This window comes from Caenorhabditis remanei, chromosome IV (genome assembly GCF_010183535.1).
Source record: "Caenorhabditis remanei strain PX506 chromosome IV, whole genome shotgun sequence".
Lineage (NCBI taxonomy): Eukaryota > Metazoa > Nematoda > Chromadorea > Rhabditida > Rhabditidae > Caenorhabditis > Caenorhabditis remanei.
Window position 1 is genome coordinate 11027211 of NC_071331.1, and position 242881 is coordinate 11270091.

The 242881-nt window shown below is 36.6% G+C and overlaps 38 protein-coding genes across 38 annotated transcripts; 19 read left to right on the forward strand and 19 right to left on the reverse strand.

Moving 5' to 3' along the window:
• Window positions 1-6908: 6908 nt before the first annotated feature.
• GCK72_013241 (uncharacterized protein) lies at window positions 6909-14993 on the forward strand (the record flags this gene model as incomplete). Its single annotated transcript, XM_053729744.1, has 11 exons — window positions 6909-6919; window positions 7068-7195; window positions 8035-8259; window positions 11819-11918; window positions 12027-12240; window positions 12325-12672; window positions 13112-13300; window positions 13735-13948; window positions 14349-14509; window positions 14608-14739; window positions 14883-14993. The coding sequence occupies 11 exons, from the start codon at window positions 6909-6911 to the stop codon at window positions 14991-14993; spliced, it is 1833 nt and encodes a 610-aa protein (XP_053584516.1).
• Window positions 14994-16262: 1269 nt separating this feature from the next.
• GCK72_013242 (uncharacterized protein) lies at window positions 16263-18068 on the reverse strand (the record flags this gene model as incomplete). Its single annotated transcript, XM_003092298.2, has 5 exons — window positions 16263-16487; window positions 16554-16820; window positions 16874-17423; window positions 17473-17833; window positions 17882-18068. 5 exons carry the CDS (start codon window positions 18066-18068, stop codon window positions 16263-16265), a joined length of 1590 nt encoding a protein of 529 aa, XP_003092346.2.
• A 2981-nt stretch (window positions 18069-21049) lies between these two features.
• On the reverse strand, window positions 21050-24956 carry GCK72_013243 (uncharacterized protein; the record flags this gene model as incomplete). The annotated part of the gene is made up of 9 exons (XM_053729745.1): window positions 21050-21144; window positions 21195-21379; window positions 21430-21506; window positions 21556-21663; window positions 22226-22375; window positions 22646-22788; window positions 23746-23820; window positions 23865-24025; window positions 24883-24956. The coding sequence occupies 9 exons, from the start codon at window positions 24954-24956 to the stop codon at window positions 21050-21052; spliced, it is 1068 nt and encodes a 355-aa protein (XP_053584517.1).
• A 25910-nt stretch (window positions 24957-50866) lies between these two features.
• Window positions 50867-55555, forward strand: GCK72_013244 (uncharacterized protein; the record flags this gene model as incomplete). The annotated part of the gene is made up of 9 exons (XM_053729746.1): window positions 50867-50994; window positions 51788-51912; window positions 52100-52278; window positions 53453-53584; window positions 53746-53856; window positions 53956-54122; window positions 54357-54481; window positions 54940-55100; window positions 55424-55555. 9 exons carry the CDS (start codon window positions 50867-50869, stop codon window positions 55553-55555), a joined length of 1260 nt encoding a protein of 419 aa, XP_053584518.1.
• Window positions 55556-55920: 365 nt separating this feature from the next.
• Window positions 55921-60570, forward strand: GCK72_013245 (uncharacterized protein; the record flags this gene model as incomplete). Its single annotated transcript, XM_053729747.1, has 7 exons — window positions 55921-56075; window positions 56923-57244; window positions 57364-57477; window positions 57565-57678; window positions 58301-58467; window positions 60071-60350; window positions 60400-60570. 7 exons carry the CDS (start codon window positions 55921-55923, stop codon window positions 60568-60570), a joined length of 1323 nt encoding a protein of 440 aa, XP_053584519.1.
• Window positions 60308-60604, reverse strand: GCK72_013246 (uncharacterized protein; the record flags this gene model as incomplete). The annotated part of the gene is made up of 1 exon (XM_053729748.1): window positions 60308-60604. One exon carries the CDS (start codon window positions 60602-60604, stop codon window positions 60308-60310), a length of 297 nt encoding a protein of 98 aa, XP_053584520.1.
• Window positions 60605-60693: 89 nt separating this feature from the next.
• GCK72_013247 (uncharacterized protein) lies at window positions 60694-62383 on the reverse strand (the record flags this gene model as incomplete). Its single annotated transcript, XM_053729749.1, has 4 exons — window positions 60694-60856; window positions 60907-61004; window positions 61278-62124; window positions 62304-62383. The coding sequence occupies 4 exons, from the start codon at window positions 62381-62383 to the stop codon at window positions 60694-60696; spliced, it is 1188 nt and encodes a 395-aa protein (XP_053584521.1).
• A 284-nt stretch (window positions 62384-62667) lies between these two features.
• On the forward strand, window positions 62668-64101 carry GCK72_013248 (uncharacterized protein; the record flags this gene model as incomplete). Its single annotated transcript, XM_003092299.2, has 4 exons — window positions 62668-62801; window positions 62852-63302; window positions 63468-63661; window positions 63921-64101. The coding sequence occupies 4 exons, from the start codon at window positions 62668-62670 to the stop codon at window positions 64099-64101; spliced, it is 960 nt and encodes a 319-aa protein (XP_003092347.2).
• A 13793-nt stretch (window positions 64102-77894) lies between these two features.
• On the forward strand, window positions 77895-78850 carry GCK72_013249 (uncharacterized protein; the record flags this gene model as incomplete). Its single annotated transcript, XM_003092310.2, has 3 exons — window positions 77895-77958; window positions 78236-78394; window positions 78699-78850. The coding sequence occupies 3 exons, from the start codon at window positions 77895-77897 to the stop codon at window positions 78848-78850; spliced, it is 375 nt and encodes a 124-aa protein (XP_003092358.2).
• Window positions 78851-79253: 403 nt separating this feature from the next.
• On the reverse strand, window positions 79254-80678 carry GCK72_013250 (uncharacterized protein; the record flags this gene model as incomplete). Its single annotated transcript, XM_003092302.2, has 4 exons — window positions 79254-79386; window positions 79461-79669; window positions 79767-80306; window positions 80502-80678. The coding sequence occupies 4 exons, from the start codon at window positions 80676-80678 to the stop codon at window positions 79254-79256; spliced, it is 1059 nt and encodes a 352-aa protein (XP_003092350.2).
• A 334-nt stretch (window positions 80679-81012) lies between these two features.
• GCK72_013251 (uncharacterized protein) lies at window positions 81013-83085 on the reverse strand (the record flags this gene model as incomplete). Its single annotated transcript, XM_053729750.1, has 4 exons — window positions 81013-81145; window positions 81917-82125; window positions 82231-82770; window positions 82909-83085. 4 exons carry the CDS (start codon window positions 83083-83085, stop codon window positions 81013-81015), a joined length of 1059 nt encoding a protein of 352 aa, XP_053584522.1.
• Window positions 83086-83511: 426 nt separating this feature from the next.
• Window positions 83512-84954, reverse strand: GCK72_013252 (uncharacterized protein; the record flags this gene model as incomplete). Its single annotated transcript, XM_053729751.1, has 4 exons — window positions 83512-83644; window positions 83793-84001; window positions 84096-84635; window positions 84778-84954. 4 exons carry the CDS (start codon window positions 84952-84954, stop codon window positions 83512-83514), a joined length of 1059 nt encoding a protein of 352 aa, XP_053584523.1.
• An 895-nt stretch (window positions 84955-85849) lies between these two features.
• On the reverse strand, window positions 85850-87099 carry GCK72_013253 (uncharacterized protein; the record flags this gene model as incomplete). The annotated part of the gene is made up of 3 exons (XM_053729752.1): window positions 85850-86098; window positions 86153-86834; window positions 87017-87099. The coding sequence occupies 3 exons, from the start codon at window positions 87097-87099 to the stop codon at window positions 85850-85852; spliced, it is 1014 nt and encodes a 337-aa protein (XP_053584524.1).
• Window positions 87100-90420: 3321 nt separating this feature from the next.
• On the forward strand, window positions 90421-91645 carry GCK72_013254 (uncharacterized protein; the record flags this gene model as incomplete). The annotated part of the gene is made up of 3 exons (XM_053729753.1): window positions 90421-90527; window positions 90573-91335; window positions 91388-91645. The coding sequence occupies 3 exons, from the start codon at window positions 90421-90423 to the stop codon at window positions 91643-91645; spliced, it is 1128 nt and encodes a 375-aa protein (XP_053584525.1).
• A 4398-nt stretch (window positions 91646-96043) lies between these two features.
• GCK72_013255 (uncharacterized protein) lies at window positions 96044-97163 on the forward strand (the record flags this gene model as incomplete). The annotated part of the gene is made up of 3 exons (XM_003089428.2): window positions 96044-96111; window positions 96157-96874; window positions 96918-97163. The coding sequence occupies 3 exons, from the start codon at window positions 96044-96046 to the stop codon at window positions 97161-97163; spliced, it is 1032 nt and encodes a 343-aa protein (XP_003089476.2).
• Window positions 97164-98517: 1354 nt separating this feature from the next.
• Window positions 98518-98968, reverse strand: GCK72_013256 (uncharacterized protein; the record flags this gene model as incomplete). Its single annotated transcript, XM_053729754.1, has 2 exons — window positions 98518-98625; window positions 98828-98968. The coding sequence occupies 2 exons, from the start codon at window positions 98966-98968 to the stop codon at window positions 98518-98520; spliced, it is 249 nt and encodes an 82-aa protein (XP_053584526.1).
• GCK72_013257 (uncharacterized protein) lies at window positions 98527-99162 on the forward strand (the record flags this gene model as incomplete). Its single annotated transcript, XM_053729755.1, has 2 exons — window positions 98527-98598; window positions 98959-99162. 2 exons carry the CDS (start codon window positions 98527-98529, stop codon window positions 99160-99162), a joined length of 276 nt encoding a protein of 91 aa, XP_053584527.1.
• On the reverse strand, window positions 99014-106240 carry GCK72_013258 (uncharacterized protein; the record flags this gene model as incomplete). The annotated part of the gene is made up of 8 exons (XM_003101178.2): window positions 99014-99208; window positions 99503-99657; window positions 100144-100405; window positions 100563-100865; window positions 102089-102186; window positions 102235-102300; window positions 103911-104055; window positions 106139-106240. 8 exons carry the CDS (start codon window positions 106238-106240, stop codon window positions 99014-99016), a joined length of 1326 nt encoding a protein of 441 aa, XP_003101226.2.
• Window positions 106241-122835: 16595 nt separating this feature from the next.
• Window positions 122836-123496, forward strand: GCK72_013259 (uncharacterized protein; the record flags this gene model as incomplete). The annotated part of the gene is made up of 4 exons (XM_053729756.1): window positions 122836-122987; window positions 123073-123226; window positions 123271-123368; window positions 123415-123496. 4 exons carry the CDS (start codon window positions 122836-122838, stop codon window positions 123494-123496), a joined length of 486 nt encoding a protein of 161 aa, XP_053584528.1.
• A 1236-nt stretch (window positions 123497-124732) lies between these two features.
• Window positions 124733-125792, forward strand: GCK72_013260 (uncharacterized protein; the record flags this gene model as incomplete). The annotated part of the gene is made up of 4 exons (XM_003101220.2): window positions 124733-124884; window positions 125393-125519; window positions 125568-125665; window positions 125711-125792. The coding sequence occupies 4 exons, from the start codon at window positions 124733-124735 to the stop codon at window positions 125790-125792; spliced, it is 459 nt and encodes a 152-aa protein (XP_003101268.2).
• A 313-nt stretch (window positions 125793-126105) lies between these two features.
• GCK72_013261 (uncharacterized protein) lies at window positions 126106-126731 on the forward strand (the record flags this gene model as incomplete). Its single annotated transcript, XM_053729757.1, has 4 exons — window positions 126106-126257; window positions 126352-126475; window positions 126522-126619; window positions 126665-126731. The coding sequence occupies 4 exons, from the start codon at window positions 126106-126108 to the stop codon at window positions 126729-126731; spliced, it is 441 nt and encodes a 146-aa protein (XP_053584529.1).
• A 2819-nt stretch (window positions 126732-129550) lies between these two features.
• Window positions 129551-130266, reverse strand: GCK72_013262 (uncharacterized protein; the record flags this gene model as incomplete). The annotated part of the gene is made up of 2 exons (XM_053729758.1): window positions 129551-129971; window positions 130181-130266. 2 exons carry the CDS (start codon window positions 130264-130266, stop codon window positions 129551-129553), a joined length of 507 nt encoding a protein of 168 aa, XP_053584530.1.
• Window positions 129659-130438, forward strand: GCK72_013263 (uncharacterized protein; the record flags this gene model as incomplete). Its single annotated transcript, XM_003101249.2, has 2 exons — window positions 129659-129949; window positions 130007-130438. The coding sequence occupies 2 exons, from the start codon at window positions 129659-129661 to the stop codon at window positions 130436-130438; spliced, it is 723 nt and encodes a 240-aa protein (XP_003101297.2).
• A 6421-nt stretch (window positions 130439-136859) lies between these two features.
• GCK72_013264 (uncharacterized protein) lies at window positions 136860-140683 on the reverse strand (the record flags this gene model as incomplete). The annotated part of the gene is made up of 6 exons (XM_053729759.1): window positions 136860-136940; window positions 137712-138519; window positions 138968-139456; window positions 139944-140223; window positions 140268-140466; window positions 140519-140683. 6 exons carry the CDS (start codon window positions 140681-140683, stop codon window positions 136860-136862), a joined length of 2022 nt encoding a protein of 673 aa, XP_053584531.1.
• Window positions 140684-141323: 640 nt separating this feature from the next.
• On the forward strand, window positions 141324-145406 carry GCK72_013265 (uncharacterized protein; the record flags this gene model as incomplete). The annotated part of the gene is made up of 9 exons (XM_053729760.1): window positions 141324-141375; window positions 141423-141546; window positions 141592-141848; window positions 141950-142178; window positions 142549-142634; window positions 142692-143105; window positions 143161-143309; window positions 143358-143531; window positions 145242-145406. The coding sequence occupies 9 exons, from the start codon at window positions 141324-141326 to the stop codon at window positions 145404-145406; spliced, it is 1650 nt and encodes a 549-aa protein (XP_053584532.1).
• A 620-nt stretch (window positions 145407-146026) lies between these two features.
• On the reverse strand, window positions 146027-150885 carry GCK72_013266 (uncharacterized protein; the record flags this gene model as incomplete). Its single annotated transcript, XM_053729761.1, has 9 exons — window positions 146027-146203; window positions 146248-146326; window positions 146376-146509; window positions 147391-147516; window positions 148182-148243; window positions 148741-148833; window positions 148884-149009; window positions 149055-149212; window positions 150719-150885. 9 exons carry the CDS (start codon window positions 150883-150885, stop codon window positions 146027-146029), a joined length of 1122 nt encoding a protein of 373 aa, XP_053584533.1.
• Window positions 150886-160113: 9228 nt separating this feature from the next.
• GCK72_013267 (uncharacterized protein) lies at window positions 160114-161377 on the forward strand (the record flags this gene model as incomplete). Its single annotated transcript, XM_003101189.2, has 3 exons — window positions 160114-160130; window positions 160181-161113; window positions 161164-161377. 3 exons carry the CDS (start codon window positions 160114-160116, stop codon window positions 161375-161377), a joined length of 1164 nt encoding a protein of 387 aa, XP_003101237.2.
• A 648-nt stretch (window positions 161378-162025) lies between these two features.
• Window positions 162026-166548, reverse strand: GCK72_013268 (uncharacterized protein; the record flags this gene model as incomplete). The annotated part of the gene is made up of 8 exons (XM_053729762.1): window positions 162026-162331; window positions 162442-162654; window positions 163567-163686; window positions 163733-163885; window positions 163931-164055; window positions 164894-165195; window positions 165933-166204; window positions 166252-166548. 8 exons carry the CDS (start codon window positions 166546-166548, stop codon window positions 162026-162028), a joined length of 1788 nt encoding a protein of 595 aa, XP_053584534.1.
• Window positions 166549-167814: 1266 nt separating this feature from the next.
• GCK72_013269 (uncharacterized protein) lies at window positions 167815-169392 on the reverse strand (the record flags this gene model as incomplete). Its single annotated transcript, XM_053729763.1, has 4 exons — window positions 167815-168114; window positions 168491-168872; window positions 168972-169143; window positions 169224-169392. The coding sequence occupies 4 exons, from the start codon at window positions 169390-169392 to the stop codon at window positions 167815-167817; spliced, it is 1023 nt and encodes a 340-aa protein (XP_053584535.1).
• Window positions 169393-171761: 2369 nt separating this feature from the next.
• On the reverse strand, window positions 171762-174439 carry GCK72_013270 (uncharacterized protein; the record flags this gene model as incomplete). Its single annotated transcript, XM_053729764.1, has 4 exons — window positions 171762-172151; window positions 172555-172616; window positions 174026-174209; window positions 174257-174439. The coding sequence occupies 4 exons, from the start codon at window positions 174437-174439 to the stop codon at window positions 171762-171764; spliced, it is 819 nt and encodes a 272-aa protein (XP_053584536.1).
• A 16292-nt stretch (window positions 174440-190731) lies between these two features.
• Window positions 190732-191878, reverse strand: GCK72_013271 (uncharacterized protein; the record flags this gene model as incomplete). Its single annotated transcript, XM_003101207.2, has 4 exons — window positions 190732-190841; window positions 190890-191040; window positions 191537-191713; window positions 191798-191878. 4 exons carry the CDS (start codon window positions 191876-191878, stop codon window positions 190732-190734), a joined length of 519 nt encoding a protein of 172 aa, XP_003101255.2.
• A 6094-nt stretch (window positions 191879-197972) lies between these two features.
• GCK72_013272 (uncharacterized protein) lies at window positions 197973-205925 on the forward strand (the record flags this gene model as incomplete). The annotated part of the gene is made up of 15 exons (XM_053729765.1): window positions 197973-198114; window positions 199763-199911; window positions 200085-200215; window positions 200297-200388; window positions 200477-200784; window positions 201121-201346; window positions 201668-201783; window positions 201828-201950; window positions 202001-202111; window positions 202668-202929; window positions 203190-203344; window positions 203505-203756; window positions 204769-205107; window positions 205312-205536; window positions 205743-205925. 15 exons carry the CDS (start codon window positions 197973-197975, stop codon window positions 205923-205925), a joined length of 2814 nt encoding a protein of 937 aa, XP_053584537.1.
• Window positions 205926-212273: 6348 nt separating this feature from the next.
• On the forward strand, window positions 212274-212611 carry GCK72_013273 (uncharacterized protein; the record flags this gene model as incomplete). The annotated part of the gene is made up of 3 exons (XM_053729766.1): window positions 212274-212315; window positions 212371-212466; window positions 212510-212611. 3 exons carry the CDS (start codon window positions 212274-212276, stop codon window positions 212609-212611), a joined length of 240 nt encoding a protein of 79 aa, XP_053584538.1.
• Window positions 212612-221193: 8582 nt separating this feature from the next.
• Window positions 221194-223444, forward strand: GCK72_013274 (uncharacterized protein; the record flags this gene model as incomplete). The annotated part of the gene is made up of 7 exons (XM_053729767.1): window positions 221194-221261; window positions 222345-222483; window positions 222527-222649; window positions 222693-222786; window positions 222832-222963; window positions 223016-223150; window positions 223197-223444. The coding sequence occupies 7 exons, from the start codon at window positions 221194-221196 to the stop codon at window positions 223442-223444; spliced, it is 939 nt and encodes a 312-aa protein (XP_053584539.1).
• Window positions 223445-223665: 221 nt separating this feature from the next.
• On the reverse strand, window positions 223666-226952 carry GCK72_013275 (uncharacterized protein; the record flags this gene model as incomplete). The annotated part of the gene is made up of 7 exons (XM_053729768.1): window positions 223666-223870; window positions 224385-224998; window positions 225045-225187; window positions 226027-226205; window positions 226251-226379; window positions 226424-226542; window positions 226602-226952. 7 exons carry the CDS (start codon window positions 226950-226952, stop codon window positions 223666-223668), a joined length of 1740 nt encoding a protein of 579 aa, XP_053584540.1.
• A 743-nt stretch (window positions 226953-227695) lies between these two features.
• GCK72_013276 (uncharacterized protein) lies at window positions 227696-233855 on the reverse strand (the record flags this gene model as incomplete). Its single annotated transcript, XM_053729769.1, has 9 exons — window positions 227696-227890; window positions 228052-229342; window positions 230700-231040; window positions 232144-232376; window positions 232428-232527; window positions 233103-233192; window positions 233238-233434; window positions 233492-233661; window positions 233815-233855. 9 exons carry the CDS (start codon window positions 233853-233855, stop codon window positions 227696-227698), a joined length of 2658 nt encoding a protein of 885 aa, XP_053584541.1.
• Window positions 233856-237971: 4116 nt separating this feature from the next.
• Window positions 237972-239621, forward strand: GCK72_013277 (uncharacterized protein; the record flags this gene model as incomplete). Its single annotated transcript, XM_003088408.2, has 3 exons — window positions 237972-238422; window positions 238488-238781; window positions 239491-239621. 3 exons carry the CDS (start codon window positions 237972-237974, stop codon window positions 239619-239621), a joined length of 876 nt encoding a protein of 291 aa, XP_003088456.2.
• A 691-nt stretch (window positions 239622-240312) lies between these two features.
• On the forward strand, window positions 240313-241873 carry GCK72_013278 (uncharacterized protein; the record flags this gene model as incomplete). The annotated part of the gene is made up of 4 exons (XM_053729770.1): window positions 240313-240417; window positions 240635-240726; window positions 240780-240965; window positions 241681-241873. 4 exons carry the CDS (start codon window positions 240313-240315, stop codon window positions 241871-241873), a joined length of 576 nt encoding a protein of 191 aa, XP_053584542.1.
• Window positions 241874-242881: the final 1008 nt, after the last annotated feature.

Sequence of the window (242881 nt, forward strand, 5' to 3'; positions counted from 1 at the left end):
GTTTCAGTGTTGTGTGATAGTTTGTTATGTTTTTCTAAGAGTAGTTCACTAGCGTGTTCGAGAGCGCAATCTTACTGTTTTTTTTTAGTTTAACTAATTAAATAATATCGACGCTATATTAGTTCCGATTCTGGGTCAGTTTGGAATCGGGGAGTTTTTTTTATATTACTACTCGAATTTTTCAGTCTTGCTACTGTTTCTCAATTGTCAGATAGCGCTAGACAAAATTATCATTTTCGTTTGGCTAACTTTTTTTGTTTCGAACCATATTACTAGAACCGAGAAGGTTCAGCGCTATGCAAAACCTACTCTTTACACTTTTCGATGCAACGAAAACCGAGAATCTTTTGAGAAAAGGAATTTTATCACAGTTCCTAATTGTCTGGGACTTGGTTATCTTCAATTCTGGGCGCCTGAGTTTCAGACTAACTGATTCTGAAACGACACAGAACCGTCTATAAGAATGGTTTATATTGCTCGGAACAAAGACGACAGTATTGATTGAAATTTCTATTAGTTTCAATTGACGCCAGTCTTGAAACTGTAGGTTCTTACCTAAACTTGATTTTTTGCCACCATTTGTATTTTTCGCTGTTTCGAGCACTCTTAATAATGCTCTCCTAGATGAAATTTCCACTCTCTCCTTTTCATTTGAAACTACCGTATTATGTACCTTGCCCCACTATCAAAAGTGTTGTGTGAAAGTTTGTTACGCTTTTTCCAGAGTGGTTCGTAAATTTTTTCATGTTATTTTTTTTTATCATCACTAGAGTGTTCGAGATTTCAGTCCTACTGTAGTTTTCTGTTGTTATCTCATTTTAGTTTGACTAAGCAAATAATTTAAACTATCGATTGGTTTTGTATATGTTTCGACTTGTGTCAGTTTTGAAACGGTCGATTTTTATATTACCACTCGAATTTTTCAGTATTACTATTGTTTCTCAATTGTCAGATAGCGCTAGACAAAATTATCATTTTCATTACACCGTCGAAATATGTTTTCTTTCGAATCATACCCCCTAGAACCGAAGATTTTCAGTACCATTCCAAAATCTACTCAAACTAGCTGATTTTGAAACGTACCTGAACTGTTTATAGCAACTGTTTTTTGATCATGGTCACAGGGCAACATTGGTTAAAAAGGCTATCAGTTTCAATTTATGCCAGTCTTGGAACTGTATATTCTTATCCAGACTTTATTTTTTGCCATTATCTGTCATTTTCTGTTTCGAGCACTCTTACTAATCCTTTCCTTGATCAAATTTCCACCGTGTCCTTTTCCTTTGAAACTTCCGTATTTTGTACCTTGCCCCACTATCAAAAGTGGTCATCATCGCCGTCAACATCATCAGAATTTCATTAATTCCTTCTTCCTCTCTCTCTTCTCATCACAAACAGTCATCTCCGAAGACCACGTGATGCAATGACACCTTTTGCAGACTTCAAAAGCAAGTGTACGGTACCTCTAACACGATTTTCTTTCGTTTCTGTTTCCAATCTTGGATGTCTGATCGTTTTCGTGTGAAAAATGAACAGAAGAGGGAAGGAGAAGAGAAGAAAGACGTGCAAGATTGTACCGAATATTTCGGTGATATTGCTATTGATAGAATGAATAAGTGAGAGAAATAACAAGATTGTAATCTTAGGTTTTTGGAAATTGAAGATGATTGGGATGATGATTGAAACTAGAGATAACAATGGTTAATGGGAGTTAGAAATTTGAAGTGTTAGGGGTTTTTTGAGGGATTCGAAATGTCACTGAACACTGAACACAATAAAAGCTCTAATCAATTCCGTTGACCAGTAAGTCATTCAATGTTGAAACTGAATAAATTTGTTAAAATTCGATTAATCAAAACTCCATCAATCTCAATGGTACAGTAAAACTTCTAAATATTCCGTTCAATTTAGCAACTTTCAGAAAGTTCTGTTATGAATTAATAAGAGAACTGTAACGGGGTTTTAATTTAAAATCCAATTTTTGAAATTTTGCATTACTAGTACCGAGAAACCTACTTAACTGTCTCGGGTACGAACAACATAAATCCGTAAAACTGAACATCCCGATTTTCGGTGGAGATATCCTATTAGCAAACAACTCGTTCTGTCAAACCATTTATAACCAAACTGAAACATTTTACTGATAGTGTAGTAGTTTCGCTTACATAGTGTTTCAAGTTATCAATAAGTGTTCCGTAAGTAAGGAACGGATTTAGTAAGCAATTTAAGGAATTTTTAAAATCTTTTACATAGGCTAAATATTGCAAAAATCTGACTCTTGAAGATTAACTCATACACAAAAATTTTCCAGTTTCTCAAGTTTGTTTTTTCAATAAGATCACCATTAGATTTTCTACCAGAACAACAAAATCACCATTAGATATCCTTCCAGAAACCGAATTTACATAAAGTTCATCAAACTATAGTGTACTGTTTCTCAATTTAGATGAACAGTTGTGCAGGTTTCCTTCGGTTACTAAATACGATAAATTTTTTACCGGTCTGTATTGAGTTTGTATGCAACGTATTATCTGAAAAACTGTTTTCACGTTTGTTCAAGTTATGAATGTTTTTAGAACCTGTGGAGATATTTTACTAGACATTTCTAGTAACGTATATTAACTAAAGGTTCTGAAACTGTGACCTGTTGGTTTGTTTTTTAACTAAGGTCTCTTTTTCCAATTGAAAACTCATGATCACGTTCTAAATTTCACGAAAATGTGAAACAGAAATATTCAGTTTCAAAGATACCAATTTTCGTGAATTTTTTGTGGATTGTGATTCACAAGTGATACTCGGATCCATTTTTAAAAAATTAAGTTTTTGTAAGCGGGACAATTAATTCCAAAACTTTTTGATTAATAGTAAGAAGAAATTAAATTCGATACAACCAACATCAATGACGTAGTGCTTTTAGCGGAAACAATCATCCTAAATTAAGCCTCAGATACAGTAACTTTTTGTATTTCAAATTGAAAGTTACAGTTTCAATAGCCTTGTTTGTGTCCAAGAGAATCTGAAGAAATGATGGAAGAGTTTTTTAATTGGCTTTACAAGTTGGAAATGAATATTCCTCACGCAGATCGTTGTACGGTTGACTGTGCTTCTTTCATTTTCTATGTTAAACTGTAAAATAATAAGTTTCAGAATTGTCTTATATTAAATCTAAATTTTTTGTATCAATAAAGACACAACGGTACGTTTTCTTTTTTTTTAGTTCAGTTGAGTTTACCAACATTAGAGGTAGATCAACCGATACATATTACAGTTCAGATAAGTGATAGACTTTGTTTTTTTCAAAAAAAACGTGTTATGTTTCAAGACGATCATATTTCCGATGAATCGGTCAGTTCCCCACTGAAAATCCACTATTCGAAATTTTGATCTCTCACTTTCTTCCCTGCCTCCAAACCAAGTTCTTCCTACAAAACACACCCCGTCGTCACTTTTTTCTCCTACTACCAACTAGTCGTCCCACTTTCATTGATCTGCTGGCGTCAATAGTCTCTAATCGATTCGAAAAACATGATATCACTTTTCTATTCCTGAATACTTTTCACACTTCGGTGCAAACTGTACCTCTCTTTATAACGTCTGTTACTTTTATTTTCCCATTCAACCTTCGTTTTTTTTCTTCCTTTCATCCAATAAAACATTCTGTCGTCTTCGACCAAAGATCCTCAAATTTCCTTGTTGACCATCAGGTCAGTGCCACGTGGTGTCTCCTTCACTCTCCCCGAATACAACTATTCATTTTGATCTTTTGATACTTTCTCCGTCTGAGTCTCCACTTCAAATTATCTCTCACCACGCTCTACAAACAAACCGTCGGCAACCAGGGCGAAAGGGCGAAAAGTTTCCAATTTTTGCGATTGAAACGACACAGAGTAACAGTATGAGGGAGAGAGACAGAAAGAGTTTTACACTGATTATGTGTATTTTGTGTCGGTCTTCGACTCTTTCTCCCTCTCAATGCCTTTTTATGTCATTTTTAGTAAGGTTGAGGTTTTGTTTCAGTTGTCAGCCAGTCACTGTTTTTTTAATGTCTACCACTTTTTGTTTAGACTGTTTCATTGAAATTTTCAAAGTTTATTGGAAAAATTCTAAATGCACTGTTCATCATCTTGTGTACTTCGGAAACTAATACTTATGAAACGGAAAATTGCAACATTTTTCTCATCCTGCGCTATTGTAAGACTAGAATCTAGTTTGACTGTTTCAATGATCTTTTATCAAGATGTGGAGCACAGTTTTTGCACTAATGTTGTGTATGACAGACGTTTCTTTGTTGTCCTCGTTTCCCGTAATATCCAAAATGATACAAGATTTTACTGTTACAGTAGGTTCACTTCTATTAAGAAAATTTTTCAGGGCACTCACAATCAGTCTAATTTTCTTTACATCCTTCTCTTATAATCGAACTTAAAAATTCGAATTTGTGGTGCATAAACGTTTTACAGCTTGGCCAAACTTGTATCTTTGGGATCCCCCGAAAATTGGAAAGAATCTTTCTATCGGAGTTCGAAAGTCGTGAAAGGCCATTACGGTTCAAAAAATGCGCGGCGAATTCGCGTCCGTCCGTACACCGATTTTCGTGGGGTCCCTCGGTCAACTAAGTATCAAATAAACCTGTTCAACAAGCTTTGAGTTGGTATCATGATTTCAAGTCAGTCTGAAACTCTGAATATTTCACATGGACTATTAGAAACTAAAATGGAAACCAGTCCTTTTTTCAGACAGTTTAGGAAATTTTTGAACCTCTTTCTAGAAACACCTGATACGTCAGTTACCTTCGAACTTTTGAGAAATATGAATGAGACCTTACATGTGAACAGTGCAACTGTAAAATAATCGGCTGATTCTGGCTCAAACCTAAGGTTTCAAAGTGTTCCATTGAGATTTACTAGCTAATTCAAACATTTTAGAAACTGTAGTTTTTGAAAAGAATTAATAGAACAGTGTCGAGTTGACAACTTCGATGGCGAATTTTGACAAAAAGCTACAAAAATTAGAATAGAAAATAGGGTACGCGATCAAATGAGGAACGTTGTATTTGAGCTACTTTTAGCAATATGCTGAAACTGAAAACTGATTGTAACTTTTCAGCTGTGCTGTTCTAACCAAACTAGAATGAGAACGCAGACATTTTTCAATTGATTCCAGCAAGATGTATTGAATCTTTAGTTCTTTACAGTAACTGAATTCTTTCTCTACTTCTTGCACTTTAAGACTAAGATAGCATATTTGCCCAAGTTGGAGGAGTACATTAACTGTAACAATACTAAAATTATTACATATTTATGTATCTGAGACAGTCGATTCGGATGAAACGTTTTTTATTTCACGTTTTCTAAAATAAGTTTCAAATAAACTAATATGAGCATCTAGTAATTGGAAAAAGTGTGAGAATATTACATAAGCAAGTTTTGTTGAAAGTCTCCAACTAATCGGCGTATTAAATTCGTATATTGAATTTGTGATTTTCTAAACATTTTCTTTCTTTTCGAAAACAGTAACATTTTCGAGAAACCGAAAAGCTTCCTGTTTCAAGCAGCAATCAAAATTCTGTGAAAAAATGAATGACAATTATTGATAAGAAGCTATTATAAATTCACAAAACTGCGCCACGTGGCTTTAAAGGCGCATCTAATTTATCAGAAATTTCGCGGAGTGGTCTCGTAGTTGAAAAAGATCAAATACCGTATTTTCGAGCTTTGCAGGCCTAAAAATAAATGCAAATAATGTTTTTCGCTTCGAGACCATATCGAACAAATTAGATGCGCCTTTAAAGCCATGCGGCGCAGTTTATAATAATCTATTCTGAAAAGACATTGCGTCCCCTCTGATCACTTTCTTACTTTTCAGAAACAAAAACGTTTGTTGTACAAATTTTTGGAATTCAGCAAGCTTATTTATTCATGTTTAGATTCACTACAAATGCGAATTGTAATGACCGTTTGATAATTTCTGAAATTTTTGACCACTTGTTGGAGCAGGAAACAAAACTATTATAACGTAAAACTCTGAATATGAGGGTTTAAAATTTTAATGTTTCATCTATATTTTATTCCTTGTCAGTTTTAGGCTTCCTAGATACCACGTCTTGAATTGCACCAACAATTTTGTGAGCTAACACATGGATCTCAAAACTCATAATTTGCCGTTCTCGATATATTTAGTGGAACTTTAATACGAATCAGAACAGTTTGACCCCAGGTACCAGAAATTCCAAAGAGTTTGCTAGACCAAAAAAAGAACATAAAACATGAGATACACACAAATATCTGTATCATAGTTTGATCACCTAGTTGTCTAATCTCAATTCCATATCGGTACACTGATGGAAATTCTACAAAAATCCCTTTCCCCGTCTGAATCTCTCTCCCCTTTTTCGTCACGTGACAGTCTCTATCCAAAACTTTTCTCGTCGTGTTCTCTGTGTCTCTCGATTCGATCACTCTCTCTCACTCCGTCGATCGGATCAATGTAGTTGTGACGAGGTGGCTTTGAACGTTTGAACTTGCGCAGAAATGAAGTTGAGACTTTTTGAAAAGGAAACGAAATACGTACGGTGTGAGGCGCGAGAAACAAGAGACATAGCAGCAAAAAAAGGTGAGAAAAAGAGAAAAGAGACACGAGGTCAACTTGTGTCCCACTGGACTGATCAGTGACTCGATTAGTACTGTTTCCAGTTTTATTCTAGGTTTACTTTCCTATTTTTGATATCTGTAAGTTTTCTGTTTCTTCGATATTTTGAATTGGTTTGTGTCTGGCCCGGAAATTGTTAAGATTTTTGCTTTGATGTCTTATTCTACATAGATTTATTCCGTCATTGTCATGTTAGAAGTTCTCCTAAAGCTCATAAAAATGTCGCCAAAATAACAATAATTGAAAAGCATCACACTCCAATGAAAGTCTGGTAACTATAAGTCTCCATTAAAATTTCCTAAAGCCCTTAACGGGTTCATCACTACAAATGTTACAGCTTCAAAATCTCGTTTAACTTGGACTAAAAGTTTTTCTCTCGCTAATCAATTTTCAAAATCTCTCATTATTGAAATTTCCAGTCAAAACGGCTCACCCACCACTTCAACGACGCCCCACCACCGCCGCCAGAATTCGTCGTCCGGATTGGAGCCAGCACGGAAACGACCGAAACTCTCGCCGCCTGTCCTGACAGCAATGCCATTGGATTGTGAGTTTTTTATACAAATGGTTTCCGATACATGAATAATTTGGCGTGTATTTTGAATTAGGTTAAGGACTTGTTAAAACAGTAAAAAAAATGCTTTACTGTTGCAGAAACGTGTGATTGTTTGTGTTAGTCCAGATGTTTTGATTAAACCTGTTTGTGAAAGCAAAAATATTATGAATAATTTAGTTTTCTAAAACTGTCACTTAACTGAATTTTTGAGTTTTGAGGCTAAAGTTCAGATCTAACAGAAGCTGTAGTTTGAAATTCTGATTGGCCAAAAATTGCAACGTAGAAAACGAAAAGATAAATAAATGAGTCTCTGATAAGTTACGTTTCAAGTTCTCATTAAGTAATGGAAATGGGAAATCATTATCACTACGTTTGGTTTGGAAAATCAATCTCAATAATTTTCTGCTTAAAACGCTTGTCACTGAGAAACTGACTCTCTTGCCTAGGTATTTTTCCCTAGTAAATAAAATGCACCCAGTAATATCTACTGGCTTCTTTCAAGAAACTTCTTTATGTTTCTGAAAAATACTAATCTAAAAAAGCAGTGGTTATGAAAAGATAAGATTCTGGATATGATTGCTAATAAAAAATCTGTTTTGAGAAATCAAAAAGATGAGAATAGTTTATTTCTTCTATTGCAACGTTCCTTTGAAATTTATATTGAAACTGTGTTCAATACAAAATTCACCATAGTTTCAGTTCCCAGTTGGTCAGTTTTCAACCAATAGTCTCAAAACTCAAAGATTTTTTCAAAACCCCTACGCAACAGTATTCTTTTCCTCTCCCTTCTCCAATAAACTCTATTCGAATCAGAATCTAGTTGATTCCAGTATCCGACACAATCCTTCCATCTGAGTCCCAAGCATGTACATCAACATTAAAAGGAGTCGTGACAGCCGCCGGAGCAGCTCAGATGTCATCGGCAGAACGGTTAGCAGCAAGTATAGTGGCCCCGCCGATATGCATAGTACCTCGATCCGTGGAATTTATCAGTCCGAAAACAGAGGACGGGATAATAGATTTACCGAATTCGATGGGAAATATGCAACAGAGTGGTTAGTTGGTTTTTTTTTATCCGAGGGCCACCAAGTCAGTAACATCAGAGAATCTTGGAAAAAATTAATGTTGGTTTTGAAACAAACTTTTTTCAAAAAAACTTATTTGAAAATTACTGTTTCAAGACCCTCAGATAGGTCCCTTACAAATTTTTTGACAATTTAGTGAAACCATGACGAATCCAGTAGTTTGCACTTTTCCGAAAAAAACCCCTTTCCGAGCAAATAACTCAAAGAGCAGTGTTTGTTTCTTCTCTCAACCAAATCACATGTTTATCAACCAATTATGGTTTGAATTTCCAATACACAATACCGTTTTTGCAACTTTTGTAACTCACCGTATACTTGTTAAGTACACACAGAGCCACGTGGTTTGTTGATCTCTGTGAAACCAGAGTTCACACTTCAGATACATTAAAAATGGACTGCGTGGGCTAAACATTCATTATGAGGGAACGTTTTCAGGGTTTGTGAGACAGAGAAATTTGTTCTGGAATTGGTGAGATAGTGGGGAGAAATTTTGTTTTGAAAAGTTGTCTAGTCACGGAATCAAAATTTTCCTCAGAATGAAAATGGATGAAGTGAAAATACTAAACGACAAAATTTCCATAAACACTTAAAAATAGTCTGAAATGGGAAGTTTATGTTGTCTTAATTGGCTGATACCATGCAGTTTTTAATTGCTTTCAATTTCGATATAAGATTGTCTTTTGCTGCATCAGCCGTAAACGAATTATCTGTATCCTGTAAGAGAACTTCGAAACTGGACATCCCGAAACAGAAAGCTTTCACTCTGACCGTTGTCATGTACATATTCAAATGAACACATTTTTTTCTCGATTTCAGTGAATCATAAAAAGGTTTCCAGGACAGGGGCTATTCACATCCAGAAAAAAAACAGTTGTCATGGCTTTCACCGTTTTTTTCAGTAAATGAATTGAGGGGAAAACTTTTTAAGTCGCGAGTAGTTCCATTAGATTCACTATCACCGTTTCAATTTTGTAATTTTTGGGTTAAACCACCTTGTCATCAATCTGATTCCCGTTTTTGTATTTTCATAGTTTTTATAGTGCTACGGAATGAAATTTATATTTTTTTTTGATCTGAAATGCATTTTGACCTGTGATAAAGGCTGTCGCACGGCCGGCCGCCGAGACCGCGGATTAACCAAATGGGCTGAATTTTTGTACATCGACTAATCTTTTGGTCCTCTACAAGGCCGCCTGAAGAAACGAAAATTTTCCATGGCTGGGAACTGAGATATAGAATCGGCCCACGGCCCTTTTGACAGCCTTGCCTGTGATTTACTTATATCGATATTAGTATTGATATAATTTTCTACTTTTTCTGGGAGTAGTTAGCATCCTCACCAATTCAATAAGATACTTCGTCCAGTACTTAATAATCACTGTATTAATTTTCAAAATTAGGTCAGTGCGTTCCAGTTTTGTTATCAAGTGATTTTTGTCAATCATTTTCACATAGCGAGCAGTGATTGTCCCTCATGTGTTTCTATTGTCAAGAACTAGTCCCAACAGAATAACATTTTTGCTCGGTGGATGACAACAACTTGAAACAGTATTTCAGAGTGCATTAATAATAGTAAAGGCAAATTCCATCTGAATTTTATTTTCGGTTTCAAACAGTAGACAGATTTTTTTTTCTAAATTTAAGGGTATTGAGACTCATCCCAACAGAATAACATTTTTGCTCGGTGGATGACAACAACTTGAAACAGTATTTCAGAGTGCATTAATAATAGTAAAGGCAAATTCCATCTGAATTTTATTTTCGGTTTCAAACAGTAGACAGATTTTTTTTTCTAAATTTAAGGGTATTGAGACTCAAGAATTATAAAGTTAGTATTGCTACGAATCTCAAATTTTGTCGATAGTTACGGATAGCCTTACTGTTCCAGAGTATAGATGTTCGACTATCTTGCTAAATATCGGTCAATCTGATTAGTGAGAGCTGAACGTAGTTTTCATGTTTCAAATTTGACATAACAAGATTCTGATTTGTTAAACTCAATTCTTCCTCTTGTAGTCATTGACATAAAAACTGTAATTGGTCTCAAAGGGATCCCCCGATATGGTCTCTCTCATAGAGTCAGTCTCCGATTCACATGTTACATTTTGTTATCTGCATCACCCTTCTCTTTAAAGGTCAATAGGGTATTCCCCGGCCAAAGATAATGATCTCTCTTCACCCCTACTAAATTCTGATCTTTTGATCACTGTCAACTTTCAAAAATTGTGCATTCCTACAGTCTTGTTCCCTACATATGTGCATACATATGTAGACTCCAGTTAGCCAAGAACAAGAGGAAACTAATGTTAGTGCATAAATAGACCTGTTTCGATGACTGCGTGAGGAAAAGAATCAAAAGATCAGAACAAGGGTATTCCCCCGTCTAGACGAGAGAGTATTCCCCCGTAGAGACGCAGAGAAAAACGGGTGAGAATTGGATGTTACAGTGCACCTTGCGCAAACATGTATACGATATATTGAGATGAGAAGAAATAGATTATTACGAGAAGGAGAGAGTTTATAGAGAACAGGAAAACAGTCCTCTCTCTCTCTGTCTCTTTCCGAGAAATAACCCGAAATCAGTCTTCGTCAATTCACTCTAGTCTCTATTATTCGCCTCCATCTTTTGACCTTTTCTGACTTTGAAGATACATAACTCTTCAGGAAAGAAAATGATGGAAAAGAAGTTCCCGATTTTGTTGAAAGAAGGTAACTAGAAAAGTCTATGTAATAGTTTCCAGGTTAAGATCAAAAATTTTGACAGTTTCTGATAATAGTTAAAATGTTCAATTTACACATGATAAATGATTTCATGACGAAAATATTTTGTTGATACGAGTTCAGCCGTTTGGTTGGTAACACATGTATCTGGTTAGTGCTAGCAGAAATTATAATTGATTTCTACCGTTTCATGTATCTTTTCAAAACACTTTCTATGTAAGCACGTCGGTTGTAGACATTTAGCGAGAAACCTTACTTGCTGAAAAATCTGTGTACGTTCCTTTGATTCATTCCTTTTAATTGAAAGATTATGCCAGCAACAAATAGTTTATTTTCTTCGAAATAGCCACTTAAAATCTTTCCAAGGGATACTGTTTTAACACAAGCAGTTATTAAAAATGTTCTGTTTCGTAAAGTTAATATCAAAATTATTTTTTGGGAGCCACTGATTCGACGTCATAGCAAATTTGTCATGTAGATGACAAGTCCATGCTAACGGTTTCAAGTCTGTGGCTAATTGTTTTCTTTCATTGTCTTTTTGGTCTGATGTCATCGAAACATTCATTCCTATAGAACACCTAGAAATCTCAATGACGAAAATGTGTTTCAGTTCCGTTCAAAAACGAGAAAAGTTTTCTGTTTTGGTAAATCAATTTCAGAACTACTTGTTAAGAATATCTAATTCGCGGTTAATAACTGGAACATTTTTTTATAAAATCAATGTTTCGTTATGAAAATAATAGTTAATCCAAATTCAATGGGAATTCGATAAATATCCCGACACAACAATCTATAACCCAAATTCCAGAATTCACCGGAATGAAATGCCGTGTTTGTGGAGATTCACGAGCCGGTCGTCACTACGGAACCATCGCATGCAACGGGTGCAAAGGATTCTTCAGGAGAAGGTGAGTCCGTCAGTTTTGAAGTTTTCTGTTTCAATAAACTTTGTAAGAGCTTGATTAAATTGTCATTCTATTAAGCCGTCCAATTTCGGGTGTAAAATAAAATTTCAGTATCTGGGAGCAACGAGACTACGTGTGTCGATTCGGTGGAAAGTGTCTAATAGTTCAAGAGTACCGTAATCGATGCCGAGCATGCCGATTAAGGAAATGCTTCACAGTTGGAATGGATGCGAGAGCAGTGCAATCAGAGAGGGATAAACATAAAAAGAACCCCAAAGACTCGAATGAGGGAAGCTCATCGCCACAGTATCCCACTTCTGCTACGGTAGGTTCATGTTTTTATACAGTTTCGCAAAGTCGATTTATCATTTCAAAGAGTTTTGTCATCAATATGATTACCTTTTTTCAGCCCATCTCGATCCCTTCCACGTCCACTTCTCAAACTCCACCAACCACCTCTGTCACCTCATTCAACTACCAAAATATCCCTGGAGTCGTCAGTCGAACGTTCTCTGAGAATCTGATAATGAGAGACCAATCAGTTCCCCAAGTGGAGCCACCATCTTCATCATCATCATCTCAACAAGCATCACATGTTCCACTAGTCAGATATTTGATAGATTTGGAGAAGACCACCGATAATTTAATCGATGAGAATTGTGATTTTATGAGTATGGAATTCGATCAGTTGTGTCGAGTGGATGTCACGATTGAAGCTGCGTTTCGGCAGCCTGGAGTTGTCGCCAAAAGAACACCGGTGAGTGATTTTCTCTATAAAGTTAGACCACGAGTAATAAACATGAGTTAAAATGAAATGCGTACAAAACGATTTGGTGAAGCAGTGACTTTTAGTGGTCTATATACACATAGTACGGAACGGTTTTGTCAACCGCGCTCAATTGGCACTAAAGAAAAAAGAACGTGGATTTGGGGAAAAATTCATTGGAGCTACCTAAAACGGCTTCTTCTACCTGAAGGTTACTAATGGGGTTATTCACATCCGGAAAAAAACGTTTTTTTCGTTTTTTCCGGCAAATGAATCGAGGGAAAAAACGTTTTTTTTTTTCCGGAAATGAATAACCCCATAAAACTTTTGATGAAATATATCACGTCTTCGTAAAAGTGACTTCAATCGAAGCCTTCTCCATCAACCAACTCCAATTACACCTCCCCGAAACAGTAATCCCCCATTTCAGCCTCGATGGCTCGCCCTCGAACGACTGACAACACTGGAAGATGTGCATATCGCGTGGTGTCGTTCATTCGTGTTATGTCTTGACTATGCGAAAATAATGAAGGATTATCAAGAGTTGTCGCATACTGATCAGTACACATTGCTAAGGAATCGAGTCGTGTCGGTCAATTGGTTGTGTCATACGTATAAGGTGAGTATTGGGATAGAGGTGAATGGCTATGTTGGCGGGCACCTGAAGATTTTCGGAAGATAAGTGAGCTGCCAAATGTTGAAAAAATCAATCTACGTGAAAGGGGTTCTCAGTTTATGGAAAATCTGATTCAGTAAAAAAAAGTTATAGAATATCTAATCTATATGGATGATCAACTGGAAGATCTAAAGGCTGGTATGTCTTTCAAGAAATTCTGAAACTGGATAAAAGTGAATTTATTTTCTAATGGTTTCGAAATGATTTCGGCTTTAAAATTTTAAAATTTTGACAGGTTTATGATTTTGCCTCATTCTAGAAAACGCTTTAAAATTTACATTTTCTCATAAATCAGTCATTTCAAAAACCAAATAACTATGTATCTCCGTCGTACCAAAAAAACATATTCCAAGAATCCGTAATCCCCAAATTTGCAGACATTCAAAGCCGGCTGTGACGGTGTCGCCCTAGTGAATGGTAGCTGGTATCCGAGAGACAAAGAACTCCAAAAACAACTCGATCCTGGATGCAATCACTATTTTCGAATTCTCAGCGAACATCTGATGGAGGATTTGGTGATACCGATGAGAGATATGGATATGGACGAAGGGGAATTCGTCATTCTCAAAGCGTTGATTCTGTTCAGAGCTCGTGAGTTTTTGATAAGAGTTGCTAGAGCATCAGTTATAATTTAATTGGGAATAGTGATGTTGGTTATCTGAAACAGATGATTTTGGGGAGGTTTGCAAAGAGTCAGAATTGAGAAAAGTTACTTCTTTGGCTGGAAAATTAGAGTCGTGGGGATCCAGAATAGGTACTTTAAATGTCTGTAGCTTCAAAATGAAACGAGTTATAAGGGTTTGTTATCTTGAAACCTCTCAAATCGGTTAATTCCGAAGCAAGGAAAAATCTGAAACCTGTTTCAGAATCCCCATTACTTCATATTTTCAGCCATACACATTTTTTTAAACTGGTATGATATATCACAGAGCAAATAATCAACACCTCCTAATTGTTCTCAATTCTCCGAAACAGTACTCATTTCTTCCAGACCGTCGCCTCTCGGAAGAAGGACGTGCTCATGTGAAACGTGTCCGTGACAAGTACATTGAAGCTCTCTACCAACACGTTCAACACCAACATCGTCACTTTTCCTCGGTGCAGACGTCGATGAGAATTAGCAAAATTCTGTTGTTGCTACCAAGTATTGAGGTGGGTTTGACGGGCTCGAACCCGAGGCCAGTCGTTTTTTTACGAAATGGTACCTGCGCCAAGTCTTCATAATCTGTAATACATCATTGCTATTTCAGCATCTCTCCCAACAAGAAGACGACAATGTGCAGTTCCTTGCACTCTTCAATTTAGCAAATCTCAACGGTTTACCGTACGAATTGCATTCCTCAATCAAACAACACATCCCAAATGGTGATGATGATACACAGGTACGTAAGGGAAACCAATGAATCCTGGCGGAGCTAACATTTCCAAAAAGAGCACACTTTCTCCATCAAAGCTCTGCTGTTTCCATCCCTTGCCCCCCTTGAAAACCGTGTATTCATTGTTGAAATTGGTCAGTATATTGCAGGTAAACGAAGTGACATCCAACAACGATGGGCCACGAAGCAGTGAAAGCAGTCACACTCCGCTATCAGTCTCCACATCGCAATACTCTGATTTTCCCTCAAAAATGCACTAGTCTTTTTTCCAATTTTGTTAATTGCCATTTGATTGCCAGCGCATAATTTGTATATAATTTATTCCATTTCCTCATTCTGCGATTCCTCCTTATGAAATGTGATACGATTTGATACAGTATTCAGGGACAATAATCCAAATGATTCGCCTCGATTCTTCTCTTTCATTTGCCAATTCCAATGTTTCCGATTGTGATTTCTAGTTTTCTAATATAAAGTTTTTGAATTTTAGAGGAAATTTGTTCAAGGAGACGTATTATAGAATAATCACATCATATTTATCAATTCTCAGATTCTAGAAAAATGAATTCGCATCAATTTCTTTTTCTGAGTGTTTTCAAACAGCTTATCGAGAGAGAGATTGGAAAAAAAATTCCACCTTCTAACCCCTCGAAAAGATTATCTGCCTAAGCGGGTTAAGAAGATTCCGACAATTTTTATGAAAGTATTATCAGCTTTCCCTAAAAATCCCAACGCTCCGCCCACTTCCACACATTTCATAGCGGCGCGCGGAACCCGTGAGATGTCGGTACATTGTGAACTTGTTAACACGAGCGACGATTATTGAGGTGATCTAGTATAGTTCTTCTTGCTGGGCCTTCTTTAAGACCCTAAGATAAATTTTGGACGCCTGTCTCAAAGGAGGCAGGTGAAAAGTGTTAGACTGAAACTGTTCGATGGTTCTGGGAATATGAATTTTGGGCAAATCTGAAGATCAGGAAAATTGTGTATTATTAAAGGCGCATCTAATTCGTTCGAAATGGTCTCGAAGCGGAAAATGGTGTTTGCAGTTCTTTTCAGACCTAAAAAGCTCAAACGACATTCCGATATTTAAAAGAAGGGACAAAAATAAAATTGATTAACATAGATATGCTACATATAAGAATAGTTGGATGAAGTTTACGAAGCAGAATCATGATGAATCCATAATCATTAAAACCCAATCCAAGTTTGTTATTTCCACGAATTGGAAAGCCATTTCAACTTCATCAGAAACGAGCACCCCCATGCGGCGAATTCTGATCAACTCCGTTGACACTCCAAAATTCAACTTTTTCTTTTTTAGACTTTTATTTTTTCAGTCATTTCGCACTTTATTGGTGGTAATTTGGTGTTAAAAAGTACAAATGAGTATAATCAAGGTATGTCAATCGTATACAGTTAGTCGAGATACATCATACAAGAATACAGACAGATCAAGAATCATAGTGAGAAAATACAATTGCTAGTGATGATAAGTATATTAAAGATAACAACAATAATAATGAGTATCATTGAGGAATTCCGTCGAGAGTCAAAATGAAACCGTTGACCGTGAAGCAAAGGCGAACCTTCCGTTTCTCTTTGTCTTTTGGTTGGATGAGAATATCGTTATTGTCTTCACTACAAACGTCCGGGCAAGAATATTTAATAGCTTCTCTCAACGTTTTGGAATCAATTGGAGTTGTGAAGGTCACAACACACATTTCCACGGTTGGTGGATGAGCAGCAATTGTCTGAAATTAGAAAAATATTGATTAGATTTCAACACGAAATCAGTCGGAAAAGCTTGAGTAACTCACTTTAATAATATCAACTGCAATCTCTGGATCGGAAATAAGTCCGAATGAAATACGTTCGAAGTGAGTATTCGCAATAACTGTTCCCACAATTTTGTCATCTTCGATGTCTAACTCAGCAGCCGCTTTCCATGACTTCAACTTTGTAATTGTGCTAGGGAATTCATAATGACTTTGTTCGAAATAAATGTCCGTTGGACGCGTCGGTTCATTTGGTTTCGGTTCATTGAGTTGAATGCAACGAAATTTTGTTCCAGAAGGAGGCTGAAGCTGAAAAAGTAAGGGTCGCAGAGTTAAAGAACAATTCTTGACAGATAACTTACAGGAAACTGAACTCTCCAAATTCGGAACTTGAGATATTTCAGAGTTTTCGGCTTCAAATACTTCATGACAGAGCTCACACTGCACAATCGGGGGTTATCAAGTAGGTAACCCTCTTGTTCGCGGAGGGAAATGGTAAATGAGAACTTCTCAACTTCAACTTCTCTTGACAACTGTTTCAAATGTTTTCTCAGGCAATGATAGAATTTGTCATCAGAATAACTTGGTTCGTCTTCTTTGAAAACTTGGCCCATCGTGATCTCCAATTCGTCAAGTTTGAACGACGACATTCGGATGAGAGCAATCAAATCCCAAACCACAACAGCTCGAAAGTTTGGATGAGCGCCATATGCTCTGAAGATGTCGTTTCTCGAAAATCCAGTACCTCCTGATTCTGGAGTTCCACGATACTTGATTTCTTTCTTGTCGCCATTGATATGCGTTTCTATGCAAGCTGTGTTTCTACCAATAGTCAGTTTGATCTTTTCGATTGACAGCTTGATGTTCTCAACCAGTTCGCGGCAGTAAGGGGAAAGTTTTCGAAGGTACATTCTAGAAAAATGAAACGGTAAAAGTCGATAAGACTGACAAGTAAACTCACAATCTCGGAATAAGAATAGTATCTTTTTGAGCTTTGATTTCCTCAAGTGCCCATTCCTCGAAACGAAGAAACACTCCTCTTCGCGAATTTTTCCAAATTTCTTCTTCAGTATAATGTTTTGATGACTCCTTCATTTTTCGAATTTCATCATCAAAAAACGTTTCGTCCTCGAAATCGTTGAGAAGCTCTTCTTCAGAATCTGGTGTTATTTCGCGTGCTTCTGGATTACTTACTGATGGTCCTTCTTGTGAAGAGTCACCTCCTGACAGGACCTGATCTTCCGGAGTATCCTCTCTCGATTTCTTCGAACCAGAGGTTTCTGAGGAATCATCGCTAACTTGACGTTTGAGTGATGATTTTTCTAAAAGACAAATTCAAAAAGTTGTATCAATTCAATCGATAGACATACCGGAAGTTTCGCCGGAACTTGAGCTCGAAAGCGTTTGATCGGATGCCAAGTTTTCCAGCTTATCTTGTTCCTCCGCTGCTTCCGGATATTTTTTACGTAGCGCATTCAATGCGCTCTGACCATCCAAGCGATTATTGAAACATCTTTTGAGGATTTCGTCGCCGTCTTCTTTAGAAACTCGAAGCATTTGTAGCTGGAAAAACAATGTATTGCATGAGAAACTGAAGAAACACAAATCGAAATGAAAAAAACTTTTGAATGACGATGAGAGACTCGCAAAAACAAACATCCATTCCAAATGAGGAAATCAGGTGATATTACCGCATATTATTTGATCTACCTCCAAAACAGAAACAATTAGCGCTCGAAAAATCAAACCGAAAAAGATCAAATGACATATAAGACAGGCCAAATTTGAAAATTTTTTTCCTCGACAGTTTTTTCTTTGTTTTTGGCAAAAAATGGGAAACTCATAATTGTTAAAATCTGGCGGATTTTTGAAAAGTATGTGATTTTTAACAGAGTTTTATGAATTCTCAGCTAGTCGAATTTTTCTGGAAAAGTTAACTCATACTTGAAACTTTCTCTTTATTAGGATTTGATTAACGACAAGTTGGTAAGACTGGAACAATGTTCACAAAAAATTTTATTGAAGGAATTTTAAAAAGACAAACACAGAAACGTAACAGTTACACTTTTGTGAAAAACCAGAAAAAAAAGTACGTGAAAATTAGAATAATTTTGATTTCACGTGACGAACTCGGGCCTCCCCAAAATCGAAACTGTTACAACTCTGGGAATTATCCACGTATCGTTGTGTATGAGTTTCAGAGAGCTACCTGAAATTAAAAACGAATTGAACGTATTGACACAAAAAAAGAAAACGACAAACCTTATTGTGACTTAGAAGAGCATTTTGTAAGATATCAACATAAACCAATAACAACGATAGATTGATATAAATAAAATTTCGCTCCAAACACATAATATATCTGAAAATCTGAAAGGATTATTCTTGAAACCGTATTCGTTAAGTTACCTTCTAAACTGTATTGAGTAGACCAATTAGCATTAAAAACCCAAGTAAGAACTTGGGAATTGAAAATTAGATGAAAAATCTGCAAATTTGTGGTTGTTTCTTACCTGGATTCAATAATTTTCTCTGGAATAGGCATATTTCAATGTATGGAGCTGTATTTTATATCACATCAAGCAGCAAATTTACCAGCAAGAAGGAATAAAACAAATCATCAAAACAAATGACGTGTCACTCAAAAAACAAAGGACGTTTTTCAACGTGGCTTGTTATTTAAAATTCTGCCACGTTTATAAAAAAATACATTCTGGAAAGAAAACCACGTTTTGATGATTAGTTTTATTCCTTCTTGCTGGTAAATTTGCTGTATGAGATATAGCTCTATACATGGAAATATGCCTATTCCAGAGAACTGAATCCAGGTAAGAAACAACCAGAAATTTGCAGATTTTTCATATAATTTTCAATTCCCAAGTTCTTACTTGGGTTTTTAAAATGCTAATTGGACTACTCAATACAGTTAAGAAGGTAACTTAACGATTACGGTTTCAAGAATAACCCTTTCAGATTTTCAGATATATTATGTTGAGTTTGAAGCGAAATTTTATTTATATCAATCTATCGTTGTTATTGGTTTATGTTGATATCTTACAAAATGCTCTTCTAAGTCACAATAAGGTTTGTCGTTTTCTTTTTTTGTGTCAATACGTTCAATTCGTTTTTAATTTCAGGTAGCTCTCTGAAACTCATACACAACGATACGTGGATAATTCCCAGAGTTGTAACAGTTTCGATTTTGGGGAGGCCCGAGTTCGTCACGTGAAATCAAAATTATTCTAATTTTCACGTACTTTTTTTTCTGGTTTTTCACAAAAGTGTAACTGTTACGTTTCTGTGTTTGTCTTTTTCAATAAAAACTGGTCGAATTTTTACGTAACTCTTTTTGAAACTGTTTCAAAAAATCAAATTGACAGCTGACCTTAATCAGTTTCTACAAACCAGTTGAGGAAAAAACTGTAATTTCGTAGAAATCCTGATGAATTTCCCAGAAGTTCTAAAATTTTTCCTTTTTCTAACAATTTTGAGAGATTCATTCAATTTCCACATCAATTCTTGGAATTTCGCAACACTCAATTTTTTCTGTGAAAACTCACAGGAAAGTTGAAAATTTGTGAAAAAACAGACGACGAAAAAAAATTTTCAAATTTGGCCTGTCTTATATTTTTGAGCTTTTTAGGTCTTAAAAGAACTGCAAACACCATTTTCCGCTTCGAGACCATTATTATTTTTTTTTCGAACGAATTAGATGCGCCTTTAATAATACACAATTTTCCCATAGTTGTCAAGGCCCGGGCCGGTAGAAAATTTTCAAGGCCCGGCTTCAAAAAACGACCCTTTTTTTCCAATTTTTTTTTCGAATTTTTTTCAATTTTTCATCGGAAATGTGACCATTTTTGACTATTTTTCAGAATTTCTTCTAATTCTGACTGATAGTCGAAAATGTGACTTTTTTGCGAAAAAATTCAAAAAAATTCAAAAAATTTGAAAAAATTTGACTTTCGCGCCAATTTGCCCGGGCCTTGACAACTATGAATTTTCCTGTTTTTCAGATTTGCCCGAAATTCATATTCCCAGAACTTTCGAACAGTTTTAGAATCACACATTTCACCTGCCTCCTTAGAGACAGGCGTCCAAAATTTATCTTAGGGTCTTAAAGAAGGCCCAGCAAGAAGAACTATACTAGATCATCTTAATAATCGTCGCTTGTGTTAACAAGTTCACAGTGTACCGACATCTCACGGGTTCCGCGCGCGGCTATGAAATGTGTGGAAGTGGGCGGGGCGTGTTGATTTTCGGGGAAAGCTGATAAAAAGGCTTTCAAAAAATATTGTCGGAATCTTCTTAACCCGATAAGACAGATAATCTTTTCGAGGGGAATTTCCCCAATCACTCGATAAGCCGTTAGAAAGCATTTCAGAATAGAAATTGAGGAAAATTCAAAAAAAAATCTCGGTATAGAAAAATGACTTTATTTACAACTTTAAGCACAAATAAATATAGACGGTATTCCAAAAATAAAAATAGAACCAAATAAATGAAAGCAGCACCATTGTCGATTACCGATTTGTCGCTTACCAGATACTGGAGATGGCTTCTTTGTAAGCACGAGCACCTTGATGAATTAGTGAGGCAATGTTTTGAGTGTGTTGGAAGGCCGTTGAGTCGACTGAAACACGTTTTGACTAAATAAGAAAAAATAAATACTAAATGGGTTACCTCGATTTAAGTCCGTCAACAAACTATCTCTGTTCACTTCAGCGAATCGATGTCTGTAGTTGATTGGAACGGTTTCTGTGAGGCATTTATAGAGGAGAATCGAGAGGATTGGCTCGTCGAAATTAGCAGATTGGAATGATCGAGAGACCATTTGGACGAGGTAGCTGAACGCGTTCAGGATACTTCTGGAATTTATTTAAGATTTTCAGTCTCTATCCAGTTTCTGTTTATTTACCTGTATGGATCCATACTTGCATGAACGTCACACTCCAAGAATTCGGTGAACAGTACCTCACTCAAATCCACGTGTAGCTGAAAACTCTATTGTTTATTTATAATCTCCATTAAAGTAAAGGCGTACCATGTTCGGAAGAAAGAGTCTGTCCAATTGAACACCTCCTTTGACTCCAGTCAAGAAGCATGCTTCGAAGACGAAAAGAAGAGTGAGGAGGTCACTGAGAGGGTCGTTCTGAAAAAGTAAATTACTGTTTCATAGTATTTGTAATGTTGAATTTTTAAAAATATTTAGAACTGCGGTTTTCATAGCTAGGTCCGATGAGTGAAATAAGACGTTCCGACTTACAGACGGATGAAAAACTAAAATGTTGGACTCATTACTCGAAATACTTTTCCTCGGAAACAGATAAAATCAGTGGTTTCAATTAGGTCCGAATCGACTCCCAACAATAACTGCTGTGATAACAACGATATGAAGCTAAACGAAAAAAGTCGGCATTTCAAAACTTCAAAGGTTTTGAAAATGTACTTCAATGCGTAATAATTTCGCCTTGCCTATTCCTTGCTGAATATCGATCCTAACTTTTAAAATTCTGTCGTTTTCTAAGCGTCTGGTCCTAGGTGATTTTAAAATTGCGAACTTCGACAAAGTCGGAACTTGCCTCAGTTGTGATACCGTATTTTTTTGTTCTGTTTCACCAAGTTATTTCAAATTTTAACCAATTCAGATTTACTATTAACTGGTTGCTAACATTTTCAACTTTCCTTTTATTCAGCTACCCAGTTGTACTTACCATAATCTTACTATCCGTCCCGAGATACGGAATACTAAAATGTTCAGTGATCTGGATGAAGAATGGACATCCCAATGCGACACGTCTCAACATTTCAAACTCCTGATGCAACGAGATGATCAAATTCGTTCGATTCGTGGACCGAGAAATCTGAAACACGATTTCTGGGGTGAGAATCTGAAATATCTGACTATATTTATTCTGAATTCCATTCCAACATCTTCTCCCGTATAAGAATATTTCCTTCAAAATCCACAAAAAGAAAATAAAATCCGCGGATGATCTTTAAAACTCTCCGCTAACTCTCTCCTTATCCCCTTTAAATCGAAAATTTAAATCTTAAAGAGGTCAAGAGAAAGTTATGATAAATGAAAAGATAATCTCAAATCTAAATCTCTTTTTTGAAAGAACAACACCTACCGAATCGAACATTTGTCTTTCTGCAGCAATGTTCCGACGGAAAACAATTATTTGATCGATGAGAAGAATGGAGCTTTGGTTCATGTTTCGGTAGAGAGATGTTACATTTTGTTGAGTGGAAGCAGTCCGTTTCGCTTTCACGTCTGGAATATAAGGAGAGGTTGGAATGAAATAAAAATGTCCGCATTGGGTGTTTGACAGGGCATGAGGAGTTACTTTTTTCTTGAAACAGTGTGTGTTTGTTCTGTTTCAAAACATGCGTGAGACAATTGCTGATCTAGGTGATGTCGTTGATTTAAGTTTTCTTTAATTACAGTATTCTTTGAGTGTGGCGCTCCGAAATTCTCAAGATTTTCAGCTTTACCAAAAGTGATTGAGAACTGAAAACGTTAAAACAAAGCTGCCATGATTTAGAATAAAAATATTATATCGGTTACGCTCAACAAGTATAAGGTGACTGATAAAGACGTTAACTAGATCGTCTCCTTGATCATGTGAAAAAAGACTTGCAAAATACGGGCCTGCTTGGTGTGGAGTCAAAAATTGTGTAAAAACATGTCAAAAATTCGACTTTTTTGTAAAAAAAAATTGAGTTAATGTCAAAAAAAAACTCAAGTTTTCAAATTTGTGTACCCAGGCCGACCGGGCCCGTGAAAATTCTCAAATCGGCCCGGCATGTTGCAAGTCTGAAATACTATTTCAACTATATCATTTTATAGTTGAAACTGATCAGTTTTGATTCAGTCCTAGCACGACACTGAGATGTTCTTGAGTGAAAACAAACATGCTGGAAATATCAGTTTCAGAGTGAGCATAAAGTAACTGAAGGAATAATTGCGCTAATGTGTACTTTGACCACGTATCCGTTTAATCAACTCAAGCCAATGTGTCCCAGTTTTGGGCAGCCAGCAGAGTTATTAGGAAAGTGAGTTTTATAAATATGTATACTGTTTCATTACATCTTTTTTCGATGCTTTATGCTTATTTTAGTAACTGCCCAGTTCCTTTCATTGAAGAATATTTGTTTCGGAACCAAGCATTAGAATTTCCAATAACTTCTAGAAACTCGTCAGTAGACGAGTCTACATGATTTCACTCACCTTGCGGCATCATTCCACTACTGACACACTTCAAGAATCGACAGAATCTGCAGCTGCCTCCTCGCTTCGTCGGATCTGAAACTTCTCATTCTCTAATCTTATTAGTCTTCCATCCATACCATGTGCAATATTACACTGTCGATTGGAGCACGAGTAGACCTTCTGATCAGAGACACTTCTTCTGAAGAACGCTCCGCACGCCGCGCAGCTAATCGCCCCGAAATGGTATCCTTCGGCTTTATCCGAGCAAATTGAGCATATCATCTCTTGAGGAGGAGCACTGCAACATCAAAAATACTTAGAGAGATTTCTAGGTTAAGCTAGAAGTAAACAAAAGAGGTTGGTCTGAAAATGATCACTGGTTCAGTGACAAGACATCAATCTTGTTTTTGATAGCGGTTTTAGTAGGAGGTCTTTGAAGAAAATATCGAAAAACTTAATTTTTCCAGAATTTTGAGGTGACGTGATCACTTTTTCAATTTGGAATTCACAGACAAACAAGTTGGTTGAATGAAATGTTTCCCTTTGAGCGTTTCTCTATACTCTGGACACCTAATACATGACACTGTTTCATAATTAGCCTAAAACAAACTCCGGATCAAATTGATTAGTTAATTCTTAAATGTACTTTTTTACTTTTGAAAACGCGCTCCACCGAAATTAACTACTCATTTCGTACCGACTGAAGAGACGTCGACATCGGATGACTTCATGACGACGTCACGGAGTCAGATCCTTTAAGCTTTAAGCGTTGCAGTTTTTTCACGTGAATCACACGTCTGCAGAGTGACTCGATGAGTCATGTGATGGGTACGAAATCGGTATCTACAGTATCAGAATCTGATGGGTACTGTAGAGAACAGAGCAAGACTGTAAAAGTTTGAATGCTGTTCAGCAAGACAATTCATCAATTGGGCTCTGTTATGCTACAGTTATCACAGTGCCAAAAAATTGGGCGTTGTGTCAACAGGTATTGAATACACGCGCGTCGCGGAACCTTAAATTTGAGACAATGAAGAACAGTTGCTTCTGCAAATTTTCTAAAAGTAAATTATTCCAGTGTTTCAAAGTTATAATTAATTATTTATGATTTTTTAAAAACAATATTGTTATTGCTCCAAAAATCCCCGTACTAACCTTGTCCACATCATCGGATTGTAATCCATCATCCAGTAGCTCTGATTCTCCCAATTAGACGAATATAGACTCATGAAACCTTACCACCTTCGGAAGTGTTAATTATTTAATTACTCAATTAATTACTTTTTCTTCGGAGAAAAGCGAAGAAGAGAAATGAAAATTCGAGGTCGAATCGGATGATTCTACAAATTTTTATACTACATCCAGTAATCACGGGATAAAAAAGGTTCCAGTTGTCTCCCCCTCAGATTATCCGTGATGCGGATAATCTATTAGTAAATCGTTTCGAATCTTCATTTGAGTTGGCACAAGAGAAAATGAAAAAAGGAGGCCCCTCCTTTTCGAAATCTATCTGGAATGATACACGGATTTGCACCTCTTGACGAAAATGGGGTAGTAGAGAGAGAGAGAGTCACTGGTAGAAGATGGGAGAATGACTCATTCTTCTGGAAGACTTGAGGACGACTTCCTTATTGCAGAGGTTTAGAATTAGTTACACGATTATCTGACGAATGGGATCGTGACGAAACAAGATAAAGTTAAAGACGGGGGATCAAGTCTGTAACGATAAGGAAGTTGTTTATTTTTGTCCGATGAATGTACGAAGAAGTGTCACATCCTTTTCCATCATCCCGGAAATTTTTTTTTCCAGGCTTTCAGATGTAACTTTTTTACATCAGTTCCTTGTGAGTCACTGTTTCAGTCAGATTGTTTCAAGGAGGTGTGGTTAAGGCATGCGTTGGCAGCGGAAACCGTCGTGTAAACTAGAAACAGGCTCGCTTACAATATAGTAAGTTGATGTAATTGTCTCGAATTGTCACCGATTCCTTTAACATGATCGTATTCAAGACTAGACCGCTACTAAAGTTGACCAAGATACCGCCAACTTCTGACCCTGACCTGATGAACCCCTCGATCGCCTTATTGATTTATTTTTTGCCAAAACTCTAACTTCATACAGAGACTGTTTCATCTTCCGGTCAAAAGGTGACATAAATTCGGAAATCGTTAAGGTTTTTTTTGAGCGAAGTAATACTCAAATACAATTTACAGTTTATAGATCAAGCAAATTGATTAGAAGTAATTAAAATCTTTCAGATACTTTGAAACGGAACAACGAGGGCTTTATCTCATTTTTATTACTGAGTAGAATGTAAAAAACCTTTAAAACTAAAGTTCATCGAATTTATCATTACATTCAAGTTTAGAAAAACAGTAAAACAAAAATTACTGTTTCTCGAAAGCGCCAAAATTTACATTGTGCATCAATATCCGTTCCGGACGAGTTTAATAAGACTTTCAATCAAATCATCAAAACGTATTTTATTGGTGGCGACAATAGAAAAAAACACTCCCATGGAAATAAAAATACATACAGTAGAACGCGATAATCGTTAAAATGCCTTATGGATGCTTCTGTATGACGAAAACAAAGAAACTTGCAAAAAAGGAACCGTTCTAATACAGTTTTTACTGTAAATTGATTACGGAGTGTTGTGCACATGTGATTGTTAGTTATACATAAATGACCTATTGTTTAGAGATCTAGAATTTGGACGATTTGATCACCACAATCGCATTTTTTCAAATAAGAAATTTTTCCGTTGCAGTTTTCACATAAAGATGATAATAATGAACAGTTTACGTTTGCACTAGAATCATGGAATAGTTTTAACAATAAATAATTGATGTTTCAGTCAACAGACAAAACACGTGAACAATGCATCTTCACAATGCAGACTATATAAAATGTGCAGAAAACTATAAAACTATCCCAGTCTTCATTTGTTCTTTTTAACTGGACCTTCATTGTGTAGGATCAGTTGTAGCTCTAAAACTACTCGTAAATCCCACAATAACACGTCGGTTTCCAGATGACACTTCACAGGATAACAATTTTTAAAACTACAGTTTATCATACAAATCGAATTTAATAACGGCATGAGATTACTGAAATACGTACAATAAGCCTTATTTCCAAATTTTTTCAATTGGATTCTTGTGTTAGAACTGAAATACACTACTCCACAAAAGTATCGTTCCACCCCTCTTTTTTTCGAAAACCAGTGCTCACGTTAATTTTTATAAAAAGGTGTCCACATGAAAAATAATTTATATTCAAACAGAATTCGGGTCCGGATGTTTTTATTCCTACACCGTGACCCAGAATTGAGAAAATCGAAAAATTCGATTTTGACGATTCCACAAAAGTATCGTTCCACTTCGAAGAAACAGTTTTTTGGGTCAACGTCTTGCAAATTCATTTCGAAATGGTTGCAAAAAACGTGTTTAGTCAGTCTGACCTCGTTTCCCTGACATTTCCAGAAAAATTGTTGGTCGACTGTACGTTGAGTGGTTTTTGGCACCCAACCACCTGAATCGGCTTCCGGTGCCAGTTCTTCCATAAAAACGCCTTCTGGTTGAGAATTGTTTCAGAGTAATTGTGTTCATCTGTACCCAAGCACATGATTCGGTCGAACAAGAGCAAGAGCGTTCTCATTGACGCAGTTTTACAATTCTTCACACCACAAACTGTCGTTTGGAACAGATGGACCAGATGGGGTACCGTTCATACTGGCACAATCTCCAAAAAAAGAAGTTGAGATTCTCTCGTCGTAACCTCAAAGGTGGCGAGGTGATGGTCTGGGCGGTCATCGCCTCTACGGGACGATTCAAGTCATGATTTGTGTCAAAAAACTGAATGGAGCCGATTATCGAATTGTCATTCGTCGAGGATTGATGCCATTTTGGCGTAGAAATCGGAACGGAAACGTTATCTTTCAACATGACGGAGCTGCAGTAAACAGAGCAAGAAAATCTACCGATTTGCTGAACAGAAGAAACGATTCCGTTCCGATTTCTACGCCAAAATGGCATCAATCCTCGACGAATGACAATTCGATAATCGGCTCCATTCAGTTTTTTGACACAAATCATGACTTGAATCGTCCCGTAGAGGCGATGACCGCCCAGACCATCACCTCGCCACCTTTGAGGTTACGACGAGAGAATCTCAACTTCTCTTTTCGGAGATTGTGCCAGAATGAACGGTAGCCCATCTGGTCCATCTGTTCCAAACGACAGTTTGTGGTGTGAAGAATTGTAAAACCGTGTCAATGAGAACGGTCCTGCTCTTGTTCGAACGAATCATGTGCTTAGGTACAGATGAACACAATTGCTCTAAAAAAATTCTCAACCAGAAGACTTTTTTAGGGAAGAATTGGCACCGGACGCCGTTTAAGGTGGTTGGGTGCCAAAAACCACTCAACGTACAGTTGACCCACAATTTTTTTGGAAATGTCAGGGAAACGAGGTCAGACTGACTAAAAACGTTTTTGAAACCATTTTGAAATTAATTTGTAAGACTTTGACCCAAAAAAAGAGTTCTTCCAAGTGGAACGATACTTTTGTGGAATCGTCAAAATCGAATTTTTAGATTTTCTCAATTCTGGGTCACGGTGTAGAAATAAAAACACCTGGACCCGAATTCTGTTTGGATATGAAGTATTTTTCATGTGGACACCTTATTATAAAAATTAACGTGAGCACTGGTTTTCGAAAAAAAGAGGGGTGGAACGATACTTTTGTGGAGTAGTGTATTTCAGAATATTCCCAATCAGTAAACTTCAATAATTTTGATTTAGATTGTACCTATACGCCTCATCTAATGATCATCAATGTCCGTTGTTTAGAAGCAATGTAAAGAAATTGAAACGCAGAAATTGTGAATGTCGGTTTCAAAAACCAAAAATAATTTTAAATACTAATGTAGTCATTGGTTATGTTTTCAAACAGAACGAACAAATCACTCACTATTTGTAAGTTTATTAGTTTCGACTTGATTCAGAAATGGCAAAAAAAAGTAAAAAAGTTAAATCTCACCCAATATGTGAGCAATCTTCCTCCAAATGCAGACTCCAATCTCAACAACGTAATTTTTAGAGTGAAAAGAAAAGGTTCCATCCGCAACAAGCTTTAAAAAAAGTCAAGTTAAAGTTAAAATTAAAATGAAACCGAAAAAAAAAGTGAACCAAATTTTCAGCAACAATTGACATCCAAACTTCAGTATATTCGGAAACAGAGGAAAACTGTGGAGAGAAAACTATTTTTTCACTACTTTTTCATTCTTTTATAAGAGAGTGTGTAGGATCAGTTGTAGTTGTAAAACTACGAGAAATTCTGAAAATACTACGTTGATCCCACCATAACAGGGGAAATACAAAAAGTGAATCTTCGGAGATTTCCTTCTTGATGAAAGTTCACAAAAATTACTGTTTCAGTTTCTCGAAATATCGAAAGGATATCACCTGAAAATTGATTTTTCAACTGATCTCGTTTACGACACTAGGTAAAACCATGAGAACAACGGATTGCAGAAAAAATATTTTTTGTTTCAAATATCAGTTCCTCATTACTTTTTCAAGTTCCCGATGACTCCGTGAATTAAAACAATGCATTATTTTAAGAGTTTCTATCAAAAAAAAACCATTTTTGCTTCGAAAATATTTTTGATAGTTATCCGGTCGGCAACGATACGGTGTTGTTTCCAAAAATTAGTCCATATTTCTCATTTTCTGCACGAGTTGAACGATTTGATCCCAAGAACCTTTTCCTAAGGATCAAAAAATCAAGTTGTTTCTTTCTCTTCACCGTTCAATAAGCCAAAAGATGTTCTATTTGATTATGTTGTGTTTGTACCCCCTTCACTTTTACCATGATTTCTTCTCAGACCACCCAGACAAACCATTTTTTGCAAGAAGGAAGAGCCAGACATGAAGTCTGTTCAGAAAGAAACAATGAAATGAAAACAAATATGAGACGAAAAGATGAGTGGACTCACTCAGAGGAAAAGAGCTGTCTAACAGTTTTTGTTGATTTCCGAGAATGGTGGAGAACATGTGAATTGATTGTGAATAGGGGGATGGAACTCTAGACAACGACAAAGCAGAAACAAAAGTTCGAGCAGTATAAATGGAAGGATAGCAACCGGAAAAAATTGAATAGGCAGGTATGTACTGTTCGAGCAAAACTATTTTCACAATAACTTTCGAGGACGAAAGCTTGGCACTTCTGACAACATACAGTACCGGTCAAAAAGTTATGGACTTTGGCCGTTTTTAGTGGAAATTCTGCAAATGTGAGAGGGTGTCATGGTAATTTTAATTGTCACACCCTGTAGGTTTTTAATGAATCAATCAGATAGAAAGTAGAAGACGACAATTAAAAAATCGCACTTTTTGCACTGAAATTGGTCGATTTGAGAAAGAAATTACTTTTTCGATACGTAACTTACTAGGAAGTGCCAGTGCAAAAAAGTTATCAACTAAAAAATTAAGTTCTACTTTTTTCTTACTTCCAGATTCTTTTTTATTCAATTTTTCTGTTACACTTCACTAGTTTATACTTGTGTTGAAATAATTGAACAGTCATGTTTTCAAAATATGTATCTCTATATTACATGTGTGTTAACTTCTTGCAAATGATCTTAAAATTCTTGATTGCACATTTCTATTTTATTTTTCTTCTTTTTTCCTAGATAGAGAAAAAAGTATAGAATACACATATTTCCTATTTCAATTTCTGTATATTTTCGAGTCAATCTCTTCGGGACAGAAGTCTATCAAAGAATTGCAGATGATAAACCTCAAAGGTGGGTGTCCCGTCTCATATTTTGCCTTTTTCAGATGGAAATGTCCAACTTTGAGAGTGTGTCATAAAAAACTAACCGTCCCACAAAGTAAATTGAATGAAAACATACAGAACAAAGGTAGAACTTCATTTTTGTAGTTGACAACTTTTTTGTACGGACGCTCCCTAGTGAGTTACATTCCGACAAAGTAATTTCTACCTCAATAGTGCAAACTAGCGCGATTTTTGAGATGCTATTTTGTGGGACAGTTAGTTTTTCCATGACACCCTTTCAAATTGGAACATTTGCATCTGAAAAAAGCAAAATATGATATATTTTCGACCGGTACTGTGTTAAAAAAAACTGACACGGTAGTTGATCTTCCACATCAAGTGAATTTTTCGGAACTGACTTAATAATTACAATTTTGTTTCAAAACATGAGAAAAAGTTAGAAAACATTTTCGGTTTCAGTTTACCAGTTTGAGAGATTGAAAAGCTGGCGTTACAATCTCAAAATTAACTCCAAGCTTAGAAATTGTCCATCTGTACTCCAAACTTCTCTCCTTCTCTATTTCTCTTCCTCCCATTTCCCTCTCCCCCTTCTATAATTTTTTGTCACTATTTGCACTCTTCTTTCTTCCAATTTCTCTCTCTCCCTTCAAGTCTTCTGTCTATGTTTGTTCGGTTGCTCAATCGCTCCAAGACCAAAACCTTTTTCGTGTTTTGTAGTCCCATCAAAAAACTTTTCGATACATTCGTTGTATTTTCTTTTCAATACGATAGCCCCCACTTTTTTCATTCAGCACAAAAGATATGTCATGATATTTGAACCCCCAGCAAGTCCACTCTACAACTTTCCATTTTTCACGTATCTCCCCCCTTTTCTGGTGTTAATCATCCGGTACATTGCCTGTTCTTTTCTTCTTCAGCATTTCTTTTTTTGTCACTGATCATGTTGTAAAAAAGAAAAAAAGAAGAACGAGACGTCGAAAAACTGGAAAAACAAATGATAATCCTTATAAGTTTTTGTTCAATGTGTCTGTTGATCAGTGTCTAGTCGGTGGGGAGGTGACAGATGTTCAGTGACAGATTTTGAATATTTACTGAACAGAAAATTGCCAGAATCACATATTTTCTGTTTCCATAAAATATTGTGAATCGCATTTAAAACTTTTTATCGATTTCCTGTCTGAAAAAATTTCCGATATTGTTGCATCCAACCTAGGAAACCCCAATCTCGCCAATAACTCATGACATTGAAACAGTGAGCCCCCACCGAAGTTGTAGTGTAGTCTGGCTAGTTTTCTGTACTACGAATAGGGGACAAGAGTATAGCATGCAGTGAGACTATAGTTTTTGCTGTTCCAAGATCAGTGCTTCTGGCGTGCTTATATTTTTTAAATGGTTCTGATCGCAATCGAGGTTCGAATTACACCAGTGATTCGGAGGAAATTTTTTGTAGTTACGATATTTTAGAAATTGGTATAAAATCTCCATTTAGTATATTTCCTACTGGATGCATTTCTGTTCAGCTTGTAATTTTTACCACAACTTTTAATGATTGTTTTTCTGTTTTGATCGAATTCTATAAATTGATGTATTTATTGTCGTTAATTCCATTGCTAGCGATGCATTACTAGCCAAGAAAGTTTTCAAAATCATGAAGTTGGCTTATCTTATATGAATTTATGTTACCTTCGACATTAGAAACCTAGATAAGCGCACGTCATTTGTTTTTATTATGAAACTGACATTTGAAAAATTAAAACCACAAAATTCGTTATTTTAAACCGAATGTCGTACTGATTTTTCTATTCTTAAATATGGATTCACTGAAACTGAGATTTCAAAACTGATGTGTATTCCCTTAAAAGTGTTCGATTCTTTTATATGTAGTTCCTAAGCGATTTAGTGTTCTATTATAGAAACAATTGTTAGTAATATAAATGGACTCACTAAAACTAGGGACCGCAATGAACGTGGGCGGAGTTTTTCATTTTCTGCTCTTGGGGCGTCATGGGGAGATTATTGAAATGTTTGGTGGACTGTCCTGAGAACCCAGTACCATAAAACAGAATGAAAACTTTTTACCCCTATGTAATCGAGTACGTAGAATTCGATGAGCCCACTTTCCTTTCACCCAAATTTTTAGTTTTCTCAGAAAACTGAAAAAACGTTTTGCTTTTTTAGAAAAATGTCACGTTTAGGATGTTCTAGGTCAAACACGCATCATTTTTTCACAGTTTCTAATAGTTCTGGACATACTCTAATAGGTTTTGAAAGAAAATTCGATTTTCGTGCTGTCGAATTTTTTCGGGAGCCATCTGAACTGCGAGGCATCACATCAAAAAACTTTCTGTGATAACATATCTATTTTCTTACATATTCTTTTTGGGCATCTCTTCAGGTACCTGGGGCCAAAATTTTGAAGCTCATTGATTCGTAAAATGTAGTTTCCTCTGTGTCGGAAGACAACAGACTCAGAAAGAAAATCAGTTTTCCCGACAGTTTAGGTTAAAGGTGGTCAAACACGCATCGTTTTTTGACGGATTCAGATTCTACGCAAAATTTCGATCTAGATGCAATTGGAAACAAAAAATTTCGAGCTGTCGAATTTTAGATATTTGATGTTTTATCTCGAAATATGCTGAATATCCTTTTAAAAAAATCTCTTGAATTTTAAAAATCACGTCAAAAGTATATTTTCGTATTATCAGCGTCATTTTTGTGTTCGTTTAGTTCAGTGGATAACCCGCTGGGTTTTGAATCAAAGGGTTTCTGGTTCGAACTTTCCCAAATTTTGCAAAAATTTGATAGATTGAACGTGAAAACAGAAAATAATTTTTGCGTGGTCAGGAAAACGAAAGAATTCCCCAAGAGAAATTCAGTAGAAACCATGACTGACTAAAATGTCCTGTAACTTCGGAGAGTGTGAATATTTTCGGAAAAAATTTGGGAATGTACTTCCATTTACCTCAAGAACAGGTCAGGATGGGAAATTTTATGAATAAATGAGTTTGAAAAAAATGTTGCGGTCTCTAACTAAAACAGTTTAATTTTATCACTTATCGGTCACTTGGTAATTTTGAATTAACGGACTCTTTGGACAAATCGATTGATAAGCGTCGGACAACACCGACCGTGTTGTCAGTTTAATCTACGTAACAGGTTTTACCTGACAGGAAGGAGAACCGAAAGGTTTCCTCGCATCCCACAAGGGAACGGGGTTTTACTCCTACACATTATGCTCCTCAATTCCTGTCGATGGATTTTCCCCCTTCTCTTGTCCCAAATCTTATCCTAATAAACGGGTCATTGAGAAACTGTGTACTGTTTTGTCATTTGCGTAGCTTATCCGAAGGTTCTGCGGAACTGGGGCTCATACGGCGCATACAGGGGGTCTCCTTGGGTTATGACTGTGTCCTGGTCTTCGACTGGACCTACAGGCATTGTCAACAGACCGAACTAGTCAGATCTAATAAGTTATTTACAAGACAGGTGTATAAAACAGAACATGTTAACTTGTTTTCATAATTAATTGTTGAATTTCACAACCCATAATAAGTAGGTCAGACTAAAGCCTATCATTTTCATGTCAAAACTGTCTGAATTCTGTTAAAACTCGCTCAAGTTGATTTCATATAACAGAAGTATATAAGGAAAAATCCATTGCAGATTGTATAAGTTATAGAATAAGAAACCATTTTGAAACAGTATCGACTAGACCTCAATGAGAATTGAAATTTGGTTCGAATTTGAATCGAAAAATCGTTGAACTCGAAAACTTCAAGTTTATTTCATATCATAGAAACTGTCAATTTCGTTTTTTGCATAGAAAAAATACTGTTTTTTGGAGGCGGCTTGTTGTGGAAGACTTTGAAATTTACAATTCTTGTTCGAGTAAAAAAAGATTATATATTATTTTTAAAATTTTCAAACCATACTTTCTACTGAGCGGCATTCATTAGAATTATCATTCAAATTAACAGCAGAATTTGATTTCAAGAAAACCCTTATTCAAATTTGACTCTCACCCAAAACATCGTTATCAGTACTCAGATCAAAAAAAGTTATTTAAGTTATTTACAAGACAGGTGTATGAAACAGAACATGTTAACTTGTTTTCACAATTAATAGTTGAATTTCGTAATCAGAACAATGTGATATAATAAGTAGACTAAATGGCGAAACTGTTTGAATTCTGTTTAAACTCGCTCAAGTTGATTTCATAAAACAGGTGAGTTATAAGCCCTAACATCATTAAAACTTGAATGAGTAATAGAATAAGAAACCATTCTGAAACAGTATCGACTAGTTCTCCTTGGCATTCCGGATTAAATTTGAAATCGAAAAATTGTAGAACTCGAAACGTCACAGTTTACTTCATAGCATTGAAACTGTTAATTTCATTGTTTGCATAGAAAAAAAACTGTTTCTCGGAGACTACTTGTTATTGAGGATTTTGAAATGCACAGTTGTTCTTTGAAAAATTTATTAAACCATACTTTTACTGACCGGCTTTCATTAGAAATTTCATTCGAGTTAGTTTCAGAACTTGATTTCTTATTAAACTGAAAAAAAACCTCAATCATACTTAACTCTCACCCGAAATCAAGTTGATTTCGGGTGAGACCATTCATTGCAGGTTGTATAAGTTATAGAATAAGAAACCATTCTGAAACAGTATCGACTATGTAGTCCTTGGCATTCCGGATTAAATTTGAAATCGAAAAATTGTAGAACTCGAAACGTCACAGTTTACTTCATAGCATTGAAACTGTTAATTTCATTGTTTGCATAGAAAAAAAACTGTTTCTCGGAGACTACTTGTTATTGAGGATTTTGAAATGCACAGTTGTTCTTTGAAAAATTTATTAAACCATACTTTTACTGACCGGCTTTCATTAGAAATTTCATTCGAGTTAGTTTCAGAACTTGATTTCTTATTAAACTGAAAAAAAACCTCAATCATACTTAACTCTCACCCGAAATCAAGTTGATTTCGGGTGAGACCATTCATTGCAGGTTGTATAAGTTATAGAATAAGAAACCATTCTGAAACAGTATCGACTATGTAGTCCTCCTTGACATTGCGGGTTGAAATTGTGAAGAATCAGATATGGAAAATTGTTGAACTCAAAAACTTCAAAGTTTATTTCATACCATTGAAACCGTCGATTTCATGGCTTTTATAGAAAAAAAAACACTGTTTTTCGGAGGCTAATTGTTATGAAAGATTTAGAAATGTACAATTCTTGTTCGACTAGAAAGCATTATTTATTATATTTAAAATTTCAAACCATATTTTCTGCTGACCAGCTTTCATTAAAACTCTCATTCGAAAAACCTCACCAATTTTCTATCAAACTCAAGAAAAACCTCATTCATACTTAACTCTCACCCGAAACATAAATATTTCACTCCCCTTCTTTTTTCGAGTCTCCGAGTCCAACATACAAACACCCATCATAACCTTTTGCACTCCGAATTGTCCTCTTCTCTTTCCTCTTTTCACTCATTATTCTACACACTTCTTCTTCATTTATTCATTGTCTTTTTCCCTTCTTTTCATCCTTACTTGCTAATTCAATATCTTTCTCTGCATCTCTCTCTCTCTCTCTCTTCTTCCCATTTCGATCTTCTGATTCTCTCTGTTTCTTTCTCTCCATCTCCACTCCAATCAACACTATTTCTATTAATGTTCTTTAACCATGTGAGAGAGAATTCAAAGACATCAAAATTTTGATAAAAGGGAAAGGATGCGATAACGGAAAATTTGGAAGAGACCTTTTATCGATTCGACTGTAAATACGTGACGTGGTCACTTTGTGAACTCTCTCTTTCATTTCATTTATGGAGTCATTCTGATCTTTGATTGGTTTCAAATTGTTCACCTATTTATATAACTCTTTGGGGGATAACTTTGTTACTTTGCTCATATATGTATTGACCAACGAAAAACGAAAATATAGGAATCGACCAGTGTGAGTAGAAACTGGAGACCATATTCACTGGTTTCTGAAACTGAAAAAATATTTACTCTTGTTCGCATATTCAAATTTAGAGATTTTGGTCAATGCCTGAATGTTCCGATTTGCATATACACATCACATTTTCTAAAACAAAACATATTGAAGTTCAGATTAACGAGAAATGTTTGGTTTGAAGAGTACAGCTACTAATTTAGTTATTGAAACACAATAGTTTTTCTCCTGTTTCTTCGTGGTGGTTTCAATTGGTCTTTTCAATTGGTCATGCTCTTTTTTTGATATTTTCCAGATTCTTTAGCCACTTCTGCTCAATTAATATTCTAGAAACTCATGTCAACAAAACATTACAGTTTTATCGAAATTTGAAGTAATTTGAGTAACGATTCGTAAACTTAATCTTTATAGGTTTCGTTTTTCTTTGTGTAGTGTGTAGGGTGTAGTCTAGCAGTTCGACACATGGAATCATTGACCTATTCGCCTTTTTTTTACTTTTCTTAATGCGAGAACTTTTTCATTTTTATGCCAAGGACTAACCCACCTAATATTTTTGACTGTATTATGAGTGAATGTAAACTGGAAAATATAATTTCTGTTTCGTTTTTTGCATAAAATACATTGAATGCTAGATAAAACGTTGAGTCGTTTGCTTGAGCAGGCTAGGAAGTGTAGTGTCCTCACGTTTTTAAAAAAATTCTGGATGGATTTAGACACCAAAAATTGAAAGTATATTAGCGTTACCATTAATAAATACTTGGCAAAAAGTTTATGAAATCTAGAAAGAAAACTGAAAACTGAAACATTTTTTTCAAAACATTTTGTGTTTTTGAACTTTTTTGGAAATTTTTGGAATTTTTTTGAACTTTTTTGAAAAAAAGATTTTTAACAAGTCTGAAATAATATACCTGACCCGATTTTTGACAAGTCTGAATAATATACCTGACGTAAACAACCTAAAATTATCAGATTCGGGTGAAAAATTATTTACTATCGACTGAAATTCAAATCTGAAATCATCAGCTATGCCCGTCCTGAAACAGTCAAAGTTCAAAAATTTCCGCTTCACTTCCCGGATCTCTCCTAGACGGGTTTGAGCCGAGTGCAACGGAAACCCAATAGGGCGTGTCCGTCTCCATAATTATTAAAACTTTTTGAACCGAGAATGTCTATTTTTGAAATTAGAGGACTTCTATTCGACTTCAGCGGGAAGTGATTGGTGAAGACCAACACAAAAACATTGTCGATAGCTTGAAGACTTTTTGAAACCGATTTTTAGATATAATTTTTTTGGTTTCAAGAAGACAGTAAGTGGAAATATTTTATGATTGTAATCGTGTTTTATCCGTATTGGCTTAATTCCAATTCCATAATAATAGTGTTATTTTGATGTGGACAAAGAGCATATAAAAGACAGACAGAGAAAAAAGCAGCACCAACACGTTGTCGTCTACGTGCCAGATGTCATTTCTCGTTTTCTCGTCTTTCTCTTCTCACTTTCTCTGTCTTCCTCTGTTTCATTTTGGTTTCCCGTCGCCCCGCCGGTCCCCTTCTCTTCTTGTCGCCTCGGCCACCGTCACCTTTTCTTCCTCTCTCCCACTCTCTCCGGTTCACACACTATCTCGCTTCTCTCACTTCTCTCTTTTTTCATTTTGCACTTGTTTCCAACCCCAACTTTTTTTCGTCTCTTTTTCTCCTTCTGCTCCCTATTTTCTGACTCTGAACAGATCAAAGATTTCCCTCTCTCTGTCTCTTATTCCACCTATTTTTTGTCTCTTTCTCTCTCATATGTCCCTGGGAAGCCTCTCTATGAAGATGATGTCTCTCAAGATACACTTTTTGATATCTTTCTGATTTCCGTTTCCTTTTTGATTTGGATCAGAGAAAGAGGTCATTCCAGGGATCGGAGATCACTGATTCAATGAAATTAAATCCGAATTTTCAGTTTTTTCCCACGGTGACCAGGACCATGTTTTCTCACGTTCCTATTTTTGGATTTCACCGTTTTTAAGAAGGCGTGAGAATTTAAATTCTTCTGTTTCAGCACGTTTGAATAGCGAATTTGTTAATTAAGTTTTAGTTTATACATGTTTTATACGGTAAAACTGTAAATACAACTGTTCCTGTTTAAAAATCCAGTTTCTTTGAAAAACCATAAATCTAAGTTTTTTTAATGCGCTCTCCAAAGAAGGTGATTTTTGTTAATATTTTGGATTACAGCTGGAAAAGTGGAAATGGGGATCTGTGAAGTTTCGACGTCGAGATGAAATATTTCTAGCTTATTATTCCAAAAACTTAATAATCTAACTTCGATAATTATGTCATGGTCCTGTGTCATGCTTTGGTCCTTTGGTTAATCTTCCGTTATATTACTTTTTCTTATGTTCTCTGATTTTATCATTTTTATGCTACCGTAATTATTTCGTGCAGTTCCCAATAGTGTTTGAATCCGAGATGAAATCATAAAAGCAAACCTACATAAGATTCATAAAAACCACTTCAAGCCTACCTGAAACACGTCTCTTCTCAATTTCAGTTTATATTTCCACAATTCACAAAAAAATATCATAAACTGAACATCCCGAACAATAGGACCACACACATGTTTCTCTTTTCGAAATTGCTTTGTTTCGTTGAAACTCTTTCTTCACGCCGACGAGACAACTTCCCTTTTTTCACCTGTACTTTGGTACAGATCTTGCTGTTACACGTTTCTCTCAAAAATTGTTTCTTGTTGTAACAAACCTTGATTCTGGTGGGATGCGTTGGTTCTTCCAGGTTACTTGCTGGTTTGATAAAAAAATGACATTCCAGTCCAAGCGAAGGGTATCAGATTATCTATGAAGGAGCTGAAACAGAATATTTTACAAAAATTTCTGTTCTTTCTCTGGTATTTACTCTCTCTTTATTTTCAAACTTTAATGACCCTATTGAATCAGTGTTCTTTTTTTCCCATTCTAATGTTCATTCTATTTTTGACCAACTCTAATCTCTGCTGATGATTCAAAAGATCTGGAACGAAAATGTCTTTTCAAGGTCTTCTTTCATTGGAAATTTTTTAATGTCCCCACTTTGAATGCGTCTACTCAAATCTTTGCTCATTTTCTCACATTAGTCACTGAGAGTTCTCACGAAAGACCTTCCGTTTGCAGGTTTTTTTCAAGAAAACAACTAGTTTAGACTTCATTTTTTGCGATTTCTCAATGACATTAAAAACTCATTCCTTTTGAAATTTTGCTGAAGATCTTCTCCTACTTGACTTTTGATCATTACCGAATTATCAGTGGGCATCAGTGATATCAATTGCTCTAATTATTGACAGATATTGCCGTCATTTGTGCTGAAGCCCACTAATCTTCACTCTGATTTGTAATTGGGATTACAGAGGATTTCAGTTCATTCAGTACACTTTTAGCCAACCAGATTATGATAACAATTATTTAACTGTGATGAATTCCTTTTCACATTATTCCTGATCATCTTGAAACTGAAAAAATTCTGAAAGTTTACATAAAATCAGAATAGTAGAAAATTTAAACTGGCATGAATACCACTATTCAAACCTTCAGGTTCTAACTCATTCTGAAAATAACAGTTTCATTTACTTGATATACATACATTGATCAGAAGAAAATATATAGTCTGATATCATCAATTTGGTTTAAAATAGTTTTCACTCTTCGTGGTTTTTTTAAACTACAGAAGACTTTCAGTTTAGTCCTTTTAAGAATAAAAAAATGGTCCAGCGTGTCTTCTATAATATATCTAGTTTTTCGAATGTCACCTACTGAAAACCCCAGAAGGATCGTAATGTCAGTCTAGGTTTTCTCGTCTCTCAAATCCTTTTTCTGAAACCGTTCATTTTTTTTCAGTTTTACTATTCCTTTTTTGTCTGATATTCCTTTCTATTCACAATTCCTTCCGAGCATCGACAACTCAAAACAACTTGTTTTGACGACCTTGTATTATCAGTATGGAATGTTTTGGCGGCGTGTTCAGTGTTCCTATCGTTTTGAATTTTAAATTTTGCTAACACTGTTCCAGTCAATTTTTTATTTCTAGAATCTGCTTTGACAACTGTTATTTGCCTGAGTGGAAGTTTAGATAAAGATTCACTGAAACTGATAAATGTCAAGGTTTCATTTTTCCCTTAAAGATTCCCCCTTATCTAGTGTCTGGCAGTAATGATCTTATTCCTCGACACAGAATCCCTCTCTCTCCTTTATATTATCCCGTTCAAACTACATGCATATTATTGCTTTTCATTATTCCCACATTCCCATATTTGTGTATACAACACTGTAGATCACAATGTGCTTTGATTGTTGATCGTCGTGTATTCTATTATTCATCTCATTTCCTTCTCTATTCAAATGAGTAGAGGAGGGAGGTCCCTCTATCAACAAAAATAGTAGTAGTTATACAGTAGTCAATCTTTTTTTTTCAAATTTTTGGAACTCCCAGTCAGAAAATGTATCACCAGTTTCAGAAAATTCCTAAAACGTGTCGTATGTCAATGTCGATTTCGATAAAACCATTATACCAATGGATCTTATTTGGGACCTAATTTGATACACTACTACGTTTAATGCTTAAGTAAATGGCGCATTGTAAGGATCCATTTCGCTATTCAAATAATGATTCAGTAGTTCAAAAATTTGCGAATAAGTTTAGAAGAGATATTATATTTTCTCACAACTAATAAAAAAAGAGAGAATAGAAATTTTATCAATACATTAATCAAAAATCTATCACTAGCTATAATATATGGGCTATACGAAACCCGGGATTTCAGAACTTCATGTTTGAGAACGTTGTCAAGGTGAACTCAAAGACGGTTTCAGAACTTTATCTTATTATCGGGCAATCATTATCACCAGTCCGACCTGTGCATAGATAAGCAAACTTATTTTACTGAATCATACAAGATGATCGTTAAAGTTTTTCGGTGAATGAAAAAAAACTGAGAATCTTTTCAATTCCAGCGCAGAAACATGTTTTACAGTTACAGAACCTTTCCTTACTTTTTTCGTCCTCGTGTGTACTTGCTCAGATCTAGATACCAACGGACATTCAAAAAAATCCTTCTGAAAACGGAAAGTAGAAAATCACTGCTATCATTCCATTAGTAATACTACTGAATTTCAAGCTACTCAATGGTTGCATTTCCAATAGGGATCACTAGTTGATGGCTTTTTCATAAACTACTGGTATTACCCTGCCCCTTAAACTATAAACATTTCTTGTTCATTTTTTCTTCCCTTTTTTCTCAAAGCAAACAAACACCTGACCACTTCAAACATCGATGTTCCTGGTCATTTCTTTCACCTACATCACATTTCTTCCTTTCGTCTCTCTCTCTCTCTCTTTTTCTTTTTCTACCGTAACGTTTTCCTTTTGTAAAAGTGTTTTTTGCGCAAAAGTGCATTCTTTGGTCTATCGAAAAGGGTTCAATTCGAGTTCAAAGTAACATCTTCACACCTCAATTTCATTCATTTCTCCGTTTGATATTTGGTTAGTGTTTTGTTTCTTTTCAAAAGGTGACGACGATGAGTGCAAAAACATCGAGATCGCAGGTCAAAAGTGGCCACCCATGAGAATGAGTTGTTCTTTGGATAGGTAAACTTTTAAAGAAAATTTTTGCAGTTTTTGGAGTAACTGATTATTCGTGACATTTTTAAGGTAATAATGGCATTTTAAATAGCATACCGTTGAAAAGTCGTCCAATTTCTTCTCAGATTCATTACCGAAAATATTAGTTTTTTTTTAAATCTTCTGTTCGAATGTTGTGTTTGAAACAGAAATAATTGCTCAATTATGTAACATCTTTTTCATCACCCATTTCTAACAAACTAGGTTTTAGATAGTCTTCAAAAAGAACGAGAGAGACAATTCATCAGTTATCGTTTCAGTTTCGCGATATCATCATAACGTGATCATAACGGAAAACATTAGCTATCTAAAATCTTCTTTTTGAAACAGAAATGATGTTTAAGTTAACTTTTTGAGACAATTTATTAGTAACCACTTCAGTTTCACAATATTTTCATGATCAAATATTGTGATGGAGACCTTTTAGCATATTCCATTACTGTTCCATCAAAACTTTCAACGTCAATCTCTAGATAATATAGAGAAAGTTAGACAGATTTTGTTAAAGAAGACTTTCGAATTATTCGGTTTCAATAAAGTATCGAATCGATAGCGATTTGGTGGATGTCATTATCATTATCGTGTAAGCCCGCGAACAATGAAAAAAGCTTTTTTCTTCTACTGCGGCACCTTGGCACCAAATTCTTCCTTCTGTTTTTATTTTTTATTTCATTCAGAAAACTACAGCTTCTCCGAGCTCTACATTCTTTCTATCCTCCACCGTATCCATTATGTATCCCCCTTTGATAGTCACAACCCTTTCCAAAGACTCAAATTAATCAAAAACCAAGCTCTCTTCCTTCATCATCACCTGTTTTTTTCCTGTTAGTCAACACACGTGGGGAAAATACGTCATCATCCGTTTTCTATTCATTTCTCTCAAATTGAGTAGACTCGAATTGTTCCCTTCTTTTTTTCTCTTTTTCTTGAAAGGGGACGAACACAAAAAAACTGAAATTGGAATAATAATAACATGTGTTATTTTTCTTTCTCACTTTGTCAACCAGACATCTCACCGGAAACCTGCCAATTCTGTGGGTTAATTGGTATGTTTCGCTGTTAGAGCTGTCGTCACAATTCTTGTAATCGTAGAATCAGAAAAGAGGGGAAAACAAAAGTTTGAGAAGGGCGGGTACGGGCAATGTTCTCGGTTTCGAAGAAGAATCTTTTACGGGGAAACGTTGGTTCTCGGCTATTTGGTTAGTCTCAAACCATAAACTACACTTTTATTTGCTAACACTAAAAAATAAGGGATATTGCTTCGTATTGTAATTTTTCGGATAACCGAATCTTGAATAGCAGGTTCTTCAGTTTTCGTAATCTTCTCACTCAGCAGTCGGATAGCACATGTAGCATTTTACAGTTTCAAAGGTTGCACAAATTCCTACTCATTATTTCTCGGGAATTAAGTCTACGCGATCTGTGCAAATTAAGCTAAAGAAAACTTCCCATTTTGTGTTTTTCATGAAATTCTTTGTGTCTTTCAGCAATATAAATATTTTAAACAATATGAAGTACTGTGAAATTTTCTGTTTCGCAGAGGTGTTTTATTTTGTCATATTTCAATAGCTTCAATCGGCTGGTTATACCTTATATAAGCTTATTGAATTGTTTTCAATAGCTATTTGGTTTTTCGTGAATCTTAACGCATCAAATTTGGTTTCGAACATTATCAACATTGATCTCTATTAGTCCTCACATTCTAGTTTTCTCAAACATAGTTTCAAACATTGCAGACATTCCCATCTCCTTTTTTTTCCTACTTCGATCAATTTTTCCAAGTTTACTTCCTATTTTTCATCGTTTTCGTTCTATTATAACTATTCCTTGAATTTTTTGACCTGTTCTCTCATACCTACGTTTTTCAGGTTCGCAACATTCTTCATTTCACGAATCCAAACACCCATCAACTTGCCATCCTCTATGATGAGTTTTTTTCTAAATTACTGCTTTCTAGCACTTACTGATAATTATTTTCCATTTCATTGACTCATAGTTCATCGCGAGACCCTTCTCCTCCTACCTGTTCACATTTTCTTCGTGATGTTCAATCACACATAAAATCTCTTCGCATCCTTCATTGAACTGAATTTCCCTCTCCTCCCAGGCGAAATTTTGGTAATCTTTTTGATCTACGCCTGACATGTTTTGATTCTGGGTACATTTTAGCCTGATGTAGAAAGAGCGAAAAAACGGAACGTTTTGAATTGCCGAGAACGGAGAAAAGCTGGTTGGGAGAGTGAGAGAATATTTCATTTTTGCACGTACTTTGGTGGCTAGCTTAGATCAAAAATCACAAACTTTACTGTTTTTTCTAGAAGTTATAAATTCAAGATATGTTTTATTAATAGTAAGCATTCCGTGTAGGTACTTCAATGAAATTTCGATGCAAAGGTCGAAATTTTTCAATCCTGTATCACTTGGAAGTAATTGGAATGGGAAAAGTTTTGATATTTCCAGTTTGAGCTGTCTGTGACATTGCTCTGCTAAAAAACAGAAAGCTAGACAGTTTCGTACCCCCTCTGTAAATTTATTTACTGCTGTCAACATCCGGTAAATTTTTACTGGAGGCATTGCAAATGCTAGTAAATGAGTTCTCGATAGATAATTTCAAGTAAGAATTCTGACCAAATGTAATTACTATCAATACTCAATTACTTCTGTTTCAGTATCATCAGATAGGCATCTGTGATTTTTTTAATTGCTCCACCATTCGTTTTTTAATGTTAACTTCCAAACGATTTTCGATCTCCCAGAATTCATAAAAACTACTGGCGGAGGATTAGATCAAATTGTGATTTTGTACCTTCCGAAAGGACTCCTTGCGTATGAGAAGAAGGCGCAGATCAAAACGGGACGATAAAAAATGTTTGTTGGTGTGGGGTAGAGAATGCAAAATTCATCGATTTATTTTCAACCGTCTTTTTCTTCCAATTTACATTTTCATCGACGGCTATTAGTACCACATAGAATCTATCAAAATGTTTGATATTAAAATTATTATCACGCAAGATCGAAACATTTTTTTCTGTTTCTGCCATCTTATGAAAATAGTTCCAACATTTAAAAAAATATTGCCTAATAGTAAGTGCATAGATTTGACTTTTTCAGTAAAAGCGTAATTTCTTGCTGGTATGAACACGTTGATTCAAAAATTAGTAATTTACAAAAAATAACTCACAAAAATCTTTTGGTTTGTGGCGAGTTTCTGAACAACTCTATCCCAAATTTTGATTTGGAAAACAGTTTCAGACAAGTCATATTTGGGAACAGTTTCTGGCAACTGTAGTGTGTTTGCGATTCAGCAACGTATTCCCTCTAATCGAAGCGTCCTCTAATGGAAGAGCACTTCTAATAGATTGGAGGAAATAAAGAAACGTACAAAAAGTGTTTACCTGTTGACACAAGTGATGTCATTATACCGATTGTTCATTGTCTAACTTGGCACATTTTTAATTGAAAATATTTTTATGTTTCATTCTGTACTGATTTAGAACAGTTCAATTTTCAAGTGTTAAAGAAGCGATACAAGACTCATATTTTCTCTAACAAACCAGCCGTGATTATTCCATAATACAAAACACTAGAATTACTCAAATATTTTATTAAAGAAACAAAATGATCTCTATGACTGCGATTCAAAATGATTTAGTCTAGAAACTTGGGCTTTAATCTAGAAAACTCACAGTTTCAAAAAATTGATAATCAGTTTGACATCCTAAACTTACTATTAAAATATGAATGGTAAAATTGTTCCATGCACTCAAAAATCTATTCTTATCTTTTATCCCTACCTTTTTAGGTCATTGTTTTTTTTTTCAAGTTCGCCACTTCTCGCAGCCAGAATCATAAATTATCAACATGTGACATTCATTTCTTTCTTTAACGAATGTATAGCCCTATCTAAAATTAGTGATATTTCGTCAAAAAAAAGTACTAAAATAACAGGGATCAAAAACCATATTTTTCCATATCAAAACATTCTTTAAATGTTGCTACTCTAATAAAAATGTCATTCCCACCTCTGCATATTATTGGACTCTTTTTGGACTATCCTTTTCTTTCGTCACTTTTTAATCTATCCACATACGAGTACCTCATCATGATCTTTTTAGCAAAATGTGGTCGTGACAAATGTAAAATTTTTTGTAACAAAGTGGGATTCCAACTCGATGTGTTTGATCAGCTGGGGACGCAGAGAGCCCCTCAGTCTCTTGTGACCTCATTTTGGCACTATTTTGTAAATTATTAAAACAAGAAAGAAGGAAACATGTTTCTGAATTAGTATAAGTTTCCCACTTTCAGAATTTTGTTAGTGCTCGCACAGTTAGAATGTGTTTTTTTTAAACTCTCGGGGGTTGGCTTGTGTATTGCTCACTGTCGCTTGAGTGAAGATTTGTCGTTTTTCTGATTTGTTTTCCGTTTCAACGTTTCAACGTTTCAACTTAACTTAACAACAACATTGTACAATATTAATAGATTCTTAAGTGGTCCTCAATTTCAGCTACACAGATCTTAACAGGGCTACTTCGAAACCGTAGGTTTTCCATTTTCCAGATATATTTTTTACGTTTCAGTCAGTTCCTAAAAGTATATGATCTCATACAGCGTTAATTTTTCAGTTTTTCTTTGAACGTAGACTAATATCGTATTCTGAAACAACCAGGTTTCATTAAACCTACCTCTGTTGCTATTACGTTAATCACAATTCAATTCAATTTGAACCCATTTGTCTAAAATTTTTATCGTTTCATAATACTTTCAAGTAGTTTTTAACTTTTTGATTCTGTTTCTGATACACAATGAGTATTTCAGAAAATTCACAATAATCGTTTAATTTATGTAGCTCATATACTTTTCAGTATCATTACACAATGTGAAACAAAAGCTTCAAACTTTTTCTCGTTTTTCTTGCTCAGTACTTCGAACTGATATCTTATTTTTAGTTTCATTCCGTTAATTTTCAACAACACTTTTTGTAAAATATTAGTCCAGTCGCCTTTGTAGAAATTTCTTTGAAACATATTCCTACTCTCAACTTTTTTTTAGAAGTAGCCGTTTCAGACACTTGTGGTAGCTAATGACTATCACGATTTTTCAGTGAGTATTTAGTTAACTTTGTTCTTTATGTCCGGTTTGAATGAAGCAACAAGTAATCGAGTTTTGCGGTTCTCAAGTCTACAAACACAATGTTATTTCGTTTCCCATCAAAAATTCAGGTAAAACTGTAGCCACCAAACATTCAGATTGAAACATTTAAGATTTTTCTACTGATTCAAAACGGACTTATGTTTAACCTCGTGTAGTTGTTTTTGATCCGTCGTAAATTATACGTTCGTAATACTTATTTCTTTCTTGTCTTGAATATCTAAATTCGTGAAGTTTCAGAGGGTTACGCTATTCAAAAGAGGTTTTGTCAATTGTTTTCCAACTCAATTACGATCTTCGTAATCTTTAACATGTTTTTCCGAAATCTTCAACCCAAAAACCATTAAACCATCTCCTCTACCGTACCTAACCATCTATTCTCTGAACTAATTCCGAACTGCCGACGTCAAAAAAAAACTTTTAAAGAGGTCACTTAAAAGAAGATGAAAAAGAAGAAACATCATTACCAAAGGTAATCGTAATTCTGTGACGTCACATCTCGTCTCCCACCCCCTCCAGATAGGCAGCAACAATGCATCGAATCACCAAACTACACATAGAAACGTGACGATTTTTGTTGCGTGTAGTACCCCGAAAACTTCGCGCACCCATCGGGGTCCCCCCGTGGCGCCGGACCCTTATGGCGCCGCTTCTGATGGCGCGCCTCGGCGTCGTCGTGACTCTCTCGTGTCTCCTCGATTCCGTATACTATTTCGTCTATTTGGATATTATGATATCCATTGAATGATTCTGCAACATTGGTTGGACTTCAAACGGAAGTCTCTGTTCCTATATTTTGTGTATTGTTGTTCGGGGGGCGCCGGCACGGTTTCTAGGTGTGGTTCGTTTTGTTGAAATCTTGGGTGAAGCAGGTGGAGTATATAATGGGCATGGAGGAGGATAATAATACAATTCGTTCCTAGAGATCTTCCTAGAGTTTAGTTGTTGCTACTTTTAGGAGGCATTTTAGCATTGTCATAATGTATTCAAAACTAAGAACGAAAGTTTAGTAACTCATTGTTACAGTAAACTACATTAACCTTGAATACTGTGTAATTCTAGTCTGTAATTAAAGAAAAATCGCAATCATATTCACAGAGGCACCAATTTTTAAAAATATTCAACAGTCTAATCCGACAGTTATTTCAATGATAGGATTCCGAATGTTGTAAAAGACCAAAATGCAATATTGTTAAAAGACGGCTAGAATTTTACGAACTCTTTGTTACAGTGTTATTTATTCACGTTTCAACTTGATTTTATTAAAAACTATTTCATCGAACACGCATTAGAAGTTTTTATCACTCCTTCATAACTATGTTTCTATCAGTTTCTTTGCGTTGCCCTGATGTAATTCAGTTTCAGGTTATCTGGATGTTAACTCTATTGAAGATTTACTTTTTCTAGTTTCTTGTCAACTTTATGAAACATAATATATATTTTAAAAACCGCATTTCGACAACGCATCAATAGTCAAACTGTAGCCAGAACATGGTAAACCTGCGGAACAGGAAACCTTCTAGACCCCGTATCTCTCCAGTTTCTTTTTTATGAACTATTCTTCTCTCTCCTCATATCCTTTTATTTTTATACCCTCCGTTTCCCTCACCTTCCTCCCGAATACCTTCTCGGCTTCTTCAACGAAATCCCGTTCTGTGTTCATGTTCTTCCCGAATTCATGTATTTAGTTTGGTCATTGCGACGCGGAGGTCTCGTGTTTTCATTTGCAATTCTCCACACTGTTTCATAGTTTTATGTTATGGTGGAAGCTAGGGGAGTTAAAAATATTTTTGATGCGGGTTTTTGAAAATAAAGGTCAACCTAAAGAGTAGTACTCTATTCATCCTAATCCTGTTAATAACCATGTAACCGTCTTTTTTTCGCATAACCATGTAACCGTCTTTTTTTCTTGAATACATGTTTGTATCGTGAACTTTTTTCTGATCTTGTATATTGATTCCGGAACTAGTCTCTTTAAATTTTCATTATCTTATCTTTTACTGAAAGTTAGTAAATTCAAACAGGTTTACAATTACACCTTGAGAATTATAATAATCATGCAACCGTTCTTTTCATAAGTTTTGCGTACTCCGACTTCCAGTTACTCCTTTTCCTTACCCCCGCAGAATTTTCACAACAACCCTCTACCGTAAGCAAAACCCCTCTTACAATTTGCCTCCGTTCCTTGGAACCTCGTAATCTTCCACTTTTCTTTTCTACCGTTTCACTTAAGTTGTATTTTATCTATCCTTCGTCTCCTGTTTAATAATTTTACACAATTCTCCAGAATTTACTGAATCAATACCACAACTCAAAACTCTATGCCGAGACTGACCTCAACTAATACTTCATTTTGAATACATCGTAAGTTTTTTTTCCGTATTTAAAGCAAGAAGATGTCCTGTGAAGGTCGAAGATTCCAATACCTGACAACAGTTTTTGAAAAAGATGGAATCATCCTCTATATCTAGATTGCAGTCTATACAAAAGTAAAGCATAAGTTGGAACACTGAAACACGTTTTACTAATTCGAAATTATCAATTTCTTGGAAACAATTTTTTTTCAGTTTCAAACTTTTTTCAAATTTGGTCATAATTTTGATTGTTAATGACTACGGACCAAAATCGAAAACTTTCAGAACTACCTCCCTCTTGTGATATCTCGTCGGGTTTCTACAGTATCCGGTGCATCAATTCTACAGTAATGTCTCCTCATCCACGTGGTATATCAGATAATAGTGAGTTTTTGAAAGTTTTAACTATGTGAATGTCCATTGAACACACCGAAAAGTGAAATAAACATTTATTGACTTCGTGAAACATTCGAATCTCTAACGAAAAAAAGTGGCAAGTTGTACTGTTTCGTTTTGCCGTTAAGTTTGGTTATCCTTGAACTTTTCCGGTGTTGGTCACAAAATATTATCTAATTATGAATATTTGAGTCAAAATATCCACAGATAGAGATACAATTTGAAGGATCAAAGCGGACAAAATTATAGGCGCTTTGCGGAATTTCCTGAGAATTATTTTCCGTTTCGATAAGATATTAAAGTTGGAATGGGTTTTCGTTTTTAGTCGACACATATTTTGGTATAGATAGTGAGTTAGCTTTAAGCGATTGAGCTCCAGCTCGCTGAAGCTCGCAATCAAAACAAAAAGTTCATATCCGCCTATCAGCTGACATCTTCTCAAATTAAAACTACGCTAATTTGAATTCCCCTTCTCGTAATCAGTTCCTGCCGACACATCAAGTCCCCCTCTTCCTCGTAATATCAGACATCGAACTATTTTCTGCTCTCTCTCTCTTGCATGTGTAGCTTACTCAAGCAGATATAAACTTATCAGAAACGGAGAGATTAGAGAAATCAGACTACGTGAGCATTCAGAGAAAGGGGGCGAGAGGAGCTCCAAAACCTCTTCATTTCCTCTCAGCCCACTCGCTTATATCCTGTCATTCTTATTTCTTCTTCTTCTTCTTCTTCTTAGCCTTTTCCTGCTTATTCCTCCATAGCACAAAGCACAAGTGAAAGTATAAATTGAGAAGACGCCGTCTAGAGAGCAAAAGAATGCATCTGAAAACCAATCTATCCAAGTGTATCCCAGATCGAAGATGTCTCGTTTGTGGAGATGATAAAGCCAGTCGACATTATGGAACAGTCGCGTGTAATGGGTGCAAAGGATTCTTCCGAAGGAGGTTAGTCAGTCTTTGATTTGGAAAAAATTACGGTGAAATCGATTAGATTTCAGAAACGTCTTTTTTACTATTAGACTGAAACATTATAAAAATATGAGATTCGGTTTCATTGATAACATTAGAATATACATAATCGAAACTAGATTCGTTTTGATGTAAAAAAAAAGCCCACTCCTCGTAGTCACTTCAGTAAACCTATAGCTTCTGACAGCCCATTCAAAATGGGTTAGAAGTTAGAAATGTATTAGAATGCATGCACATTTTTCTCAAATGAACCACCAGATTTGTAGAATTAGATTTTGAATATCCTATTATCGGTTCGCGAACACTTGCCGGGTGTGGGTGTTAAAAGCGCATCTAATTTGTTCGATATGATACCGAAGCGGAAAACATGGTTTGTAGTTCTTTTCAGACCTGCAAAGCTAGAAAACACGAAATTTGGTCTTTTTCAACTACGATGACCATTTGCGATATTCCCAATAAATTAGATGCGCCTTTAATACCATCCGGCACGAGTTCGTGAACCGATAATACGAGCAATGGTTGAAAACTATAACTTTTTGAAATTAAAAACAAAATTGAATGTTTCACTCCTCGCACATTTTTCACTTTCAAACTGGAAAATAAGTTCACGTCAACTTTCTTTCTCGTATTTTTGTCGACATTCATTACATATGTTTACCCTACTCTTGGATTAAAAATTAATCACATTTAGCAACTTATGTACGCTACAATTTATAAATAGAATCTACATCTATCACTACTTTCAATAACTAAAATAACTTTATTTCAGCGTATGGGAAAACAGAACATATATTTGTGCGGGAGCAAAGGATTGTGATGTGGAACAAAGGTTTCGAAATCGATGCAGAGCGTGTCGGTTTCAGAAGTGTATCAATGTGGGGATGGATAGAAAATGTAGGCATTTTTCGTTTAGATTTCCAAATTTGAGATACACGGAAGCGGAGTTTAGCGATTTCATTTTTTGAAAATTGTGGTTCAGTAACAGACATTTTTGTGTTCCAATTTTCAAACTATCTTCTTCGAAAAACCGTCCTAAACATCCACTTTTTCAAATTCATAATTCATATCTTTTTGTTTCTAGCTGTCCAATCAGAACGAGAAGTCCGGTTACCCAAAGACACAGTACTCAAGCCAAAAGCCTCCCTGAAAGCAAAAAGAGCGAGTCTGCAAATGTCATCCTCAATAACAAGTTCCATTCCAAGTTCAAGTTCAACTCCAGATGTTGATTCACCTTCTATTGTCAAGGAACTTTATAGTATTGTAAGTAACATTGTCTTAAACGTACATATAAGACGGTCAAAATTTCAAAATTTTTTGCTAGCGATTATATTTTATTAAAAATTGAGAAACTCTGTACTAGCACATATTCATTTCTCAGCTTTGATTCCGTTGAAATATGTGTGAAAAATATCATGTAAGCACAAATCTGCTTCACTTTTGTCTGTTCACGTCATTTTCTGTTCTTTTTTCAAAGTTTATTCGAAAGTACAGAATCGGTATGGATACCGGTTCTGTACCAAGAAACTCCTCCAGATTTGGTATTCATACCTATTCTGTACTCTGCATAAAAGATCACGTGAAAAAAGTTTTTTCTCCAAGTTTATTCGAAAGTACAGAATCGGTATCGATACCAATTCTGTACCATTGTAAGTTCTGTATAAAAGGTCACGTGAAGAATTGAAAATCCACAATTTCAAAGTGTCAAATTTTATTTATGATTATTTTCGCTTACGTGGATTCAAATTTGATGTTCATCAAGTGGATAAACTCACCAAAATGACAATTTTTGAGGAAAAGTTACCTAGATTCTGTAATTTGATTTTGATCAACTTCACCTTTTCTTATTCAACAACATTAAAAACGTCCGTTTTAATGAAATTTGCATAAAAAGGTTTGAAAATGTGTTTTCTTTTTAAATAAGAGAAGGTAAAGTAAGTTGATCAAAACCTAATTACAGAATCTAGGTAACTTTTCCTCAAAAATTGTCATTTTGGTGAGTTTATCCACTTGATGAACATCAAATTTGAATCCACGTAAGCGAAAATAATCATAAATAAAATTTGACACTTTGAAATTGTGGATTTTCAATTTTTCACGTGACCTTTTATACAGAACTTACAATGCTGTTGTTTGGTACAAAATCGGTATCGATACCGATTCTGTACTTTTGAATAAACTTTGAAAAAAGAACAGAAAATGACGTGAACAGACAAAAGTGGAAAACTCTGTGCTTCACGTGCAACTTTTTCTAGCAATTGCCAGTTTATTGCAAAATCGTTCAAATTCAGGGAAATGCTGTATTTTCAGTACAGATTACTCACAGAAAACCATTTTTCAACTAGCTAGCAAAAAATTTTGAAATTCCAACCGTCTTATATTACTGTCAAATTATTTTCCTGCTAAATCAAAATGATGAAACTGAATCTTTTTGCAGCAAAGACGAGTGGAAACAACATTCTGCCAGGAATTCGAAGACTTGGTGCAGTGTTTTGGAACGATGTGTAATGTGAATATCACATTGAAGTCTGCATTGGAGAATCCGGAAAAGGTCGCGACAAGAACGAAGGTGAGTTTTTTTTTGGATCAAAAAGTTTTTTGCTGTTTTGGGATATAATTATTATTTATTCATACTTTATCTTTATTGATGAGAGATTCTTTGAAGGTTTTTTAATTAGTACGAAAACTCCAGCTAGATGAAATAATAAATCAATTATCTGAATATTTCAGCTCGAATGGGGAAACACAAAACGACTGGCCACACTACGAGATTTGACAGTAACATGGTGTCGAACATTCGTATGGTTTCATGATTACATGAGTTCATTCATCGAACTGGATGTGAGTTTTCTTCCTGTTTCATACTACTCATTTGTCAACGAGTGTTTCCCAACTTGCCAATAACTTTCCGTTAATATTAATTCTATCAAAACATTTCAGCGGCTGAACTACCTGGATCGAACGATTCTATTCAAACTTCGTTTCGCTCCTGTCTCATGGATGTTATATGCATTTCAATCATACCGACATAATGTGGAAGGAGTTACATTCACGAATGATGCATGGTATCCAAATGACAAGGAGAAACAGACGTTGATGGAGAAACCGTGAGTTTTGCAATGGTTAATGGAATTAATTTAACCTCTCTATTACTGTATCTATCAATTATGAGAAACCGGCTGTTTTTAATAAGTAAATATTCAATTGAAAGTCATAACTGACACTAGAAACAATATTTTGAGAAGTAAAAATACACCACAGACCGTGTAATCATTTTGAGATCCAGTTCAAAATCTTTCTGGACTTTTTGAAACAGAAAATTCAACTCATCTCATTTCCAGATGCTTCGACTACTACAACCGATGTTCTGGAACAATGATGTATGACTTGGTGAATAAGATGAAGCAGATTTGTATGACAGAAGAAGAATACTCGTGCATGCTGGCGATCATCTTGTTTCGATCAGGTGAGAACGATCAGGGTTAACAGTTGATTAGTACAATAGAATCGAGGAAAAAGTAAATAAAACAGAAGATTACCAAAATGAGGGTTCAATGCAACCGTAACCATTTCCATAATGCGGTTTAGGGTACAATGTAAACTGATTATTCCTGTTTCAATTTCGTTAGTTCAGCACTTTGGGAAGGACTTTATTGTTTATTTCATGACTCGGAACGAGACGCATTATCGTTAATGGAAAAATGAATCCCAACCGAACAGCGAATCTCATGTTTTTGAACCAAAAATTACTGTTTTCCGTGTAATGTATCAGACACCTCATTATTATCATTCCGATGGTTCTGCCCTTAAGTTACCTTTGCTTTTCATATACGAACAGATACAAGAATGAGTTATATGTAGAACCGTACCTAATTAACTCCACTATCTGAAACAGTACCCATTACTCACCAAATCTCATTTCAGACTACCGTCTCTCCCCGGACTCCAACCACGTCCTCGCCTCAACCGGAGACCAGTATACACAAGCACTTTCTGAATTGATAATGAGTCGAATGGAGGATAAAGATGATCTACAAGCATTGGATCGGCTGGCGACTCTCATGTGTATGGTCACTTCTTGTCAGGTACGTTTTTAATTTTATAAGTGGTTATGGACTAGAAGCTTATTGGTCGTGAACCAGGTAATGGTTCTACACTCGTTTTGACGATTTGAAATAAGTCATATATCATTTGAAAGCTGATAACAGCTGATTAAAAACCTGTTATTCGTTTTTGCTTTAGCGGCTCCTGGGTCGCGATATTTGACCTGAAAGTGGTTTTTAGTATTAATTTATCTCATTTTCAAAGTCTCAACACGTTTCTTTAGCAAAACCGCCTTACAAGTATAAAAGATTCCCTAGTCAGAAGTATATGTGTTTTCTGAAACTGTAACCTATCCATATTTCAGTCAATAGCCCGTACCGAAGACGACAACGTAACATTCCTTGCCATCTTCAACATGGCTGATCTAGTCGGTCTCCCTTATGAAGTTCACTCAGCACTTCGTCAAGAAGAACCTCCACATGGCTATGTTGAATGAAAAGTTCTCCCCAAAAAACCCTGTTTTTTTAGAATCTCTCTCTCATTTGTTAGTGATCTCTTTTGTTTCCAAAAACTTCTCTGTGATAAAATTTCCCCTGTTCTACCTCTATTTATCTCATCCCCTCCCTCTTCCGTGTGCATTCTCTTCCCCCATTGAACAGTGTATAGAAAGTGATAATTGTTGACGATGTGAATAACTGAAAACCAAAAAAAACAGAAATAATAATAATAATATTTTTCGAAAAATTTGAATTTATTAATGTTTCAATTTTGTCATATCCAACTGGTTTCTTACCCAGTCATTACTTCCTTTTATTTTCATTTCTCAGAACCCTGTACCTAATCAATTCCTTCCAGGCACTCATGTTAAACATCCCACTCCACGGAGTGACTCCACTCAAATGGAGGAATCCATCACCGGTGGACAACGATTCGTGTCTTGTTTGTGGGGATCCGAATGCAAAAAGACATTATGGGGCAATGTCTTGTAATGGATGCAAGGGATTCTTCAGGAGAAGGTTCGTCAAATTTGATTTGGAAAGTGATACGGTCAAACTGTTCACGTTTTTCTGAGTGAAAAAAGCTCTGTATTTTAAAATGGTTCTGGACTAGCAGTCGACTGGATTTGATTTCAAAAATGTATTTTTACTATTAGACTGTAACATTTTTTTAAGCCATAAGATTCGGTTTTATTGATAACATTAAAATTTACGCGGCCCCCCCTGTAGTTACTTCAGGGAACCTATAGCTTCTGACAGACCATCAAAAATTTGTAAGATATTAGAAATGTTTTAAAGTGCGCATTTTTATCAAATGAACCAGACAAGTTAGGCATTTCAGAGCAATTCAATCAATTAGTATATGTAATGAATTGAAATATAATTTTATCTATTCTAAATCAAGATTTATTATGATACGTTAGATAAAAAAGCAGGTTTTTGTGAATACAATTTTTTGTGAATATGATTATAATCATGATTAATGGTAATTGCCTAAGTCAACCACACTGAATCCCTCCAATTATCTTTCAGTAAATTTAATTTTTGAAACAGTAACATTTAGTTACGTTATTGTAAGTAACAAAAAAAAGTCATAAGCTTCAAGCCGTTTTTTAGTCTTTTTAAAGTCTTATTTAAAAATGCATTCTTCCATCATTTTTTATGAAACCCCATCACTCAAAACCTGTAGTCGAAACGGGCAATTTTTTAAAAAACAGAGGAATTAATATTCTGGCAAAAATAGTTTTACATTAATTCTCAAGAAGCATCTATCAGAAAAATCAAAAGCGCTACTGACATCTCCAATAATTTCCTGTTTGAATCCATTTCATGAAACCGACAAAAACTTCCAATTCTCTCATTCCAGTGTTTGGGAAAAACGAGAGTACAATTGTTCGTTCGGCGACGAGTGTATCATTGAGTTCAAGTACCGTAACCGATGCAGAGCATGTCGTCTGAAGAGATGTATTACTGTTGGAATGGATAGAGAGGCGGTTCGAAGTGAGAGAGCACGGAAACCGAAGACAGAGATCAAGATGGAGTTTGATATTGATGGAATCAAAAGAGAGATCAAAGAGGAACCATTGGATTCAGATACAGAGGATGAGTGTCCTCAGTTATTGGATATCAACCCCGATTTCTCTAGGAAGACTTCGACAGATGGAATCATTGGATACATGATTTCAGAGGTGAGTTATTTTCATAGTAATACGTACAGATTATTGCATCAGCTCAATCTGAAATAATATTTCAACATACTGAAACGGTAGTTGCATCAAAAATTGTTTCATGATTTTCTGATTTCCAGGAGAGCCGAGTCATCAACTGGGAAGAACCATACAACCGTCTACGTCACTACACAATGGACTGTGATGTCGAACCGGCTATCGAGGATCCATCGAAAGTTTGTGCGAGGACACGGGTAAGTATTTTGAGACTCTTGAAATATTGAATCATTGGGAAGAAGCGTTCATGACAAACAAACTGATTGAAACCGTAAATGTTTCAGATCCTGTGGGACAATATCAATCGACCACTGATCACAATGGAAGCATTGCGATTCAATTGGTGTCGGACATTCACACTGACTATCGATTGGTTCGAAACACTGCCAGAGTATCGGGTATGTCTTTATGGATTTGGGGGAGTGGTACAGAGGTGGAGAATACCAACTGGGAGCTTCCGATAGCTATAGTACCGCTCAAAAAGTTATCACCTTTTGCTATTTTCAGTGGAAATTAGTCTACGTTGATAGTGTTTTTCGGTGTCACCTGATTGTCCGAGAAACTCAATTTTGTATGGGTTGGACAGAGAAAAAATAGCAAATCATTTTTGTAGTTTACAATTTTTTTGTAGTAATACTAACTTGAAAATTACAGGTCATCAAAGTAATTTCTCCCTGAGATCAACTAGTGCGAAATTTTGGAGCTTTTCACTTTGACACATGCAACTTTAAAGACAGTGTCCCTACAAAAAAATGGTCAACTAGAAAAATTATGTCCTATTTTTGCTCTATCCAGCCCATACAAAATAAAATTTGTCGGACAATCAGATAACACCGAAATACACTGTCAAAGTTCGTAATTTTCCACTGAAAACAGCCAAAGTTGACAACCTTTTGAGCGATACTATATGAAAGGTTCTCACCGTTTCATGACATTGACAAATTTTATGATAAGGAGATGGATATATTGATTTCATCAATAATTCTTGTTCAACTCTCCAACCAAATTCCCCAATATCAGGCTCTCACCGGAGACGACAAAGTCCTCGCCGTAAAACTCTCCCTTATGCCAGTCGGATGGCTTTGGTACGCCTACAAAGCCTACGAGCAACGCTGTGACGGAATCGTTTTCGTAGATGGAAGTTGGTTTCCGAGGGATAAAACTATTCAGCAACAAGTCTGTGCAACGTATGTTTCCCTTGGACTAGACTATTATAATACACTGCGGGACATAAATATGGAGCCACTTTAATTTTTGATTTTTTTGGAAACATTTTGTTGTTTTCAAAAGTTCTTTAAATGTCAATAATGTACTTTCCGGGTCCAAAAAACGGTACACTTGTTGAAATTTTGAAAGATTTCGGGTTTTTGAAAGTTTTGAAAAAAGTGTGAAAAAAGGCCTATTTCTATGGGACATAAGTATGGAGCCACCCATGAAAAAAGGAAAAACTGCAAAAAAACGTTTCTAAAAACCTTGAAATCGTACTCTCCGTCCAAAATTGGGTTGTTTAGATATATTTCTCCAACTATTTCAGTGAAAAACTTTTGAGAAAAACTAGAATTTGGGGAAATTTTCGAGTCTTTTCATTTTTTGTATATATTTTGTGAACAAGTCATTTCTGGCAGGATATTTTTGTTAAAATCTAATTAAACACTCTTGACTGTTTGTTTGAACTGGTTTTTGTAGAGTCACTGACCATTTTGTAGAACTTACGTGACTTGAAATTCGAAGAATGAGCCATATTTCGAAATTGAGGCAACATTTTAGCTCATATTCTTCTAACTTCACATTTTCAACTAAACTTTTTTGCAGATCAAATCAAATTCGGGTTTTTTGTTTTAGTTATCAACATCCTGAATTAGTTTACTAGCCTCTAGACTGCCGAAAAACCCCTAAAACAGAATTTTTTGACCATTGTGCTGAATGAAATTCCTGAAACAATTTAAAACGTATCTAATGTGGAATTATGGTTGCAATCTAAAACGAATTTTGTTTTTGCGCGTATTGCTTCTCATTCTAGAAATTTTCCAAGCCGTTGCTACAGTTTCCACCAACTTATAGATTACATCACCATACAAATGAATGAAAATTGACGTTGGCGCTATTTTCAGCAGTCAAGGGGCTAATAAGTTAATCTAGGACGTTGATAACTGAAACGAAAAACCCGATTTTGTTTCAATCTGCAAAAAAATTTAGTTGAAAAGGTGAAGTTCGGAGAATATGAGCTAAAATGTAGAATCAGTTTCGAAATATGGCTCATTCTTCGAATTTCAAGTCACGTAAGTTCTACAAAATGGTCAATGTCTTTACAAAAACAGTTTTAAACTAACAATCAAAAGTGTTTAATTAGACTACAGCTAAAATAGTTTGATACAGTTGACTTGTTCCCAAAATACATACAAAAAATGAAAAGACTCGAAAATTTCCCCAAATTCTAGTTTTCCTCAAAAGTTTTTCACTGAAATAGTTGGAGAAATATCTCTAAACAACTCAATTTTGGACGGAGAGTACGATTTCAAGGTTTTTAGAAACGTTTTTTTGCAGTTTTTTCTTTTTTCCTGGGTGGCTCCATACTTATGTCCCATAGAAATAAGCCTTTTTTCACACTTTTTTCAAAACTTTCAAAAACCCGAAATCTTTCAAAATTTCAACAAGTGTACCGTTTTTTAGACCCGGAAAGTACATTATTGACATTTAAAGAATTTTTGAAAACAACAAAATGTTTCCAAAAAAATTAAAAATTAAAGTGGCTCCATATTTATGTCCCGCAGTGTATTGTGTAATTTTCAGATGCGTTCTCTACTATGGAAAAATCACTGAATCCTTCATGGCTGACGTCGTAAACCAGATGAAAATTCTGGAAATGGATGAGACTGAAATGGTTCTTCTCAAAGCGATCGCCCACTTGACACCCGACTATCGTTATTCTGATTATGCGGGAAATGTTGTGAAGAATGGAAGAGAAAAGTATAAGAAAGCGCTTTGTGAATATGTTCGAGGCAAATCGACTTGCTATATGTCAGCTGCTTACAGACTTTCAAAGTTGTTGCAGATTCTTCCAGTTGTTGATGTAAGTTCAGTGGAGCGTGATTGCTGACTAGTCGCTATCTTGATTTCAGATTCTCGGAAAATACGAAGACGAAAGTGCTCTTTTGGTATCTCTCGGAGAGATGGGGTCCGGTGGAGGACTTGCTTATGATATTCACGCAAGTGACTCACATTTCGAACAAAAAGGTCAGAGAACTCGACGCCAGAAGTATCATCAATCCATTCCATTGCATATTCAATGATCTCAATTTTAAAGAAGATAATCAAAATGTCCATTTTGCTCTCGTGATAATAATAATGACCCTGTGATTTGTAAAAATAAATGTTCACTATTTATTTACACAAAATCTATCGATAAAACAATTTCAAAACATGAAAAAGAAATTAATAAAGTCCCAACATGGTGGAACAACTTCACATCTACATGAATCTAAACAATTGAAATCATCGAGATTATCTACTTTTATATAAATTTGCTTCTCCGGGTCATTCATCGACAGCCACAAGTCTCCTCGGGGTGATTGGAAACTGAAAATACAAAAATTGAGTTATGAAAAAAGATGAGAACATGAACTCACTCGATTCGATTTTCGAACTTTTCTATAAACTCGTCGAGGTTCCCAGGCGCATGGAGGATTAGGGTGGTTCCGAGTTTCGCGTCGATTTTGAGCCATTTCTGAAATAAATTTCACTGTTTCGTTTAGTTATTTTAATTTGTGAAATAGCTGAATATTAGATTGTGGCTGCACTGGCTGTGGAATTTTACCAAGTAAAAAAATTGGAATCAGAATAAATTTTATTGATAAAAAAATGAAGCCACACCTCCAAAACCTCTATAAGAATTGTTGTTCTGCGAGCATCGTGTATTTCAAGTGTTCGTGCATTATATACCTGAAAATCCATTTTATTTCATCGCTTTCTTGTTTCAACTGCCGTTTTCTCAACTTACAATTGGAAAAGTTAAAAATCTGTCAATCGGAAATTGTCGATAGTTCTGTGCTCCCGTCTCAATATACTCCAAATATCGCTCATCACAATTTCTCAAAAACCAAAACATTGCTTTTCTCGACACTAAATAATCCAATGTCTTGATTCGAAGTTTCGGAAATCCATGAAGTTTTGTGATTTTCTCGATTAAAATATCAATGAATTCCATAGTGAAATGAGTGAGAAACATGTCGATAACTCCAATTTCCAAAATATATACAAGAAGTGGAAGAATTTTCCGAATGAATTCCGACGTTTCCCGGAATTTGAAAATACATTCCTGGTTAGTTGCAGTGGTTTGAAACGAGAGTTCAGTACAAAAATTATTGATTTTCTGTGAGTTTCCAGTGAGTTGAATGTAATTAAAATTAACTAGTTGAGAGTCGACGAGAGTTCTCTCATAACGGGCGGTTTTTCTGAATCGGAGTCTTGTTTTAAAATCCATTTTATTAATTACTCGAGCCTTAAGCTTCTCCGATAAATCATTCCAATTAAATTCCTTCGGCTTCTTCGGAAATTTCAATGCAATCTTTATCAGCTCCTCTTTCAATTCTTCATCTTTATACACATTTACATCTAATTTCCCAATTTTTCCAGTCTTCATCACAAATTTTACAAATGGAATCATGGTATGATGATTGGAATCTTGATCGTCGCATTGTACATGAATAGATTTTCCTTTTTCTGGAATTATAGTTATCGATCCGATCGGGAATCCGTCTTTTTCGTGAATTTCGACTAGTTTCAGGTGAGTTTGGTGAATATTGACTAGGCGACGATCGCTTCGTGAGGTGCTGCGGAGCTTGAGTCTGAAAATTGAATTTTGAGTTGGAATATGTGGATTTTATCGGAAAAATGGAAATCTCAATGATTAAAAGAAGAAAATCTGCTGAAAACTTGATTTAAAACTTGAAAATGGAAACTTTGAATTGATTATTTAAACTTTATTTTCGAAAAATGCAGTTTTTTTTTTCAATTATAAAATTACCTGGTCTCAAAATCCATCTTTCCGATGCATTTGTGCTTTACTTTGTCCGGCAAATCATTCCAATTCGGTTCGAATGGCATCTGTTTACTGAAAATTTCAGATTTTTACATTTTATTCATAAAATTCAGTGACGAAAACAATTGAAAGTCAATTGAAAAAATATACCGTAAAAATATGTTTCTATTTGTTCGTTACGAGACCACCCACAAATTTTGTGCATGCGCCTTGAATATTACGGTAGTTTTAGATCCGAGAGCGAGCGGGCGATTTTCCCCTTCGCTGTTCCGATTCTCGTCATTTCTTTCACATTTTTCTCAATTTTTCCCAATTTTCTACAAGAAAAGTTTCTAATTTTCTGTTCAGAATGCGCTCAGTTCATGAAAGATTAGCGGCAACGATTGCGAAGAGAAAGAATGACCGACAAAATTTTGAATTTTGGAGCGCATTGCCTGAAGAATTGAGGAAAAAGTGTATTGGGACAATGGAATTACAGGCTAGGTAGACTATTAATCCTGCTAAAGATGCTAAATCATTTGAAAATAATTCAGATGCCGCCTCCGCGCCACCTCGAAAACCAACAAAAAGCTGGTCGAATCGTTAGAATTAGATGTTGAAACCCTAGTTCTGGATGGAGAGAAATCCGTAATAAAGCTCAAATATAGAGATGGAGACGGCGTCCTTCGCTGTATTTTTTGTGTAAGCAATTCTTCTGGCTTCGAATCAGGCATTTATTTGATTGGATGGTTAATGAAAAGTGCGACAATCAAACACATGCAGATAATGCGATTTCGTTCGACATCAATTACCGAGGTCGAAAAACAAATAATCAATAAAATGGTTCCTCATAAATCATCTCGAATCTCTGCATTACACATCAGTGACTTCAATGATATCATTTTTTTCTTTCTGGAGAAGATGTGGACGAAAATGGATCGCATGAAAATTTGGGTGCGTGGTGGTTCTGACTATTCGTTCGATCAACTCATGAAAATTCCATCGGTACGTTTGCAGTTTGAATGAAAAGCTGAAAATCGTAACAATTTTTATAATGATCGTTTTCCTAGAAAGTCATATTTTCTTTGAATTCCGCCTGAATAGCTGTCTTTTTACAACATTTTCATTGTAAAAATCATGTTTTTCCCATAAAAATCCAACCATTTTCAGTTCGACTACGTGAAACTCTTCGAAACATCGAATTTTCTTTCAAATTACAAAAATCCATGCGCCGTGAATGCATATTTTCCAATCATCCAAACTTGGGTCGAGAATAACGCGCCAGTCGGCAAGAAATTGATGGCTTTAGATGTTAGAAGAAATGGGTTTAGTTCGTTCGTCAAACGATTTAAATCTCTACTTATGTAAGTTGAAATTGAGATTTTGATATTTTTAATACCTCTCAAGGCTCGGGTGCATGGCGCCAAAGTTCAAAATTGTTCGAATTTTTTGAAATTTGTTGACAATTTTTCGCGAAAAAGTCAAACTTTCGACTATCATTCAGAATTAGAACGAATTCTGAAAAATCATCAGAAATGTTCAGATTTTCCAATAAAAATTGGTTCATTTTTTGAACCCGGGGCCCGAGCCGAGCCTTGACAAATCTGATTTTTTTGTTTCCAGCTCACAAGGACACTCTGAAGTGGTCAAAGCCCCTGTCGCTCGCATCGGAACCAATAATCCATCGAAGCATATTCTGGGCAGCCTCATTGAAGGAAATGACAAGTACAAGCTCATTTGTGTTATAATTCCAGCATGTCTGTCACCAGATCTCTATCACAAATACATCAACTCACTCCACTAATCTCTTTGATACGTTCTTATTTCATGTGTGTTTTTATTATGTCAAATAAATTCCGTCGCTGCTAGGAATGTACATTAATTCATATAGTTCAGGAAACGAGGAAATACAGAAGAAGCTAGCGTGTCATCATATAATCGGAATTATCACAAAAAGGCACAAAAGGCAATTAGAAACAATATTTAGTACGATTTTAAAAAATTTTGGTGACCAGGGAAAACCCAAATTTGACAGAAAATAGTGTAAAAAGTGCTAAAAAAGAATAAAAAAGAAAACAATCACAAATTAGAAAGATATTTTTCGAGTTGCTTCTTCTGATGGAAATACAAAGCGAGACGATCCCTTCCATAGGCTCCGTAATCGAATGCAATCGATGATTCCTCTGCATTAATAAGTGACCAACAGACCCAGAAAATATTGGAAACGGGCATGAAAAGAATAGATTCTTCGATGATTTTTTGAAGATCTTTCTCCCGGTCGCCGGTGACCAAGTCAGATGGGAAATGGGGGTTGTCACCGCAGGCGCGCATCTGAAATTGGAGATTTTGATTTCGGAAACATCTGAAAATTGCTGGCAGTAGCTCAGTAAAGTTCATACAACTGCGCTCCACCGAAATGCCCTTGAGAAATGTCTCCTTTTGTCTGAATCTCTCAATTTCACATACTATTTTCTGGCGTTACGGTAGAGCGCGGTTGTATGACGCGTGTCGTGTTAATAACTTACCTTATAAACCTCATCTAAATACGCCTCACAAAACACTTTTCGCTCGTCTTCCACCTCGAAAAAGTGCTGATGAATCTTGTAATACGGGGGTTCACTCTCGTTGTAATCGTATCCGTATTCACAGAAATGGTTGCCCAAGTCGAAGCCTCTGCAAATTTTGGAATTTGGGTTTTGGATTTTATAGTTTTTTTCGACTTTATTTTATGGTTTTTTAGCTGAAATGTTCGTTTTTCGGAATATAATTTAAATTTCCAAATGAGCTATTTTGAAAATGTGAATTTTGAAAGAAAAAAGAGACAATTGTCACCAGAAAAGCCGAGTTTCCGTGGGAATTTTCACAACTTTCATTTTTCATCAAAAATTGGTAATTTTTTATTAAAAATCAGTCATTTTTCATCAAAAATTAGTAATTTTTTTTATTGAAAATCGGTGTTTTTTCATTAAAAATAGGTATTTTTCATCAGAAATCGGTGTTTTTTCTACAAAAATTGGTGATTTTTTAAATTAAAAATCCGTTATTTTTCAACAAAAATTGGTGATTTTTGTTTAAAAATCGGTGTTTTTCATTAAAAATCCGTTACTTTTCATCAAAAATCGGTGATTTTCCATGAGAAAAATGTAAACTTTTAAAATTTTGACTGATATTATGAAAAAATTTTGAATTCGGTCCTGCAAAAGTCTTCTTTTTTCATTTTGTACACCGAAATTCATCATTTCGGCTCAAACGGAAGATAAAAAAGATTTTCAGCAAAAAAATATTTCAATTTTCAAAAATTGGAATTTCACCATGGAAAATTGAACTAATTTCACGTTTTCCAGCAGTTCTTATCCAGAGTTCAATCATTTTCCAACCTATAATTATAACTGCAATATTCGAAATCAATCAATGAAAGTGGGTCATCATTGGTTGGTTTTCCATCAGCAGTGAGTACTGTTCCATCATCGGCCAACTGATATCCGTCGATCAAAAGGAAATTTCCTTCCTAAAACAAAACTCAAAGTTATAATAAATAGAATTTTCTGAAAATCACCTGCAAATCATTATGCGAAAAGACGACAGGACTATGACTGTGTTGGAGGAAAAACTCGACGAAATTCAGCTCTCGTTCCAGTTGTGCCACTGTGATTGTCGATGGATACTGTAACTTTTGGGAGATTTTATTTTATTTTTAGGATAAATGAGGATGACATGATCTCCCACACTGCCAAAAAGAACTGCAAAAAAACGTGAAGCCGATTTTTTCACGTTTTAATTCAATTCTTTCATTTTTTGCACTGAAAATGCAGTGTTTTCAGGTTTTCAGACATCGGAATGGATGAAAACAGGGTCCCGTCCAACAGAATTGGGTAAAATTAAATTCTCTATCTAATGAGCAAAAAACGTGAATTTTGGTCCGAAATTGACTTTTTGATACAGAAAAACGGATTTTCAGAAAAATGAGATTTTCAGCAATTTCAGCCAATATTTTTTTCCAAAAATTAAAACAGTTTCAGAACACCTTCAAGTACATTTTCAGAAATTTTTGTTCGAAAATGTTTTTTGCCTAAGAAAATGTTTTTTGCCTAAATTATTCTATAACTTTTCCGAAAATCGATTTTTCTGTATCAAAACAGTCAATTTCTTACCAAAATTTACGTTTTTAGCTCATTCGATATAGAATTCAATTTTACACAATTCTGATGTATGGGACACTTTTTTCATCCATTGCGACGTCTGAAAACCTGAAAAATACTGCATATTCAGTGTAAAAAATAAAATAATTGAATTAAAACGTGAGAAAATTGGCTTCACGTTTCTTGCAGTTCTTTTTCGCTGCGTCAAAAAGATAAATTAGGATGGAAATTACATCAGATTCTGGCACATCAGCACGTGTCAGATACATCTCGATAGGTCGTTCACCGGCAGGAGTTTTCCTGGAAAAGTGGTTATTTTCGAACGTTTTTTAAAGCCGAAATAGGTGAGAATCAATGCAAAATCAGTGCTTCGTGACTTACTTGAATCTCTCTAACCACTGTCTGGCAGTCTGCAAAGTCTGTGGCTCTTTTGGAATCGGTGCGTCGAGGGTGTGGACTCGGGCGACAATTGGGGCGATCAATTTTGATAATCTGAACAGAATTTATTGAAAATTTTTTCAATTTCATTTGAAAAACACTATTCTCACCCCGGCTTACTAATCTCCAAACATTGCAACGCCCGACTCGGAATGAATTGTTCGAACCGGCCGCCCGGGAACACTCCCAACATTTTTGGGCCCAAATTTCTCTCTGGAATATTTTTCCGAAAATTAAATGTTTTCTATTTTATTTTCAAAGTTTTACCAGATAACAAAGTAAAAACTACAGATTCCGACAACAATTGATCGATATCTGATTGACAATGAACACGAAGCAACGCTTTCTCAGGTTCCATTTGAATTGGTGTCAGTTGGGCGGGTAATTCGACGAGGAATAAGAGATTCGACATTCCGCCGCTGAAAATTTAAATTTCGGTTTTTTTCCACAACAATTTCCTTACGTAATCGCTCGAATTCTGAAGTCTTCAATCTTCACTTTTCGCCACGCGCCGCCTAAATACTTTGCACACAAAAATCGTGCTCTGAACAGAATTTCGCCGCTAATCGGTGCGGATGAGTCGAATTTCGAGAAAACTTTCTTCAAATCGACACAATCCGTCGTTCGATCCTTCCACAATAACGTCGGATCATCATGGGAGAAGGCGATCTCGCATTCTTCGGATGGAGCTCGACGAGAGTTGCCAGGGGTTTCCGATGGTACTTCTAGTGAGACCATCTGAAAATTTTTATAGTTATTTGAAGAATTCACACAGAAAAATATAAGAATTAGGTTCAAAATTGCAGAAAATAGTTTGAAAAAGCACAAAAATCAGTTTAAAATTCAAAACTTTTTCAAAGATTACTGTAGTTCAGTGGAGCGTAGTTGCACTTATTGGAATTTTCATCGAATTTTCACGATTTTTCTTGTAAAAAAGGTAGAAAAGTTAATTTTTCGATTTTTGGGGCAAAAAAAAAAACAAATTTTGTATCTGAAAATCGCTCCGAAAACTTAAAAAATCTCGAAATACTCTTTCAAAAAAATTTTTTTCGAAAATTTTGAAAGTGGGCGGAGGCTAAATTTGATCCCAAGCAGTGTGCTCCACCGGTGAAGAAACCGGCGAAAACCCGGTTTTTTTTCACCGGTGAAAACCGTTATAATCACCGGTGAAGTTTTTCTCGGTTTTATAAAAATAAAAACCGGAGTCAAGTTTGGCGAAAACCGGTGTTCACCGAAATTCCCCGGTTTTCATTTTTCACCGGTGCCCGGTTTTCCCCGGGGAATCCCCGGTTTTCACCGGTTTTTTTTGATGATGCAAACACTTCAACGTGAACGAACATGACAGCAACCGGCCATTTTGCAATCGGACATTTTGAAACAGGACATTTCGAAACCGGACACTTTGAAACCGGACGTTTTGCAACCGGACACTTAAAAACCGGACGTTTCGCAACCGGACATTTCGAAACCGGACGTTTCGCAACCCGCATTTTTTTGTTTCGAAGTGTCATTCGGTTGCGAAACGTCCAGTTGCGAAACGTCCAGTTGCGAAACGTCCAGTTGCGAAATGTCCGGTTGCGAAATGTCCGGTTTCGAAATGTCCGGTTTCGAAATGTCCGGTTTCGAAATGTCCGGTTTCGAAATGTCCGGTTATGTGTTACCAATTTCAAAAAAACTCCGGCGAAAACCGGTGAAAACCGGGGAAACACCGGTTTTTTCACCGGTGTTTCCCCGGGGAAAGCCCGGTGATCACCGGTTTTCTCCGGGTTTTCCCCGGTGAAAACCGGTGAATATTTTCACCGGTTTTTTCATGAAAAACCGGTTTTCACTAGTTTTAAAATCCCGGTGGAGCACACTGATCCCAAGTTTTCTAGAAAAACAATAAAATTTCCAGTCAGAATTCAGTTCTACTTTATGACATAGTGTCACATATGATTCATGTCAAAAAATATGAGAAAAATGAAAATTTTGACGCAAAAATTGGTTGTCGAACAAGAAAAACCAGTCGGATTAATAATAAAAGTTGGAAAGAATTTATAAATCTCTCCTCTCGACAACAAATTTGTGATTCCAAAAAAGGGGAAACAAATTCGTTTCGCTGGAAAAATTAGGAGGGGATGACGACGAAATTAGAAATGCAGGTGTGTATTGGGGGAGAGAAAAGAGACATAACACGGAGCAGATGAAGGCGAGAAAGTTATTAAAATTCGGAAGGAGAACACGAGATTTAGGGAGAAAAATGTTCTGAATTCAGAATACAATACACACGAACTAAAAATTATGATTGATGCCGCAAATTCCAAGACTTTTTGAAACCGAAAAGTTTTCAAATTCAAGTCGAAAAAGTACATTTCGATCAAAAATTCTTCCCAAAAAAGCGGAAAGGAATCATAAAAAATGTGTGGAAAAGTGTTGGACGGAAAGAACGGAACGAGAGAGGCGGAGACGTAGAGATCAGAGAGAGAGGCGAGAGAGTGAGGGAGAGTGAGAGACGACAGAGACAGAGAGGGCAAACTGATCTGATGATTTGGAGAGGAAAAGAGGGAGAAATGACACGGGATTTCGAATGAAATTGAAAAGAGGGAAATGAATTGGAATGAAGAGGAGAAGGGAGGTGAGGGAGTAGATATCATTGGGAGGACGAATGTTTCGTTTGATGGAAAGGTGAGAGAGGAACAGTGTAAGGATGTAGATGTTTCTGGAAACAGAAATACACTGTTTCATGTCAGTTTTAATATTTTGGAATTTCAATAATTGAAATTCCACTATTTGCCAGGATGTTCTAAAACAAAAACCAGAAAGCGAAAAAGATGCTAATTTGGAGATACCCATTTTCTAAAAGTTTGCAGAACTATGTACTAGCACGGTACGCTTCTTACAACCGCGCTCTACCGAAACCGAGGAAAATTGTGTGCGAAATTGAGAGACTCAGAGTAAAAGAGACATTTTTCAAGGGCATTTTGGTGGAGCGCAGTTGTAAGAACTGTGGCAAGCTAATGTCAGGTATTCTCCAACTCTTCGAGAAATTCGGTTCATGATAATCTTCAAATGCAGAAAAATTTGATTTAAGTTTAGAAAAAAACTGGAAACCGTCTGATGGTTTAGTCATCAAGCTAGAATGTTTAGTACCTCGAGAGCTTGATATTGCGGCTAACAAAATCATTTCTCTCGACCGGAGCTTTTTAGCGTTCTTTGGTACAAAAATCGTATTCCTTATAGAAACAAATACCTGAGGACCATACAAAAATTGGATCAATCCAGCTATCTACAGTTTCGTGATAATGTCTTGAAGCATGAAGATGTCTATATTATCAGTTTGAACATCGTGGAATTTGTTTACATGGGCCTCGCTTCAATTCAAACCAGCTGGTGTTCAGAAGAAGCTCACACAAGCGTAATGGGATATCTGATTCTCAAATTCGCAAATCAGCAACAAGAAACAGTAATTTCCATCTCATTTACTGTTTCGTATTATCGTTAATAAAGTTTCAGTGTGCCATTAAATTGATAATTTGGCTTGCCTGTTTCTCCGAACGATAAGTCAGAGAACCAAGAATTGTGTGAATGGTTCAACTATTGGCAGTAAATTTTATCGAACTAACCCTTCAATTCGAAAATGAATCCTTTTTGATACAAATCTACCGTAGTAAGTTATAGCCCTGCGAGACCAAAATAATTCTAATGCTGGGCCGTCAAAATACTTCCAACAGGAAAATGTTGTAAAGTGGGCTTGCACAAAAAAGTTTTCCATTACATAAATGAAGACATATTTGAGTCACACGCTCAAAGCTAGACTACATTCTTTATAGAAACTGTATCAGGTATGATAAAGAAATTACAATTGATACTTATTATCAACATTCTAAAAATGCATTTCATGAAACAGTACAATTTTCTACTCTAGTATCCCTTACTACAATATAAAGTACAAATCCCAAAATAACCTCTCATTGAGAAGGTTTTTTGGTGTGCTATATCTCTCTCTAATCGTAGAACAAAAAGGTATCGAACTTATCTTTTGAAAGAAGAGAAAAAGAGAATAATAGAGATTGTGTGTGTGTTCGACAAGCAAGACAGAGAGCATTTTCAAGTGATATTCAAATAGAAACCCACAAAAAGTATAAAATGACGGGAGATGGTAGTAGTAGAAGGAGGAAAGGAAGAGTGGTGTCTTGTGAATGGGAGAGGTATCGAGATTTTACAGTTTCAATATATTTTTATTTGGGTGATTTCTACATTTAGTAGATGATTTAATGTTATAAAATATCATATAACTCAAAGAAGAAACACAGTTTCAGGACTTTAAAAAATTTCAAACAAAAAAATGGGCTTGATTAATCTCTTAGTGGAGTAAACTGGAAACGCGAAATGAGTCAATAAAGAAATCCCTCTCACTAGTCAGACTGGATCATATGTTTCCATTGATCAGTTTACGAAAACAGGAGAGATCCAAAACAAACAAAAACATGTGAAACATCACAAACGCAGACAACAGTTTCATGGAGAAAAAACAAAATTAAAAAGAGTATGGAAACAGTTGAATGTTTTGAATAGTTTTGGAGCAATCCTAAAGTTTTGCCACCGCTGGGGTCAAATCCTGGTTGTCAGATTCGTTAAAAAAACCAAAAACAGTATACAAAAAAGATTTGCTAGGCCCGGTGTCGAACCCCGGACCCTCGGAACCATAATATTACCTTTTTTCAAAAATAATATCTATTCGTGACTCACCGATTTCGAAATATCCGGAAGCCATTGCAAATAACTAGAATGAGGAGCCACGTTTGCCTATTTAGGTATGTCTCGAAATAGACAATTTTGATGAGTTGTCTTCATTTAGTTTTGTTTCAGTTTTTAATGAAATTCGGTACAACAGAGTTCTAAACACTGTACCGACATTTGTTATTCAGCAAATCAAAAAGAAAATATTTAGCAGCATTATGCGAATGTTTCTTTCTATGAAACAGGCGATATGAAAGGTATCCAGCTGATGGAAAATCTCATAACCAAATTTGTTCGTACGTTAATAGAGTATTTTAAACAGTAACGATGCTATTGGTTAAAAAGAATATGGCAACTGTTTCAACATTTCAAAATACGGAACTGAAAATTCGAGTTTGCTGATTCGGAGATGTTGCGGAAAGGTAATGAAAAATTGGAACAAGTTTACAAGTAACAGGTAAAAATAGAGGAGTGATCGATACAATTTGGGTTACGAGCTATTTTCCGAACATTTCAACAAGTGTTTCCTTTTTCGATTTACATAAGGATAATGGGAAACGGGAAAACACAGAAGTTATAGTTTTAAACCAGCTGTAAATCAAGAAAATCGTTGGTGATTCCCGCTGAAAATGAACTGGGGATACTTTTCCCCCAAACAGGAGTTGAATGTTCCGTAGCAAAAATTCGCAGTTTCAATAAGCATTCATACTGAAAGTACTTATTTCAATGATTTGATAATAACGTAAAAATGAATACCTTGATAAAAATACGGAGTCTGAATGGGTTAAAATATAAATTTTTGATTTATGGAATTTAGTTGAAACACGCAAGCAAGTGTCCTAATTGAAAATATGAATCCAGAACCAATCTAAGTATTAATGGAAATATACTTTCTATAATGCAAATGTGAATTTATTGAAACAGATCATTCGTTACAGAACTAATTGATAGCTTCAAAATGTTTCTACAGTTGAAAATCAAAATGAGGATAACAATTAAAACTGTTTCAATAACACAATATATCAGAATGAAATCGAAAATAGATTGTGCTGAACGCTTATGCTGATCTGATAAATCGTACAAAATTTTCTTTTAAGGAAACCATCACCAATTAGAAAACCTGGAATAGAAAAACACATAGTTTTCTAAAATTAGCTACCTAAACGAAACAAAATGTTTTGTTTCAGGTGCTTAGTAAAAATTGAGAAAAAATTATAACGAAGTTGGATCCGGTAAATTAAACTGACACATTTCTTCTCGCCAACTTTTTCTTTTTTTCATTAAATGACGAGAAAATGTGACGATGGGATAGGGAGGGGGATTTCCAGAAGATTTATGAGAGCGTAAGCTGTCTCAAGTCAATGCACTTTTCAAGCAGAAATGAGAAAGAGAGAGAGAGAAAGTTGGCAAGGGCAAAAGTGATAAGGTTGATTGACCAGAGTGATCAGAAATAAGAGAGAGAAAGAGAAAGAGAAGAAGAATGTGGGAAAATAAATATATTATGTATGCATGTTTTGTTTCATTCTTTCTTTTTTAGGGGATTGATAAGGAGTTGGTGTTTGACTGACTATATTGGTAGTGCATGATCTCTCAATGCTATTTTCAGCATTATCAAAAATTCCGAAATATCTGAAACTTAGTCTAAATTATGATGTGTGGAGCGGTGCAGTGAAGTTGAATTAGTGTTTACCGTGCAAACTTTATTATAACGGCACCTGTAATAGAACGGCACCTATATTATAACAGCATGTTGTTTTAACATAGTTTTGACGGTAACTATTAGCACGGCACGCTTCATACAACCGCGCTCTACCGAAACCGAAGAAAATTGTGTGCGAAATTGAGAGACGCAGAGAAAAAGAGACACCGAAATATCTGAAACTTAGTCTGAATTATGATGTGTAGAGCGGTGCCAAAATAATTGCTAAAGGCTTATCATCAGTTAGAAACAGTAATTTTTTTTGCAAAATTTAACTGTTATGAATCGTCTTGAAGATAAGTAAATGGGTAAACGTTTCACTATTATGATCCCCAAGACAAAGTTAACCAGGATTCCGTGAGGAAGGCATTCTTACTCTAACACTTTTTCCTTAAACAACTGTTTCTCATAGTGGTTATAAGTGTTCTTCATTCAAACAGTTTTGATACGATATGGGCACAATTGAAAAGACGAAACGAAAACTAAACAAGAATTAGTGACAAAAGCATGCGTAGCTATGGATAATCCAGATAACACACGGAGTTCCCGGAAATCCGAAGAGAGATAAACTAGTGATTCACACTCTTTGTTCTGATATCACCCATTTCTCATTGTAATGAATCTATACGGCAAATTCAAATTACTTCAATGAAACAGAAACTTTTGAATTTTTTGGGGATCAATGCATTAATCGGTTGGTAGGTTGCTAATTGAAAATCAATAAACCTTTTTGAAACAGAAATTAAAGTAACTGTTGTAAATCTAAATAACTGGATCAGCGAAGTTGGATTAGGAGTGCTTACCGTAGAAACTGTCTCATACCACCTGTAATAAAACGGCACCTGTATTATAACGGCACCCATTTATACTCAGAATTCATGAATATGATTATCCCAGTGTATTTTCTTGATTCTGATTAGAAGCAGCGTGATTAGTTTATCAGCACGTACAACGTCCAAAAAAGTTTTTTGTTTAATTTTAATGAGTTTCTGAAACCACAAAATTTCTCTGGGATACAGTTGAAAAATATAACAGCATGTCGTTATAATACAGTCTCTACGGTAGATTTGAAAATGATTTTTTTTAAGACAAGGGTATCGCAAATTTTTCAAATAAATGATAGTGCGGAATAAGTTCTACAAATTTTTAGGGTCGATTGAAAATTTGAAAAGTTATATTCAACTTTTGAAACCGCAGTCCACTTCTTGCAGCTCCCAGACTAACAGTATGACGGCGGCAGAATGGAAATCCTAGTTATCACAAGAAACATTTAGAAGTCAGTACATAATATATACTCACTATAATAAAAGCCTACGTGAAACCAATATGTTATGAAAATATCTAAAAACAGTAACTTTTCTTGGGGAAACCCAAAAGACCGGAAACAACAACATCAACAACAGAAAGTGAAAAAAGTGTGAAAAAGCGAATAAAAAGAGAGAGAGAGAGAGAGAGAGAGAGAGAAATAGAAAAGAGAAATGGACGTGACACCTGACAAATGGTTTTATCAGCACACGAGACACTTTCTCTCCCCCCTTCTCTCATTCTATTCCTCTCGTTTTAACTTTCAATAAAATTTGTGTATTTTTCTAATTCTCCCAGAATTCAATTATATTTTTTGAAATGTCCCATTAAATGTAAAATATAAGTGTTAGGGGTGGAGGAAAAGAAGAATCAAGTGTTTGTAGTCGAAGAGTGATTTGAAAACAAGTATTTGACCTACCCGTTGGAAAACGCGTGAAGAATTGAAATTTCGTGTGAGAGTACTGAATAAAGGACGGAGAGACGAACGAAACATGTGATGGAATCGAATAGAAATGGAATAGTGGGGAAGGAAAAGTGATTGGGAATTGGGAATTGGGAGAAAAAAGGACGAATGATAAGATATGATTGGATGGGTTTTTTAAAGATGAGTACATCTGATCTAGACATTAGAGAATGATCTATGATAGCAGGTGATTAGGAATTGGTCAACGGATAAGTGGATTTGTGATAATGGGAAAAGAATTAGGCAGAGTTGATAATCCATAGGAAAGATGATTGAAACAAGTTATAAGAAATATCCAATCTGAAAAAGAGAACAAGAAACAGAAAATAACAGTTTATTTGGGAAAAGCTTGAATTTCGTTTCGCTTCAATTGGTTCCAGATAGACAACTTTTATTGATAGCCCATTCGCTCAAATTTATGTTTTAAGTTATCCATAAATATGAAGTAAATTGCGTGTCATTTACTAGTTAGTTAATAGCATCTGAATCAAAATGAAAGAAATTATACACGATTGTATTAGCAGAGCAATTTCGTTACAACTTCGCCCCGCCTCAAATGAAAGAGTATTGGCGAGAGACGTAGAGTTTTTTCTGGCGCGAAACAGATTTTCACCATTTTGATTTTTGTATATTGGTAGTTCGCCAATTGTTTTTTGGTTATGATATTTTATACTTTTCATGGTTTTTTTTATAACCGCTGCTTCCACGACACGAGTTTCTCAAAACTTCCAGGGAAGACAAACAGTACGGATCTATGATGGCAGGTGATTAGGAATTGGTTAATGGTTAAGTGGATTTGTGATAATGGGAAAATAATTAATTGGAGTTGATAAATCGCTGTTTTACCGAACGAAGCAAGTTATTCAAACCTGAAAAAGAGAACAAGAAACAGAGAATAACTGTTTTCTGAGGAAATGCTAGAAATTTTTTTCACTTCAATTAGTTCCAGAAAGAAAACTTGTCTTGATAGACCATTCGTTTCAGCTTATGTTTCAAGTTATCCATAAATATAAAATGCGTCTTATTGGTATAATTAGAAAATGGATTTTATGAAAAAAACTACAGATGACCGTATTTTGTAATTTTCAAAAAAATAAAAAGAAGATTTAGATTCCAAGTCAATTAACGTTACTAAATCGTCGAAATTGTTTTCGTTTACGAATTTACGAGTTAGATGGCAGGAGTGTCTTCTCAAAATCAGGATACCATGACTGATAGACTAGACATTCGATAATGATCTACGATAGCAGGTGAATTGGTTAATGGATAAGTGGATTTGTGATAATGGGAAAATAATTAGGTAGAGTTGATAAACCTAAGGAGAGCTGATCGAAACAAATTATAAGAAATATCCAACCTGAAAAGGAGAACAAGAAACAGAAAATAACTGTTTACTTGGGAAATAATTGAATTTTGTTTCGCTTTAATTGGTTCCAGAAATCAACATTTTCTTGATAGCCGATTTGTTTAAGCTTCTGTTTCAAGTTATCCATAATTATGCAGTACACTAGGTGTACTTCAGTTCGTTAATGTTGTGAGTACGATTCGTCTTTGTATCATCAGAAAAAATAAGATTTTGACTCCAAGTCAATATAAGCTTCTAAATTGTAAGATTTCTATTGTTTACGAATTTAGTTACTATCATTGATGTATTCTTCTGATACATAATTGGTACATATATTGGTAGTCTAACAATTGTTTTTTGCTAGGATAATCTTATTCTTTCTATAGTGTTTTAAAAATCGCTGCTTCCACGACATGAGTTTCTCAAAAAAAAAAACAGGGAAGACAAAAGGTGTAACTTCCCATTCAAAAAGAATATTTTCGTTTGGCCAAACATAATAACTTATAATACATGCAGACTTGTAACAGGAAGATGGGAAACAGAAAATCCCAGAATCAGTATGTTTACAAAAGAATACAGATATCAAAAAAGAAAACTACAAACACAAAAATAATGTTCCAAGTTTTCTATAAATGTGATGTTGTCTTGTCTTTTTTCACTCAATTGAAACTATCGTAAAGACTGTATTTGAGGTGCCCCTCTAATTGAGGTGCCCCTCTAATACAGTTGCCCTCCTGCGATTTACAATTTTATCTGATATCATCATTAACTGACTCCGAACTGTTATCTCTCATTACTATTTCAGCATTTTTGGGGCCAAAACGTAGTTTGGTATAAAAATTCAGGATTTTCTTCGTTTCTTACGTAAACATTTGAACAATAGATTTTCATGCACCTCAAATACAGTTTTTACGGTATATAGATGTCACAAACATTGCTTGAACTTCATACTGATAGAACTACTTTGTAGTTTTCAATCGATGTGGAATGAAAGTTTTTATTTCCATTAAAAAGTTTCGAAATGGCAAACTGAGTAGGAGCAAAAGACCGTTTTCATTTTAGAAAGAACTTTTAAAATCACTAATAATCGCAGTTTCGAGTCTCTCACAAAATGTGTTTTAACTCATCTGTTTTGATCGAATGCTCTTTTAAAAGATATTTAGTAAGTACTTCCATACGGGGCAATTGGATTTAAAAACCTTGATTGCGTTGCGTTTTCATAAATTATCCTAGTATCCAACTTCTTGCACAGTGGGGACCAATGATTTTGCATCTTGCACTGCCACATATCTCCTATCTGAAACAGAACTTTCATGATCCCCCACAGTCTTCCTCCCTGTCTTCATCAGAATATTCTCATTCATCATCCCAAAACATTAAGAAAAAACAAAACAAAAAAAACGACCGTAAAGTAGGCGGAAACCAGTTGGTCAATCATCGCCACTTTTTGTTCATATCCTCATTTCCTCTATCCATTTCTCCTCCCAGAATGCGATTCATCCTTCTCACCATTTTTATTGCTATAACAACACTTTTCCAGTATTCTGATCAAGGTGAGACATTGTTTTCTGTTTCTCACAGCTTTGAAAAATTTAGGTAGATATCGGTCAGAGTTCATTGTTCATTTGACTCGTGAGACTAGTGAGACAAACCTATAGAAAATTTAAAAACCTAGAGTGAAAAATTTTTTGAGCAAACTGATTGGAAATTCAAAAAATTCTGCTACAAAGTCACTAGATAATCCATGCACCATCATGATGTGTGTTATTCGACACAATCTTTTAACCAATACTCCCCATTATTTCGTTTTCCTATCCACACATATTCCAGCTGTTCGCCCAGTGACTCTCTTCATCCGACTATTCGATGTAAAAGGAAAACGATCGACGATTCTAGATGAAGGATACAAGTATACTGTAGCTGAGTTGAAGAGGATGCTTGTCAAGGAGATGGATGTGTCCGGACATATTTTGAGACTCTATTTTGAAGGTCTGTTGAACAAAATCTGTAGGAAGATGCTCCATTAGTTCACAATCAAACCTTTAAAAGTTAATCAGGTTCCTGAAACAGAAAAAATTGCAAAATTTGTAAACTTTTCTGCTGTTCCAGAGTCTGGATAAATTTGGAAAATTTATTTCCATTTCGCTACGTTTAATAATCTTAGTTAGTATAATTCCCATTCTTCCTGAAAAAGCTTTCCATCAAATAGCAATCAGTGAAATACCCTATTTCGAATATGAAATTTCTGAAACTGTAATTTTTTTCTTGTCTCATAACTTTACTCTACTTCCAGGCCAAGAACTCTGGATCCCTGACCGTACTCTCGCTAGTTACCGTGTCCGTCCTGGGGATACTGTTGACATTTATTTGGAGAATATCGCCGAGCAACTCGCAATTCGATTCGGAAATCAGGATAAGAGTCCGGATGGGAGATTGGCGGAATAAAGAGGCATTGGTTTGATTTTATAATGGCAATATCAAAAACTGCAATACTGTTTCGCCTCATTTGTATATTATTTTTGTGATTATTACCTGCAATGCATACATGAAACGTGGAAAATAGTTGTCTATTATACTGTAAATACAAACATATGTAGAAAGGCTAACGGCTTTGAATAGTTTTGAAAAAAATTATATACGTGAAATTTAAGGTATAAATGAAGTGGTGTATCATACTGTAGTTAAAAATCCGGAAAGAACCATTATTGTTTCATTGCGTCAAACATCTCCCAACCCAAACAGAGCTTCTACAATGTCTTAGAAACTTTTCTGAAACATAAAATTTTATGAAAAAAAGAAGAAATCTTTATTGGTTAGTAATGTCGTGTTAGTATTATTTATCAATGGATCAAATAGCGCAGTTAGTATATGGGAAGTTGACGAACGCCTTCTTGTAGTTGATGACTGGAAGATGAGTATTGTAGGTCAAATAGGCAGCAAGATCTTTTCGGATTGGACACTTCACGAACGGTTGGATCCATCTGGAAATAATTTCCACCTCAAGTTTCATACACTAAAACAGTGAAAATTTTCATTAAAACTGGCAAAAACTCACTCGAATCCTCCTTGACACTTATCAACTGATCTGACATGGAACCGGAGAAGTCTCTTATCGTCGAGGGGAATCTGTTCCAGAATGTTCTTGAATATCGCCTGAGCAATACGTTTATCATCTGCGTACAATGGAGAGAGAACACATTCACCAGATGGATAGATTATCACTGTTCCGAATCCTATCACTTTTCCATTCTCGTCGTAGGCTACCTGCAAGATTTTGACATGAAAATATTCTCTGTTTTTGAATATTTTTATTTTTTCGTTATGTTGGAGGGATTCGATCAGACGATATCAACAAAATTACCTTTCCAAACCCATTTTTCTTTCTGAGAAGTGTCAGAACATATTTGGATCTCTCGTACGGGAACACCTCCTGATCATACTTGACAATATCTTCATCTGGAACATCCGTCGCATTCTTTATCAATATTCCATCTGTATTCAAATCATCTGGAACTTTCATCTCATCCATTTTGTAGTAGGAAACATATTGAGTATGTCCATAGTTTCTGTGTCCAAACATTCTTCCCCACAAGTTCATTGTTTGTGGGAAGCACTGTGCCAACGCATTGTCACAGACACTTCGAAGTCTGTCTTTAACCACATAATCTGTCATTCTCATACTATCAGAACCACGGTAGTCCGGATGAATCCAAAAGAATCCGTCGTATTGATGAGGTAAGTCACTGTTGGAAGGTAGTGGATGGAAAGTTATGTGATGACTTGTTTGAATGAGAGTGTTGGTATCTTTCAGACAGTAGAATACCAGTGAGTAGTTGTCTTTGAAGCATCTTTTCCACATGTCGATATCACTTCTCTCGAAGTTGAGACGTTGTTTTCCGTACTGAAATAAATCGGAGAGGTTAGATTTAGTTTACTTTAGTTCAAAAATATACGAAAAAAAATAGACAACAACGGTAATTAAATTTACTCTGTTCAGTGATAAAGTTATGACGATGATGAAACATTTTTTTTTTACTTATTGTTAAAACTTGTTCTAACTACTATTCCTAAATAAAACTTATAAATAAAAACTAACTCCATTCATGAACTCATCAATCAAATTCTCATTCGGATCCACAATAATATCGACATTTCTCATTGTTAGTTGATCTCTCGGCTTCCCATCAGCCGTCAAATACTTCGTTCTAACTGCATTCAGTTGAGGAGTAACTTTCAGAAGACGTCGGCCGAGTATCACAGAGTTCGAGAACATTCGAGTAGGATTTGTTTAGTTTGGAGTGATTAATGATAAGGAAGAAAAAATGAGGACGTAGAAATCGGGGAGGGTAGGGTCAGGTTAATAGTCCACTTGGATATTTTCATATGAAGAGTTCACGCGGAAAATTACTTACACCATTTGAAGCGTGTTTCATGAAGTTCATATAAGGCTGTTCGGATAAAATCTTCAGTCTTGCGTTTCTTCCGATTGCCTGTTCATCTGAAGTACTGATGAATAATTACAAAAGATTTATTGTCAATTTTATTGGTGATATGTTTCGAGTCAGTATTATTAAAGTGAATTCTCATCAAAATTCTTTAAAATCTTCTCAAATAGCACAATTTGTATACGGAAAATTGACGAACGCTTTCTTGTAGTTGATGACTGGAAGATGAGTGGTGTAGCACAAGTATGCGGCGAGTTCCTTTCGGATTGGACACTTCACGAACGGTTGGATCCATCTGGAAAAAAGGTGCTAGTTGCTAAACAGGAACTGAGAATACTGACGGACATTATTAGCATCGCTATCAAAGTTCAGCTTGAAACAGAAACATAGTTTTTCACACAGAAATGCCAAACTTGGTTAAGTTATCTCTTATCTTGAGTCGATGTTCAGTAAATTTGAGAAAAGTTCAAATGCCAATGCAAATCGACAAGAAGTTCTGAAGTTCGGAAAATCTCAAATATTGATCAGAAAATGAGGTATCCAATAAGTATGTTCCATGAAACTGGAGTATTATCGGAATAAAAAAGTTCCGACATTTTTTACCGAGTTGCAAAAGTCCCGCCACTGATCTCCGGGAACGCCCACTTATCATCTTTCAATTTCAGGGCACGGTTTCAGTTCTATTTACACTGATTTCGCGGCTAAAATTTTCAAAAATACTACTTTTTCAATAAAATTTGACAGAAAAAAACGAATTTCAAGGAAAATAGATCAAATTTTATTGAAAAAGTAGTATTTTTTCAAATTTTAGCCGCGAACTGAAACCGTGCCCTGAAATTGCAAGATGATAAGTGGGCGTTCCCGGAGATCAGTGGCGGGACTTTTGCAAGTCGGTAAAAATGTCGGAACTTTTTTATTCCGATAATAGTAGTTTCAAAGCTCAAATTACATTTGTCAAAATGAATCTTCGAAAGCGAAAATTGGCTAAATTATCAGCAATCCAGAAAAGTAATGTTATTGAAACAGTAGCATATCGAATCACATCCAATCTTTCCCAAAAACTCACTCGAATCCTCCTTGACACTTATCAACTGATCTGACATGGAACCGGAGAAGTCTCTTATCGTCGAGGGGAATCTGTTCCAGAATATTCTTGAATATCGCCTGAGCAATACGTTTATCATCTGCATACAATGGAGAGAGAACACATTCACCAGATGGATAGATTATCACTGTTCCGAATCCTATCACTTTTCCATTCTCGTCGTAGGCTACCTGAAATATTTTGAAATGAAAATATTCTCTGTTTTTGAATATTTTTATTATTATGTTTGATATCAGTTTGATGTTTAGTGAAAATATCTTTATCATTTAATTTACCTTTCCAAACCCATTTTTCTTTCTGAGAAGTGTCAGAACATATTTTGATCTCTCGTATGGAAACACCTCCTGGTCATACTTGACAATATCCTCATCTGGAACATCTGTCGCATTCTTTATCAATATTCCATCTGTATTCAAATCATCTGGAACTTTCATCTCCTCCATTTTATAGTAGGAAACATATTGAATGTGTGAATAGGTGTTTCCTCCAAACATTTTTCTCCATATTTTCATGGACGATGGGAAACAATGAGACACAGAATTTCCTCCGACAGTTCGGAGTCCATCCTTGACAATGTTATCACAGAATATCATACTATCTGATGCTCGATAATCCGGATGAACCCAGAAGAATCCGTTGTATTGATGAGGTTTGCCGATGAGTGGGGAGATTGGATGAAACTTGAAATAATGCACTGTTTGTATAATTTTGTTAGTTCCTTTCGGACAGATGAACACCAACGAATAATTATCTCCATAGCATGACTTCCACATTCCAATATCACTTCTTTCGAAGTTTAGACGTTCTTTTCCGTACTGAAAATAAAATAAAATAGTTTTTATTCTGCAAATCAAATTCAGTTTCGGAAAAGTAAGAAAACGAATTCTCTTTCCTAGTTGTGATTAACTTTTCCCTAGTAGCGATTAGCTTCTAAATTAAAAATAAAAACTCACTCCATTCATGAACTCATCAATCAAACTCTCATTCGGATCCACAATAATATCGACATTTCTCATTGTTAGTTGATCTCTCGGCTTCCCATCAGCCGTCAAATACTTCGTTCGAACTGCATTCAGTTGAGGTGTCACTTTCAGAAGGCGTCGGTTGAGTATCACAGAATTCGAGAACATTTTAGGAGAAGTAGAGAAACAAAAAATAGTCGCACGTGTTGGCCTAGACACTTTGTTGATGTATTGAATTGAGAGGTTTTTTATTGCACTCATCGAAACCATGATAAGAAGAAAAACGACGGCTAGTAGACATTAAACGTGTTTTTGTGTGAAATGACAGAATCGAAATGTTGCAATTTCTGTGTCATACTATACTCTTGCAAGGTGTTTTAAAAGAATAGAAGATAATGTAACTAAAAATATGATCAACGGAATAGGTTTGAGCTAATTTTACTCTAACTTCGAATTCAATTATGAGTCTCATTACGATACGTTGTTGGAATTGAAATAGAAAAACACTGTGATAATCATTTCTTTCGTGAAACCGTCAAACTAATAGTGTAAAGCTGTACAAATCGAACTACGAAGTTTTTTTCTAGAAACGAATCAAATAGCACAATTTGTATACGGAAAATTGACAAATGCCTTCTTGTAGTTGATGACTGGAAGATGAGTAGTGTAGCACAAGTATGCAGCGAGATCTTTTCGGATCGGATACTTCACGAATGGTTGGATCCATCTGATAAAATGAGAAAAAAACTTGTAAGAAAAAGCTAAAAATAGAATTGACTAAATTATCGGCGATTCAATATATATAGTAATCTCATTGAAACAGTAATCTCAAAAAAACGCCAATCGAACCACATCAAATTTTCCCAAAAACTCACTCGAATCCGCCTTGACACTTATCAACTGATCTGACATGGAACCGGAGAAGTCTCTTATCGTTGAGGGGAATCTGTTCCAGAATACCCTTGAATATTGCCTGAGCAATACGTTTATCATCTGCATACAATGGAGAGAGAACACATTCACCAGATGGATAGATTATCACTGTCCCGAATCCTATCACTTTTCCATTCTCGTCGTACGCTACCTGAAACATTTTAAAATGAAAATATTCTCTGTTTTTGAATATTCTTATTATTCCGTTATGTTTGATTAATGCCGTTAGGTGTCATTTCCTTTACCTTTCCAAACCCATTTTTCTTTCTGAGAAGTGTCAGAACATATTTTGATCTCTCGTATGGGAACACCTCCTGATCATACTTGACAATGTCCTCATCTGGAACATCCATCGCATTCTTTATCAATATTCCATCTGTATCCAAATTTTCCGGAACTTTCATCTCATCCATTTTGTAATACGAAACATATTGAATATGTCCGTATTTCTTATGTCCAGACATTTGTTTCCAGAAGTTCATCGACTGTGGAAATGCTTGAACCACCAAACTATCTGTCACACAACGCAGCCTCTCTTTCACTACGTACTCCAACATTCTCATACTGTCAGGTCCACGATAATCAGGGTGAATCCACATGAATCCGTCGTATTGATGTGCTGTGTCATTGTTAGAAGGAATCGGATGATAATTGATATGATGAACTGTTTGAATAATTTTATTGCTTCCTTTTGGAGATACGAACACCAGTGAATAGTCGTCTTTGAAGCATTTCTTCCACATGTCGATGTCGCTTCTCTCGAAGTTAAGACGCTCTTTCCCGTACTGAAAATTCATAAAATTGAACAAAACAATCAAAAAGATTGTGATACGATGTTTTCTACAAACATTTGAAAGTGACGAAACAGTAATTTTTACACCAACTCTATCGGCTGGTACCGTTCCTAAACTAAAAATAAAAACTCACTCCATTCATGAACTCATCAATCAAATTCTCATTCGGATCCACAATAATATCGACATTTCTCATTGTTAGTTGATCTCTCGGCTTCCCATCAGCCGTCAAATACTTCGTTCGAACTGCATTCAGTTGAGGTGTCACTTTCAGAAGACGTCGGCCGAGTATCACAGAATTTGAGAACATTCGAACGGAAAACATTCGAGTAAAATAGAAAAGATACTAGTAAGAAGTGAGTAATGATGAAAACTCAAAAAGTCGGAAGATTTTAACGTGAGATTGGGAGAATGAGGGGACTACGTAAATGGTATCTTTGATAAGAAATTCTGTGAAGATGTGAAAATTGTAATGTCAAGTAACGCAATAGAACGGCACCTGTATTATAACGGCACTTACTACATGCTCAGAATTCACCACTAGTAATCTCCAAGTGATTCATGATTCTGATTAAAATCAGCGTGATTAGAATTGCATTGACAATAGAAATGTTTTTGTGAACATTTAAGAGTCTCAAAAACCACCGAAACTTATCTGGAAGACGGTTCAGAAAGATAACGTCACCGTTGTAATACAGTTTTTACGGTATGTAGGTAACATTCCTTCATGCTCCGAACGATACTTGAATATTCCTCTGAATATCAACTATACTCCAAATTAAATATGTTTCTCACTACTTGTAATACCCCGTTCGATGAAAAATGCAACAATGATTCTGTCGTGATTCTGGGACAGCAGTCATATTTTATTTTATTACACCTTACAATTGAACGTAAGCTCTAATTATCTAACGCGGTCAGGACGGATTAAATTGTTATTATGCTTGCAAAATGAGAAGTTGTTCTCTATCGTTCGATTATGGATGTTGCTCACTGTTGTTCACTTGAGTACTTGAGTAACAAACACATTGGAAGTAAAGTGTTTGGAAAATTTTTTTCGTATTTTAACTTATTTTTGAAACTGTAACTTTAATAAATGCGTATGACTCTCTGATTGTAACTTCTGTTGTAATTTGTTTATTCAATGTCCAAGATTAAATAAACAATGAGTTGAAGAAACTGACGAGAAGATACCCCCAAGGATTTCAGTTCATTATCAAAATATCTTGAGGCGGCCTCTCAACAGCCCGGAAAGTGATCCCATGATTTCTATGAATAGTGATATGAAGAGCTTTGTCACTACTCGGAATAGCAAAAAACCATCCACGAATGTCATTGTCAAGTTGGGGTCCTTCGACGAATGGATGAGCAAAGTTTTCCAAGAAGTTAGGGAAATCAGAGAAATGTCTGAACTCAATGAAGACACGGTTGAATCCAGGCAATGCGATGTAGGCCTGAAAATATGATGATGGTATCGAAAATGAATCAAATTACAACAAGTGGATTACATTTTTCAGTGTATTCACTTTTCCGATTGACATATTGAACACAAAAACCTCAGCCTTCTTGAAATGAGAAAAGTTTTGAATGGATGCGTTCACTATGAAGCCTGACACGACCAGTTGTTCAGCTTTTCTCCAGTGGGGGAGGGTAACTAGTCTATTAAGACTAAAAATATCTTCGTAGTTTTGGACATAACTTATGATACGAATACTCTTCAATGGCTCCAGGTCCACAAGTTGTAGTATGTCGACCACTTGGTCCTCGTGAAGAACGATGCATTCAATGTGCTTTATTTTAAGATTTCCGTTTGTCGCTTGCAAATCATTTTTGAGATTCGTGATGTAGTCAAAATAAAGAGGACTTCGGAAGTGGAAAGACTCGTTTTGAAAGCTGAACATTCCTCCTCGCATAACTGCTTTGTGATGCTTCAGAATATCACGGATGTCGTTTCGAGCAACTTTCATGAAGTCCTCGTTCCTGATTACCTTCTGGCTTCTATCGTTGCATCTCACTAGACAATCATTTCCCTGCTTCTTATACTCGATTCTCAGGGAAAGACGGGGAGCCGATATCATCATGTCAATACATCCAGCTCTTGCATCAATTGCGAGGTCTAATAAGTTGACTTCCATCTTTTTCTCGTCAATAAAGTCTCGAAGAGGACGAGACACTTTACGGAGGCATTGGCTGAAAATTAAATTCTGATTGTTTCAGTTTTCTTTTTTCGGAAATTCAATGACACTAATTCCTTTGTAAAATTGTCCTGTTTCGTTTTTGTAGCAAAAGAACTCAGTTTGGTCGCGCAGTATTGCAAATTGTCCTAAATGTCCTAACTTCGCTAATAAAAACTCATTAAAATATCCACAAACATAGTTTGAAAATCCGTTCTCCTCATTATGAGATCCAGTATTTCCTTTGGAAGCTCCATCAGTGCGCTTTTTTCCACTTCCATTCTCTGAAACAAGTAATAAAATATATTTCTAACACTCGAAATTAGGTAGAAAAGAAACTCAGAATTCAGTGAGAATATGAGGACGGAGCCAGTTTTCGTCTGCAGGAGACACCTTAGAATGTGAAACAGAAGGCCAGAGAGAAAACACACTATTATGGAAGAGGAGAGGAGAGAGTGCTTGACATGATATGTAGAGGACGATGGCGCCGATGAGAATTCGGGAGAGAAAATGGGGGACGTCGGTGGAGGGAAAAGGGAACCTTGATGAATGAAAGAAAGGGGGGAAGAAGAGCCAGACAGGAGGGAAATGAGTCCAAGTAGGGAATGGAGTTGTTTGATTTGAAATTGGTGAGAAGACAATTTTCAGAATTTTAATGGATTAGTTTTTGTCTTATCGCGTGCATACACAATTCTTATAGACATTCGAAAAATAGAGAATCTGTAGGGTTGTGACTAAAATACTTACACGTTTGTTTTTCTTCAAAATGAATGAAGAGATAATTATTATTGGAACAAAAGAACGCCTATCAAGATGGTCCGAATCCGGGAAAAAATTATATGCACCATTAATTGTTCCAGTTTCATAACTGCTAGAACAATGGTTGACTAGTCGTTTGTGTGTTCTGTAACATCCTAATGTTGCTTTTGTAATATTCAAACGAAAAACGCCACTTGTCTCTTCGATTCAAAACCTAATTCGAAATAGTAAATCAAATGTCGTTTCTACCAACTATTATTTTTTAAATTCCAACGAATAGAACACATCTTGGAAAGAGAATCTACATATGCTTCCACCTCACATGCTCGTCAAAAATCTCAAAATGAAAAATTCCAATTCGACGTGGATGTGGACGTTTCTGTTGGCAACTGGGAAAACCACGAATGAAACTACGACTTGTTTTGTGGGGAATATAAATCAATGGTACATTTTGAAGATATAAATACAAAGTACAAAAAATGTCGAGTTCAAAAAATGATTTCTGAAAATTTATATATCTCGTATTACATGATATGATATAGTTCGAGTCAATTGGAATGGTCAGTTTTGCATTTTTGTGAAGCAAGTCTCCTTTTCTCCGGTTCTAAGTTCTACCCTTAGTTACATCTTTGACTTATAAAATATTATCCTTTCGGGATCTGGTTTTCTTTAAGGTATTGCTCATTAGCCTCATCTGTTAGCTTACACGGACAAATCTCAAAAATAAGAAGTTTGAAATAAGCAAATGATCATCTTCCTCATTTTCCCTGTCTAAAGATTCAGCATAGTGAAAAATCAATTCTAAAAATCAGATCAAGCCCAAGAAGTGGAATGAAAAACCTAGATTTTCTCCTCACATGCTGGGTGTTGTCAATGTTTTCGAAATGTATGTGGAAACATGGGATACACGGGCAGAACTAGAAAACGGCTACTGAGAAACACAAATCATTCTTAAGAGTACTTCTGATTGTGAACCAAATTTGAAAGAATATAGTAAAATGCATTTTTCAGGTTAAAATACATTTCTATTCCGAAACATTGGATTTTTTCTGTGTAGGCGGAGTGCCTCAGTGATATTACAGCCCTGAACACCAAAAACGCAGATATAATTTTAAAGATTGTTCCACGTTGTTCAAAATGTTAGCCATGAACAAGCGACGGTCTCTTTTGCCAAGCAGATGCCACTACTTCTCTCACTCTCTCTTTACCTCTCAATTACATTTCTCTGTTCTCTCATTTTGATGTATCGTTGCCTTTTTTCTCTGCTCTCTCATAGTCTCAGTGTCCCTCCCGTAGCCGGTCAAACGTTGTTCTTCTCTTCTCTCCTCCCCAGTTCTTTTCGTTTTGTTTCGTTCGTTTCTCAAATTTTCGAATATTTTAGTTTTCCTTTCATCCATTTTTTACAGAAAAGAGAGTTAAACAGACCTAATAAAATGCTTCGTTTAAAAATCTGTCATACTCGTAGAGACCGCAACATTTTTTTCAAACTCATTTATTCATAAAATTTCCCATCCTGACCTGTTCTTCAGGTAAATGGAAGGACATTCCCAAATTTTTTTCCGAAAATATTCACACTCTCCGAAGTTACAGGACCTTTTAGTCAGCCATGGTTTCTACTGAAGTTCTCTTGGGGAATTCTTTCGTTTTCCTGACCACGCAAAAATTATTTTCTATTTTCACGTTTAGTCAGTCAAATTTTTGCAAAATTTGGGAAAGTTCGAACCAGAAACCCTTTGATTAAAAACCCAGCGTGTTATCCACTGAACTAAACGAACACAGAAATGACGCTGATAATAGGAAAATATATTATTGACGTGATTTTTTAAATTCAAGAGATTTTATAAAAAGGATATTCAACATATTTCGAGATAAATCATCAAATATCTAAAATTCGACAGCACGAAATTTTTTGTTCCCAAGTGCATCTAGATCGAAATTTTGCGTAGAATCTGAATCCGTCAAAAAACGATGCGTGTTTGACCTGCATTAACCTAAACTGTCGGGAAAACAGATTTTCTTTCTGAGTCTGTTGTCTTCCGACACAGAGGAAACTACATTTTACGAATCAATGAGCTTCAAAATTTTGGCCCCAGGTACCTGAAGAGATGTCCAAAAAGAATATGTAAGAAAATAGATATGTTATCACAGAAAGTTTTTTGATGCATCACATCGCAGTTCAGATGGCTCCCAAAAAAATTCGACAGCACGAAAATCGAATTTTCTTTCAAAACCTACTAGAGTATGTCCAGAACTATTAGAAACTGTCAAAAAATGATGCGTGTTTGACCTAGAACATCCTAAACGTGACATTTTTCTAAAAAAGCAAAACGTTTTTTCAGTTTTCTGAGAAAACTAAAAATTTGGGTGAAAGGAAAGTGGGCTCATCAAATTCTACGTACTCGATTACATAGGGGTCAAAAGTTTTCATTCTGTTTTAGCGTACTGGGCTCTCAGGGCAGACCGTCAAACATTTCAATAAGCTCCCCATGACGCCCCAAGAGAAGAAAATGAAAAACTCCGCCCACGTTCATTGCGGTCCCTACATACTCGACACTAAAAATAGATATCTTCAAACTCAATGAAATAAAATAATACTCAGAGACGTTTTATAACAACGAAAATATTTGAATTTTTTCCCGAGTCGTGTTGCGTGCACGTCACGGTTTATATTGAAAGATATGAATTTGGCACTCAGCCAAGTCTTTTTTGGCACTGTGCCAACCGTTGTGCGACGGAGCGCGTTTCCGCGAGCTTACCCGTCGCACCGCTGTGCTTTCAACATTCCGTACCCTCTCTCCTCCCCTCCATCCCTTCCTCTCTACTAAAGTTCCAATATTCAGAGAATGTCGGATCCACCTTCTCCACCACGCCCCTCTTCTCCACCCACTCTTCTCAAAATGCCAAAAGAAATTCTGACATCGATAATAGGAGACACGACAGCGCTAGCAATGTATAGTTCTAGATGGAATACTTTTGAAAACAAACCATTTTTCAGACAATCTCTCCGGAAAACGTCGAAAAGCTTGCGAACATTCATCGATGAGAAGCCAATCAACTTGAATCTTCCACCAGAAGCCATATATTTCGTTGTTTTCGAAAATCAAATTGATTTGACTATAATGTATACCGATGAGGATCGACCGAAAGAACATGGTATTGAAGAGTTTCAAATGTCGACCACCTATAAGCAAACCGACGAGGGATGCGTGTATTATAACAGTGCAGATGTCGATTTATCTATGGGAAAACTGCTGAGAGGTGAAGATAGCTTCGAAATCGCCTACAATGATTTTGAATCCTTCCTAAGAGGTCATGCTGGCGTTTTGGAGGAATGCAGTGTGGAATTTCAACCCATTCAATCAGAAATCAAACGTCAAAAATCAGCTGATCTACAACAAAAGCTGATCGCATACCTACAGTCGAGAAGTGAATTATTCCAAGTTGAGGAACTATCTATCACTGCCCCAACAGGAACTGAGATACTGTCACTCTTGCGATGTTTCTGCCCGTTGGCAGTGGAAAGGCTTATATTTTCTGATGGAAGAATATCATCCATGGATCACTTGCTCTTCGATGCAAGAGGAGCTCATCGACAGTTGGATGTCAGTAATCTCGTTCTAACGGAGCATTGGAAAAAAGCATTTAGTATTGAAATACACAGATGCTTAGTCCAATCTCCAATTCATTTTTTTGCTACGCCCATGTCTATTTTCATGTTGGATACACTCAAATTGGAACACTTGTGTATGATGAGAGACGTAAGGAGAACTTTTATCAAAGACTGGTAAAATTCAATAAATATTTTTTCAGTCATTCAAATTGTTTCCATTCGACAGACAGTGCTCAATTAAATTCAACAATTTCGAGAACGAGGAGACTGCGAGTGTGGAGTTCGGTCGATACTCTAATGATGGACGCACTACATGTTGGTTCTTCTTGTTTCCAGGAACGAATAACGTAATGAGATTCGAAAAAAGATTCACCGGTCAACGTGAAATAAAGATCGAGAATGTTGTCATCCCACCTTCAGATCTAGCCAGAATTCCTTTCAATATTCTTCAAGTGTAAATGTTGTTTTATGTTTTTTTTCTATTTTTAATACACGAAATTTTATATCAATGAATATGTCACCGATCTTTCAATTTTCCTTCAAACGTGAATTGTAGTAGTAGAGCCGGATTTGTTTTCAATCAATAAAGTTTAATGATTGCTATTCTTTGTGACTGATTGGTTCAACTTTAATATATATTTTAAACCATTTTCTTGTTTTCTCTTCTCATTTCAGTTTTATATCACACATTCACACATAATTTAGCTGACTTAAGTCTTCATTTCCTACTAAGCACGATCCATTCATTCATACCCTTCTTAATTACATTTAATCTGACTACTTGATAATCTCACAATCCTCCCGTTGATTTTTTTAAAAACTTTTTTCTTCTTTTGTTCTGTTTCTTGTTACTTTCTACAATGTCTCAATCAATAAAAATAACCTCTCAACTCGAAAAGTTTTAAAGGTGGACAAAACTCAACTCTGATATTTTCATAGAATAATGTATGAGTACCGGTGAGTTCATTTTCATATCGATAAAATTTTAAAAATCGGTCTGGAACCCGCTGAGAGCGATCGCCGGTGAGTTTGGGCATTTCGGTGGCCTAGAAATTCGACTTCGGCCATGTTGAATTTTTCAAATTTTAACGCTATTTTCGGTCATTTTTGTTGTTTTCTTTCAATAATTTCGAAAGTAAACGGCAAAAATTGATTGAATTATTACAAAAATGTTAGAAAAAACGAAGAAAACTCGAAAAAAACAACATTTTCGAAAAAGTTCTAGAATGTTCCACGCCCACAGAAATGCCCAAACTGTTTCGGCGCTCGTTCTCCGCGGGGAATGAACCGAATTGAAAAATTCTTGAAATATGAAGATGAACTCACGGAAATGAACAAAGGAACATACGACTGAACTCGAATTTCTGAGCCATACCGCCAATTTTCACCAGCCACCGAAATGCCCAAACTCACCGGCGATCGCTCTCAGCGGGTTCCAGACCGATTTTTAAAATTTTTTCGATATGAAAATGAACTCACCGGTACTCATACATTATTCTATGAAAATATCAGAGTTGAGTTTAGTCCACCTTTAATCACACTGGGCCGAAAAATTTTTCCCGGCGCGGCCTGGAAGTTTAGTACTGAAAAATTCAATTTTTTAAAATCGAAAATTCTGATCTTTTGGGAAACAAATTCTAAACAAGCTGATTTTCACAGTTATGGAATGGCGTAAGTCGAAAATGAACTTTCTTATCCGGAAGTCGAAAGTCAATGTAAAAATCTTCACTGCAAAAATGTGGCAGATAGCTCGGTCCTTTTTTTCTTGTCTGCCTCTCCCTTCTCTAGAGACCGTCTTCTGGTAGATGCCAGGCTATCCATCACTGTGACTGTACATGTCACTGTACTCAATACTAATCTCATCCAGTCCATAGGGTGCGAGACCGTCAAGTGTATCTAGTGTTAATCCATTTGCAATTTTTCTAAGTCGTAAATACCACCTGCTCTCCGTCTAGTTACAACTAAGCTCAGACGATTACCCCCTTTGCAGGACTAGCTTTGGGAAACACAAATAGACCGAGGGTGAGCCTATCCGCAACCTGTTCAGTCATTTAGTCCTCCTCCTTGGCTCTGGCAAGACGCAACACATTCATTCATGTTCACTTTAGCTCTTTTTGCCCTTTCTTTCGAATCGTTTTGACAAGTCCCCTCATTCCAGAATAATGACAGAAGTCTCCAAATCTCTTCCTCTCTTCCGGCTTCCACTAATCCCACTAACAAAGATAAGCCGATACATGCATCTACGAGAAATGTAAGTTTTAACAGTGCTACTGTAACCGCTGAGCTACTCTGATATTTACACTGACCAAAGCTGTCACTGCAAAAATTGAAATCTATCTTTGTTTTCAGACTTTTGATATCCTTGGCTTCCAAAAAATCGGCATACATCATTAGATGTCTTCTACCACCAAACTGGTTCTTTTTACAAATGAGATTTTCTGAAGAATCGGAAATTTGTCTTGGCGCGAAGGGACCCTGGGCTCCAGTGATTGTCAAAGGTCAAAAAACCGGAGATGTTTATGAATTACAAATTGCTCAGCATAATGGAGTTGTCTCTCATCGGTGGACGAGTCCTGATTTGGAAGACATTGTAAAACAAATGCTAATTCACTTTGCACTTACCTTCAACCCGACAATTTCTATTAAATTTGGACACATTTGTCATCAAGATTTTGCGGTGTCTGTGCTGGAACATGTGAAGCAGCTGAATCTTATGATATCATCGTTAAAGATATTATCAGATGCTAATATTTCACCGGAAAATTATGAGCACATTTTGGATAGGTGTAAAAACGTTCCCGAACTTGTGCTTTCCTCCGAAGTGAGATCGGATTTCCAGTACCGTGTTGGACCTGACTTCAGTGTAGATGATTTCTTGGTCCGTGACGGTCACTGGATGCATTTGGAAGACTTTTCGAACTGCAAGAAGGTTACAGTCTTTAATAGCAGTGGGCACACACAACAAACGTATGCTAACCCCGAAGTGCCAAGAGCTCTTATCAAAAAATGGATAGATTCGGATTGTCGATTGGAACACCTTGAAGTTTGTGGATATAGGTTTTTTTCCAAAGAGGTTACATCAGTGGTCGAGAATGGGTTCGTTTCAATGAATTTACTCAAATTATCATATGTTTTTTTCAGAACAACCAAACACATCGAGGGTTATTTATATCCGGTTATATTTAATTTCAATCTGATATTGCAAGGACTAGAGTTCATGTGTTCATTATGCGTTTGTTTCAATTTTCATTATATTTTTTCAGACAAACGGCAAACTCTCATAGTGTTGAAATTACCAGAAGATGCGATAGGAAGAAGGCAACAGTTAAATGTGGACCACTTCGTTTTGAATTGAAAGTTATTGATTGATTGTTTTGAATGAAATGAAGTAGAAATGTTGAATTGATAATGATAATGAAGTGTGATAATGAAAAATGTTACCGTAGTGTTACATACAGTGACAATTTTCTTTTTTTCTTGACTTCTAACATCGCCACCCTCATTCGTTATTTACCAACTCATTAGCACTTTAAAGAACATACTGTCTGTGACAGGTACTTGTAAGGCTGAATATTTGTAGACTTCAAAGGTTTTCGAGAAATATACTTGAAAAAATGGAAAATTTTCAAGAGAAAACGCTGCTAGACTAACGCTAGACCGAGATTTGTAAGAAATAGTTTCTCGACGCTCGTGAATAAGGGAAAAAATGTATTAAAATATACTTTTACATGAGTTGAATAACCCCATAAGCACGCGGTCTCTCTGTGATTTTGTGTTAGCTGTGAAATCGTTTTTTAAAATAGCATTTTATCGGGGTTCATGTTTCTAAAATGACACATTTAGATTTCAGTTTTCAAGGTGCTGATTTTATTCTCTTCCTACTCATATGAATTCTTGCCTTCCAATATCATAAAGTCTGATAAACATATAGGTACATGCAACAGCTCTTCGGAAAGTGCAACCATCGTTTCAAGATCGTACGTGATCTATTCAAGATACTGAGTTCCCATGAATGTTTCTGTTCAACCGTGGAACACGTGATACATTTTGAAACAGTAACTTGAACTGGTTTTATTGCCAAAACCGACAGATTTTGATAACTTGTCAACATTTTTGACTATTTTGTGTCATTTAGAAGTGTGACGTCTTTGAATTCTGGTTTTTTATCGAATTCACTTTTTCATAGCAACGATAAGTTGGTGTTGAGTGAACGAAGGGACGTTAGGAATGATCTGTACAAGACTTTTGGATTGGCTCGTCTTGTGACACATTTAATTCTGATAGTGTATCATGTTATTGAAGTATCCTTAATATTCACCTTAATTCCTTCCAACCCTATTCCGTGTTAATGCAACAGTACTTTCGTTAACCTGTAGCCAGGCTACTGGGAATCTGGACATTGAGAGAGGAAGTTCAAAACACTAACTAGCTCCGCCCACTTTACAGGTTTATAAGTGTCCTTGGAACACTTTGATTCAGGTCACTCCCAAAACAACTTTTCAAACAAAAAATACCTCTTTGCAAGTTACCACAAACTTTTCAAAGAAGTCGGTTGATGAAAAGTCATCTATCTCTTTTTTTCTTGATTAATGATATGTTTTGTGTTCCCCCTCTCAATCACACCACTTTCTCCGTATCGTCTACTTCTGTCTCATTGTGTCTGACTCTCGATGGGACATCGATTTCCGAGAGATACTTTTTCAAGATTTTGTTATCACTCGGGAACGGTGTGCGCCTTCTAAAGGCCTTCGAAGGATTTTTCGAGCAAGCTTTGGAAAGATCTTTCGAAGGATCTTTCGAAATTGAAATCTTTTGAAACTTTATGAACATTTTCAGGTAACTCTGGTTGGCAAGCGATGTCTCTTCAAGAAATGCCAAATGAAGTTATGGAGAAACTGGTGGATGATGCGGATTACGCTACAATGTAAATAAGAAAAACAATTTTCAATTAAAAATAGATGAATTTCAGACAGTCCATACGAAAGGTCTCCAGAGGACTCCGTAGCTTCATTGACGGAAAAACCTGGCAGTTCCCAATGTACGAGCTGTCACTTGATGCATACGATGACTTCATAAAACTTCAATGGTATCATCTCCATGGACGTTATCAGCCTTTCTTCTTCAATGGAATTCTTGAAGATTATAGCATGTACTATGCTCAAGAGAAGCTTGGAGTCGTTGTAGAGGGAGGAAGATCGGTGGAAAAGATGGTGAAAAACGAGAAGGTTCATACTGTTGGCTTCAATGATTTGGAAATGCTTCTCAATTCTTCTCTATTGAAGTTGAAAAATTTAAGAACTTCTTTTTATACGGTGGAGAAAAAAGAGTGTCGTCTAGACTACCTTCTGTTCAAAGAGAAGCTCAGAAATCTCTTTGCAACAAGAGAACAAAAAGTGGAAGCAGAAAATGTCTGTTTCAAAGTCACCGACCAATCTGAAATTCTTTTGGTTTTGCCTCATGTCGATCCAAGTTCCGTCGAAGATATTTACATAGAAGACAGTCGAGAAATCAGGAATACTGTACTTGATATTGGAGAAGTTGTTCAAACTGCTCAATGGAAAAACGCTAGGACTCTTACTCTGGAAAACTGTGTATTGTCTGCCCCATTGAAGCACTTCACTCATTTTGATGAAGCTTATATCAACGTGGGATCAATTTCAATGGGAGATGTTATTGATATGAAAAACGTGAGTATCCATCACTACTGCCCATGAAAAATCAATTTTACAGGAAATTTGCCAACGCAGCGATTTCGAAAGGTTCAAGCGAATTCATCTCTACTACGTGTATGTCAGTGACGAGGAAGAACTAATCCGGCTGTTGGGAGAACAAACGTCCGACTGGTCATACACACAAGTATGGCTTTATGAGACCGTGGATCCAAGAACTGCTCTTCGTCTCGAAAAGTTCGAAAATCGAATTACGTTTCAAGCACGTTATGTGTGTCCGAATATGACTTTGATTCCATTAGAATAGAAAACAAGATGATATATTTTTGTAGTTTGAATTCAAATATTCTTATCTGTAAAGAAATAAATAATATACTCAAGTGATCGATCAGTTTTGCAGTCACAAGTACTATTTAAGTCAATTTGACGAAACAGGAAACATGATGGCTCCAAAAATAGGACCGCATCAGACATCTCATGCAAAAGAGTGCGCTAAAAGGAATAATTACCAAATTAGGTACAGACAGGAATTGCAGCGGCACTTTACTCAGGATTTAACAGGATTGTACTAGTTGAGTTCGGGTTCTTGTGATGGTTGGATGGTTGGAAGCTGAATGAGTCAAACTCTAGGATGTCTGGAGGCAAAAATTTGAGACGTTGGGCTTCAAAACCGTTTAACATTGTTTGAGTTGTGTAAATAGATAATAGAGTTTTTAATAGAAGAAAAACACTATTAAATTTCAAATTTGATGATGTTTCCTAATATATTCCAATTGTTTCAAAGAGTTCAAAAAACTAGAGAAATCCCTGCTTGAAGTATAGTCTTGAGTATAATCGACTTACCGGTTTATCGACTCCATAGAAAACTAAGTGTTCCTATTGGAACAGCGATAATTATAGTCATGTCTTAAAAAGTTTTGAAGAAAAAATGTTCACTCGAAATTGTCAGTTTTTAACTGTTTCAAATAGCCGATGAATGAAGATTTCAGGGGTTTTTCTAATCCTACGAGAAAAAATCGTCCAAAAATATCTTCCATTCGAAGAACAAAGTAAATTCAGAGCGTCGTTTTTATTAGTCAAATGCAATAAATTGAATGAATTACATGAAAAACGATGGTCTCGAATAAACGAACACTCCTTTCTTTTTGATTTGAACTTGGAAATTTCAGATGAAGCACTGCAGTCTCAATGCTTCATCGAGAAATTTTGATAAGTTCAATTTTCTTTTTTGAGTTTAAACAATGGGGATTCGATTTCCAGAAGAATTGGAACAATTAGGGGTTATGTATACAAAGTGGGGTACAAGAATGGAACTGAGAAAAATGGAATTTGTGAGGGAAGAGACAAAAATGTGGACAGAATAATTAACAAAAAATCAGAAAAAAGAGAGAGATAGAGTAAGTGAAAATGAGAGACGCAGAGAAAGGAGAATATGCTTTTCCGATTCGAAATACTTGGTATTTACAATTCGTAATTTTTCTTTTATTTCAGAATAAATGGACTGTTTTTGGGGCAAACGAATAAGTAATAAGTGGAGAGGTGGAAGGGGGGAAAAAGGAGAAATTGAGTAACAAGAGAGAGAGAGAGAGTGCTTGATAGAACAGATTTCACTTTTTTTGAGTTTTGTTTCAGTTCGTCGAAAGTTAAACCTGTTCGATCATTCACCCGAAATGATTTGGGACGACATTGTCAGATGGATCGAAGTACGATGGATAGACGGATTCAGAATCGAACTTCGGGATGTTGGTGAAGATCGGGATGGTAGAATTCTAAAAGAGAATCATCAAATGAAATTGAACTGTTTCTGTGAAATCTTAACTGGAGAACAGGAGATATGAGCCAGTATTTTTAACACATTGTATTCGATTTCACTTCTTAGCGTTTTGTAAAAATTGAACTAGTCAGGTTTATGATATTAGTGAAACAGAGATCTCAATCCAATGTTTAATAAATTTACAGTAAAGAACTCACTCTGGATCGAAAATCCACGTATTCGTGTCGTCCGAGATCAAAAATGACGTCATCATTGCCCATCAAAGTCACTTTCATATTCAACGTCTTCTTCATCAGAATCTCTTTATTATCCGAACATTCTGATTTAGTTGACGTCATCAATGGAGAAACCCCAATGGTTTGATGACGACTCCACCCTGCTAGTCAGCTACTGTCATTTGTGTACTGGCTGTCAGTTGGACTGCACGATGCCGAGTGCTCCAAGTAGTTGTCATCGTTGTGTTGATCGTCGAAAATGTCTCCGTAGAGTTGCCAGAAGAGAAGTCCTTCTCCGAATGCTGAGTACTTGTTGAAGGTGTTGCGGACTCGCACTTGCTCGATCACTTCAACTCCCATCAACTGAAAAAAAGAAAATAAATAAATTTGATGAAAATCGTTGATGGGTTATTGGAGGTGAGAAGACAAAATCGTGAGATTGATGATAGCTCAAATCCGTTACGCATATTAAGATTTTTTTCGAAAATTCTGAGTATCGTCTTATTCAAGAATCTTATTAATCTCGTGTAGATTGATTTTGAAACTTATGTTCCGCAAAAATCACGAAAACTTTTCGGTTTTATGAAAGTTATATATGTTGAACAGTAATTTGTTTGAAATTCCCCTTTTTATTTCTCTAATTACTCTATCACTCACCGCAAGTTGTGGAATAAGAAGCATGATTTGAGCAAGACGAGAAGCGGCAGCAAATGGTTCAGAGTTCTCCATGAGTTGTTGGAAGAGAGCTGTGTGAACACGTTCACGCAACATACGGATTGACGATTCGGCATCTTGGGAGAGTCCGTGGGCTTCTGGAATTATTGCGGTTTCCTGTTGATGTGATTGGATTTCACTGTTTTTAAGTTTTAGTATTTCGTGTTTCAGTTTCAGGAAAAATCTGCTCTCTTTTTCAAATTAATTCATGGATTGATTTTGAAGTTTTGAAGATCCCGAAAAAGTTCAAACTACTCAGTATCTTTTCTAGTCTCTTCCATTTCTAATCATTTCTAACTACGACGTTGTGCTTTGCGCCGGAAATGAATTCCCTATTTTCTCTCGAGTTTTCCCTCAATGACCCTTTGAATGACATTCCTAACTGACTTATCATCACCCAGTCACTTGGTTTCATAATCTTTTTGTGCTATTTTCCTTGCACTAACGCAATTAAAAATGTGATGACTAGGTGATAAGACGACCTGATTTTCCAGAGAATAAACACAAAATTACGAGCTCCGGAAACTTTCCTGGCTACGATTTTTTCATGATTTCTGATCCCTCTACTCGGCCACAAAACATACCCGGATTGAGAACGATGAGAGCCTTGAGTAGCACAATTTCCTTGGCTTGTAGACAGAGTGGCTTCAGCTCACGTTGTGTCCACTTGCTCAACGACTGAATGGTTTTCCAGTTGAGGAACGAGGCGGGCGGTGGGATGATGTGAGCCGGAAGAAAAGAGTTGTTACATAAGTGAATTTGTGCGTCGGATTGGCTGAAAGACGACGATTGGCATCCAAGTTCCAGGAGAACGAGGGGGCCACAGCATGCACGCAAAAGGGCGATCTGAAAGAAAAATGAATGTTGGTGGAGCACTTCAACTAAAGAACAATTGGGTTCCACATGAATAGCTGTTTCCAGAAACCGAATATTTATATCTGTTTCAACTTCAACATTTTGCAAAGTTTTCTTATTTCATGTAATAAGCCAGTCAAATGCGTACCTTATCATTTGTGTGATGCACATCTCCAATTTCAGCAGTCTGACGACACCAGTCAATTGCCCAAGTAACCAACCGACGTTCATTGTCGTAACACAACTGATCGTCGGCCTGTCGAGTCGCTCGATAACTCATTTCTGAGCGAAAACCGTCAAGAAGTTCTGGTTCTTCGAGAAAATTCTGGAGAGATGGCTGGACGAAATGAAGGGAAGAGAGCTTCGCGTTGCCGTCCGAAGACGTCTTGTCGATGAGCAAAAGCGATGAGACCAACAAACGATTGTCGGACTTGGCTCGTTTTGCGTCGATCTGAAATTTATTTTTTATTGGATTTTACTGTTTTGTTGAGATGTCTTGTTTTCAGATTTCTTATCAGTTTAATTAGTTGAATATAGATTCTCCATTATTTTCAGTCCCCCAGCATACATTTCATCTGTATCACCAAGTGTTTCATCCCATGTCTCTACACTCAGTTGAACTCTTTACGTCATGTCATTTCTCTTTTCCCTCTAAATCTCCAATCCCTCTCTACGTGTGCTTCCCAGTGATCCCTGCACGGAAAGAGCATCGAGACACTTCGGCAGCTGCAAACGAGGGAGTGGAGCACGTGAATCGGAGCACAAGGGGGAGAAGAGGCCACCCCATCTGACACAAAGGAAGAGAGAGACCGGAGCTCAGTGAGCAAAACAGAAGAAGTTAAGTTTTTGTTCAAAGTGAGTTTCAAAGATGAAGTTAAGGAAAACGGAAATCAAATGTTTCAATGTTTACATTTCCTTTAAAAGCATATTTGAAACTAAAATGGAACAGTATTATTTTGAGAATTTCAGGTAGTGTATTTTTCTAGGAATATTTAGTGATTTAGAGCCAAAAGTTTACCGTTTTTCACATTTTTTAAAAATATTTGAGCAGCGATTGTTTCAGTTTTATTGCGATACGAAGAGCGTCTCAAAAAGGAAATATCCACACATACAATTCGTTGCGGATATTTTTGCATCGGGTGAAACAGAAAATGAAAAACATTTTCTCAAAGTAGTTTTAAAATAAACTTGAAATTCCATGCAAAAAACAACAACAACTCCATTTGAAACGGTTAAACCACACTAATGAAACGGTCCATTTTTTTTGTGTTTGTACCTATAATCGTCAAGCTGGAATTCGTGATTTCCAGTTTTAAAGGACATCCTACCCTGGCAATAATCACAATTTGGTTAGGAAAAAACGAAAAATAACAGACCGAATTTCGAAAATACTACAAAGGTTTTATGACACAAATTCGAAACAGTGAAATTCTCATTTCTAGGTTTCTTCGAGTTTTTAACTTTTCCACAGTTTCAGAATCTTAAATTTCTACTTTCTCAAAATATTCGCACTCCCTGTTCTATTCTAGAGCGTCCTTCTACTCTCCTCAACCGGATTTTTTTTCTATTCCATCTCTAACGTTCTTATCAAATTCGAACTAATTGTCTATCCGTTTCGATCTTCTTAATACCACCCCACCAAAACAAGAATCACCGAAAAACCGAAAAACGAACCTTGTTGTCATAACTCTCTTGATTTCCTCCATCATCCGTATCATCTCCGTCAGTCTTCTCTCTCTTACGCTTTGTCAGCTTACGGTCCATTTTTACCGCTGTAAACATTTGTTATTTCTTATCATTAAAAGTATCAAAAGACCAACCTTCCATTTTCATTCCAACAGATAGACACTGATGGAAACGACAGTAGCGACAAGCGTTTCGGCCGGCTGAAAAGAAAAAAGAAATGTTTGTAGCTTGATCATGACGAAGAATTCAAAAATTTAAAGCAACTGGGTTCACCTTTTTCAGACAAATATGGTAGTTTTCAGAGGAATAGAATAGTAATTTCAAATTATTTTTGCAGTCTTTTTGAATCAAACAACAAAAAACAACAATGAATTATTCAGTCTCTCTCTCTCTTTCGTTCATTCATTCACTAAAAAACGCTCACGAGTCTCCTAGACAGTCAATTGTTTATTTGTTTTGGTCACCCCCTTTATCTCAATTTCCAGTCATTTCAAATGTCATGTGTGTGCTCAAGATGATCTAGTTTACTTTACGTCGTAACAGGTGGGAGGAGGAGGGAGATTCAAAGAGCAAACTGTCGGATTGAGTGAGAGAGTGATGTCAGCATGAAATAACACATAATAGAGTGATTTTTGAGGCTTAGAGGGATACAATGCGCGAGAGAATAATATGACAATGATCAACTGTTACGGAATTTTTTGAAATAGGCTTCGGAAATTATCGGGGAGTATGGTTTCATTAGAAAACAAGTTACATTATCAACGCGACACGCATCTTTTTGAAAAGTTTCAGCTACAGCACCTCCAAACAGTTTGAGCTCGGAAATTTATACGATTACTTATCTACGTATTGGAGCTAAAAGAGCAAGTAAGCTCATTGTCTTTGCCAGGAACAAATTATTGGCATACCTTCGAAATCTCGGCACGAAATCGTTTGACATTTTTTGAAATTTTTATCAAAAATAGTTTAAAATCCTAAGCGCATTCGGCTTTTAATCGAAATTTGAAAACACAGTCTTTTTTTGCAAAAATTCATAAATTTCAATGTTTGCCCTGAAAACTGGGCCGGTGAAAATTTTCAAATCGGCCTGGTCCGTCGCAATCTGATTATTGGTGAACATAAATTTTCTATTTCAAGAATTCCAGAAAAACCGTTCAAATTCTAAAAATACAATTTTTGACCGCAACAACAACATTTGCTTTGAAAAACAACAACATTTGCATTGAAAGCTAAACGAATGTATCAAAATTTAAGAACTCAGAAGTCCTTTTGCTATATTTAAGAACCTCTCAACGAGGGATTCGGTATAATTCCTATAATCCAATTATACTTTTCAACACAAAGATGAGTCCAACTGGTTGAATGTATCAAAAGTTTCAATCTCAAAATCTTCACAGAAATTTAGCGGAGATTTAAAAAAGTATTCGCATTTTGTAGCAAGATTGATAATCAGATGGAGGATTGCACCTTATGTAGCGTCTTTAGAAATGACTTGTCCATCTTGTGTCATCCATGAAACAGAATTTTATTAGACTACTATAAAATTGAACAACAGTGCGTTCAGCTACTGTTTCAAACACCCTATAATGGATTTAGCCTGAATAGAATGCTTACTCGCCCGGTTGCAATGTGTGCTTGGTACAAAAAGTGTAAATTGAAACCGATGGGGAACTATTTGAAGTTATCTTTGAGTAACAGATTGTCTTTATCAGGGGTCAAACATTATCTCAATTCAATAAATCAAGTTGAAACAGTGACTTCCTGTCATTTTAGAACCCTCCCTCTTCTCCCCAAACCTGAAATAACTTACCAGTAGAAATCGAGCAGTTTCCACCGTAACGGCACGTGTAGTTCAGTTTACTCTTGACGGTTCGCCAGAAAAAACATTTGCATCCGTGACATGCGGCAACTCCGTAGTAGAGGTGCGAACACGCGCGGTCGCCGCACACAACGCACTGAAATTAGATGAAGAGAGTTAGATGGAACAGAAGGCAGTGGGTTACGGTAGGTTACTGTGTCAGAGAACATTCGTGTTCCCTGGAGATGTAAATAATAGACAAAAACTGGGCAAAAGGGGAGAAAAATAACACGAGATGAGAAGAAATAAAAATAGTGTGGAATAAGTGGAGAGTCAGAACATGACTTCCGGTGATAAAGAGGCAAAAAGTGCGAATCGGAGGGCCAAAAATAGATATTGATAGTGGATTGAAAAAGGAATTCAATGTGATCAAAGGATGTGGGTTTCTGGTGAGAGATTTCAGAGGTACTGTATCTTCTATTTTCCACTGTTTCAGAAAGATTTTAAGGTTTTGACATTTTATTAATAGCCTGGTTTAGGGTCGGTATGTTCCCGTTTTTTGTCACTGATAATGCTTAAACTTCTTTTAATAGATTAAGTCGCAAACACGTAACGCTTTCCATTTTCGATCAATCTCTGCGAGCTTCTCTATACTAGAACTTTCTCAAGCTTGGAATATATGAAAGTTCTGGATTTTTATAATTCAAGACTCGTTACTTATACGCACGGCTTATTTATAAGTTACTACGGAAACCGTAAACTCAAATTTCAAAAAAGAAACAAACTCTCACATGGGTTCGGTAAATAACGTCCTAAACTTCGAATTTCCCTTTTTTCTTGATAGGAAGAGTCCGCAACAAAATCAAAACATTGAACTACCAAACTTAACTGCAATTCATAAAATTTGTCTGAAACTGTAATTCACCTTGCCAAGTTTGTACTTTGAACCCTTCTACCTTTCCTATGTACATCCGACAGTTTCATTTTCTCTCACTTATTTCTCTCCCAAACTACATAGATCAAAGTTCGAAGAATTGTTGTTTAGACCCCGAGAGCATTTGCTCAGCGAGAAGAAGAGCAAAAGGTGATTGAGAACCTGAGAGTTTCTTGACCGATCAATTCCCACTGGCTTTTAACAATTTAGAAAGTGTTCACATTGATTGAGGGGAAAACTGTCAGGGTTTTCGCTGATTGGATTGTAAGATTCGAAGAAACAAAAGTTCTTTTTAAAATGGAAATCAAAAATTCCACTGTTTCAAATTAATCATATCCCATTCTGAGGTATGGGCCAGATATTATTTCACGGGATCAGAATTCCAAACACTTCCAATCAATGGTCAGAAATAAACTGTTTTTCCTTTAAATAATAACATCAACATCCTTGCAACTCCCTCTTGCTTTTCTTAAGTCCTAAAAACAGACGAAAATTTCTAACTGGACCCCGAACATCAACCTTCATAAAGATAACATCTCAGCTTCACATGTCAATAACCTTTTCGTTCGAAATGTTCGTCTGATTGAAGGGGCTGATATTATTCGAATCAGTTATTCGAGGAACGCGAGCTTTTGGAAAGTACTCCCATGTGGTTTCTGCTTATTAAGAAATGTAATTTTTATGTTGGTAAATTAAGTCTTAGAAACTGTAAGCCTGTCTTGGAAGTTTTCAATGGGAGACGAGAACGTTTCAGTGACTTTAAAAATTGGATACTCTTATCGACAGAAGTTACAGAAAATAGTCTGAAGATCTTTTTCTCGCATAGTTAAGCTATTATTGAAAACATATTTTTTTGTAATATGGATTTTGAAATCATTGGAACATTCTAAATATTAAGAGCAACAATGCTTAGAAGTCGTAGGGTAATTATTAGTCTATATATTTCATAGATTATCGAATGAGAGTGTTTCACAATTCACAATGTCAGTGAAACAGTCTAGTAATTTTCAAACGCTTCAAGTGAAGATATTCAAATCATTCTACGGTTTCACGTTGTCTAATTAATTTTAGTGGCTTTTCTATTTTCAATACCCTTTTGACTATACCAAAAAAATTAAATCAAGCTATGATTTTGCATAAATTATTTTCATATACTTAAACGTTTTTCGTGAAACTTCAAAAAAATTTCAGCCATTCTAATTATATACTCTCTGTTACACCCAGATCACATGACTTTCAGTTTCTTTTCCAAATCAATACTATCATAAAAATTTGAATCAAATGAAAAGAAAGAGGCAAAACTTACAAGAGCGCCAATCGCAGCTTTCTCTTTGATTATAGGCGGCGAAGGCGGCGGGTGTGCATCGGTAGCACGTTGATTGGAACTTGGTTGCGCATCTCCGGACATTCTAGATTCTTGACGAGCGAATTTTCGAGGCGATACTCTTCAGGTACACACTCAGAATATCCGATGGGGGATTTCAGAGAGTGTTTTGTGTGATGGTGACGACGAATCGAGTTGTGTTGAGAAGATTTGTTGTGATTGTTGACTTGCACTCGTTATAGTTTGGAGAACGCGGGGTTGACAGACTCCACCTTCAAATTTTTCGGATTTTTATATGGATTTGAATGAACAAAACAGTTGAGAAAAAGAATGCTTAACTCTGGTTGGGTATCAGTCTAATTTCTGGATGGCCTAGTTTCTCTGAAACTATTTCAGAGAAAACTAGACCACGGTTACCAAACAGACACACCCAACCAAAGATAAGCATAGTTTAAGCTTTTCCGAAAACTTGAAACCCGCGAAAAGTTCCAAACAAAAGTAACAGTTAGTGACAAGAGAAATAGTGTTACAAATCGAGAGGGTTGTTAGAGAAACAGGGGATTGAGATCAGAAAACGATTAGGAAACTGGGAAACCAATGAGGTTGATGAGGGGAGAAGGAAGAAACAGAAAGAGGAGAAGAATGGAGTGATGAGAGATAGAAAAGATGAGAGATAGGAAAGAAAAAGAGAGAAACTGTGTATTTGAGGCGGTGACATGGGTCCGCCTATCGGAATTGTATCTTTTGACAGAGAAATATTAGAGGAAATGGGGAGAGTACTGTTTGACAAGAGGAAGAATGTAAACTCTACTAGGGAGACGGAAAAGAAACAATAGGGAAAGAGAGTGATAATAAGAGAGTGAGGGGAAAAAGTTATTGGTCAAAAAGGAGCGGAGTGAGACAGAGGAAGATAGAAGACTGCCCGGCGCGCCATTTTTGGACTTTTGAACTTCTCGAAATGGATAGGGCAAAGGGTTGGCAAAGTTTGTTTAGTGTTAAGACGAGAAGAGACCATCTAGCTCCCATGAATACCCGGAATGAATTTCTGACCCCTTTGAAGCAGTCAGTTTTTTTATTGACGAATTCTAAGATCCCGGCTCATTTTAATGATTGGAAACTATGTTTTTTGTAGAAGCCATCTAGTATTCCCAAAAAAGGTCAGAATGTGTTATGATCTCGATGAAACCGGCACCACCGAGACAACATCAACACCAAACGCGTAAAATTTTGTAGCGGACTTGAAGAGAGACAATCGAATATCTCTCGTGATACGGGCGGTCTGTGATTTTTTTTGTATCCGTGTCGGGGAGTGGGTCATAAAAAATTGTATAGTCTTATTATAGGAAGTTTCTTGGAGAAGATTATCTCTATTCGTTGTATGCTATCACGAGCTTAGAAAATGGCGAGGACCCAAAAGTTTATGCGAGATGGGAGTTCCTTGCTTCACTAGCGAAATAGTAACTACGTATTGAGTGAGAGGACTTATGTGAACCGACTGAAACAGAGACATCAATACGATCAATTACATACTGTTTTGACAAGCTTTCATCAGTACTGACACATTTTGCTAAACGGTTCACAAAGGTGAGAGATGATTCCTCTAAATTGTGGTATAATTTTAATGATAGCACATGGGTTCTACAAGACTTCATGTGTTAAACAAAAAATTGGAATCAAGAAAAACTGGTTTTTTGTTGAAAATGCACATGGTTATCGTTATCATCCGCGTTAACTTGTATATCTCCTGAACGTGAAACAGTTATTTTCAGACTCAATTTCAGACTCAATTTCAGTCGAATTAGAAAAAAATTACTTGACATTTCAACATTTTTTTAATGCTTGGCACGCCGTTTAGTGGTTGTTCCAACATTTGAAATATTCCTTAAATTGCTAACCGAGAAGTGGACCAAGCAGCTACTGGAGATACTATTTCAAAGTGTCGAGATAAGTGTTAGAGGACTAACAACAAAACTTGTAATACGAACCCAATTTCATCGCTTCACATTTTTCAAAAAAACTACCACCCTTTTATCAAAAAATGTAGGGGACGAGACAACCAGGGAGAGAGTAAAATGAAACGATTCTCCTACAAAAACTGGCGGAGAACTGTCCGTGCCGGGCAGCGCACACCCACTTTTACTCTTACGATACATAAATTTTTGACCGAGGGGATTGTTATTTTGAAGTTGAATAGATTTCACAGAACACTAACTTACAGGTTTCGAGGAAAATTATTTGTTGCCTTCGAAACAGTTACTGTTTTGAAATTCGTTTGCAATGTTTCTCGATTACGAGAAGATCTTACAAAAATAAAAATAAAACCGCCTATCGTACGTTTAGTGAATGTTGTTATATGCAGACTTGTCAAAAATCGGGCCGGGCAGGGCCGAAATTTCTCTCGGCCCGGATTCAAAAATGTGTACTCATTTTGTGTAACACAATTTTTTGAAATTTTTCAAAAATTTAGAGTAAAAATGCTTAAATTATCATGCACCGAGAATATTCCTGATTTTGACCCGGCCCGGCCCGGCCCGTGACAAGTATGGTTATATGTTCATCTAGAAAATTAAAGTCGGAAACCGCAGAGTTTTTGTTCCTCAACCTCAAATTGGCGCGTACAAGTAGATTCAGTAAGACCCAATGTTTTCTTTTGAAAATGTTTACGGAATGTTTGTTCAAATCTTGTCCGAACAGATGGGTTCTGCTGAAATCAGTAATTTTTTTAAAATAGATAGCCTGCCAAAATTTGTAAGGTTCCAAAACTAAATGAGGTTCTATTCTGAATATGGTCTGTACAAAATACCGAAAAACTAGCGGACGATGGATATTTCATCTTTCACACACAGTGAAATGGTTGCGAATCTATTTCAAAAATCCATAAGAGCATCACCACCAATATCTGCACAAACTACAAGTCGTAGAGAATCAGTAGAAATTTCCTGCCTGCAAAAAATTCCCATATCCTCCTCCTCCTCCTCCATTTTCCTTCAAAAACATGGGAGGAGTCCAGTGTTTTTCGAGCACTTGGCCAGAGCTCCTCCCGTTGGCTCTGACGTGAACGGAGCAAAGGGCGATTCCCATTTCTTGCTCTGCGTCTCTCGCTCTCTCGGTTTCTCTTCAAGCCTTTTCTTGCTCTCCTGGAGGAAAAGAGCATTTGGTGCTCTTTTGATATTCTGATACTTGTGGGAATGATGGAAAAGGAGAAGAGGGCGGAGGGAGTCCAAAAAATAAACTTTTTGTAGGAAACGCATTCGATAAACAGAGAAGAATGTTTGAACCTTGGAGTTTGTTCTATCGATCTTCAAAAAATAGCAGGAATAAAACTTTGAAAAACGATGTTAAAATCTGGAAATATTGAAACAGAAAAGCATTTTGCTGTTTCAGGGAGTTCTCAATATTGCGGAAATTTTGAGTGGAGGCTAAGAATGGATTATTCCAAGAAATTGGTACAAAGATAACAAAAAGGAGCCACATTTTCGAAGATTTTGTGTTTAAGAGGAGAAATATTTCAGTCAGAAATCGAATTCATTTCAGTAGTATATATCTGAAATTTGCAAGCGCGACAGAAAAACGCTTGTTCGTTTCTTGTAGAAAAAAGTTTCAAAAAACTCAGATATTATCTGGAGCAACTTCTTACTGATCTTACTGTTCTAGCAGAAGTCTTACCAAGGGAATTCAACATTTCAAGCACAGTCTAACTATCCAAAACACAAATTATTTTGAAATGTGTTACATTGAACCAAAAAACAACGACAAAGAGCAAATGATTGGTCAGGATGAGAGAAATAAGCCACGAGGAGCCCACCACCCCGCACACGAACACATCAATGGAACCACTCTCGGCCGGGAAAGTTTCTCGCGGGTGCCAGCTGGTGTGGATTCAAGAAGCTAGGAGAAAGAATTAGCTCCTCTTTCTCTTCGAATATCTAGGACAAACATTATTTAACACGTAAAAACAGACAACAATCTCAACGAACATATTGTGAAAAATTTCCAGTGATCTCAAAATATTAGATGCTGAAACAGGAATAAATATAACTTTATGTTACATATAAGTATCATAAATTAATGACTAAAGTTTAGCTGGCTACACTTGAGTTGTACACGGGATTAACTAAATTTCGATCAGCAAAACATAATACAGATTTTTTAGTAAGGTAACAACCATAATCATATTAGCGTCTTATGAATCCTGTTGTGCAACACCAGGTAAGATAACAATTTGAATAAGAATATTTTCTTAAAGATATTGTATTGAAACATGAAAAACTCCCGGTTTCAAGTTAAAAATTAATTGAATCAATAGTCAGCAAAACTCATTATGATGGCTATTTCCGTTGGTGAAAAACGTTTTAGGTTCACAATTCTTGAAACTCTCAGTTTTCTCACAGTTTTCAGCTACTGGTCAAACTATCAACCTAATAATGAAATACGAGAGAAATGATTTCATGACGGAACGGAAAGCAAGTCCATTGTTTTCCACGAATAACTCTACATGGATCTAGTCAGTTGAAACGAATCCACACTGCCATATCTTCAGATCCCAAAACTAAAACCAATCCACTTATTCCATCTTCCAAATCTACGCTCCGCTGGTCTCTATAACCCCCAATTTTCAGACTTAAAGGCCACGCTTTTCCCACTTCTTTCAAACTTTTTCTAACATTTCGATTCGAAATTTGAAATTCAGAATAAAAAAGCGTGTTTGGACAACCATGGACGACCTAAAAGATAACCTTTCATGAGAATGTTTGTTTAACAAGAGGACAGAAGAAGTGGAAGTATCTGATGGAGAAAGGTTGTAGGTGATGGGACAGAATGAGGTATGATATGAGAGAAACAGAACAAGAAATTGATAAGAGAAGTATGAGGGAAGTACAAAAGATTTGGACTGTGATCTTGTGAAACAAGGGTAGTTCAGAGAATGTACAAAAGAATGTGGTGCCTGTTGAGATAAATTTTATTGTGATAAAAAAATTAACTTGACTGAAAAAATCATCAGAATATAAGAACATCTTGAAACATTTTCAAAAAAATTTCAGTTTTACAAAGTAAAAAGTGGGAAACATTGAGTCGAAAGATGCTCAGAAAAAAGGTATTTCGGAAGGTTCAATGAACCAAAGCTCTCTAAATGAATCAGAACTCAATAAAAACCTTGTCCGAGGGGACTACACAGTAACACGGAAAAACTCTTCCATCAATGCTCCTTTTGAGTCAGGAGAACGGGAATTGTGTCAATTAGAACGATTTTTAGCATATACGTCAATGACGTAAGTTTCTTAGAATTTTCAGAAGCGTCCTATCGATTCATCATCGAATTTAAAAACCTCATAATTTTGTGAAGGGGATGAAACCGAACACTTTCATGAAATATGGCGGTATGCAGTAGTAAAGCATCCGAGCTTATATGCAAAATTTTCGTTAAAATTTCAATATCTTTTCACGAATAGAATCGCAAATGTGAAAGGTAGCATTTGTCAACCACCTAAATAACAAAATTGTGATTCAGTGAATTATTTTCAAGAAATCTTTTTTTCATGAGCAAAGTCTCTGGTGTACAAATAAATTTAAATTCGAGAAGCTCTACTTTCAAGTTTATCTTTTTAAATTAAAGTTGAGAAACAGTAGTTAATAAGTCTTAAGTTTTTCTGTTTCACATGCGTCATTTTTCCGTCAATTATTATATTACACAGTGACTAATCTATTTGAATGGGTGAACAACCTACTAAACTCCCTGATCCCTATCTACATGTTATAACAAATTTCGTACAAAATACAAGGTACTCTAATGAATTTAGGTAACGAAAAAGCCAACCGGTAACAAACTACCAACAAGCCATTGAATTGAGAAGAATCTAACTACAAAGTGAGATCTCAAGTACCAGTAGTTCAAATTAATAAATGTAACATGAGATTTCTGAAACAGTGTTGGTGATTCTAATTTTTCTAAACTATGATTTTCATTCATAGAATATTTTATGAATAATCGATACTACTGTGATAAAATGGATGTACTAACAAATCTGCAATCATGTGATGAACGAGAAACGAATTGATGAATACTGTTCAGGAACTGACTACGTCAATCGTATTGACTTATTGTGGATCTATTCAAAACTTGAGAATGAGTAGAAAAAGTAAATAAATATGTTGAATATGAATAAAGTAAGCAGGTTGGTTGAGACTGTCAACATGTGAAATCGAACGTTAACGTCATCAGGGAGAGGAGTATTGTAAGATAAAAGAGTCTAAGGAAGCTGCAGAGGAAGACTCATCGCGGTAACCGAAAATTAACATATTCCAAAGGAAAGGTAAATAAATATGACACGAATTTCACGGCAGTGAATAATGCATACGAACTCTCGCATAAGCGTTATCAGTGAAACGTTAAAAATTTAAAAGACTAGAATTAAAGAAAAATCAGACTTTGCTGCTCCTGAGACGATTCATAAGTAGTAGAAAAAATGTGGGAAAAAACATACTACCCCCAACCTCCAGTTTCGAAACTTACGATTAAGATAACCTCTTAAAAACAGAAATCTTTTGAAAACCGGTAACTCTAATTTCTGATTCTTTCCCTAACTCTAAGAAAATATTGATCTAAAAAAAATCCACGTCACAAGACCTAATCATGTCTATAAACATCGACAACAGACACAAAATAACAGAGGAATAAAATAAACGGTAAGGAGATCCTTTCTTCTCTTCGTCCAATCAGAGATATGCGAAGAAGAAGGAAACAAGTTTTCTTTGCCACGTCATAAATCTTCTGGCGCGACGGGAAGTTTTGGGAGACAGCAATAAAAATGGAGAGGTCATGAAGATAGGAAGGGAGAAGGAATGAAGATATACGTATCGACTACTATCAAAATCTTTTTATGGGCTTTGGGTGATGATCATTCAAGGTTGAAAGTTGTCAGAAAGAGAGGAGGTTACTGCAAGATTTTGGACAGAAAAAAGTGTATCTTGTGACTGATTGGGTATCTTTAAAGAAGACAAATGTGATGTGTGATCAGGCAAAGAAAATTGCTGTATCAGAAAGTTTTCATAAGGAATTGGATCATCTTGATAACATTGTGCATTGTGTTGGGACTGTCCTCTATGTCAGATATTATGAATCTTTTTTGTATTGTCTAATTAAACTCTCTTGACATTTGATATTCGCGTTACAAGCCACGCCCACTTTCAGCTTTCTCGATTCTGACATTGGACCGATGCCAGTTTGGTTTTGAAATACACATCCGAAACAGCTGGAATTGGAGTGACTGATTTTAAAGGCTGAAGATTTAGTTTACAAATGTCAAGGGGGCCAATTATTCCAATAATAGACCCCACCTCACATTAGTATAGGACAGTAAAGACCTCAAAAAAAGACCAATTAGTGATTGACAGCATCTTCTTCAACTCTAGTAAAACTTTCTTGAAACATAGTTTTTTTTTTAAATTTTAGAAAAATATAAAAAATATGCCTTCCAGTTATCAAGACTTAAGCTAGTGTTTTCACATGTATCCAATCTTGCTATCAAAGGATTCTGAGCCAGTTTTCCATTTTTGCATGAAATCGGAATGACTCAAGTCTGTTCAAGTGGCCTACATTTCATTCCAGTTTCAGTTTCACTATAAATTTCATCCGGGAAATTATCATAATAGTTATCTTTTTGAACTATCAAAAGAAACGACATTAGATTTTTCATGTCATACGCTATTCAACCTTATATTATGCCAATCAAATCATGGATGCTCACAAATACCAAAAATTACTTTCACTTTGAAACCGAGATAATTTTAAGTGAGTATCGACTCGTCATCAAATCCTTATTGACCGTCTGCTGGCTAACTAGCATCTGGTTTAGTCGGTGGTCACTAATCGTATCGGTAGTACCTCATGCTGTGACTTTTCCATAGGAACGGAAGGCTTTTTCGTCAAATGCCCTAAGCTTTTAATCGGATTTTGAACCGGCTAGATATTAGACATTTGTTATTTGGAACGCCGTGAAGAGTGAGAAAAAAATTAATCAGTTTCAAAAAGGTTTGGAATCCACTCACAATAACATGAACACATTTTCAGGCTAGATGAAAGTTTTAAAATAATACAATGAATAAGAATGACAACCACCTAAGCTGAAACATCTGTTACAGAAAAGAAACTGAAAGAAATAAAACGTCTCCATATAAAATGACTAGCTAGAGCACAAAACCTTTTTTTAAAGTAGTGAATGAATCAGTGAGCATCGAAACAACTCGTGCCGTCTGGTCTCTGCACACACATTTTGTTTCTTGTTACAACACAGACAGTTCTGATATAATAGTTGTGGACACTGGTTGAGGAAGAGAGAAGAAAATAGACGGAGTGATGTGATTTGTTCGTTGAACCTTGTTCTTTTTGGTTCCGAAGGGTGGTCTGCGACAGGAAATGAATGATTTTTGGACAGGAGAGGTTTGATGGCACAGTGCATACTGTTGGTATAATAAGTTCAAACCATACGAATAGAATCGGAACTCCAGAAAAAAACTCATTCCAGAATGTGACTGTTTCACGTTGTGCAAAAAGTACAGACAATATGATCCGTAAGATTTCAGATCTTGCCTGTTAGCACTAGTGTTATAATAACAACCGAAATTACATATGAAGCTAACCAAGAATGTACAAAAATTCTCACAATATAAATTCGGTGAAACAGAGCTATTATATTCTAGCTAGCTGACGGAGCATCGTCGCTCATGATAGGATAGTTATTATCGGTTCATTAACACTTGCCGAGAGTTGTTAAAGGCGAGCCTAATTGTTCAAAATTGTCTTGAAGCGGAAATCATTGTTTGCAGTTTATTTCAGATCTTCAAATCTCAAAAACATGGTATTTTATCCTTTTCAGCTATGACACCAATACATTAAATTCAGAAAAAATAAATGCGCATTAATATGAACGTTATGAAACAGCACCAGAAACTTCTACAAGTGCCACCTTTTTTGTCGGATTTGGTATTGCATTTCTCTCTATTGCGCAACTTTTTACAGTTTTCCAAGAAAAATTTTAGTATATGTTTTAATTTCATCATTTCTATCTTCTTGGAAGTTCAGTACTGTTTGACGATGCTGAACATTTGTTTTCAATGACAACTTGGTAAGTTTCCAATTGTTGAGAAACATTATCTCGTTAAAATTCATTTGAAAATGTATCCAATTCTTATACTTTGCGTTTTTCTCTTTGCCACATACTTGTACTTTTCAACTTCAAAATATCAAACGACCGCTTCAGATTTATGACTTAAGTCCTCCAACTGGTCTTTTAGCGATTGTTCATGAGACTGTGTCGATACTTTTCTCGAAAATTGATGGTATCGACCCTCCGGAGTTTCGATAATTTCCCCATAAATCAAACAGTCTGCAGTATGTTTTGAAACTGGATGTTAAGAAACCGGTCATTTCGCATCCGGTCATTTCGCAACTGGACATTTCAAAACCGCCGGTTCGCAACCGTTTCAAAACGTCCGGTTGCGAAATGACCGGTTTCGAAACGTCTGGTTTCAAACACACTGAAGAAAAATAACACTGTTGACAAAGTACAACCTCCCGGGAAAAGTATCGTGACGTCTCGGAAGTATCGAGAGAGTATCGGCAAATCATTCAAAATTTCTCGTGAAAGTATCGATACTTTTGAGACGTCTCGATACTTATCCCGGGAATTTTCTCGATCATTTCTCGAAATGGGCTAGTATCGAGAAAATCATATCGACACTTACACACTGGTTCATGGGTAGAAGTACAATTACATAAAAGTTGGAACTTGAACTTTACTGTTTCACTTTTACTAGATACCATCGAGATCAAGAAACAGAGTTACTATCAATACAAGTTATATTGAGTATAAGTGATTGTAGAAGATAAAAGAGCAATCAAATCATACCGTACTCTCGTAGTCTAGATCAATGTTCTCAAGACAGGCGAATAAAATATGATCTGAATGGTCGAAATAGTAATTCTCACAGTCTGAAAACAAGATGACATCATCTTGATGGTTTGACATTGCTCCTCTCTTGCATGTGAAATGATTGTGGCCAATTTATAGGCAAGATGAATAGTGAATTCTTGCAATATTCAATTCTATATTGGGAACGGTCGGATGGAAAGAAAACGGTCAACATAGCGTATCTATGTCTTGTAAATATAGTTTGAAATATTGGAAGAAGGTAGCAAAACAATAGGAGCAGAAACAATTATTTTAAATTCTAGAAGCACTATTGTATTATATGTAGGACAGCTTTAAACTGCCATGATGAACCGTTCACTGAGAACTAAAATTAGAGATAATGGAAGTTTTTCGGTAAAATTCGCTTCGAATCAAACGTGAGCGACTTTAATAATAAAAAAATATAAGCATTCGATGAAACTGCCAAATATTGAATACAACAAAATCTCCTGTTTCTCGAACAACATGTATTATAGTTTCCAGGAAATGTACCATTACGATTTTTTTCGTATATGGGTGAATTCCTGAGGGTTTCGACTGTTGAAACGTGGTTCATTACGGCTACAGCTATTCAGATTAATCATTATTTATCTATTCATCTTCTGAGAACACATCCACTGGCATACGGCCAATCAAGCTCTATCGCGTACTGCAAGATATCATAGCCACGTTGAACAGTAATAATTTGAAATATCTACGTTGCATCGAAAATAGCTTCAAAATGTGTTAATGCCACTTTCACTACTTGAATGAAACCGAGAGTTTGTAGGCCACCAGATCGAAATAATTGAAAGTGAGCCTAAGCTAATTCAGCATATTCTAGCTGTAGAAAGCACTCAACGTTGTATGGCTCAAAACAGAAGTCGAGCATTCACTGCTTTGGTGACATCACAAATGATTTTTTATACATATTATTCAAACGTCTGAGTCGTTGTTTATTTGTTTTGGGTTGTAAATTTTCTCAAAACGAAAACCCTACCGATTCGCTCAAAAACTTTATCTGAATATTGTTGTGGATGAATACTGACTGCTATATTTCAAGAAAATCACATATCCCTTTATCGTCAAGCAAAAAAACGTTTCTCTTTAGTCTCGTAGTCACAATAGTCTCAAACTTTCCTAGTATTCAGGAAAAGCCTCGAAATGCAATAAATTTCTGCAAAATTTTTTTTTTAACTACGAAAATCTTAACGATGAGGTAAAAAACATTCTGCAGACCACGTGAGACTCGAGATTTGCCTCACTTGTTGAATGTCCTTGACGGGTAACGAAAGAAGTCATTAAAAACGTTTGAGTACTATTCAGTTTTACTGTTTTTAGCGTATTGTTAGACAAACACGGGGATGATTAGAGATCAATTTTGTGTGTATTTTTGGAAAACCGTTACATATTCTTAGGTTTCACGAGTAACACGAATTTCAGTGTTGAATATCTCACTATCAGAACTTATATCGTTCCATTATAGAGTAGATGTAGTATCGAAAGTATCAGGAATGTAATCTAAACATTTTACAAATCTGTATGGTCACCTTCCACCAGAACAGTTGCAGAAAATTCTTCAAGTTTCCCAACAAAAAACGGAGCCGAAAAAGTTAAAAATCAAAACATGAAACCACTTCACTGGCATAGTAGAATGATCACAAAGTACGGAGCAGGCGTTTGCAGAAAAATTGGAGTTGTTTTTATGTTGGTGCATGTGACAGCTGAAAAATGGAAAAGAGGGATAAAGAAGATAAACACCAACAATTCGGGGAAAAGGGGATTGACAATTTTGTAGCCGAAATCGCAGATGTTTTCAGGGGACCGTTAATTTTGTCAAAGAAACTGTTTCATATTATACTTGAAAGTATTTTAATTATAGAAGGTTTCAATGACAATTGCGGTGATTTCATTGGAATAAGAATCACATTGAATAGAATCAGTAGAAATTCCATAAATGTTATACAAAGAAAAATTCAAAGAGGACCTTTTGTAAATAATGGTTCTTAGACTAGACTTTAACCAAATAAAAACACCCTCGTGGTAACAAAATTAAAATGAGAGAGAAAATGTGGCTGAAACATAATATTCCTTTTTACAGAAGCGATACACAACATTTTTTGCAGTTTCAAATTGTTCTTTTGATTGGTTAATGATAACTGAAGTCAGAGTTTGTTTTCGTAACATATCTTCTCCCTACGTTCCAATTTTTATTTTTTAGCAACACTAATTTGATTTTCGACTAGTGGAATAAGAAAAAGGGAAAGTAATGTACATAGAAAAAAAGGTAGCTGTCTTAGTCGTTGAGTCTTAGTCGTAGAATCTACAAAAGTTGACTAAAACTGAATTTTTCTATTAGAAAAAAGACAAATCGGTTTCAAGATGCCTTCATACACTGCTGAAAATTTGTGTTCTGGAGTAGTTTCAGTACATATGTTTTACATAAATGCGACACTTCTTTAAAATACTTCCGTTTCTCTACCTTTTTAGATTTGAGTCATCCGAACGTTATTCAATTCAACTTTTGATTTTCTAAAATTCTGAAAACAATTTATTTTGTTCCTGATGACGAAAGTTTCAGGAACATAATCATATCAATTTCCTAAAAACTACAAAGTAGTTCCAATATCTATCACCCAGTCTCTTCTCACAATCAGAAGACGTGCGATTTCCATCAAATTCCCTGCTTATCTCTTCTGTCCAGTTCACGAAATGTTCACCCCTCTCGTCTTGTTCCTTTATGTTTTTCTTCGTTTCTCGCCTCTAAATACAATAAAATTTTCGATTTCTGATCCATCGAACTTTGATCTACATATCACTTCGTGTTCTCCATTTATTCTCAATACGTCATCCATTCATATGTTTTATCACGTCATCGGAACAATTCGACCTCAATCCGATGCAAGCCTCTTCTTTGAATGGACAACTACAAAAGTGTCGTAAAATGTGAAAGACCAACAAACATAGAGAAGTTGGCGTGAAATGAACAGATAGCATTTTTTGGAAAGGGAGGAAAAAGACAAGAGGTTGGAGATAAGAAGTTTAGGAAAAGTTGAGGGGAAGCTCATGTTGGCCATTAAATTTTTATTTGAAAATGTCAACGAGATTGTTGCGAAAAATATATTATAAGGGTGGAATAGCGAACCAAGCAATAGATCCTAATGATTGATGAACCTTTTACAAAATCATTGAAACCGAAAACTTTTTAACTTAAAATATCTGCTGAAAATGGATCCCAACTTACTGTTTGATTCCAAATCCCTATTTAGTTTCAGTTTGATTTCTCAACTCAATTCAAACAACAGATTTTCTGTTTCACCATTGCAATAATAAAAAACACCTTTTTTTATTACCACCAGTCACCGTACTGTTTCTTTCTTCAAACAGAATTCAAACCGTTTTTTCGCGTTTTTAAGATTGGCGATGATTCAGAACTTCAGAGAAACAGAAATGCATAGATGGATTTTATGCAGAGATAAATTCGAGGAGAAGAAGATTTTCTGGAATTTTGTTTATATGGAAGTACCAGGTGGAACGTCTGATCTTCTTTCAGCTACTGATGAGAATTGTTTGAAACCGCCAGTTTTTTAAACTGAGCCATTTTTAACCTCATTCACTTTAAATTGGCAAAAAGGTGAACGTTGTTCTGTAATCTGTGAATCGAATCAATTTTCAGTTTGTAGACCCACTCAAAATAAGGAAATGAGTTCTATAGTTTGTTGTAACATAACTTTAATGAGAACAAAATCAGTTTTATTACCGAGAACAACGAACACATCGCTCAACATCCCACAAAAAAATATATTGACCCGGTATGAAACCGAAAAAAGTGTGCTCAACCGGCAGATTTTTTAAAATTAAAACTAAGATTTTTTTTTAAAGTATTATTAAGTGAAACGTTGGTTACCGTAAAATCTGTATTAGAGCGACATCTTTAATAGAACGACACTCATCTATACTCAGGATTCATGAATATGATTATCCCAGTGTATTTTCTTGGTTCTGATAAGAAGCAGCGCGAATAGTTCCCCTCTAGATCTACAAATGGAACTTTCAAAAAAAAAATTTCCGTTTAACTTTAATGAATTTCTGAAACCACAAAATTTTTCTGAGAGGCGGTTAAAAAATAGAGCGACATGCCAATTTTTTACCTTATTCTTGACGCCGTCCGTTCTCATCCAGTCTCCCCATATGTTGCAAGTTTGATTGATCAATTCACACATCCCACTTCTGATACGTAAGCCACTCGAAGTTTGCACTAAATTTTTCAGTTTTGCAACTGTATCTAAGTTTGAAAACTCACTTGCCATTGTGCAATTGAAAACGAAGAAAGAAGAAGAAGTGGCACAAACGTCTTCCAGGCGAGTCGTTAAACTGAAATGAATAATAATTTTTGTCGATCGATAAAATCAAGTTTCTCATTCAGGGCAGGTCACGTGTCGATTCCGCGGTTTGTTTTCTCTTCAAGATTTGAAAATTTTAAAACTAATTTCGCTGTCAGTGCCTCCAAACCCTATCATAAAGATTGAAAAATATATTTTGAAGCGTAAAGTTAGGTTGGAAATACCGGGCATCTGACCTACTAAAGTTTCAAAAAAACGTTTGAAAAAATTCAAACTAAAGATTATTTTCGAAAAATTATTTGCCTTATCAAACTTTGCGCTCTATTCTCACTGACCTGGTTTTTTAAATAGTAGTTGTGGCCAGAAAAAGAAGAATCCCAGAAAGCTGGTAATCGTGGTGTTTGGAGTTGAGAAATTGTCGAAAGGGAAGAAATGGAAATGATCATGGTTCTTTTATATTGACAATATAGAGAAATCAGAGGTCACTGTGAATTTCGAAGTAATTTTTGTAATTTTGAAACGTTTTTCACATTTTCCCTTTTTTTGTTGTTTTTTTTTCAAGGAGGTGAAACATTTGTTAGCATCAATAGTTATGTGTAGTAGTTTCAAATCACACTAGCGTGATACTGTAATTTTTCGTTTCGTCCAAATTGTTTCTATTATGTATTAAATGACAATTTGTTCATTATACATATTCGTAAATATAGATTTGGAAAGACCGCGAAAGGAATACAACAGTGTTGGGCCTTTTTCATATAACATAAATTTGAAACCTTCGAGGTTTCGAAAATGCTATACATGAACGCACGAAGATTATTTTGAACATGAGATATTGAATAGCCTGAGAATCTTACAAAGAATCAAAAAGGGGTTTTGAAATGTAATAAAACCGTTCAAATATCGAAGTGAAAAATCTAAATTTGGAGTCAGTGGAGTTGTAAGTGGAATGAAAGTATCCGTTTTCTGGTGTTTCATGGAAAGACTAAACCGAAAAAAAGGCAATCTTTGAAAAAATATCGGGGATGAATTAATTCAGGAACATATTTGCACGGAACTATAATATAAAGGTTCAACAAGTACTGTTGTATCACGATAAAAAATATGAAAAATATTGATTGTCACAAGAACTACTTTCAACCAGACTTGTCAATAATCGGGCCGGGCCGGGCCAAAATTTTTCCTGATTTCAAAAAATGGGAACCCGTTTTTACCAAATTTTATTTGAATTTTTTCGAAAAAATAGAGTAAAAATGCTTAAATTATCATACATATTCACATTTTTCCTAAAATTTCCAAAAAAAAATCAAAAACTCAAAATGTTTCAAAAGAGCCGAGCCGGGCCGGGCCGAGATTTTTTCTGAATTTGGCCCGGCCCGGCCCGTGACAAGTCTGCTTTCAACTGATCAGAGTAGAAGATGAATCGCGGTTTCTAATGATTTTTGTGAAACAGTCATTAAGACCATTGAGAGTTGTTCTGTAGCTTGACAACCAGATTTCTTATTCCAAAATATGGGAACAAAGCAGTGAAAGTTGATTGAAAATTAAAATTGATAATAAGAAGAATACGAAAACTTTAATATCAAAAAGCAATTCAAGACTCGACCAAGACGAAGAAGATTTGGGAACTCACGGCACCGAAAATTCTACTTTTTGTAAATTCCAGAAACACAGATCTACATAATGTAACAAAAAGACAAGAATTATTCACGTGACATGGTTTTCTCGGTGTTTTCTGTTCACTGAGAAGAAGAGTTCAATGGAAAATCAACATGAAGTTGGATGCTACTTGCTCTGTTCGACCGAATTGATGCGTCGATATTACCATCTTTACTGTCAAAGTGTAAGTTTTAGGAGTAGAAAAAGAGATTTGACTCGAAACTATTTCTTTCACCATGACCAACGAATTATGGTCAATCAAAAACAGTAATGTTTTTCAGGGTTGAGCAACTTCCAGTACCAGTTTACCCGGAAGACAAAACCATTCCCAAGAAGTCCTTCTGTTCCAAAACAGCACTCTCCAGCCAATTGTTCAAAGACGTCAGCGGCGTTTTCACACGTGTTCTTCCGATGGAAAACCTGATTGACTTAAAGTAACATCTGGAAACTGTTTCTATTGTCAGGTAATGACGGCTAAATTTCCCCTCGGACGGATATCTCGGGCGAGGAGAACGTGAAGGATGAAATGAAAATGACATTGAATGAAGTTTTTTTAAAATATAAGTTTTGAAAGATTGTGTTAGCTTCTAAAAACGTAGAATGTACTACAGAAGAGATCTCAATCACAAAAACTACTGTTTCGAAAACAAAACGTAAACTTTTCACCGTGACATTCCACGATAAATCCCGCAGGGACAGTGCAATGAACAATATTTTTTTCATTCCATCAAAAATGTCTCCTCACTGGATTCTTTCTGTGGCACTTGCACTGTTTTTCCTTCAAAACGGAGAAGGATACAGTGGAAAAGCGAATCTGAGAATTGATATCACTTGCACAGTTCGAACGGATTGGTGTTTCAATCTCACTATTGTCACTGTCGTTCAGTAAGTTAATGGATGAGACTGAAAACTAGAGAAATGTATCGAGTACTCGAAAATTATTTTGCTCAACTCCTCAAATACCATACAGACCCACCAAAACAGTGAAACTTTCCATACTTCGTCACGTTCCTATGCCAGCATTTGCAATGGACAAAAAAGTTCTGGAGAAGTCATTCTGTTGGTATAATCATGTATCAGTCCATCCGATGTTCAAAAATGTCGAACTTCCGTCACCAACTAAAGTGAGCAGATGTTCTCTTTCACTATAAATATTATGAGTTTTAAGTTGGGCGCCCTTGTAAGTTATCAAGTCTCTCACACGTGTTCCACTGATAAGAAACCAGATTGCGTGTTTCTGGACTATGGATTTTACGCTCCTTTTGGGTGAGGTTGATATTCTTTTCAGATGTTTTTATTGAGTTATTTTCAGTGAGGAAACCAAATTTCCACCTCATGAACTGGGAATCGAACAAGGTAGAGGAGAGTGTCCGGATTGGAAAGTAAAGCAATAAATAAAGTTTTTGATTTTATTTGTGATTTGTGATTTGGGTTGATTTTCACGATTTTTGATTAGGGAGAGAGTGACTTGGGAAGAACTGTGCTGTTAGGGAATGCCGCGTTTTGAGCTCATTTACAACAAAAAAATACCAGAAGGAGCATTATAAGAGAATATCCAACATATCTAATAAAAACTCATTAAAACAGAATACAATAATAATGTGGAGAAACCGAAAAAGTTCTAAAAACAGTTATATACGCTACGTGCTATTTATGTATTATGCGTACTGGTTCTAATTTATTTTCACGACTGATAAGTCGTAATAAACAATTACAATTATATGGCAAGTTAATTTAAAAGGATATTGAGAACTCCTATTAGAAACTCATTGCAAACAAATATTTTTCAGAAAATTTCGAATTCGACCAGCTTGATTCCAAAAAATTTCGCTCAACGCATTATTCCATAAGACTCCGTAAAAGGAATAATGGTTTTGAGAAACAGAAGAATCTTTCAGAAACTATTCATCACTTTCTTTTATTCAAGTCAGTGACGTTATCAGATATGAATAAGCTAGTAATCAAGTTCAAACTCCGGAAAGATTGTTAAAAGTAAATCCGGCATATCTAATAAAAACTCATTGAAACAGAAAATTTGTCAGATTATTTTCGATTTTTCGTATCTTAAAAAAACACATATCGATATTTTACGACTCGATAATAATAATGAAGTAGAGACTCGACAATAAAGTAACAATAATGAAGTAGAGAAACCGAAACAATTCTAAAAACTGTTGTGCATCTAGTTAGCTTAAAAGAATATTAAGAACTCCTATTAGAAACTCACTGCAGCACAATAATTTGTCTGAATCTTTTGATTCGACGAGCTCGATTTACACTCAACGCATTATTCCGAAAGATTCCATAAGATTACTAATGGTTTCGAAAAACAGAAGAATTGACGGCATGATATTCTAGTTCAAACTCCTAGAAGATCTTCAGAACATTATGAAACCGAACTTTTTTCAATTGCTCATTCGGTAGTGAATCATTTCAGAATAGTATGCATTCCTTATTGACTTTCAACTGACCTGTTACAGCTTATTGTTCCTATTTTTCTAAAATTCCAGACTTTTCACGTGTGAACTTTGAACCAAAGCGTTTACATTCGTGACATTCCACGTTTGATGACTCATCTTTTTCTGGAATTTCTGAAACGTCATCACCTCTTTGTGGTCATTCCATCAAGAATGTCTCCTCTTTGGATTCTTTCGGTGGTGTTCGTGTTGCTTCATGTTCAAAGCGGAGAAGGATATAATGGTACAGCAAATTTAAGAGTTGACATTACTTGTACTGTTCGAGCGGATTGGTGCTTCACTTTGACTATGTACACTGTCTACGTGTGAGTTAACTGATAAGTTAATGGTGTTAAATTACCACTGGTAATGATGGCGCAACAAAAATCTATCGTATTGCAAATTTTATTCTGATTCCGAATCTGTATTTTAATTTTTGTTGCTAAGCTGAACTCGGTTACTTGAAAAGCAACAAATTCTCAGAAAAAAGTTTTTTCAAGCTATAACAAGACCACTGTTCGTGGTTCCAAAAAGCCAAAAATTTAATTTTGAATCGGCGGAAATTCACCAGGAACGATGCCTCAATATGGTGTTTCATTTTCAGAGGGGTACGGCCACAATGCAAATTTCATTGTACCTTTTGATACCAATAATAAATTGTATCTGCATTACAGTAAATTATTGTGTTACTTCCAACAGGAGATCTGTCCCAGATTGAAATTTTTGGTGTCGGCTGATGGAAAAGTACAGATTTTGAAACAGATAATCTCAAAAGAAAAAAATCTTTTTTTTTCCGATTTTCTTATTCCCATCCAAAGAAGTTCTCATTTTCAGAAAACAGAAAGTTCCCATAATTCTGTGGTCAAAGAATACAACAATCCTCGAGAGATCTTACTGTCATGACAACAGGGCGTCAGTCCATCCGATGTTCAAAAATGTCGAGGCTGAATCTCCATATAAAGTTAGTTGATTCACTCTGCTTCTATTCCAAATTCATGAAATTTTCCAGCTTGGATTTTTCGGAAGTTACCAACTCTCTCACACCTGTACTAAGGATGGAAAACTGGAATGTATGGTGCTAGATCACGGCTTCTATATTCCTTTCAAGTGAGCTGATTTCTTTTTTTTTTGATGATATCAAGTCATTTTTAGGTTGAAACCGGACTATAAGGAATTCTTGTTTCCCTCAGGTGATGTTGGAGTTGAGAAGGGAACAGGAGGATGTAAAAGTTGAATATCAATTGAATTAATAAAGATTTTGTTATAATTGCATGTTTTGAGACTCCTTTTCAGGAGGAACTGTCTAGATGTGTTCCACTGTCTAATGAACTTCCATTATATTCTAAATTTTCAAACAAACTTGAGAACCTTGTGAAACTGGAAATGTTGTTCAAAAACCACTTCCCATTCCTGACATGAGAATCTCGTCTGACTCTCACCAATCGGTGTCAGATAAAGCGAAATCAATCTGGGAAACAACCAACGGTTCTCATAAACAATTTTCATTTATAAACAATCACTTTGTGATTTTTGTCATTCCATCAAAAATGCCTCCTCTCTGGATTCTTTTGCTGGTATTCTCGGTGTTTTCTGTTCTTGGGGAAGAAGAATTCAATGAGAAAATCAACATGAAATTGGATGTTACTTGCTCTGTTCGACCGGATTGGTGTTTCAATATCACAATTTTCACTGTCAAAGTGTGAGTTCTAGAAAACGTGTTCGGTTCAAGCTTAATGCTTTCCGTGTACAATTCTCATAATATATCCTCTATCTAAAACAGTGAAACTTTTCAGTGTCAAGAAACTTCCAGTCGATATTTATCCGAAAGTTAAAACCATTCTCCAGAAGTCGTTCTGTTCCAAGACAGCACTTTCCAGCCAATTGTTCGAAGACGTCAGCGTCGTTTCCCCATTCAAAGTCAGTTGGTTTTTCAGTTTTTCCTTCAATTTGTACCCCATTTCAGAACGGATTCCGTGCCAACTACCAACTCTCTCACACGTGTTCTTCCGATGGAAAACCTGATTGTGTGGTTCTAGACAGTCCTTATTTTATTACTTTCGGGTCAGATTGAATATCTTTTTTTTTTAGAAAAAGTGTTATTTTCAGAAAGGAATTCAAGTTTGCTCCTCATAAAATTGGAGTTCTCGCTGGACGAGGAGAATGTAAAGAATGAAGTGAAAATGAAATTGAATGAAGTTTTGGTTTATATTATTCTGATTTTTTGTGTGGGATGATTGGTCCAATAAGAAGACAAGTGAAATTATGTCGATTTTCGCTTGATGTGCGCCAAGAGAAACGGAAATAATAGTTTCACAACTACCACGAATATTCTTGAACCGTTTGATGTATTTGGTATGGGAAAGAAACGTCAAGAACTTGTGTTTCAGAAGGTATACATCTAAAAGAAAAGTCTGAAACCGGAGTAACAAAAAGACTCCACTATTCCAAACTTTCATTCACTCCGAAAATAAGATTTAAGATAACATTTAGAAATCGAAGAAGCATGTTATACAAAACTTAAAGCAACATCTTGAAACTGATATTATTGTTAGCAAACTCACTTTTGTGATCCATGGTAGAAAAGAAAAATTTTGGCGAATGCTTTTTCTTCTCTTCTAATTTCATTCAACGGAAATGCAAGTCCCTTTTACAGTATTGAAACATGTATGAATAAATTTAGACAGAGGGCCGAAGTGCACAAAATCTATGTATCAAACACGAAACTCCACGGCGATCCGAATCAAAAATCTTGCTCTTCCGCATTCATCAGATGTTTTTTTTAAAAATAACTACACATCCCAGTTTTGTAAATCTATTTGGTCCCTACTGATTCAACACGTCTTAAAACGTTCTACTGAATAAGTTACGACTTATGAACCCATATCGTATCCAATATTTCAGAATAAAATTATCTTGAAAAGTAGAAACTTGGATACCGTATACATTTTTAATAAAATTTTATGCACTCAATAAATATTCGTAATGCTAGGAATCAATTGATTTACTCTTCCAAATCTGTGAAATATATCATGACCAGAATTCAAAAAAATAATTCAACACAAAAAAGTGTTTCTCAAGTGTGATAAATGTATTGCTTTATTTCATTACTGTTGGTTTCTTCGATGTTCAAGTTCCATTATTTCATACTCAAAATACTCTAACACAGCCTTCATCAACCACTCCAATTCATCTCGATTCTCCCATACAGATTCCATCATTTCCCCCCAACGCTGTCCTCATTCACCTGGTTCTCCATCATTTTCCCACTCACCATCTGTTACAGTACTCTTCTCTCCCCAATTATAGCCCCTTTGAGAGCACTTCGCCGCTCACCCGGAGTACTGTAGGATATCTCTGCGTCTCTCGATTCTCCATTATCTCTCACTTCTCATCTTGTTCACAGGTGAGAGAATGAAGACGCTTCTTTGTGTGTTTGTCTCTGTATTTGTGTGCAGATGGTGACGTCATCTTGTACATAAATCTTGATGGAGTGACAAAAGAATGGGACGAAGAAGAAGAAGATGTCAAGATTTGATCGATGACACGTCGTTAGTATTGGTGAATGGTGGTGACGTGGAATTGTGTAATGGGTGGCGGGAAATTGGAGTGAAAGGAGATATGGAAAAGAAAGAACGTTGAATAGGTGAGAACACTAAATTGAGGAGCTTCTGAAACTGTACTTTTTCTTGGTAAAAATGCAGCTTCAGAAATATAATCGAAAAGTCTAAAATTATTTCTGAATAGTTTCCCATACGGATATTCAAAGAAGAATTTGGTGAGAACGGGAATAACGGCGTCGGTTTAGAAAAATAATCATTCCGAAAGTCGAGCATTGAAATTTGTCCGGCAATAAGAGAATTTTAAAACCGACAAAAATTATAGAGGCAGCTGCACGAAGTTTTCTATTTCATACACATTGTCAAGTTTACTATAAATATTCCACAGTTTCAAAACCTCTATAAATGCCTTGAATTTTTTTCAAGGCTGTTCGAAGTGGGATGTTAGATGAAGCTTTTTTTAAAGATCCAGCAGCAATTTTTTGTTTCAGAAACATGTGTAGCTATGGCTCTATTCTCTTTGATGCGATATTCATGTTCTTTTACCCCTATAACCCGTGTGCTCTTTGACTGATAACCTGTGTGACTTCATTATTTACCCTTTTCTTTATCACTCTTTTCATCTATCACAATGTCGGTACCATGTCAAAAGAATATTTATCACTGTGTCATAAAACCGATAAGTAATGGTCGAAGGTGTGGAAGGCGGTAAGGCTACTATAAAAGGTCCTGATACTGAGTGACTGTCGGAATTTCAAAAATCTATCCTTTGGTACAAGAGTTTGGAGAGCTGATCAGAACATATCGGAACAGAAGCCAGGATGTTATAAGAATCTGGATAATATAGTATGTAGCTATGCGATTATTCGAGCAAAACTATTTGTAATTCTTATCCATCATTTGTTCAAATTTTTATAGATTTGAGGAAACAGTAGTATGTTTTTCATAAAGTGCAGCCGATTTCTCCCTTTTTTGCTACCTTGGTTATTTTTACTAACTTCACCGAATCATCAAACCAGCCAATCGCTTTTACTACCCTCTTGGAACAGTTCAAATTCTTCCCTCCCTCTCTCCCCTTATAAGCTCATCCTTCCATCCCTCCACCCCCCACAATCCATCCCAAAATTCAAATTTCCCCCCTCTCTCATTTGTGCATCCTCCGTCTGTTGTCTCTTTCTTCATAATCCTCTTCGTGTCCGCCTGTCCAGCAGACCCCTTCATCCCCCAGAGAGCCCAAGTGGGCGGGACTTGGCTCGTTGCCAAGTCGTTGCTGGACAGTGCGCGCGCGAGGAAGGCGGAGAATACGACGACGGGAAAGGGGGTTGGTTGTTCATTGCGTATGCACACGTACAACGATGTACGGTGACCTCCTTTTTCTTCTTGCTCTCCCCCTTTCTTTGTTTATGACTATCCACTACATTAACCCCTTCCACCCTCACCCCCTGTACTCATTGATTTTTTTGTATGCGTAATCTCTTCTGAATCCCACTGAGTCCTTATCTTCTATACACCTCCGATTTTCCAGCCAACTTAACTTCAAATCATGTCCACCGAACAAGACACCAAGACCGAGGAGCAGATCCCACTCACCTACGCCGCCGTCGCCGCGCCAGACACTGTCGCCACCGAGGGAGAGGCCGCCGTCGTCGCTCCAGAAGAGCCGAAGCCAAAGAAGAACTGGTTCACCTGGGGAAAGAAGAAGACTGCCGGAGGAGATGTTGCCAATGTTGAGGAGGGAGCCGTCGCCGCCGGAGATGATGAGCCAGTGAAGGAGAAGAAAGAGAAGACGTGCTGGTGGAAGAGATGTCAGAAGAAGGGAGAGGGAGAGCAGAAGGTAAGCATCTTTATCAGTTATTCTAGAACTTTATAACTAACCCAATTAATCTTTCAGGAAGACAACATTGCCATCGGCATGGATCTCGTCAACCGTGACACTCAAAACATCAACAATCACATCCAACTCAACTTCGAGGACATCTTCGGAGAGGCCGATTCTCAGCACTCATGGGATTGTGTCTGGCGTTTGAACCACACAGTCTTCAACGCTACTCGTCTCTTCATCTACCGTCTCGTCTCAATCTTGGCTCTTCCATTCACTTTCCTCTTCGCCATCTTCTTCGGACTCGTCGCTTCCATCAACGTGTTCATCATTGTGCCACTCGGAAAGTTGCTCTCAATTCCTGGAAATCTTTTGGCCAAGATCTGGAACTGGCTCGTTCACGCCATCTTCGACCCGATCGCCAGCGCTGTCGGACTCATCTTCTCGAATTTCAACATCAGAAAGTATGGAATCAATCAGGAGACCACTGCTCCATGTGTCTAATTCCACCCATCCCGTTTTCTGTATTTCAAATTTCTGTAACTTTTGGTATTTTTGTTCACTTTCAATTGATCTGTTTTCACTAAGAATGGTAATAAAGATTGGAGAATCAATTCGAAAATGTGTCAACACATTCAAATAAATCTCTCGAATATACAGAGAGACATTCCATTGTTTTACTTTGGATAGTGCTAAGTGCAATAAGACACCCCTAGGACTCTCAGTCGAGTTGTTTGAAGGGAGGATATACACACATTGCGATGAGATATACACTTCTGGTGATGGGGAGGGGGGATTTGTTGGGAATGGAGAGGTATAGGGCTCTATGCAAAAGAAATGTAGCAATTAAGAACAATTAAAAATCTGGGGTATGGAAAAGTTGAAACAAGATTTCAAAAAAAACATCATTAAATGGGAAACTGAAAGTTTAAAATATAAACATTTTGAAACAGATTTTTTATGAGATTTCTCATGAGTTACTGTTACAGCACTAGAGTTTGTTCTCAAGAGTCTTCCGACATATGTTGACGTTTTCTTTGATTCTACTGCCCAGATCCCTGATTTGTGATAAAATCGTCGAGAATTCTTTGAGGGGGAAGTATCATGGTTAAAGCAAAACCAACGACCTTTAGATCACTCAAATCCTAATTCTGAAACAGTATAATTATCGCGTACCGATAAAACAGGAAATTCAGAAATTTGAATCTATGTGTTTGCCTTAATGAATAGGTTTGCTACCAGTACATTCCATCTTGTCCCGGTTAACATGCAACTTTCAAAACCGAAAAAAACTGCCTAAATTTTTCCTACCACTAACATCCGTTTATTGTAAAGTGTATAACTAAATGTGCTGAAACATAAATATTTCAGAAAGAAATCCCCGCTAGCCGGTTATCCAATAGTTATAACAAGCTCGGATGTTGTAGTCTCTTGCCAGGGATGACAGCTAGTTTCAGACAAGAGATGGGCGCTTAGAAAGAAGTTAGGGACAGACCGTGTTCGAAAAGATAAAAATACGGATATTCGTAAAATTCCATTAGTATGATTCAAGTGTAGTTTCTAAAAATACAACTTTTGAAACAGGAAGAATATTAGAAATTTAGAATTTTTCTTAAACATCTCAATTAATATTTCATCTAACAGAATATCATTGGAGTTTTGGATCTCAGTGAGCCATTAAAACATTCATGAATCTGTATAACAACTGAACAAGATTTGAAACATAAATTTTTAAAAATATACTATTTCTGACACAATCAAAACCCAAAATGACGATTCTCGAGTTACCTTGAAATAATAAAACATTCGAATCACTCGTTATAGGGCCTTTTTGCTATCTTAACTTTATTCTGTTTCAAGACAACTTGAATCGCATTCAATATATTCATAGCCATTCCCATTCCGTCATGTACCCAAGTTTCGTCCAGTTTCAAACTTCATTTCAGACTTGTCTACTTTGCCGTTTCTTTTCAATCAAAAAGATAATTTTTTATTATCCCTTCGTCTTCCACTAGCATGATGAAACATTCGCGAAACAGTGAAACATCAGTAATTTTATCAGTCAGCTTCCACTTCACACATTTTCATTCTTTTTCAACAAGAATTGTACAACTTTGAAGTCAGTGTAGAAACATTTATCGAACTACTGAGATACTGGCAATGGCGGGCGTTATTTTACAGGAAGTCAAGATAATCAAGAAACAAAACAAATTATTTTTCATTCTCATATGTAGTATCATACTTTTTCTAATGAACTTCTAGTTTCATTGGTTCTAGTTTTAGGCGCACTGCCGTATTTACAAGTTTTAACGATTTAAAAATCGTTTGTTGGTAACTTATCCCCTTTTGGCTGTTTCCTGTTTTTTGATTGTTGTAAAACAAAATAAGTGAAGATTACAGCTGCTGCTGCTGCGATCTCATGTATAAGTCCCCATAATCCCTGCTTCATAATCATATTAAGATGATCAGTTATTTGACCTTTTGACTTTTTTCCTCAACTCATTTCGCAGGTATCCTTTCTCCTGTTTCCTGACTGTTGTAAAAAAACAACAAAAAACTACAGCTGCTCCGCTCGATAATCATAACAAGATTTTGCAATTAGTCCCTTCATTAGCAATGAATACAGTTGTCAATATATATTTCCAAACTACATAATCCAGATATACTTTTTCACAACACTCTTATTTTTGTCATAAAGTTTTATTGGGAATGCGAAGAAGTTTGGGATTTCCTACGTAACGTTTCTTGAAAACACAAGTACTTCTTAGTTTTCTAATAATTTACACTTCTGAGTTCATAATACTAGTCAACGACATGCAAGTTTTTAATGGAAACATTTAAAAATCTAATCTACTGTGTCACAATGTCTTAATAGCTCTTTTGAAAATGTGGCATCAATTCAGTTCTTTCTGCGTGAACTGAATCATTTTTCATTCTTTAACCCATAGCTATTTATTTATTTTTCCCCTCAACTGCACTACTTTCCTGTTTCGAATAAATCGCCACTGTTTCATGAAAAGCATGAATCCAACATTTTCAAAACATTCGTTCTTTGAAAAAAAAGATGTTTCACGAAGAAAAAAAAGAAAAAAAAGATGTTTCACTAGTTTGCCTTAACTCTTATGCAACTATTAGAATCGTTGAAAGATCCAAATTTAGTCTGAGCTAAAATAGTTTAAGGATGACGTCTTAGAAGCTGAAATTTACTGCTTCAAGTTGTTCTGATACTAGGAAACGTTTTGAACAACCATTACTTCGCTCAAGCTAGTGGAACTATCAAAAAGAAACATCCGAATGTTCGAAATGGTCTGAAGATCGCAGATGTTCCTCTGATAAGGTACTTTCAATCCGTCTCTCCTTTGCCATTACCACCAACAAGCCGCAAGGACAGACGTTCGAGAAGATAGGACTGAAAGTGGACGAGCCCATCTTCTCACATGGGCAACTGTATGTTGCTTTGTCTAGAACCACCTCCAAGGATGGGATCCGAATCGAATCCGTTTCCGGAAAAGTGAACAACATCGTCTACGACGAAGTTCTCCATTAAAACCTCTTCTTTCTCTATATTATTTTTCTAAAATGTCGTCTTAGGCTAGCTGAAATTCACTGTTTCGAGTTGTTCTGATACTAGGCAAAGTTCTGAACAAACACTAATGAGTTTAGTTAAGTATCAAAAAGAAACACCCTATTGACGCAATGATCTAAAAATCCCAGATGTTCTTCTGATAAGTGACTGATTGAAGACTGAGATCAAAGATCAATTATTTTTTCCTGTTACAATTTGTACTGAAACTTATTTCACCTTATTCAAACTTACTTCGCCGACTTCACATGCATGCAGTTCACCATACTCTTAATTGTACTGATGGAATTTTCTTACTGAAAGATTCTGCCACAAATTCATGGGAACTAGTTTTCGAAATGTCGTAGAAAACTTATCTGTTTCACTTGAAACCCAAAACTTCGGATTTACATATTTTCCAAGATTCCACTGTTTCGTCGAAATTTTATCATAGTGAAGGAGTTTAATTCAACAGTATTTTTAGAAAACTCACTGTTTCTCCGCGCCCCACCGAAATAGAAACGAAATCGTGCGAAACATTGAGAGGCGGAGAGAAAACAGATTTCAGAACTTGAAAGAAAACATGTTGTTAAAAAATAAATACTGAAATATTCTCAGGACTACTAATTTTCCAAATGTCGTAGAAAACTAATCTAGTGTACTTGAAACCCAAATTTTTGGTTTTATTTTTCCAAGATTCCACTGTTTCGTCGAAGTTTTATCATAGTAAGTGAGCTAATTTAGTTCAATAGTAGAGCTGAGTTAACCATAAGATTTCATAAACTTAATGTCTCTCGGATTGTTACAAAACTATGATGTTTCACTAGTTTGCCATAATCTTTATGAAACTATTCGAATCATTGGGGGTAGGAAATAAGCTTGAAGCTAAAATACTTTAAGGATGTCACTGTATCAGGTTGTTCTGATGCTAAGCAAAGTTCTGAACGAGTACTATCAGATATGGTTGCTGACAGCTATAAAAAACACCCTGATGCTCGAAATGGCCTGAAAATCTCAACTGTTCCTCTGATAAATTACTGATTGAGAACAAAGAAGAATGAGAACAATGATTTTTTTCTTGTTTCAATATGTACTGAAACTTACTTCACTTACTTCACCATACTCTTCATCGCACTGATGATATTTTCTTACTGAAAGATTCGGCATCACAGGTGAAGTTAGCTTTCCAAAAGTCCTAGAAAACTAATCTAGCGTACTTGACACCAGAGTTGCATGGAAGTGAAAATTTCTTATCCGGAAGTCGGAAGTCGGAAGTGAATTTTCTTATCCGGAAGTCGGAAGTCGGAAGTGAATTTCCTTAACCGGAAGTCGGAAGTCGGAAGTGAAAAAACGCCCGGAAGTCGGAAATTGGAAGTCGGAATTCCATGCAACTCTGCTTGACACCCAAAATTTTGGATATTTTTTGCAAGATTTCACTGTTTCGAAGTTTTATCATAGTTAGCGAGTTTAGTTCAGCAGTGATATTTCTGATGCATGTCTTTTTCATAGTTTTCATAATACTTCATAAATTTTGTCTCTAGGGAATGTTCCAGACGTAACTTGGCCTTTCAAATTGGCTCGTATTCTATTAGGTACTTCTGAACACGCTGATTCCGAATATGTGATCCAATTTAGCTGAACACTTCATTGAACTGAGATATAAGCATTTTAAGTCATTTCTAGGGCAAAAAGTTCATTTTTCAAGAGGCTGAAAATCAATTTTCGACTCAATTTTTCTAACTTTAATACGTGTGAATAAAAGCTGAAAAAGCACATTAGAAACTTTTTCTATTTTTGGCATTTGCAACGTCGTGATTAAACTTTTCCTGAAAACTGTTTTTACTAGAAAAAGTTTCTAATGTGCTTTTTCAGCCTTTATTCACACGTATTACATAGAAAAAGTTAGAAAAATGAAACTTTTGCCCTAGAATTGACTTAAAATGCTTATATCTCAGTTCAATGAAGTGTTCAGCAAAATTGGATCACATATTCGGAATCAGCGTGTTCAGAAGTACCTAATAGAATACGAGCCAATTTGAAAGGCCAAGTTACGTCTGGAACATTCCCTAGTCAGACTTTTAGAAAACTCACTGTTTCTCAGAACTCATCTAATTTCTATGATGAGTTGAGCTTCCGTTACGAACCAAAAATCCACAATTAAACAGCTCTCTCAATCAGAAAAAGAAAAATGTTATCATTTACCCTAATTTTGCCGTTTCAGGTTTTTCATAATTTTCTACTGATTTCTCTTTCTTTTATTTCCAGTAAGAAATCATTACGGTCGGGTCACTGCTTTCTAGGACTTGCGCTCCTCCGAAATAGAAACGAAATAGTGTGAGAAATTGAGAGGCGGAGAGAAAACAGATTTCAGCACTTGAATGAAAACATGTTGTTACTGTTTCGCTTACCTTTCATTATAATTCAACTTTTCGCTCCATTTGATTCCATGATTCTATTTTTGACGCTTCCAAATATCATTTCGAAACTCTTGGTTTCAAAACGTCCTAGTTGCTAAATGACCCTGTTTGGACACAAAGGGTTGTTACGAAATGTCCCAGTTTCGAAACGTCCTTCCCATTTCGTAACTCATTCCCTTCTAATTAGCACTACCTACCCAATTAGTCACCGCTTCTTGTTTTGAGCCACTCCCCCTGATAATCCTATTCTTCTCCCTTCGCACAAATCCTCTGCGCGGTACCGTGTGCCCTCTCATCCGGTAACTAATTACATCTCTTCCACCAACCGAACCATCGAGAAGGTAGGTCCCAATTATAATTCAAATCTTTCCGTTCGATAGGGGAAGGTGCGCGCACAATAAGCAAGAGAGGGAATGGGATTGCGCAATGAGCTGAATGGAGCACCTAGAGGGTCTCTTAATATGACAAATAGAGTACTTCTACCTGCCAAGAAGGGGAAGGAAATGGATACATTTGAATATTTAGGAGAGCTAGAAGTTGTGACATTTGTCTCCCCGAAATTCTCATACATCATAATATAAATTGGAGATAACAATCTTTAGTCTCTGGTGGCCCACTCATCTAGTCCGATTCGAATACTAAAATGGCAGCTATAAAAATAAAAAGAGCAGAAGGTCAGGGGGATGTTGGGGGAGTGCAATAATTAAAAACATACTATAAATAATTCGTGGCATGATACACTTATTCATTAATTGGGCTGGAAAGAAGACGAAGAAGACACAAAATAATGGGATGACTGGGATGAGAAGGAGAGGTCAACATTTGACACAAAAATTAACAAGGGAAACGCTAAAAAGGAAATGGTTAGAGATTCATGGAATGCAGCAATAGACAAAAATGGAACAAAATGTGATAAAAACGAGATTTAGCACAGAGAGTGAATTGATTATTTGAAACCGGACATCATTGAGTTGATCACTTGAGATGCTTTCGCTTGGGTGGCAGATGAGGCGTTGTTTTGGGCTATCTGGAAATGATGACTGTGGAATTTTCAGAAAAATAATGATTTTGAAGGTGGGCTAGGCGTCGGAGGAACGCCAGATGGAAACGATATCTTTAAAATCAAAATTCTCCCAAATACAGAGAATGTTTATCGACTTTCTAGCATTTTCGATTCCATTTTAGTCGACTTTCACTGGTTTAGAAATGGCATACTTTCCAAACGTCTCACAAGGGAAGTCTTTGAAGACGCCACTTTCAAACGACCTATAAATTTGGTTATAGGTATTTTCGACCACGAGGAGTCCATTTCTGCAATCAAAACCTTCTAAATGTCTATTAGAGCCGAGTTACGAGCTCTCAAACTTTTCATGTGGATAAGCTTTTTCACATGGAATTCCAAATCGACAAATAGTGGAATTTCATGTGAACAGGCTTAAAAACGTGAAAAGTTTGAGAGCGCATAACTCGGCTCGCAGAGACATTTAGCAGGTATTGACTGCAAAAATATGCTCCTCGTGGTCGAAAATACCTATATCCGAATTTATAGGTCGTTTGAAAGTGGCATCTCCCAAGACTTTCCTTGTTAGAAATACAGAAAAAGTTTATCGTTTTTTTTAACAATAAGGTCTCCAGTTTAGCCGACTTTCACTGGTTTCGAAAAGTTATATTTTCCAAAAACGATCAGAAGCTTGTTTTTTTCAGATTTGACTAATTTTGACAACGTCACTGACTCGATATTCGGCTATCTCGCTCACTTCACAATTAGAGACTTTTTTCCAGAAAACCCCGTACTCACTTGAGTAAGAGCACTGGCGAATGCAGCCTTATGAGCCGGTGACATTTGAGCAATAATCGCCTTTCGATTCTCAAACATTTGTTTGAAAACCGGATCCAATTGAGCCGAAGCCCCTGCGTTGTTGCGACGTGGCATCTTTCTGTCCATTTTTCTTTTCTTGTTTCTTCGTTTTCTTGCATCAGCCGGACCGTCCGGATCTTCTTCAGAAGATGTGGAGGAGGAATCAGATGAATCGGACGACGCTCTTCGCTTGATTTTATTCTTCGTTGAATCTTTCTTCTCCTCATCCGAATCTATTTCTCCTTCATCTAATTCCTTGACTGGTGGTGGAACTGGTGGTGCTGTAGTCATCGCCGTCGTTGGCAATTCTGATGACGTGGCTTCTGAATCCATCTTCTCCGCTCCTCCATCAACCGAATCTTCTCCTTCTATCACTGCTCCTCTCGCCATTATTCTCTGTTTGATATCCGCTTTCCTTGCCGAACTCTTTTCATTTCTCCATTTCTTCCATTCCTCTTGACTCATTCCCTCAACTAATCGTGCTTGTCTCATCTGTTTCTTCGACAATCCACCGTTTCCAATCTTCTTCGATCCGTCATCATTCGCTCGAACCACTCCGCTCGCTTTCGTTTTCGTGAGACGAGCCCATGCTTCGAAACTCAATGCTTCTCCTCCAACAGCCATATTTCCATCGTCATCAGATTCGATTTCGACGTCTCCTGATTCAACGATGAGACGATCACGATTAGCAGTGAGGAAGGCGCCGACTCCCATTTGAGCACGAGCAGCTTTCTGGCGTTTGAGAGTTCTGAAAAGATAATTTTGATGATTTTTTTGTTTAAAATCCTTCATGGCAATTGTCTGGCGCGCATTTAGCGCTTTTTTTCAAAAAAAAAACTGAATTTTACCGTTTTTGAATACTTTTTTGTCAAAAATAAAAGATTTTCACAGATTTGTTCAGCTAAATCTTAAGAAAATGACGTTTTTCTTCGGAAAAAAAAACTACGTTTTTTGATTTTTTTTTTTTCTCAAAACCTGGCGCTATGAGATTTAAAAGTTTTTAGAAAGACACTAAAAACCAGTTTTTTAAATAATTCTTACGGATTGTAAACTTTTTCTGTAAAAAACGCGCCAAATGTGCGCCAGTTCTCAGATTTTAATAAAAAAGCACACTTCATGCGAGTTTTTCTTTCAGACACCTCTATTCTTCGGGTCTGGCGCGCCTTTGGCGCCTTCAAAACTCTCGAATCACTTACCCCTTACTAGCCGTTTCCTTTTGCTCTTCCTGAATAACTGGTTGATAATTCACAGTCTCCATCGGCACAAACGTGGATCTCTCGTAAATTTGTTCATTCATAATTTCCATTTTCCACATTCTCAAAAGTCCTTCGATATGATCACGCATCCAATGCATCTCCGTACGATTCAAATGTCTCTGGAGAACTGTCCCCATAGCTGGCTTCAGAATCGAGTCGGGTACTCCATTGTATTCGGCTGAAACTGTGTCACACAGCTCGTAGAGTTCGTCTTTTTCGTTGATTTCAGCAAAGTTGAGTTTTCGTTCTTCTATTATTTCTAGGAGACGATTCAGAATGACGTCTTCATCGATTTCTGGAGCCAATTGACCAGTGGTGTTCGATGGGATTTCGGATGATTGGTGTTGGACTGGAGCCTTGCGAGAAGTCACCGACGGACGAATGTCATCCATTTTTGAGTAGAGAGCGTATTCACGAGGACTAAGAAGTCTGAAAATGGAAATTTTTGAAGAGTTTGGTGAATAATATTGATAAAATCAGAGAATTTTTCGAGAAAGAAACAGTTAAAGGTGCTCTTTTCCCGAAAGTATCTAGATTGGAGCAACTTTTAAACGAAAACCAGCCATAATTCGCTAAAATTCGAAAAATTTCAAAGAAAACTTCAGATTAACCCTAAAAATTCGACTTTGGAGAAATTTTTAGGTGAAAAATCAGTATTTTTCACTGATTTTTCTCTGAAAAAGTAGGTCTTTTCGAATTGGATAAGTTATCAGAGCTAAATATTTTCAAATTTGGCCAAAACAGTGGAAATCAGGAAAACAAACTATTTTTCCGGAGTTTTCCTATTTTTTATTGATATTTTATGAAAATAGTAGTTAAACAAAGCTTTCAGAAAATAGTTTTAGATATCTTTTGATAGAAAATAGATTTTTGATCCCAAATTCACGATTTAGCTATAAAAATATCTGAAACTTACGTCACAATGCACTCATTCTCTCCATCATGCATTTTGAATTTCGATTCTCCACCGAGAACCTTCTCCGCCGCTTCTCCATTCGAAAGAAGTACTTCAACTTGGAATAATCCATTTTCAGAAGCCATCGGAAGAGTTTGGAAATGAATTGGAGCCTCTCCGTTAAAGAAATGTTCAATCATATGTTCATCGATAGATCTTGGAGCGTCGAGAAGGAAAACGAGACGAGAATCATCAGCGATTTCGAAGAATTGACGTTTTTGAGTGGAAGTTTCGACAGAGACTGGAAAATTGGAACATAGAGACGGTCTCATTCAAGAAACTAACAAAATCTTGGATCCACAAGAACTTCCGGTCGAAATCCATCAATAACCATCTTCTGAAGACTAGTATAAGCATCACGAGCCGCGTCGATTGAAGAGAATAAAATTTCGATTCTTCCAGTTTTGATTTGCCGTTCATTTGAATTTTCTGGCCGCGAGAATTGCGCGTCGAAGTCAATCGACTTGTTTAGCAGGTTTTGAAACTTAAAAAAAACATTTTTCAATTAATTTTATTCCTAAAAGTTGGTAAAGTACCTGTCGCATCTTTAACCATCCTCCCGGGTGTCTCAAATTCTGTACAATCACTGTACGAAGCGATTTAGTGTTCTCCTCCGTCACTGACACCACCGATGCGGCTGGTTCCGCAGTCGTTTCTTCATCACCACCCTGTTCAATCACCGGGTTTAATTCCTCGCTCATTTTTTTGCTAAAATTTGAGAGATTTAGTAAAATTCAGTGAGGAAAAGCTCGAAAACTGTATTTTTCGAAAGTTTTATTGTGGAGTGCCGGTGAAAATAAATGGGGAATTTTCGGCCACGGCCACTCTTCCAATACGCGCGAAGTTTGAAAAGAGAAAGTTTATTCACAAAGAATCAAGGCCGCTTCCCATGTGACAAGCTTTTGAAGTGAGATCTCTATCTGATCGGTAAAATTTTCATCTAAGGTGATTTTTTAAACAAAAAACACAATTCAAAATAGTTTGAATCAAATTTTCTGTTTAAAAACGTTTTGAGATAATTTTAAATATCAAAAAATACAAATGTACAACCGATTTCGTCTGAAAATAAAATTTTTCTTTTGTTGAACAAAAAAATAAATTTCCAGCTTCTGTGCAATCTGCCGTGACGGTGCTCACACCAAAAACGCCTACCGTAGTCCTTCTCGAAAACATTCGAATTTTTTTTGTTATTTGTTTTCTCTCTTCCCGCCTCTTTATTCGCTCTTTTCAGATCAATTTTTATCGATTCCCGTCCGATTTTTGCGGATTTTTCGCTGTAAATCGGATGGAAGAATGTGGCAAACCATCGGAAACAACAATGCCAATAATATAAGTGAAAAGATGTTCGAAGAGTTTCTTGTGCTCGATTTACTCTCGAAAAATTCAACGAATTGTGAGTTTTTCTTGCTAAAATTTATAAATTATTGTGATTTATTCCAGATCAATATGTAGTCTGCTACCAGAAAGCACTATTCGAAGCGATAATTCCGTTGGCTTCTCTGAAAACTTTCGGACGGAATGGGCTACAATACGGCACAGTTCTCTGCGGAACTTTCTTCATTGAGTTGGTTTTTTTGCTCATTCTGATATGAATTTGCAAATTTTCCAGCTCATCGTCAAAACAACTTCGTGTAAAATCAGTGAGACGTATCTATATGCTGACGAAAGCCAACAATAATAAGTGGACGCAGTTGAAATTGGAATTCAACGAGAGATTGAAAAAACACGTTATTGCATGCTCCGCATTGACTGGCGGATGTTTTACTTATCAGGAGAAAGAGTATCGGACACCGGCGGTGTTCAATGATGTATTGGGTATTATAGTCGATTCGGATGACGAGCCGCAGTTACCGAAACGGCAGATTGGTACGGTTTTTGATAAAAATAACGCTTTTCTTGATATTATTAGCGGAAAATCGCTCATTATTGTAATTTTGTCGATTTTCAATCAATTTTCACTTTTTCAGGCCGCCTATTCTGCACCGTCACTACTATCAAATGCGAGACGGACGGCGCGTGGAAACTTCGCATCGAGGCAGTCAAGAAGTTCGAGAAAGTTCTCTCCTTGGCGATGGAGGCGAATGTCGGTGACAACGAGCATTTCGGATTGGTGACTCGTGAGGAATGTGAGGAGAAAAGGGACTTGCGATTGGTGTCGAGCAGAGATTTCCCGAGAGATGTTCGGATTTTCAGGAGGTATAATGAGCATTATTGCATAACTCGCTTATAACGCAACATTATGGGCTGAAAAATATTCCAAAATATAGATCTCGGCGAGTTCTATGTCGCTGGCATACTACTGGACGGAGGGCTAGTCGTTTTTGCTCCGCGGACCGGGTTTTTTCGGCGATTTTCGCGTTTTTGGCACATTAACAAATAGACATCCGGCCCGTAGTAGTCCGGCCAGTAGTATGCCAGTGACATAGAACTTGCCGAGACCTACATTTTCGTATATTTTTCAGCTCATAATTTTGAGTTTTGAGCGAGTTACGCGCCGGCGCGATTTGCAAGTATGATAATAAGTCAAACGGAGAAAATAAGTTTCAAAAACAAGGTTTTTTTTCAGTGGATCTCACTGCTGCGAGAGCATGGAACCCGGACATCGACGTCCTCATCATCTTCATTCGGAGTGCATGAATACATGTGTTGGAGGTTTTTTTTCTATAAAGTATCTGACACTATTCCATATTCCAAATTTAGCATTTCCAGAAATGGCGCTAATCGGAAGATGCATGGCATTCCGCATGAAACGGTGTCACGGAATGAATCCATCTCAATCCACTGCCGTCGACGCCTACACGACAACAGTCTCACCTACATCAGAAGGACGCCACGTGGATTTCAGATCAATGCGTGATGACGTATCACAGTTGGAAGTGTACGTGCAGAGTGGATTCGTTGAAGTCGTCACGATCGCTGAGTATTCTGGATATACGGATCACGACGGTCAGCCGCTGCTTTGGAGTCATGACGTGGAATTCGTTGTGGATATTTCTGGATTGTTCCGTGATCAGAACTTTGGTTTCGGTCTCTACAAGATAAAAGTTGTTCGGTTCCATCGGAATAATGTGTTCGCAAAGTGGCGGTTGGCTAGGAAAAATCCGATATTGATGGCGACGCAGAGTGAGTTTTGCGAGAGATTTTTGCAAATTCTTATATGAATTCATTCGTTTTTCAGCTCGTTTCCACTCCCAAAGTGCTCATTCCATCAGTCTTGCCTCTCTGTCTATTCACACGAAGCCACTCGTCGATGAGTCAACTTCAGAAGAAGTCGAAGAACCCAGACGACGTCTTCCATCGTTCTCGAGATTCGGAACCTCTGCGCAGGTTTTTTAAAGCAACCTGTAACTCCTGAATCCATATGTTCCCTTTCAGAGTTGCTGCCTCCCAAGTACAGATTCTCTCGATAGATTGGGACTTTTCGATGCGATGGTTCGTAATGAGAGAGCCGCCAGCGTGTCGATTTGTGTCTCCGCTCCTTCGACGACTACTGTTCCACTGGGAACCCGACGTGTCAATTATGGAAGATCGATGTCTGTTTCTAATAAGGTTTGGCGTAGAAACGTAACAAAGGCGTAGAAATCATCATACTTGTAAACTGGGCCGACACGGGCCGGCGCATAACTCTCTTCAAACTCAATCTTATGAGCTGAAAAGTATACCAAAATGTAGATCTCGGCGAGTTCTATGTCCGTGACCTACAACGGGTCGGATGGTTACTCGTTAACCTGTAAAAAGTGCCAAAAAAGCTATTCTAGCCCTGCCCGCGGCACATTAACGAACAGCCACCAGGCCCGTAGTAGGTCACAGACAAAGAACTCACCGAGATCTACATTTTAGTATACTTTTCAGCTCATAATATTGAGTTTGAAGCGAATTACGCGGCGGCCTGGTTTACAAGTATCATTCTTACACAGGTAGTTGGCGTGCGGACCGCATGCGGATTCAGTTCTACTTTCCGCCCGTATAGAGTCCGCGGCGGAATTATGGCCCGCTACGGACTGTAGATGGACGCAGTGTGGACTTCGGGAAAAGAGGAGGAAGTGGGCGGCAGGCGTCCGCGCGCGGACTCAGCGCGGACCGTATATGGATTGGCGAAATAGTCCGTATGGACTGGCCGCGGCGGCCGCTTGCAGCAGCTCTTCCGAAGCTCTCGGACTCCTCTCGGATAATGATAATTTTATTATCATTTACGGAGTTTTAACGTTTCTTTCCCTATTTTTCGAAAGTTTCGCCTTTCTTTATGTTTTTTATATTGAAATTTCTTTTAATTAATTTTTTTCGTGAAAAATTCTCGCATTTAACTGTGAATGATCGAAAATTTAGTATGTTTTCAGTCAGTCCGTTGGCCCCAAAAAGAGAAGAAGCGGCGATAGCTGAAATGGAACCAATTCTTCGATTTCCTCAAAGGTTTGTGATAGTATTCAACATTCTCTATTCAAAATAAATTTTTTCAGTGAGGAAATTCGATAAAATTGGCCGGAAATCCTTCTCAAACATGACATCTGTATTTGTTCGGAGGAGGAACCCTTTTTCGAAAGTAAGTTAACTGAATAAATATTTTTTATTCCGCAATTAATTGATTTTTTTCAGAAATACAAAGGGAAAAACGGAAATCAACGACTGAATATTGCTTCTACGACAATTGGATTTCGATTGATTTCAAGGACACGACTGGCGGACAAACTTGTGATTTCTATGTCTAATTTGCTATGTTTTCATCTTATTTTCATTATTTTCAATGTTCCTTTTTATCTTTCTTTAAATAAAATAGTAATTTTATCACTAATCTTCCTTGTTAAATGACGATCTCAACCGGGAAACAAAAGTAGGGAAGGGGCTGGCGGTGGGAGGGAGAGGAGCAACTTTTTCGGCGCGCGGACTCGAAACGGACCGTATATGACGCACACATATCGTCCTTAGCTACTTCTTTTTGAGTCCGGCGCGGACGCGTATATGGTCCGTATTTCGTCGCTGGCCAACTACCTGTGTTATATATAAAACGCGTGTGGGCTCTGTTTGTGGATTTGTCTGTCTGTTTTTCAGGATGTCCGCAAGATTTTTGAGAAATAAAGGGGAGAGCGCGCCATGGGCAAAAGTCGAACCCTCGCCCTTTCAGCGACAGGCGTGAGCGTTAACCACTCGGCCACGTGAACGCTTTTGTGAGGGGGTGAACAGGAAAATAAGAAGAGGCCAGCCGGATGAAGCGCCGAAGGCGCTGCAGCCAGGCTGGTGGAAATCATAATTCTTTGGCTTCAGATAGTTGAAATCGACGATGATCTTCTCTGGGCTCACCACGAGAACTCTGTCTCAAAAATAGTTGAAGACGACGATGATGCTGTGGCAGTTCTTCCGAAAGTTGACATCACCACCGCCGTCGCCACCACTGTGGATAACTTCGATGAGAATTCCAACGTCTTCTAATTCTCTCTTTCTCCTTTTTTTTGCATTTATTGAACATATACATTAGAAAATATTAGTTTTACCTGAATCCATATTCCCTCTGTTAAGTATTTCCCCTCTCCTTCTTAAAAAGTATTGAATTGTTAGTTTTATATTCCTCATAGTTTAGTCATTCCAATCGTTTCTGTTTCTTAATTTCCTAAAAACCATATCTCCCCGTTATTCGTTTATTGTTCCCCGTTGTCTCCCCGTCCCGATTATTATATCATTTTGTACATACCATTTGATTCAGAGAAAAGGGTCGAAAAATGGGGTTAGAAATCCCATATTTTCCTTCCCTAATTTCCCATTCTGACCTCCCCATATCCCTACTATTATTTGAGGTATCCAACCAACCACCGTTGTCTCGAGAATATTAACTTTTAGAAATTCACCAAAAAAAAGCAAAGAAAAACAAATCTGTTGTATACTCTCTCCTCCCCCTCATTCTTATCAATGCAATTCACTGTACAATCTAATAGAATCTTCTCGAATCAACGAAATGTTCTCTTTTGATGTTAACTTTTTATTTGTACTTTACATTTTACAAAGCGCGTTATTTAGGAGATTTAGGAAAACATTTTATTTGCATTCAAGTAAAATTAACACTCGCTTTTCCTCTTGCATTTCGGCGCCGTTTTCTCCCAATCGCCTTTCAAATTATTAAAATAAATGTCAGTCTCCTTGACAGCTTCCAAATTTCGACTAATCTTTGCTTTCTGACTAGATTCCTCGGTTTGTTCGTATAACGGAGTTGTTCGAGATGAGATGCAGAACATCTGGAAATTAGAAAATAGTTTCACTAGTAGATCAGAGAACTTACAACTCGAATATAACTAATCAGCTGCTTCTGAAATTGTTGATCATAATAGAACATGGCCGCCGGGAAACCGATTCCATATCTGAAACCTTATCTCCATTTCTATCTGATTTCTTTTTGGAAAATCTCACAAAATGGCAGCATAATTGAATCCAATCAGTATCCAATTCATCGATGAGTCGTGCTCATCGGAGCTCATTCGAACCAGAAAAACACCACAGATTACAGAAAAGATTATGATTGAGATGATGCCACGTTTGAATAACTGAAAATGGATTTTTATGAATTAGGAAGGTGGAAAGACAAACGATATTAAAGACTTCGTGAAACGGGAAATTTTTCAGAAACTGGGTCTTCACATGTCTTTATTAAGACTGCCCGAATTAGAACCGCCCGTTTCAGAACTGGGATTAATTACAGCTGTTACCGAGCATTCTCAATGGGTCTGACTTTTGAACTTGAAATAATTTCTCAAACGGGCGGTACATGACGAACTGACAGTTATTGTGAGCTCGTATGACTATATTAGAACTGTCCGAATTAGAACCGCCCGTTTCAGAACTGACATGAATTTGACCTACAACATCACAATAATAATACGGAGATCCCCCTTCCCGTTTCACTTCTCCCATTTCAACTCCTTCACTATTCCCTTCATCGATACGGTGAAGTTTGTTGATGAACCTATTTATACACAAGGTGGCAAAAAGAGCAAAAAAACTATAGTAAAGAAATCGTTGTTTGCTTTTTTGCTACCTTGTGAACCGGTCCCTCACTTACATAAGCAGTCTTCAGTTTTTTTGGAAAACACCGGGTGTTCAAATGTCTCTATTAGAACTTTTCGAATTAGAACCGCCCGTTTCAGAACTGACATGAATTACAGCTGTTACTGAGCATTCTCAATTCTTCCAATATTCTAACTTGAAATAATTTCTCAAACTGACGGTACATGACGAACTGACAGTTTTTGTGAGCTCGTAGATAGAACTTAATTAGAACTAGCCATATCAGAACCGCCCGTTTCAAAACTGACAAGAATTTGAACTAGAACATCACAATAATAATACGGACACCCTCCTTCCCGTTTCAGTTCTCCCATTTCAATTCCTCCACTATTCCCTTCATCGATAGTACGATGTTACTTACATAAGCAGTCTTCAAATTCTCGACAATCTGATATCGTTCTGTCAGCGAGTAGGCCACTGACTTCCTCGTTGAGAACTTCTTCTGCACGAATTTCTTCGAATTGTAGCTCTCGTTTAGGAGGCAGACCTGGAAGGAAAGTTTATGTGTGTTTCATGGGAATTCTTTATGAATATTCCGAGAATTGCTGTTTCAGGAATCTGTAAAAAGTTATTAAATTAAAAAAAAGAAGTTTTCAATCAATTACGACTCGCTTCTTTTCTTATGTTCAAACATTTGAGATTAATTTTAAGGTCTGATTGTGAGGTCAATATGATTTTTTAAAAATTATTCGATCTTCGCCAGCAACTTCCAAGTGTACCAACTGATATGAAGACTATCTATCAGAAACAGGACAGATACAGAATGAAAACCGTTCTCATTATAACTTCACATCTTGAAAATAATGAATTTCAAGTAAAACTGGTCTGGATCTATGTACTCTGTTTTCAATAATTTTTGAAAACTGTCATTTTTGCAAAAGTCAATACTGGAGAAATAAAACCAAATAACTTATTCCTTATTTTAAATAAGGCATTGTAGTAACTATTTTTTCACACTTATTGATAAAGTAAGATATTTACTTGAAACGGTATTCCTATGGGGAAAGTTATCTCTCTCACGGACTAGTAACATTTACTGTTACTGTAACTAGATGAGTGAACTCCGTCTAACTTTACAATTGATTTGTCGTTGTTCAAACAATTATTTAAAACCTTTTATGCTTCTAGAAATAACAAAGAAGATTCACTCACCACAAAAGCCAACATATTAATCGAAACCAGACAGGATACGTGAATGTATGTTGGGATCACTTCTGAAATTTAACAAATATTTCAGTTACACTTGGTTTTTAAATGTTCTTCGTATTTTATTTCTATAATATGTCAAACAAAAAATTCAAATGTTTCTGAAATCATGTCCTCGAGGGGATCATTTGTTTCGTTTTCAACTGATTTTTTTAATGTGAATTTAGATCTAAATGGTTTTGGTGAAATCTGGAAAAACTCTGCTCCGCCCACAGCTAATGTTAGAGAATAAAGGCTACCCGAGCTAATTGGTCTAGCCTAATTAACTGTTTCTTCCAATCCTTATAGATTTGTCAATTATCAAATCTTCAGTGAGTCGGGTCGTTTATCCATACTTGTAAAATCACGGTCCTGCCCTTCAGGCATCCGGCGATAATAAAATTACCCAAATAAACTTTTTTGAATTCCCTCCCAAAGACGGGCCAAAACGAGCTGACCTGGGCTGGAAGTTTTGAAAAATAAAACCCATGCCCAGACCTTGACAATCATGCTTTCTTCTACTTACCGAATGCATAAGTTAATCCGATCATCAATGACCAAAGATACAAAAACAAGGAGAGAGTGTATCCGACATAGTGACGCGGTTTGTGCTCATAATCTAAATTGAAAAATTCTTCCTTTGTAAAAGTACAAAAAGAATGTAAGTACCTCCAATATGAACAGACGCGTATAATCTCTCCATCATGACGAATGGAGAGAAATAAAGAGCAGTGAATATGAGACAATTCCTACTGAATGTCACCAGAATGAAGAACCAATTCGTTTTTAGACCGCCTGAAATAATTTTCTGATGACCATTAAATTTGCTTGTGAACATACTCTCATCATCGATTCCATATTGAAAATAAATCTGAAACAGTCGACATGCCATTGATATGAAGTACTGAGCGACGAGGTTTTTGAGAAGCCACGTAAGGTTGGGATGGTATTGACTGTTGGTACAGAGGACATAGAAGAAGACACCGCATTCGAAGTAACTGGAATTTTGTTCTGTTTCAGATTTGACAGAATCATTTGTAGGTTTTACTTTTCGCAATTCTTAGTGTGTTGCCGATCGAAATCTTCCCCCTGTGTCTACTGGTTCCTATATCATTCAAAAGTTATCAAACCTACATGAAAGAGAAAACTTTGACTTATGTTCTGAGTTAACTTTCAAAAATGTCATCTCGAATTTCCAGGATGTTTCCTGACTAAGCGAGGCAAGCAATATTTTCTGTTACTATTCCAGTGCCTTGTTCTGACGTTGAAACAGATTAATAATCAGAAATTCAATTAAAAAAATCTTTTCTACAGTATTCTAAGTATTCTAAAGAAGACACCACATTCGAAGTAACTGCAATATTTGAAGTTGAATAAAGTTCGGTTTCAGAGTAGTCTGAATTGTTCCTATATTTAAGTTTTTGCAATTGTTGAATTGTTCCGACACCAAATCTTACTCCTGAGTCTACTGGTTCATATATCATCCAAAAGTTACCAAAACTAGATCAAGGAGAAAACAATGACTTTTGAGTTCATTCCAAAAATGTCATCTCGAATTTCCAATATGTTTCAATGCATACACGAGACTGGCAATATTTTCAGTTACTACTACAGTTCCTTGTTGTGACGTTGAAACAGATTACTAATCAAAAAATCCTTTTTTTTTTATCTGGCCATCATAAAACCTAAATGTTGCTAATCAACTATGTAGTCTAAATGTAATGATAATCTATCAAAATTGATAAGACAAGATATTAAAAAAATGATATTTTTTCTTCCGATACATGATAGTTGTCAAGGCCCGGCCCGGCCCGGGTAAATTGGCCCAACGTTAAAAGTTAAAAATTTTCAAATTTTTTTGCGAAAAAGTTAAATTTTCGACTATCATTCAGAATTAGAAGAAATTCTGAAAAATCATCAGAAATGGGCTCATTTTCGATGAAAAATTGAAAAAAAATTTTGAAAAAAGTGTCTCTTTTTGAAGCCGGGCCGGGCGGGGCCTTGACAACTATGTGATACATTAATGAGATTTCACTATCAAGTACATACATACTAAAGGGATGCGGGTTGTGTGACGATTTTAGATTCGAGAAGTTTTCTAATACAAGAAGTCACATTAAATTACTTCTTCTGATTTAAATTTACAAGAAAAGTGAAACTGCAAATTTACAAAAATATTGACTGTTGAGTACACCAGAACACAATGTCTTCAATGAAATTCTACCAAAACCATGCATGTTATATCTGTTTCATAAAACAGTCAACTTTGAATAAAAAAGTAAAATCTCGGTAATCAGACGTTCTACTACATATATAAAAATTTCTGACTTTCCATCACAATCAGGCTCTAAGATCTCAACAGTTTGTTTTTCAGATGCCGTCACAAAACATATTTAGTTGCTGTGGTTGTTTATCAACACTTTTTCTCTGTTTTTATACATTTTCAAGTGAAAACAATGCATTTCCAACATTATTGTTTTGAAGAAAATCTAGAAAAAGCTCACCTCCACACTAGGAGAACAATCTCCAGAATATAAAGATTATCAATAAGGTCTGAAGACATGTCCAAGTTGGAGGCAGTCCGATTGATAAGTGAGAACAGAATCATATCAGCCGTCGACGAGGAGAAGGAGGAGGTGAATTCAATTTGAGTTATTGGATCAAGAAGCATTCACTTGAAAGAAGAAATAATTGGGTTCATAGAAATAAAAATATTTTTGAAAATAAATGCAGACAGGAGATATAGGGCAACGTATGACGGGAAAAGAAGAGCAGGGAGAGTTGGAAGTGGGCGGAGCTTCGTGTTTTGTGTCTATTTCTTTATGCACTAATGATGAGGTGTCGGGAAGAAGAAGAGGAAAGGAAGACAAGAAGAGAGCAGAATTCATAATTTTATGTCTCTGAAGGAGTGGATGTATAATGAATTTTTAATTTATGATGAGATGTTGCGGAGGTTAAAGAGCAATACAAGGAGCTCTAAGTCTAAGGAGACGGCGTCATGAGGTACTTTGCGGTTTTGCTAAACATAATTCTTCAGAAACGTGTTCTGCTTAACGTTTTACAAGATTTGCACATTCAGAAACAGGAAAAATTCAGACTTGTCATGGGCCCGGTCGGGCCGGAATCAACCTTTGTTTTGGGCCGGGTCGGTCCGTTTTGAACCAAAATTTGATACTTTCTAGTGGAAATGTTTTCTTTTTTTTCGAAAAAAGTCGAGTTTTTTATGGACCTATTCTCGACCTATTCACAAGGTAGCAAAAAAAGCAAAAAACTATTTTTTGCTAGTAGTAAAAAATAGTTTTTTGCTTTTTTTGCTACCTTGTGAATAGGTCCATTACCAAAAATTCAAAAATTGACCAAAATGAGAATGTTTATGATAATTTAAGCACTTTTACTCTGAATTTTCAAAAAAATTCGTCGAAAAATGAGTACTCATTTTTGAATCCTAGCCATCCGTAATGAGAGAATAATGAATCAGACTGAAAATATCTGAAATATGCATTGAATTACTTTATACCTTTTTAGAATCAGAAAACTTTTTGAACATCTTCATCAAGGAATGGGAAGGTACCGATCTGGATAGACCAGTCAAAATAAACAGATTTCTCAAGTAGACGACATTTTGCCACGAATTGGGGATGGTCTTAAAAAATGGTCACCCTGTACAAGACGGTTAGATTTAATATTTTCCAATTCAAGGGAATAGATGCTGCAGGAACCGGCAAAAAACCTGTTGACGTTCAAACTGTTCAGAGATAATTCAACCGCCTGATCTACTAATTCATTGAGGTTAGACTACTTTTTATCAATTAGTTGGAACAGATTTCATTTTTTATACAATGATCATTCTATGGATTGAAAATGTCCTTAAAACTTTAGATTTTGTGATAAAGTCCGGTTTCTTCGGGAAAATTCCCACTTGCAATTAAGAAAAGAAAAAAGAAAAAATTTTAGGAAAAAGCTTTTTGAGAAGCTTTTGAAAGAAAAAAGAAGAACTTTTTCTGATTACAAGCATTCGCGTCAAACCAATATAAATGAGTTATCTTTCAAACAAGCGCATGATTAAACATGAAAATTGTTTTCAAATCCTGCTGTTTCATCCAGGCTAAATATGAATAACTATGAAGCATAAAATTCAGTACTTCTTGCAGACACCGGAACCATTCCTCTCTTAATTCTTGTCAAGATCTGTGAAGCGAAGGCGGCATCACAGGTCGTTCGCGAGTAGACGCGTTACGGATGCGAATCTTGTGCGGAGTCTTTACGGATCCGTAACGACGCTTCTCGCGATAGGTCGTTCGCGCGCGACTCGTATTTCTCATTCGCACACGGACCGTTTATGGATGTCCAACTTTGGTATCGACTGTGTGCGCACTGCTCGGATACGAGATCGCGTGAGGATGGTTTACGACGTCCTACTGAGCGACTCTGATTGCTTTCGCAAACGGATCGTATATGGATGATTGGACTAACTTTTACTCTCGCGGCCAGCTCAATTTTTATTTTTATTTCGAATATTTTTTTCCTATTTTTTCTCAAATTTCCTTGATTTATTTACTTTTTCATGGTTTTTCAGGCTGATAAAATTATTGGAGACCAATTCAAACAAAATGGACAACAACTTTGTTGAGGTTTGTCTATCGGCGACCTATAAATACAGTATATGACTTCTATTTTTCAGAGTCTTGTCGGATTTTCAAATCAAGAAATATGGAGCCGGAAGTTCAATATTTTTTGATAAGTTATGAAGAAACAATCTACTTTCAAGCAGTTTTTCGGTGAGTGAGCGATTTATTTCCAGATAAAAATGAGAAAAATAAATTTTCAGAGCATCAAGTGTTGCCTTGACGGAAAAGGACGGAGGCAACTACAACAGGATTTTGGCTTCAAAAATGGACAGAATTATGGATATTGACACAAAATCGACACATATAGACAAAAAATTAGGAATTTTAACTAAAGTCTATATTAGTTTTTTTGTTGACTTTTCTATCTTTCGTTCTTGAATTTTTAATTGTTTAAATTTTTTCTGAAATAAATAAGTCATTATAAAAAGCTTTTTTGCTTTGAAAACCAAGAAAAATGGGAAGGGGAGGGCAAGGAGAGCAACCAGAAATGAACGGGTCGCGCACGGACCATATACGGACGTTCGCAAACGGGTCGGTTATGGATCCATAACAAGTCTTTTTTTCGGTACCGATATGGACCGTGCGCGATCGTCCGAAGCATCCGTAACGGATCGTTTGCGAACGACCTGTGATATTATTCTTACAGTACCCCCATAGAAACCTTCCTAGCTATGAAATCACGAAGAGAACCAAATAGATCAATGAGAAAACATTCTAGACCCCAATAAACTGCATAATCTCTGAAAAATATGCTCACCAAGAGGGAAACCGGACACTTTCGCTGCACTTATGACAAACATCTCTGTCTTGTCTGGATTCTGTGTTGGAATCAAGCCCCGCAATAAGCAAGTCGATTCTGTTTCAAGTAGATAATATGAAGGGAAAGAAAATTGGAGAATCCGATACCGTAATGCCTTTTTTTTTGTATTTTTAGCATCTATCGACAGCCAATCTTCATTTTGAACTGAAAGTTGAAATATCCTACAAGCCTACCGTAGGCGCCACATGTATGAAAAAATCTCCGAAAGTTCGAGGAATACGAAATCGTAAAATCTAAGGCGCGAATTTCTAAAAGTATTTGACAACAGAATATTCGAAAACATATCTCACTGTTTCAACAAGTTAATAAGTTTCTATTAGAATTCCTATTAACCGCTCGGCCGTATTTTACTGGACAATAAACTCTCACTATTTCTAAAAGTTCCCAAGAGGCAAGAACTAATGAGTTCGAAGTTGGGGGGATACGACAACAAATTTAAAATTATGAAAAACAGCGAGGTGTTCCGGGAATCCATTTACATTCTTGAAAACATATACTTTGTATAATTAAAAAGAAAAACGGAACTGTGAGAACTCTTGGTTCCATCAGACAAGAGAAGTTCATTGAGTCTTTTCTTTCTGATTAAATGGGTAACCTAATAATGTAAATAGATTGAAAGATTGGTACATTGACAGGTGATCTTTTAAAATATCAAACATATCAAACTGAGATTTGATCTATGAAATTAGCAGCCCCCTGATTTCTCATTTTAGAACTTTTAAACGAAAGATCTGGATGGCTGAAATGAGCATAAAAACAATAGGAGAATGAAGCTCTACAAAAGTTCCAAAAATCATTAACAGACAGATTTTCAGTGTGTATAAGCTATCTAATTTGTTTTTCCGTTTTCTTTCTAAATATCTTTTCAAAATAAATTTTGAAGAAGGGAAAACGACTGAAAGGATGAGGAACGGAAATGGGTAAGGGGGACTTTTCGAATAAGGGGGAAAGGCGAGTTTGAAAATAGAAAATAGCAATTAAACTGAATGAGTTGACAATACTATGTCGGAGTACTGAATTGTTGCTCTCAACTTTTTGAAATAATTAATGTTTCAAAATGTTCTGAAAATACAGTTTTGGTTAAAAAAAACATTCGAATACTGAAATGATTGAAATATCTTGTTTTGAAACGGTTCCTAGTTAAACTCGGATTTTTAAATTTATGAAAACATTCAGAAGCTTAAAATACTGAAGGTTATGAGGTTTCCTGTTTCATTGCGTTTTTAAAAGTTTTATTACTTTTCATTAACATTAGCAAAATTGTAGAAGAACTGGAAGCACTATAGCTCGGCGGGTTTCACAGCTATGAAAATGTTTCCAACTAATGAAATATTCAATATACATTTATTAATTTTTTGTCAATTGACAACTTTTTGATATTTTTTCTGGATATCTTTTTTTTTAAATATCTTTTTTTAGAACTGACATCACTGGGTGCACTTCTATTACATGTTTTACGGCTGGCACAAACCACTGAATGAACCTTAAATTTACAGTTGATCTTTATAGATTTACACTGAAACAAATAAAGTTATTCTGACGTTTTGTTTATTGCTTCTGCCTTTATGAAAAACTAAACATAGATCTGCAAGCAACCCCCCACAATTACATGAAATCATTTAAGTGTTTCAAAGCGTTTTTAAAATTCTCATGTTTTTAATGATCGTGATTATGGTGAGATTTTATCACAATAAACCAATACCACAATAAACTAACAGTCTCAAAAATAAACCTTCATACATGCGTACATACACACGAAAACGGAATTCAAACAGCTTCTTGCTGAACTCCAATAACATTTTAAAGCAATTTCATTTCGTTCTGTTTAATTTGGAACATTTCGATATATCCATTGACGATATATCCATTCGATATATCCATGAGCTAGTTTAGAATCCAAGTGAAATATATTTTTTTTAAGTTGTCGAACGTGTTTTTTATTAGGGTTCATAAAAAGTTTTCAGCTTCCAAAAAAATTTTGAAACTATTCACTTCAGTCCTTTTTGATGAATAATATATCAGAATCTAGTTTTAGAAGGGAACTAGCAGAATGATATCGAATGGTATTTTTTCTGTTTCAATGAATTAACAAAACGAGAATAGTATAACTGAAGTGTTCAAAGATGAAAAATAATTAACTATAGAGCCATCTTCCTTTTTCGATCCGCTGTAATAATATCTCCCGGGATCTATAAGGCAATTATTGTACAGAAACATTTGTTCAAAACCAATATTAGAGTGTGAATGGAATTATGTTTAAGGTTTTCTCTTATCCTTATGAAACAAATAAATAAAATAAATAAGCATGGGAAAAATGATTATTCGAAAAGTAATTGAACAAAAATATCATGAACTATAACCTACAGTATGTCACAGTTCGGAAGTTTCTTATTTTCGAACATGTCTCAAAATTCGTTATTCTAGTTTTGAGTACAAGTTCTTCAATTATAAGAAACATACTAAAAAGCCCTGTTTCAAAGTAATGATAAATTGAGAGCAGGTAATCTAGAATATTGGGCAATGTGCGCCTCTTGTTGACTATTCCAGCCTCCAGTAGTTAACGTATGTACCAAAGATTTCAACAAAGTACATAGATCCAAAACTCAATTCCAAACATTTCTTCCGAAACTCTTCCATAAAAATGGGCGGAGCCTTGGGATCTCTGTCTCATCAAATTGCAGAAAACAAAAGGTCTCGAGTAGAACTAATTAAGTGGAAGAAGAGAATACATTGGTCTCTTGTTAGAATTCCAACTTTGTATTTTGATGAATGAAAACCGAAAAAAGAAGAGAGAGAATAGAGAGCTCATTCCGTTTTCTTCTGACGCTCCTTTGATGCAATTACTCGGCTAAACATCCCTTCTTTCTTTTCACTCTCAAATACAAATTCTCTCATCTTTTCTTTTTTTTAGTGGGGGTCCATCAGACGGAATTAATTGGCAATTGAGAGACTACGTGACTTTTTGAATGGTGCTCGTTGTCGAGAAGGCGAGAGGAAATGTTGCAAATTCTCAATTATTCATTTTCAAATATCTGTGGGCGCCGTGAGGACTCGTTTCACGAATGTGTCAAAGTGAAAGAGGAAGTTTTTCAGGGAAATGAAAAGGATTTTCAATTTCAAGAGAAGGCTAAAATTGAAAATTTTGTCAGAGGGATGTTCGGAAGCAACCTGAGAGTATTCTCAACAAATCAAGGTAATTTCATTTTCTATCAATTCAATATGAAACAGACATGCAAACCAACCAATTTTTGGTTTCATCTGTGATATGTGCAACAGTTTCAGCTGTTCCTTCGACTCACTCGTCAGTAAATGAAGTTAATCGAGTTAATATTTATTTTTATAAAAAATCACATGAACAAGCTCGCGTGGATGAATCAGACTGTCTAGTGATCAATAGTTCACATTTCAGTTAAGAAACAGTAAACTATTGATGATGATACATTAAAGCAATCAAGCAATTATATCAAACGTGCATTTATGTCCTGGTTGAGAAACAGTTAGCCTTTAGTAAGGGTAAGTGGCCTTGAATACTCAGATTCTCGACGAAAAACTCACTGTGAAGCTTGATTTTGTACAGTTAAAGTTGCCCTGACTTTTCCATCGATAAAAAAGAACGGAAAATAGTTTTAAGTTAGCTAAGCATTAGATAAGTTCCACTTGAAGCAGGATATTTGTAAATTAGCCGTTTTTTATTTTTTTAAATGATATTACCAGTCGTCAAAGAAATCCCAAACTACTGACCACTTCAAGTTCAACAAGGAAAACAGTAAAATACAGTTTCAAAAGTTGCATTTAGACAGAGAACCACTGATGGACAACTTTTCTGAACATGGTGTTGAGTACTCAAATTCTCGAAGATTGAAAACTTTCGCATTGATACAAAAGGAACAAACATCTGATAAGTTTCACATGAAACAGGAGATTGTCATGAATACATTTTTTACAGTTGACCGCTTTTTATTTTTTGTTATGATGATTTTACCGGTCGTCAAAGCAATTCCGAACTACTGAGCACTTCAAGTACTGTAAGTAAACAGTAAAATACAGTTTCAAAAGTTGCATTTTCATAGAGAACCACTGATAAACTACTATTCCGAACAAATTCTCAATTTTTGGGTACCATACAGTTCGTTTTCCGATCCGTAGTACGGATTCCGCACCTATTATTTAAGAGAGGAATCGAGTAAATGTATGACTAATTGTAAGTTCAAGTTTTCGAACGCAACATTTCGGAATCGAAGAACAGTTATATACGATAGCATCAAGTTGGAACAGTCAACTGGAAAAAAAACCCCGATTCACAAAATTCTCAAAATCCGGACATGCAAAAATTTCCTAATCCTGCTCCTGGAGTACAATCTCATTGTTCTGATAGTTTGTGACGTAGTCTGGTTTTGAGTTAATAAGGTTCGCACTCGAAGGCGTTCTGGGATCTCTATCAGATGTGTACGATGGCACCAAATCATTCTGATACTAATTCGAACGAGTTCGGTAAAAAATAATAACGTGTTTGGGAAATTTGAAGTTGAAGCAGAACATCCTATACTCCGTCATGGATGTTAGGTTCGGTTCCCGACTCTTCTCTTCCAAAACAGTCCGTCATGACGAATATTTCCTGGTTCACAAAAATGACAAATTGCGAAAAAATTCGATTCTTTCATTCTCACCGCACCTTGAACTCATTGGTTCGTACCTTTCTGTCTTTACATTTTTCATTTCCGTCATCCTCATCAAGAACATTTTTTGTACATTATAAACGTACATAGACTATTTATTGGATGAGAACACAAAAAATGTGGTGCCTAAAAAGGAAATAAGATGATCTCGTTGGTTGGTTTGATAGGAACACAAAAATGAGTAATCAGATGGATTAGAAAAAAGGGAGAATAAGAAAATAACTGGGGGTTGGGTATTGAATGAGATGCCGGGGGGGTTAGGGGACAAATAAAGGAATCCGTGAAGAAATAAAGTGGTGATTTTGTATAGAATGTGCTATAAAGTAGCTAGGGAAGGGTTTTCAAAACATATTTTCTTCCGAGAGTAGACAGAAAAATAGGGAGATGATTGCAGAAAATAGAGGTGATGTGATTTTTTGGAAATGGAGAATACATATGCAAATGAACAATAAGAGATCATTGAACGGATTGGAATGGTTTTTAAGCAACAGGAAACTTAGAGAGGTTTCAATTCAGAAAATCTAGAGACGAAGAAACAGCAGAAATATTCCCAAGAAAATTCAAAAACTGACGACTGATGTAGATTTTATTCAGCAGAACGAGGAGTTCTAGTACCTGTAATAAAATTGCTGGATAAGAAGTTCCATTACTTGAATCAAACTAAATAGGATCACCGAAGTACTCAATATCTCTTGGAACAGTTTTTGAATATGCATTGAAGCTGTACCAACCATTTTTTGCTACCGTAAGCAACCGTAAAATTGATTTTTAAGGATGTCTCACAGAATCTAATGAAATAAAGAGTTACCAAAATGTTTTTATGGCAATTTCCAAAATAATATTTATGTTTCATACAAGTAACTGTTTCTGATTTTTTTCGGGTTTAAGGGTTTTTCGGGGGTATTTAGGCGGCCGAAAAACTTTTGTTCGGACCTTGTCCATTAGACCTGCAATTCTCTCAAAATTTTCGTTTTATGAGAGTGGATCAAAACCGTCCTTGTAGTTTTTGAGACTGGGAAACACCGCGAAAAACCTTGAGAACAATGCAAATGCGCCCCTCCGCACACATGGGTAACGCATTTCGACAGTGTCCGGTCTTTTCTATTACTATTCTCTCCTTGCACAAGCGTGAAAACTGGTAGGGGCCTGTCACTTTATTATTTGTTATTTCTCCATTAAATATCTGTACGGATTTCTCTCAGCATCATGAAGGTGATGGAGGGTTCAAGTGATCAATTCGATGTAAGTATTTGAAAATTTCTCATACTGTCGAAAAAATAAAGTTTCGACAAGGATTTTCAAAAAAAAATCGCGTGCTGAAACGCGCAAGCGCATAAAGTTCTGGGCGGAGCTTAAACTGCAAGTGGCGCGGTTCTTAATTTGGAAAAAACAACTGGAATTAGAACCGCGCCGCTTATTTAAGCTTGCAGTTTAAGCTCCGCCCAGAACTTTATGCGCTTGCGCGTTTCAGCGCGCGAATTTTTTTTGAAAATCCTTGTCGAAACTTTATTTTTTCGACAGTATATCCCTTTGAGATTTATTTAAAAGCAAAAGGTCGGCACGGAGGTTCAGTACTGAAAAAATCCATTTTTTTTCGAAAATTTTCCGATTTTTATAGAAAAAAAACTTCTTAAGACTGATTTTTGAAGGTTATTGCAAAAAATTCTAGTGAAAAAATAAAAAATTCGAATCCGGGCCGACCCGAAATTTGGCAAGTATGGTTTTTTCAGGATAAGAATCCAGAAACTAAATTTATTACTTGCATTTTGAGATCAATGGAAGCAAACAAAAGGTATGTATGCATAACATACTGTAAAGTTGTCATCTCTTCATTATTTTTAGATTTGCTCTCGTATCACGTGTAAAAAGTCTGAGAATTCTTCATCAACGCATTCCGCTTCACATCGAGACTTTGAAGTTCTTCAGAAATGGTTTTCAACTAAATAATATTGAACACTCGTTTGTTGTCAAAGTCCGTGCTTCTAAAAACAAAGAGTTGACTCCTTTTCAAAAATCCATCAATGATAGACATGGGGTACCATTCGATTTGGATCGATACGGCAACGAGGAACCGCGTACTCATCAGTTTCCTGGAGACATTAAATTTGGAGAAAAAACTACCTTCGAGCCGGAAGTACCCCCTAAAGAAGCTAGGAAATGTTTCCCTTATACCTGCATAGTCTTCAAAGTGAATGAGAAGAAATGGATAAAGCCCATGACTCGTAAGATCCCACTCCGACAAGCTCTTCGAGAGCGGCTTCACTGTGTACTCAACAAGGGAACAGTTTATGTGAAAGATCTGTGGTTCGATATGGGTCAAGAGATGTTGAGAATCCCGGAAAGACTCAAGTTCAAAACTAAGCGACTGCACGTCAAGGAACTTTCTCAAGCAGTTTGTAACGCGTTCTCTATGGTTCTGCGTCCATCTTCTTTCCCTCTCAAAGAGTTTGAATTTCAAACAAACTTTTCTGAAGACGAAGTGTTTGCTAACAATGACATAGTCCATGTCACAAAGTCTTTAACTATCAAATTGCCTTCCGGATACGAGGCTGTATCAGTTTTGAGACTTGTGAAAAGTCTTGAAATTAAAAGGCTTCATTTGGCAAGTGTGATGGTTCTGGAGGATGTCTTACTACCATTGATTCGGGATTGGATTGAAACTCCCCGGAATATTGGCTGCACTATAACAATGGTATCGAGAATTCGAACGTGCTACCGAGTTGTAAGCCTTGCCAACAAAGAACTCAAAGAAAAGCAGATTACGACTCGTGAATGGTAAACTATCAAATCAGAGATTACATTTCTTAAGTGAGTTCTATTTTCAGGAACAATAATCATCACAACTGTTTGTCGATCAAAAAGAACAACTGTGAATTCAACATCTTCAGAGTTCCCATTTCAAATGATATGAAAGAGTTACCGTATGATGACGAGAGTATCAACGGATCCTCACTGTGTCTGGTGAAAATGGTAATGGAAGCAGAAGGCACGGCAGAAAAAACTATGTCAAGCACAACGGATGGAACTAGTAGTGTTTGATTTTTCTTGATTATCAATAATTGTTATTTAACTGCTTTTTAATTGTTATGTTCTATTTGTATTGTTGTACTAATTTTGAAAAAAAAGACTGGTGTAACCAGAATCATTCATCGATTTTCTAACATTTCATGTTATTCATAACTGTATTTTGCATTCATTCAGTATTATCATTTTTAAATTTCCATAATTATTTAATTGGAAATTCTTGTTTTCATGAAGTGTTTTGATAATTACATGAACTGGATGAATAAAACTTCAAACTGGAAGAAAACTCTAAAAAAGGCAAGTGCTGATAATTGCGAGCATTTCGTTGAATAGGAGAAGAATGTTACTCATAACAAGAAAATCATTTTGAAATGAAGAAGAAAAATTTACATTTTCAGTAAATCCTTTTAGTTTATCCGTCTACCTTCTTATCAGTGGTTCCTTCTTATCAGTGGTTCGACCTAAAATTATCTGTTTCACCAAGGTATTACAGTTTTTGTGAACCTTTTGAAGCAATAAGATTCACGCCGAAATTTTTTGTGTTTAACAAAAGAATTCGATATTTTATCATTTTGAAAGTAACTTACGATCGATCTCTATCCCACTAGTGAATGTGTCATCACAAGCCAAACATTTATTACAAGAAACCGTAAAAACAAGATATCAATTTATTTCCTGTCTCGGGGACGTTGACCCGTTTGAAATAGACCGTCGATAGGCTACTGATTGAGGTTGAGCCTTTGCTGAAAGCACTAGTTCACTTTTTTTATCTCTACTCTTTCTTCTTTTCGAATCTGGTTCAGGTGGAGCATTCCATTCAGCATTCAATTGAGAGAAGTAGATAGTCGAGTGTTCTGTGTCATCCACTAAGCAGTTTCTTCCGAATGTATCCTTCACTTTCGTCGTTTTTTTTTTCTTTCGAGATGGCTCTTCGCCTATTCTATTCTTATGAATGAGACAGCAGCATATCTGGAATTTTTTAGTTTCAGAAACAACACTTGTAACTGAAAGCAAGTGTTATAGTTGATAAAGTTGAATATCTCTTGAGTTTAATTTTAATTTAAAAGTAAATATCTTACCCGATTCCCAAGTCTCTTCAACTCCTTCTGCCATAATGGATTATAAGCCAACATGAAAAATGGGACAATTGTACCATAAGACCAACAACTGAAATTGAAAGCCATGTAAACCCAATTTCGAATTGTTTGAGATTCCGTCCACTCATCCACGTGGAGCATTGAAGTGCACAAAGAAGCGAAGAAGGCAATTGAGAAACACATCACTTTGAACGGCTGAAAAGTTTAATGATTTTCCCGGAAACTTTTGAAAGAGAATTTTCCACAATATATTGGTTATGAGATACTTTCGGAACAGAACATTTTATGAACACCTACCGTAAAAACTGTAATAGAAGCGCATGCGCCTCTATTTTTCAACCCCCGTTCGCAAATGCGCCTCTATTACGGGGGCGCTTCTAATAGAGGGTTCGCCTCTATTTTTCAACCTGTTTGATGGCCTATTTTTTCAACTTTCAAGTGATCAATTTCCAACCAAAATTGGGTTTTATTATTGTTTTTTCACGAACAATGAAAAAGAATGACTGAAAACCAGAAAAAATTGAAGCGTATTAAGTGGGGCGTCACTATTAGAAAGTGCGCTACTATTATTCAAACCGCTGTTCAGGGTGCGCCTCTATTAGAGGGGCTAATAAGTCAAATTCTGAAAGCTAGATTACAGTTTTTACGGTAATTGATTTTGATCCATCGGTTGAACGTGCATTTAATGTAAACAATTATATTCCGAAACGGTATATTTTTTCGATTCCAACAATTTGAAAAGCAAGTAGGGTTATCACTAAGCTGAAACAATTTTTATATGTATTCATTGTCTAGTAAATACAGAAAAAGTAAGCTTCCATAAAACATTTGCGGGTCTGGACACCATTCGAACGATGCCGCTACAAATTGCTATTCAAAATTTCACTGACGAATACATATACTGTAGAGAAAATAGAGGTAGCAACAAGTTACCAAAAATTGAATGCGCACTAATTGGATTGAAGAAACAGAAAAAAAATTATAATAGAAAAATTTTCCGTTTTGAAACTATGACTTAACTTTTCCTACATTTTCAGAGTCTAGTTTTGGTAATAAGTATACGTTTTTCTGAATAACTATTTCCATTTCTCTCCCATTTCCACTCACCAAAGTACTATTAATATTCTCCGACAACTGTGCCCTCACACTCAATGAATAATCGGAATTCACGTTTTTCCTCAACTTCGAATACCTCTTCTTATTGTATCTTTCCATTACAAATGTTAACTGAAACAAATTGTTAAAGCCACACATTAAAATTAAATTATGTTACCCCAAAAGCAACCAAGTTGAATCCGGTGATCAAAAAAATGTGAACCTCACGATAAGACCCAAAAATGAAAAATTGAGCAGAAGTGAAGGCGATGATGTAAAGAATTGTACTTAGCAGATATGAGATCCATCGTCTTTTATTCGTTTCGTAGTCCTACAAAATAGGTATTTGATATAAGTGTTTTCTGGATGAGCTTACCTGCATGTATACAGTGGCAAAACATCGTTCGATAACTGGAAACGGAGCGAAGTAAAAAGCAACAAAGAGTAGAGAATTGCGGAGCCATACAGCAAAGAGAAATGACTGGTCATTTATCAGTTCGGCTGGAAATAAATGTCTTTTTATTGGAGAAAGTGAAGAATATCACTAACTTCAGTAATCATCTTATTACAAATTACTGAAACAGTTATGTAATCTTCAAAATCATTCATGGGAACCGTTGTGATATTTTTGCAAATTCTTGGACGAATTCCTTCTATTGTACACAAACAGGAAGACAGTCAGCTCAGATGACGACTAAATTACCCAAAAAAATAATACCACCACAAAAAATGCTGAGAATTCCTAGTGTGGACAATTTCTTCTTTCATAATAAGTTTGTTCATAATACTGATACATACAATTGTATCTTGCTTAACGATCTTATAAAACAAGTTATACAGTTTCAGTACCGAAAGGAAAAATTCGAATAATAATTCCTATCACTTTAAGCAAGTTTTACGTAAACAATTGCTCATTCTACATAGTTACAAACATATGCAAAATATGTAACAGAGATATATTGACATTCAAGAAAACCGGCAAAGTGAACAAATTACTTCACAAATTACATTTAGTTTTTTTTGAACGAAGTTTAATTTTCGAGTAGTTTGTGAAAAGTTCAGAATCGAATTTCTCATAAGTTATGTTTTTCTATCAATCCTAACAGAAAGAATCAAATATGAGACAATACAGTGCTTCCACAAAATCCTAGCTGACAATACTATTTTTATAAGCTGACAAGTTCCGGTATGAGCATTTCGGATCTCAGAGGAAATCGAGATGATAAATGAAAACTAATCATATCAATCAGTATAAGTCTGTTTCAAAACAGTCGTATGTAGAAGAATTTCAAGTCGATTTACTCCTCCTGCTCCACAAAGAAATTCACTTCCAACTAACCTGTATTCGGGATGGTCAATTGTTTATAAATCATATACATTCTCGCAAGAAGTGAAGGAAAGTATTGATTAGGCAACTGCTCGACAATCATTGCCAAATTCCTGTGATACTGATTAGTGTATCTCAAAAGATACCATAGAAGCATAGTCTCTCCGAATCCAATCGAAATGAGAACCCATTCCAAAATCAATGCAGCTCGGAATATAGTATCAGTTTGTTCGATGGCAGCCGTCGTCATATTCATGACTGTCAACTTGTACATACTAGTTGGAGACAGCATTGTTTTTGATATGAAGTGGGTTCTGAAAAACAGAATTTACGTAGATATCCCAGAGGATTGGTACGATTTTGAGAATAATAAAGAAAGAAGAAGAGATGAGAGGAGTGCAGTCTGGTGAGTGAAATGCGGTGGGTACGAACAGAATGAGTTTTGGTGGAAGGATTGTATTGGAGACGTGAAAAATGAGAGCGAAGGAATGAAGATACAATATCTATGCAATGTGTATACATCAGGAATAGAAAAAGTATGAAGGATCGAAAATCAAAAGAAGAAGGATGAAACATGAGTAGAACTTCTAGTATCTCTATAATTCGAGACTAGAAATCGACAACTTTATATATAATTTGTAAATGTCTACTGTTAGTTAAATGACGGATGAATAATTTCACAAGTAATTTTTCTGTTGCAGAATCCTCTTATAGGTCAGGGGAAGGTGTGATAGTAGTTAACCGTTTTGATTTTGCAGCTACGACAACATGAAAATAGGAAAATAGGAAAAAAATTAAAGAATCTATAAAATAGCTCATCAACGAAAACTAAAATAGTATCAGACAGCATTTTCAACAAATTAACTTGTGGAACCGAAAGATTTGCTTTTATGAGCTCGGTCTTGTACTCATCGATTTTTCAATATGCTCACTGTGACGAGGAGGTTAGGCCGGCCGGGTTAGAGTCCGGTAACCGCCTCAATCCCTAAGCTGATGCACCAGTTGTATGTTTGGGTATGCTAGAGAGAGAGAACACGTTGTACCAGTTAACATCTTTATTAGAGCTTTGACAGTGAATGATTGGAGTTGGCGATCGGCTTGGCTGGTAGTTGGCTTGTCCGAGAGCCTTCCCTTCTCACCCATAGCCAAAGAATGCTCACTCCTTATACGGCAAGGAAGAGCTACTCTAAGGTAGGGAGCGAAGTGCTCGTGCTGGTAGTTGTTGGTGTCGTTGACAAGATGTTGAGTGTCCGGACGACGAGTTGGTGGTTTGGGAGACGACGAAAGGAGTCGACCATCCGTTGAGTGTCCTTTTAGGGATGACTGAAGAGCGAGCGCTCTCCGTTTGTGTGCGGTGGTTTTCGCGCCACTTTTGGGAATGTTCCAGAAGGTGGCGGCGAGAGAGTGTGCGTGCCGCGGAGGAGTTGGGTCCGACGGAGCGCTCTTGCTTCCTTGGCGGTAATTTGAATATGGGTTTCCCGCACTCTTGAGAGATCATACAAGATTGTAGGTCTGCTTGTGGATTTGGTGGAGAGATTTGGCTGTGAAGTCATGTGTGCTCTTCTAAGGTTGTGACCATCCGTAGGATGGTCGCGACACTCCGGGGGCGGAGGGAACCGAACATTTTCTTGATGGAAAATGGATTGGTTGTCGGCGTATTCCCACATGACTGAATGCCCAAATCTCGATCCTTGATTGCAGCTTGTAGTTGATCTTGATGTTTGAGTGCTGGTACTAGACGTATCCATTCCTTGATTTGGTGTCCTGGATCTTTCTTTGGATGATACTGCTGGTACATCTTCCTTGATGTTTTAGGTGGAAGGATGTACTGCAGTAGGAGTTCTTTCCTTGTGTTGTTGGAGTTGAAGGTTTGTTGGACTGATCTTGATGTGACATGAAGACTTGAAGTTGACTTGACATGTCTTGATTGTTGTCCAACATTCCCTTTTTCCTTGACTTTTGTTGTCGTCTTTCCTTGAAGATGATTGTTGATTCTTGCTGGTACTTCTTAGCGATGTTGTTGCTCGAAGCACCTGATGATGGTTGAATCCGTGCACATCTTCTTGGAATAGTGTGCCAATGCTGGTGTTTTCCGGTTGACGGCGGATGTAGGTGGGTGAAGGTGATGTTTGGCATCCAATCCTTCGTTTGGTTTCAGCTGACGAAGTTCTCGCAAAGGCTACACAACCTTTCGGAGGTTGGAGCTCCTAAGCGGTGAATTTCGTGGCTGATCGTGTTGTTTTTGCAGCATTGTCCTTCCTAGAATCGATTGATCCTGTTTGAGACCAGTTGCTGCTACTGTTGTTGAGCGCAATGAGCTTGTAGATGGGGTCTGAGCTCCTTAAGTTGTGCTCTGCTTGGCTGACGTCCTTGAGGTCGAGCTGGGGAACTAATGTTCCTGGCTTGCTTTGACAGAATTCTTCCGACGATGTTGTTGTCAGCTGGTAGACTTGAAGAAGTTTGTTCCGACGGTGGTGCTGTCGGCTGGTAGACATGAAGAAGTAGACTTGAGAATTACTTAAGAAGAGTTGACTTTTGTCAGAGCTTTTCAGATCTTTCGCCTACTGGCTTAGACCTGAACCTAACTGAAGCTTTATCGCTTACAGTCTGGACATAAGACTCTAAGTAAATGGGCAGCTAGCTGATAGAATTGCTAGTAGGATTTTGCACCATCTACTCAGAATCCGTATCTCTTTTGGACCCGATACTGACTAGCAGCTGGGCTTGCGCCTCTTTTCGGTAGCTCTGAATCTTTTATACCTTTCAATATCTTAAAATCTTAAAATTCAAAACCCTAAGTTATCAATTATAGACTTGATGTCGTTGATGATGACTTGAATCCTAAATTCCTCGACTTCTTGACGTATTGAGCTGGTATAAATCTTCTTGTCGTTGAGTGACTTCTTGTTGTCGTTGTCTGACTTCTGAAGTTGTCACTTCCGGCTTGACTTTTCTTGATGTCCAGCTGTCTCATGTCCTAAGCAGTGTGACTTGTGAAGACTTGTCTCACTCGGCTTGACTCCCTTTGATGTCCAACTGCCTCTTGTCCTCAGCAGGTTGACTGACTTCTTGATCTTCGGCTCGGCCTCTTCTTCCAGTTTCTTATTCCTTCTTCTTCTCGTGTGGAATTGATTGATTCCTAATAGAAGTGCGTAAAGAAGACGTAGAACTTCTGCTGGTAGAGAGGTGACGTTGAACCATGACGATGGATTGAATCCTTTTGTCGAGATCTTCTGAAGCCATTCGATTGTCCTTGCAGGGATCCGAATGTCTTGCCGAATTTTGTCAAATTATGTTAGTTGATCCAGAAGACGTTGAGTGCCTTCTTGATGACATCTTGTTGACTTTTTCTTCGTCAGCTGGTGGAGTGGTGACTTGAGAATCTCTGTCTTGTCCTTTTTTGAACCTGCTGGTAGAATTCTGGCTTGTGGTTCCAGGAAATTCAACTTGAAGAATCGAAAATGACTTGAAGAAACAGTGATGTCCTCCGAAACTTCACGACGCAGCTATTCACTCGGCTTGTCCACTTCTCGTCCATCTTCCTCCGATTCGTGATGCTGATGTTGCTTGTTCACTTGCTCGATCGCTTGAAGATTAAGTTGATCGGACCTTCTCTTTTTGCTTGAGCTGGTATCGGCAGATGAGTGGACTTCTGTTGAAGTTGAGTGACGATTTGACGATTTCTAGACAGCTTGGCTTGTAGACGTCGTCGCTGAGTTTCTCCTGGAGTTGCTGGTAGACTTCTTGATGACGTGAGTTGGCAAGATCTTCCTGACGCAACGACCATTGAAGGCGAACCATTGGATTTTCTTCGGTGAAGCGACGTTGAGCATCTTCTTGTAAAAATCTGCGGCAAATTTGGCAACTTTCGACGCCGATTCTTCTCTTATTCATGTTGATGAACAAGATCGACGTCTTCGGCTGGTAGAAGTATCGTCCCGCTGTTTTCAGAAGTTGTTGACAGTTGCAGATGACGTTGTTGAGGCGAAATCTTGATACGTTACTGTGGATGGTAGACTATGGTCTTTCCGCTGTGACTTCAACATTTCGTTGTGCGACGTCTTCTGCAGCTGGTGCATTGTTGTCCTACTTCTTTTGAACTTCTGAGCCTGTTGCTTCTTGAAGATGTTGGTCTTGATGCCTCTTGTATTCTGTTGTGGCTGCTTCTGAAGTACGAAGTTGTCCCTCTTGACTTCTGGAGTTGTTGAGCGAACGACTTCCTTGTTGTCTTCCAGTGTAGCTGTCCGATGAAGAATATTCAGCTATTGATTCGATTGAAGAATCCTGACGTCATCAGGTGTCGACTTCCTTGATGACTTGATGGCCGTTTTCTTCGAATCACTGTAGCTGGTGTTCAGATCATCTGGAGCGAAGCTACAAACAATCGTTGAACTCTTACGGAGAGCTTTCACGGATTGTGAGCATTCGCCAGTAGATGAACTGAAATTGACTGCTTGGCTTGTATTCTGAAGATGAAATCCTCGTTGTTGCAGCAATTGGTTTGTTGACATCTACTGGGTGCAATGTCCCATATGATCGTGAAGACTATTGAGAAGCAGCTGGTAGTTCCGAACGACGAACGATGTTCTTGTAGTTGTCGATAACTTCTTTATTTTCTTCTTCTCGCTTATCCACTGTTTTTGTCTCATCGATTATCTTCTTTTAGCGCATTTGAAGCATCTTTGAGCACAAATTTGAGAGCGGATAGAAGAAATAAGTGATTTTATCGATCGATTTGTCGATTGAAAGCACCGAAGACAGTTTGGCTTGTATCCAGGTGATGAGCGGCGATGCGTCGATGATGTGTTGTCCCAAATGATTGTGACGACGATTGAGCAGTAGCTGGTACTCCCGAATGACGAGATTGTTATTCTTGACGTCGATAACTTCTTTTCTTCTTCTGCTCGCTTGCTCCGATGTTTTCGTCTCTCCGATTAACTTCTTTTAGCATATTTGAAGCATCTTTGAGCACGAAGTGTAAGCTGGTAGAAGAAATTCGCGAATTTATCAATCGATTCGTCAACATGAAGCATCGATGACAGTTTTCTGCTTGCCCCATCTTGTTTTTGAGCAGTTGTAGCTGATTGCATTAGCTCAGGAGGTCGATTGAGTTGATTGTCGTTGACATTGAAGTCGCTGGTGGAACGAAGACTTGTTGCATGTCTTCTTGGTCCTCCAATACGATTTTCCGATCACAATCTTGCTCCATTTTCAATAGAATCCATTCTATTGCTTCTTTCCCAGCTTCTCGTCGATGATTGAAGTTGTCGCCGACGATTGCTGGTATTGTAGTTTTGTTGCCGAAGCAACTAGTTGGTGCAGACGCCGCGAAGTCTTCTGATGATGTCCTTTAGCTTTGGGTTTGCTAAATTTCTTCTGACTTCTTGGCTTCTGACTTCTTGTGTCGTTGGATTGATACAACGTGGAGATGTTGCACAAAGTGGCTGGTGTTTTCAGGCGAGAAATCAAAGATGTCCTTGACGTTGCTCTTCTGACGACCAAATTGCATCGATTTCCGAGATTACTTGGATGCTGGAGATCTTTGCGATGATGAAACAATTGTGCTGGTAGAATGAAGATTGTTAATGGAAGATTCTTCTTTTCATACATTCTTCATCGAATCGTTCCATCTCCTTTGGCTTTGTTGTTGTGGCATCTCCTTGTGTTACTTTGTGATGGTTTCCAACGACTTTCCATGCTAGAATCCGCGTATCTTCCGTTTCGAAGCACGCACTGGTGTCGAAACAATTATCGACACGATTTTCCGCATGTCCGATAGAAATTTCCTATCGCTTTGAGCCAGCTGATTGTCCTTGTATGTAGGCGTTTGGCTGGTATTGTGGAAGTGTTGCCGAGGCAGCGAGTTGACGCCGTCTGCCACGAAATCCTTGTCGATTTTCATCCTTTTAGAGCGATGAATGACATATTTGTAGACTTCTTGGCCAATCGGCAGTTGTAATGTCGAAGAAGAGCTGGTATTGCAAGCGAAGTGTGCTCCCCGAAGCTTTTGATTTCCGATTACTCCAAATCGATGACGACTTGAATGTCAGCTTGTATTGACTCCCAGCTTCAATCGATAACGATGAACAACGAATGAAGCTGGTACTTGATGACATCGCTTCTGTTGAAATCGATAAGTCGAATTCAATCATCGAAGTATGGAGAGCGGGCTTCTTGAATCGAGTGATGACTTCGCAAGAATAGTTATCGCTTCTTCTGTTGATGTGGCGACATTCCACTTGATGTCCCTTGTTGTTGTCCCGACGGAATTAAATCGATAAAAATCGCTTCGGCTGGTAGTTGCTTGCAACCTAATCGATTTGTTATGGATTCCGATGACGTTGGTGTTTTTTGGGACGAGTTGGTGACTTCTTCTTGGCCTGTGAATGCTAGCTGGTAGATGTCCTGCTTCTTTGACGACGTTTTCGTAAGGAATTGTTGATAGACGTAGTCCATTTCTGCTGGTACATCATCCGGCTTGCTTCCTGTTGTTGTTTCACTTCCTATGGTGTTGTCGTCGTTCTTCCTTTGTCTTCCTTCCATCCAGAAGATGTTTGAATGTTATCCTTGCTTCTGGTGTCACAATGAAAGCTTTGAAGACGTCGGCGATGATACGAAGAGGTGTTTGAACATCCGGAAAGTGAGAGTGCCAAGAATGAAGTTAGTTTTGAGAAGAGAGCTGGTAATTGCTAGAATCAGAGCTACAATCAGCATTGTAAGAAATATCCGACACGGGAACACTTCTCACTAGCTGATGAGCATCCGCTTTTCGCAAAAAATTTGCTCTTTCTTTTCGAGTGTTGCCGGCTTGTTGTAGTTGACTTGTTGATCAGCGCGGCTACTGGTGTCGAAGTCCCTTTCGAGCTGTCCTGAGATGGCGTCACTCGAGCTGGTACTTCTTGAAGTTGTTGATTCTTCCGATGGGAGTTGCGGTTAACTGTGTCCATCTTCGGAATCTTTTGTATTCCTCCATCGCTCCTTTGTTTTCTTCCTTCCTTCGTAGAAACTTCTGGAGTCGTGTGAAGCAGCAAGGATCCACGTGAGTACTGGAGCTACCACTGGTACGATGTTGACGTCGACGAAGTTTCTTCTTTTCTGCCGGAGCTGGTGGTGTGAAAGAGACGAAGAGAGCAGGCGAACGTGGAGGAGATGGTTTCCTATCCGTTTTAAGTCCGGACAGGAAGACTCTAATGCGATGTGTGTCTGTTGCTATGTGTGGCCTAATTGTTTTGTTTTGTTGTCTGTTGTAATGTGGTTTGCTGTATTTTGTCTGTAAGGTTTGCTTATTTTTATACTGGTCTTAAGCAGACCCTTTTTTACTGGTCGTTGGGCGGACCCTTTTTTTACTGGTCGTAAGCGGACCCTTTTTTTACTGGTCGTAAGCGGACCCTTTTTTTTTACTGGTCGTAAGCGGACCCTTTTTTTACTGGTCGTATGCGGACCCTTTATGATGGTCGTTTGCGGACCCTGGCCTAGATCGGCCTTTTATAATGGTCGTTTGCGGACCCTGGTCTTGAGCGACCCTTTATAATGGTCGTATGCGGACCTGAGAGACTGGAAGCTGGTACCATACCAGAGGTGAAAGGATCTGAAATTGATTACCCTTCCCATGAATGGATGAATGGATGCCCCAGTTAGAATTAGACTAGTTAGGGCCTGATAGTAACAAGTACCCGAGGCCTCGGTCCCAATACTCCGAGTCCACAGCTTGCGAATAGCTGGCACGTCAGAAGTACTGGAAGCCCAGGGACGGGAGAAGATACTTGAGGTAAATAATTAATGGAAACTACAGCGCGTTTTATTTTAGATACCCCGGGCTGGTAAGTACCCCTACCTATATACTAAGAAAGGCTAAACTAGAATTTTTGTGCTTTACCGCCACTAATTATTGATTTTCTTAGGTTGTCGAGTTGCTACCGATGGGTATACAGACATGAACATTTAAAGATCACAATAAATTAGGTAGTTCGCGAGTACATTACTCGTACTAGTCGCAAGAACACAAGCGCACAACACTCGTCTTTCATTGCAAGTAAACTAGAAGCTTACATGTCAACGAGTAACAAGTGAGTGAGCTTTGTGACTTTACAACATGCAAACTAGACAGTAAAGACACAGAAACCGCGAGAATGGGAAGACAGAATAAGAATGAGGGAAGAGCGCAAAGATTTTACGTATTGTTGGTGGTTTCAGTGGTATTTTTACGCGTTTTAGTCTAAACTCAACCCAAATATTTTCCTAAACTGCTGCCCGTCTCGACGGTAGACGACTAGCACTTACTAGTTTGGCTAGTAGCTGTCTTGTGCGTTACCACGTCGCTCCTGTCTAGGGAACCCGCGATAAGACAGCAGTATGACCCGACTTTCACGGTTCCGCGCCACTTGCGGAGTATTAGAATGAAAACCACTTATTGACACCATTTTAATAGACTACACAGACATAAACTTACTTTCCAAGGCGCCTTTTGCTCATTTCGCAACAATCGGAGCACGAGCAGCCATACGGCGGCGCTCAGTTACTCTGACTGTGCTGTTAGAACGTCCGAAGGCCTTTTGTGTATGAGAGAAGCTGGTATTGTCCGTATTGTCCGTGTTGTTGCGTGAGAAGTCGCTTCACATCCGGTGATTGCTGGCAGCTTTCCGAGAAGGTGTGCACATCGCAGAAAATCGATAATTGTCCGCGATCCTTCCTTTCCGACTGTTTTGCTGGTATCCGGCTGCTTGACGACATCGATCGCTCGAATGATGCAATAAATGGGGTGATTTCTTCGTGTTGACACTTTCTTTTTGAGGGAAAGTGTTGAAATCCGTCGTCGTTTTGGCTGGTCCTCCTTCGCTTCTTGTCGCTCGTTTCCGGAGGTGTCTCTCTTTTCGCACACCAAACACACAACAGCTTATTCCAGAAAAAATTTTTTTCTGGTTCCCGGTCGATGTACCATGTGACGAGGAGGTAGGGCCGGCCGGGTTAGAGTCCGGTAACCGCCTCAATCCCTAAGCTGATGCACCAGTTGTATGTTTGGGTATGCTAGAGAGAGAGAACACGTTGTACCAGTTAACATCTTTATTAGAGCTTTGACAGTGAATGATTGGAGTTGGCGATCGGCTTGGCTGGTAGTTGGCTTGTCCGAGAGCCTTCCCTTCTCACCCATAGCCAAAGAATGCTCACTCCTTATACGGCAAGGAAGAGCTACTCTAAGGTAGGGAGCGAAGTGCTCGTGCTGGTAGTTGTTGGTGTCGTTGACAAGATGTTGAGTGTCCGGACGACGAGTTGGTGGTTTGGGAGACGACGAAAGGAGTCGACCATCCGTTGAGTGTCCTTTTAGGGATGACTGAAGAGCGAGCGCTCTCCGTTTGTGTGCGGTGGTTTTCGCGCCACTTTTGGGAATGTTCCAGAAGGTGGCGGCGAGAGAGTGTGCGTGCCGCGGAGGAGTTGGGTCCGACGGAGCGCGCTTGCTTCCTTGGCGGTAATTTGAATATGGGTTTCCCGCACTCTTGAGAGATCATACAAGATTGTAGGTCTGCTTGTGGATTTGGTGGAGAGATTTGGCTGTGAAGTCATGTGTGCTCTTCTAAGGTTGTGACCATCCGTAGGATGGTCGCGACACTCACAGTTTCAATAAGAAAACATAAGTGAGAATTTATACAGCCCACAATGATGTTTTTCAATATGTTTAGCGTAACTTAGCTAAAACAAATTAAATAGATAGAATATATAGTGTGTTTTTATTTTGAGAAAACGTGAGTTGGCTCGTAAGAATGAAGTCGATGGTACAAATTCTTCGAAGCGTGCATACATCAGAAAGAGGAGAACGAGAGGATCACGAATTAAGAGAAAAAAAATCAAATATTGATATAAACTTTGTAGTTTGTTTGTTCTTTTACGACAACATAACACCAAAACTCCAATTGATCTGAATTAAAATCTCTACGGACTTTAAGAATATATGAAACAGGCTTTTATTAGTTGTTAGTTGAATGGGACTGTTCTAATTCTTGCCATAAGTGGTCTAAACGATCTTGCTCTAGCTCACTTGTCCACTCCATCTCTGAATACCGATTATTACTCTCCAGTCACAAGTCTCTTGACGTTGTCTATTTCGACTTCCGCAAGGCATTCGATCAAGTGGACCACCAATTTCTTATTTCGAAACTTGACAGCTTCGGAATCCCTAGTAATATCATTTCCTGGCTTACTGATTTTCTGTCTGATCGAACATTCTCTGTCAAGATTGACGACTTCGTTGGCACTCCCTCTGCTTCTATCCCCTCCGGTGTCCCCCAGGGCTCCGTCTCTGGCCCTCTCCTGTTTTTAGTCTTTATTAATGATCTCCTGCTCAAACTTGCTGACATCTCATCGCTATGTATCGCAGCTTTCGCTGACGATATTAAGCTTTACTCTCATGATCCTCTAGCACTTCAAATGGGAATAGACTTGGTAGAGTCTTGGGCTTCTGATAACTCCTTACCTCTGGCCCACTCTAAGACTGCCCTTCTTCGTCTCGGACCTCGAAACTCTTCTCACCCGTACACTATTGGAGGTTCCCTCATTGATTCCGTTGATTCTGTTAGGGATTTAGGTTTATTAATAGAACCTAATCTCAAGTTCACTAGACACATTAATCGGGCTGTTGCTCTCGCCTTACTCCGTTCAAAACAACTACTGAAATCTTTCAAATCCAACTCTCCCCAATTTTATATCTTCCTATTCAAAACTTATGTACTCCCTCTAGTTGAATACTGCTCCGTCGTTTATTCGCCTCCCCCATCATCTAAACTAGCCCACAAGCTCGAAACTCCTCTCAGATTCTTTTCGCGGAAAATTCTTCAACGCTGTAACACACCTTATTGTTCCTACTCGGATCGCCTCTCCCAACTTGACCTCTTTTCTATGCGCCACCGTAGGCTCAAAGCGCAACTACTTCTCTTATACAATCTTATAATCGGCGCCTCATATTTTCCTAGTCTTGAGACCCATGTCAGGTTAAGTTCCTCCTCCCGTCGCCCAATGTCTCTTATCTGTATAAATCCTAATTGCTCTAATTTTTTCTCAACTGTAATACCTATTTGGAATGCCTTAACTATTAATGTTCCCCATTTCCTTTGCCCATCGGAATTCAACTCTCTTCTTGTAAATAATATTGCACGATTCTGATTTTTTTTCTTTCTTTATTCTCCCTCCCCCTTGCCCAACACCTATTTTATAATTCCTTATTCCCGGTTTCCTTTCTCAGGTTTAGTCTCGTGAGGGACTGTACCTGACCTCCAGTGACATTTTCTGTATATTTAAATAGTTAAAATAAATATCAAATATCAAAGTGACTGACAAAATTTTTACTGTCACATAATCGTCTTACCTATATCATGACCAGGAAGAAAATAGTTATGTGTTCGGCCAAATATGAATACGGTAAAAACGGTGAGGTTAGTTGAAAAAAAAACAATATCAGAGCTCAGAGCTATTCAAATTCGTTATTACTATCGCTACAATCAGTTGAACTAAAATATTTGAAGTTAACAGCGAATCAGTGAAACAGCAATTTTTATCAAAATTCAAATTTTTGTCGACTACTTTTGAGAAAGTGTTTCTTGATAGATTCACAGTTTCACTACTGTAACTAAAAATGAGCAACTAATAAAATTTCGATGTTTCGGTGCTTAATATAGCTTCATAATCCCTCTTATCTTATCGAGGATCACAAATTAAGAGAAAGGAAGATAATTCAAATCTTTAATGGTTAACCCACATTTGTTCTTTTACGGTACAATCACACCAAAGCTTCAACTATTTGGAATGCAAATCTTTATGATTATTGAGAGTGGATGAAACAGGCACCCTTCAGTTAAGCAAGGATTTTCTATCACTTTCCAGACGTAGAACTGAAAATAAGTTTTAGTGTCTCATAATCGTTCTATACCACAGGCAAGAGGAAAATAGTGATGTTTTTTTGCTAGTACGAATACGTTTTTTACAGACTTGTTGAAAAACAGAATATCAGAACTATTGACACCCGAATTACAATCAATTAGAAATAAAATATTTGAAATTAACAACCAATCAGTGAAACAGCAATTATTGTCGAAGCTCGAATATTTGTCAACTACTTTTGAGAAGATGCTTCTCGATAGATTCACAGTTTCACTACTAACTAAAAATGAGCAACTAATGGGAATTCATTGACTCGTCGAATTGCGTTACAATTTCTGTCTCGAAAAACTACTATTCAAATCACTCTAGAATAGTTCAAAATTATTCATAAAAGCGGTATCGTATATTGTTATAAGTGAGAATTTATCCAATTTACAATAAAACGATTAAAGATTTTCGGTGTAACTTAGCTAAAAAGAAAGAGAGAGAACAAAGTGTGTTTTTATTTTGAAAGTTGTGTTGGAGACGTTCACTATGAAATAGTACCGTAAGAATGAAGCCCCAGATACAAATTAAAACAAGTGTGCATACATCAGAAAGAGAACAACGAGATGATCACAAATTAAGAGAAAAGAAGATAATTCAACAAATTGGTGGCTAACACATGTTTTCTTTAGCTACACAGTAACACCAAAACTCCAATTGATCTGAATTAAAATCTCTACGGACTTTAAGAATAGGTGAAACAGGCTTTTATTAATGGTTTGTTAAATGGAACTATTTCAAAACTTGTCTTTAGTGAAACTGACAAAAAATTTTACTGTCACATTATCGTCTTATATCATAACGAGAAAGAAAATGATGTTTACTGGCTATACGTCAAAAAAAAACTGTAAGACTTGTTGAAAAAATAATAATTAGAACTATTGAAATTGATTTTACTGTAACCCCGAAATTACAATCAGTTTGAAATGAAAATTGAAATTGACAACCAATCAGTGAAACAGCAATTTTTTTCCAAATTCGAATATTTTCCAACTACTTTTGAGAAGGTGCTTCTCGATAGGTTCACAGTTTCACTACTGGAACTAAAAATGATCAACTAATAAAAATTCAATGCCGTTGTTCTTGTCAATCTTCATAATTTCTGTTATTCTAAAAACTACTGTTCATATCACTCAAGAATGTTTTAAAAATGTTCATAATTGATTTACCGCATATAAAATCTTGAATTTAAACTTTCTGAAAATATCAGGCAAAAACAGAAAGAACAATAACTATTCAGAGATCCTAAAAACTCATTCAACAAAAGCGAGAAAATTCAGTCTCACTCATTGAATGTACTCGTGAACCCCCTGATATTTTCTTTTCCCGAGAATAAAATAACTGGAAAACATGAATGAATAGAAAGATGATTGAACAGAAAAATGAGTAAGGAACCAGATGCAAATGTGGAAAAATAGAGGATTGAGTGAGTGTGGGAACCAATTGATGCACTGACAACAAGAAGATTATGGACAGAAAATGAGAAGAGATTGGTTCTGGGATCAAAGTATTTATAAGGAGGGGGAGAAGATCAAGAACTCTTCGAAAATGAGTGGGTTTTCGAAAGATCAATGACTACATATAGTGATCAAACAATCCAGTACGTTTGCAGCAGCAGAATGTTTTCCAAATCAGTTATCTTACCATTAAAGCAGTGATGTTAATATAAACGAACTGAACTTTTCTCCAGTCTCTCAAGCTTGATGAGACGAGTTGATATAGTGAGTCATTCAAGATAGTCAAGGAATGAAAATAAAATGTAAAATCCAGGAATGCAAAATTCCGGGCCGGCCCGGCTTGGATTTGAATTTTTGAACTTTTTTCACTACAATTTTTTGTCCAAAAATTTATTTTCTGAAAATTTTTCATATTTTTCCTCAAGTATATTTTTAAACAACCTTCGGAACCTACAAAAATTGTTCTTAAGAAATATTTTTCAAAAAAATCGGGAAATTTTCGAAAAAAAATGAATTTTTGGGCCGGCCCGGCCCGTTGCAAGTCTGGTAAAATCCGAGAACTAAATAGCCGGAATATTAAAGAAACTCAAGGAACCCTACGAAACGTGTTCCGTAAAGAAAAACAGATCAAAAACCATCAACCGTCAGAGGAAAAAAAAAACATTTTGAACCATTCACTCGACCGGAATGAAACGTACACATTGGAGTTTTTCTTACTCACTCAATAGTCAGTCTGAGTTCAAAGAACGATCAGGAGGTCTTGAAAAAAATATACATGTTTCAAATTATTTTCAAGTGCAGCGCGACAGATCTTGTACTGATGATTTTTATTTTGTCGAACTTCCATGAAGATATCGTGTAGAAAATGTTCTGTGCAGGAGAGGCTCTCTTTAATCTTTAGCAACTCCATCTCTATGTCTAATTTTCTAAAAACTCATTTCTGAAACTGTTGATAAATCGAGTGTCGAGAAGTGAATTCACCGAATGCAGGTATCGTGCATTCCAATTTGAAGTATCAAATTGAAACCTAATTATCTTCAAAAATCGGAACCAGCTAAACATGTTTAGAATACTTAAAACCAAAAGAATTCCAATTGTTATCATAGTTTTAAAACAGAAACACATAAATGTTCCAGATAAATACGCGAGAGTAATCGAATTCAATATTCAATTTGCAAAAACGAATGTTTTCCTACCACCCACTCTTGCTTATTTCTAGAATATTTTTTCAGATTACGCAAAATATTCTCACGATAGATCCACAACTATTGTCTGCATTATTATTTGATCTGAGTGGAACATGAACTCCGCGGAGCAAACTTCCGGCCAAAGTTGAGCGGAATGCGATTTTTGAAATGGCGAAAGGCGGAAGGCGGAAAGCGGAATAAAAAATTGGCAAAAAGTGGCCTTATTTTGTTGTAAAAATCTTTTAAAGATGGTTAAATCTGTATTAAATTTCCTTTTTTGGTAAAAATTGTTAGTGTTGCTGCAAAAAACTCAAAAAATATCAGTAAATTCGAATAGGCGAAAAAATTTCTCAAGCTGATATTCTCTAGGCGGAAGGCGGAAAAAAGTACTAAAACGGCGGAGGCGGAAGGCGGAAGGCAGAATTCCGCTCAACTCTGCTTCCGGCACAGTTTTCAGTTTTTTTAAAAACATTTTTTTTTGTAAAAAATATTTGATTATCAGCAAAATTATCCAAATTTCTTGAAACATTGAAAAATACTAATCCTTAACTTTGAATAATCACAGAGCGCTCTCGATGCGAATCTAGTCAATTACATGTTCCTCTCGGATAAAAAAAAAACACACATAACCTGCCCACTCACTCATTGGGTTTAGAAGAATACAAAACAAACGACCATAATTCAATTTCTTCGAAGAATTCTTTGTCATGAATCACGTCATGTTCGTACAATTTTATAAGGACGGATAGAAACGATCTCATTGGTCTTGAATCTCGGATGGATTTGAAGTGGTTGGGATCAAAATATTGGGAGAAAAATAGAAAAGTTGGGAGAGAAATAGTTGGGAAACATGAGAAACGAGAGAATAAAATAGTTTTGTGCTTCAAAAATAACTTTGTAAGGTAAGCCTTTGCGAGTCTTTTACTTTCATTGAACCTCATAAACTGCAAAAATTTAGTAGATACCGTAAAAACTGTGTTAACGTTATATTTTTTGACGTTATATTTTTAAACTGCCTTCCAGACAAGTTTTGGGGTTTTTGAGACTCGTAAAAGTTCACTAAAAACCTTTCCAAATGTTCTGTATTCTAAATTCTGTTCTAATCATGCTAATTTTAATAAGAACCATCGAAATTGTTCAGGAGAATACTAGTGATGAATTTTGAGCTTGAAGTAGGTGCCGTTACAATACAGTTTTTACTACGGTGATTCTTGTTTCTGAGGATACCTATAAAAAGTCTGGACTCGACACACTACTATATTTTTCTTAAATCTGGAAAACCTTAGTATTAGTGGAGTATGAAGTTTTTCAGTTTTGACTGCTTTTAATAATAGATATATCTGACATTCCAGTGAGATTCCAGTAGCCGTTACTCAAAATTCAGTTGTTTTAAAACCACATAATAACAGTAATTTTTCTTCGGAATTCGTGTAAGAAATCGCTTTATTGTTCTATTGTTTTCACTCCATCAAATAGTAAAAATGAAGAAAATGACAAAAAGACAGGCGAATTTCTGACGAACTAAGAAGCATAGCTGTTAGGAATCTGCTAGGAAAGACTTCTACGTTGAAACAATTTAAAAAATTACCATAATTACTGTATTATAACGGCACCTGTAATAGAACGGCACCTGTATTATAACGGCACCCCGCCTATGCTAAAAATTCATGAATATGATTATCCCGGTGGTCTTTCTTGGTTTTGATTAGAAGCAACGTGCTTAGTAACTTCTAAATTAACAAATAGAACGTCCAAAAATGTTTTTCCGTTTAATTTTAATGAGTTTCTGAAAGCACAAAATTTCTCTGGGAACCAGTTGAAAAATATAACGACATGCCGTTATAATACAGTATTTACGGTATCCTAATTGCTCCACTTGAAAAAAATAATTATGTTTTAAACTTGTGACAAATAGGGTGCTTTCTCAATCTTTGCAATTGGACATGTTTATTTTAAAAACATCGCACAAAATATGCATAATTTCCTAACAACGGTAGAAAATCTAGAGAATAGTCCAAAAAACATAGCGTAATTATTTCTAGACAAAACAAAGAAAAATAGAGAATCAATCAGAACGACCTATCCTCCCTCCAGCCACCAAGCACCTCTTTCTGTTCTACGTGACTTCATTATTATTTTTCTAATCATAAAATATCAGAGAACTCAAGTAAGAGAGAACTTGTGATATGGGAGACATATCTCCAACGGAAATTCGATTTTAGTTATGTAATATATCAATTGGAGACAGAATAGACGATCAGTTTTTGGAAAGAAAGGTAATAAAGTAGTCTATTCTGACTTCAGTAGTTTGTATTCGACTGGAGAGAAAAATATAATGAAAAAGTTGTTGAGCTTTGGTTTTTTGAAAGATCAACTTTTTCTACTCAAATCGGACCTAATGAATAGGATAGTTCATAGAAAGCTATCATGAAGTTGTGTAACAGAAGGTTTTTATTTTTGGGTTTCAATACAAAATTATAATTCCAAATAATTTTTTCAGTCTCCAAAGAGTTTTTTCAGAATCCGTGAATATTTTTTTGATGAGAATTCATGAAATCTCAAAAAATCAACAGAATTCAATCATTCGGGAGATATTTATTACGGAAAGATCTGGGAAATAGTTTTTGAAAAAAATCACTGTTTCAAAATTGTAATCAATAGGAAAGTGTGTTTGTTGAGCTAATTGGAGACCTGGTAGCATCTTTATCTGTGCTTCTGGATAATGAGGTTTCAGTAGATGTATTGAACTAAAATGCCGAATTGTCGTCGCAACTTTTTCCGTTTATAAGTAAAATAACGTTTTTATTTTCACTTCAATGATCTACATTACAGTTTCAGTCAGTATTCTAGTGCTTGATGTTGGGCAGTCATTGCTGGATCTGTAATTACCGGAAAAACTGTAATATTTAGAAGCGCATGCGCCTCTTTTTTTCAACCCCCTTTTGCAGATGCGCCTCTATTACAGGGGCGCTTCTAATAGAGGGTGCGCCTCTATTTTTCAACCTGTTCGTTCGCCTATTTTTCAACTTTAAAGTTATCAATTTTCAACCAAACTAACATTTTCTCGGACAAAATTACACGAAAATCCCCAAATTTGCAGTACTTTGAACGAAAAAGTTGGGTTTTAGTTGTGTTATTTCACGAACTTTGAAAAAGAATGACTGAAAACCAGAAAAAATATTCGAAACGTAGTAAGGGAGCGCCTCTATTAGAGAGTGCGCCACTATTATTCAAACTGCTTTTTAAAGTGCGCCTCTATTAGAGGGGCGCCTCAAATAAAGGGGCGCTTCTATTACAGTTTTTACGGTATCACAAAGGGGGTGAATTTGTCTTTCGATAGGAACATTACATGAATAAACGAAACATATTTCCTAATGTTTTTTAATGTTTCGAGGAAGGGATATAATCATTTTTGAAATGTTAGAAACATTATGAATGCCCCAGAAATACGCTCCACAAAGATGCAATAGATTCGGTGAAACAAAAAGTTTTTTTTAGTTATTCCTTGTGAGTTCCGATCTTGAATTTCATAGAGTAGAAATCAAGCGAGCTTAGAAAATTACATTGATACATAAAACGAAGTAATTACAACTGAAATCAGTATGAATCTTTCAGCTTTTTTTGAAACTGGAAAAAAAACACTTTTTAAAAAGGTACGGTTCCCAAAAAACATTCAAAATAGTATTTCAGTACGTGTTCAATCCAGCAAAAGTTCATACTCAAAAATATTATGCACACTCAAAAAAATTTGAAAACCGATGATCAGTAATCAAGGGAAGTTTACCCACGAAATAACAAAAAAAACAGGTAGTCAAGCGTAAACTCATACATATGTCTCATCTCTTTTTCCCTATTGTTCACGTCTCTGTTCTAGACTAGACTCACGTGACGATTGTTATCATTTCCTGAGGATTCTATTCTTGTGGGAGACTGATTGTGACGTTGATTTGAGAAATAATCGACATACGAATGAATATGACATCAGAAAAAAGTTTCTCATAGAGTCATTGAAACTGACAATTTTCAGATGTTTTCCAGTTCTAAGAATCAGGATTTAGGATATCCACTTCAAATCGTATCCCAATTCCAAAGCAAAATCCACTGAAAGGAAAGCCAATTCACAAAAATAATAAAAGTGAAGTGGATTTGCCTTCTCGCGTCGTTTCCCGTTACAGACAATGAACTTGTTTTTCGTGGAAAAAAATGTTGTATATATAAGATGGTCGTTGAGCATTAGTTCAAAAACTACGTTGTAGGTGCAAAAACTGTGGACGGCGCAATTGACATTGTTTTGTTAATTTTTCTGTTTCAGAAGCAAGATGAAAAATACATTTTTTACCAGTACTTGTTCTTTGAGGAGTACTGCTACAGTTTTTGTGATACGATAATTGACTGTTTCAGGTAACCCATATTCATGTTTTTAGGTATGAATATTATTTTTATCCACTGTCAATACATAATTCGGCAAGAACCTTCTTAAAGAAGGGACCGAGCCCTGAAAAAGTTTTACTTGAAAAAGTAGGTATTTCACAATGGGGAAATATGTTCCTAAAATAAAAGATTATTCAAATTTTGCAAAGTCATTTGAAAATTAAACTGTAGACTACGAGAATTACACGAAAACACTTTGGATTCTCTGGATTTTGATTCTGATAACTCTTATCAGCTGTTTCTTTTTTCTCTTGTTTCCGTTCTTCTATGAGCGTTTCCTAATAAAGCCTGTTTACTGACTTCCCAATTGTTTCTACATCCTAGAAATTCTCAGTTTTCTTTCATCAATTTGAAAGAAAGTGTCCTAAAAAAGAGAAAGTACCAATTTACTATTGAGAAGGAATGTAATTGGAGTTTACACATTCGAAACAAATGGACAAAAATTTAGTGGTACATGCTTTTTTACAACGTTTCATTGAGTCTCTACCAAATCCGAGAACGATTAAAGATAAAGGAGCTGAGCATAAAATAATTATCACTGTTGTTTTAATCCAATATTTTCAAACTCTAACCTTACTCTTGTATCGCCTGTATGAAACGGTATTTTTACACTAGATATGCGCTCCTCACTGATTCAATGGGGTCACGTCCTGCAATATTCAATTTCAAATGTAAACAATAACACAAGCTACATAAAAGACGATAGAACTGTTCCAAAAGCAGCAAATATATCAAATGACTAATGAACTAGCGAAATAGTTCGATTTGATGTCTGAAAACAAGCCGCAGGGCCGCATCCTCTAATTATGATGTTGTTCACGTAGTTAATTAATGGAATATAGGAAATTGATAAACGGATGTCCGAAGTTTCCAAGGAGCTAGACCTATAATAAAGACGATATTCATTAGAAGCAACATTTAGAATGCAACATTTTAGAAAAATCACAGCTAGAGGAGCACACTAACACTCATATTAATAATGCAACAGAAAAAAAAATTCAGTGACCCTAACACATTTGAAAACATTGTGCAGCTGCCCAACTTTCAGAATGAATTTTGTTTGAAAACATCTCTAATTTCACAAATGTGCAATACCATGTGGGTACATAATCTCAATAAAATTTTCTGAAGAAACATACTCATGCTTCACTGATATCTCGCCTTTTCAGAAGGATTTCAGAACGAAGAACAGGAAGAAGAGACATGATTTCAATTTAAACATTGTATTTATGAGGAAATCTCGTATTTTTATTACAACCAGCTAGAAACACAATTTTTATTTAAACAGTATAGTTTTTCACAATGTAATCATGTTTCCTAACATACGATACACAAGATAATTGGTTGAACTGTTTATGTGTAATTTAAAACGCATTGGTGTGGAGCAATGTATAATATTGTTATGAAAAAAAATCAAAAATTGGTGTCAGTTCAAACAGAAAATAGCAAGTTATTAGAATTCAAGAATTGGCAACGGATAACAAGGTTCTGTATGACAATGTTCTTATAGCAAATTCTGAGTCATCCCAGTGGCCAGAAGATCCCATAATCTTGATAAACTAAAACCGAAAAGTTGCTGTTCTAGGATTTTTTAAAAATTCCCTGTGATCCTCTACAAAATTATCAAAACTCGGCGGAATCGGTATCAAAAATTGTGTGTTTTATGTTTCACACTGTAAAGATTTGTTTTGCCGATTAAATGAATTTCAATCCAATTCGTAGTGGCTGGAATGCAGACGGTATTAGCCTTGAACTTTATGAAGAAGTTCTGAAAAACATCAACGTCTGTTTCAAGATCCACTGAATTGATTTAGTCGATTGCAGTTGTTGCCTTAGTCGTGAATGTAATTAGCTGAAAAATTGATTGTTCGTGAAAAAATTCAAGAACAAAAACTCATGTCTCGTCTCGAAAAATCTTTTCGCATTTTGTAGATACTTGGCGAAACAAAAACTTACATACCAATCAATCTAAAGAAAACTCAAATAAACATAAATTCTCAAAAATAATGACAATGATTAATAACGGATATAGTTCGTTACTGATACAATACGTGAAACAGTATCTAAAATTCTGAAATTTCCGTAAAGTATATAAGAGAACATCCATAAGAATATTATGTTGTCTGACTATTGTTTCTGAAAAGGACAGATAATATTAATCTTCACTATCTTCACCGAGAAGTTGAAACTACCAGTACTAGTTTTGGGCTGAGAAACCAACATTCCTTGCTTTTTTGGAACACCATTTCAAAGTAATTAATAAACAAATAACTTTATTTTGAAAGTGAGATGAAAGAAAGTTTGAAGTTAATGTCGCTCGAACACAAAAAAAAGTAAAATATGAAAACCTTCAGAAGTCGTATTACTCGATATGGGTAAAACTCACTAAGGTCGGTCACCGGGAAGGTCACCGAGTCAGGGTGGAGTTATGGGTCGTGACCTATATCATTGGAAAGCTGAGAAAACGCTGATTCCAGATATATATTCAGTTTTTGCCCTCGAGGCCTGGCATTCGAGAAAAACGAGGTCAAAGCTTCGAGCCTTAACAAGTGATTACCTTACCGACGCATGTAAAATATTGGCAGTGTGGTGTAGGTGGTAGCAGAGATGGTCAATGCACAACCACTTTTTGGTTCAATTCCGTCCGGTCACCAAGTGTTTTTTTTTGGTTTTTGAAATTTCTCTTTTTTATCTATTTGAACAGAATTTTGAAAAAAAACCAGTTTTAAAAACCAAAAAAAAACACTTGGTGACCGGACGGAATTGAACCAAAAAGTGGTTGTGCATTGACCATCTCTGCTACCACCTACACCACACAGGTAAACCGCTAACTAGGGAATGGCTCACACAATGGTTGGAGATACACAACATGATATATATCACCGGAAAGCTGACGATTCCCTGATTCCGAATCTATATTCAATTTTTGCAATGGCGCTCCCAGTTTTGAGAAATCCGGCTCCAAAGTTTGGGTAAATTTTAGTGCTAAAACTCGAGTGTCCAACCCGCGTGTTGTCCCAACATTTTCGGGGAATAGATAAACCAGCGGTCGAATGGTCGAGGGGGTTACAGGTGTGGTAGTAGGTGGATACTCTATGGTTCGATTCCTTGTCTTTTTTCTTCTTTTTTTATTTTTCGTAATCCTTGTTTTTGGTCATTACAATGTGTCAAAATGGGTTTTTGAAGCTTTTCCAGTCTATATTGACTTCCTACGACGTTTTAAGAAACATAATTTTTTTTCAAGGAAATTGACTTTTCTGTGACCAAGTCCATGGTGAGAAGGCAGTCGGAACTTTTTTTTTCAAAAAACTTATCTTTAATAGTTAGAAAAACTATAGAAAATCCGTTTTGATATTAGATTCCAACATGTTTACATGATAGAGATCTTTGGACTACGATTTTAACTTTGAATTTTTTTTTAACACCACATATGAAGCAGAATAGTTGCTTCAAAAAAGTATCTACCAGAGTAACAAGAAATGTAAACTTCGGAAAAATCATTTTTATAGTTTGCTACAAAATTTTCTAACTATTAAAGATAAGTTTTTTGAAAAAAAAAGTTCCGACTGCCTTCTCACCATGGACTTGGTCACAGAAAAGTCAATTTCCTTGAAAAAAATTATGTTTCTTAAAACGTCGTAGGAAGTCAATATAGACTGGAAAAGCTTCAAAAACCCATTTTGACACATTGTGATGACCAAAAACAAGGATTACGAAAAATAAAAAAAGAAGAAAAAAGACAAGGAATCGAACCATAGAGTATCCACCTACTACCACACCTGTAACCCCCTCGACCATTCGACCGCTGGTTTATCTATTCCCCGAAAATGTTGGGACAACACGCGGGTTGGACACTCGAGTTTTAGCACTAAAATTTACCCAAACTTTGGAGCCGGATTTCTCAAAACTGGGAGCGCCATTGCAAAAATTGAATATAGATTCGGAATCAGGGAATCGTCAGCTTTCCGGTGATATATATCATGTTGTGTATCTCCAACCATTGTGTGACCCATTCCCTAGTAAGTCCCAAAAACGGACCGGCGGCGGCGCGCAAGTTGCCCAACGGCGAACATACGGTGGTTGAAGGTGCGAGCCGCCGACGGACCAACGTTTAGCCGCCACCGGGCCAACTTTCACCCGGCGCACTTTCCCAATAGACCCCTTTCCCCGGTAATTTCGGAACACATGGTTGAATAATTATTGTTTATTATAAGAAAAAACAAAAATACAGTTAAAAAGGAAAAAAGAAGAAAAATTAAAATTAAAATAATCTTTGCTTTTGACTCCATTTGACTTGTTTCCTTTCGCTTCTCATTGCCTCGTTCCAAGTGTAAAATTGTGTAATCGGTGTTTTGATTTTCGTTCGAAAGAATCCTTTTTTGGTGAAGATTGTTCATCAAATCTGAAATAAAATAGGTAAAATTTGCACGAAGGCCGATAGTTACTCACATAGATTTCTTCTTTAGCTTGTTGAATTTCGTTGAATAGTGTAACAAGCCCTTTGGGGGGAGACAGGCGTTCGATCCCGATTGTGAGCACACTTGACGATGGTTTGCCCTAAATAACTACGCTTATTTTCTTTTATAGAGAATCAAAAATACCTTTATTTTATGTGAAAAAACGTCGTCGTTGTCTCTAAATTTCCCATCGAGAACGTTTTGGCAGTCATGACTGGCGTCTGTTGCTTTATTCAGGCACTAAGACGTCAGATTCTGTAAAAGAATAGTTAAACTACATAGAATTATAATCAGATTCATGCGATAACAAACCTTTTCTGTCTTCCGACAGCGGAAACATCCTCCATATTGCGTTGAGAAGTCCGACGCCATCGCAAGTTGTCTCGATTAGCCTAGAAACGAATAATGGAGTAATTGTTCAACGGGTAGTAAACGGATAGTAATTAAGATTGATCAATTACTTAAACAACATGTTACAAACTAAAAATTATCAAGAAATACATGTAAGTCGAAGAAAAATAAACGTTTTTACTGAAAAATAATTCGAGCGGCGCAGGTGAAGATTTACTGCGAACACCGGAATAGCGGAGTATCGTTGCGACTTCTCGCTGAAAGCGGCGGCTTGGATTGAAACTTGAATGTTGAAGAAATGTTGAAAAGGAGAAAATTAGTAAACGTCAAAACGTTTTAAATAGAATGAAACCGAAAATTGGAAAAGAGACACATTTCAGTAACTTTGAACATGAATTTGAACTACCGTATACTCTGTGATAGAGACGCATCCAGATGTACAAGTTCAACGTAGCATAACTTGGTTCCAAGAAGAGATACTAAAAAGTTCCCAACTGACAAAACACAGCTTGATACAAATGAAATATTTCATCAGTTGAAAAAAAGTTCGTAACTGAGATGCCATTCGAGATATGTATCTTGCTTCAAACTCTTCATAATAGGTGCTCCTGTATTACAGGTTTGACAGTTATAGCCCCTTATTTGTATGATGAATTAGTCACTGGGGAACAATCTAGGAAGAAAAAAGTAAAGAAATTAGATTCAAAATTTATCCATCAGTGTGATAGTTTCTTGAAATTCCAACTTAAACTCTTTCTCGGAACAGTGTCGTTCACCGGTTATTAAGCCGCCGTTTAGCCGTCAGCGGTTCATTCACCGGTTATTAGCCCGTTCCTGGCCAGTGATTTAGCCGCCAGCGGCTGTTCAGCCGCCATTAAGCCGTTTTTAAGCCGCCAAAAATAAAATCCATTTTTATGAAAAAAACGAAATAAAGAATGAATCATCTATCTAATAGGACCCACCTCCTAAAATATTTTTTCAAAATTCCATCTCTAACAGAACTTCTGTAATGTTCCGCAACATTGTCACTCATCGGTTATTAAGCCGCCATTGGGACTTTGGCGGTCGCTCACCGATTATTGGGCCGTTATTAAGCCGCTAGCGCTTTTTCAGCCGCCAACAACACGCTTTTGGGACTTAGCGGTTTACCTGTGCACGCTGCCGATATTTTACACGCTGCCGATATTTTACACTTGTTAGGGCTCGAAACTTTGACCTCGTTTTTCTCGAATACCAGGCCTCGAGGGCAAAAACTGAACATATATTTGGAATCAGCGTTTTCTCAGCTTTCCAATGATATAGGTCACGACCCATATCTCCACCCTGACTCGGTGACCTTCCCTAGTCAATGCAGCTTTTAGTCGTTCCTCAGACAAAGCAGCTTCAAATCGGAAAAAAATCAAATCTTTTATGTTCACATTCAGAAATAAAACGTAACTATTAGATATCATTATACCATCGCAAGCAATTTTTCCGAGTGAACCAGTTTTCATCTCTCTTTGACGGAATCAACATTGTATCTAAATTTTTCAGATTAAAAGTAGTTTTGGTTTGGTTCTTATGCAAATCTTGTGTGTATTTGAAGGACTCAGTTTAATCAGTTTAAACTGATTCAATCATTTTAAACTGACTTGGAACCTTATTCCAGAAAAATAGCAGAAAATCTAAGCTTGAGCTATTTTTGATGAGTTACTTCATCACGTTTCTTCGGAGATTTTCCCGAGAGCATTACTTTTGACTTCTGGGGCTCTAGCACGATCTATAGCTATTTTTTAAAACATAATTTTTTGTTTCTTCAAGCGTCTCTTTCTGTCTCACTTATGTTCGCTACTGTATGTAAATAAAGGCTGTCAAAAAGGCGTTGGGGCAGTGTTATATCGGCGCTCGCAGCCATGGAAAATGTTAGCTTCTTCAGACGGCCTTGTAGAGGACCAGGAGATTAGTCGATTTTCAAAAATTCAGCCCTTTTGGTAAATCAGCGGCCTCAGCGGCCCTAAAACCAGCGGGCCGCGGCCGGCCGTGCGACAACAGTTGAGGTAAATGAATATGTTTCGAACTTACAGTTTGATAGTCTTGAGACGTTTTCGGGCTTTTCCATTGAGAACTCTTTGAGATTTAATGAGTTCCAGGTTCATTTTATCCCCGCTAAGAAGTGATTTTAAATAGCCTAAACAACATTTTTTTAAACATTCAGATATCATTTTCATTATATTACCTTGTCGAACTTCGAGCCCGATTCGGCAAATCACATACTTTCCAACGAGGCCTCGCAAGAAAAACACTTGGGTTGGATTACCAAAAAGGAAATAACTGTCAATCACAAACATCCCGATGAAATATAGATAGGCTCCATGATACATCTCTGCCTGCAATGAACTTAAGACTGCAAAAAGGAGTTAAAAGTCAAACAACGGCGTAGTTTCAATTTGTTATTTTTCTTCTGCGTTCGAAAAATATTATTTCCATACTTGTCAACCGGGCCGAAACGGGCCGAAACGGGCCGACACGGGCCGACACGGGCCGGCTCGTAACTCGCGTCAAACTCAATAATATGAGCTGAAAAATATACCAAAATGTTAATCTCGACGAGTTCTATGTCCGTGACCTACTACGGGCCGGATGTCTATTCGTTAATATGCCGCGGGCCGAGCTAGAATGACTTTTTTGGCCATTTTCGCGCTTTTTGGCACTTTTCCCTGGCCCGCGGCACATTAACGAATAGCCATCCGGCCCCTAGTAGGTCACGGACCTAGAACTCGTCGAGATCTACATTTTGGTATATTTTTCAGCTCATATTATTGAGTTTGACGCGAGTTACGCGCCGGCCCGGTTGACAAGTATGATTATTTAAAATCTCCTCACGATATTGTTTGTATAAACTGCTCGTCCACAGCCGGCGAGAACTCCTGTGAGCAACATGAAATTCTGATCGCAATAAATGTTCCGAGTAAATTTGCACATGTATGAATATTCAAGAAGAAAGGGTAGAAGAGTAGCCGTAGCCACCAAATGGAGAAGGGAAACATAATACATACCATCCTGAAATGAATGCAATTCTATCAATCAATAAAACTTACTTAAAAATAGTCGATCGAGCTATACTCATCGATTTAAGAGACTCACCATGAAATTATAGTCACAATACCAACATGAGAAATATCCAAATGAAGTACAAATCACAAGACTGAGAAGTCCTGCTTTCATAATTAATCTACTTGATTCCTGTGATTCTTTTTCATATCCGTACCTAATGATGCTAGTGTACCTGATGCAGCTAATCAAACCGGAAGCGACCAAAACGAAAAAAAAACGAGGAAGAAAATTGGTTTTGAGATAAATGATTTCTGAAGTTTTATCCTTCTCCATTTTGTCGAAATAAACAGAACATCGGAACAATGGTAGTAGCAATGAAAATAATCCATGCTTAATGCATCTTGGAAAGTGGTCCAGCATTGCGTTAGTTTGAAATCGGCAATGCCTGCTCAAAGGTAGCCCACTCGTATTCAACAGCATTTACTATATTTGCCAGGTCAAGACTATTGACATAGCTATTCTCAGCCTCTTGTTTTTCCTCGACTTGCTTAGACCCATCAATTGTCTATTTCAGAAGTTATAGAAATAGATTTTTAACACAGAACAGCTTTTGAAAAAACCTACATATTCATTCATTTTTTGTTTTATGTATTTTACAACTCACAAAAACAACGGTTTTCAATGGGAAATTATTTATTGATTGAAAACATTAAAGGAGGCGAGAACTAAAAAAAAATTAATTTGTCTCAAAGTTTACCTTTATGAAGAAAATTTCTCAAAGAGCGGTCATGGGAAAACCGATACAGTGAGAATACAGAGCCGTCGGATTAGGAAAATAGAAAAAACACTGGGTAACAGAGTTGTCCGGAATCCGGATTCGGGATTCCGAAATTTCGGAATTCAGGGTTTTTTCGGCATTCCGATTCCGGATTCCGTATTCCGGATTTCAAAAATTTGATTCCGGTTCCGGATTCCGTATTCCGGAAAATGTAAAATCTCATTCTGGTTCCGAATTCCGGATTCCGGAAACTGAAAAATGGCATTCTCGCGAAAACGCACGGCTGATGAGATTTATCGATCGAATGATAACTTCAAAAAGAACCAAACTTTATTGAAAGAAGAAGAATAAATAAAACAATTTATCAGACGAATCGTTGAGATATCAAGCAGTTTGAAGTGCAGTTGTTGCTGGGATGGAGAAGTTGAGACGCGCGTGTGCTGAAGAAGAAGAGACCTGGAAATGGTGTTATTATAAATTCACGGTCTACATCTAATTTATTGGATATTTCGCGGAATCGTTGTTGAAAAAGATAAATTTTAAGCTTTGCAGGTCTAAAAAGAACTGAAAATCATTTTTTCCGCTCCGAGGCCATTTTGAACAAATTAGATGATCCTTTAAAACCCTGCGACCCCAGAGCGCGCAGAACATGGTTTTCAATGTAGATCATTTGTAAAAATCTGACTGGTTGATAGGAGAGGATGCCACTCCCGAAAGAACACATCTTCAATGTTTGAATTTTATGTTTCAGGATGTTCATATAAGGTACATTGCTTCATTGGGGTCACTTCATTGGGGTCACTATGATCTTCTACTTCTGCAACGTCTTCTGTTATTCTCCTTCTTCCCCAACAAAATTTCTCAACTGATATAAACCTCTGTCTTTTCCGAACAAAAGAGAGTGAGTGTTGCTCTAATCTTTCCCTTCCCTTCTCCTTCCTTCCCCCTTACACATGTCATTTTCCAATTTACCACCTCTCACTCCCCCCATTCTCCAGAATTCGTTGGCGTCGTCGTCGTCGTCGAATCGCTAAGAAGGAGCAAGAATGGAGAGAGACACCACACAAATACAATTGCTCCGAGAGCTCCATGAGCTGAGTGTGAGTGTCGGGTGAGTGGAGTGCCGGCACACCTTCTTTTTCTGCTTCTCAAGAAAGTGACTTCAGGAAAGAAGAAGATGAAGGAAAAGAGAACCCGAATCCAATTGCATTTCGTGTTTTTTCTCTCCATAACAACCACCTGGACACTCTCTTCATCGCCTGATTCTGCGAAGGAGAAGCTGTTTCTTTTTTCCATTTCACTCGATTTCTCATTTTTGTTTCCTTCAAAAAACACTTCCGTTTCGAATAGAATCTAGTGAGGTCCGGGTTTCTAGGATCACTTGGAAGATGTTTCGTTCCATGTGGTTCTTAAGGGGCGGGACTTATTGGAAATGTGTCGATCCCCAGACTACTATAACATTTCCGCTTACAGTAGCCGTATCCTGGACTAAGCCGATAACATATTTTGCAACCCGGAAAGTTCTAAAAATGAAATTGTAATACATCTTACCGATATCAATCACTAGGGATAAGAACCGTAACTTATAGTAGCTTTGAAACCATCAGAGACAGAAATATAGGGTGTAAGAATGAAAAAGAGCATCTGATCACGGGTTTTTTTAGTACTTAAGTTATATACATAAGGACATATTTACACATGGCATAACTGTAAAATAATTATTTCAAACCTTTCGAACCCTTACAATGCTGATTTTTTCAAAGTGGGTTGCAACTGCAACCGGCCTCCACGAGCTTCTTTGCTGCTGAGATGGAAGCAGGCAGTGTGAGAAATTTCTTGAACAAAAATCTTTTATAACTGTTTCTAACAAACTTGTTTTTTGATTAGCTTGAAAAATTTCGATAGGTCTGAAAAACAAATGCAGTCTCTACTTAACACACGCACAGAACAAATCGATTCTTAATTTCCGAAATAAGTTCCAAACGTGAAACAGTAATACAATCTAAAAAACATTCGAGTAGATTATGCGCCTTACCGATTCCTACACGATATAACTTTTATTCTGCTTACTTATTTTAGCCGAATTGAGATTTAGGTGCAGGTGGTCTAGTCTTACAAACATAGAGAAACAGAAACGAATCGATTGACTTTTCAGCAAAGCCCTCGTTCATTTTTGATGTGAAAATGAAATATCTTCCATTGGTGATATTTTGTGAACATTCGCTCAAAATACGAAGTTTCATTAATCGTCTAGTAAGAACAGAAAAAAAACTATTGATTTAAAGAAAAATTTAAATGTTTTGGAGAAACTTTGATTATTGTTCCTACGGCCAACATCTTTTCGACTTTTTTCGGATAGCAGTTTCTCTGTTTCAACTATATCTGAAATTTCTCCTCATATCATACTTCCTGATATTATTAATGTCAGTTTTCCTGTTTTATCACTGCGTCCCCCTCCCCCCACAATGTTTCAACGCCAATGACTAGATAACATAAAAGCTGAATAATTGATATTTTTCCTAATATCTGACGCAGTTAACCGGATCTTTTGCTGTTTCGAAGTGTTCCAATTATGATAGGTTTCAATAGTAAATAATTTTGGATATATCCGAGACCGAGCTACAATTAGTTTTTTTTCAGGTCACAGTACCATGGAGAAGTTGCGATGTTCTATTTCTGTAGAAAACTGTTCTACACGAATAGGTCATACTTTTTCTGTTTCTATCACATTAGGAGTAGTAGATTCATCTCTCCGAGTTAAGTACTTTGAACACAAACGTTTCAAAACCACTGTCAAAAAACTCTGTCTGAAAATCAAAGTGCACTCCTTCCAGACTTGATTCCATACTTCCCTTCTTTCTCTCTTTTCTCAAAATCGAGTTGACTCTTTCCTTCTTCTAAATGGTGTGTATGTGTGTCATGAGGTGTGACTAATCCACGTCTTCAATTGAGAAATACAACCGAGAATGAAACTAGGTGCAGTCACTTACTACTACACACTTCCGGTACGTCGTTTCGAATACTTTTCGAGGTTTGGAGGGACTGGAGTGTTCTTTTTTTTTAAATTAAGATGTTTTTGAGTTTTTAAATAAGATTAGTTTGGTTCCAAGATCAACTTTCCACGAGTGGTTTCTGAAACAGGTATCTTTGAAAATGAATCATTTTTGTTGTTGAACTTAGCACTAGAAAATCTATTTTTCCTATTTTTGACCTCGAAGGTACCGTAAAATTGTAAAGTGTTTTATTATTATTAGAAACTTACGAGGCCGATAATTTCTTAAGTTTATTCCATAAAAAAAACTCTAGACATCTTTTACAATATGCTTATCACAAAACTGAATTTTTAAAGTCTCGCACGTTCAGTTAGGTTTTTTATCATGCGCACGATTTTATAACTTGATATTATCAAACAAAAGAAAAACGTGTTTCACATTTTCCATCAATTTCGATCTACAGCAGTACATATACTCGATTTCTTTTGCTGGTACTTTTCGGGTTTTTCTTGAACTTTCTCTACCGTCATCGGGTGAAATTCATCAAACAAGTTCAGAATGAAAAATGTCTAAACCTTGCAAGTGAAAAAATGTTTCGTTTTCATTGAATGCATATGTATGTAAGACCTTTTTTCTGTTACCTGGCTCTATTTAGTGATGGTGCAGTTTCGTAGTTCTCTATGATAACTATTCGTATTCTTACTTTGCGTTTATGAAGCATAATGAGAAATCAAAAACCTCACAATCAGACTTGCAAAATATCGGCCCGGCCCGTTGCAAGTCTGAAAAACTTGGCTCTCTTCCTGATAATTTACATCCGCCACGAAATATGTTTCTGTTTCAAAAACATTGTAACTTACTTCCAACTTGGTCATAACGATTAATGGAATTTACAGACTTGCAAGATTCCGGGCCGGGCCCCGGCCCGGTCAGCCTGGATTTGAATTTTTGAACTTTTTCCACTACAATTTTTTGTCGAAAAATGTATTTTCTGAAAATTTTTCATATTTTTCCTCAAGTATATTTTTCAACAACCTTCGAAACCTACAAAAAGTTGTTCTTAAGAAATATTTTTCAAAAAAATCGGGAAATTTTCGAAAAAAAATTTTGAATTTTTTTTAGTACTGAACTTCCGGGCCGGGCACTAGAAATTTTACTTCCGGCCCGGCCCGGGCCGGCCCGTTGCAAGTCTGGATTTTTATTTCTTGTTTTTTGTTTGGACTCATTCCCAAGCTCATGCAACATTTATCATCTGTTTTTCTCTAGGCTGTTATGGAGGATGAAGTCTTAGCAAGTAAGAACAAATCTGTAGTGCTTGAGGGGCGTTTCGGACTGGATTTCTTCTCTCGAAACTCCTGTTTCAGTCATCTAATTCATACTTTTCATTTAACTTATCGACTGGTTTGCTCCAATATTTTTTCGGTTTCAATAAGCATGTAATGATTGGTTGAGTGTTGCCACAAGTATTCGATTTCGTTTTCCAATACATGCTTGTTTTAAAATTATCTCATTTCTTCTTGAACTCTGGTGAGCTGTAAGTCGAAAAAGAAGAGCGTCAAAGAAAAATCCCGAAATGTGTTTAGAAATTAGAACGTCATTACCTTCTCTGTTTCAAATTAATCGTAAAATATCTCATTGAGAGTTTTAAGACAATATGGAGGATACAATTTTTCACAAACTCAAACCTTCTACAGAACAATTCTTCTGTTTCAAAACCATTTTATTGCTTGTTCAACTGTTCATTTTTTGATCCGTTTTCTCTACCCTCATGCGTGTTTCCATCTGTACCCTTGTAGCTCCTTGATTTTCAATTTTCTAAACATGACATGTCCTGAAAACAGGTGAAACGGTGCCCCCTTTCTCTTTCCACCAGCGTCATTCGTAATTCTAATTTCACTCACCACTTCTCTCTCTATCTTGCTCTTGTCCTCCACTCAACTTACTCCCCTTTCCTAGAATTTCAGCCGTTTTCCTTTCTGATCAATATCAAAAATTTTGTACAAACATCGGGGGATTAGACATGAGTCAATGTACATAATACACTATACAATGTATACCGTACCCCCTATTCTTTTGTATTTCTGAACTACAAGAAATTGTGGTTTTATTCGGTAGCTTTAAGACGGAAAAAGGGGCGGAGTCAGTGCCACTTGGTGCCATGGGAAACAGACTGAAAACGAGGAGAGAAGAGGGAGAGAGGGTGAGAGATTGAGTGATTGAGTCGGCTGGATTTCTAGAATTCTCATTCGTTTGCTCTGATTTTTGAAGCTTTCGAAATACTAGGATATAGTGTTTCAGAATTTTTTTTACTGTGTGACTGTTTTTCAAAAGTAGTGCGATTATCGTTGCCATAAAAAATTAAAAATTAAAAAACAGAAGTTATTTTTCGAGTACATCGCTTTTTTTGCTCACGTATTGACTTTCTTTCGAATTTCTTCAATTTATACATTCTCTGTGAAACACAACTGTTTTTCATTCCAGTTCCAAATCAAACATGGGCGGTGGAAGTTCTCGAAACAAGACAGAACCACGTGGCGAGGGAGTCAAGTTGGCATTCGATCCCGATGAAAAATGGTCGAATCTGTATCGAGAGCGAGAGAAGAATCACTTGTACAAGTGGGTCGGTGTCAGGAAAGGTTAGTTTGGTGTTGGGTAGATTTCGCTAGTAGAAAATCAGATGTTTCTCAATTCTGGATTGTAAGACGTATTGGTGAAACTGAGCAATTTTTTTCTGGAATACAATTTTATTCTACGACAGTAACGTAGATTCTACTGTTTCATCAATATCATTTGATTGATAGTCATACCATTCATCAATCTGCGTATTCCTTTAATTTTCTAAAAATCATACTGCTCACTGAATCTGAAAATTACTCTAACTAGAATTGCATTCAAACAGACAGAGAAGTCTCAAAAGCTCGTTGTTTTCTGGATCCGTTTCAATAAGAAATACGTGTTTCTGCTAAAAATTAAGAAAACTGAAAGACTGCTCAATTTGTTTTGTCATGCCATTTTGATAAACTTTTTTGTTTTTTAACAGTTCTTATTGTGGAAACGACGCGGTTTTTGATAAGACAATGATTCCCCTCGCAGTTTTGCGAGTTTCAACCATTTCAGCCGAAACAACGTACAAAAAACTTCCCACCGATACCGAAAATTGGCGTTAGAGTATAGGGAGAAGAATATCACGCCTCTTTCAACAGAAACAAGTGCTTCTATCAAATTTTATAAAAACTGTAAAACAGCATTTTTCAACTTCGCTTTCTAGAATCCTTCTAGAGTTTGTCATGAAGTTTTTGTCAAAATTGTGTTGTTTGATACGTTTATTTCAGGGTTGGGAAATTCCGGGCCGGGCCGGGCCGACTGAGAAATTTTCCTCGGCCCGGCCCGGCCCGGCCCGGCCCGTTCGGCCCGGTCGGCCCGGCTCCTGTAGAAATTTGAAATTTTTTGAAAAAATTTTCAGTTTTTTTTGCAAAAAGTCGAATTTTCGACTATGTTTTGGAATATCGATAAAAAACTGAAGTGTACGAGAATTTTGGAGCGTTTTGATCATTTTTTAATGAAAATTTCGAAAAAAATATGTGAAAAAAATGAGCACATTTTTTGAATCCGGGCCGACCGGGCCGACCGGGCCGGGCCGGCAAAAAATTTCTGTCAGCCCGGAATTTCCCAACCCTGGTTTATTTGTTCCAATTTTTTGATTTTCACTGTTTCATCGAGGTGATTTACACTTACCAAATTTTATTTTGATGTTAGGAACCATGTATACCAAAAACTATTAGAAAAATTTCACTGATATAAAAATTCCATTAAAGCGGAATCGGTTTCAGTAATGAATTTTATCATAATAATTTTTTAAATGTTTAATTATTTGTTCAATCGGAATTTAGTTTCAAAATATATGATTTCGTCATTTCTAGCGCTCGAAATGGGACGAGTTGGGACGACCCGCGTCCCCGTCCCGCGCGTCCCGGATTGTCATAAAACGGTTAAAAATAAACGTTTATTTTTGAAACTTTGGGAATTGCGTCCCCAGCTATGTCGTCAGATTCTGTGAAAGTTTCACTATTCTCCGACAAAAACTGACAGTTTTCCTAAATTCCCGGAAAAAAAGTGGGATGCCCCTTTCAAGCGTTAGTCATTTCCACAGATTTTGTACTGTGCCGAGTTGTTGAACTCAGGAAAGTCAACTTCGTTTTGTAGAGTATTTGACGAAAGTCTTCGACAGAAACCACCTGAAATATTCCATTAATATCCAGAAACACTTTTAATAAATATTTCCAGGCGGAGAACTGATAAACATCTATGAGAGAGACGGAGAAGAGGGAGTTCTCAAGTTTGCTGAAGAGAAGTTGCTGACGATTCTCTATGAAGATGGAAATACTCCGAAGCTGGTCACTTACAGTGATTATATCAAATGGAAGAAGGGAGTGGTGAGTAGACAAAGAGGAGGGTTGATTGTAGTGTAACAGTCAGAAAGAAACAAAATGTGTATTTAATCTCTGTTACAAAATGTCTACTCATATGTAGTTTTTGATTAGTTTTGTTGAGACTGAAGAATTAGTCCAAATTTCTAACGGAACATTGTAGTACTTTGTAATTCCAGAACGTTCAACTCGGCCTCAGCGAGGAGTCTGTGGATATGCAACAAAGTCGTTTCAAGGAACATCATGCTCTATGGAAACTGAATAAGAGAGGTGTCGAAGGGGAGAATCTCATTCATCTTTTGCTCAACAGGTAATATAAACCAAACATCATTCGAATCATTTGACGACTAGATTTTCTCACGGAAACGGAAAAATAAATAAAAGTTTTCAGAGAGCAACAAGTGTGCTATGAGATTGCAAGGATTCTGCTCAAGAGGTTTCCAGGGATGGCCAATGATATCTATTTGGGAGATGAGCAATTTGGTGAGTTTGAAGAAACTCAGTACTGTACTATTGCGCTGGAACAATTAAATTTTACATGACAGACTTGAAACCGGTCAAAAATTTTCAGGTCAATCAGCTCTCCACCTTGCCATCGTCCACGACGACTACGAAACCGTCAGCCTTCTGCTCAACAACAAAGCAGATGTAAATGCACGTGCTTGCGGAAATTTCTTCCTTCCCGAAGACTACAAACTGACGAATAAGATCACAGATTATCAGGGTTACGCCTACTACGGAGAGTATCCGTTGGCGTTTGCCGCGTGTTTTGGTAACAAGGACATCTACGATCTGTTGATTCAATTCGGTGCGAATCCGAACTTACAAGATTCGTTCGGAAATACGATTCTGCATATGTGTGTCATCAATTATAGCAGTGTGAGTTTGTACACAAAGATCAGCATACAAGTAATTATTTGAAGAATCTATGGTCACGGTGAAACATAAAAAATATGAGAGGGAAACAGCTGAAAGACTAGTCCTTAGCCATTAGGAAACAGCGCTCTACGGTACTCGCGAAAACGTAGAGGGTCGTGATTTTGGTAAAACTATTTTTTTTCTAAAATTATAAATCTGTCACAAAGAGTTGTAAAATTGACGAGTTCATTGTAGCTAGCTAATCAAAGAGTCATTACTTGGTTTCAATGTTTCTCACAGTTCATTTAGAACTCTCATATATCTATCAACAGTTGTACAATAATCGTTTTTTTCCAGTCCATGTACTCGTACGCAGTCCGTCATTGGGCTAAACCAGCGGACCCTCACGTCGTCAATCATGCTGGATTCACTCCACTGACACTTGCCACAAAGTTGGGTCGGAAGCACATTTTCGAGGAAATGTTGGAGATTATGAAGGTGGAATTCTGGAGATTCTCGGATATGACGTGTTCTGCGTATCCATTGAATACGCTAGACACTATTCAACCGGATGGATCGACAAGTGAGTTTTTTACTGTTGCAAAGGGTTTTTAATAGTGGAGTTCAATAGTTCTTTAATTCGTCTAGTTTTTTAAATCCTCACAAAACAATTCGATGTAAAGTTATCAAATGCATATACCTAAGCTACAAAACAGTTCTACTGAAATTTCACACTTCAGAAATTCCTCTGTTTCTAATGTTGCATTTCTGAAAACGTTCTTATATACATTGCTAGTCTCTCATTAATTCTGGTCTGTGAATAAATCTGCATTTACAAAATTGAGACGGAAGATAACTTATACTATTACAAATGCATCAGAAACCTAGAGAACAACGTTTGCAGACTACGACTCGGCCCTAATGACAGTAATCAACGGGTCAACACCAGAACATTTGGATATGATCGGAAGTGAAGTTATCCAGAGATTGTTGGCTGATAAGTGGAAGGCTTTTGCTCAAGTTAGTCCCCCTCCCAATAACTTTTACTCATCCTTTATTTCCAGCGCAAATTGATCGAACGTCTCGTTCTTCTTATCTTCCAACTCATCACTCTATCAATTGTCGTCTACATCCGTCCCACGGAGCTTCCTCGTCTTTACATGGAAGAACCACAATGGGATGATTGGGTAAACTACTGAATCCTATTGTCCTAACATAACTAACAAGTGTATTGCAGGTTCGTACTGTCTGTGAAATATTAACCATTGGAAACTGTCTCTTCTTCGTCGGTTATCAACAATTCGGTGAAATTCGGACACAAGGAATGCGCGGGTATTTGAGGAATTTGGTAGGTGTAAAGAAGTGGAAATTAAAATTTTTTGGGAGTGTTTTGTAGGGATATGTGATAATCTCGAAGCAGAAAAACTAGGCTATGAGAAGAATAGGAAAATCTGATGTGGTTGCAGAATTAAATTGAGAATTTTTTGATTAGTCCACCTCCCAATGAAATGCAAAAAAACTGTTTCCTGAATATTATTAGCTTTGTGATGTAGGCCTTCGCTTATTTATGAACTCTCACGACGTTAGAATTCTGTTTTCCTGCTAAATTGGATTACCCGGATACAAAGACAATGTTTTCGATTTTTTTAAATTAATCAGGTGTAATAGCTTCCGAAACATATCACTAACAGTAAAGTTGCTTTCACATTACAATGAAACGCATTAAAATTTCAAAATAGTCTAACTTGGTTACAATAATAAGCCTCCTATAATAATCTTTAACATTTTTCTAAAATTCCCCGTATCAGATTAACCATTAATGCTGTCCAATTAGGATGCATGACTTCCTCCTTTCCTCTTGACCTCAAGAACATTTTCTTCAAAAACTCTCAATATTATTCCAGAAAACCGCACCTGCCAAAGCCGTCTTCTGCATTGCCAACCTCTTTCTCCTACTGTGTATCCCGTTTCGATTGCTCCGTAAACACGAAATCGAAGAAGCTCTCTTCGTGTTCGCCCTCCCCGGTTCCTGGATTTTCCTTCTATTTTTCGCCCGTTCTGCTAAACTGACTGGACCTTTCGTACAAATGATCTACAGTATGATTGCCGGAGATATGATTCGGTTTGCAATCATTTCCGCGATATTCCTCGTGTCATTCTCGCAAGGTTCGTATTTTTAATACCGAATTAACGCTCATTGATGCTTCAGGTCGAAAAATACTTCATTCTCGGAGCAGAAAAATATTTTATCGTAAAAATTTCTTAAACTAACCTAGTACGAGGAAATCACAACAATTACCGTTTCGCAAAGCGTAAAATTATAGTACAAAATATTTATATATTAGTTCGGTATCAATTTTCTTTTTAAGTCAAAGACATTTTCCACCCTTTCTTATTTGTTGAAAAACAAAACCAATCAATTCCAGTGTTCTACTTTGTCGGAAAAGACATGGACGCCAAACAGAAACTGGAAGACACCAACCCCCACGCCTGCCGAATTTCTGGATACACAATCTACACTTACAACACTTTTCCCGAGACTTTCATCACTCTTTTCCGTGCTTCTATGGGAGGATATGATGTGAGTTTGCTTTGCAACAACTGCAAATTGGAAATTGATTCGGAGTGATTGACAGACAACTTTTGAAGAATTTGAAACAGAAAAAAATAGTTTTGAGTTCTGAGAATATTGTATTGTAAAAATCAATAACTTTTCAATTCACCGTTGCATCTATCTTCAGTACGAAGAATTCTCGTGTGCCAACTACCAAGCCCTCACCAAAACTCTCTTCGTACTGTACATGTTCGTTATGCCAATTATGATGATCAACATTCTCATCGCCATGATGGGTAACACTTACACGACTGTCATTGCGCAGGCTGAAAAGGCATGGAGACAACAATACGCACAGATTGTGATGGTTCTGGAAAGATCTGTTGGAAAGGAACGGTTGGCTGCGAGTCAGTTGGAGTACAGTATCAGATTGGATCAGGTAAAAGTGGGGAGACTGTTTCAGGAGGGCTATCTTAGATTGCTCGTCTTGTGTTTCTTTAGTTCTTTCGAGGGTGTTACAGTTTTATTTCAAGTAAGGACACAATAAGAATAACGAGCAATCACTCCATAATTAACTATTGCAATTAAAGACCAAAATAATTTTTACTTTATAATACACTTCCGATTTGTTGTTCTTTTGAAGAGTTGCTGTTTCAGAAAATACATTAATGGATGGATGTTAGTCATTACTAATGATTCATGGATTACTATCTTGAAAAACTAAACCCCATCCTGATGCAGTATTTTGCTTCATCATGTTCTCAAGATATTCAGTTTTTCTAGATGAAGCTGTTGGGCTTTTTTGACTATTTTTGTATTTTTTGGCACTTTTCCCAGTCCGCGGCTAGCCATCCGGTCCGTACTAGATCGCTGACATAGAACTCGTCAAGAATGATTTACGGTCTCTATTCGGTTATAGATAATTGATAGAACTGAAACTTTTCTAGTGAACCCAATGGTCCTGTTTAACAACAAGTTTTGAATAGGTCAAAATGAAATTCAAATTGTTGTGTTTCATCGAGTTTTTATTTGTTTTTGTATTGTTTAGTCCTAGATAAAACCTCTTGTAGTTGTGAATCCAAAAGGGCATATCTTTTTTCTGTAATTGTAAGCAAAAACTGATTTAGGAAAAATGTAGTTCTTTCTAATCACTGTGGTCTGATCATCTGTTTATACTTTCTAATCGATCAGTGAAAGGGCAACCAATGTAATCTTTTGAAAATTTTCTGTTTCGGGAAGTTTTTAAGTTCGAAGTAATGTAACTGACTTTTTTCAACAATGCTACCAATTTCTTCATTTCATACACAGAGCGGATTTGTGTAAAACAAAAATCTCTTTCTAAAAAAAACTCCATTCAAACTCATAAACTTCAACTTTGAAAAAAAATGCACTGTTTCGACTACTTTCCAAATTTCTTTTCATTAATATTTTTCAATTCCTTCTTTCTTCAGGAAGGTTCATCAGGAATGGAAGTTCGTGGCCTTATGGTCATCAAACAAACCAAGAAAACTCGTGCACGTCAACGTAAACAAGCAATTTATAACTGGAAAACAATCGGAAGAAAAGTGATTCACACAATTGACAAAGTGGGAACAGAACAGGCTATCCTCCTCCTCCACGGACACGATCGCCTCGATAGAGTGTACGAAGATCACGTTCAACCGGAGAAGGTTCCAAGTAGATCAAGAACTCCAACTCGTATCGGAACCACTTTACACTCCTCAAAACGTCTCAAAACCACAATGGTCGTAGGCGCCGCCGCTGTTGCCGCCGCGTCCAACACTCACGAGGTAAGAGAAAAAGGGAGAGAGTTAGAGAAACCAAGAAGAGTCGGCCGTTTTTTCTACGCTAGTAAAGTAAGAGTCTGCCAGTGGCCGGATGGTCTAGAGGTATGATTCTCGCTTCGGGTGCGAGAGGTCCCGGGTTCGATTCCCGGTTCGGCCCAAATCCTTTTGGAATTTTTTTCTTCTTTTCTAATTTCTAATTTGTTTTAGATCCGAACCGATGAAGCTGTCAACAGTATGTTACTTTCTGCACCACCAAGTTTGTCAGGAGAGGGAGGAACCATGGATTGGCAACCCTCTATTACGCCAGTGGAGGAGAGAAGTGAATCAAAATCACAAGGAAGATCAGAAGCGTCAAGTCCGATTGTAGTAATCCCACCAGTTCACTCCAAAACACCACCGAAAGCAGACTCACCAGTCAAAGTGCAAGAATATGTAAGTCTTTTCATGCGACAGATGAATTGTCGGGGAAAACAACAGTAGTTTTAATATGATACAAGTGAAACAGAAATTTATGGTAATTGTAATTTTTTTCACAGTCTTGCATAAATTTAAGGTCACTGTGACAATGATTCTGCAGACCAAATAACTTTAGGTCCGACAGACCGCCGTGCCTACGTATCTGATTAATTTGTTTTCAGAGCCGAACAGTCCGAGTCCGTGGAGCCGACTCGATTCCCTCCATCGAACTTCCGAACATCCCGAATAAATCGACAGCATCCACACCTCCACATCGTGCAGTCTCACCACGCCTTCGAGCAGATATGTTCAGAAGACATCCGAATACGTCTTCGTTCGATCAGAATCCACCAGCCAGTGAATAATCTTGATCCTTTTTTCCTTTTTATTTCCTTTTTTCTTTTTCAAATCATTTTCATTGTCATATTTCTCATTTTCCCTCCCCACACCCCAGAGATGCTTACGGATATCTTTTTCGTTTTCAATTCGTCTGTTTTCCTTTTTCTTCTCTCTCACTGAAATAGGCTCCGCGACAGTTCAAAACCAGTCGTTGGTTTCAGAACGTCCCCCTTGTAGTCCCTCTCAATCATTTTTCTGTAATTCATTTTCTTCTTTTCATTCTTTGATTCTCGTATAAATCTTATTTGAAAAACGTGTTTTCGTTCAGAAAATTAAATATTAATGAACTTCAGAATTCCCCCCTCTTCCCGTAAAACTTCCGGACAGAAAATGGGCTTCCCGGCTACGTTTCTAATCTTCAAAGCGAGATCTTCGATAGGTACAAACGGTCAGAAAAAGAGAGCCTGGATGCCGAGAAGGATGAAGATTTCGATCTTTAAATCGGGATGGATTGTGTTCTTTTTGAACGTACTTCTCTATTTTCGTTGGCTAATTGATGTAAGTCTTCATTTATAAATATGGACTCGATTTTTAAAATGTTTATTTTTCAAGACGATGAATTAGAAACTCAAGAGCCAAAATCGAATTTCAAAATAAAAAATTTTAAAACATGAATTTAACTCTGATTGTATACTTACAGTTTTATGAACATTGACTGTTGGTACTATCAAACATTATCATCAAAACAAGAACCAGTAATACAAACATTATGTAAGCATCTATGTAACTAATAAGGCGTTTTGAAACAGCAGAAACAGAAGATTGGTGGCACCGACTCAAATTTTTATAGTTTCGTTTCATAGAGATTCTGAAACAGAACAAACTGCAATATTTTCCTTTTTTGATCTGTAAAAATTTGAATGCATCCACTCGCAATGATCAGTTTTCGAACTTTTTTATTTGTGATATGGAGGTCCTAAAACAGTAAAAACTATGATTTACATCTGTTCTTTTGGTAGATAGACTTCAGCGCTTTTTTCAAAGTTCCAAGATAATTGAATTAAAGAAATTGTTCGTCACCTATTCATCCATATTATTGAATTTTCTGGAACAGCCACTACAATTAACTCGGTCAAAAATATCTACTTTTCACGATCACTGAAGATTGATAATAATGACAAACCTCATTAAAAACTATTATTCTAAAGGATATGAAACGGGAACTAAGATAATCAACTTTTCTAATTCAACTAGGTCAATTTACTATAAATTTAAATCTCCTAGAGTCTTCCTGGGTCTTTTAGTCTAACTGGGACGAATGAGGAATTAGTCAGTAGTATTGAAAGCATACTTAACCCTTCGTGGAGCAAAAACCTTAACTCCCTTCTCTCCATGAAAACACTTTGAAACAGAAAAGTAAATCTTTCGGAGTTCGTAGTCTCCTCATCCTTCCCTTTCTCCCGTTTTCATTTCAATATAATATTAATTTCCGCCCCGTTCTATTGTCATCTCTCTCTCTTTGCCTCTCTCCGTCTTTTTCATCTTCTAGTTTTCCGTTGCTAGGTGAAATCACTCCCTGATTTTCCTCTCGTTATTCTCTCCGTTTCTTTCTTTTTTCCATTTTTATTTTCGAAGTAGCTTGAAGGAAAACAAGAAGTTTTATGGATACTTTACGGAACAAAGAAACAAAAGTCAGAGTGTTGCAAAATTGATGTTTATTCTATGTAGTTGTTCCCGGTCAAACTCATTTACATTCTGTTTTCTCTTGTTTCCACGTATGCGATGTTAATTAGGTAGGCAATATGAATGGCTTCAATGCCGTTTACAATTTATCAGATGATGGAAGCATATTTTGAACAGCCATCCGAGATAGGAATATTCAGATTGGTAAGCATTTAGAATGTTCTGAATTCGCCTTGGATTCATCTTTTTTGAAACTTCTCTTGTTTCGTTCATTATGAAAACGTAACTCCCCTCCAGCTTTCAACAAGCTACTATTATTTCCATAAAACAGTTGCTGTTTCAACATTGTTACTTCAACACTGCCAAGTGTGAATAGAATGTTTCCGTCGTAATAATATAACTTATTTTTTATAAATCGCCATTTTCTCGAGTTTTCCCAAGGTTCAAAGTTTATCACAAGTTTTCAGTTCTTTTCTGGGGACGGACTTTCGTTGAGTTTTGGGTATATTAACAAACATAGAAATTGAAATTACAACTTGCACTTTATTATGATTTCTTGAATATCTCTGAAAGACCTCTATCATTTGCTATGAGTCTGTAAGCGCTTCAACTTGTTGGTTTAGATTTATGTATTTTTGATTTAAATTGCATTTAAATTGCTCACAGCCTGTTTTGTAGTCACTCTTAAAACGAATTTCTCCACTGTTTCAAATTTCTCACAAGTGTTTTTGGAGACCAATTTTTCCGATGAATTGCCTATTATCAGTTTCTCTACAAAATAAATAAATAAATTAACATGGATTAAAACCTAGTAGATGGTTTTTCTGTTTCAAAGGCATCATATAGTTCATAGGCCGAAAATATCATGTTACCAACGGAGTCACTTCCAAAACATCTAGTGTGGCTTTTCTCTGAAGCAAGTGGTCAGAGCTGATCTGAAGAGCATCGCCACTTTAGAACAAAATCTGATTTTCGTTGTAAAATTCTCATGAATCCTCGAAAAACCTTTCCTATAACTTGAAATATATTGTTCAGTGAGTTCTCGTCTTCCTCAGTATGTATTCAATTCGATTGAATGCTTTCTTTCCTCTTGTCAATACAGATTTTGTTGATATTGTTCGTATAGAAACGTGGAAAAGGACACACAAAAGAAGACACTCTTAATGCAGTTTTTCCTTTTTGAAGATGTTTTTTCGATAACTATTTCAATAGATTTTTAATATTTTTGTCCTGATTCATATTCCTATTACTGTAGACCTGAGCCAAGATATATTTTCTGTTCAGGAGGGTTTATAATTTTATTTGATAACTGCGCACCACCGAAGTTATCTCAAAAATTTTCATTCCGTCTCTCAAACTCCCAAGTGTCTGATTGTGATGTGATAAATAATACACGATAATATTTTCAAATCTGACAGATAACCATCTCAATATCATAACAAAAGATTCTTCAAACTGATTTGAAACCGAAAACGTATCAAAATCTCGTGAAAATTGTTCACAAATTGGTTACAAGTAATTCAGTCAAAGAGTCTTTGGATAGTTTCTAATTAGTTTAAAAAATCTAAAGTGAAAAAGAAACAATCGAATCATTAATGTTTATGTTAGTATTCAACAGAACAAACTTTCCAGAAATCACGTTCACAAAACTAAAAATGAAAACTTTTTCGTGAAGATATAAATTGTCCAATATCGTTAAAAGTGTTTAAAGTATATACCAACTAATCGAAACAGAGAAATCATTAGAATCTCAAAAACTAACAATTTCTTCAAGGCGTTTCAAAATATTTCCCAACATTTTTTCATAATACCAGATGTACTATTGCTGTCACATAAAACAATGAACTGATTGAAATTTCCATAACTTTTTTTAGTTTGAAAAACTTATCAATAAAAATTTTTCAGCTTCCCTAGATTTAAAAGTCTTTTTTAATCATGGAATTAAGGTTTCTAATTTGTTGCATGTAATACAACCAAATTAGTTTTCCGATTTGTTTGAAATCATTTTCAGCACTTGCTCAAACAGAAAAAATTTTAGAAAGTTCGATTTCAAAAAGTGAATATTGAATGGTGTTTTTAATTCAACAATCTGTTAATTACAATCACTAATACAGTAACGTTTCTACAGTACCTTATTTCTCTTAGACTTCTGGGAGTTTATATTTGACTAGAGATCTCCCCCTCGATCCAATATATATCCAAGAATACATATTGTCAAACAAAAAGGGAGACGCCGAGTGTGTCAAAAAGTTGTCGATCTATTTTTTTAATCTTCCCTATTTCCATTCCCCTTCCTAAATCTCTAAATCTCTATTCAGTTCCTCAATCACTCTCTCTCTCCAAAAGTTCAACATCACTTTCCTTTAATGTCTTTCTTGTTTCCTAAACTGTCTTTGACTTTCCTTTAAGTACTTCCCCTACAAATGTTATCAACATTTTTTGGCTCTTTCTCTAATTCTCTCTCTATTTGTGCTCTCTCATTTACCTTTTCCTCTTTTTCTGTATTTACATTGAGAGAAAAAGAAACAGAAACATTGAATATATAGTTAGGAATTATACTGTTTCTAATTGTTCTCATTTTAATTAGCTAACTTTTTATCCCAATATTTTGAACGAAGTTGGTTTAAAAAATTACGTTGATTTTTAGAAACTTTCCAAGTATGTACGTGAACTCACTTCGATTTTGAAATACGTATGCAAAGCTGCTCCCGAAAACACGTGTCCAAAACATTTTTTGCCACGTTTCAGAAATCCGAAAAAGATATTTTCAGTTGAGAAGGATGACGGGGATTACGAGGCAGACAATGCCACACGGAATCGAAATTGACCGGCAGAATGATCAGAGCTCGAATCCGGTGAGTTGTTTTTTCGACTATAAAATTGAAAGTATCTGAGAGAATACTAGGTAGAATAAAATAACTCATTGGAACAGAAAAAATAATGAAACAACAAATATGGGAAATGCGCTCTATAGAGATGAAATTCTTTTTAAAAAAGGTATCGTTAAAGCGCGTTTGCTTGATTGATGCTTTCCTGATACTTATTCTGAAGTGAAATCGGACGAACATTTAAAAAATTAGAATCAACAATTTATTATTTCTGTTTATGTCGACAAGCAGTCTTACTGTCAGTATTCTTACCCATTGAAACAATATTGCATAAGAGAAACCGTAAAAATTATTTTAGGTGAGCCTGGTTAAGTTTGAAACAAGTCTGTGAGAAAATGATTGAATGAAGGCAAAAGTGCCGTTAATTTTTTTAATTTTTGATAGAAATTGTTTGCTGGAGAATTGATGACCTAGTACATTGTCCATTATGGTCGGAGAGTTTTGCATAAAGTAGTATGGGTATTTTCCAATTACAGCAACGATAAATTAGAATTTTGGAAGACTGAATGAAAATATGTTGCTACTGAAACAGAAAAAGTTTGATTCAAACCAAAATCTATTGACAATTTACAATTTCCGTCATTTGTTATTTTCAACGCTCCCCTTATTTTGAAAGTTATACTACGTTTCTGCAATTACCAATTACCATTACACCATTAGACTCCTAATATACTTGGGGAGTAGTTGAAACCTTTAAAAATGTTGAACCAATGGAACTTTCCACATTCGTTTCAGAAAATACACCCCTTTTTATCCTCATCTCTACATCGCACTTACATTTTTTCAGTTTCAATAGAACGATAAGGAAAAAGAGGTGGTGTTAAAATATGATACGTTAATATTGTACTGATTTTTTCAAATACCCAATTTGGAGACACTACTAAATTTCAAATTAAAAGTCACCGTTACAGAGAAATAATATTATCTGAGATTATTTTCTCGAGTTATTGGTCACTTTGGTTGAGTCATTATAATACCAATTCATACTCTTATATTAGAGATGTGACATCGATGTATACTGAACCGGTCAAAAGAGAGAATTCAGAGTCTATCTATTTGAATCTTCAACTATGTACAAAAGCTGAATTTTTAAATCTTTGGAAAGCAACAAGTTACTAAATTTTACCGTCACAGAATAGTAATATTGCCTAGTGTATCCAATACTAGTGTTAATTGGCACTCGCCTTTCATCACTCACAAAAAAAGCTGTTTCAAAGTGTTAATTTAAAAAATTTTATAACATGAGCAGCATTACCCAAGTTTCATCAAAATACATTGTATTTCGTTAGTTTCTGATTGGAAGTTATTATGCGCGCGACCGCTCTCTAATGAATTGTTAAACCCAGTATGGTAGAGATCTTCCAAAAAGTTCTTGTTTCATATACCACATACAACAGTAAAACTTCTTTAAAATAAGTCTCAAACGTCTACTCTGAATATTCTCAGTTCACAAAACAGGGCATCATATTCTGGCCTACATAATCCAAAAAACGAATTCTCATTTCAAAACGCACTTGTCTCTTCTTCTCCTTCCGTCCGTTACCATTAGCACCGAATCTTCCGCTTCTTCTCTCTTTCTCTATTCCTCTCCCTCCCTCTCTTTTCATTTTCTATACAATAATTTTGTGATCGCGTCATCGTTTTTATATTTGTTCTGTGCCCCCTTTCCTCTCCTCTCAACGTGTATTCCTATTCTATTGTGGGGTACTACGTGGAAACGGATAAAAGAAATATTCAGTTCTGTCCGAAAACGTAACATAAGAAATGCGGGTCACTTTTCGAAATGTAGTGATTTTCTATCAAATGAACAATCTGGAAAGGTGGAATGAGTTACAAAAGATTACGGTACTTTCCTGGAAATGCAAATTCGCTCCAGTGAAATCAATTAAAATAATTGCAGATAATCCGAGTGATATGTTCAATTCAACTACTCTCAATGATAGCTGTGACGGCACATTCAACAGCAATGCCGTTTTTAGTGAGGATAGCAAATAAGGTGAGAAATTCAGTGAGAATTATACAAGGATGGTGAATTTCAGACACATTTCTTCCCGACAACTTCAGTATTTATGATGGAAGTTTTGAAGTTAATATTCTGTTTGGTTATCACGTTATTCAAGACTGGAAGTGTGAAGAGGTGAGTATTTTTCGCTTGTTTTAAATTTGGGTACTTGTTATGAAGCTCATTTTCGCACACAGGGTAAACTAACACAATTCTCCATGAATGGTTCATAAGTGATCGTTATGAAAATGTGAATTTTTCAACAACTTATAAGCTCGCAGTCGTGCAGATTCTTTCCCGAAGAGACCTAGCAGAAAGGTTGAATGTTCCACAATAAAGTTAGCAGGCAGAACAGTGAAATTTCTGAAAATATGAAGAATTTTAAAAGTCTATGAAGCAGTAGACATAGATAATACAAAAGTGAATTTCCGATCTAGTTGTTATCAAAACTGATGGTTTTCCTGAATTTTTCTGTTAAATCTTCTATATGTTTTTGTTTCGAATAACTGGAATAATTATAAAAAGAAGATTCCCTATCTACTGAGTAGCTCCCAAAAAAAGTTTCCCGGAATTAATAACTTTCGATATTAAAAAAAAATTCTTTTCGAATTTAGTGAACGGAATTTCCTCGTCTCTTCACTTTTTGACATTGAGTTGAAACTGTAACTTATTGATAATTATCAATTGGTTCTCATCAGACTTGTCACGGGCCGGGCCGGGCCAAAATCAGGAAAAATCTCGGCCCGGCCCGTTTTGAAACAGTTTTTGAAACATTTTTGAAAATTTGATGTTTTTTTGGAAATTTTTTGAAAAAAGTATAGTTTTCGAATAAACATTTAAAATTGAATCAAAATGTGAATATGTATGATAAATTAAGCAGTTTTACTCTTTTTTTCGAAAAATTTCAAAAAAAAATTGGTAAAAATAGGTACCCATTTTTGAATCCGGGCCGGCCCGATTTTTGACAAGTCTGGTTCTCATAAATCTTTATTTACAAAAGAAAGTTTCGGAAGGAAACCATCGATTAATTAAAAGATCACATATCTAGATTTCACAGTGATTTGAAACAGAGAATTCAAAATATTCTTGACAGAAAAAACTGGAAAGTCAAAATGTTCATCAACCCTGTTTCATCTTTCCGTGATATACGGCACATTGGGATAAAAACTCACTAACTTTTTTTAATTGTATTCGAAATTCCTGATTTAAGCTTTTCTTTTCGGGTATTAGAGTATTTTTCGGAAACAATACCATTACAGGCCATGTCTTAATTCAAAACGCTTCGACATATTTGAGAATGAAAGTCGTCAGAAAAATATTTAAGGTTTTTACTGTACTTTCCTTCACTCTTTGAAACAGTTTTCGGAATTTCGTTTTTTTTGGTGATACTGTATATAAATTTTCTCATAAATACTTTTCTAACAATCCCTCAGGAAACCAGTAGTATTAAATTTCCTCCATTGAATTAATTGATGTCCAAAAACAGTGAATTACTGTCTCATGTTTCTTCTGTGAACCTATCAATTCTGAGGAACCGATTACACATCTGGTGAAAAAATATGGTTAACGATGCTTCTCTGAATTTGAAAAAAACTCTAATTTCTGAAATTTCACTCAACTTAGAATATTTGCATAATCCAATCCGTTCTCAACACCCTGCACTTACGAATATCTGACAACAAAAATAGAGCTTTAATAAATCGTATGATATCTGAAAATGGAGAAACTGAGAAATATCGAAAATATATTTTCACCCAATTCGCTGAAACCTCTTCTTCCTGTTCTAGTCTCTCTCATTTGATTTTTCTTATTTTTAAAGACTACAGATTGGCAGAAAAATGTTCATTGTGTGTCTTTTGATCGCCATCTTAAGCACACTCAGGAACAGAAAAGTGCTATGATGAAAATAAGTAGTTCTTGGGGGGATCTCACAGATTAAATGTGAGAATTAGATTACCGACCTAAAAGTAATAGTTGAAACAGAGTTGAACTTCGCTAGAATTGTAATTAGGAAAAAATGTATGATTTCAGTGTCATTTTCTTTAAAGATACGGTTCCTTGTATCTTTAGAATATCTTCAATAATTGAAAATCTTCACTAAGGGGTCAAACTCTGTGACCATTTTTAAATTCAAATAAAGTGCCGACAATATTGTTTCCATAAATGATACAATTGTGGGCAACTTGTGAAACGGTATAATTTTTGAAACTTTTGGAAGTGATGACGCTTCAAATACTTTTTGTAATCCTCATAGAACTCTAGAATAACCTGAAACTTCTCAGTTTTATAATCTAAGAATTTTTTTCTGTTTCGGATCAAGCATGTTCTCAGTTGCGTTCTGATATGACCAGTACGTCGTTTCAATTAATTAACAGCACAATTTATTATTTTAATTATTTACATCAACAACTTATTGACATTTTTTCTGATTTTGTGGATTACCAGAAACATAAAAAATTTGGAGAATAATCATTCCTAACCGTTCCGGTGAAAAACTGATATGGAGCTTGAAAACCTAGTTATGAAATATTTCGTTTTAAAGATAAAATATCTTTTTTTTGAATTAGGAGTAACTATTCGACTTCCAAATGTCTTCTGTTTCAGCAATACGGGAAAAGAAATCACAGGAAATTAGCAGGGCTGATAATAACTTCATAGCACTTCATAATTTCCTTTATGTTTGATCTGTAAAAACTTTTCATTCATGCACTAACAAATGCTGGAATTGCCTATTTCCAGCATTTGTGCTAATGTTTTTGCAAGTCTTTTCATTGAATTAATCGACAACCAGAAACAGTGGATACTAGAAAACTCGTTCCGTTAATTTTTTGTAAGCTGAATTGTATGGAACAAGAGTTTGTTGTCTCATATGATGGTTTTGACACTGGCTCTTTGCGTTCGAACATTAGAACTCAAGATACGAATTTTTCGATTTGATGTTAAATTACTCTCTCTTATGTTAAATTACTCTCTCAGTAATCACTTTTAAAACTTGCTATGTATATTTATAGGTAACCGGAAACAGTGAAATTTTCAATAGGAGGACTTAGTTTTTCGGTTGAAACCTAGTTTGAAGACATTTTCAAATCTTTTGTTGGAGAAATGTTGTGTTCAAATAGATACGATATACCTTCCCTAGAATAATGTTATACATATTTTCGAAATTACGGATTCTCAGAAACTGTAAAAATTGAATCGAAGTTTCTTATTTTCAATAATCAGTCGAGTGAAACACATGTTTACCGTTTTATAACATACTCTTGATTCCCTTAGATTGGATAATACAGTAGCGAGCATAAGTGAGTATACCTCCACTCTTTCACATGTATCTCAGCTGAAACAAGTCCGTTTTGCGTAAACTTTTTTTTCAAAGATAGCTGAAGTATCCAGTAAAATCGACATGAGTTTTTTGTTTAAAGTGATTAGCTGATTTTTAAGATTATCGATTTTTCCTAATCTTGATTTGAAAATCCGAAAAAAAAACTTTTTATTTTTGAACTGGACCCTATGATTTTTTGAGTCAAAAATGTTGCGTAACTTTTATAAAAACAAAATATGCTCTTAAAATGCTTCTGTGAATCTTCATCATCGTGCTACAGCTCCAGAAGTCCAAAGTAGTATGCTTGTCTAAATTGTCATAACTCATCGAAAAATAATTCAAATTAGTTGAAAATTGCGAGAAAAGATGCGTAATATGTTTATCAACAATCTTATACTCAAAAATAATAATTTTGAAAAAAAAATTTCGAATTTTTTTCACTCGAAAAATTTTGGTTTCCAACTTTTGCCCAATTTTTCATGTTTTTTGATTATAAAACAGTAACAATTTGTGAGTTTGAGTTGAATTTTACATGAAACATCAAATTTAGATTTTCATTAATTCAATTACAGCTGTTTCATAATCAAAAAACATGAAAAATTGGGCAAAAGTTGGAAACCAAAATTTTTCGAGTGAAAAAAATTCGAAATTTTTTTTTCAAAATTATTATTTTTGAGTATAAGATTGTTGATAAACATATTACGCATCTTTTCCCGCAATTTTCAACTAATTTGAAATATTTTTCGATGAGTTATGACAATTTAGACAAGCATACTACTTTGGACTTCTGGAACTCTAGCACGATGATGAAGATTCACAGAAGCATTTTAACAGCATATTTTGTTTTTATAAAAGTTACGCAACATTTTTGACTCAAAAAATCATAGGGTCCAGTTCAAAAATAAAAAGTTTTTTTTTCGGATTTTCAAATCAAGATTAGGAAAAATCGATAATCTTAAAAATCAGCTAATCACTTTAAACAAAAAACTCATGTCGATTTTACTGAATACTTCAGCTATCTTTGAAAAAAAGTTTATGCAAAACGGACTTGTTTCAGCTGAGATACATGTGAAAGTATGGAGGTATACTCACTTATGCTCGCTACTGTATGCTAATTCTTCTACCGACAGATACAGTCACTTCAAAATTCATCGGGGCTTGAAGCCTAAAACCCCCATTTTGCAGGAGGTAAAACATGTTCCGAACATCTCTTGATGACTCCAGATACCTACAAGGATAATTGAGAGTTGTTTCCAGTAGATTCAATTTTTTAATTTGATTTTTTGGTTACCTACCTGCTGGAACTTTTCTTAAATTTCTAGATTTGACATTGTCTAACTTTCTTGTATTCATGAAATATATAATGAAGTAAATGTTGCATCCGACTCATTAGGTCTCGGTGAAACATCAAAAACATCTAGTTTTGCGCGACCCATAGTTTACCCCTATTTATTTATTTGAAAATGAGAATCAAATATAATTCAAGGAAGTGTAGTTCAGAAAAAGATGGTAAGAACTTATCATTGAACATAATGTACAACTAGAATCTTTACTATTAACAAACACCAGATTCTGTATGTTTGTGTGTGTGTCGCCGATCATACAGGCCTTCCTACTGCACCGATTTTCTTCGAAGTTGGACCAAAAGATCAGAAATTTCCCCCGCATGATGCCCGTCTTTTTCTTTTTTTCAAAAATCTCAAAATGACGCCTTCTGAGCCAAAAACACTGATAAAGCATAGGGGAATGAACACGGGAAAAGTGGCGTGAAACTGTCGACCGAAGGGTCGCCATTTCTTTCATTTCTTCAGCCTGCATTTTCCGTGGCCGAATGGTAAGGGTTGACGTGTCGCCGCGTCCGATCTGGCAAGTTAAGCAACGTTGACTACAGTTAGTTTTAAGTTCGATCCCGCGTGCCGAGCAAAGTTTTTGATTTTTTTCGTTGATAGATTGGGAAAATATAGAGGTTTCCGAACGTGCAGCCTGTTTCCAGTGAGAACTACGTCACAAAGAAATACGGACCGTTCTCCAAAAGGGACTATGAGAAAGATGTGCTGTTATCATCTGATTCAGAAAAATAGAGATTTCCAACCGTGTCGTTTGTTTCCAGATTGATATCAGAAAAAGAAACGACAATTTTCTGGACACAGGTGAAGGAAGATGGGATTCATTTTGGATACATATGGGTGCTCATTTAAAAGAAAGTGTTAATAGCCGTTTTGGCTATTAGCTCGGAATAGTTCCTGCAACTGCGCTCCACTGAAACGCCCATGATAAATGTATGTTTTTCTCTGAGACTCTCAATTTCACACACTTTTTCGGGTTCCGGTAGAGCGAGGGTATGAGAAGTAATAGCATTTACATTCTTCTTACCACTGTTTTTGCTCCGCTTATTTTGTTCGTGTAAAATATAGAGATTAGCGGAAGTTGCGTGAATAAGAACAGAATCAGATGGTAGCGTGGAGCTCGGATCAATTAATGGGCTAGAGGACACTCAACTCATGACACAAGAATCGGTGAAGAAAAACGACAAAAAGACTGCTATCCGTAATCAAGATTGTCAGAATTCCATAGCAAATGTTGTTGACATGTCAACAGAATTCAGATGTGAGCGATCGAGGGCACTCAGCTGATGGAGCCTGTGAAAAACATCGACAAAAAGGAGACTTCGGGCCGTGCTATCCGGCATCCAAGATAGTCAGGATCTTTACTATCTTTGAGGTTTAAAATCGTGGCTGATGGTATCAGTCCGACGATCTCCACAGTCTGACACTGAACAGTCGAGAAATATCAGAACCAATACCAAACAAATGGAAATCAGCAGGAAAAATGAGTTCGAAGATCAAACGAGATCTAGACGGGCTTTAATGATTTCCCGGGCAGCTGCCAGACGACCAGAAGAGATGTGACGGAAAGAAGAACAAGAGCCAACACCACCAGAGCGTGTGTAACTCAAGCGAAACAGTCAGGCAGACCACATCGAGTTCGGAAGTCGACACGTAAGGGAGCTATTCTCGGAGTGGTTGGTACTGATGCACAACCAGATACTCACTACATCAGAAGCATGGATCCAGTTTGTTCATATTACGAGGCACTACATTTCAAATACAAGTTCGAATTTCAAATGGCGAAGGTCGGTTCTTTGCTGCATCCGATCTGGCAAGTTGGGCAACGTTGACTGTAGTCAGTTGGTTCGGCTCTATTACAGTTTAGATGTCCTTTGAAAACTTGAACGTCCCAAAAAACACTTAGACGTCCCTTAAAACACTTAGACGTCCTTAGAAACATTTAAACGTCCTTTCGGATCCCAAATATGTTCAAAAATGTTTAAACGTCCCAAAAAACATTTAGACGTCCCAAAAAATGTTTAGACGTCCCTTGAAGCCCGAAAATTTTGTTTTAAATAATTAGACGTCCCAAAAAACATTTAAACGTCCCAAAAAATGTTTAGACGTCCCTTCAACACTAAAAACCACTGAAAGTGTTCAAGGGTGGTTTAAATATTTTTTGGGACGTTTAAATCTTCAGAACTATATTTTGGGATTTCAAGGGACGTCTAAACATTTTATGGGACGTTTAAACGTTTTTTGGGACGTCTAAACTTTTGAAAGGACGTTTAAAAAAAATTAGAGTTTGAAAGGACGTTTAAGTGTTTCAAGGGACGTCTAAGTGTTTTAAGGGGCGTTTGAGTTTTTAAAGGACATCTAAACTGGAATACAGCCGTTGGTTCTAACCCATGTAGACACGCGAAAGATTTTTTCTTATCGCCAGATTTAAAACAAATAGAGGAGTAAGGGATCGAAATCGCATCAGAAAACATAGATTTTACATCCAGAAGTTGGAGAGACTTCGGAAACCTCAATAGTCTCAACCGTTTTGGAAGCGCCGCAGGCGCTGTAACCCCTAGAACGGTGGTGTAGAAAAGGAGGTTTAGTCGCCGTTAGGCGACGTGAACCGACTGGTACTAGATGACCAGATACAGTAAACTTTTTTTCCCGATTTCCGATTTTTCGGATAGATTTTTTGGGTACACTTTTCAGAACTGATCACAAATACACAGAAATCTTCCGTATTCCCAAACTGCAATGGAATGATGTAAACACACACTTTACAGTTCCAACACTTTTACTTTTGACAATATGTTTAGAAAATATAGTTTTTGTCGTTTTTCCTTTTGTATCCTAGGGTTTACGGTAAGTGAAATTTCAGTCGCCACGATTTAAGGCGATTTGACTCAGATTTCACTGTTACTAGATTAAGCTTACCGTTTTGAATGTATAATCTTAAATTTTTCTGTTTCGGATCAGCCAGAAACAGCGCAACTTATTTACATCAATAATTTATCAGACTTTTTTTTCTGATTCTGTGGATTACCAGAAACATAAAAAAATGGATGTTCCAGGAGGTAAAACATGTTTCAAGCACCTCCTGCTGACTTCAAATACTACTATGACAGTTGAAAGTTTTCAGTAGATTCAATGTAACCGCGCTACTTCTTGGTTACCTACTTGTTGAAACTTTTCTTCGATTCTTAGATTTGGCATGGTCTAACTTTCTTGCATTGATAAACTATATAATGAAGTAAAAGTTGCATCCGAATCATTAGCTCTCGATGAAACATCAAAAACTTCTAATTTTGAACGTTTCTGTCACGAAATAATCCACTTGTGATTGTCATTATCTGAATAATCATACATATTGTAGTGCACTTTTTTAGGAAAGAACGTTGACTATTCGTAATCAGGCTTGGTCGGAGACTCGGATACTCCGATTCTCCGATTCTCCGACTTTTCATTTCGGAGAATACCGTAGACGACGACACTCCAAACTCTGCTTCCGTTGTATTTTTACTCGTAAAAGCTTTTAATGATGATTAACCAAGTTTTAGAAAGAAGGATTCTGAAAAACGCAACAGAAAATCCGGTTTAGAAGCATTTTTGGGAACATTTTTGGATTCTCCGAAATTATCCGAAATTCTCCGATTCTCCAAGAAAAAAAGTCGGAGAAAATTTCGGATATCCGATTCTCCGAAAATTTTTCTCCGACCAAGCCTGTTCGTAATTGATGGAAAGAACTGATCATTCAACATAATGCCCTACTAAAAATCTATATGACCGGAAACAGTAAACTTTTTTTCGATTTTTGATGTTCACAGATGCACGGAGGTCTTCCGTATTTTCAGAACTTTCTTCAATGCATTTCCAGACTAATCATTAAATAATAAAAAAACGCACTTACGGTATTGACTACGGCATCATTGTTTTGTAGACGATCTCTAATTTAGAAACATTCAGTAACAGTATAAGTTTGAAGTAGATCATTCCACAATGGAATGGTGTAAACCCATAGTTTACAGTTCCAACACTCAGCTTTAGCTGAATTTTTTTGAAAATATCATTGCTATGTTCGAACGAGTTACGGTAGCGGTTATAAGTTCAGTCAGTGTACGTCCTACGATTATTGACGGTCGGTATGATTTAGATTTCACTGTTACTAAACTAAGCTCACCGTTTTGAATGTATAAAGATTTCATTATGTCGTCAATTATTTTAATTTGTCAACAAGCGTTGTTCTCAATGTCTGTCGGTAAATCTCATCAAATTTATGAATTTCTAGAAACAGAAAATATATTTTTTGGGAAGTAGATGGAAGTGCGATTATATTGAACATCCCTTTTTCGAAGAATCCGTTTGGGTTTTATTTATTTCAATAAATTTTCATTCATCTCTAAACGGTTTCTTTGTTTCCGAATCTTTGAAAAGTTTCCAAAAACAATGATTTCCGAAACGTCACCTATGATAAAATGAATAACCTGACTATCTGAAACAGTTGTCAGATTTTTTCTTTTTATACGAGTATCTGTTTATTTGGGTCAGAAGTTCCAAAAGAACGTTCGTTTGAACACTGAATGAATGGTTTTCGGCACTTTAGACAACCATAAAACTTTTGATAACTCGAATTACAAGAATTCTTCTAACTTCTTCTATGAGTTTTATATGAGGTCGTAGCTGCTCAGAAACAGGATAACATTGTATGAAACATGTAATCGAAAATTGTTGAAATATGTGAAATCGACCGTTTCAGGACCCTGTTTTCAGAAGGTTAATGAATCGAAAGGTATTAGTATTAGTAAAAAGTATTAGTACAAAAAAGTTGTAACCTCACAATCAAAAAAGGAATAACTTGTCCAAAACCTTCATGCTTTCAATCAATGTTCTGAAACAGTATGAAAATTTTGAATCTGAAAGTTCTCAAGGCAGAATAACGTGACGTTCACCGTTCCAGAATCCAGTTTTCAGAGAAACTAGTACGATAAATTCGTTTTTTTTGACGTGATATTAGAAACATGTTTAGAGTCTGACAAATAGTTGCTCCATGAAACAGTATTCTCATATCCTAATTTTCACAAACAGGATTTTGGAAAAATCTGTACAATGAAAATGATCCCAGCAACTTTTGTGTTTTTCTGTTTCTGTATCTTTATAAATTTCCAATAAACATGATTTGCTTAGTTATAGTTGTATCTCCATCCACTAATCAATTAAAATTCCAGCACCGCCCAAGAACTTCACAAAACAATCTGGAAGAACCGTCTAGAAACGTTGAAAGTCGCCGTGCCAGCAGTTGTCTACGCAATCCAAAATAACCTATATTATATAGCCCTGGCGAATATCGACCCAACTACCTACTCGGTAAGTTTTCAGGTTGCAAACGTGCTCTATTGACAACTTTCAGGTGACTCTCCAACTCCGAATTCTCACGACGGCACTTCTCTCCGTCTGTCTTCTCAACAAGAAGTTATCATGGTATCAATGGGGAGCTCAAGTGATGGCTCTTCTCGGTGTAGTTATTGTTCAGGTGGGTTGGAAATGCGCCCTATCGCACTTTTCCATTATTTTAGCTGGATAAATCGAATGCCCATAAAGAGGCGGTGGGAAGCTTCTGGATTGGAGTCGGGGCGGTGATTGGGATGTGTTGGACGAGTGCTTTCGCAGGTGAGGGAAATGCGCTCTAGTGATAATTAAATAATAATTTTTCAGGCGTCTACTTTGAGAAAATGCTCAAAAACTCGTTAGCAGATGTTTGGATTCAAAATATTCGACTGTCGATTTTGACACTATTCTTTGCTGGAATTACAATGATGACAACAGATGGAGAGGCGGTTATTCAAGGTTCGATTGGAGCGCGTTTTCCTCAATTCGAAATTCAAATTTTCCATTTCAGGCCGTATGTTCGAGGGGTGGTCTCAGATGGTTTGGCTGGTGACAGTCCTGAATTCAATCGGTGGTCTTTGCATTTCATTAGTGATGAAATACGCGGATAACGTCATGAAAACCTACTGTCAATCCATCGCAATCGGTGAGTCCTGAATGTTGCAAACTCGCTCCATTGACAACTTTTCCAGGATTGACATCCCTTGTCTCCATCTTCCTTGGTGAACGTCTTCTGACTCTCTACTTGGTTTATGGAGTCCTGATGGTGACGTCATCTGTAGTTGTCTACTCTCTGTTCCCTGCGTCTCCACCATCTCTTCCATATCATAAACTGGAGCAACAAGAAGACGTGGAGGAGCTTCTGAAGTCATCTGAAGAGGATGAAGAGGATGAAATATTCGGGGAGAATGAGAGAAAAGTGGCGGAGCTCAGCATTTAAATTAGTAGTTTTAAGTTTTAATTTATATAATTTTTCGGTTAAATTCGGTTGCCTTACTCGGCGCGGGTCATTGTTGAAATCATGGGTGTCTTAAATTGTATATGAAAAATGAAAATAATAGAAAGATTCAAAATTAGAATAAATGATGATAATAATATTCACATGAAAATTTGTATATAATTCCGAGAAATAAAAGAAAAATTAGGGGCAATTAACGATAATTACAACCAATGAGGAATGAGACGAACACCGGGAAGTTGAGCACGAAGTTCTTCGGTTTTCTCAACGAGTGGAGTCTCGCAGAAGATGAGACGATCGAGTGATGGAGTCGTTTGGAAGAATGGCATTACGGACGAGACATCCGAGATTTGGGTTCCGGCGATTGAGAGGAAAGTGAGATGAGAGAGGGATGGAGTGGGGGAAAGTCTGAAAATGAGATGAGGTTATAGGTGATTTTTAGTCTGGAAATTCAGATTTTTACAATTTTTACAATTTTACAATTGTGCTCCGCCGAAATCCCCTTGAAAAATGTCTCTTTTTCTCTGAGTCTTTCAATTTCGCATTCAATTTACTTTGGTTTCGGTAGAGCGCGGTTGTAAGAAGTTTGTCGTGCTAATAACTCGAGAATTTTTTGGCCAGCTAATGCTCTAACTCGAATTTTTACCGAAGAATACCCTAGTTCGAAATTTTTTTTTTTTAAACCATTTTTTCAGCAAAAACCAAATGATTTTTTGTCATACAAAAAGTTGTGAACTAGATTTTTGTCGGTTTTCAGCCGGAAAACTGAAAAAAATTTGAGAATATAACAAATTTTTTGCAAGCTTTTTTGAAATAAAAATATACATAGATTGTCTTCTTTTGTTTATTTTTGCTCTGAACTTGACTGTTTTCGTTTTCCGAAAGTTTTTCAAAACCTTTTTCTAAAAAATTTCCTACAAACCTATCAATCGGATTCTCACTAATCGTCAAATTATGCAAATTCGGTAGCACAATTCGATGAATCTCCGTCAACAGATTCCCTTGAAAATCTGCATTTCCAACGAGTCCAGCGAGGAATTCAACACCTTCCAAACTCGTCAATTCAGCATATCTCACTACGAGCTGATCGTGCTCTTTTCCAATTAATCTCTCGAATTGTTCACGAATCGAATGATTCAGCTTCTGGCGGGAAAGGAGTGATTTATAGAGTTCCGCTCGTTTCGAATCAAGATTTTCAGCAAGATTTTTAAGATTCGAAATGATTTCATCGTGAGAACGAATCGGTTGATACTCCAAAAGAACCAGAGTTCTCATGTACAACGGCCATTTATTCTTTGGCTCCAATTGAATCAATTGATGACAATCCTCGAGTAATTCTTTGATATATTCTGGTTCCTTAGCTTCAACGATGTCATAAATCGTCTCCAGACGACTTTTATTCACGTATCGATCATCAGTCAACTCATTCCACGTCACATTTTCATCAGTTGATTGAGAAGTGACAACTCGCAGAGGAGAATCTGAAAGATACTGCCAGACACGACTGGAAGTCGGATTCGGAGACGTGGAGGAGAACTGAAAATCAATATTTTCAAAATTAAAATAAGTGTTGAGCACGCACAGCTCTCCATCTCGTCGTGTCTTCTGTATCGACAAAAGTGAGCAAAAATGGGATAGTGACGGCGCGAGAGAAGACAAGAGTCGTGTTGTTTCCGTGGAAAGAAGCGGAGATCAGCTCAATTGGAGAGGATGATTCAGGGCGGACTGGAAATTGAATAGATTTTTGGTTAATGTTTTTTGGCTTTTCCACTATCAAGGAATTTCTCGTAGTCAAATGTTAACTAAAAGAAACAGTGAATTTATTTTTTAAATCATATAGTTTGAGTTGAAAAGTTTTTTAGAATTCGAACGGTATTTGAGGTATTAACGATCAGATGCACGGAAAATAATGTTTTTTTTTGTAAAATGAGCAGAATGAGTCAGTTTTTGGTCGAAAAATGTCTCATTTTTGATGAAATAAAAGTAATTTTTAACACGAATAAAGTATTTTGAGCATAGATGTTCAGAATCCTGGAGTGGAGGCCGTTTTTTTAGAAAAATTTGGGGAGGGTGGTGATAGGTCAGGAAAAATAAAGACAATGTTTTTTCTCCACTTTTTTAATGAAAAATTTCTCTGAACACGGTCTCCCAGACTGCGAAAAAGAACTGCAAGAAACGTGAGGTTTTAATTCAATTCGTTCATTTTTGCACTGAAAATGCAGTTTTTTCAGGTTTTCAGACTTCGCAATGAATTATAAAAGAGTCCCCATCCATCAGAATTATGTAAAATGAAATTCTCTATCGAATGAGCCAAAAAACGTGAATTCCGGTAAGAAATTTACATTTTTGATACAGAAACACCGATTTTAAGAAATAAAATCTGAAATTGCTGATAATTTCCTTTTAACATTTAGAATGATTCAATTAAACAGAAATTCAGATTAATGTTGCTAGATGAGTATCGGATTTTCGAGTTAAGTGAATCGATTTCGGTGGAAATTGTGAAATTTTTCGCAAAAAAAGTGATATTTTCAAATTCTTTGAAATTGAAATCCTCTACTCACGGAATTCTTTTCCACTTCCAACTTCCAACAACCATCTCGTGTACGTCCAGGCGCTTTGATCCTCGGCGTCCATGTAGAATGCGTTTTTCACTTTCTGAAGCTCACTTCCAATCAACGCGTCATCAATTTTCGTCATGCCAGTGGCAGCGTCTCGATGAATATTTTGCAGAGCGATCGATCTGAAAAACAAACAATTTTTTTAATAAGACGACGAATTCTGATACCTGTAATGCCATGCACTATAATTCGAAAAGTTCTCATCGATCAATCGATTCGAAAACTCCAATTCTTGCTCTTCAGTCCGATTGGCGAGTCGGGCGACGATCCGACGGTGATCCCAACAGTGAAAGTTTCTGGAATAACAATCAATGATTTTAATTTTTTTCTGAAGAAATACCTGCAATCCATTTGAAGAGCCTTCTCACACAAAGCCAATTCTTTTGCATAATCTGGAGAAGTTTGACGTTGAAGGACCCAGGCGCGTTGATACCAAGCGGAATAGGATTTCGGGTTCGACTGAAAAAAATTATTGGAAATTTCATAAATATTCTGTCATTTTTGACTGAGAAACTCACTTTAATACATTCATAAGACAAGAAAAGCTCTCCGGCTAACAAATTCTCAATTTTCTGGGCACTTTTCGTCTTTTCCTCATCGCTTGCCTCCGAATCCTTCTGAATCTTGTCATTTGCTTCGATTCTTTGCTCAATCGTTGTTCTTCGAATATTCCAGAATGTATAAATATCTGCATTCTTTTCCAACACTCCTTGAGTCAACGAGAGAAGTTCGTCATCATATTCTCCTTTGTCTCTTTTCGCGAATATCCGATCGCGAACGTGGAGAAATTGTTGGGATCGTTTCGCGTGCTCCTTTGCTTTCGCCGCTTTCTCCTGCTCGGTTGTTGGCACTTTTTTCACGAAATGCATGACTGAAAATTGGAAAAATTTGAGAAATTCAGAGAAAAAACACAAAAAAATTAAAGGCGCATAGATTTATTTAGAGGACGGGTTTCGAAGCGACTTTAAAGGTGCAAGCTCTTAACTTTTAGCAAGAGTCTCGCAGCGAATGAAAAATACTGTAGCGAATTTAAATAAAACGACGATTTTTAAAGTTTTCCGGCCGAAAAAATCAAGAAAAAACCTTTTTTTGCGAAAAATCGAACATTTCACTATTGCGATTGTTTACATTGCGAAATGGGTAGTAAACACAGACAGGTTTCGCTATTTTTTCAATTCTATTGTCGCAAATATTTTCTTCTCGAAGAATTTCGCAATTTTTACGATTACCATCTGCGATTCACAACAAAGAAAAACACCGTAACAAACACATTTCAGCCCATTTGAAATTCTTTATTTATGCTTCGTGGAGAGAGAGAGAAATGCGAAAAAGATCTGAAAAGGGAAAACAAGCTCATAGAAAAGATTACAGGATAATTTAATTAGTCTCACACAAATAAATACTACAAAGAAAAAGGAAATTTTGGAATGTGTTTTGAATAAATTTTCTCTGCGGTCTAATTCTCTCTTTCTCTTTGAGAGAAATTTCAAAGAGAAAAGAGAAAAATGGGGGACAAGGATAACTGAAACATTATTTTAGAATTAGAATTTACGAGCAGATAAATTATGACTAGTAAAATTGCGAATTTGATTTGGCTTTTTCAAGGAATTGGCTACCAGAAACCAGTTGTTCTTCCTCCTGGTGGATTACGGCCTCGATTTGATGATGATCCACCGAAATCAATAGAAGATTCCATAACTTTCGTTCGGTTTCTATCGAATTCTCCAGAATTTTTGTGAATTTGTCCGTTTTGTTGAGGTGCTTGGGGCTTCGATTGTTCTCGTTCCACTTTTTGGGTGCTTGAGAACTGAAAAAAATTAGTTTGGTTTGATTGAATAAAAAGAGAAAAAGTTTCGACCACGGCAGGATTCGAACCTACAATCTTCTGCTCCGTAGGCAGACGCGTTATCCATTGCGCCACGCGGCCAGACGGGAGACACAAGTGTCGCGGGCGTTTATATTACTCACCTTGTCGCGTTTTCTCACATTGGCGTAAAGATAGGGACAATTGCCATCGATCGGTAGGTAGCCGCCACCCGACTCGACGCGAATTTCACCATTTTGATAGGCAATAACTCCATTAACGATGACAGTGTGAATAGATGAATGAAGAGTGATACCATCGTACATCGAGCTGACTTGGTTGCTCTGCGAGCGGGTCGATTCTAAAACTCGTTTTCCATTTGGATCCCAAATGACAAGATCCGCATCGGCTCCGACTCCAATTCTTCCTTTTTTCGGGTAGAGATTCACCATTTTGGCGGCGTTTGTTGAGGTGACAGCGACGAAACGCATCTCATCAATTCGACCACTTTGGACAGCCTGTTCGAATACGATTGCCATTCGTTCTTCGGCTCCAGCAGTTCCTTTCTGCGCAACAGTGAAATCTTTCGCAGCGTTCCTCGTAACAGAATTCACAGGTCTATGTCCAGAAGTGCAAGTGACCATTGGTTGCGTCGAAAGAGCTCCCAACATCCTCTCCAGCACTCCTCTTCTCAATGGAACATCCGTCATATGGGCAGAAGCCACTTTCAGATCTTCATTCAAGTAGGCACTTCCATCAGCTGTAATAGATGCAGATGCAATTTCAGCATAAACCATTGCTCCGTCTCCTCTAGCTTTTTCGATAGCTGCGAGCGTGTCTCCAGATGAAACTTGAACAATTGAAATGGGGCAGTTTGCGAGATTCGATAGAACACAGACTCCACTGACTTGATCAGCTTCAAGAGATTCTGGTCTAGATTGTGGATATCCTTCTGGTCCAGTTATTCCCATCTTCAACATTTTCTTCTCTAGAATCGAGATGATCGCCTTATTCTCTGGAATGATTCGAATCAAAGCTCCAAGCTTCTTCACGTGATCAAATAGTTCGTATAGTTTATCATCTGGAAGTGACACTCCATCCAACACAAAACTATTGACCTTTTCCTCTTTCACTATCTCATACATATCTCTCTGAACAGTTGCATTGAAATCAGTGATCGCTGCTGAAAGTGACACATTGCACATCGCTGCTTTCTCAACATCAGCCTTCACTCGTCTAACTGCGGCAAGGATTGATTCAGATCCACGTGGTCTCACTAATTCGATGATTGTAGTTGTTCCACCAGCGACAGCAGACTTGCAAGCAGTTGCGATATCATCAATCGTTGAGTCGGTGGCTTGAGTATAGGAATCAATTCCTCCAGGGAGAATGTACTTTCCAGTGGCATCAATGATTCGCGCACCTTCTGGAGGTTCGAGATTCGGGCAGATGTTTCTGAAACAGATTTCTGATGATTCTGATGTCACTTTTTCGAATTCCAAAGGTTCCAAACCATACTTGCAAAACTTTGGTATATTTTTCAGCCCATAATATTGAGTTTGACGCGAGTTACGCGCCGGCCCGTTTCGGCCCAGTTTGCAAGTATGGTTTTCTGATGATTCTGATGTCACTTTTTTGAATTCCAAGGTTCCAAACCCCACCTAAATCCTCTCTAAATACCATAAACGTCCTTCCACCTGCCCTTGGGAGCTTGTTTTCAACTTCCCCTCCTCCCCGTATTTCCACCGCCTCAGTGCTAATTGCGATGACGAGACGGAGGAACCCCTAATCAATCAAATGCGCATTAGAGGGGGAGTAAAGGACATGTTCGCGTGTGTGAGTGAAACCGACGGAAATCGAGGGAGACATCTGCTCCCTACATTCTTCCTCTTTTCCGTTCAGTGTCATGTTAAATTTAAACGAAGAAAGTGAGATGAGATATAAACATCTCTGTGATTGACACCGGAAAATGAGTCCCCCCTTTTCATCTTCCAAATTTCTGTCTTCCTCCATTTCTCTTCCTAAAAAGGAAAGGGTAATTTCTTCAAGGGCTCTTGTACTCTATTGGACACTTCAAAAGTGAACGAAAGAGAGCAGAGACGCAGAGAAAAGTGGAAGAGAAAGAAGAAATATCGCATTTCATGGGTTCGCAGTACTTTATGGGTTTCTCCGGAAAACGAAGACAATTTTAGAATTTCCAGCGTCCGAGAGAAAAAGGACCAGAAAAGGATGGAGAAATTGCGAAATGCGTCATTCTTTTTTATGGAATTGATGGGGGATAAAAAGAGAGAAAACGAATGGAGAAAGAGTCTTGCGAAATGCGGGAGAACTTGATTAATTGCGAAATAAAGATGTGGGCGAATTGAGGAAATTAAAAACGAAACGGGACTGGAATGGTGGTTCGGATAGGAATTGGAAGAATAATTTATGAAAAAGTGGCAATAATAAACTAGAAAAAATGTATTTCTTTTTGATATGGTTTTCTAACAAGAATTTTCAACGAAGATCAGTACGGAAAAGCGCCAAAGACACCCCAATTCTAGAGTTTCAAGCGTTTTCTAGTTTTTTTGTCAGGATGACCGGGAATGAGGATTTCGGAGAAAATCTACGGTCGTATGGCATTCTGAAACCGCATTTTTTTCAGAACCAGACGATTTGGTGATAAGGTTATGAACGAAAATCACCTTTTGTGCTCAAATTTTCATTTTTTTCTGAAATTTGTTCAAAACTTTTTTCCTAGTCCCTAGCTCAGCACATATCTAATCAATTTACAAAATTTAAAAGCCATAAAATAGAAAATTACAAAACTCACAAGATAATTCCATTCTGAATCCAGACATCAGCTTCGAAAACCGCATCATCATTGACGATTTGAGCACCTTTCAGGAGCAAAACCGACATTTCGCCTCCGTCACCACCGGCACTCTTCTCCTTCTTCTCGTCGTTGGTTGACTGCGCGGCGGCACTCTGTCCGTTCGACGTCTCTTCTCCGGATGCACTATCTCGTCGACTCGATGAATTCTCTCCACTTTCTGTACTTCCTCGTCCGTCGTTGTTCTCGGATGCAGACGGATGACCCTTTTTGGAGGAAGAAGAGCCACTGTCTTCGTCGTCTTTGTTGATGTCTCCCACTTTCGATTCGTATTGAAGCTGCTGCAAGAAAAGAAGAAGAGTGAGAATGGGAGAGAGTATAGTAGTCGAATGGGAAATTGGGAAAGAAGGCAAAGTTTTTTTGTTGGGAATCGAAGACCACGCCCATTTTTAGGAACAGGAGTGCATAAATTTGAATATTTTGAAAACCAGAAAGTAACAGCTGACAAGTGGGAGCGTTTTAAAGGGGGACACCGGTATTCCAAAAATTGAGATTTTCTGATATGGATCGGCTCAGAATTTTGTAGAAAAGAGAATCTCCTTGGAGCCAGGATAGAAAATTAGTCTAAAACGAGTTATGAGGCCTCAAGGCGTCAAAAAAGGGCCTCTCGCCGTGAAGATTTAAATACCTTATATTTCAAGGTAAAATTCTCTCGCCGTGCACGTGAAAAAATGCTGTAATATAAGGTAAATCTTCACGGCGAGAGGCCCTTTTTTGACGCCTTGAGGCCTCATAACTCGTTTTAGACTATTTTTCGGACCTGTCTCCAAGAGACTTTTCTCTTTTCTACAAAATTCTGAGTCGATCCATATCAGAAAATCTTAATTTTTGGAATACCGGTGTCCTCCTTTAATTTGATTTGGAAAACTATAACAAATTTTAAGGTTAGATGGATGGCCGAGGGGGAGAAAGCTAGTCTGTAGCGGAGCTATTTTCATTCATCAAAAAAAAAGAATAGGATGCTTGGTAGCCGCTAAAAGTGAACTGATGAATCAAAAACTTTTTCTAGAAGTCCGATCAACAATTTTCGTGACTTTTTACATTGTTTAGATTTGGATGAAAACACATGGATCTGATTGAGAACGTATGAATCGAATTCTTGCAACATGGGTGGCCCAGAAAACTCTCTGATCTTTCAACGAAATCGACGGAATGTGAATTTCAGATTCTCTTACCATTTTCAGACCATCTGCTCGCCTAAAAACTGTCAAATTTCATAGCTAACATTTCCCATTGTTACCACCATCACCTGTGCAAACTACCCCACTTTTTCCTTTCCATTCCATTTTCTGACAAACAAAACTCTCGTTATAATGTAGAAAAAAGCGCTAGCAAACTATCAAAAATTGATGGAAAGTACACAAATGATGAATAAAATATTCACCTCTTCACCCTGCTCGACGACTTCTTCCTCTTCCTCCTCATCCTCTACGCCAGCACCAATATCGGGTCCGGGAAGCGATTCGGTCGGATAGAACTTTCGAAGGGATCCTGATGATGAAGTGGTTTGAAGAACGTCTTCTTTCGCTTCTTGCCAATCCGAATCGAAGTCTGGAGTGGATTTGTCGTCGCCACGTAGCACTTTCTCTGCTGGGCAATTCGGGTCGGGAGGCAGTTCTAGAAATGAGATTTTGACAGAAAATAAAATAATTATTATTTTAAAAATACCGATATTTGTCATATCCATCCTGTCGAATCCTTCATACCATTCCGGTCCAGGTTGGGAGAGATTGGCTCCGCGGCCACGGTTAACAGCTCGATCATATGCCTGGGAAATTAATTTTGAGTAGGAAAACACAATAAACAGGGATTTTATGAGGAGAAAATGGCAAAAAACGTTTTTACTATTTTTGTATTTTCAAATAATCATTTTAACTTTTTCACTGAAATCACTGGCTTTTTAAAAATAAAAATTAATTTTTTGTTCCAGAAAATCACGAAAAATCAGAAAAATATCAAAAACGTGGCTACAATCAACGTGTGTGGCGAGACCCTTTGACGGATTGAATGTATGCGTCTTCCGGTACTGTAGTATGTCAAATAATTTTGAAATTAGTTATTTTTGTTTTTGATATAAATTTACAGTATTTTTCTTAAAGTAAAATTATCAATTTTAATTTAAAAAAACTTTAATTAACTCTGTTCATAGCTAAAAATGATTGAAATAGCTTTAAAATTACATGTTTTGTTCATTTTTGTAACTCGTGACGAGACCCAAAGTACAAAAATTCAACTTGCGTCTTTCAATTACTGTAGTTTATCAATTTTTATTTTTCACCAATTTTTGTTATTTATTTTTCACTTTTTTATCTTTTTATCTGCCTTTTCTATTAAAAAACTCACCGCATCGTGATTCTCCACTTTTTGATAGACGGATCCAACATTTTCCCTTTTCGAAGGCGCAGGTGACGTGCTCCCGCCTCCGAAAAGTTCCTGAAACTACTTTTTCTCTTTTTTTCTGTAAACTAAAATTTCTACCATCATGGCCGATGACATTTCGAGACCCTTGTTCTTATGCCGCGTTGGTGCCGGAGTCACAATATCTTTGACTGGTACTGGAGAGGATTTTCCTTCTGATCGGGCCGACGTAGGCAGTGAGGACACACTCGTCTTTTTGATTGCCGTATTTAGAGAAGTTCGACTATTCGGACGGCTCCCGCCTAGTTTATTCAACCCTGAAATGGGCAGTTTTTAGAATTACTAATCACTATAAATATCAAATCTATTCTAACCTTCACTACTCCTACTTTTATTTGATACTGTCTCCACTTCATCCAGGTTTCTCAGTGTTGGTATGACCGGTTGGGGCTGTTGATCGGCAGTTGTGGATGGTGATCGTGTGGAATACGGAGAATCTGCTAGGAATGTCATTTCGACATAGTATTTCGTTCCTTGTTGTGATCTGGAATCGTAGGAGTTGAGCTTTTTGAGTTTGGAGCTTTCAGAACTTTTTGAATTGTGGAACAGTAATTTCAGAGTCTTAGATTTAGAAAACACAGGGATTTTTTCGAAATCTTCCTCTCCAATACACAAATTTTCAACAAAAAAAACTCACACATGATTGGCTGATCTAATCGGTGCTAGAAATGGGAGCATTTTTGAAATAAAAACGTCTGGTGTGTCCGCCAACTATTGGCCCTCCTCTATTGATTAAATATACGCGGTTTCTGAAATTAAAATAAGATTTTGAAAAGAAAACAGAGGAAAACACGAAATAACACATCAGGAAAATGTAAATTTTGACGGAATACTGACAGAAAGAGACAGAAAATAATCCTTAAAGTAGGTGGAATTAACGTAGAAAATTGGTGTGGTATTTTGGTTTTAAATAATCAAAGTTCCACGTTTCCAATCCTATCTACAGTATACCCAGATTTCGTAACACTGAAATTCAATTTAAAACTTTGTGGAAAAAGAGACAAAAAGCCATGAGAATTGATGTTGAAAGAGCGGACCCAAAATGGAAGCGAGAGCCATCTCCTTCCCCGTCTTCTCGTTTCTCCCATCATCCCGGAGCGTGTTCACTCTTCTTCTCGCCCACTCTCCATATCTCTCGCCCATTCTCCCCCCACTTCCACTCTGCACAGAAATCGGCTAGTGCTGTCCGTGTCCTCTTCTCTCTTCGCCTTTCCGCTCCACACAAAACTGCCGCGCCGACGGTCAGAGACGCAGTGGAAATCTACTGCCTCTAAGGTCAGTCTGGTTTCTCTGGGTGCTCTAACCTCTCTCCCATTCTTCTTGTCGGGTTCTTCGTGTTCTCTGTGTTTCCGCCCCGCTTTCCGCTCTCACCTCCCGCCACACTTGCCCCCCATCGACAAATTATCGATTTACAATCGGATCGGGGGGCGAGCGCCCCCGGCCGTTTTCGTTTTCCAGCTTCACCTTGATTTTTCGCACTTTTTTTCGCGCGATGGTGTTCGGTTTGACTGGTTTCTTTTTTTTGAGTAAATGTTTATATTTATTCGACACTTCGGGAGGCCTCATTTTGTTTATTTCGCAATGATGTCCTCTCTCCCGTTCAAACAATGATTCATCTGACAATCATTACCCGCATCAGATGATGACCGTTTCTTTGTTTTTTTTCAAGAAAAGTTGAGCTATTTCTAGATAATGACAAATTTCAAGCATGACCTTGAAAGATCTGGAGAAATCCCCGAATTTCAGATGAGTTTCCATACATGTTTTTTAGTCTGTAGTTACAGAGATCCGTAGGTCGAAAATTTTTTTTGGGAAATCCTAGGTCGAAATTTTTTTTCGAACGGGTAGAAAAAAAATTTTTCGAAAGTTATTTTCGAAAAAAATGTACATAAACACATCACATATTCCAAAAAATAACAATATAAAGAGAAGAGTGATGAGGAGGAGGGGTTCTGGTTGTGGGGAAGGTTACGATGTTCTACAGTAGGTGAGGAGTGATGAAGAACGGCTCTGTTGGCGAATGGGGGACGTTTTTTGGAGGATGATGTAATGGATTAGGTAGAATGAAGCTTGAAGAAAGTATTAGACCATGTGTGCGACCTACGTTCTCGAGAATAAAAATTTGTGGTATAGTCTGCCAGCGGAAATGAGAAAAAATCGATAATGTTGAATAAAAAATTTCTTTGAGGGGGCGTAGCTCGCTATTATAGGGGAAAAATTATGAAATTGCATATAAAATTGGTATGCAAAAGTAGAGAGCTAGGCCCCGCCTGGGAAAAAAACTAAACCTAGTCTGCTGTTATCACTGCGGCAGACTAGGTTTAGTACTGATGTGGCAGACTGCATCTAGCGCTCGCTGGTCAGAGGGGCTAGCTCGCTACTGTGGGGGAATCGAAAGAAAATATATGGATCTAGAGGATCAAGAAAAAAAAATCAGAAAAATCCGTTTACTAACCGTGTTTTATCCACTCGAAAAGACCCTGGTAGGAAGTACAATGTACGAGAGGGAGAAGGAAGGAGGGGGAGCGCGCATATCTACAGCTTAAGGGTGTGATGTGGGAGACGAGCGTGTGGTGCAGGCGGTAAGAGAGAAGACTGTTGAGAGGAGAGGTGGGGGTTCGACTCCGGATGGGGAAAAAAACTTTTTTTTTAATTTTTGATGGATTTTTTGTGGCCAGCTGGTACCCTAGCTCGAAAATTTTTTTTCCTGAGAGGTACCTTAGCTCGAAAATTTTTTTTAGTCCGATTTTCCAGACTTCTGACACATGTATGTGAGTTTCTTGTCGTTTTTGGGAGTAGGAAGTTCTTGTAAAATCTGGTTTTCAAATTAGGTAAATCTAGAATCTTATTTCGTCGCTAATCGTCAAAAACTGTATCGGAATTCAAATTTCGCGGGAATTTCGTCCTGTAAAATGTATGAGTCATGCCTGTTTTTTTCCCAATGAACATAGTTTTATAGGAAATCGTTACAGTGATTCACTGTATACGATAGGATTTTCACATAAGTTCAAAGATTATCGTGTGATTTTTCGCGTTTTTATAGATTATTTAAGTTCATAAAGTTCCAGTTTTGTCCAAGTTTTGTATTCGTTTTGAGACTTTTGATGTTTTTTTTTTCTTATCTAAGTCTACTTTCGAAGAATATCTGAAGTTTGTAATTGGCAGACTTGTCAAAAATCGGGCCGCAATTTTTCTCGGCCCGACCCGGTCCGGTCGGTCCGGATTCAAAATTGGGCACTCATTTTTTACCATTTTTTTTTCTTATTTTTCGAAAATTTAGAGTAAAAGTGCTTAAATTATCATACATACTTACCTTTCGATTGACTTTTTACTTTTTAGTCGAAAACTGTACTTTTTTCAAAACAATTTCAAAAATTTTCAAAAGGGCCGAGAATATTTTTGATTTCGGCCCGGCTTGTGACAAATCCGGGAATTCCGGATCTTTTTTTGGGCAAAACATACTTAAAAACATCTTTTTCTTATTGCTAGGAGTAAAATCCGCAGTTTTCATAGATTTGTAATCAAAAATCCGCAATTTATCACTCAATTCAGTTGCTGACTCGTTTTCCATATCACTATCTATTAATTTTAGTATGATTCTGTTCCCCATGTGCTCTTTCACTCTGCCACTCTCTCCCTCTCGCTCTCTTTTATCACTCTACAGAATTTATCATTTCCCAAACTTCCTCCCATTTTCAGCGACCTCCCCGTCACCCGAAAATGTCGGGCCACCAGGTACAACAGTGCCTTCAACGTGCCGGTGGCAAATACGTGGATTCTGCGAAGAAAGACATTGTCGGAGCACTTAGTCAATTCAAAGATCTCGCTCCCGGCACCGACACTTTCATGTTTCCAGACGGAAAACGTCGAACGGCGTTCCGTTTGAAAGGGACAATTCCAGTCTACTATAAAGGAGCTTGCTATAATATTCCAGTTACTGTATATCTATGGGATACTCATCCGTATTATGCACCCATTTGTTATGTCAACCCAACGGCGACGATGGTCATAAAGGTGAGTAATGAATAGATTGGGAGTTGGGGAAGAGAAAGTATTAGTCATCGCTTATCGACGCCTTTTTTTTAGGAATCAGAGCATGTGAATAAAGAAGGAAAAGTATTTTTGCCGTATCTCAACGAATGGAGGTTTCCTGGTTACGATTTGAGCGGACTTCTTCAGATAAGTTGTTTTTTGAAGGTGGATTTGAGATTTTCTGAGGAAGCCGAAAACTCGTAAAATTTCTTGAAAAATAGCGATTTTCGAGCTAAAGATACGAATTTTCAGGCGGAATTTGAGATTTTCGATAGTTTTACTTCAAAAAAGTTGAAAATTTCAGAAAAGTTTTTCCGGAAAGGCCCGAGTGCCCGGCTTCAAAAATGAACCTTTTTTTCAATTTTTCATCGAAAATGTGATCACTTCTAATGATTTTTCAGGATTTCGTCTAATGATAGTCGAAAATTTGACTTTTTCGCGTAAAAACCCAAACATTTTTAAAAAATCCGAGAAAATTTGAAATTTTAACCTTGGCCAATTTCCCGGGCTTTCGGGCCGTGTCGGGTCTTAATTTTGCTGACAAGGGCCGGCCTTGACAACTAGATTTTCAATAATTTCACTCAAAACGAGCATTTCCAGTTTTTTGATGACCACAAATTCAAAGTCATTCTGTTTTTGACAATTTGTAATTCAGAAATACGAGTCAAAAACATCAAGATTTCTGAAGATTTTGTGCAAAAACTGTAAAAGTTCCATTCTGAAAATGTTTAGAAAACCCTCTAATTTTCCTATTTTCACGTGATGGCAATGGTATTCCAAGAGAAGTGTCCCGTCTTCGCTCGATCCGCTGCCAATTCCGGAGCAGCCACCCCTTCAGCAGCGTCATCCGCCTCCTCCACACCCACTCCTGCACCATATCCATCATCACAACCAACTATGCCAACTCCATATCCATCTGGATCCGGAGCCACACCATATCCATCTTCAGCGACACCTTATCCATCGGCAGGAGCCATGGGATACAATCCATATATGAATGTCCCTCAACAGACACCATATCCAATGGCAGGAGGAGCCACACCGTATCCATCGTCGTCTCAAGGAGGCGTCGGAGTACCACCACGTCCACCACCAGTCTCTTCTCAATCATCAGTGAGCAGTGGAAATGGATCAATTCAATCAGATGCTATACGAGCATCCGTGATGTCGGCGGTGGAGGAGAAACTCAAGGCGAAGTTGAGAGAACGAATGGGTAAGCATGAATGCGTCTGAGGCGCCCCAGATTATATTTTATATCTGCAAATTGGTGATTTCCAGGAACCAACAGCGCCGAGATGGCATCAATCCGAACAACAAGCGATGAGCTTCGCGAGGGACAACAGAAATTGAAAAAGATGTTGGAAGAGCTCGAAACTCAACGAAACAGTCTTCAGACAGCCGTCGAAATCTACACAGTGAAAAAGACAGAACTCGCGAAGGCATTGTCGGATGCAGGAGGTACAGATGCACCACCAATTGATGAGGCAATCGATGCTGCCTATCCACTTCATCGACAAATTGTTATGAATTATGCCAAGGATTTGACGTGTGACGATTTGATTTATGCGTTGGGTGAGTTGAAGTTTTGGAGGGGGAATTTTCGGAAATCGGGGATTTTCAAGCACAGAATTCAATGAAATTTCAGTCAGAATATGATCTAAACCGATTTTTTCACACTTTTGATTCATAAGGTTTCTATCAGTTACCGGGACATTTCGAAACTGAGAAGTTTTAAAACTGGGACATCTCGAAACTTAGACTACTCAAAACCAGTCAAAAATATTATTATTTATGTATGGTTGTCAAGGCCAGGGAAATTGGCGCCAAAGTTCAAAATTCAAATTTTTTCGAATTTTTGCATTGTTTTTTCGCGAAAATCATTCATAATTAGAAGAAATTTTGAAAAATCATCAAAAATAGTCTAATTTTCGATGAAAAATTGAAAAAATTTCAAAAAAAACTTGGAAACAAAGGGTCATTTTTTGAAGCCGGCCGGGCCTTGAAATCAATGCATTTTTCTTTTTTCACGAACGTCGAAGAATTATTTTTACAAATTTCAGTTTAGCGTTGGTCTAACAGCATTTTTCCCCTTTTTTGCATTTTTCGGCATGTTTATGTAGAAAAATGAGAAAAAATACATGTAAAAAAATACAGAGAAATATGTATAAACATACACTTTTATATTTCATGAATAGCCCCATTAACCATTCGTTTTGCTCTCGATATTCCAGTTTCGAACATTGTCGGCATTGAATTTTTTTCTGAAATTTCTGATTTTCAGGTCAATCTCTGAAAAAGCGTCACATCACGACTGCGGAATACCTGCGACGCGTTCGCGACGTCTCCCGTGAGCAATTCATTCATCGAGCCACAATGCAAAAGTGCCGAAGAACTGCGGGTCTACCAATCTAATCATTTCTCTCCTAGTCAAAATTATTAACTTTCTAATTAATTCCTTCTCCTCATCGCCATCCCACTTTAATTTCATTTCTCGCCCCTCCATCCCCGTTGTGATTGCTCGTGTTGTGTGTGTGTGTCTGTTATCTGCTTTTCATAGCTGAATTCCTCTAGATTTTCTCCTTTTTTATTGAGCTTGAAAGATAGTGCGGAAAGAGACGAATCCCCTGGAGATTGAGAGAGAAAGACATTGAATTAATCGAAAAAACATTCATTTCTCTCTCTCTCGTCATCTCTGCGTCTCTCCGATTCCGTGTACTCTCTTACCTGCTCCTTCTCTTCTCACCCATTCATTTTCTCTCGTTTCCATTTTTCTTTCCTTTTAAACAGAACCATGTTTCTAGTGTTGATCACGTCACGAGTTTTATTTTTTATTTTCCCTTTTTTGAACCGTTTATGCCTTTTCCTTTTCCCTCTCTAAACGCTTCCTTCCCATTTCGATGATTCTTTCAGGTCCATTTTCATGTAAATTATTTAAAAAGATGATGTTTTAACCGTTTCTTCGCGATTTTTCGTTTTATACCTGTTGCTACGGTGCTCTATATATTTATTTCTTTGATTTTCAAGTATTCCACTAAAATCTGTTTCCAGCACCCGACTACCGCTGTAACAGCCAGCTGAAGTCGTCGCCCCCCTCCCACTTCAGATGCAAGCGATCAAATGTGTCGTCGTCGGTGACGGAGCTGTCGGTAAGACGTGTCTCCTCATCTCGTACACGACGAATGCATTCCCCGGAGAGTATATCCCAACGGTGAGTGAAAAATCAGCAAATTTTTCTGAAATTTTGAGCGAAAATCTCTGTTACCACGGCTCGCTTCTTACAACCGCGCTCTACCGAAACCGAAGAAATTTGTGTGCAAAATTGAGAGATTCAAAGAAAAAGAGACATTTTCAAGGGCATTTCGGTGGAGCGCAGTTGTAAGAACTGTGCCGAGCTTATAGATTTGACTGAAAAATCGAATTTTTAGGTCTTCGACAACTATTCAGCAAACGTGATGGTAGACGGACGGCCGATAAACCTTGGACTTTGGGATACAGCTGGACAAGAAGATTACGATCGGTATGAATCATTTTTTTATCTAAAAAAATCTTGAAAAATCCAAAAAATTCTAGACTCCGCCCACTGTCCTACCCACAAACCGACGTGTTTCTCGTGTGTTTCGCCCTGAACAATCCAGCGAGTTTCGAGAATGTTCGTGCGAAATGGTATCCAGAAGTGTCACATCATTGTCCGAATACGCCGATCATCCTTGTCGGAACGAAAGCTGATTTGAGAGAGGATCGCGACACTGTTGAGAGGTTTGTTTCGGGGTTTTCTGGTAGTTTCAGAGAGAAAATAGAGGGTTCTGGAAGTTTTTGTAATATTAACTGACTGGAATGTGCCGGAAAGAAAATGAAAAAATATTATTTGATACAGTGTTTTTCAATATTTCATGAAGTTTTGCTTGCTGATTTCAATTATATTTTTAAACATATTGTGAATTACAGATTCATAAAATTTAATAAAAATCTGTAGAAAATAACGTAAAGTCAGTGTCAAATTTGTTGAAAATCTTTATTTTCGAATTTTGCGAGTTTCAAATTAAAAATTCTGAAAAATAGCAAAAATAGAATCCATCGTCCAGATTCACAGGACAAGAATGCAAAAAAGAGTTTCAGATTTGAAATAAACATAGTTGTCAAGGCCCGATCGTTGGCTCCAAAGTTCACATTTTTGAAAATTCGAATAAAAAACCAAAAAATTTGAATTTTTCGCGAAAAAGCCGTACCGGGCCTTGACAACCATGGAAATGGACAACTTGTCAGTTTTTAAATTTTGGTTTTGAAACAGAGTACTACCTTTTTTCCAGAAACTAGCCGAAAATCGATTTTCGTAACCGTTTTTGAGGTGCTGGTTCTAATCAGAACTGCCCAAATTAGAACTGAACCGGTCTAATTCGTACCAGTTACGGACAGACCCGTTATTGGATTTTAAAGAATTAAAAAACCTGAAACGAAGATTTTCTCATTCCAGACTCCGCGAACGCCGCCTCCAACCAGTCAGTCAAACGCAGGGATATGTGATGGCGAAGGAGATCAAAGCAGTCAAATATCTTGAGTGTTCCGCCCTGACACAACGTGGTCTGAAACAAGTCTTCGACGAAGCGATCCGTGCCGTCCTCACGCCGCCACAAAGAGCAAAGAAGAGCAAGTGTACTGTACTCTAGGATTCACACATTCAATGCTATATTCTCTCACAGCTCCTCCACAGTCTCCAACATATTTTATCTCTTTCTTTTATTCGCACAGAATTTTAAGGGTCATCATTTCTGAAACTCTGAAAATCAATCCCCCCGATTATCATCATTATCCCCTCTCTAAAAATCATTGAAATATCATTTGTATCAACGATTTTTCATCTTGAACTCTCTGTGATGCGAACCATTTACTTATCCTCTCTTTCAAAAAATGATCATTTTCAGCCGTTTTTGTTGAAAAATCAACCATTCATAATTGCTCTCTCATTTTGTTTGTCTCTCCACCTGAAAAATAGGTCACTATTTTATTTTCTGAATAATTTGCATGAAAGCCAAAAAACTCCCCCTACGAATCCACAAGTGCTTTTTCAAAACGTTTAAAATCGGTTTTTCTCTCTCTGATAGGATTAATTATATCTATTTCATCTTCTCCAACGAATGCTCCCAGCTTCACTCATTTTACCCAATCCACAAATCTTTTTGTAAATTTTTTATCTTGAATTTCATTCGGTCCTATTTTATTTTCTTTAATTGTTATCGCCTATTTTATCACTTTTTTATTATCGATTGAATTTCCAACTGAATTATTGAGAAATCTTTGGTTGTGTTACTCGAATATTTTAGGTTCGATTTCAAAGTTTACGGCAACAGGAAATCTGGATCTGTGTGGTCGGAAACTTTTGCTCATTCGAAGATGCCCTAACCATTCACAAGCTGAATATGATTTCACAAATTTGATTTGCCTGTACAAACTTTAATTTTTGTGAGCTGAAATTTCCTTACAGCCTGGAAATGTTGATTTCTGGTTAATTCATTTAGTTTAGTTTTTTAATAATCCAATCTGAATATAGTAGATGTGGTCAATTTTGATCAGTGAAAATCTCGGACTGGAGTTACAAAACTGAATAGATATAAAATAGAAAAGTGAAACAGAAATGATGATTTCTCGTGTTAATCATGAAAGCTTTGGTTGACTAG